Source organism: Dryobates pubescens, chromosome 5, assembly GCF_014839835.1.
Source record: "Dryobates pubescens isolate bDryPub1 chromosome 5, bDryPub1.pri, whole genome shotgun sequence".
In the NCBI taxonomy this organism is placed as follows: Eukaryota; Metazoa; Chordata; class Aves; order Piciformes; family Picidae; genus Dryobates; species Dryobates pubescens.
The window spans coordinates 18,787,423-19,071,818 of NC_071616.1; the positions used below are offsets into that span (position 1 = coordinate 18,787,423).

The 284,396-nt window shown below is 41.6% G+C and overlaps 4 protein-coding genes across 4 annotated transcripts; 2 read left to right on the top strand and 2 right to left on the bottom strand.

The window, feature by feature from the left end:
- Window positions 1–6,859: 6,859 nt before the first annotated feature.
- LOC104303149 (homeobox protein SIX4) lies at window positions 6,860–14,203 on the bottom strand. Its single transcript, XM_009903749.2, has 3 exons — window positions 13,312–14,203; window positions 11,016–11,704; window positions 6,860–8,542 (listed from the first exon to the last, which is right to left on the bottom strand). The coding sequence occupies exons 1-3, from the start codon at window positions 14,175–14,177 to the stop codon at window positions 7,746–7,748; spliced, it is 2,352 nt and encodes a 783-aa protein (XP_009902051.2). The 5' UTR covers window positions 14,178–14,203; the 3' UTR covers window positions 6,860–7,745.
- Window positions 14,204–15,128: 925 nt separating this feature from the next.
- On the top strand, window positions 15,129–142,846 carry MNAT1 (MNAT1 component of CDK activating kinase). Its single transcript, XM_009903730.2, has 8 exons — window positions 15,129–15,236; window positions 53,456–53,608; window positions 55,260–55,333; window positions 64,327–64,430; window positions 68,296–68,436; window positions 71,900–72,025; window positions 100,851–100,972; window positions 142,027–142,846. Exons 1-8 carry the CDS (start codon window positions 15,148–15,150, stop codon window positions 142,145–142,147), a joined length of 930 nt encoding a protein of 309 aa, XP_009902032.1. The 5' UTR covers window positions 15,129–15,147; the 3' UTR covers window positions 142,148–142,846.
- A 4,170-nt stretch (window positions 142,847–147,016) lies between these two features.
- Window positions 147,017–153,482, bottom strand: TRMT5 (tRNA methyltransferase 5). Its single transcript, XM_054161722.1, has 5 exons — window positions 153,377–153,482; window positions 150,987–151,633; window positions 150,471–150,595; window positions 148,325–148,979; window positions 147,017–147,294 (listed from the first exon to the last, which is right to left on the bottom strand). Exons 1-5 carry the CDS (start codon window positions 153,379–153,381, stop codon window positions 147,230–147,232), a joined length of 1,497 nt encoding a protein of 498 aa, XP_054017697.1. The 5' UTR covers window positions 153,382–153,482; the 3' UTR covers window positions 147,017–147,229.
- Window positions 153,483–153,577: 95 nt separating this feature from the next.
- SLC38A6 (solute carrier family 38 member 6) lies at window positions 153,578–193,324 on the top strand. The gene is made up of 16 exons (XM_054161723.1): window positions 153,578–153,715; window positions 154,450–154,571; window positions 155,322–155,395; window positions 159,004–159,056; window positions 161,752–161,791; window positions 172,689–172,767; window positions 177,424–177,506; window positions 177,977–178,035; window positions 182,902–182,967; window positions 183,162–183,215; window positions 184,733–184,812; window positions 185,496–185,596; window positions 189,188–189,312; window positions 191,205–191,349; window positions 191,554–191,648; window positions 192,809–193,324. The coding sequence occupies exons 1-16, from the start codon at window positions 153,578–153,580 to the stop codon at window positions 192,887–192,889; spliced, it is 1,395 nt and encodes a 464-aa protein (XP_054017698.1). The 3' UTR covers window positions 192,890–193,324.
- Window positions 193,325–284,396: the final 91,072 nt, after the last annotated feature.

Consider the following 284,396-nt stretch of genomic DNA (forward strand, 5'->3'; position numbering starts at 1 on the left):
TGCTTTTCCTTTTATATCTTGCAAGCTCCTCAGGGGAGGGGCTGCATTTTGTAGCTGCAAGAGCTGCAAGGGACACCGCTGATATAATTGGCTGTGAGTAGGAAAGAAAACAGTGTGGTGTAATGTCCTGGAGTCCTTTTGGGTCACTTCAGATCTCTTGCAAAGCGCTTTGGCTGCATCAACAAAGCTTATTGATTAGCCCAAAGTATCCCAGATGGTGTCTTTCTGCCTGAGAGGTAGCAGGATGAAGAATTCAAGTCCTTACACATGAGAATATTGTACATGAGTTATTAAGCAGCCATCAGCTCTGCTCCAGGCCTGCTCAGTTCCTCTGGACTGCGTGCAACTTAACATTTTATCTTTTTCCTTCGGCTTTTGCGGGCGTGTGCCAGCTTCTGCAGCATATAAACTAGGTGCTATTTTTATTGAATCTGGCTTTAATGCAGTAGATTTTTTTCCCATGTGTGTTGGGTTTTTTTTATTGTTGGTCTCATTCCTGAACTTTCTGGCACCTCTAAGTGTAAAGTCAGTTATGTGCACATTGTTTGGCAGATGAATTCCTATTTCTGGGAATCATTTTCTCCTAAAACATATTTTTATATTAAAAATGTGATCTATATCCATAACTGAGATATACTGTCCTAAGCCTTCAGCCCAGAGATTTCTGCAGCCAGAGATCACTACAACATGGAATGCAGCTCTGTAAGAAGACCTCTGCTTTTCAAGCTGTGAGCATTTATATTAAGGTCTTGTTTTACTGACCCAACTTCTGCCCCTTGGAGCAGGAAAATTCCCTTCTGATCTGGCAACAGGGAAAATCCAGGTAGAAACAAGATAAAAAATGCTGACTTCCAACACTGCCTCCCCTCCCAGCTCGTTTCCCTGCTAGATCAAGGGCAACCAACCCTCTCAATGAGCCTTCCTATTATCAGCTTTATCCCAGCTACTGCCTTGGCAGCCCTTAGTCCTCTCTCCAGCATTCCCTGGTGAGGGGTCAGGGACCCATCCTTCTGAAGATGCTGTCCCCTTTTTCTTCATCTGCACACAAGCTACCAGGGAGGAAGTAACCATGTCTGTGTGTGGTTTTCTCGCCCAGGGTGACCTGGAACACATCTGCAAGGCCCTCCAAAGTAGCAGGAATGCACTCCGTTAGGACATGATTCATCCTGCATGCCGCATGGGTGGCTGCTCAGAGAGAATTTTGACATTTGCATACACTGAGACTTTCTGCTTCTAGTTGTTCTCAAATCCCTGTGCTTTGCCTGGTCCAGTGTGAGGGGCTGTGCAACCAGAAACCCCCTTCCAGAGATCTCCTTGAGCTGGGGCCAACCCAGCAGCAGTGGCTCTCTCCTTGGCTGCATCATGGGGCAAAAACGAGAGAAGCTGCTTACATCCTTCACAGGTTGAAGGATGGTTTTAGATTCTCAGCTCCTTCTCCAAGCAAAGCCGGGCCAGAACTGCTATCCAGGGATCAATAATGAATTTGGAATCTGCAGGGCAGGGAAATACTATCCCAGCCCTACTGCTGAGGCAGAACTAAAGCATGGCAAAGGGAAGCGCTAAGAACAGCAGGACTGAGTCACACGTGCTGCTTCAGGGAAGCAAGAGTTGGGCAACAAGGCAACTGTCTCTACCTTAGGGCTGCTCCTGGCTAACTGGATTTACTTTGGCAGCTGCAGAGTGTGAGGCAGCTCAACATCAGGCAGAGCAGGCAGAGATGCTCTCAGGGCTGGGAGGAGGCTTGCTGCACTTTGCAGCCTGGATCACTGTCACCAGCACTGCATGGAACAAGTGAGACGTGGCTGTGGTAAACGGGAAAGATGGAGGAATGGTGGGCAACGGTAAGGAGAGGCAATGTCTTTGTGATTAAAAATATGCTATGTGTCTACAACTGCATCTGACTGTTTAACAAAATTAAGTCTCACAAACCTCATCTTGCTTCCTACAGCCTAAATACAGTATAAAGGGTGAAAGGGTGTTTCCTGCTGGCACATTCAGGCTGTTAAGTCTCTCTAACATATGCACATAGCTTCAGTGAGGGGAAGTATTTCACCTGTACAGGTTAGTCTGCTTGAATTTAGTGTCTTTCATTCTGGTATCAAAACCTTAACCAGGTAATACTGGTACTTGGGGCACAGATCTGAAGCAATCCAGTGACGTGTTTAAATCCTTTAATATCAAGGGAACATAAATATCAGGCTGTTCTCAAAAACCTGCCAAAACCAGGTCTGATACCAAGTGCAACATTTTAAAGAAAAATGTCAACAAACACCAATTTAGCAAATAGGAACTTACCCACCCAAAAAGAAAGCCTGACACAAAAGACATCCCAACACCGCAGGAGTCACAAATACTGACCACTCCTAACTAGTAGGTGGAAATATATTGTAACAGTATCTATCTAATTATGGTATAAATTTGGTTTGAGACACAGATTTAATAGCTAGGTTCAATATGGAATAGAAGATTTATGGTTTTTAATTTAGTATTTTAGAAGCAAAGTTTGTGTCTGACAAAAACCATGCAAGTCAACAGAGGGTCTCATTCTAGCTTAAGTAGGCTTTAGATCAATTTCCTGGTGAGTACAGGCATTCCTAGTTGCCATCACCTTCACAAAGAGTCATTAAAAACCAAGTTTCTACTTTTGCTTGCTTTTCTAACACAATGTTCAAAGCCCTCACATGACATCCAAAGAGAAGTATTTACACACAATGTGTATAAATATAAAGTTTATTCAGCATAGTGTTTAGAAAAATAAGTTCACATCATCTCAGAATACAAATAAAACACTTAATTGTCCAGGCACAAACCCCTATTACAGTACAACAAACATACATACTTTAGATCTCTTTGGTTGGGTAATTAAGCACAAATATGTTTGGTGATACACTCTGGGGCAGCATCACCTAACAGTGCAGTAAAGTCTTCTGATTATTCCCTCCTCTAATGCATACATTCTGCTTAAGTTTAGTATTTGTTGTAAGGCACAGTAAACCCATATCGCAGAAGTAACCGGTTAGTTCTGGACAAACAGTACATGCAGCAAAAGAACAAACATCCTCCTAATGTGAATCCTGAAAGTCAGAAGATTCACCCCCTCCTTGAGTTCAGAAATTTAAGAAGCTAGTTTTAAATTATATGAAACGTACAAATAAAGTATAAAACATCCTTCAAGACAGCAACTGCTAGGAAATACAGGAAGACTTCAAGTCTTCTTGCTTGTAACATGTCATTACTTTTGTTTAGAGTTATAAAATTAACTTCTTTTTTTTACATGATTTGAGATGCTTCTTGACCACAAGCAGTACGTGATTCATGCCCATGGGAGATCTGTGCACATATGGAACTGGAGGGAAGCACCCTCTTGGCTGTTGATCTGCCATTGCTAACAAAAGTGCAAAAGCACTGGAAGTTTACATATGAGAAAGGCTCCTGTGCATATGGGGCCAAATTTTGACCTGCTTAATTTAACTGAAAATAGGTATTGAGGTGATTTTGCAGGATTTGAAGTCAAAATGTGCCCATTATTTTCATTAATCTTGAACTGACAGCAATGCCAATAAAGATGGTTCCAGCCTTAAATACGAGTAAAGTAAATTTCTGAATGAGTCTTCCTGAATTCACAGGTAGGGTAAAGCAGTAAGTGGAAAGAGGTATATGCTCTGATAGAGTATGACTGTTCAGTTATACCTGTCTGAGCACCAGCCTTCTGCACCAGTTTATACTGCTACCTTATACTGGGCCAAATCCATCCCTGACCCAACTCCGGTGAAATGAATGGACCATATTCTTGCCTGGCGGGAAAGGACATTAAAGTCAACGGAACTGCGCTAGTTCAGCCCAGCTGGGGACCTGGCCAATAGATGCCCACGATTTAGGTGGCTGAAATGTCCTTTTAGGTAAGACCACAGGAATAATGCTGCAAATAGTCCAGATAGACCATTTGATTTAATATACTTCTGCTTCTCTGCAAAACCCTGGGTGAAACAAAGGCAGCTTTAATTAAGAGCAGTAAAGAACAAAGGCTTTTCAAACATCATGCTTTGTAGGAATTTGCTTAAACTTTAAGCGTATTTTTAGAAGCAGAGTCTGGGACCAGAAAAGTAGTATAATTTGGCAACGTTTCCTGTAAGATTTCCAGTGGACTTAAGTTACAAACATATGTGAAGTTGAAATGATCCTTTATTCTCATCTGTAACAGAGGGGGAAGAAGTAGGAAGATGTATGCCAGAGGGACATACCTTCCACTTAAAAACCAGAAAGTGATGATAAGGACTATCTGTGGGGCTTGGACACTCACTGCCATTCATGTGTGTGGAATACGAGCATCCATATCCCCTGAACACTGCGTAAAATCCTCCGTTTGGGAATCAGTGGAGCAATGCCTTATTTACAGCAGCCAAAGATCTGGCCCCAGACACTTTTCAGGACTTTGTGTACTGTCTATTTAGAGCAGTTAGCCTGCTTGCTTGCGGGCTGCATAATAAAAACTGACCCTTATTTTACAGTAGGAGTAAAACTACTATTTAAATATCTACTTTAAAAACATTGTACCGTGCAACAAGTCTTTATATTGTGCATACGTACCTGCAGAAAACATGAGGTTATAACTACGTTATCTGGAGGGAATGACACTTATTTTCAATGGGAGAAAGAAAGAGTAAAACATAATAATAAAATAAGTTACTTGGTATCTGGAAGACTAGAATAGATTAATCTTACTTTGTCCCAAACCACTGCTTTTATGTACATCCTCCGCCCCCAGTGGAGAGCAGGAAGTCTATTAGAAGTACCAGACACTCCAAGATAGGCGCCACTGTAACAACACACACAGTTTTCACATCAACTGTGTTGCAAACCCATGGAATTCAGAGCCTCAGTAACACAAAAAACGGCAAAGAAGGAAAAATAAAGAAACCCACAAAGTAACAGGTACTGGTGTACCACCACAGTCTTTTCAGTTAGGAGACCTGATCCCATCAACAACTGAGAGAGTGCTCTGAATTACTCTCTAGCTTGCCTCCAAATATAGTCTGAGCTTCACAGATGACATTGGTATGACAATGATAGTGTCCCTGTATTCTTCCAAAAAGTTCATGCAGAGCAGATACAGCTACTGTTACCATGTCATCTTGATTTTAAGGGCAAAGAAGAGATGGGAGGCAGATTATTCATGCTGCAGCTCAGCAAACAGATAAACAAGCAGAGCAGAGAGAACTCTGAACTGTCCAATTACCTAATCATACAGAGATCCCCTAAATGCCATGGGAAGCTGTGCCAGGGGAACATATAGCTCCATGTTCTGCTTGTGATAATCTCTACTTTGAAACACTTGCCTTAAATACCCCTTTTTGCTCGGGAGTGTGTGGGGACAGCCAACTGCTTACAGGCTGCTTCTGTCTGCAGAACATCAGTGACTTGTAGCTGTAAAGCGCACACTTTGCACACTCGCTCTTCCCTTTTCCTGCACCTCTCCCTGCAGCCCCAGAGACTCCAGCTTGCAGTGGGGACTCCAGTGCTTCCCAACAGAGCTCAGCTTTGAGGTTCCACAGAATACCTTGCAAAATGTGCTGTACTCAGTATAGTGCAAAACAACAATGAGGATGCCCATGCCATGCTCATGGCACACAGAAAGACAACCTTCATTCCTCAAAGGCTTTCCACAGAACCAGTTAACAGTGAAGACAGAAACAGACTGGGGTGTGCTACCTCTATTCTCTTTCAATTTTTTTTTGCCCTCTCAAGTGATCTTGTTTTGTCCTGAGCCTGATTTGGAGCTCACAAAAGCTTATGAAAACATTTCCCATTGCCTTCCAACAGGACCAGGCTACCGATGAGGATAAATACATGCTTTAGCTACTGTGTATATTCACATTAGAATTAAAAATAACAAAACAAACCCAGAAAGATTAACAGCATGTTATCTTTATACATCTGCATTATTCTTATTTTAAAGCTTAACGATGTGCTTTATCATGCTACAAATACTTCTCTGGAGGAAAGGCAAAGTCTGTTTCACCTGCTTCTGCTGTCCCCAGTGCTGTGCAAAGGGGTGAAAGGAGAAGAAACCCACCCCTAGCCAGGCGGAGATGATGGCTGCTCCCACAAGCCCTTTGGGCAGCTGCAGTTCCCATCATCAGCCCCCAAGCTGCTTATTCTGCTTAAGTGCACTTCTGGATGGGGGGGCCTGCTTGCTTGAACTGCTGAAGCCCTTCTGCATGGGCTACTCGGCCAATGAGTCCATGTAAACATAGGGCTCCCTTCCTTGTCCTGCCCATCCAACCTCTCCTGCTCATCTGCCCGAGGCTGGAGCCAAGACCTTTCCATTGGCACAACAGCTCTGCCCATGGTCCCTCTCTGGACTTCTCCTGCCCTGCTGACATGGTACAGAACGATCCATCTTTGGCTCTCTGCACCTCTAGTAAATGTTACCCACAATGACCGACAGACTTAGAACTCTTCTTACTTGTGCAAATAGGAGCAGGCCTACTCGCAGAAGTAAGGCATCAGGATTTGTCCCTGAGGACGGATATTTGCAAATCAGTGTTTTTATTCCTCCTGCCACTGTGCTTTAGTAACAAAGATAAGGCCACTAGGAAGAAAGGCACGTGGAATTCTGTAAAAAAAAAAACCAAAACCACAAAAAAGGTTCAACTAATTTGCAAATTACTAACAAAACAAACAAACAAAACCCCTGAACACAAAGACAGAGCGGGCAGAGACAGGGATCTCCTGGGCTTGTGAGACTGGGAGTTCATTTTCTAGTTTCAGTGTGCGATGAACATTTTACCTTTACAGTCTATTGCTTGAAAAACAAACAAACACTAAAAAAGAAAATTAAAACAAAAAATTAAAACCTTGTCCGAAATGACTACCCTTACTTCCTGCTCAAACAATAAAAATAAATTAAACAGCCAGAAAACGCTTTCCTTTTCAATGCATTGTGTCTAGTGAAAGGGAACATAAACCATAAATAAAATCCATTGTACTCATTAAAAAAAAAAAAAAGAGAGTCTCCTTTAAAAGAACAGTATTTACATTCATACTGGAGAGAAAGCTTCTGAGTTGCATAATTAGTTTCAAATGATGCTTTTTCTGGTGCACTGACAAAACGCTAGCTGGTGCATTTTAGAAACCTGTAAATGCCTGATGCGAGATTTTTGGTTTGAATGTAAATCTGCTGGGAAAAAAGAAAACACACCAGTAACAATATTATTTATGACTTTGTTTTGTTTCTTAACCTCAAACAACAGAAAAGTAGCCGGTGAGGTATTGTCTACAGTTACTCAAAAATTTCTCAATGCCCATGGACTAGAAGTAAACAGCAAAAATGATGCATTGATTCTACCCTTTCAGAGCGAGATTTTTGTCCTCTATCTGAAGTCAGGAGTGTGTACTTACTGTTGAGAGTATGGTGTACTATTCAGAGTCTAGTTAAATTATCAGGGTAGTACCTCGTAGCCAAACCTGTATGCATTTGCTCAGTACTTGCCCTGGCATTTCCTTTCTCCTTTAATCCTGTTTAAAAGAGAACAGTGCGTGCAAACCAAGTGTGGCAACCTAATTCTGCTGCCAGAGATTCCTCTGTACATCGATTCTCAACATTTAAGCATTCTTCTGCTTCCCTTAAACATAAAAACCCCAAACCAACCACCAAACGAAAAAAAGCAAAACCCACTTGGTGCTTCTTAGGGCCTCATCAGGAGACTTATCTATTAAAAGAGAAAGCAAGAGGGAAAAAAAAGTTACAAGTCTTGCATATCTTCATCCATCTGCACGGTCTGCAGTTTGGCAAGTTCCTTTTTGTCCGTTTCCAGTTCTTCACAAACCGTGTCAACCATGTTACTCATAACATACTTGGATTTTGAATCCAGCATCATTAAATTGCCAGTTGACTTACTCTCAGAATTAGGTAAGAAATTCTCTTTGACGTCAGGTACGGCTTCCAGAACTAACCTGTGCTCTCTGACAAAATCTTCATGTACTTGTGCAGAGGAGTGGCTGACGCGGTCTCCGCTTGTAGAAACAATTTCTCCGAGTGTGGGCTGTGCTGTAGAAATGGACAACAGATCTTGACTAGTGATGAGGGAACAGTTCTGAAGGGTTGCATAGTTAGTGTTGCTGATAGATATCACGGTAGAGGTACTGGTCACGGGTGATGACATGGACTGGCTCTCCGAAATACCAGAGTTCAGTTCTGCAGCATTTAAAAGAGTTGGTGGTGTGAGGGAAAAATTATGTGAGGGCATTACATTCACTAACGAGGAGGCCAGGGACTGGAGTCCTCCACTGGCTATGTTTTCAGAAGACATGTTGATATTTAGTTGAGTGTTCTGACTGACTGGCATCAACTGAGAAAACACAAGGCTTCTTTCCAGTCCTTCTTGCTTGACAGAGCCTACTGCCTGGCCTGAATTGGGAACTGTATAAACAACTGCACTTGGGGCAAGGGGGCTGAAGAAAACCTTTCCCTGCTGCACTGTTGGAGATTCAGTTGTAAAAGTTCCTCCATCAGTCGTGCTGGGATTTACTGAAACATTACCTAGAGACAGGGAAGCAAAATAAAGGAAAACACAGATTACGGCTGGCAGAGATTTGTGCAGGTGTTTTGTTAAGACATTTTGGTCTTTTTAATGTTTGCACTACACAGAGATGGTAGCAATTCATGCAACACAACAGTGTTTTTCTAACAGGCGAGAGAACATTTGGTATGAAAAAATGCAAGCTGCTAATAGAAAGGAAAGGGAAAAAACAATCTGGTATATGAGGTATCTTTCAGACTCTCATTAAGGGGCAAACAGTCCCCAGCCATGTGATCAAAATGAACGTTCTTTGGCCTTCACTAGTCACCACCACTCAATTTCTAAGAATAGGAGCATGAAAAGCTATTAAAGATAGTTCTGTGACAGACTACAGCTTGTATATGGGAACTGGAAACATATAAAATCCACTACTGCTGGGCAGAGCCTACTCCAGCCAATCTGTAGAGAAAACATTAAAACACAGTTAACTCCTATTGGGTAGCATGTCAAGCACTCAGATGTATTGCCTTTCAGCTCACTTTATCACATGTCTCTAAAAGCTTAACCCTCCACATTCACCATGCCCTGTAAAATCACCCAGTGACTGCCTACCCTTGCTGAAAGCCATGGCACTGTCTGTGTGATGTCACTGATAGCCAAAGCAAAAGGTGGCCTGAGATGACCTAACGTTCATTTTACTGGACATATTATATAAGTTGTCATTGTAATAATTCTTAAAATAAGACAGACAGGCTCTCAGGACTTTATCTTACTTCAAACACCTCTCTTTCTCAAAAGCAGCTAACTTATGATTTTAAAAGGCTACATGTGGAGACACATGGATCTTTTACAATAGCGCCAAAGAGAAATTTCTCTTCCAGGGAACATTTTAGCTCCCTATTCATTTCTGTTAATTAATGGTGATTTTTGGGAAGTTGTTACTCACTTATTTGAACTAGAATAAAGTGAGGCAACTTGACGTTATCCAGCAGTAAGATATCCTTTACTGTAGCTTACTTAAAATAGCCTGCAGCACACTTCACTTGGAATAGGCTGCCAGCTACCCACCCCTCTCATGTTAAAAAAAACCAACAACCACCAACCAACCAAAAAGGGGAAAAAAAAAGTAGCAAACACAGATCTTGACTTTTCTCTGCACCAGACTAGACATATGGTGGGTCACTCTCCAGTGAGATCAGGCATTTTAACAATATGGAAAAATGTTGAGAGAAAAGCTTATCATGATTCTTAAGCCTTTCAAATACAATAGTCCTATACTGCTTAAGGGACAGAACTTACTTTCTCACCTTTGCTGGCTCTCAATTTATGCCTTGGAGCATGTGGGTTAAATGTTTTTTGTAATTACAGGTGGCATTCTGACTAAATGTCATCTTTTTCATCTTGGTTAAACTACATACCAGTAACTTCCAGTAACTGTGAGGTGCCACATTTTAGGAACTTCTAATTGTGCACCCGTTTAGAACATGCTTGCACAGCTTTGGTGTGACTCCCTGTACCACAGCAACAAAAAAAATCATTCCATGTACAAGTTTAAATCAAACAAGCTTACAGGAGCGGAGTTTGATTTTCATTCTAGTACCCACAGCTCCTGAAGTTAGAGAGATTAATTCAAGTTTAATCATTTTCATAGCCAAAGATATAGTGGCTAACGAGTAGCAAAGCTGTCTGGTTGTGCTTTATAACTGACCTGCTTCAAAACAACGATCCAGAGCTAGGCTTGTGCTCTCTGGGATTCTTCCTGGCTGACTGCAAGTTTCAGTCGATGATATGCTAAGACAAACTAAAGTGAACTCGGGGAGGAGCCTGCACAGTTGGCCCATGAACCTGTGATGACATATTTCCCTTGGACTGAGGGCAGTTTTATCCAAATACTCTCACATTTTAGACCTACGAGCTATTGCATATTTCTATTGTTTCCCCTGTTCTTTAATCTTTATTAATTAAAGGACAGAAAATGCACAAGCATGACTGCTTGGTCTTGTTGGGTCTATAGTAATTAAAAATTTATTTTTATGAAATGCTTCAGTTAAAGAACCAAAAAACCAAAACAACCACCACAAGAAGAAAAAACAGTAACAATTTCCAGCTGCTGCAATTTTAATTTTTATGAACTGTCTCATTAAAAGAATTCAATGGCAAATGGGGAATAGTTTGAACTACTGAAACATGTAAAATTTACAGATATTTGTGAAGACTGGTACCCACAGACTGCTGGGAAAAGCATGAGATGAAAGGGGTGTAAAGTATCAGCCCTCCTTTTCTGCTCTTAGTGGAAGAGCTCAGCTTCGTGTAACAGTCTGCCCACGAACATTACCCACTACAAAGACAAAAGGTATTATCTGATTACTGTGTGTGCCCATGGCTGAGATAAAATTCTGGTACCTTGAAGAAATAGGAACACAGCTGCTAAAATGCTGTGCACCCAATTACAACTTTTCTCATACTTCTTACTGTAAGAGACAAAACTATTACCTTGTGAAGCTGCCACAGAAACAGGAGGCAGCTGCAGCGAAGAAAACCCAATGCTTCCGTTCAGCAACTGGCCATTTGTTCCTGAATTGGGGATCTGGACAATGCCATACTGGTTTATTTGGACAGGAGCAGTAAAAGTAACTACAGAGCCTCCATCTTGGGAAGCAGCAGTTTGTACATCTTCCCTTTTCACCTCTGAGCTTGATATCAATCCCGGAAATGAGACTGGGATGTTGCTGGGGCTAAAAGTGGCTGCTGTGACATTGGGGACTGAAGCCTGAAGGAGTTTGAAGTCCTTAACATCTTCTGATGAAGGTGACAGTATGTCAGTAATGGACACCCCGTTGCTAACAACACTTGATGTGGTTTTGGGTGAATTTAAGGTAACTGTCTGCGAAGCCCCCACGCTGAGTCCATTGAGAATGACACCATTGGGTCCCTGAAGAAAAGAGCTACCATTGAGAAAGACGGGAGAGGTACTGGCAGGCACAAGGTTTCCATTCAGTAAGACCCCAGATGAGCTCAAGGCTATTTTAGTGTTTCCAAGTTGCTGCATGTAGACAGGCTCTGTGTGGCCAGGAAGGCTGAGGCTGGCAATGCCATCGGTTGAGCCGGAGAGTGGATGGGGAGATAAATCCTCTTGCCCCTTACTGGATTCATCTTCTGTGCTAGGGTTGCCATCTGACTCGCTAAGGGAAAAGACAGAGACATGACATTGCATTATCACAGCATCCCTGTGAGTTCTGCACCAGGAGGATTCATTGCTTTCATACAGTTTGTGAAAACTTCCCAAGCATTTTTTTCATGTTTTGCCTTTACATGGCACTTTAAACGACTTCCAAATCAAGCAGCACGTTTCTTAGAAATGGACATATCAAATCAAACACTTGCCTGCGGCAAAACTTTACAGACCGGGTTAGGGACTTGTAACTGAAGTCCCCCCTTCCTGTACAGCCGGGCGACCAAAGGGAGCAGCCTGGGGCCCCAGGCGGCTGGCCCAGGGTGTCCACGCATATGAGACCCGCCGCAGCCATTTGGCAAGTCGCTGGGCGGCAGCTGCGGGAGGTGAAAGCAGGCCGGGAAGCGCCGACCGACCCTCCCAGCCTCCGCCTGCACCCCCCAGGACTCGGCTATCCCGAGCCCTGGGAAGAGGGGAGGCCCTGCGGAGGCCGGTCCCGGGCTGCCCCCAGATGCAGGCGAAGGCACTTCGCGCTGTGTTTGGCAGCCAGGAGACGTAGGGGGGGTGGACTATGTGCCGCGCCCGGCGAGGCCGCCCCGAACCCCTCCACTCAGAGCTGCGCCAGGGTTTTTTTGCTAACTGATCCTCCCTCGACTGCATTTTTCGGTCGCTCCTTCCCTCCCTTCCCCCTCGGTCGCTCGCCCTTTGATGTGTCCCGCGGGGAGGGGGCCACAGCGGCACAATCGCGCCCTTGGTTGAGGAATGCCTTGGGGCCCTCGGCCGGCCGCCACTTTCCTCCCTCCTTTCCTCCCTTCTCCCTTCCTCCCCCCCTCCTCCCTTCCCGTCCCTGCCCCGGGAGGAAGGAGGGGGCGGGAGCGGGGAGGTCACCTCCACCTGCCCGCCTCGCGGCGCCGAGCCCCCGCGGCGGCCCCTCTGCCAGTGGGGAAGGGGGCGCAGAGGCAGAGCCCCGGGCCGGGTGCGGGCGGAGCAGGACCAGGCGGAGGCGGCTCTCCCGCCCTGCAGGGAGCAAACGGCCGGGGAGGTGGAGGCCTAGGGCGGGCCGAGTCCGGCGGTGCCGCTACTGAGGCCCGGCCCGGCGCGACCAACCCCGCTCCCTCGCTGAAACCCGAGCTCGGCCCGCTCCCGAGTCAGGTTTCAAAACAGAGCGAGCGGCGGGACCCCACACCCCCGCGCGTTCTCCGGCCGCCGTCAATGATTAACTCTGTCAGGCGCGACAATTAAATAAAAACAAGAGGGGGAAACAAACACTCCCTCGGCTCCCCCGTCTCGTCCCTTCCCCGGAGTCCCCCGTGCCGCCAGTGTCCGCGGGTCGGCCTGTGGCTCCTCCAGCCCGGAGGGAAGAGGGGCCGGCGGCGGGAGGGGAGCGCGGGAAGTGGAAGGGGGCGGTGGGGGCCGGGGCTGAACTTTCCCGGCACGGCTCGCATGCCTGCGTGCCCGGGCCGGGTGGGTGTGTTGGGAAGCGAGGGAGCGGGGAGGGGGAAGGAGGGGAGGACGAGGCGCACCGAAGGTAAGCGCCATGTTTGCAAGGGAAGAAAGAGCCGGGAGAGGGAAGGCAGGCAGGCGGGAGAGGGGGCGGGGAGGAAAGTTTGCCCTCACCTTTTGGACTGGGTCTCGGAAGGGTTTCGGTCCCGTTGCCTGCGATTCTTGAACCAGTTGCTGACCTGGGTTAGGGACAGCCCGGTGATCTTGGCCAGGTTGCGCTTGGCGGCTGGTGAGGGGTACCGGTTCAGCTTGTAAAACTCTTTCAGCGCGTTGCGGGACTTCTCCTTGAAGCAGTAGACCGTCTCCTCGCCGTCCCAGATCGTCCTGGGCAGAGGGTATTTCCTCCGCAGCCTGTACTTGTCCACCGCCCCCAAAGGTCTGCCCCGGGCTCGCTCCGCCTCGGTGTATCGAGCCTTGTACCAGAGCTCCTGCAGGAGCGGGTGGTTGGAGGAGTCGAAGTTGTGACTCTCCAGGATGCTATAGAGCTCCGCGTAGATTCCCTGGTGGAAAGCCACCAGCGCCCGAGCTTTCATTAAGCTCTCGTTGCCACGTAGCAGATCGCTCGGGGGCAAAGACCACAGGAACCTGGCCAGGCGGTCCAGGTTCCCACCTTGCTGCAGCGCCTCGCAGACGCAGGCGACATGGTCCGGAGAGAAAGCCAGGGGGGGCTGCGAGGAGGAGGAAGAGGATGAAGAAGAAGAAGAGGAGGAGGGAGAGGAGGCAGCGTGGTGATTCCTGGCCAGGAGTTCTGTGTGGAGCAGTACCTGGTCCGCGGCTCCCTCCTCCGCGGCGGTGGCAGAGGCTGCGTGCTCCATGGGGAACGGGGCCACGGCGGGAGGGGGCGGCGGCGCTGGGTTGAGGGCTCCCGCCGCAGCTCCGTCGGGGGGCACCTTGCTTGCTTCAGAGAGAATTTCCATCACATTTTCCTGCTTGATCTCCACCGCGCCCGCGATCTCGTCCGTGGGGGAGGCAGACGACATTTTCAGTTTGTTTTCCTTTTTTTTTTTTTTTTTTTTTTTTTCCCCTTCCCTTCCCCCCGTCCCCTTCTTCTCTTCTCCCCCCTTCCTATCTCCCTGAAAAGTCCACTCCTCCTCCTCCTGCTCTCGGCCGGCTCTAGCCGATCAGGTTTCCTCCCGGCCACGCAATAACCATTAAAGATAGCTGCTATAGCAAAGTAGTGTAAACGGGCTTCTCTGCGCGACTCCCCCCAACGTGACTCCCAGCCTCGCTGCAATACTATATGGCACCGCAGACTGCTGGCCCTGCCGAGCCCGCCCATTGGCTGTGCCTCGCCGGGGGGGCGGGGGCTCTCTCGTCTCCAGAGCAACCGTCAATCAAGCAGCCCCGCACGGCTCCTGTCCCCCTCCGTTCCCCACCTCCACCTGGAGCGCTGCCGCCCCGTCCCAAGGCCGGCGGGAGGGAGGAGGAGACGGCGGCGGGTACCTCCGCACCTGCGCTACCGCCAAGTGCCTTTCCCGAGGCGGGAGGAATTCAAACTCTCTGGATGTGTTAGTTACGTGATGTAAGGGGAGCTCTGTGAGGGAGAGACCGCCCTGTAGCGGCCTCCTGTTGATTATTCATTAGGCAGGAGTGCCGCCCCCGCCCCGTTACACCGAAGATCTCCGGCCTGGACAGCGGGCCCCCTCCGTCCCAACGCCAGGCCGGTGCTGCCTGGGGCGGCTGGTACCCGCTCGGCCTGGTAGTCTTGGCCCTTCTCGCCGCCGGCTGGCTCTGCGTGGCGGTGGTCAGGACTGGAAGGGGTGCGAAGTGAGCCTCACTGGGCCGGGCCCCCGCGGCCGGCGGAACGTGCGGGACGGCAAGCGACGCCGGCGGAACACTTTGGCTGCTGCGCTGAGCGGCGGAAGGCGGAAGGCGCGGAGGGAGGGGAAGAGAGAGAAAGAGAGGGAGGGAGGGCAGGGAAGAGAGTGGGAGGGGGACGCAGAGACAGCCATGGATGACCAGGGCTGCCCGCGATGCAAGACCACCAAGTACCGCAATCCTTCTTTGAAGCTGATGGTCAACGTCTGCGGGCACACGCTGTGAGTGGGGCCGCTACTCCGCTTTGAGGGGGACCGGTGGGGAACGGACGCAGTGAGGGGAGAGTGGCCTCGGCCTGAGGCTGCTTCTCTGCGGGGGCACCGGGTGACGGAGCCTGAGGGGAACAGTCACTCCTCCGGCCGGTCTGGGTGGGGAGAGCACTCCGGCCACCCGGCCCGGCGAGGCTCCGCCGGAGCAGTGCGTGCCTTTGCGAGACGGCTGCGGGCCCCTCGTTTCCCGTTTGCCTCCCGGCGGCAACGCTAGGGCCAGCGGTTCGTTTCGGGCCAGGGACTGGATCGCGATGTGGCTACTTCTCGGTAGTGAAATGCTCGGGGCTAGGGGAACCACAGTTCATTCGGTGTGGTGGTTGGTACCGGCTCCTATCCTGAAGACGTGAGGCTTCGGATTATGAAACGGGGAACGTTGAGAGAAATGCATTTCTCATCAACTTAAACTATTATTATTTGTATTTAGTATTCTGGATAATTAAGGGGTGGGGGAATCGATTTATCTTTTTGGAGTGTTAATTCTTTTGAATAAGGGATGTTTCGAGTGAAGGTTTGATGCTGGTTTAAATGTTGAAAAACCCTTGTGTCAGCCTTTGCTGCTGCTGGTGGTTACCCATTTGTATTTTCCTGTTGCACTGAGGATGAACACTTTGTTAATTCCCAGCACTGGCAGCAGTTGATGTAAGTCATAGTCTGAATTAATTTGCTTTCAGATCTTCGTTAGAGTGGAAGTTTTAAAGACACTAAATTCTTTCTAGATAACACAGGTTAGAATCTCTTACTATAGTGGCAGCCTTTTCTGAGCTTTTTTGTTTATTTTTAATGTCTTAATCATTCCTGTAATGCCTGTATCAAACTGTTCTTACTGTTAAACTGCACGTGAATTATATTCAAAAGACGCAGCCTGAAAGTTTGGTACAGCATTGCAAGTGAAGAGAATGAAGGAACTGGATTAGAACAAAGGATTTATGTTACTTTCTTGGGAAAAAAGTTTTAGCTTTCATCCAGTTTCCTGCTCCTGTTCTCTATGGCGTCACAAATGCTTCTATTGCCAGGAGGAAAGGCATGTGGGAAAACAGCAGATGATATCCTGGTAGTGCTGGTGTAGGAGAGGGTGGCATTAGGGCTGTTCTGTTAGTTACAGTGATGCTGGCTGTGCAAAAGTGCAGTGTTAGCTGGAGTTCAAAAGGTAACAGCCACAGTTGCACAAGACTGTGCAGCTTTCAAATGATGCTTCTATCTTGTATTCCAGTGAGGATCACAGGACTAGTGGTCTTGATGATCTATTTTCAAGCTCCTCCAGAGCCACTTCCAGCAGTGGACAGCATGTTTCAGTTTGCTTTCCTGCTTTGGTTCTCAGTGGTGGTACTTTTGTAGCTGAGCTTAGCTTGAGAAAATCAGGCATGTTTTGTGCTTTACTAGGTCCAGCTGCTGACATGTATTTGATGTCGATGTCCTTGTCTTTCCTTGTTTCTTCCCTGCTGCAGAAGGACTGCCTTTGCTCTTGTTTGCACTTCTGCATTTGCCAGGTGTTTCATCTAGGACCAGATCAGTAGTAGTCTGGACCTGTGTGGCCCTGGGCTGAGCTAGCTGAGTATCTTTGCAAGGTGCTTGCTAGGAGAGGGCTAAGCAGATCCAGACTGGCCTAATTCAGACCCAGCAAAGTCTGTTAGTCCTTCCTTTACCTTTCCACAGCAAGTGCAGTACTTTCCCAGTCTGTGCAGCTGGGCACCGCTTTAAACCATATGTGTATGAGGGTAAACTTGAAGTCACTGTGTAAGTAGGATCTCTGGATTTCTCTGGTTTTGTTGTAGTTAAGGACTCTCCATCTTGATGTGGTTCAAGTGGGTCACTTTTCCTCTGTAATATCCTTCCAATAACTCCTTTAAGGTTGTGTTTTTATTATTATTTCCATATGATGTTACAGAGCTTTCATGCTGGAAGTAGTTTCTTTGTAATGGTTAATAAATTCTTGTAATAACTGATCTGAAAGCTCAGATGAGGCACCTGTGAATGAAGTATGAGGGGAAAAATAGGAGGTAATTGACATTTCTTTCATAAATTCACCATGTTTCAGACACAAGAAAGGAATGTGTAACTAGTTCTCAAAGCAAATGAGCTAACAGGTTTCTGATGGAGATTTACAGGCAATCTGTTCTGATAGTTTGCTGTTCTTAGCATTGAAAATACTTCTAATTTCTAATCTAAATTTATTTGCTGTGAATTCATAATTTAAGAATTCTAACATGCATTTTATACAACTTTTGTTCTCCTTATTATTACACCTCTTCTGCACTAACATGTCACATGTTTTGAGAGCTTTCTCTTGTGCTTTTCACAGTTAAAATCCTATTCCTTCAGTCACCTCTTTTCAGTGATTTTTTGATTGGGGTTTTTTGTACATCTGCAGGATATTCACACTGCTGTTCTTGAGGCTTTTCCTACTCATTTCGCATTTTTCTGGAACACTGGACTTTCCATCCTAGTCCTTAATACAGCAGGCAGAGTCAAAATGACCTCACATGGTTTTCATATGACACCTGTATTTCTTACATCTCAGTATGATGGTGACTTTTTTTTTAAAGTGATGTATGATTTGTGTTCATCATAAACCCTATATTCTTCAACGTTTTACCACTCAATGGATCTTTGAACAGAATGGTATTTAACCTTGCCTTCACGATGTGTTATGCAGCTTTGCATTCTTATGTGATGTATAGTTTGACAGTGCAAAATGTGGACTTTGCACTTGCTTCATGTGACTTGGATTCCTCCATCTAAGCACTTGTGACTGTCTTCTTAAATGACTTTTCCATCCTTACATTTTTATGTGTAATTTGTGTGCAAGGCATTGTTTGGGAGATCTTCAAAGCTGCTGTTTGTGAGCATAAGAAATCAAACTGAGACAGCAAAACACAGAGTTGCTTGCAATAAATTTTTTGCTAAATAGCCTTCCTTCACTGCCAAGTTACTTTTTGTAACGGTGGAGAATGTTAAAATATTAGATTCCTGTGAATGGGCTTGCTACCTACTTTCTCTCTGGCAGAAATGATGCTTTATCTCTGAGTAGGGGTTTCTTACAGTCTCTTGGTATTTGTTTAGATTACATGACTGTCAGTTCAAATGTGTCCAAAGTCCAGTTAACCAAAAACTATATTACCTCTTTTGCTGTTGCACTAACCACATTGTTACTGTGTCATTGAAGGAAATTATATTTGTTTGATATGATTTATTCTTAACAGATTGTGTGTTTAATCTTATCTGCTTCATCATCTGAAATATGCAGGAGAGAGGTGTTTTTATCTGATTATTTCAGCATCTTCCCAGGACTGACAGCACCTCTGAGTGGTCTGTCTTGCCCAGTGCCTTCAGTTTCTTGCTTCTTGGAGGCAGGAGCTTTCTCCCTTCTTTAGTCTGATGGAACTTACTGCAGAAAGCAGAGATGATCTTTGATACCTACCTTTGTCAGCTTTCAAAGGGTAGATATTATGTCTACCATATTTGAAAACCTTGAAATATTCTTTTAATACCATAAGACCTGAATATATAGTCCACAGGTTTATGGAAGCTTATTAAGTTGCATGCTAAAGCACATTGCCTTTATCATGCTTTCTGTTTGAAGTCTGCTTATAAATAGGCATGGGAAATTTAGAGTCCTGAATGTTGGCTCAGGAGGTTTGGAGCAATTGCTCTAATGCATTTCCCAGTTCTCACTTGTGTTCTTGCTCCTGCTGCTGCAACGTGAGTTACATTAGGCAGTTAATCCTTCTTAGTGAATGAAGATCGATGCAGAAAGTGCCCTGAGTGCTTCGGCATCATCTGTCAGAGATTTTTCCTTCCCATTGAATAAAGGGTTAATGTGCTCCTCCTGTAACTGCTCTTTCTTTCACTGCAGAAGTTCTGAAGGCATGTTTTCCTGTTAGCTTCAGTATTGTGTCCCAGTAGTTTCTTTCCTAATACTTTGACCTTTCCTTTTCCTTTTTTTGTTAACGGTTCTGTTCATTTAATAAAGTGACTGTTAGTGATTTGATTTGCACTTGTGCAAAATCTCTTGAATTTCAAGTCATTAAAGAGCCTATACTTAGCAGAGATGATTTGTCAGTAAACTTCAGATCTTTCTCCTGGGTTTCATATAGCTTGTGGTTTTGCCATCAGTTAATTTTCTTTGTTTTGTGGCTCTGTTTTTCTTTCTGAAGAACTGAGAGTTGCATTCTTGTGCCTTCTGTCAGCCAAGCTGTTTTCACTTTCACATTCTGAGCCTGTTCCTTCCCTTTGGCTAGAATGAAACTAGAAGAGCCTTCCTTTTACCGTATTTGGTTAATTTTTTTCCTTTTTTTTTTTTTCTTTCTCATTTTTATTCTCAGCTCCTATATAAACAACATTAATCTCAAAGTATTTGAGAACTTGTTTGGTAGTGGTTGTCCTGTTTGTTTCATCTTTTTTGACAGATGCCTACAGAGAGGCTTCTTCTTGCTGGGAAGTTCTGTGCTTTGGAGGTTTGTCTGTTTGCTCTTCTCCTCTTCCCCATGTGATTAATTTAAGTGCTTTTCATCTGGGCTAGATACTGTGTGTTAGAATACCTGTGTTGGCCTCTCGTCTCTCTTGTGCTGCCACCTTGATCCTGCCAATGATTTCACTCTGGATCTCAGCACCAACATAAGCAGACAGCATTTGTCTTCCCTTTGTATGTCTTCAGTGTGCATGATTCTACATTACGGAAAACTCAGAGTGCCCTTTTCCTACACTGCACATTAGCCATGTTCAGTTCCCCTGTGGTCAGTGGAGTTCCGGAATGTGTTCGTGTCTGCTTGTGGCAGGGCTGGGGTTGGTGCGCTGATAAGCGCAGCAGTGGTGCAGTGTGAGATAAGAGTTAGGCAGATGAGTGTGAGAGGATGAAATCGGACATTGGATCCCAGCTGTAAACATCCTTCATGTTGGGTTTCCATTGCAGTTTATTTCAATGGAACCATGCCAAGCCTTACAATTGTGGGAATTGGAGTGTCTTGGGGTTATTTTGTTTTCCTTGGTTATTGCTTCTTGACCAATATTGCCAAAAGTGTAATGCCACGTGTTTTTGGTATTAGAGTAATGTTAAATAAGCTTTTTCCACTATAAATCTTCCCTGTCACCAGGAGGGAGGATGATAAATTAGCAGTTAAAAGTTGTTCTAGGATGGGACTTGGTATGGAAATTCTCAGTTCAAGAATAATGAACGTCTTTTAAAGTTTATTTTCTTAAGTATTACAGAGGTTCGAGGCATCAGATACTTGGCTGTAAAGATGCTTTTCTGCGTCTAATTATGGACTAATGCTTAATTAAGTTCTGCAGTGCATTAGTTTCTAAGGTGCACTGATGGCTTTACTGCCTTTTAAAAATTCACTCTTAAGAATTATATTCAAAAACTTTTGTGCATGCCTTTTTGTGCATTTTTGGTTATTCAGATGATTCTTAATGTCTTTTCTGAGTGCTTGCCAGTAGAGTTGTAATCCACCTGGCTTCATTTGAGATCATGAATTATCTTTTCCTCTGCCTGCTTGGGTTTCATGGCCTGTGTTGAGTTTTAGCAAACAGGTTAGGCATATCCTACTGATTTACTTACATAAAGAAGAAAGGAAATGCACCCATGAAAACTGCGGTAAAAGAATGTAAAGGTTGTTACTGCTAGCAGGACTGGGTGAATAAATTTACTGTTGGCTGTAAACTTGGACCATATGGTCTCCAACAATCAGATGCAAAAGTCTTGGGTAAAAGAGGTAGTTAATTTGGCTGCTGGTTCAGCTTTGTTGTCCACTGCCTGCTGTAGGGAGGAGGAGAGAAACTGCTATTTAAAGCTCTCTCTTAGGAGTTAGTGGTGCTCCAACTACCTGTGGCCTATGCTGACTTGTAGAGAGGAAACGTGGAAGTATGCAGACCAAAAAAAAGCAAAGAAACTCCTTTTCCTCCCCAGTGTCATTGTTGTGCTGTCTCTGGAAAGTGTCTTTGCCATGCTTGACATCCCTGTGAAACAGGGGTGCAGGTACCAGAGCAGCCTCTATACACAACTGATAGTCTTGATTTCAGCTGCTGTCAGTGTAGTATTTTGGAGTTGGTTTGTTTGTGTTCTGCTGCAATTGTAGACAGTAGTTAATGAACTTCCTCTGCTCTGGCTTTTCTAGTGTCATTTTCCCCTCTACGAGAGACTTATGGAAAGGTGTTTAGGCTCCTTATTAATTTTTTTGTTTGTTTGTTCTCCTTTTCCCAGAGGGATATGTGTTTATTCCTTGTTTAATTTGTTAATAAGGCATCAGAATGAAGGCTGCCTAAACCCCCTTACTATCTGTAGGCCCAGCTTTGTGTTGCTCAGGGGAGACATCAATTCACTGAGTTATGTTGTGAGGATTCTGTAATCTGCCCTGCACCCTGTTATGGCTGTTCCAGGGATTCATTAGGGGGTAAGTGCATCCTCTGAGAACTCTAATTGCAGTGCTAATGACTGCTAAAATGAAGAAACAGAGGTTTCATTATTTGCATATTTATGTTCATGTTAGCAGCGTTTGGAGTTTTGCGGCTGTCAGATTCCCCAGGAGTTGGAAGCAGGCACATCCCTGGTGAATTCAGGGGAGCGGAGTCTTACACCAGCGTGTGGGGTTGGAGTCATCAAAAAAAAAGGTTTGGAATCTTCTTGTTTAAACTCATTCCAAGTGAAAGGATCACTTGGCTTCCTTCTGCATTCTTTGCAGTGTAGTTCAAGAAAATGCCTTTCTGCTAAGATGGGGGGAAAGCCCTGGAGATTGTGGAAAATAACATAAAACTGTATTTCAGCCAAGTGAGTCTGAGTGAAGAAGTCTAACTAGAGGTAGGCAGTGAGACCTGTAACTTTTAACTTGAACATGTGGGAATTGGGTGCTTAAATACATACTTCAATTTTATTTGGCAACCTTCTTTCCTAAAGAAAATATCTGAAGTGAAAGATATCCAAGGATAATGATTCACGGCTGTCATTTGTACTGTAAAGGCTGGCTGTGATGTGTATGATTTTTAGACCATCAGATTTCTATTAATATTAAAGTGAGGTGGAGGCTCATAAGGACAAACAGCATGAGTAGCACTGGTTAAGCCATAGAAACGTGGCTGCAGGAGTAAGAGCAGACAGCAGGCACAAGGGGAAGGGCCACCCGAGTCTGGCACTTAGTGAACCACTGCAGGAGCTGGTGTAGTTTGCTAACCTGGGAGAAAACAAGCAGCTGCTTTAGTGTGGTGGTGTTTGTATGGGACTAGTGAGTTGCAGTGGCATGTGAATGGTTAGACGTCAGAGGTGGTGCAAGATAATCTGTAGGAATGTGTGTCCACAAGTAAAATAGGATTAGGGTTGAAGGAAGGACTTCAAGATTATGCCATTTTGTGAAGCTGGATGCTTAAAAAGCTGGTTTATCTGGGAGAGCAAGTACTCAGTTTTGTCTCTTAGGCTTGTGTTCTTGCTGCTCTTGGCGTATCATATCTCAAATGATGTGCCTAGGTAGTAGAACCTTACTTGCAAGAAAAGTATAAGTAGTCTTAGTGAACTAAACCAGATTAAGACTACATCTAGTTAAAAATCTCACCAGGACTGGAATTTCATGTGGTCCTAAAAATGCCTACTTTGCTTTGGGGAGATAAATACTCAAAACTATGTAGTGTACTAGTTTTGCAGCAATTTACATCTCTGAGAGAATTCTCTTCATGTCTTCTGGGTGAACAGGGACTCACATCAAGGAGATTTTAATTCATGTTTGTCAGATCTACCATGGGAAGTTAGGTTAACTGGTGCATGTTAGAAATAGTTGCACAATCACAGCCTGTGTACATCCTTGAAGGAAGAGGCAGAATTACTTTTGGTTTAAAGTGGAATGTATTCCCTCAGAGAGCTTTTTTTCTGGCTTCGTAGGGAGTAAAAATCCTTTGTCTTTCTTGAGTTATTATTGTTTTTATTAATAGGGATTAGATGCTGTTTGGACTTTGTTCCATTCCATTACTCTTCTAAAGACTCTCTGAGTTAGTCATGGGGGGTGATTAAATAATTGCTGAAATACCCAAGAGATTCCTTCCTTCTGCCATCCAGTTTTGACAGTGAATATGTGCTTTTAAATTTGGCTCTGAATCATGGTCTTAATACTTTTGCTGAAGTAGTGTTAATGCTTCATTTGTATTATTCTTTTGTTTTACAACTGACATATTCAGAAAATCATTTCTCTGTTGAGCTATGTCTGCTTAGTAATGTTTCTTGTCTGCTTAGCAAAGCTTGCAGAGCTCTGCTCGTCATTCCTCATAAGTGCTTTTTGGAAATTTGAAGTTGTGGTTCTGCTCTGGGATGTAACCTTGGCAAAAGGCAGGCTGTCGTTCACATCCCATTTCTTTGTCACTGGATTGAAAAATAAATTCTTCTTCCTTGATTCTGAAAATCCAGTCAGGATAAAACCTGCAGCCTGAAAATGGCTGATGGGTTTGGGTACCCAGCCTGAGGAGTCTTCAGAGGTGCTCAGCCTTTTTTGTTGGGTAAATTCTTACCATGGTTTGTAAGTTGAACATTAACATGTTCAACAAAGGTTGAACATGGTAAATATCCAACATGGTAATAGTCCAGCACGGGTGTGGTAAATCTCTATGGCTAAAATAAGCACTTCTCAAAAAAGAAGACAAACAAAACAACCTCTAAACAATTTGATATTGGACATATCTTTTATCTCCCTTTTTAATTGCATCTGTCATAAATGAAGCCAATACATCTGTGGGTTTCTGAGAAGGACATTTGACTTGCTTCTTTTGTGTGGTTGCATTAGCTGCCACATGTTAATAAACAATATATATAGCTTTAATATTTATGAAATTAAGCAAATATATTCCCAAGTAATTTACAAAAGAATGTCTAGGTAATTGTAAATTCGCAGTGGAACAGATCCGAAAGTGCCTTCTTGGAGCACTCAGAAGTTGTGTTCATGTGTATGCTCCTTGTTTGGGGACATTGGTGGTTGTTTTTTTTTCCCCAGCACAACTGAAGGTAAAGTTTGAAGAAAAGCTAGGTCAGCATTTTTGAAAATTGAATTGAGTACTTCAGTGTTATATATGGTTAGAAAACTAAGAAATAAAATCTTCCTGGATAGTAACAAGATATGGGACAGGCAGGGTCCTGAGCTTGCACTGGTACACTTAAGTTTCGTGGCATCCCTTCCCCCTTTGTCTTAATTTGTGGGAGGCAGTGGTTTTTATTTCATAGAAAGACCTCTCTGGCCTTAATAAAAATCACAAGTAGTAGTCTTAAGAGTGAACAGAATTTTGTAATGACATCTATTTGGTTTTTCTTTTTAAAGAAAATGTTTTGCAAGAATTAATTTGAGAAGACTGGATGTGAGAAAGGAACTTAAAACAAATTGCTGCATACAGGTGACAAAATTAGAGTTGAATTTTCTTAGCTAAGGACATTCTTTTAATGCTCTGAAAAAGATATTGTAGGTTCGTTCTTTGAATATAACGCATAAGGGGGGAGAGAACATATTAGTAAAAGCCTTGCAGGTGTTTTTGTGTGGAATGCAGGTAAGTTCAGAGAAGTAAGAACAAGGTGCCTCTGTCACAGAGAAACAATGAGGAAGTCATCTGGTCTGATAAATATTTTGACTCTGACTTGGGAAACATAGGTAATGATTTTTGCTGTTCCCACAGTCCTACCTCAGTGATTGGCACTGAGGTTAAACTAGTCTAAGCATATGCAGAATCCTGGGTTCAATGTGAGCATGACAATTTCTTTAATATTATAGAGGAAGAGAAGTGGTTCTGTTGAGTTAGTAAATAGTGGAATGGGGCAGTGTGAGGAGCAGGGGTGTAGGTGGTGGGTTTTTTGTGGAGGAAAGTTGAGCTCAAAGAATGTTCTGCTCCCCAGTTTCCATTCATGCCAAGCAATGTGACCATGCTGTCAGCCTTTCTGCCAGGGTGGTGAAGAAGTTATGTTCCTAGACAGCAAAAGACAAGGGAGTGGTTCAGTCAAAGCTGACACCTTCAGACTGCTGAGCCAGAGTGGGAAGTGTTGGGCCTTACTGGGCAGGAAAGTTTGGCACTGGGGTTAGATGTATTGCAAGAGCTGCTGACAGAGCCGGGGTGAAGAAGGGAGATCTCTAGTCCCAGGCAAGTACAGGCAGACAAATGTGTAACATCTTTGTTATCCTGACTTGCAGTGTGTCCTGTGCTTTCGGTGCAAAACCGGTTGATATCTTGGTAGGGTGTAGGAGTTGAACTATCTGTAGGTGTAACGATTGACTAGATAAACTTTAATGTGAGCATACAAATAGCCCTGTGTAAGTAGAAGAGTTCAGATTCTTCTGGGAGTAGTTGTGTGCAGGCTTAAAAAAAAAAAAACCAACCCAACACAACAAACAAACAAACAAAATAGTCCTTACACACTCTGGATGGTGTCAGGATGAACTGTTGGTGGCAGTTGTGTAGTTTGATAAGCCTGTGACTGATGTGCTGTGGAGATGGGAGGCTGCCTTTAAATCCCAAAGATTCCCTGGTTCCAGGGGAAAAAAAAAAAAAAAAAGAAGAAGAAAAGTTATCTGTAGTTTTGGGATATGTGGGATATGGACGTATTCTGTAAAAGGTGAGAGGGAGGTTAACAGGGGTTAGAGCAATGCCAGGATGATGTGACATTGCTCTGAATGTCAGCTGAGAAGACTGAGAAATTTAGGACCTGGAGAGAGATTTGCCTGTTTAGCTTAGTCTAGAATTGCTGTATTTGTTTGAACCTTTTTGTTTCCACTCTTGCAACAAAACATGGTCTAAAATTTTGCTAAACAAATCCTTGATTCCTATCAGCTTGTTTGTGGGGAAAGGTAACGCAGGACAGAACAGCAGATGTGGCTGGAATTAGCTGTCTCCATGTGGGCAGCACCTCAGTCATGTGAAACAGCCTCTTGGAGGCACAAGGTTAGGGAGCTCAAATTGCATGGGGTCTGTGTGAGAACCTTTGCTGCTGGTTTTGGAAAGGAGCCTTTCCTTTTGTATGGAATACACAATTGGGAAACATCTTGTGGTTCTGGTGAAACTGAAATGTTGTTGTAGAGTTGAAAGAGGAGTCTGACTCTTAGTCTTACTGTGTGACAGTAAATGAAGCATCAAAATCAGGAGAGGGATTTGAGTGGAGAAAGGGATATGACTACATCAGGACTTGAGAAGGGTGATGACTGGGCTAGAGACACATATAGGACCATCTGGGAGGACTTAGGAAAAACTGGAGCCAAAGAGCCATAGAAGAAGATAGGAGGTTCTAGGAGGCTGAATGCGTGGTGTTGGCTATGGGCATCTGTGTATGTGACTGGCTGGAAAGCAGCCCTGAGGAGAGAGACTTGGGGATGCTGGTGGACGAGAAGCTCAACATGAGCTCTCAGTGTACACTTGCAGCCCAGAAAGCCAATCAGATCCTGGGCTGCATCAAGAGAAGTGTGGCCAGCAGGTCAAGGGAGGTGATTCTCCCCCTCCACTCAGCTCTGGTGAGACCTCACCTGGAGTACTGTGTCCAGTTCTGGAGCCCCTATTACAAGAGGGATATGGACATGCTGGAATGTGTCCAGAGAAGGGCCACGAGGATGATCCAGAGGGCTGGAGCACCTCTCCTGTGAGGACAGACTGAAGGAGTTGGGGCTGTTCAGTCTGGAGAAGAGAAGGCTCCGAGGTGACCTAATTGTGGCCTTCCAGTATCTGAAGGGGGCCTACAAGAAGGCTGGGGAGGGACTTCTCAGTCTATCAGGTAGTGATAGGACTAGGGGGAATGGAATGAAGCTGGAGGTGGGGAGATTCAGGCTGGACGTGAGGAGGAAGTTCTTCACCATGAGAGTGGTGAAGCCCTGGAATGGGTTGTCCGGGGAGGTGGCTGGGGCGCCGTCCCTGGAGGTGTTTAAGCCCAGGCTGGATGAGGCTCTGGCCAGCCTGATCTAGTGTAGGGTGTCCCTGCCCATGGCAGGGGGGTTGGAACTAGATGATCCTTGTGGTCCCTTCCAACCCTGACTGATACTATGATACCTAAATGGAAATCAGCTGAGCAAGGAGTCTGTGCTTGTAATCCAAAAGTCTTGGTGGGAGGAAGAAGGAAAGATGTAGAAGAGGTTGGCATTCTGGTTGGCATTGCCTTTGTTCAATGGTCTGGAGCAGCACCCCAGGTGTTTGAGTTACAGAGCCCCAGTTCCTGGAGCCCTGAGGGGCTTGGGCTGTGTCCATCAGACTTCCCTGCAGGAGTGCAGGCTGTGTGCAACTGCTCCTGTGCTCCCCAGGAACTGTGAGCAGAGAAAATCCTGTATAGCACTAATGCTAATCACTCTCAAATCAGGATTGTGAAATTTGGGCATGCTTCAAGTGTTAATTGCAGTGACTTAATTTCCTTATCTGGTAACGTGGGGATAATACTACCTCATGGTAGGTTTGAGATGGTCAGTTATTTGGTACTGACTATGATTGTCAAAGAAAACTGGAGGGGAGAAAAACCCCAGTAAACACGTTGAAGCAGGATTTGAACAAAAGAGAATAAACAAGGTTTGAGGATAAACCAGCATTGTCTGCATGTACATTAATTGAGCGTGGCCTATCCAGAGGGCTGAAGGAGGTGGCAGTCCAAACAAATTGCAAAGAGCAGCCCTACATCTCAGTTTCTTTCAAGCCACTCATGTTAACTCTAAGGAAAACATGTAATGCCTGGGCCATACATTGTGCAGGCTTGTCAGAGGAACAACAGGACGCTGAGGCCTCTACCCCTGCCTGACTTAGTTTACTTAAGGTAATGGATAAGGAGGGGAGTGGATGGGGAGGAGCTGCGCCTGACTGCATAAGCCTTTTTCTTCCAGAGGAAATGGGGCTAATGTAATGTGGAGATAAAATATAAATATATCATTGTCCGTGACCACAAGAGGGATCAGACCACTTGAATGTTCCCTTTCGTGTTCTGATTCTGTGTTCTTTCATGTAGCTTGGTTATGGATGTTTTACAGAAGATGATTTTCATTGTCTGCCTTGCCAATAATAATACTAGCAATCTGGCTGAATAGTAGGTTGGTGTCTAGCTTGTTTGTTTTCTGTCACAAGTCTTTTTCTTGGTTTCAGTCTCTGCAGTGAAAATAAATCTGTATTACTGCATGACTTTGATAGATGGTTTTACTTTCCCACTTGCTGAAGAAGTGATATCTTATTGTTGGCTAGGTTACACTTCATTTCCAATGCTCTTATTCCGTTGTTTAAACTGAATATTTTAAAAAGATGACTGGGTCATTGAATTCAGAACCTTGTACAGAGACAGTATTATATATGTGTTTGATCATTCAAACCTGGTTTCTAGCTTTCTACCAGTTCCCCTTTTCTTGAACCTCAGTGATATAATGGGCAAATGTGTACAAGACAAATGCTGATCTTAAAGCAATCATTCATTAAATGTAATGGAACACGGTCACCTTGTGTTACACCTAATTTATCCAGCATTTTATTGCAAAACCTGTACGTTGTTTAGGAATAGTAGAAAGAAGCAAAGTTGCCTGAAGGAGAATTTCCTCAACTTCTTTCCACTCTGTGTCCTTCCTTCACAAATATAGAAGCAGCTCTATCATTGAAAATTTAATGAAGCTTTCATCAATATAATGCTGTGCCTCTACGTTTGCAGAAGCATATTCATATTTAATGAGCTTCTAATTCTAATTTCAGGTAACAGGAACAGCTGAATATAACCATAAATCGCTTTGCCTGTGAACAGTGTGTCCCATGTCATTTACCTTTCGTAAAGTAGTCATTGATGACCAGTGTGGTAAAGTACAGGAAGAATTGTATGTCTGAGCATCAAGCAGTTGCTATTTGAATCGGCTTTTTACTGCATTTGATAGCTTGTTAAGAATGTTTTGTTTCAGACCTTTATTTTTGTTTTTGTTTCACAGAATTGTCAGAGTTGGAAGATCCTCAAGGATCATCTAGTTCCACCCCCTCCCCCCTTCCCCTCACTGCCAGATCAGGTTGTATAGAGCCACATCTGGCCTGGCCTTAAAAACTTCCAGGGATGGGGCCCACCTCTTTGGGCAACCTGTTCCAGTGTCTCCCCACCCTCATGGTGAAGAACTACTTCCTAAGGTCTAATCTAAATCTCCCCTCCTCTAGCTGGGATCCATTACCCCTAGTCCTATTACTACCCACCACCCTAAAAAATCCTTCACTTGCTTTCTTGTAGGCCCCCTTCAGATATTGGAAGGCCACAATAAGGTCTCCTCAGAGCCTTCTCTTCTCCAAACTAAACAACCCCAACTGACTCAGCCTGTCCTTCTAGGAGAGCAGCTCCAGGCCTCTGATCATCGTTGTAGCCCTTCTCTGGACACACTCCAGGACATCCATATTTTTCTTGTAACAGGGGTTCTGGAACTGGATACAGTACTCCAGAGTGGTGTAGAGGGGGAGTCTCACCTCTCTTGACCTGCTGGCCACGCTTCTTTTCTCCCCTAAAAAGTGGCCTGAGAAAACAGAAGCAATAACCTTAGAGCAATGAGGTGGTTGTCAGTATCACATCTGAGTATTTCTGTTTTGTGGGGCTTTTAAAATGCTTAGCAAGCCTAAGGTTAATTCCTTAGTTAAGAAGTACCACGATGGGAAGATGTTTTGGATGCATGGGAGAACTGGTAATATTGAACAGAATATAGAATTGTGTATAATAAATTATAGAAAATGGAAATAGTCTAAGAACAACTATGAAAATACCCTGCACCCTGGACAGTCTCAAACCAAAGATATCTGTGAACCACCAAGTAATGCTGCGCTGCTGGGCTTGGCTGGAAGAAGCTACAAGGCTTAAATTGCTCTTACTGGGAGTGAATTGTAATGCTAAAGAGATGGTATTTTAAACCAAATTTTATACAATAACACCACCTATGAGTATGCAATTATATTTCCAATTGGAATGAGAAAACATTAACACTGAAATACTGTCTCGATCATGTGAAAATACTTTGTTTTTGTTATTTAATTTACAGCCCTTTTATTGTTTCTCATAATTGTAATTGACATTTATCCATTAATATTTAATTTGTGTTTTGGAGGTTAATTGCAGAAAAAAGCCATGTATAATGTGATGCAATTTAGAACAGAGAAACATAAAATTTAATAACCAGGAACATTCTCTACTATACATAGTACTGCTCTTGTAATAAACCGAAAGATAATGTAGAGAATGGTATTCAGTCTAATCCCTTTCTTGTCAGTATGCAATTTAGTATTTCATCTATTAAGAAGTTAATTAAAAAGAAGCCTTAATGTGGTACTAAGAAAAAGCTACATTTGCATGGCATGTGTCTCTATCCTTATTGTTATTGACCATTCTTATTTTCTTGCATTAATGTACTTGGAGCTTTACACTAACAGGGCTAGTCAGGATGTTTTCCCACTCTTTTTTTTATACCTACTTTTTATGCATGTTTTAGCAGCCTCACAAATGGAACACCATATGCAGTGTACATTATGGATATTCTTACTAGTTTGGGTGCGTGTAGCTGCTGTAGAATTTCATTCAGACTTTAGTAAGACTTAATACTTGTCCTTCATGGTCTCTTCTCAGACCAGACCAAGACAAGTTGTCAGACTGGCATCTCCTCGGAGGTGCAGCTCTGAGGATGATGTCTTCAGAACTGCCAGTATGCAGCCCTCCAGTGCCACCAGCACAGGCTTGTGGTGGGTTTTTGAGAGCAGTGGTAGGCAGCCGGCGAGGATGGGCTGGAGTGGTCTATCTGCCCTTTGTCTCTTCAGCTAGCTTTTCCCTGCTGTGATTTGAGCCCTCATCCGGGAAAAGCTGTACAAATGCAGCACAGCCTGCAGTCTCCCTGCAGCAGGCTGGGTCCTAATGGTTCCTTGATCCTTAGTGCATGTCCCTGCAAGAACACTGATTTTTTTGCCTTCTGAATTCTCCCCTAACTGAGTTTTAAGACTTTCAGACATTCTTTCCCTACTGGAAAAGATCTGTGTGGGCAAATGACATCTCCTGAAGTAGGAAAAGAGAATTAATTTGTTGTACTATTCTGGGCATTTCATGCCCAGCAATGTCAGAGATGAATCGGTGATAAACTCTTCCACTGTGTACTCATTTCTATATTTACTGAATTTATGATTGCTGATTACAAAATACAGATTTCTAAATAAAGACCTCATTTCCTGGCCATTTGGGATGCAGTGCTGTACAACAGTGGAATGGCTGAAAGAACCATGTTAACAAGACTGTTCCAAAAGACTGTCTCAGTTCATCAGGTGCTTGAATGCCAGTGTAGCTTCACTCGTGCAAGTAGCCCCCAGAAACAGACTCCTCCTGTGATGGTTAGTTTTAGGATCAAAACCATGCTATTTATTTTCACTTCTAAAAAATGTACGTCAGTTTTTCTGGCAGTTGTTTTTCTGTCAAATAGTTTACTTAACACAGACAAACAGTTTATTTAAGATAAGTTGATAGCAGTAGATTTGGAGTTTGTCTTAATGCAGTCACTTCATATTTGGCTTGGAATACTTACAGCAGAGGCTGAGGATGATTGAGATGAGGGAGAGGTGTGTTTCTGTTATTTTGTGTGTATTTTTTCTCTCCCCCCCCAGATATTACCGGTTCAAATGGCTTTCAATGGCTGTCCCTCATCTTCCCCTGAGTGACATCAGGTCTTTTACCTGCCAGTCTTCAGCACTGACCTCTTAGCTAGATCAGCTTTTGACTAGGAGTTGTAATTAATATACTACTCCAACTACATTTCCTAGTCAGATAGTATTTATTTCCTTTCCCCTTTCCTCTTTTCCCGTGCAAGTTTGGAGGGACTACTTTAATAAAATTCTGTTTATTTTCCTCTCTATTTCTGCAGATTTTTTTTTTCCCCAGCTTCTTTCAAGATAGTTTGAGTATTTCTATCTCTTGAGGTGTGTATAAATTACATGTGAAAGCTGCGTTCCAAGCTTTGTTTTGGAGTTTAGCATCCAGAAATTAGAAGATGCCAGGAAAATGATCCCTTGCTCAGTCTTAGCCTGGTTGCTCTGTACATATGGCAGCATACTATTATTGAGGTTATTGATATTTTTAATCATACAGAACCTGTTTTGTATCATATTCAGAGAATGTTCTAATCTGCTATTTTCTGGACATTAGTAGGCAGATGTAATGAATAAAAGGATCATTGATTTCTTTTCTACAGTGCTCAGTGTCTCTGGATATAAACCATTTTATGTCTATGTATTTCTCCTGTGACTTAAAAGCATTGCTACCTCTGTCTTACTGATGACAAGTTTTATAAGTGCCTCTAAATTTGAAAGTGTGCTGTAAGTGGGATATTAGAATTTCATTCCTGTCTACACTTCATCTTCAAGCACACAACTTGCTTCCACAATAAACAAAAAGAGCCTTTTGAGAGCCTCATAATGAAAAGTGTTAAACTTAGCCTATGCCAATCCTATGAATATCTTACGGGTATTCTAGGAAAGGGTATTTGCATTAGCTAAGGTAGTGATATGTCATCATTGCTCTGCAGTATAGGTGTGGTGGTGTGTGGTTTTATTTTTTTGTGTGTGTTACAGCATAGAGTTCATAGCCAACTGGTGATTGTGCTACTTACTGTTTGGGCTGTGGATCATCCACTGGATCATCTCAGTTTTGGTCCCAGGGGAAAGGAAACTGTAAAAAGAAACAGTAGAGTTCCAAAAGGAGTGGGGTTATTTGGGGCATGGGTTTGGGTTTGTTTTTTTGTTTTGCTTTGTTATGTTGGCATATTTGAGGAGCAGCAAGGAGCCATGCCAGCACAGGTATAGGGAGGAGATGGGAATATGCAGCAACAAGGCCTATTTTGCCACCAGAGAAAACTTACTGTAAAACTGCCCCCACTGTGTGTCTGTCTTGTTGTCTGTGTATTTTCTGAGGCACTTTCTCAACTGTGTCCCTTCACTTGCAGGTTTTCTCTGAGTTTATAAGCAGAATCATGAACAGAAGGGCTGTCCTTTGCCAAGCGACTGTGATCGTGGCCTTTTGGTGGTATTGTTACTGCTTGTGCTTCAATCCTACACTCTGCTTTGAGCACTTATGGGCCTTGTGACTAGCCTTGTTAGTGTAAAGTATTTTATGCTTCATACATGAAGACATCAAGCACCACTGGTCATGCTTTCTGTGTATAATGTTGTCAGGAAGAAATGATAAGCAATGGTGCAGGTGGAAAAATAAAACAGAAATTACAAGCTATCTGTGTGTCGACTTCCACTTGAGTCTCTGAGGTCACTCCAGCTAATGGAAGGACAGATGTTCCCTGTGTCACATGGCTGTTCCATCCTTTTGTTTTTACCCTTTTTTAAAAAATACTGGTGAACTAGTTCAGGGAGGTGATCTGTTTTAGGGTTTTAAACTAGTTACCAGCTGAGCTAGCTTCTTGCACTGCTACTGGTCACATGAATTGTGCAGCTACTAGGGCTTGAATGTGGGGTGGGAAACTATGGTAGCTGAGATTTAGAAGTAGGACAAGTTAGTGTAGGACTAGGCTCTACCTTGTACTTGTAGCAGCCACATATGATTCCAGTAAAAGTAAATAAATCTCTGTATTAGATACTTGTCCCTGCCTTTGCTGATATCTTCAGGAGAGCTCTGTCTTGGTAGCATTCCTACAGCATGAAGTGGCCATGTAGGTGTGTAGCAGCCATGCAGAAAACTGATCTCAGATGATCCCACACAATTTCCCCAATATGTACTGTGGGAGTTAAGATGTTTGTTTTAGCTGACAGCCTCTTTTGCTCAAACACTGCATATCTTGGACTTGGATTTACCTTAAACACATTGCAAGGAGCTTCCTGTTATGTAAAGTCTGTGCTCCTGAGAATAAAAGGATCACTTGTGGATTACTGCAAATGCTGCAGTTTGAAGAGAGCTATGCTGGGGAGGTTACAGTTTTTCTCCTTGAAGTGGGGAGGGTTTTTCACATCTCACTCAGATCTTTTCATACCTAGTCTGATCAAACCTTGGGTAGGGGGATTTGTTTTGCAGTGGCCTTCTAGCGTTGTCACCAGTGTGAATGAAAAGCTGGTATGAGATACTACTCAGGATGATCACTGAACAATATGATACCTGGTAAGAGTAGTTTTCATCTTGCATAGTTTTATTCTCTGCATAAATGGAAGTGAAGATAACACAAAGCGAAATTTAGTTGGATGGTAGAGGTAATGACAATGAAGCAAATTTGGTATGTGATGCATCACAAGTGTCATCACCAAGGTGCAAAAGAGAAAGAATCCTTGAATTAGCTGTAGTCTAAAAAGGCAGATGGGAGCAGGAGAGATGAAGATCTAGCAGGTGCAAGAAAAGCATCATTTCCTCCTGATGTAGTTGATATGGTGTGTCTCCTGCAAATGTCCTTCCTCAGTTTTATGCATTGTATTTCAGTAGAGCTGCAGTATGGGATAGGAAGGGAGTACCACTGATGTTCAAATTGCATGGAGAATAGGTTTAAGCAGGTGTTTTGGCTTTTAATCCCTAGGTGGTTGGTGTTTTGTTTGGTGTTTTTTTTTTTTTTTTTTTTCCTGCTTGGAACAGAGTAGGTGGGCTGGTGTCAAGAGGTGTTTGTGCAGTGTTGGTGAGTGACTGCAGGTATACCAGTCATCTTTGTCCCCTGGCTTGGGAATCTATCCCACAGCTTTGATCAGCAGTGTATGCAGGTGGAGAGAAGAACGAGGAAAAGTCATGCTCCCCTTAGCCTCTTGAAAGTACTTTGTGTCCCCACAGTGCTAAAGCTTGGGTCTTTTGAAAAGATAATGCCATACAGGTGAGTCAGCCTTTTGTGCTGAGGGCCAGGTGCTTGACTTATTTTCAAGCTGGCATGCTAGGACACACTGGCATTCATCACATTTGTAAACACTCCACAAAGCTGAGGAAGGCTTTTGTCTTGTAACCGGTTTTCCTTAATGCGCTCAGAGTGACTGGCAAGGTGGCATCAGCAGCCTATGAAATACAGAGGAAGCATTTCTGCTGTGTGACCTTTACAGCAGGGTGATCTTCAGGAAGGACAACCATGAGGGTGTGCCTTTTATTTTTGGTACTTTGCCCAAAAATGTACACTTTTTGAGTCCAGAACAGAGGGAAAAAAAGGACCGATTTCTTGGAGCAGTCCTTTGGGCAATGCAATTCTTGTTTGTGTTTTTCTGCCATATGTGAATTTGATGGTTGACAAGTCACTCCTGCAAAGCAGGAAAAAGAAAACTTCTTTTCCTAGTGCTGGGAAGATTGTTGCTGGTACTGCAAGGTTGTAGTCTGTTGTGCTGGGTTTTATGTCAAGTTTAGGGCCTCACTTTTCTGAAAGAGCGTTCAAGTTTCCCTTTAATAATCTATTACTCCTGTACAGCCTTTGTTGTTGAACAAAGACTCGAGAGTATTTGTCTGTAGCAAAGAACAAGTGAAAAGTAGTTCCTGATGAATTTTCCACAATACTTGGTGTAAGTATGGCCTCCCTGCTAGGGCTGCTGGCAGAGGGGAATGTTGGGCAGATCCATGCTGTGTTGCTAGGGAAAGCAAAACCTCCTGTTACATGAGAGTTATCCAATGCATGTAATAAGCATTTTCTCAAGTGTCTGGAGCTGTCTTTCTGTTTTCTTTTATCCTTTCCGTGCTGTGGCTTTTTATTTGTTTGCTTTCAGGAGGCCATTGTCTTGAGGGGCCTGGTCTTGCAGACAGTCATGAACAAGAGTTTTTATTTACTGACAATACCTGTGGGACTGTTGAAATTATGGGGCTGAATCCAAGACCTCCTTGAAGCCCACCAAATACTGAGGTTTTGTTTCCCTTCCTTCCTTGAGACCTCTGTTCCCCTAGGGCTGTGTAGCCGGCTTGTCTCTCCAGTAGTAGCTGCCTGAAGGATTAGACCAGGTTTGTTCATAGTAAAAAAGACCTGAGTATATTTACATTTTGACGTGTTATGTCTGAGAATGGCTAAGCTAGTTTACAGCTTGTACACATGTTTTTAACTTACCTCCGATGTATTGAGTTTTACCATGCCTCTTCAGTGGGTATCTTGGGAATGGAAAAAGTTACTTAATTGTATATTGTCAAAACCAAAGAACTTCTTTTTGCATGGCTATTTAATGGACCATTTAGCTTCACTTGAATCTGGTTTTGCTGAAAGTGGCTGAGCAGAAATCACATGGATTTGTCTTTCACTGTCAACTGTTTGCTCTGTAGGTGGGGGGATGATGCAGGTGCTGGTGACAATTTGAACTGTTTGACTTTGTGCCCTGAGTGACAATTGCTGCCTACTTAGCAGAACCAAAACATACTATTATCTTATTCACACCTTTATGCAATTAAACAGCATTATATTTAAGCTGTCTCTACTATGCATGTTCCCAGAGTTTTAACACTTTATCATTTAAAGCTTGTGAGAATTTAACTGAAATTTAATTCCATGTGTACCTTCTGGATAGCTGCTGAGTATGATTTTTATCTGTGCAGTTAAGGACTGTTGCCCTGAGAAGTGAGAGTATGGGAATTGGTATTGCCAAAGTCTTCAGCAACCAGATAAGAGAGAATGACCAGCAGGAAACCTTTGTAGGAGAGAGTGTTGTTTTTTTTTTTCCACAGGAGCACTTTTAGATAAAAGGTGAAAATTGATCATCTTGGTATTTGGTTTCATTAAATTTGTATAAGGGCCAATCAGCAAGGATTGGCCCTTGGGATGTTTAATACTGCTGATTTCAGCAGTTCTTAAAGAAAAGCCAGCATTTCACAGGTGCTGCAGTTCCATCCCTTCAAACTTTTGCAGCCAAGTATTTGACAGGTCTGGAAACTGTAATATAAATTACTATTAGAGGTGATATTTTAGGGTGAACACTTTTTTTTTTTTTTTTTTTTTGACTAAGCATATAGACCTTGAAACCATCTGAGTCATGTATTCTATTTTTTAATACAAAATAGTTTTGAAGGCTCAGCATGTTGGGATGGTGGTGTTATGGTACAAAGCATAAGGTGACATGAAAAGGCCTCCTAAAAGGAGGGAAAAGGAGAGTGAATCCTGTGAACATCTTTAGGATCACTAATTAATTCACACATTTGTTTCTGATGACCCTGTCAACCCCTGTTGGCAAGCTAAATAGGGTAGGGTGATTGTTCCACTTTTGGGGCTGACATACCCCCTGCCCCAGTTAGCTGAATTGTTGAGGGAAAATGGTAACTGTAGGGTAGCAGGTAATGGTTATGCTTCCCTAGTGCAGACAAAGGTGTGTTTCTGTCTGTGTTGGGTTTGGGCATCTTGGGAATGTGTCTTGATCTTTGTGATTGTCATGACCCACTGTTGCATATATATTACTGGGGAATTTTGTTAGACTGGTTAACTTTGTATGTTGGATTCAGGTCATGCTGCAAGGGGTGTCACCAAACTTGTTTTACAGGGTTTTCCAAGGAAAACACCCAGCAATGATGTTTTCTGCCCTGGATATGCTGATAGGCTGTAAATGCAAAAGGTTGTAGCTGCTTTTCAAACAACTTCTGTTGTGCAATAGAGCCATCGGTCATGAACAGCAGCCTGTGTTGGTAGCTGGATTCTTCTCAGAGTTTAATTGTTGAGTGATAGTTGCAATAGCCAGGGTGCAGGTTTTAGTATCTACAAACAATCCATATCTTCTTTATCTTTGGATCCCTTTTTTAGAAAAAAATGACTGGTAAACTTAGCTGATGTCCTTTGTGGAAGTAGGTAGGTTGATCGCTTTTCTGTAATATTGTAGTGTTTCTTGGAGAAAATGCTGGTAAACAGCAGAACACCTTATGCAGCTATCCAAAATGCAGCTTGTTTTTTTAGGGAGTGGAAGCAGCAGTTGCAAAGGTAACAAGTGGCTTAAGTTCATGAGGAGCTGAGAGCTTAGGGAACATGCTAAAACTGTATTATAAATGGCAGGAGTGCGAACGAAGTAGACTGCTAATCATAGCTATTGGTGATGGCTTGAAGGACTTCATCTTGCGAGGCTGGACTGTGGCAAAAGGTCTTTCTTGCAGCAGTTAAACTGAATCAGAGAAGAACTTTCATCTTTTTAGATAATAGTTTTATCTGTAAAGAGGGCAGTGAACCCTTACGTAGGAAATATTGTCTGTGTGGGCCATGTTACAGAGCAGTCATACTCCTCAGCACACAAATAACCACCTACTTGAACGTGTGCTACAGTACTGAGCTCACACTTTGAAATCTGAAAAATTCAGATTTCAGACAGCTGTTCTGAAAACTGGTGGAAGGAAGATTTGTTTGCCCAGGTTATCCCTGTTGGGCATTAAGCTTGCAGAATTGAGCCAAATAATTCATGGTAATATGTAACTCCATAAAATGTTGTGTGCAGATAATTCACAGCCTGGGAGCACCTTAGAGCTGGTTTTTGAGTAGAGAGAATTTTTTTCTCTCACGTATGTGGTTTGCTTTGGCCAAGAAAGTTAAAGATGGTCCGTATTAATTGGGCACCTCCAAAATGTTAACAATTGGCAGGATCTCTGTCTTCTGAAAAACTGATCCTTTGCTTTTTAGATTCCCTTTCTAGGTTCCTCAATCTGTTGGTCATGCAGGAATTTACTAGTTACAGTTGCTTTCTTGGAGGGTCTGCAGATTCACATGTAAAATAGGTATTTTGATTTGGGGGCTGTTTAAGAAGAAATCTCGTCCATATCATGGGTAAGCCTCTTATTTGAATGAGGCTAGAAACATAGCAAAAGGGTAAAAGTCTGTATTCAAAGGCTTTCAATCTGCTTCTCACATACAAGAAGTCACAGGACAAGCAGAAATGGCCTCAAGTTGTGTCAGGGGAGGTTCAGGAAAAATTTCTTCACAGAAGGGGTTATCAAGCCATGGAACAGGCTGTGCAGGAGGGAGTGGAGTCACCTTTCCTGGAGCTATTTAAAAGACCCATGGATGTGCTTATGGACATGGTTCAGTGGTAGTGGCTTAGCAGTAGTGGTGGGATTATGAGCTCTAGATCAACTGTTGGACTTGATGATCTGAAAGGTCTCTTCCAACCTTAACATTCTTTGATTCTATGTGCTCAAGGGTATACTCTCCTGACCTGTTTTAATTTGACTGCTTTAGTGGCACTAGATCATACCAAGCATTTATTGTGTGTGATTTATATGGACAAGGAAAACACAATTCACTGTTTCTCAGACCAGGAACAATGTTTCTTGGCACATGGTTTTAATACAGCTGTTGAGAGGCTAAACAAATGCTGCTTGTGAATGTGTACAGATCCTGTGTGATTATGGAGGAGGGTGGTGTTTATCAGAGAGTTTGCAGCATTGTGGAGTGCTTCTCAGTTGATGTTTAGATAAAATGAATAAGATCAAATATTGTCTGGAACTGCTAATCTGAATCTTGGGCCAGATTTCCTTTTCCTTACTTGTTTTCAGTGGCTCTCTACTTAATCAGCGAGACTAGTGGGCTGTAGTGCCATGCAGCATAAGGCTGTAGCTGTCACTAATGGTGGGGCTTGGTTGTCTGCATGGTTATTTGCAGCTGAAGTAGTGAATGGGAATTTTGAGAATTTTTTTTTTTTTTTTTAATTTTACTTAATGCTACCCAGATCAGAAGGAGCAAAACTCTTCTGCAGACTGAATAAATTGGACCAGTCCTACAGAGGGTGGCAGCTGTAGTTTATACTAGATCACATTAAAAAATACTTCTTCCAAGCTATTTCCACCTACAAATAAAGAGCTACACACAAAAATGCCCAACAGATCTGTGCTCTGACTTTGGTGTTTATGCATGGGAGGAACTCCACGTAATGAAGAACAGATTTGTCAATATTTATCTGACTTCACATGGTTTGACAACAATTTGATCGTCATCATCTTACCAATGTGGGGAGGCAGCTGCATGTCATCCTCCCTGTATCCTCTGCAATCTCTTGTCCTGGCATCTGCATTCACTGCTGACCTACACCAGGGTGTTCTGTTTTGTGCAAATTGTGGCATAGCAAGTACAGATCTAAGTACAACCAAAACTATGAATCATTCTGGTAAACTAGAGTTATTTCTTTGCTTTTGTCTTTTTGATCCTCTAATAATCTTCTTGCTTCTTGCTCCTCTCACTTTGTGCAACTGATTCTCCTTGTTGTCTCTCCTACTAACAAATACTAAAAGAATGAATGTGTCACAAATTTTCATCATGATAAAGTTGTTTGAAACGTGCTGCGACTTTGAGAGAACAGTTTGTGTTCCATCTTTGGTACGGTGGCTAATGTACTTGCTTATTTAGAGTTCTGTTTGAGAACCAATGAAACTACTTCCAGCTTCACTGAAATAGGGCTGGGCTTTTATTCCCTACAATCCATAGGAAATGGTTGAGATGCCAGCATAGCTAATGAAGGTCTGACACATCCTCATTTTTTTTTTTTAAATACCTTCTTCTAAATGTAGTTGCGTTGAATGTGACCTCACAGTTTCACAGTTTAACTTTAAAAAGTTTGCATGATGGTCACCAAATGATTTAATGCACTAAAACTGCAACTACTATTTTTTTTTTTTTTAAGCTTGAGGATAAAGAATTATTTTTGAATGCTTAAATTTACAATGCAAAAATAATGGTCTCTATCAAGCTTTAAGTAGGTCAGGATTTCTGCCACCCTTAAAAGGGAAATTGCAGTCTGACCTGTACAGTGGCCAGTGTGGGATGGGAGGAGGTGGTTTTGGTGTGTTTTTCAGTGGTGTGGGGTTTTGTGTGTGTGTGTTTTTGTTTGTTTGTTTTTTTTTTTTTTTTTTACTAAATCAAAACATATTTGGTTTTGAGATTGTTTCACTGGCCACATGTTATATATTGCAGGGTGTTTCAGGACATCTCTGAAATACTTATCATGCTGTATCCCACCAAGAATGTAATCTTAAGGTCTCCGTTGTTTATGAAGCACAGTCTATATTTTATCTCCTGCTGAGGAAAGATATGATAATGGTTGTTTAGGGATTATGTGAAAATGGAGTGAGGAATGACCCTTAAAAATTGGTAGGAAGTAGGATATTCCCAAATGAGTCTAGGGAGGTGGGGAAGCTCTCTGAATTGCTACTGTTGGGATTTGCTAATGAATATCTCCTTTGCACTTACACTTGTTGAAAATGAAGATTGGTGAGGTAAAGAAGCTTTTCAAGAAAATGCAGTGAAAATCTATTGGGTTACAGAAGCTAAACCAAAATCTGTAACTTGCCTTTATTGCTGCAGTTTCAGACAGAGCAGCCGCAGAGCATGATAAGCGCTTGTGATGCTGAAGATCATTGGTGGATCAAAAGTGCCAGCTCTGGGAGGTGATAAGACAGAATTGAGCTTTAGGCACAAGGCCAGTAGGGACACTCCTAAATAAGCAATCCATTGCAACACGAGATGCCTTGCTTGGTTTTGTGTTCATTCTTTACATCTCTTTTATCTTTTTTAGGTGACAAAGCAAGTAGGTGTATCAAAACTTTACTGTTGGGTTGCAGAGTTCTATGTGGCCCATGGCACTTTGAGGGGCAAATATCTTGCAGATTTTTGTGGATAATGTAAGACACAGCTCTGTAGGAATGCAGGAAATGACCTGAGAGTCCCTCTCAGTCCTGTTTCTGTGTGATTACAGCCCTGAAGAGTTGTTTTTTTTTAAAAAAAAAGGTCTTGCAAGTCAAAGGTACATATTTTTCAAAAATATATAAACCCACAAACTTTTCACTCTTTGCTGCTTGATTTTTGGTGGTGTGTTTTTTGGGTTTTTTTTTATGTGCCAGTCTTTCTTTTGGAAACATATTTGCCCAGGTTTATTTCTTTAAGGATTTAGTCCATGCTTTTGTGAGAGGTGGCAATAAAATGTTACCGAGTTGGGTTTTCTGTTTGTTTTTTGTTCTTCTGATGAGATTGTCTGTCTGCAACTTAAGGATGATTGAGACTCTGCTCTGTAAGGTATTTAAAGGACTGTGTAGAGATGGTTCTTCCTTCTCTGACATCCAGCTCTTCAAATTCTAATAGCAAAGACAACACAGATTTAGGAAGTCATTCTAAATGGTGCTTTGTGGCAGGAAATAAATAATGCCCCAATCAACTGAAATTCCAATAAGGAATTGGAATATGGTGCAAAATTACCTACGCTACTCTGGGAAACAGGAGTGCACTCCACAACAAAAATACTGGAGAGTCCTTAGTATTCAAAGGCTTCTGGTGCTTCTGCTCTGTCTCACTGAAAAAGCAGCAGCCTTGAGAAGCAGTGTGTTTCCTAAGGCTGTAAGTCCTGGATGGATGAAGAGGGTAGGAGTGATGATTTCTTGAGCCATGACCACCACCTTTTGCTGCTGCTTTTAGTTATTTATCTAAATTTGGTTTATGTGTGAGCTAAAGCATGGTGTAGTACAAGGTGTATGGAAGTACACATCAGCTAATATATACCTGTATTTTTTTCATATGTCCTTGTGTATTTTACATATCCTTTTATATATATACATTTACATAGCCTTTATTTATCATATCCTTATTAAATGACATTAAATTACTTGTACTATCTGAAATAAGACAAGTTGAGAATGCTTCCTCTTTGTATAGTTTTCTTATGTGCTGTTGTTCCAGCTATTAAGCAGAATGGTTGGTCTTACCCTCTCTCTTTTCAAGGAGAGCATATTGATCCAAGTGAATCAAGTTTGGATCTCTGAGACGTATGCATATTATTGTTTATGCCAGAAAAAAATATTGTCTCTTAAAAAATATGAATCTGTGTAATTTATGAACGACTGCTTTAGATCAGTGGTTAGGACTGATTTCTGTCATGAACAGAAGCAGATGCCAGAACATCTGTGCCTTGTGTGTTGTCCTTTAAAAAAAGCTTTCATTATTCAAAGATGCTCATAGAATTTCAATATATTTATCAAAGTTAGCCTTTCTCTCTCCTTTTTAAATTTTTCTTTCCGAGTTGTTCTCTCAGGGTTTCAGAATTCAGATCACATAGCTAGGACCATATATGAGACTGAAGCACCTTTTTTGTTATCAAGTCTAGTTACCCATTGAAGACAATCAGATCATCAGACTCTCATGAGCTCATAAAACTTCCTTCTGAAACTAATTTTTGCCCTGTTACTTCTGTTGGAGGTGATTCCAGGTGCTCACTGTTGTGACTGGTAGAGAGTACAATTTCCAGTAAAAATGTTAAGGTTTGTTTTTTCTTTCTTTTTTTTAAAGTTTATTTTTTTTTGCTGTTTTTCCTCTGATAATCCAGTCTTCTCAATCTTGTGATCATCCTAGCTTCCCTTTTCTGCATTTAGAGGGTGAGCATCTCTGTTTGGATTGTGAGTGACCAGAACTGCACACACCATTTCAGGTGAAGTCTCCTTACATCCTGCTGATGATCCACTCTTTCTGACAGCATTGGTTCTTCTGATTCATCCCTGGGTTGCATGTGCCTTTTCATGAGTGCATCACTCTGCAGAGGGACTATGAGCTACTCTTTCTAGACGTGTCTCTTTTCTTCTTTGGTGCTCTTTAAATGATGAGTTCTTAGCGACTTTGTGACATGTTTCAAATGTGTGAAGTTGTGTTGCTCAGTGGTGTTGCCTTCTCTTTCTATTGTGGAAGGACTTACCTGTAAAGTAATCTTGTGTGCTTTGTTTAAACTATGCTGAAAATATTTGACATACTTTTTGCCTCATTTTAGCAATTCTAAAAATGATCATCTTCTACCCCACCTCTTGTGTTTGTGTTGCAACTGTACTTTGACTCACTTTTCTGGTGGTGTATTAATCAAGCAGCTTTTAGGGTACCTTGAAATAATGACAGGATCTTTTGGGGTCATGTTCTCTTTCCTTATTCTTTTGGATCAAGCTATAAAAAGCTTTTTAACAGGGAAGGGAAGGACAAAAATTAACAAGCAGCATTGGGAGCTATTGAATCCAGAGCCTGGGAAGAGAGGAACAGCTTTTTTGTGTTCTCCCACTCAGTGGCTCTCCCTTTGTAAATTAGTTCTGGGGTCTCGTTCAGATGGAAAGAACCTTTCTGGGAGTCTGTGTCCATGCTGGGCATCTCCACAGATCTGATTTACTGTAGCTACTTAGATTGACACAAGTGAGGAGCCCTGTTCCAGGGGAAGTGTTTCTCCTAAGGCTGAATTGTCTTGCCTCAAACGTTATTACATAGTTTGAAAAGAGGGTGCTGAATGTTGAGGAGTGTCTTTTATTGCCAGAGTTTTTAAGGATGTGATCCTACATCAGCCTAACCTGTTTAGAGATTGCCTGATTGGTGCTGTCTTCTCTTGGTTTTCAGCTCAGCTGCACTGGTGCTGGTGCTCACGTCATAGGCATGTCAGCAGTTGGGGTGTCGCCCTTTGTCAAAGTCCTCTCAGTGTCAATACATGGGTGGAAGCTGTCTGAATGGGAGCATTGTTTGTGGGATGCCCTAACCTGTCTGAAGTGTGCAGGAAGTTTGGCTGCTGAACTTCTTGTGACCTGGAGTTCACTTGTCAGTTCTCCTAGTTCCTCTTTAAGAGTGGATCTGCAAAGCTTCGTGGGTATGTAGTGGTGTTTACAGAAGTGCCCACCATGCTGCCTAACTGCATTGTCCAGTACTAAACACAAACTCTGTTCCCTCTAAAGTTCATGCCTCAGCTTCCTTAATGCATGAGTCTTAAACATGTCTGGCTTTCAAGGTGTTAGTGATTGTGGTGTGATACACTTGCATTTCCTGGGATTTTAGGATTGACAGCATCCTGCTTCAGCTTTCTCACCCTGCTTGCTAATTGAATCTGCTTTTGCTTTGACCATTGCTGCGTGTTGGTAAAAGCATTTGTGATCTACATGGTGAAGCAAGTGGGAAGAGTAGATCTGGATGGAGATTAACCCAGCAAGTAACCATATGACTGCATAAATGTTGTTCTGGCCTGCAGGAGAGGACAGGGGGAAAAGGGCAGACTACAATGGACAGCAGCTTTTTTGGCTTTGGTGCTAATTTAACCTGTAGAAATACAGTTTTGGTGTTCCTGGGCTGCATATGTAAACTCAAGGTTGTCAGGACTTTTGCAGTTTATGAGGATGGGAGTTGGTGTCTTAACTCTGGAGTCTGGTCACTCATTTCTGACAAATTGCATAAAAATAAACAACTTATTTTTACTGTATCATAAACCAAGATTTATGTAGGAGCTCCTACACAGTACATACTTGTGGCAAATTGTTCTTTCAGTCTTTGCAAACCCAGCAAGCTCAATGACAGAGAGGACAGGTCTTTATTATACATTAGGTTTTGAGCACTGGTGGTGTTTTCAAAGCTATCCAGAACACAGACAATGCAGTTTTTGCTCCAACAGGCAGGTTTTTTTCAGTTGTTTTTAATTGTGTGTACATACACCCACACTCTCTCTGTAGTTGAATAGCTTAGGGAAACTGGACTATGTATGACTTAGGCTTCAAGTGAAATACAAGCCTATGTTCTTGGCAGAAATTTGGCTTAGTTCCTCCTAAGAGCTGGGAGAGATAAGCCAACATATGCAGATCATTCAACAAGTATGTTTGTGGGAGATTGGTGAAGGTTTTCATTTTTTTGAGTTTTAAACATTTGCGTGTTTACCACTGAGACCCCGAATCACTTGGTTTCATGGAAAACCTTGATAATACCTGGTTCTCTTACAGATGTGTCTTACCAACTTTATCATCTTCCTTTCTGAGATTAGCCATGAAATACGGGAGTGTCTTATGACAAGCCTTCAGTCATGTGGTCAGGATGTCCCATCATGCCAGAAATACCTTGTAATTTTTCCCCCCCTTTACTGTATAGCTGTATTTCTGTGTCTTGCTTGCAGTTGCCATTGTTGCACTGTAAAATGCACTGAAAGTACAGGACAGAAGAGAAGCCTCATTTTGGATCAAGTCTTGGATAAATCATCTTCTTGGAGAACAAGTCTTAGGAGCAGCTGAGGGAAGTGGGGTTGTTTAGTCTGGAGAAAAGGAGGCTGAGGGAGGGACCTCATTGCTCTCTACAACTATGTGAAAGATGGTTGTAGTGAGGTTGGGGGTCAGTCTGCTGTCCCTAGTATCAAGTGATAGAACAAGAGGGGATGGCCTCATATTGCACAAGGGGAGGTTTAGATCAGATATTAGGATAAAATTCTTTACAGAAAGAGTGGTAAGGTATTGGAACAGGTTGCCCAGGGAGGTGTTGTCTCTGTCCATGGAGGAATTAAAAAAACATGTAGCATGGTGTCTTGGGGTATGGTTTAACACAGTGGTGATAGGTCAGTGGTTGGACTTGATGATCCTAGAGGTCTTTTTCAACCTAAACAATTCTATGATTCTGAGTAAAAGATTTGTAAAGGCTACTTTGGATTTCAGAAGTGTTTATTTTCCATTATCTGTGTTTTAGGTTTTTAATTTTTTTTTTCCCTGGCTTATGCAGGTGTTTCATAAGACTGAGTAAATGAGTGCTCAAAATCCTTGAGTTTGTAAGACCTGTCAGCTTGGAGGGCAGTTCAGCCCACACCATGGAGTAGGAGTTTCTCACGAGGCAACAAATGGATGTGTTGTGTGGAGTTTGGTGTGAGATTTTCAACTTGTTAACAATAAGTATGTTTGTCTTGTGAGACAATGGGCAGTGCTGGGCTGGATCATGTCTAAAAGATTGCAGTTTAGACAGACATGCAAAGTTTCGTAATTGTGCCTTAACTTCAGGTGTGCTATGGGCAGCTGCTAATCCTGATAGCTGCCTAACTTGATGTTTGTTGAGAACCCTGAATACTGGCAAAGGTTCTTATTCAAAGAGAATAAAGCATAATAAAAGGGTTATTGACATAGCTGAAGTATTATTTTAGTGCATGTGTTTGCCCAGTAGACTAATGGATTTGAAGTAGTTGTTCTAGGGCTTTGGGTAAATTCTTGGTCAATTTTGGTATGCCCAGTTGTTGGGAAAACACTTATTTCTCAATATCACACAGCTGCTCTTGAAGTGTCAAGAATTGGCCTGTCAAGTATTGGCCTCATGTTTGACCAAATAGACATAATTGTACTGTGAGACATGGGGGTTTTATAATTGTGGGCTTAATTGACGAGGTAGCAGCATCTCATAAAGAACCACTTTTATTTCAACACCTATAGAATATTTGCTCTATACCCTCCAGAGTTAATACCGAAAAAACTTCTTCTCTGGGTTTTGGAGTGAGTTTGTTTGTTTGTGTTTGGTGGGGTATTTTAGGAAAAAAGCAAAGGCTCATCTGTACTGGAAACATGAGAGTTAAGTTTCAGTTTACTGCAAACTCTTGTCAGGTCCAAACCACTTGAAATGGTTTTGTAATGGAGATGTTGAAACACAATGGGTGGTGAAAATGTTTCTGATCATTATTAATTGACTCAGTATGTCTCTCTCTCTTTTTTTTTTTTTTCTTTTTTCTTAAAATGCTGGTTATTCAAAGCTGTTGTTCAACCATTACCTGGTCGTCTTTCTTTCTGTTGAGTGCAGTTGGGATGAACTGGTCTGTATATCATGGTGAATTTATAGGTGTTTGGAAAATACAGTTAACTGTGACTGAGCATCTCCTAAATTTTTGAGATGTCTGGGCTTATTTAACCTCCTCCAATATGGAGCAGAACTCATCTGACAGAACAAAATGAAACACAAGTGTACACATGCGTCATTTTCCCAAAAGGCGTAAATAGTCTAAAGGAGGATTGTATGCTCAGTGTCTTGGGAGATGATGCTGAGAACTGACATACAAGCTGAGTACCAGTGTGTGTGTGTCTTTTTTTGTTGTTGTTGTTTTGCTTTGTTGTTGAAGGAAGGGTTAGGATCAGGTCTTCAGAGTCTTGATACTCTAGAAAAAAAATTAATAATCAAATGTTAGCAAAGTAATATGTGAGATTTTGTCTTGCAGTGCGTGTTACTGTAGGCTGAACAGAGAGAAGCTGCAGACAACTGAAGACCACTTACCACCAATTTTTAAAAATCCAAAAATTTTCATCCATTGATTGCTAGAGTTGTGATTTCTACCTGAAATCCAAGATGTGTTTTATTGTCATAATGAGAGCTGTAATCTGTAGGTGGTGTGTGGGCTGGTTGTGAGACCTGTTTATTTACCAGTTGAAAGCATACCCATTGTGGGTCTTTCTGCCAGATAAGGTTTTGAGAGCATTCTGAAGTGGTCTCCTTACAAGGTCAGAATAACAAAATCTCATTGGTAGCACTTCACAGAATCTGAACAGAGGAGCAGAGAAAGAGTAATTAGTATCTTCTTCCAGCTCCCTCTTATATTTGGTGAACAGGCAAGAGATGGCCTGAAACATACACACAGCTGCTTCTGCAAGTACTTGCATGAGGATTTCTGAGTTCCTGAAACTAAGGTGTGAAGGGGAAAAGACTTAATTTTGTCCCAAACTCCCTATTCCTCTGGGAGCCACTAATCTCATAAGCTTCTTTGTTCTGAGGCTCTCAGAAGCACTTGGTGTCATTGCAGTCATACTTCTTTGTCTTTCCTAATCTTTTGATCCCTAACCTGTAACATGGGGAAAAAAATTGCTTTTGCTGAGTTCCCATAGCTTTTTGGATCAGAGAGATCATCATTGCTGTAGACTCTAGGAAAAACTTGCCTTCCAGGCTCTACCAACAGCCTAGAAAATAAACCTGCAATGGCCAACTGCAAATGGTGGCTCAACTCTTGGCTATGTAGCAGAAACCACTGTGGGTTATGAGGACTTGCTAAAATCACTGAAGGCTGCAAAATAGACAGGTTTGACAGCTGCTTCAGATTGGGCTGCTCTTGTCTCAGTCAAGGAATCTCTGTACAAGAACACAAAATAGTCTAACCCCAGCTAAACAAAAAAGGCTGTGAATGTTTCTAGAGGCATCTTAAATGTCTTTTGCAAGTTTTCTCACGTGTGCATGTTTTTAGTTTTTTAATGTTCCTTCACTATAAATCAAGAGGCATTCCATTTCTGTAAATAAATTTCCCTCTGACATCAGAATCAAGGAACAAGTGAAAACATACCTTTTTTGCTGATTCTTTACATTCTGTTTCTTTGTGGTTCAGGTCTTGGCTATATGTAGAAGGCTGTGTTATTGTTTTTTAATCTAAACTGTTTTTCCCTCTTAGAGAGGATCATTTGTTTGTTACATGTTGTTAATACAACCATCTTGGTTAGAAAAGCTGAAGAAGAGCTTCTAAATATGATACTATTTAATAAGCATATCTACTAAAAATAACCTTTGTAAAAAAAGGGTAGTAACTGATTTTGTAATATTCTTGGTCAACAGCATAAGCTATAAAGAATTTTTTTCTGAAATGATTAATGGCAGCATATCTGAAGTCTTGCAAATTTTTGCTATGCTCAGCTGAATCTAAAATTCTGAAAGAAAAAAAAAATCTTATACTGCTTGTGAAAATAGCTCTTCCTTTATTCTGTTTTGATTGCTGTTTTGCCAGCCAAGCTAGATGAGTAAGCAGCACCATCAGGTTATGCTAACGTTGTGAGCCATTTTCATGCATTCAGTGTCCAAGAGGCTTGGTTTCTTACTGCTGTCATCCCTCCGTGAAGTGCATGTGTGGGGAATGCAGGACTGGGCACAAATCTTGCACCCTTTCAAGACACTTTGTCCAAAACAAACACTCAGTTCCAGTAAGTGTAATTTAGTTGATAAATATCTAACGGCTTTCTGGAGAGGAACCTCTGCTTGTTTCTGCCGTGTACCAAAAGCATTTTTAGTATGATCCTGAAGTCTTTGAACGCTGACATGGGGGCATGTAGTGCTGTTTGTTCTTTGATGATGCCAAACCAGCAAGATGCTTCATTGCTTGCTTTCCTGAAAATTATGATGTTGTTCTAGACTGCTTAGAGACTGACCCATTTGTTTAATATTTCATGGGGGTAAAAGAGAAGAAGAAGAGAGATGAAACTAGTGTCTCTGGAAATGAAAATTAGTATACTAATGTTTATTATCCTTGTATGGAAGACCAGGAGACTTTATTGTTCCTGGAGATGTGATTGCTTTTGCCAGTGACAGTACAATTATTTTTCTCTGTTGTTTGCATGTGTGTAAATACTTGGGCATTTTCTGTTGGTACCTTCATCCATATTACACAGTCTCTGGGTATAAACTTAAATCTGAAAGGGAACAAAAGATTTTAGTAAATATATAAAATAGAATACAGATCACAGGGGCTGTAAACCTCAAGTGTGAAGACGAACAGAGGCACATCCTGAGTGTTTGTTTAAACCTCATGTGCAGCTGTTGTCTCAGATATACTCCATTTTGAACAAATGTACATTTTGAACATTTATTATCTTTAGTTTGTACATGTAGCATGTATGCATACATTATATATATAGATATAGATATATATGCATATTAAAAATCAGTGATTTCAGGCTCCTAATTTAAGAAAACATATGGCCACTTGTTTTGGCCATGATTTGAAGGGGAGTTAAACGTATGTTGCATCTCTTTCCTCATTTGAGGAAATATATATGATGTGTTGGCCAATAAAACATGCACTGAATGATGTCCTACTTCCCTGGTCAGACTGTCATTACACTGAGAAGAGTTGGACTTGCAAAGAAACAGAAGGATGACCTGAGGTGATGAGGTCTATGTGACAGGAGAGTGCTCTGTAGTGCCGGCTGTGGTGGTGGGCTGTCCCCCTGTGCTGCATGGGATGTCTGAGGCTTGTATGGGTTTGGAACCTTTGTCACATGTGTCACAGAGTTGTGAAGTCAGAGAGTGGGGAAGTTACAGAAGTAGTTTCATCTTTCACATCACAATTTTGTTATTTTTGTTTTATTTTTGAATTTTACAGTGCAACAAAAAAAATTTGTCAAGTCACATTTTGGAATCTTTATTGAAGACATGAAGTCATTTATTACAACTGTCATCTTTGAAATCTGCCTTCCTGTGGTTGGTGTAAGCTCTGACTTTAGCAGTCTTCAGCAAAACTAAGAGGAACTTGTTTGAGAGGGATTCAGGAGATGGCTTTTTTCCATGTGGAAATGTGTGACCAAACATGCCATTCCTGGGAAAGCAACTGTGGTTTGTGGGGGTGAGAATGACAGACCTGCTGGGCGGTAGGCTTGGGATCTAACTGTGTGTATTAAATCTATCCGGAGATGGAGAGGAGGCAGGATGTGGATAGAGTCCAGGTCTGCCCTTGACTTGTCCCATGTAACCCCTTTTGAATTCAGAAGGATTTATCTATGAATAAATATAAGGGTGGATGTGCATGAGTGAGTGAGAATGTAATCACCTGATGTGGGATTCCCATAGTGAGGTGTTGACTCATCTCTTTTTGTATGGAAAGCTATTTTCCAGCCTTAGAAACACACTGGTTCCAGTTTGGGAAGGCATTGTAACACTTCAATGAAGTGCTTTTCCAAGGGGATTTTTTTTGTCCAGTCCTGTATAAACTTGAAATGCCTTTGATTTAGGGAAGAAAGTGGAGGGTGGGGGGAAGTGGTTTCAGGTGCTGCTGTCTGTGCATAATATCTTGCACATGGAGACCCTGTTCTGTTGGTCCTTAGGCAACAATATGATTAAAAAACCCCAAACAACCAATGCAAACACCTGGATCCACCTGCCAAGTTCTGTAGCTCTACGCTCCCTCTTATAGAACTTAAAAACAGGAGAGAAGAAGGAGGATTTTTGTTTTGTTTTGTTTGCTGTGCTTTGGCTCCTGTGTTGAAGGAGCATAAATAGCACAAACTGTCAAAGTAAAGGAGATGGTAAAACTGTCCGTGTGCATTGGGCTGTTGCATGCATGGACAGGTTCAGGGAGAAAGGAGAAAACCCTTTCCCTGCCTGGCTGTCTCTCTTGCCTTTAGTGTTGCTTCTCCCATAGGGATGAGTGAAATAATTTTCATATGGGAGCCTAATTCTTGAGCTGATGTCCCAATAATTTCAGTATTTCAGGCCTAGTGTGCTAAAAGCTTTGATCATTCTCTTCCCAGATAAATTGTATTTAAATGTGCCTGGTTTTCTAGCTAAAGGAGTTCTAGAGCAGGAGACTGTCTCTGTAGATTCAAGATTTGCTCTTTAACATTGGCAGCTGCTGTGCAGGATGCATTTTGAAACTGTAATTCTCCTTGTGTTAACAACAACAACAAAATTGCCCCCTTCTTTTTTTTTTTAAATTGTAAGATACAATGGCATTTGTTCTGCACTTTCTAATATTGGAAACAGAAGCTGGGTGAAACTGGTTGGCTCTAGCTAGCTCTGCCTCTGTAAGTACTAGAACCAGTTGAGTTGGGGGGAAGGTCAACAGAGTGAAGGTTTAAGATACTTTGCAACCATGTCAGTGTTGTTTCTCTTAACTTGTTCAGCTTCTAGGTTTATGAAGGTACAATGCAGCTTAGCCCTTCATGTACAACTGTTTTGGCTTTGATAGAGCAAAGCTATAAATAGGTACACTTTGCCTCCCCAGCAGTAGGAAATGACTGCAGCAGGTGTTGTCCTCTGCTAGAAATTTGTGCATTATTAGTACTCACATACTTTTCTTTAAAAATTGGATTTTGTGTTGTGTGTTCTTCCTTTATTAAATGCCAGCTGACTGGTCAGCAAGCATCTTGTTAAAATCTGAAAATAAGACCAAAAAAACCCAACCAACCAAAAACCAGAATGGCATTTTTGGGTTTACTTATGTGCGACGTCTGTGTAAAGTGTGTGTTATCCTGTGCCTTTTAAAAAACATTAACAGAAGGCACAGGAGACCTGCATACTGCTGGTTGCTGATTAGAATGGTGTTTTGATTCTTTTAGGGTGGAGTTTAGCTCAGGTTTGTTCAGCAGTTCCTCTGTGGTAGTGGTAGTTAGATGCTTGCAGAGCTGTGGACAGAATTTATATCCCTGCTTGTGCTGACCAGTACTTTGCACTGTCAATAGCATCAAAAAGAAAAAGCCCAGAGCTTGTTGCGTGGAGTAATGCTCGGAGTAAATAAGGATGTTGCAATCTGGTCCATGCAAAATGAGTTTGGTGTCAATGAACAAGCTTCCCCTTGACACAAACCCCATCATTGTGTTTGGATGAGCTTTGAGTCTCAGCAAAGAGGCTGAATTGTTGGGGCTGGGAGATTAAATACATTTGTGCTGCTGAAATTGTTTCATTATAGTCACGGTGGAGAGCCCCTGCCTCCTTGTCACTGTTGGGTGCTGAAGAAATAGTGAAATCAAGGGGAGATGTGCTGTGTGCTTACAGAGTGTGTGAAAGCAGCAAACAAGAGGGGCGATCCTGTGTTTCAGTTGCTAGTTATCATACATCTGCCTTTACACCCCTTCCTGTCTCCTGCAGATGCGAGAGTTGTGTGGAGCTGCTGTTTGTGAGGGGTGCTGGGAACTGCCACGAGTGCAATACTCCCCTGCGGAAGAGTAACTTCAGGGTACAGCTCTTCGAGGATCCTGCTGTTGACAAGGAAGTGGAAATTCGTAAGAAAGTGCTGAAAATGTGAGTGTCACCAGTTAAAAGAGCAGAAGGTGGATGTATTTCATGAATCACCAGTTTAAAATAATTGACTTACCCCTCCAGTACTACAGAGCAGATAATTTAATTTTCTGTAAAGTGACAACCCCTGAAACTTGACTGCGTTTAATGTGGAGGGAATTCAGAGAATCTGATTTTATGCAACAACTGAGGGCTGAATTCTCCATTTAGCCTCGGGGGATTCCTGCTTACCATTAGAAATTGTTGGGTGTTTCTCTGTGGCTTCCCTTGGCAAAGACTTACCTCCTAAATGGAGATGATTAGATATTGAGGACCACAGCTGCTTTCCCTTTGAGGGGGGTGAACATGGGAGTGGAGCAAGAAAACAGGACTTTGATTGTTTTGTTCCCTAGAGACCTGTTCTGAGAGCTGAAGGCTAGTTCTCTCCAAAATGAAAATGGACAGAAGAGAAGCTATGTTCACATTGTTTTCTACTTCACACAGCAATTGTTAGTGAGGAAGTTTCCTTAGAAGTCTTGTGTTACTAGTCTCATGCAGATTTGAGAGCTCTTGGGACTGAGATAAATGAGGTCTAAAATTGTATCTGACTCCATGTGGCCAAGAATTGACATTTTATAAAGCAAAATAAGTGGGCCAGTTGATGATTTGGTAGAAGAGAGTCTGATGCAATGTACCAAACACCAAGAGGGTTGTGTGTGCAAAAATGGATGTGCAGGTAAACTGTAAGGTTGGCAGCCTTTATCTGAAACTTGAGTACAATACTGAATAAGTCATGTGATGTTGCTGAAGCGTGGGGAAATTGTGACTTTGAATACTGGGATTCTGATGTAGAAAACAATAATAATTGTCATGTTTGATTATAAAGCCTACTGAACTTAAACAAAAGTCAAACTGTAATGAATTCAACTTTGTTGTCTAAGCATGGGGTGAAGCACAGTTAGAGCAGATGAGGCTGTAAAATGCTTGGCCCACTTGGATTTGCCAGATTAATTTTTATCAGGCTGAAAAAAATGTCACCAAATTGGAATCTAGGATGAGTTCTCAGGATTAGATTTTGATCTACCTGGATGTCCTGTATCTTGGTCCATACAGCAGACAGAATTTTCATGGGAGGAAAGCCTGCATGTCTTGACTTTCAGAGGCTGTTCACATTCTAGCCAGTTGTCTCTTCATCTTTTTACTTTTTCCAGCTATCATGACTTGAATATATGATTTCTGAAATAGTTGTTATGAAATAAGATAATTGTGTGGGATTTTTGGTTTGCTGCTGACAGCCTTTTTGTTGTTGGCACAAGAAAGTCAAACTACTTTTTCTGATACTTCTAGAAAAGCTTTTATTGTGGCTGCTACTGTTGTCTTTGCCTTTGATAACAGTTTTCTCATGCTGAAGGGCTGACTTGGAACCTAGCCTCTGTGCTCCTGTTTACCTGTGACCTTGTAAAAGGAATTGGCAGAGAGCAGGCAAGGATAGCCCTGAATTATGCCAGGCTGACTCTGTTCCTTTGAAATGAACATTTCTGTCTATTTTAAAAGATGCTGTAACTTGGTCAGTTGTGGGAGCCACAAATCAAATAGCTAAATAAAAATTGGTCAATATTTGATATGCTTGCAGTAAGAGCCTTGTTGAATTGAAATTGCTTCTCTTCTCTCAAAGATACAATAAAAGAGAGGATGACTTCCCTAGTCTCCGTGAATATAATGATTTCCTGGAAGAAATAGAAGAAATTGGTAAGTATTAATGGTTGTGTTTTTGTATTGTTCTGCTCATGAGACCAAAGACTTTTATCTTCTGACTCAGCTGCCTATGAGAATGTCTGAGTTGAGTTGCTGTAATAGGATTTATCATGGTATCAGATGTTACCAATTTTTTTTTCTGTGCATTTTTGATCATATTTGCTGAACTGTAGGACATTGTTAAGTAAAACATTTTAGCTGCCAGAGAGAAAAAAAAACATCATTCAAAGAGGAAGTAGTACTTTATAGCTGGAAAAGAGACTTTTAGGGGACTGTCAGTGCTACACTGGGAAAGATTAAACAAAGAGAGGAGAAATTGAAATTTTCATTTTATGCTTCCATTAGCTTTATTTACCATGACAGAAGCCATATGGTGTCTTTCATCATTTTTTCTTCTGCAAGTACAGTAGTTGAAGCTTCTTTGAAGCTGATGACCTTACATACCACTATGGTAGCATTTTATGTTGCTGTGCAGAAGGAGAAGGTTTAGGAGCAAGCATTGATTTCTTTCTCTTCGGATTAGTTGAAGCAGAACTTTGCCCTTTGGTGAAGGGACTGTGTTATGAACAGAGCTGACTTTCTTTGTAGTCAGGGTAGCTTGTGATTTATGGTGTAATGATGGATTTTGCTTAGAAAAACAAGATGTGTTCATAGGGGTGACTCCTAGGTGGTTTGTTTCTTGGGTGTTATGAGCTGCTGAGACTTCTTCCATCCCGGAGGTAGAGGAGGTGTTCTAGAACAAGCAAGAGTGGCGATGAATGTGATTTGAAGAAAACCATGAAGTTGCTGCTCTCCTTTGGTTTCTCAAAGGAGCCCTTGCGCCTCTTCGCTTTGTGGTGTTTTGTAGAAATGTATCCAATCCACTTACTGCTGTGAGTAATGTTTTTGTTGGCATCAGAAGGCTGAGCCTGGAGAGCTAAATTGTGTGGCTGGGAAACACCAGGCACACTCATGGGCCCAAATATCTGGAGGAGACGATGTGGGTGTAGTTCTGTTTGTATATTATTTTGGATAGTGTGGGGGAAGGAGGGAGTGAGTAGAAAAAATGATTGCATCTTTGCCAGAGGATCCTGGAAGAATCTGTGTGCTCATGGAAAGGAAAATTACTTTCTGTAACATTAAATACAGGTTTCCCACTTAATGATGTTGCAGGGGTTTCAGCATCTGCAACAAAGGAGTTGAAGTTTTGCCTGAAATTGCCTTAACCTCACTGATTTGTGCATAACATTATGATTCCCCAGCCTTTGCTATTAGGTTGTTAAATTTCAAATGGTTCCAGACCTTGCTCTGGTGTAACATGGTTTAGAGGCAGCAGTAATTATGTCTGTTCTTCATAACTTTGTGAAGAGTGAATTTGTCAATAATTGTCTTGGCCCTGCAAACATGTCATGAAGAAGCCTGATAGACTTGTTAGGAATTGGAGTTGGTTGCCTGGAAGGGACACCTGAAATAATGAAAAGACTAGAAATTCTAACTACCTCCTCGTTTCTTCATGTAGCAGCCAGCGTAATGAGAGGACAGGAGAGCAGTCAGAAGGCTCTTAATTTTCACCGTCAAAGAGGTCATTTATGATCTATTAACTCCAGGCAGATCCAGAAGTGGGGAGGACAGGGTTAGATTCAAGAACACCACCTTAGGTCAGAATTCAAGCCCTGTTCTCCTTTCCTTGGTGACAAAGTCCATGGCATACATCTTGCGAAGCCCTTCCTTGCTTGCACTCCTGGGCAGAATTCTCCATCTGACTGTTGTCTGGTAGTCACACAGCGATAGTGTGACTCCTTCCAGTGTCTTTGCTGTGCATGTTGCGTGTGGCATGGCTGAACCAGGTGTTAAAGGTGTCTTTAACTCTATATGGTTACTTCACATTTTATTGCTGAGAATATTTATTTCATTGTTTTGTCAATTCCCTGTTTGTTAGTGCATGGAAAAGAACTGGACTGCAAAATGGAAAAGAAAGGGCATAGCCACACAGCACAAAGTTTTGCCTGTGGAGAGCCAAGATGTATATCATGTTGGCAGCAGCTTCTGGTGGTTGATCAAGCTGACAGGTTGGAGAGCTAGGAAGCAAGAGAACTGGATTTCCCCTTTACCTCCCCATCCCAAATTTTCAGTTTTCCTGTGAGAGAGTTCAAGTGCAGCTTTTCCATGATTTCTTTTTGCCAGTAAGTTTTTTTTCTTGTTGTTTGTTGTGAGGGATTAAATGAAGTAGTTGCTTGACAGAGAAAATGTAGACATCCTATATATTTCATGTGGCCCTGGCACAATTCTAATAGTTTCCCAAATGTTAGGGGTGGCTCCACCATCTGCAGCAATTGCACTGTCTTATTCCATTGATGACCTCACTTGAAAACACATTTTTCACCCTTCATATCAGGATTGCTACAGGCTTTTTCTATTTAAAGAAAAGAGTTGGGTGGGATAGCAAGAGTGTGAGAGGGGAAGGTCAAACAAACATTAGGGTAGTCACTTCTCAAGATTTCTATTATAAAAAACACATTTTTTGAAGTGGTGTAGAATGTAGCCACTAAATAATGCTTTGGGCTAAAATGTGTTATACAAGGCTTTAAATAGAAACCACATTTTAAAGTAAGTTTTCCCTAGAAGAAAAATCAGTTGGACAATTTGAGAACACTGTAAACACAGTTTGTTGCCATTAACGCTGGGGTTAAAACCTGCCTTTGGGAAAGGTGTGGACAAGATCATTCTGAGTAAGTCAGGTCTGTGCCCCTATGATGAGCAGGACAAGGTTAAACTTCAGGGCGTTGCCACAAGTTACAATCTCTGGCCATCCTGCACGTTTTCTTCTTCCCCAGAGTATCTATGTAGGCAGTTTTTCAAGAGCCAGTGTATAAGCTCTCCAGAGCAGGGCCTACCTCTCAGCATGCAGCTACACACTGCCTGGCACTATTCTCCTGACACCTGAATGAGGCCTCTAGGTGTTACCGCAACACAACTGTTAATTGTAATTATTGCTTCTTAAAAGCATTCAGTGCATTCAACTTGGAAGGAGGCTTCTGTATTTGTGCCCTTTGGATTCCTCCATCTCATTGCTTCTCCAAGACTTTATGCAATACTTGCTGCCTAATGATTTATCTTGCTCAGAACATTTATCTCACAAGTGATCCTTGGACAGAAGGGATTTTGGTATCTGTGATCACTTGTGGGTTGTGGTGTTTGTTTTGTATTTTTTTTTCTTCTTTTTTCCCTCCCTGTGTATGCATGAGGAAGGTATTGCTAGTCTTGACAATGGCAATTACTCAACAGGAAACTGAATAGCTTTATCAAAGATCCGTTTCAGTCACCTCATCTGATCAAAGATTTCAGTACTACACAGTTCCAGCCAAAATGAGCTTTCATAGACTGATGGGACTGGGTGATTTCAGTAATTCATTAGTATGCTAAGATATTTTTCTGGGAAATTATTTACCTAATAAAATAAAACAGAGGATAAACAAATAATTATTAATACCTACCTAGATTTTCGTGACATAGATCTGATTTTTCATAGAATGGCCTGGGTTGGAAGGGACCTTAAAGATCTCACCCCCCTGCTGTGGACAGGAATATCTCCTATTATGCCAGGTTGCTTAAGGCCCCATCCAGCTTGGCTTTGAACACTTCCAGGGTTGGAGCCTCCACAATCTCTCTGGGCAACTTGTTCCAGTGCCTCACCACCCTCACCTTTTCTTTGATTCTGATAATTATTTTCACAAAGAATGTTGGTTGCATCAGTAGCAAAAACACTAACAGAAAGTGCCATAGTAGCTTTGCACTTCTTAGGCAGGCTGAGGATGTGGTTTCATCTGCTTTTGCAATGCTCTGCCCAGAGCAGTTGCTCTTCTATCATTCCTGATCTCTAGCTGGTGATTTACGAAGATGATGATTAAGGAGCCTGTAGTAGGGTGGGAGAAATATTGTTTATAACAAATTAGTACTGCTAATGTTTAAATTTTCATCTGGCTTATGCCAGCAATGCAGCTCAAACACTATCAGCAGAATAATCATCTCTTGCCAGAGATGAAGTGTTCCCACTCTCTGAATAGCAAGTATTTTTTACACACTGGCATTGCTGTCCTTCAAGGAACTAGGAGAAGTCTCAGAATTTACAGTGTCTCAGACTAAAGCAGGGAGATTTTGATGGACTTAAAAGTCCTGCAGTGAAGTGACATTTGTTCATAGTTCTGCTTCTCTGGACAAATTATTGTGCCATGTAATTAAAATTTTCTCTTTTATAACTAGGAAAATATTTTTTTCCATTTGGTGTGGAATCACATAATAAATGTTGTTTTGAAAAGTAGCAAAAGTCTCCCTATAGAGGTTGAGTTTCAGAAGTAGGGAGTTTTACCTAAATAGAATGAAATGTTTGAGAAAAATACAATAGTCTTCCTGTTATACTTCAACAGATGTCTCAAGGCAAGTCGTTTTATAAACCAACCAATGTGAGATGAATAAGTAGATAAATAATTGTTGCATACAAAACAGCTTCTGTTTCTTTCCCCTGGAGGGTTTCAGGCCTCTTATATTGGCTTATTCTATATTTCAGCATAGACAAAAATAGGTCTGTCTTCTCTTTGAAACCTTTTCAAATGAGCCATCTGCTTTGCCAGTAATATTCAGATCTATACCAATATTTTTTCAGAGTACGTGTAGCATATAATTTTTTTTCCCCCCTCTTTCTGGTTCTTCTGTTTTTAAAATCCATTTGCTTCTTTTTTTTTAAAGGGAACATTTGAAAGAATTATATTTAAAATAAATCTCTGACAAAGCTTAAAGCAGACCAAATGAAAATGACACCCTGCATAGTCCTAGCTCTGTAAAAGGTGAAATGTTGAGTATAAGTAACTCTGTTCTTTGATTTGATACTTGCTGATTTTTAAATGGTAACTAATACATGGATGGAACAAGAGAGAAGGGAAAGAAATAATCTCTTAATTATGTTTTGTGGCCTAGTGCCCCTTACAAAATGGCCTTGACAGCTGTAATTGCAAGGATACAATGGCAGGAATTTGTATTCTCTGAATATTGATGAAAAGGCGTTTGAAATACATGGAAAAGCTGTTAGCAAACATGTACAGTGGTTTGGCTGGGTGATTGGCAACTGATCACGCACTGTCAGAGTTTACTTTGTTTTGCTGCTGGGGTTTTTATTGTAGGAGGGAAGGTATTTTCATTTTTATTAAAGGTCAGCTATTGACAATGATGTCAATATAAACATGAAATACCATTGCCACAAAATCTCACTTTTCAGTATTTTAAGTCTTGTTATGTGGATAGCTTAGTGTTGAGGAGCAGATAGTTTGGACCAAGATAATGTTCCTCTTTAATGACTATGAATTCAGTAGGAGAAATCTGCTCTGGTCTTTGAGGGTGCTGAAATTAGGAATCTGGTTGTTGGTGTGCCACCAGAGTAGAGCAAGATTGACAGAGCAGAATCAACATGAGCAGATCTTACCATTGAGAAGGTTTTACCTATGACTTGCTTCTTTTATAGCAGGAAACTGTCTTTCATCTTACTGTGAGTATATCAGTGGGCCTTTAAGGTTGCTGTAACAGTGGCTATTGAAAATTTCTTAAACACTGGTGCAGAAATTGCTCTCTTATATGGAAATATTAGTGCATTTTAAGTGGAAAAGTAAACCTGCTTTTGTATGCAGTTCTAGATACAGACAGACACCTGCTTGGACTTAAATTTTGCTTACTTTTCTCAGTATGAGTTTTAAATATCACAATTTTTGTTTTATGAACCTAGGTTGTGACTAGTTGAACCATTAAAGGTAACTGAGAAAGGAAAAAGACTGCATATTTCAGGCAGCAATAATTGCAAACCCTAGATCATCAGCTTATTGCTGGATTATTTTTAGAGAAATAAGCAAGATGTTCAGGAGCTCAAAGGCGTTTGGCATCTCGCTCCTCCTCTTGCACCTGAAGGTGGCATCTGGGCATCCCGCTAGCACAGCATGTCTCATGTGCTATTTCTTTCTTGTGTCGTCATTGAAGAGTTTAGAGAGCTGGTGTGTGGATTTAAGTTGTAGGAAGTGCTGACATTCCCATGCAGCTGCTGTCATTGCAGGGCCCTGGCCTTATTGTATGCCAGCATTTTCACATGACAATTCTTCTCTGCTGTAATACTCAAATATTAAGCTGCTTGTCATCAGGGAGTTGTAGGCGGGGAAATTAGAGGTTGAATTGCCATTGAAATGCTACAGACTAAAATAATGTGTTTTAATAAGGAAACGCTCCTATGACCAGAAAATGCATGTGTGTTGCAGTATGAAATTGGAAAATGTTACGTCTTTTGGAGAAGAAAAAAAAAGTAATTTTTTGAAATGAGTTACTTGCTTCCAAAAATCAAGAACAGTGTCCAGAATTTCCACCTGAGGTGAGATTGATACTACAGAAGGGAGATGCTGCATGTAGCTAAAGTAATGAGACAACTTCCATTCTCCTATCTGCTTTTTATTCCCCTGCTCATGATTCTTACAGGTGGGAGACATCTACTATAGGAAAGGCCCAGGAACAATAGAAAAGCTGGAAGGTTTTCAATCCTGGTGAAATGCTTAAGCCACAAAAACAGCCTATGTCTCTGATCACTTCTGTTGTGAGGAGGATGGGGTTGGGATGGAAGAGTTCAGCTGATTTAGGAGCCAGGCTGAATTAAAATGTCAGTCCTCTTGATGTTGCTTGCTATTTGGAAAAGGTGCGAAAAACGGTAAATGCAATGTTTTGTTTTGTTTAAGGTTGGGAATATCTTCAGGTTGGTCTTGCCTAGTGCTTTTTGCTGCAGTTTGCAGAAGGACTGAATACATTGGATAAGAATAAGATCATGTGGTGGCTCAGTACTCCTGGAAAGAGTATTCCTGTTTGTATTTATAAATTTATCTTCCCTTGCACTGTCTCTGGCACTTGCCTGACCCTCTCTTATTTGAGCCAGTTCAGGTTACTGGAGGGTTTCTGTTGACAGAAGTCCTGGAGTCAGAGCCTTTGCCTGGGAAGAGAGATATAAGAACAGAGCTACCACTTTTTGGCACTAGTGAGCTGCCATGTAGCAGTTTAGAACTGAGCTGTATCTACAACTCTGACATTTTGGACCTTCTCTGTTTTTTCTCCCCTGCCTCCATTTGCTCCTTGCTTTGATTTTTTGCAGTTTCCTTTGCTGTTCTCAACTGGTTTGCCAGTCCAGGCTATTCCTGGTTTGGTCTCTGGGAGCCTTCTGAAAGCTCATTCTTGCCGTGTTACTTGTGCAAAGGATAAAAGATGGGATATTTCTTAACCAAACCAAGATGTGTACTGTTCTGCTGAGTAACAACACAGACTTCACTCTTCTTTCAATATCTCTCTAGCAGCCTTATATAAATGACTTGGCAGTGGTGCATAGGCCTAAGGTTTATTTGAACCAGTCGCTGAGAACCTAGAAAGAGAGAACTGAACCAAAACCTTCCCAAGTTTTGGACTGACATTTCCGCTAGAACCTCCCCTCCTTTAGGGTCTCAATTAGCACAGTTGCTGTGCTGTTGTTTTCTTGCAAGGGATTTACCAATGGCAGTGCAGATTTCTTTGCTTCATTGTAAATTTACTGTAGCCACGTGACAAAGCTCTTTGAGACTTTTAACGCTGTTTGTTGGCAGTCTTCAGTAACTCTAATGCCATGGGCACGAGCCCAATGTCCACTCTGGATGGTGATCACCAAGCAACTTCCCAGTGATAATGGCTTTCAGTTGGAATTCACTTGACCCAAAATTGAACCAGTGACCTAGAGGTGAAGGGCTCATACATAGTATCAAATTACTAGTCATTCAAACCATCTACATCTTTCAAGCTGTTGATTATAAACTGTTCAATTTCTTGAGGTGTCTTCTGTGCCATGTGTAGATAATTGGGAATGCTGTGCTAAACTATGGAGCTTGCTGGCCAACCCTGCTTGCAGGGTCATAATTGTGTGATATATAGCCTGTCACTATGGAGAGATCAAAAGAATGTCCTTTAAACTGTTAATCTGGATACATCTATGGTTTCCTTATAATAAAGGTAATTGTACATTGGTATCTTTTATCAAGTAATGAGGGCTGTGGGACCCTCAAAACAAGAAAAAACATGGCTTCAGAGGAGGGCCACAAAAATGGTCATAGGGCTTGAGGACCTCTCCTGTGAAGACACTCAGAGAGAATTTGGGTCATTCAGCCTGGGGAAGAGAATGCTCTGAGGAGATCTTATTGTGGCATTGCAGTACCTGAAGGGGGCCCTGCAAGAAAGCTATTTACAAAGTCATAGGACCAAGGGACTATGGTTTTAAACTGGAGAAGGATAGATTTAGATTGGACATTAGGAATAAGTTCTTTACTATGAGAATGGTGGAACACTAGAAGAGGTTACCTAGGGAGGTGGTGGAGGCACCATTCCTTGAGACATTCAAAGTCAGGCTTGATGGGGCTCTGAGCAACCTGATCTAGTGAAGGATGTCCCTGCTTACTGCTTTGAGGTTGGGAAAGATGAGCTTTAAAGGCCCCTTCCAATCCAATAACTTCTATGATTCTATGAATTTGATCAGTCTCTGTAGTCTTTGTGCATTAGATAATCTTATGAAATGAAATTACTTAATTTCTAACACTTACATACGTATTTAGTCTAATTTTACCAGAATCATTGTGTTTTTAGCTGTGACTACCACTTGGAAACATCAACGTTTTACATAATAATATTATGAATACTTGTGTGTATCATTATCAGTATCACAAAATAGGATGCAAGACTCTAATTTTCATCTCCTACAGAAGCATAAATCTAAATGAGCTCTGCTGGCCTCTGTTGAAGTTTGTATTGATTTAGCAGATTGTATCTTGCTTTAGAGGGCATATTTAAATAAATTATGTTATTGTGGTGCTTATGTCTGGTGCTAGAAGGGAGAGAGAACATAAGAGTAGTATTTCCTTGTTGTAGTCATGCATGCTGACCTTATGCTTTTGCTTTCTGTCTTTCTAATGTTTATGCAGTATTTAACTTGACCAACAATGTGGATTTGGAGAACACCAAAAGGAAAATGGAGCTGTACCAGAAAGATAACAAGGAAGTAATTCAGAAAAATAAGCTAAAACTGGTTAGTTAACTTTTCCTCTCCCCTACAATTTTTATTCATTAGTTAAGGAATTAAAGGATTTTCAAGGTGGAGTACTTTCTGTAATGTCTTAAAACCAAGCCAGTGCTGAAGGTACAACGTAGACTTCACTTTGTGTTCAAAAACCATAATGCACTAATGTTCCGTGATAATGATCTTTAGTACCGTGTAAAGAGATGAAATTGATAGTTGAAATGTAGCTATGGTTTATTTTGGGACAGGCTTGAGAAGAGGGACAAGCAGTAGTAAAGTCTGCATCTAATACATCACCACCTCATGTGTGCTGGCAGTGTTGTTGGACAATATCCAGGAGAGACCAAGTTCATTCCTTTACCAGGACAATCATTCCTTTCTCATCCAAAGGAAAAAAAGGAATCCAGACACAGACATTTTGAAGCTCCCAGGAGAGAGCTGTAAAAGTAAGGGAAAGCACCGGTCTGGTTTATGCAAAATTTAAAATGAAAGATGTTGAAACAAACATTGAAACTTTTGTTCAAGAGCTGATAACAATAACATCAGAAGTATTGTATACATGATCTGTGTGCAAAACACATGGTTCTTTGAAGATCCATTCATTAAAATGTGGCTCAGATATCATTTTGTTCTTTAAAAATAAACTTGCAAGTGTTTCTTTCTGTAAGAAGAGTTTAATCTGTTAAATATTTTTTCAGTATAAAAATACACATTGTTACCGCTTCTTGAAGGAGTTACTGGTTCTGCCCAGAGTGTGACATAACAAGGTTTTGTGTTTGTATTCCAGTTGCACTAGGGACTTGCTTTCAAATCAGTAGGGGTGAAATCCTCACTCCCCTGAAGTCTGTGGCAAAACTCCCAGTGATTGCTTTAGCTCTAGGATTTCACAGGAGATTGGAATCTGAAAAATGTTTGTTTGAACCTCTTCCTTTTAAAGGCAAGGAAATTTCCCTAGGGTCCATCTCTGATCTGTTATCCTGCCTCTGACACTGTCCAATATCCTATACTTCAGAGCTTGAAGAGACCTGCTAAATATTTGGCTACATGTCTTATTTTACAATGTAGTTGCAACCTCTAGGGTCACAGTGAGGATGATGTGCTTAGCCTGCAGCCCACCTTCCATTCATGTATGTGACTCACAGGCAGCCTGTGCTCTGGCTGTGTGATCACACCAAGTCGTGTACAAATGCTCTGTACCCACCCAAGCCCTCTGGGCCTTCTGTTTTCTGTATGGGCTTGGTGTGGTAGAGGCTGTCTGGTGGGAGCTGGGCAAGCCTGCATGAATCCAGACTTACTGGAGATACGGAGACATTTCTTCTTTATTTCCTTTTCAGTGTTTGAAACAAACATTGAACATTTCTTTTTCAACAACTACAACGTAGTTAACAGACCTGACAGCTGCTGATACAAAAATTGCATGATCTTGCCCATACATTTACTTCTCTCCCAAAAGCTGAAAGGGTGCTTTCTCTCTAGCTCTTTTTGGCAGGTTTTGAAATATCTTTACTCCATACATTGTAAAAGGTGTCCTAATTTCTCATTTAAACTGCTTATGGTCCCTTCATTATTGGACTGGCATAAATTTTTCTATCCACTGTAATAGTTTGCTTCTGACAAATATAAATATCTGTAACTATCCTTCTTGGTGTTTTTGTTATGCTTTAGCTGTTGTAGCTTGAATTGTTGTTATGCAAACATAAGAGACCAGGATTGAATGCAGTGTTGTAGCTGAGATGTTAGCAGCCTCTTAGAAAAGAACACTGGTTTCCCAGCTCTACTGAAAGTACCTTGACGTGATCCTAAGACTGTTCTTCTCTTGCATCACTGTCAAAATCAGTAGCGGTCAAGTAGTGCATCATGTTTTCTCTTCTTTGGTTTCTAACTGATGAATCAGTGTCTCCAAAACTATGACCCTGTAAGTTATTTTGATCTCACTTTTCCTATTTCTGTCTTCCTAAGTATGTAATTGTTTCTTACACATCTAAATATCAAGTTACTGAACCAGTCATCTCAGGGTTTGAATAACTACTTGTTCTGTTGATCCAAGCCATAATTTTCATCTTTGTAGCCAATTCCTAATGACTTTACAGATTGGATGCAGGGCCATGCATCAACTTCAGTTAGACAAATTTGGAGCTCTTGGAGAAGGGATTCTTGAAGGGATTTTTTTTTTTTAATGTGTGTGTATATCTATGTATATGCTTTATAAATATAAAGCCTTGCATTCTGAATGGACCTCAGCTTTCCCCCATATGCCTTCTTCCTCATCTACTATTTTCCAGTTATAAGGTAACTTCTTATCTCCTACTCTGTCGCACGATGTTTACTTCTTCCCTTTGTCATCTTGGGTTTACTCTAGGCTTCACCATGATCATCTTTATTTCTTTACTTGGTGGGCCTGACAAAACGCTTGCTGCCTGTAGAACTCATCCCTCTCTTGTTTTACTGTTTTGTTTGGTCTTCCTTTCAGAGAGAATTTGATCCAATTTGTGATAGTTCTTCCTTTTTCCTGTAGTCTGATGTGGTTTAGGTTTGTACATCAGTTTACTTAATTCTTGACTACAATTTTTGTGGCTCTTCAGACTAATCTTTCAGCACTTTTCATCAAGTTTCATTCTGTTTCAGTCCAAATTCCAGGCAATCTCTAGACATAAATGTAGAAAAAGCCTGGAATGTCTTAGGGGCCCTGAAATCTTCAGTTCTGTTGACTGAACTAACTAGATCCCTAAATTCTCACAAATAATCTCAATTAGCAACTTGGGTATTTTCCTGTTTGTTGATTTCCTTTCATTAAATGCAAAGGGGATCCAGTTTCAGGGGGTTGCTAGTTAGTGACCAGATCTTCATGAGAGTCACTGCTAGTTATAAAAAAGAAAGCAGATTCTGTTGGCTCAGTGGCAGGTGATGAGATCTGTCAGCTCTTGCATCCAGGATTAACTAGGCCTCACTGGGACCCATTGGCTTGATTTGCCTGCTAAAGGGATGTTTTTCAGAATATTCCAGCTTGTATCATATAGCTGTGCTTTATGATACAACTTTTGGATAAGAACTAATTTTACTAAGCTCTTGGCTGCAATGATGTCTTTCTCAAACTGCTTCCATCAATTTTGATTGTCTTCTGTATAGCGTTTAATACTTTTATTATCCCTTGTCTCTGAGCCCTCTTTTTTTTCCTTCTCTCATTGTAATTATTAAATGCAGATTACTTAATAGTTTACTTCTCAAGAACAAAATCCTGAAATAAAAATGAATCACTTTTTACTAGTAATCTCTTTTCATCTTATGTCACACAACTGCAATCTAGGTTATAGGAAAAAAATAGTCATTTTTCTGGGAATGCAATGTTTTTACAGTTCATGGTTATATGTGTTTTAGCTTACAAGCTTCTATGTTAATAGTTACAGATTTGTAATTTCTTGTATTTCTTCTACACCACTGATAAGTGTGCACTGTACTTGCCACAGAAGATGCAGCTGATGGGGAGGGTGCTCAGGAGCAGTGTTAGGGGGTTATATTTTGGTTTCCCCCACCTACATTGCTTGAGAAGTAAGGTACAAAGTGGGGTTCGTTATAAGGTGAAGGTGTAAGGAAAAGCCTTTGTCATCCTCTTAACATTTAAAGAGCCAGGATTTAGGTAGTTACTGCCAACTGCACAGAGCAGCAAAGAAAAGCAAAGCTATCTCTTACTGAGAAAGTAGAATTGCCATTCTCAATCACCTTGAAGTTCTAACTAAAATTCTACCCTAAAAGTAGAGTTTGGCTGTTTTCTTATTGTTTGTTTCTCAAGTCCTTTTTACAGAAGTAGAGCTGTGGGCAAGCTCTTTCCACCCAAGGAGGAAGATTGCTACGAACCAATTTTTAATTTCCATTTCAGACACGAGAGCAGGAAGAGCTGGAGGAAGCTTTAGAGGTAGAGCGGCAGGAAAATGAGCAAAGGCGACTGCTCATACAGAAAGAAGAACAACTACAACAGATGTTGAAAAGAAAGAATAAGCAGGCACTCTTGGATGATCTGGTGAGTAACAAAACCAGAGCAAGCAGCAAGTACCTTGACATTGATCTCTACCATTTGTATATTTAATGCATCTATTCCTTCTTGTCCAAAATAGGTAGCTTTAACCATGATTGCGTATGTATTGCTATTAAAACATTTTAATAGTCTAAAAACAACAGAGTTGATTTTTAAAGGCTGAGGAGGGAAACTAGGCAATTCTACTTTGTGTCTCAATTTATGAAGTGGAACTGTCAACTTCAATTTGAACCAAAATTTATTTTGTAATACTAAAGGTTTATAAAACCTGCATTGAAATGTTTGTATAATGGCTTACAAAGTCTCTGGAAAAACAGCAGTTGTTAAACAAATCAACATTTCCTATGGTCTCTGAAATCCCTCTAATGCTGGCTGCAAATCTGATAATGAAGCTGATCATAAGTAAAATTGAATTGAGAAATGCAGCAAAAGCCAAGTTTAAGCAATAGCAGTGTAAAGAATTACATAAAAAAAAGATAACCCTATATCAGTGTGTGTTGGTGTTGTGCTAAACCAGACAAGGATTAAGTTCTGACTACAGTGACGCCAGTTGCAAGACTACTGACCTGACAGGATTGTGAGTGTAGAGGTGGGTGGGAAGCTGGTGTTTGACTGCTCAGTTTTGAGTTCTCTCTTGCATGCATCACCTGTGACATGGTAATTTTTTTCCCAAGAGTCCCTCGCCATGTTATTGGGCATCAAGAGAAAAATAAAGACCATCTTATTGTGTAGTTTGAGTAGAGATGCACATTTTTCGTCTTCCAATTTTACCTTTGCCGTTTAAATCCTAATGACTGAGGGAATTCAGTTTCTTATACATATTATTTATGGTATTACCACATTGAGTAAAGGTCTCAGTTGTTTACAAAAGTGTATGAGAGTCCTGCTCCATCTTCAAAGAGTTTGTAGTTGAGATAGTCCAGAAACAGGGAAAAAGGTGCAGAAATGGTTCAGCATTTGAAATGTCATGCAGCAGGCTCTGGTTCCTGGTCAACCTGGGGAGTGCAGTGAACTGTCCTTGACTGGCAGCAGGGAGGGGAAGGCCAGTATCACTTGCTGGTGAGGCGAGTGAGCCAGGCATGATGGGCAGCTCAGGCTCTGCCAGCTGCTGGAAGAGGAGTCAGGTGCTGTGTTTGGGCTTTTACCTTTTGCCTGTTTACTTCCCAGTACTAAATTAGGCAGATTTGATATTACTTTCATTATAAGTGACATCTTCTAGAATAAAACCTCTCACTTCTATAGCACCACACTTTGTTACAATTTAGTCTTGTAGTTTCCAATGCATTTTGCCTATCATTTGAAGAGTTGTGTTTGTGGTTTGTTTTGGGTTGTGGGTTGTTTTTTAACCTTCTAGACATGGCTGAGTAAAATATTAAAACACTTCCTTTATTTACTGTATAAACTCTCTCACATGTATGTAGAGGATTATAGATCTGCTCTTAGATGTCATCTTAACTCTTCAAGAGCCCATACTTTACCAGGCATGAGGAATATGTGCATTGCAGCATATAGCAGAAGCAGGTTTTCCCTGGCTCATGGCGTAGCCTGGAGTCAGGGAAAGGACAAGGTACCTTTAGAGACATCCTGTCCCCAATTTTACCAAAACCTCAGGGTTTCTGAGACAAATATTTCAGAAATTTGTACATATAAACAATATTTGTTCATACTGTTAGACAATTTGTTTTCCCATACAGAAAATTGTAGTATGGATAAATGCTTATAGGACTGGACCTTTCATGTGTGTTAATAGTTAACAGAAGGGCTATGTGCATATTCAAAAGGACAAACAATCACGGACATGATGGCCTGTTGGCACGGTGTGGGTTTCCCACAGTTGTGTAATCTGGTTGCTAGTCATTGTGAGAACTCTTGAGAAGTCAGTACGAAAACTGGCTACCTTCAGTTATTGAATTAGAAATGCAGTGACTGTTTAAGGAACATGAGAGGGCAAAATGAACCAGAAAACATTTCCCACTCATCCCTTCTCCCTCAGCATATTAAATCTGATGATTACAAGAATCCAGCATCATTTAACTCTGCTGACAGCTGGCAGCACATGCTGCTGTGTGATGGTTACAGACATGTACAACACTTTGAAGATGCAGACTGTAAACTGGTGCATCCGTGATCCAAATTTTTCTCCCGGTTGTACAGAAATTAGATGTCTCTTATCTACAATTTAAGTTTTTAACCTCTTCCCTCGTTCTGGTTAATCACAGATAATGTGCAGAGCATCCTGTGCTTAGGTTTCATATTTGTGACTCTGGACCAAAACTTGTTCTGTGAGGTTTTTGTGCTTTTAGTACTTTCAATCTAGTTGTAAGACAAAATGAGGGTACCAAGAAATAGAGAGGAAATAGGAGTGAAAACTGATATGAAAAGTCAGTCTACAGCATGAATGTTTTTCATGATCACTTTGGAAGAATTCTGTAGGAAATCATGTTCAGTCAGGCATCTCGTGGTGTTAAAACTTCCAGCTTCTTATCCTGAACTAAGTAAGTGAAAATCACAGGCAAGTTCAGTAAAGCTTTTTAGGTTTTGGGACTCATGAATATGGCTCATAGTTCAGTTCAGGTTCCATGAAACAGAAGTGCAAGCAATGTTTGAGTGCCTTAGGAATAAAATACTGTGCTAGAGTGGTCGGGGAAGAATCCAGCTGAACTTCCCTGCTTTCAACTTTGCAATCCTTCTAGCTAGGAAGTCTGAAGAATTTTGATGTGTGTGGGGATAGTTGTGTTGGTTTATTAGAACATTACTTGGGCAGTAATATTCTGACTCTTTCAAGAGCGCAGTCGCATATATGTATGTTAATAATTCTGTTCAGAGAGTTCAAGTAGTTCATTTGCTTAACTATTCTTTTTACTGCTTTTCATATATCTAAAAAAAGCCCTGGCTGGCTTCCCTAAAAATAAGTTGGCGAAGGAGAAAATAAATATGCTGTTGGTTGCACTTACAATGGTGCCATTGTGCAAAGCAGAGCGAGGATCGTTTCCAAACGGCCTTAGGTGAAATCTAATGGGAAACAATTTCAAACTGGTCTGAGTTCACTGGTAGAAAGAATGTGTCTTAGATAAACATCTGATCCAAGTTATACTACTTGGGATTATTCCTTCTCTGATTAAGTTCTAATTTTTATTTTTTTAAATTTTAATAAATATGGTTGCATTGGCCAGTTGGAATAAGGAGCCTGTTATATTGTCTTTAGTGTGGATTCTATAAAAATGGCTGTTTGCAGATTACTCTGATTTATGGAGTTGCTGCAGCTTTTTCTTATTACTGAAAATGATTGTTTTCTGTAAACTTTCTCATGGAGAGGTTACTAAGCCTTGCACCGCTCGGCTAGCAATGGCCTTTCAGACACGGCTTGCAGTTTTGAAGAATATGCAGTGGTAATTAATACTTGGGGCTTTTTATTTAGCTTTCAAATTTGTTCCTCCTATATTTACAGGAGAGCTCCAATCTTCCTGCTTCACTGCTTTTAGCTCAGCATAAGGACAGATCTACTCAGCTAGAAATGCAACTGGAAAAACCCAAACCTGTCAAACCAGTCACATTTTCCACTGGCATCAAAATGGTAAGACTTGCTTGCTTGGATTTGTTTTTTCTTTAATGCCTTTCAAAAGACCAAGGATTTTCGTATATAAAATGTAAAGGCTATCTAGACCTGTGTTACATATTATATGAAATAGATTGTTCTCTCTCAGTTAAACAAGCAACTAGGAATCAATCAAAGAATTTCATCATTCTTCTAGTGGGAATGTAAGACATACTTTCATTGCGTGTTTGTCAAAAACCAAGCTATACCTTTTTCCCTGAAAAATTGTGATTTCCTTGAATTGTTTTTGTCTTATTTGTGTACCAGTTCTGGAAGCTGAAATTTTGGAAGTTCAAGAATAGGCTGCACTTAATTCAGATTGACTTTAAACACTGAAATAGCCTGTGAGTATGAGACACAGAATTCAGAAAATGATGCTGGGTGGTTAAGGATGCTGTGTTTTCGTCGTTGTTTGACTCTGGGAAGCAGCAAGTACTCTTGCAAATGCATTATTGCTATGGTGACAGCTTGAAGATCTGTCAGCATTCACGTTCTTTATCAAGACATGGTACAAGTACAAGTGTGTGTGGAAACAAAGGTATGGGGGGGATGTCAGAGCTGGGAGCATGAGTTACTGATTTTCATTATTATTTTTTTTTTTTTTAACATTAATTGATTTCCTTTTTTGGTTCAAATTGCTGCAAGTTTTTTTAGACTTTGTATTTTAGAATTGAGATGGTAAACTTTGTCCTGAAAATAACCAATACTCTCCATCCTCCTCAACAAACCAAGAAGTCAGCAAAGCAAAAAAACCTTGCATCAGACTAGTCTCCCATCAATTAATCAATTTATTTTGTCAGGGACGTCTGTGCTGTGTTTATTATCCCCCAGAGTATTCACAATGTAGAAGCATTTCAAGCTTTTTTTTTTCCCCCCAAAATAGTGTCAGCTTTTGCAAAATTGTGCAGATTGTTTCCTTGTTTTCATGGAGTATAAACTGTATCTTTGTCCCTTTTCTTTTAAAAGCTAATAATCTGGGGGAGATTTATATGCTTCGTGAGACATTTTCTGTTTGTGTAAAAAAGCTTGTGGTCAGAAAATATTCATTGTTCTGTTTAAAAAACACTCTTAACCGAATTCTAACTTGACAAACAAAACCCCTCACCCTGACTGACCTTAGTCCTAGATTAAAAAAGAATAACTTTAAAAAACCCTCAAACAAATTTGGAATAGGTACAGTTAACAAAGTTAAGGATAGGAATGTTTGAAGTCGGTGAGCTCTGTTTATGGAAGATGGATTACATCAAGCAAAACAGATTTTACACTGATGAAATTACAGGTTTTGTTGAGAAAGATGAGTGTTCTCATATTTTCTTTATAGGGTACTTGATTTAGTTATTATGTAACCCTGATTTTCAGAATTGGATAGAAATTACATTACACAATAATAACAGCACTGAGATGCTGCACAATAAATGGATTAACTGGCTAACTTGTAATTGCTAAAGTAGTTGTTGGTTACCGCAGTCTGGGTAACCAACACAGCATGGGTACACATGTGGGTGTTCTGTTAGGACACAGTTCGGTGTTTGGAAGCAGATGTTGAACTACTGTGGATGACATGCAAGCTGGCAGTTTACAGGGCTGCTTTGACAAGCTGGGCTCATTTGAATGAAATGTGCTTTAATATGGCTAAATGCAAAATTATAAATAGAAGAGTAAATAACAGGCTCTGTGAAGAGGATTTGGAAGTTTAGCTAAACGAGTAAACCAATTTGACTCTTAGCCACAGCATATGTGTGAGGCAGCCTTAAGTATGGGAGTAGTACAGCAGCAAATAGGAGAGGACTTTGCCTTCTAAATGCAGTATTGGGGTTGGAGAGTTCTCCCAACAGCCTTTAGAATGCAAAAGTCAAAAAGATCACAAGGAGCCACAGAGGTTCATTCAAAGGGAGGAAAATGTCTCTTGCTGTGTTCTGCCTCTAGTTTGAGAAGGTTGAGATATGATTCAATTTACAGTATCTACCTCCTTAACACAGAACATGCCAAAACTGAAAGGGTCCAACAGTAAGTGTAGCAAGAACCAGCAAGCACAGTTAAACAGGGTCCATCTAGGAACTGAAGGAACAAGTAACACCTGAAGTTCACCATGTTCCACTGGTTAATTGGCCTCCCTGTTAAAACTGACTCTGGAATGTGATGAAATTGCTAATTCTTGATGTTTGATGCTTTCAGGTTGGAATGGGATGCATCTTGGAAAGTTACTGTAATCAATTGCAAATTGTTTGGCTCAGGGCAGAGTTGGCTTTGTAAAAAGCAATTCTGCTCATTGTACAGAATTTGATGTGATTGATGATCCATGAGAGTGCATTCAAGTGACAACAGAGGGTGAATTCCCACCTGGGCACTTACCTTATGACATGCTTATTTTCCAGCCTGAGTGTTTTTCTAAACACCTGAGGTGCTGGGTCTGTTTGTTTTGCATAGGTGTACACTTGAAATAGGTGGAGCTTTTGTGTCACTCCTCTTCAAGGGCAGCACTCTTTGTAGCTGCTTTAGCTTTGTTCCTCTCTAATCCAAGGGGTTCCCACCACATATTGGTGGGGGCTAGCTCTAGGGGAGTATTGAAAAATTCTTTAAAAATTGCGTTTTGAATTAATGCTCTGTTTGGCTCCACAGTTCTGCAAATTATCCACAGTTTCTGTGAAAAGTCTCATTTTGTGCTCACTGTTGGAGTTTCTGCAGTAAACATTTAATGAATCGCTACGTATGCTCTTCCTTTATGCTTTTATTTTTTCAAATGGTTGAGCCCCACTGACCTTTCCTGGTGGTTGCTTTCCTTAATTTTGTTTCAAAATAAGGGAATCCAGATAGAGCTAGCTGAGATGCTGGCTAATCCTGAGCTTGTGTTTACACAAAGTCTATAAAAATATGCCTGTTTTGGCAATCCGTGGGTTTTTTTCAGCTTGAACCTGAGTGTTTTTTCCTGGGATGGTCATCAGAGACGTTCTTCAGCCTGACTGATAATCGGACATGTTTCTTGGTTTCTGAATTAAGAGGCATGCCCATTCTAGTTCCCTGGGCAATGCTCAAGGAAGTTGGCTCATTTAAGGTGTCATATTAGTGCTGTGGAGTTCCTGTGCTGCCAGGGGGAGGAGGGGAGTGCCTTTCACTTTTAAGCTAAGCAAGAGCATCCCCTATAGCACAAGACAGACAATTAGCTCATGAGGATAGGGTCTCCTTCGCTTTTCCTTCTGTTAAATTGGGGTTTTGTGCTCCTTTCTAGTCAAAGCTGAGTTTTCTTTGCAGTCTGCTTATTAACTTTTACATGTTGTTTCAGTACATTCTATCTTCTGTCCTAATCAGTTGGTGTGATTTACCTCTGTAAGTGGGGAGTAGAAGTGACTCTGTGTTCTACTTATCATGCTCATCATATTAAGAAATATTATTTCAGCATATCTGAATATTTAAAACAGTCTTATTAAATCAATGTAAAGCTGTGAAGGAAGCTGTAGAAATCCTACTTGTTGCATCAGTGCTAAAAACATTATTTCTTGCCATTGCTTGTACTTCAGATTTAGGCTGGCAAAAAGAGCAATGATTGCTGGAAATGAGCAGCATTTCTAGTGCTTCTAGGGTGTGCAAAACAAGGCTGTGGTCTGGAATACTTCTTTTTTTTTTTTGGTGAATATAATGGCCATTTCTGGCTGGGAGGTGGCTTTAATGTGAAGCTAATTTGAACATGTAAAAGAGGTGCTCATATGCATTGTACAGGAACGGTGGTTTGCAAATGCAGCAGGAATTAATTTCATTACAGTAACTTAGCTTTCTTTTTATGTCTCTGGTATTTACAGGACTATAGGAGGCTTTTGGTGCTCATAGATCTGGGTTTTGCTTTACCATTGTGGTTAAAACTGCATAGAAGTGTGGATGTATTTAACTCCTCTTTAATCCATTGAAAAGCTTTGAGCCTGCAGCCCAGCCATTCACCTGTTTGTAAGGAATATGAATGCTTTGTACTGGCTTGGCTGCATGCTCTCTTCAACATGGTTCAGGCAACATGCCCTGTCCTCCTTCTGTTGCTTCCAGCTTTATAATGTTTCTTTGCTCCCTTCCCCCAACCTCACAGGAGATTTAGCCTCTAGTGACGGTATTCTTGAAGTAATTTCATGTAGTTAAAAACTCAATTACCTCTAATTGGATTGCCCAAATCTGCAGGAAAACAACATAGGTGTCCTCTGGCCTGCTACCACCTGGGAGTTTGCCTTCTTACAGTTTATGCCCAAATATGTTAAAACTAATATAATGCATCATTGACCATGCAATTTCTGTCATGGATTTAGTTTTGTTACTTAATGGCAATGGCTGTAGTTATTAATATAAGTATTAGTGCAGAGCGTTGTACATGCTTTGTCATCATCAAGATGGTCGCTGCCCCTCTGAATTTGCTGTTTAAATAGATGTGTCAGGGAGGGAGGGATCCAGATGTCCAGAGGGGATGTATTCGCCCAGGATTAGACAGCAGAGCTGTGGCAGAAGGAGGAATAGGATCCAGCCCTACCAAATTCCTAACCTCGGGTCTCTTCCGCTGAGCCGGGCTCCATCTCCTGTCAACAGCACTCCTGAATGGCAGTGAGTTAAGAGCGAAATATCTGCTGCTGCTTCCCTGTCCAAATTACAGTGATACTGCATTGAACTTTCTGCCTGTCTGAATATTAGACCAGAATTTATTCCAGCTCTTGTAGTTTGAGGCTATCAGTAGCTGAATGCTGAGGGAGAGCAATGTGCGCTGCGAAGCAGACAGCTTGCAGGAGGGAGCAGTCAAATCAATATTTCAGAGGAATGGATCTGTGTCAGACACAGGATGTCTAGGACACCTCAGGAATGCATGTTGCCACGAAGCTGAGCGTAACAAGTGTTAGAGAATGGATTTTGTGCGGCATTACACTTGCAGTGTTATTCTAATGGGAAATAACGTTCTTATTTTATGTTATGTGGAGCTATTTCTTTTAAAACATTGACCTCATCAGCTCAGGTCAAATTAACTGTTCTTCGTTATTGCCTTTTCCTACAATATTGCTTCCTGCTTAGTGGCTGCTTCTGTGTTTCAGTCTGTTTCTTTTATAGCTTATGGAGCAATTATCCAAAGTCCTGTTCCAAATGCTAAAAAGTCTGTCAGAATACCTTTTTAATCAATTGTGCTCCTTCAAAGCTGCCTAGACATATGCCAGGTACTCTGAGGTAAGTGAAGTTCATGTTGCAGTTCCCAAGAGTGCTTTGCTGTCCTGTGTGACTAGGAACCATTCAGCCTTCCAGCTTTGCTTTGCCAGTTCTCACTGCTTTGGTTTGTTTGGTTTCATGTGTTTTGGGGTGCGTGTTTTATGTTATTTAAAAAAAAAATAAAAAAAAAAGAAAAGTGCTTTTAATATTTGCCTCAAGTTTAAAAATAAATAAATAAATTTTAAAAAATAAGCCTATTTCCTTCCTTCCTTCACTGTTAGCTCAGCTGGTCTATCTTCAGGCTGAAACACTTCAGATGGAATTGATTTCTTTGAGATTGGTGTTTTGGTTTTAATCTTCATTTGGCTGGTGCTATGCACATTTCTTTTTGGCATCTGGGTGGAATATTTCCCTTTTCACAACGCTTCATAGTTTGGAATCACAGCAAAATATCAGACTTGTTTTCAAGAGGAAGTAGTACATTTGGGTGTATTTGTTTTGGAGAGCATGCTTGTAAAGGTAAAATTTTTCAGTGACACTGAGTATTATCTAGCCCTTCAGCAGGAGTCTGGCTCGATCAATGCTACAAGACTGCATTGCCCTTGCAGTCTTCATGTCTGCACGATGACTGTATCCCAGCTCAGTGCTCAGACACACTGGGTTGGATGTCAGCCCTTTGAAGCGGGGACTTAGTGCAGAGGAAACCCAGATGTACTGGTGTGGGGGTCATTGTAGTGATTTCCATCAGGTCTCTGGATGAGATTCTCAGAAGCAGCATTCTGGTCAAGCACCTTCTGTGCAGTGAAGATTCTCAGGGGTGCAAGTTTGGAGAGCAGGTGCACATACCTGTGTAAGAACACTAGCTCTACTAAGGGGATCCTGCAGATGCTAAGCATCTCCTCATGATTTCTAGTAAGAGTACATATTGTATGTTGCTTTAGCTTTGAATTTTTGTCATCAATAACAGTATCTCATTGAGCATTGCATTGATCCCCTGAGGTTACCTATTTCTGGAAAGAAAAAAGGGAAAGGAAATTGCAGCTGTTGGATCTCTACCATCTATGACTACACATGGATAGAGAATTCAAATTAACAATTAAGGAGCATCAGAAATTTTGAATGATAGAATTCAGGTTGGGGCTAACATGATGGATTGAAACAGTCACCAAGAGTCCTGTGATCCAAACACTGCTCACCTAAATCTCATAGGATTATGTACACAATATGCCTACAACTTCCGAGTGGCGTGATGGAGAGCGTTTAGCAGCAGTAAATATATTTGTCATACTAAATCTCTAGCCCTCTATTTAAATAAAGATGTTTTGTTAAGAGTCAAGCACGTACGTGCAGAACCGTGCTTAAAGTTTTTGAACTCTGTTTTTGAAGTGTCTGCCAGATAGAATTTATTTAAGTGATCTATCATCAGAATGCTTCCTGTGCATTTCAGCCCACGGAACGAAGTCTAAAGCGTTTAATTGGGTTCTGGCCTTACTAAGTAATTACTGTTGTATCAAAGTGCATAAATATTAAACACATTATGTTGACTTAAGGCATTTTTTTCCTAATGTAGGTAAGGTAGGTTGGGGAAAAAAAGGCAAAGTGAATGATAGTATTTGTTATTTTTCCTCCCCTCATGTACACAACACTAACCTTGGGAAAGGAGACTGGCTTTTAAACATGCAGTTCTGTGTCTCCCCATATCTCTGCAGGATTTCTGTTTGGAATGCCTCAGGAAAGATGCCATAGTCAAAATAAAGGTATTTGGTGGACAGACATAATCAGAACTGCTTAACCTGGTTCTGTTTTGTGGTTGGTCTCTCTTATACTGATCTGTTAGAATAAATATTTGTTCATTTGCTTTAAAGCTCCTTTATGTAGGTAAAGCAGCACATGTTTATATACATGTATTAGTATAAATACAAATTAGACCCTTAAGTTTGCACAGCTGCAATGACTGGAATTTAGTAAATGAAATAGTGCCAACACTGCTAATTGTAAGGAGTGAACAGCAGGGCCAATGTGCTTGTCAGTAAAGTGTCTGTAATCAGCTGTGGAGCAGTTCTACTCTTGTCACATTTTGGCGTAGAACTGTTCTTAGGGTTTGGATTTTTTGATGTTATTTTATGGTTTTTTTGTTTGTACTTTTTTTTTTTTTCAATTTCTTGGTTGATTTGTAAAATTGCCCAAGAACTTGCTTGCCTGACTCTACCATCAAATTTCAGAAGCACACCTATATGTTATGCAGCATGTCCTGTTCCATGAAAAGATGCTGCATAGACTGAGGCTTGTAAGGAGAGGGCTGCCAGAAGGGTTCAGTCAGGCTGTTCTCTGTTCTCCTGCCCATATGGGAGCAGGCATTGTGACAGCACAGCAGGAGCTGGGCTTTAGGACCTGATGGAGGATGCCCAGATTCCACCTTAAGCATCGGCGAGACCTGCCACTAGCTACAAGAGCACAAAGACATGTTGTAAAGTGATCTAAGGAAGATGCCATTTAAATCAGCCTGAGATCTTCCTATTTCTGAGTTACGCAGCTCTGAGCATGCTATTGCTTGAGTAGGTGTTACTGTGAGCAATAAGGAGAGACCTGACTGAAAGAAAGAAGGTGGCTGAGAGTCCAAAAAAACAGCTGGCAGGGAAATAAAGAATAATAAAAAATTTCTCAATCACTGTTTGTTTTGGAAAGATCATGCTTTAAGCACATGGAAATACTTTACACATTTGAGAAGTGCTGACTTCCTACATGCCTTGTGAAGGAACAGCAAATCATTCATATAATGTAAACACATTTATAGATTGTTCCAATATAACTTTTTTTCAGTGCTGCTGTTCTTTCTAACAAGATACAGTTTAGTGCATATATGCTCTTTTGATGATATGCTCTGGCCAAGAGTGGCAGGCATCATAAATGTTAAATGTTTATGTAAAATGAGCAGTGCAAAGTTATTGAACCACATTTTTAATGCAAAAAGTTGTTAAATAGTGCTGCTTGATCCACTGTTTAAAAGTAAACATACCAGAAAGGAGTGCTGGGGTGAAACAGAAATAAATATCTTGTCTAAAAGCACGAGTATAAGCAGTCTCATTATGTCTTGATAGAGATGATAGAAATGAAAAAAAAAAAAAAAAGAGAGTGGACAAAGTTCCTCTGTAAGGGTGGAATGTATGTCTGGGAAGAAAATAAAATGAGAATCTTTAGTGCCAAAATTTCAGTGGGTATTTGAGGAATTGTGTAATTATAGTGGTGGGCAGCAGTCTTGGAGGTCATAGGGTCCTTTTGCCTGCTGCAAGGCAGAGTCAGGGGTGCTTCATGACAAGGACCTGTTGAACCCATTCTTAAAGACCTCCATAGATGGAGACTGTGCTCTTCCAGGCAGCACCTGATAGCACTTGCTGCCTTTGCTGTTACATTGTAGGAGAAACTTGGTAACTGTGCGTTTCCTTGACCTGGTGCAAGTTCACTTTCTATTTAGGTGGTTGTCAAAAGCAGTTTGTTCTTGGACTTGAAGGTGACTATGGCTATAGAAAGAGGACTTCACAGACTGAAGTATTTTAGGATTTAGATCTTTAAAAATTAGTTCAAATGCCTTGATTGTTACTCAACAGGAAAAACTGATTTCTTTACAAAGTGTTGATAGACTGACTCCAGTGTACAAACTAATGGAAAATGACATTTATGACCTGAGAACAGGACTCTTCAGAGAGGAAAATTCTTTTCAAGAGAGTAGTAAGAACATAAAGAATTGGAGTAAGAGCACTGAAGGATCTGAAGCCATTTAGGCAAGCTAAAGTAGGAAATTTGTTCATGTGCATAGAAGAATGTGTAGTCTTTCTGCCATGATCCTTTTTTCTTAGCACACCTCTGCATTTGTGAGAAGAATACATGTTTTCTTCTAATCCTTTCATCTGTTGCTGCTGATCAAAGTGATTTTGTGTCATTCCTGCATCTCCTCTATTGTTTACCTGGAGGAGGGCTGGTGACCTGGAATGGCAGAGATGAGCTAATGCCTCCACAGATTCCTCTGAGTCAGCAGTTGGTTGAGTTGTCTGTTTGTTTGGTTTTAAGAGACTTTCCCATTAGGCCAGTGTGCGCAGACTTACCTCACAGACTAGTTTTATTCCTCCATATTCCATTTCTTGATGAAGCAGGGTCTATTTGCTGATACTGTAGAGTGTTGGCCTTGCAGCACAAGTAAAAGATCTCTCGTACACCTGTATTTTCTTATTTGCTTGTTTGGCCTTCTTCAGACAAATTTTGGGTAAGCATAATCTATGTCCAGCTTTTCTGAAATTCTTGCCAGACTTAAAACACCATGCAAAGAAGAGCCAAGAGGAGGACAGGAATGGCCATAATGGGTGGTAGTGTCTGGAAGAAATTTTGCAGGCAAGTGGCTATCCAGTGCTTGCAGTAGCAGTGGTGTCCTGGTGGAGCCATAGGATCAGGGCTCCTGGGGATGGGGCAGCATAAGGCAGTGGGTGAGATGGATGGAGAGAGAGGTGGGGACTTGGATGGGAGGTGCTTTGTAGAGAACTTGTGTGGACATGGGGCCATCACTCTTGGGGCAGACTTCGGCAGAAAGGCGGGAGTGACTGGAACAGGGGAATTTCTAGGAAGACAACCTGAGGGGCTTCTGGGACTGGGAATTATAGGAGAGCTCTGGTGTACAGAAAAAAATGGGGAATTGGAGGTTCTTGTACTCATTTGTCTGGATAGGTTCCTGTGTAAGAAGTCTTGTCTCAGGGCAGCTAAGGATGGTGTATGCACATTCAGATGGCATGAAGTATGACACCTCCTCCCACACTTGTAAACAAGGGTCTCTGTCTGTAGCCAGGGGTGTACATGTAGGACTTGTGTTTCCCACAGCATCTTCTATTTTGTGTTAATCTCTGTTACAAGTTGCACCAGCCTTACTGATAGGTAACTCCCTACAAGGGAGAAATCCTCAGCCTGTTGATGGAGGCCATGCTCTGTGTGTGCCTGTACCTTCTTTCTGCACCATAAGTCATGCCTAAGTGAACACAGCAGATAAATTAATACTTGCTGCAGGGTCTCAGAGGAGTCAATTTTTGAGCTTTAAAGTAGCATGTTTGTAAAGGAAAAATACATTTAAAAATAAAGATGCATTTCAATGGAGCTGTTGGGGGCCCTAGTTTTCAATAGTCAGTACTCATCCTCGATGCACTTGTATTGTGCGTAAGGTACTTGCAGCAAAAGATATGTTGGATCAAAGAGACAATGTTTTATACCAGGGAGACTTCAAAAGTAATTTTCCTCAGGAATGTTTGTTCAGGTGCAGAGGGTAAAGAAAGGAATATTGTTTTAGGCAATCAGCATTGGACATCAAAAGGTGAATTTCCCCATATATACCTAGTCTGGATTCAGTCTGTCAGTCAAGGTGTTGCTGGAAAGGAAGATTAACAGCATTGGCTACTAATGAAAGAGAAATTACCCTTGTGAAGAAGTGCCTTGGTCTCTGAAAATTTGTCTTATCTTTATTCATCATAATTATTTTAAAGAAGAAAACCCTGGATAATGGAGTGTATCAAAGTGGAGAACAGACTATTTTAGTTGAATGTTCTGCTTTGCCTGAGCACAGTTGGTGCAGAGGTAACTTGGGGAAATGGCGAGGCTTGAGTAGTTGTGACACCCTTTATAGTTCAGCAGATTGTGTATTCTCTTGTAAAAGTGGATAATAGTGTGGTAATAGAGACTGTATAAAATACAACTTTTCTTAAAGTATAAAATATGTAAGAATACTGTGACTGCAAAGAAACCTGCTTTGACTCACTTAGACAGATGTGTGTAGTGGAATGGGCAGGAAATGGAAGGACAGAGAGCACATGTGGAACCATCTATCTAAATTAGCTGGATGTGGGCCAGGAAACTGGAATTTCCAATGTTTGCAATGATTAGTAGAAAATGAAATGATGACTTTGTGTAAGAAAAATGATTCTTGTACTATTCTGGAACAGTGAAGTAGTCTGCAGGAGACAGGTGATGCATGTTGACCTGGAAGACAGTGAAACGGTAAGTAGGTTGGAGGGAGGAACAGTTTAAAACTGAGGACAGTGCACAGGAGGAAAGCAGCTTGTATTTTCAGGTCTGAGGTCCATTCTCCTGTTTCGTCTCTTGAAGGAGAGGCATAAATAAATAGAGCACTGCTCTCTTCTCCAAAGTGTAGAAAGAGAATCATGGAAATGTGATCCTCTGCAAGACTGTCAGAGGCAGTGCTCAAGAAAACGAGAGCTGCCGGTCTGGGCTGTGCAGACTTGCTGACAGATCTAAAGGGGATCAATCCAGCACTTGATCCTCACCATTATTAGGCAGTCTTTGGCACTGAGGCCTAGGGTTGGCTGTGTTTTTGTGTACCTGTGGATATGTGCACCTAGCTGGCATTAAAAAAAAGCCACTTAGATCCAGGACTCTGTGTAGAGGTGGCCAGATTGTAATGCTTCTTTGTGATAGGTCTTTGAGCTCAGACAGGCAAAGTTTAAATAACTGGAAGAAATTTGAAGAATTTTCTGTCTTTCCAAAAAGGTAACATTTCTGTAAGAGCAGGATGGTGGCTTTTCCTCCACTTCCATTTGAAGTGGGATTTGAGCCAAGTCATGACTAAAAATTCAGAAAAGGGATAGCCTGAGGAGTTTAATTGCTGGGTTTTCCATCATCCACTCACAGATTTTAATATGAATAGAGGTGCAGAGCTTCAGTGTTGTCTGCTTTTCAGAGGAAATCTAGATGTTGAAGATCTATGCAAAGGTCCTGGTGCTCAAGGTCTGTTGGCACTGTCTTGGCCATGCCTGCACACCAAAGATTCCCCTTTGTGGTTGTTCCCACTAAAACATGATAAGGATTTTCTTTCATTGTGGTGGGAGAGGAATAGGACTTGGCTTGAGAGCTGGGGAGAGCGTAGAGGGGAATGCAGTGGAGATGTGATGCTTTCTTCATTTCCACCCAATCAGTTTTTGCTTATTTACCGTAATCTGCCTTTTTGTGGAATGACACTTTGAGTTTGAATTGCCTTTTAAGTTATATAGGATCTGAAATGTAGACAGGATTAGACCAAGAATTTACCTCAAATCAGGAAATTCTAAAATCTGTTTGGAATAAGGGCTTAAAAAAAACCCCACAACCCTTAAGATGCAGTTTATACTAAAGTTTGGTTTATCAGCTCAGTTACATTGAGAGCATTGTGCACAGCATCTGCTTTATGCTAATTTAAAACCTATGTTGTGTCTGCTTAGTCAGGTGAATTTGAAATAAAAAAATCAAACAGGCATGTCATTTTTAAAGTAACAGAAATACTTTTTAAGTGCTTTACCTATTTAACCTTTGGTCACTTTTAAAATCAGTGTAAGTAGCTTCATCAGCAGCTGAGGTGCCAGGTATAGCTTTGGTATGAAGCCTTGTTTATCACCTACTTGACAATTGGTTTTTTTTTTGGTTTTGCCTTTTAAAAAGGACCTGGATAAAATATTAGTGGGATCTGGATTATTTTGTCTGTCATGAAGAAGAAAATATAAATGTGACTGTGTTTTTAATTTTAGTTTACTTTTATCAAGAGACAAAGTACAAGGCAACTGGAACTTTTCAAAGTGTGAACTTTTTTCTTCTGCAGGAAGAAACTCCCTTTAGAATTCAGGATACTTTATCGTTGTTGTTAATTACAACACTACATAACCATGCTGGTTCACCTATTATCTTCAGCCCCTCTCTGCTCCATCTTGCTGGTAGCATCAGGCTTAGAAATGAAGTATTGGGCTGTGCTTGGAGGCAGGTGGAGAGAGAGTTTATACATTAAAACCCACTACTGTATATTCTGTTTGGGGAAACCTCTTTCTGCAGCTGTGGCAGTGTGGTATGGACCTGGGAAATGTGGGAGGAGAGTGTATTTTCTTGTGTGTGGGAAGGTTTTGCTGTTGTCTCGGATTTTAGTGGCAGAAAAGGGAGGAGAAGAAGAGCTAAGACATGGCCAGCTGAGATTTCTAGGAACGGGAGAGAGAACCCATACCTGACATCGCCTGTGGGTGACAAGGAGAGACACACACAGAGCAGTTCTTTATTTTTGCAGTGTGAGGTATGTGTGTGTGCATTGTCAATTGTCCATGACAGCTGACGTTGGGGGTAGGGAGCTTTTTAGGGGAATTCAGAGATTGAGATCAGGGAATATTTGCTTCAGTCAAAAAGCTTCATTTCCGGATAACACCAAGTGACTATCAGATAAAGCCAGTCTGGACACGACTTTTGGACTTGAGTATCCATGAAACTTTGTTTGAATGGTTTTTGTTTTCATTTCCGCACCTTTCCTAGCAGGGCAAGGCAGGTTTTTTAATTAACTTCCCCCCCCCGACAGTGTGCTTAATGTGAACTATAGGGTTACTGCTTTGATCACTTTGGCAGATTCATTGAATTTATAAAATCTGCTCTTTTCACAATAGTTTTGGGTTTGTATTTTTAAAAATCCCTTAATCCTGATGATTTTGTTGTTGCTACTTGCATAAGGGCATGCAAACTATTAAGCCAAGGCTGTGGAAAATAACTAGGTAAATACTTTCTTACTGTTATGAAATGTAATTAAAAGCCTGTAAACTTTGTCATTCATCATTTCAGCATAGGAGTGTGTTTCTTATGGAGACAGTCTAATATCCTGCAGTCTAATATCCTTCATGGCATTACAAAAATAATTAATGGACCCTTTTAGGGCAATGTGTGTTGCCACAATGTGGAATAATACTTCAGTGTTGTAAGTCAGTGTTGTGCTAGGAAACAGTAATCCCTCATGTATAGTAACAGGAAGTATGAATATTACTTATTAATAATAATATAAAACACCTTCACACAGATGCTTTTTCCTGGGCATGTCTACCTTTTCATAAACAGTGAATTGTAATTACAGAAAATTGGTGAGAAGCAGGAATGATTTGTATAATGAACACAATCTGTTTATTTAAAAGCCTTAAGAAGTTGTAAGAGATGGAACTTAGCTGTATGTGAGAGACGAATGTTGTGCAATAATGCCCCTTCATTCCCCTTTCATAATAAATCTCTGCAGACTATTCATCTGAAGGGCTGGATGCCAAAAAGAACAGGTTCGACTTGTCTGTGAGGATTTACACCACAGTAAAATGCACAACTGCTTTTGTAGAGGTCATTGTGAAGGTCACGGAGCCAGTATGCACCGCAGAATGAGAGCAGCCTGTAACAATGGTGTGAGAGGTTGGACTGGGTGAAATCAATATTTAAAACCTCATATGAAATGTAGCAGTAAGTTGGAATTGTTAAAACACATGACTTCAAAGCATGTATGCTGTTTTGCAAGAAATTAATCGTCTCCCAGAAGTTTGCATCTCGTACCCTCTGCTGAGTGTTGTTCAAAATGCAAGAGTGTGCGTGATTCCTGACAATTAACGTTGAAATAACTTAGTATGTCTAATAAAAACACCCTCAAGCCATTATTGAGTCTCTCTGTCCAGTTTAAAAAACACCCTCATTGATACTGAAGTGGATTTAATTACCTGAAATTGGGCACACCTTTCCTCCTTTTTTTTTTTTTTTTTTTAAAACAAATAAGGTCTGAGGTTGACCATAGTGTCACTATGTCTTTAAATAAAAGATGATGATCATTTCAAATGGCAAGCAGCCATCAGAGGGGTTTAGTGCAGAGATTAATTAGTAAACTTTGGAATGCGCTACAGCAAATGCAGCTGATTGGCAATAGCATGTGGAGCAGCAACTGGTGGAAAGCTAGTGCTGCTGAGCAGCAGAGGTATTTCCAAAAAGACTTAAGAGTGCTGTGATGTGCTGTACTTTAAATGGCTGGGTGCTGATTGCATCAAACGCCGGCTCCCTATTTGCGCAGATTACAGTAAATGCACAGGTTACAGAAACCTGATGTGCATTTGGGAAGAAAGCAGGTGTGGCTAAGTGCACCCCATCAATAAAGAGTGTCACCCCTGAACATCAGAGGATTACAGAGGATTGTGGTTTGTATGCAGTGTATTTTGCAACTTTTTTTTACCGGGGAGATGAATGTCAAGGATTCTGTCAAATGCTGAGATAGGAGTTACTAGAAAAATACACAGAAGTAAATACCATCGATTCAAGGGCTATTGCAGTAATCCATTCCTAAGAATTCTAATCTACTTTTTTAAATGGTATGGATTACTAGTTATTATGTGTGGTTGCATGATTTTTAATCGCCTTCTGATGTTTTAATGCTTTAGAGAAAGTTGGAAACTTTCTTTGTAAACCAGCTTTCTAAGGGTGCTTGATCTATTTGGCATAAGTAATGGACCCCATTACACATAGTCCTTACTGGGACCGTTTTCTCAATTTGTGTATACCGTGGGATTGGGGCCCAGATAATAAAATGAAGGTGATTTATGTAATAAATACTCTTGACAGATTACTTGGAAGCCCTATATACTTCTTAACATCTCTCTCAGTATTATTCTGTTAGTCTCTCAGTGCCCATCTTCAGTTAGAGGGGTGTGGTCAAGCATCCGTTTAACTCATTAAGAAAACTCAGACCATTACCAGTGGGTGTTTGCCTCAAAAATGGACCATGCAACTTTGATTGGCCTGGTAAAAGGCATCCTACTTACTGTATTTTGAGTGTTGAGCAGAGGTTTGCCCTTGTGAACTAGTTAATAGTGTCACTGAAATAGTCATGTAAAATTTTTGATCTAAAGCTGGTGGAGGTGCTTGATCTCATAAGATATGGATTATCCTGGCTTTGACCCAGAAAACCCTTAAGGTTTAAAATTAAGCAAGCTTGTACTCCTCTTAGCTTAAGTCTCAGCTCCCTTACTTTGTTCTCATTGCGCTTCAGTCTCTAGGGCCCATTGAGGTATTGTGACAAATCTGTGCACTAGGCAGCAGCAGATGATGTCTAATACCTGGTTGTGAGCTGCTCAACTTCAGAGGTGTCTACAGAAGGACAAGGAGTGGAGAATGGAGTTGTCAGGGTGCTGGTTGTTTCTCTGGAGGCCTGTTTGTGCAAGCCTTTGCTTCCTAGACCATTGTGTTTATTGCCATAGGTAATTGCAACGAAGCGGATGGACTCAAATTACTCAATCAGGTTTAGGCTTGCTTGGCTTTGTTGGACTGGACATGCAGGCCACAATTCAGACAAAGTAATCAGTATGTGACTGCAGCTTTGACTTTGTGAGGCTTCTTGTGTGCTTAAAGATTGTTTGTAATTTTCTAAGCTGAATTGTGTTGCTGAATCTGTGTCTGAGCCCCATGTAAGTGTCTGATACAATTTCCTGATAGCAATCAGATTTGCTAGCTTGACGTGCCTTTACATTAATCCTGTGTACGAATCTGGGATGTTGTTCAAAGACAGTATTTATTAAAAACTGCTTAACTTATGCTGTGTTATTTGTGTGTGTATGTCTGTGTGTGTATCTGTGTGTATACACGTGTAACAGAAACACCCAAGCACACAAGAAGCATCTCATGCGAAAATGCAGTATCTGAGCACTGCAGTCAGTTCTCCAATTATTGAAGCTTGGTTATGTTTTTAAAAAAACACTAAATCTGCTGTGTGTGTGCAATGTACACATCCAAGTACATTGCAGAGCATTATGAATAAACAAAGGCAAACTGTAGCCCTTGACAGAAATAAAAGTAGGTATGTCCAATGATGCATTATCCTGGCTGGGTTGTTACTATGCTGTGACTCAACAGCATGGTATGAATTACAGAATGTTTTTTGCAGCACTTGAGAGTTGCCTTTTAGTATTGGTCTAAATCTGAGATATGAAAGGTTAAATCAAAGTCTGAATTTCTTTGTCTTAATAGCAGCAAAGAGTCACTGCAACTTCCTGCTTTCGCTAATGCCTTGGAATGGATCAGCAAAGCTGCTGGCATAGCTGGGGCAGGGTTAGGTGGTATCACAAGGGAAGCTGCTTTTAGGCTCTGGTAGGTTTTTTTTGTTGTGGGTCTCCTAGACACTCTGGCTGTCAATGCTCAGTTTTAGCGATGAATGTTTCAGCCAACACAGCAATGGCTAGGAAAAGAAGATGAGGGAGGGGAAAGCTGATACAGTGCTGTGTTTTAACTGTGACCCAAGATTAGTGTGATACCAAAGGAGAAAACATGTTTTTCTTTGTATATTACCAGCTGATAAATGTTTATGTCCAGAGCCCTAGATCCAGGCGAAGTTATTTAGGCTGCTGGTGACTTAAGGTGTTTGGTTGCTTGTAAAACTTTTAGATATGGCCTTGCTGTCTTTTGCTGAAAATACAGTTTTCCTAAAGGTTATACATCCTATCTTCATTTTCAAGTCTTGGACAGTTCAAAACAAACCCCCAAGAACCCCACTCTGGATTATTAAGCCTAATATGCCGTGAAAGCTTCTTGGACAGCTTGTCTTGGCATGATGAAATTAATGTGATTATAATCCAGCAATGCAGAGATGGAAGGGAGGTGGGGGTGCCCCTCCAAACTGTCAGCACTTGGGGAAAGAAACACAAGAACTGATTCTTATTCATACGTACTCTAGAGTTTCTGATTTGCTCCCATTGACTGGAGTGATACTGTATCAGTTATCCCCATGCCTGTAGCAACGGGTTTGTGTTTCAAGTAATGAAGTGGAACAGCGATGCGGTAGCCCAGTGGTGATGCATGGATGGCTTCCAGGTAGATGGAGACTTGGGCTGACTGGCTTAGGAGGCAGTTCTCTGTGGTCAGCCAAAGATCAGCTTTTGCTGGTGAGTCTAGAAGTGTGTGTGTGCTGGGTCAGTCTCTTCTGTACCTGTATGATTGTACAACTGATCAGACTCAAAAGGCTTGGCAAACACTGTCTGTGGGGGAAACTGGAGTGCAAAAACTTGCCTAATTATTTAAATCAATATAATCCTGCTTAAGGCCTTTTTGGAAAGCACATCTAAGTGACTGGTGTTTTAAGTTAACACAGTGTCTTTCGTGTTCACAATAAAAGCTAGTTTCATATGAAAAGATTGTATTTATGGTTACCTTCTACAGACTTTTGCCGTATTGAATGTGGAAGGACTCAATTCTCCTGCATGCACACATCCTCTTTTGCGAAATTGGTACTTAGATTTAGCATCTTCAGGTTTGCCTTATGGTCAACAATTCTTTGAACTCACAAGCCAGAAAGTGCAGATAGCTTCAAATAGTTGAAGCCTCATTTTAAGGAATTTATATGTTGGTTTTGACCTTATAATGTGAAGTTCGGTGTCTGTCTCAGAACTGCAGGATTCTAGTGGAATTGTAAATAGTCTGACCTTGCTTTAGATACCTTTAAAATGCACTCTGTGTCTTAGGGGCTTTGTTCCAGAGATCTTGGATATCCAAACTATGGAAACAGCAGCAGCTGATTTTTAACCAGTGAAGCTCACTTGCATGTGCTTTTGTTCAGGAGACACCAATCTGTGGTGGTTTAGACTTGAATATAACATTTTTGGTAATTGTAAAGCTTCATAGAATAAAGAGGGGCTAAGGGTGGAAGCTGACTGTGATGATTTAGAGTTTTATGTAAGCACATAAAGCTGTAAGTTGTCTTGTTGTGTTTGGTTTTGAAAAGCACTTATTAACTACTTTGACATCTCGCTTTTATTCTCAAACATCTGCTTTAGATTGTTTGCCATAAAAGTGTAAGAATTAATCTTGCCCTCATTTTTGTTATTGCTACCAGAAACCAAACTATTTTTATTACTGCTTGTATAGGAGTTTGGACCCTGAACTATTTTCAGAGTTGAGGAGAAAATGAGTTTGTATTTTATTTTATTTTTTTCCTCCCTCATGCTCACTCCAAGCATACAGGTGAAATTAATTAAATTATAGTTTTAAACTGCACAAGAGCACTAGGCACGGCTTGTTAAACTGTATAGTAAGCTCTGCCTTGCTTTATTTGGCTCAATATTAAGAGTTTTAAGGGTATTCAAATGATCAGCTCAGTTTGGTTTGTTTCTCAGAGCAGCAGCTGCCCTGAGACAGGGTAAGATATTTGCATCATCTGAGGAGTACTTAGTACATATTTTACTGTATGAAAATAATAGCTGAAAGTAAAAAAAAAAAAAAAGTTCCTTATATGTTTAATCTTTTGATTAGCAAATATTCTTAATGGTTGTTCTCAGTGCTTTGTTTTCCTTGGATTACAGTTTGTGATGTTTCCCAAGGAGCAGTGAGTACCTGTGACATACAATGTCAGTATAAGCCTTGATGATCTTCAGCGCACTGCATTTCAATGATTTCTTTCCCTGTGTTGTTATATTTCAAGGCATTCTGCTGATGTGGGTTTATCCAGTGTTTATGTTAGAACATACAGTAATCTTCCTTTCTACAACGGAAGTGCCACTTTTAAGGCAAAACTTTCCTGTTGTAAGCCCATAGCAGAAAATAACCCCAGCTTGCTCAAAATCTGATGTTTGCGCCGCAGTTGCTTTCGCAGCCGTCTCCTCTTTCAGAATCTGTGGTGACGCTTGGGTTTTTTTTATTTGAATACAAATGTTTTAGAAAAAGGGTTCACAAAGGAACCAGTGAACAAGATGAAATGATTGTATTGCTGATTTGCTGCCAGCTTCCATTTGCTTTGAGTGAGATTGTGGATTTTTTTGTGGAAGGAACCGTTCTTTTTGCACTGTACTAAGGATGCCTGAAAGGCATCTGGTTATTGCCCTTCGAGGGTTTACAAAGTCATAGACAGTGAAACCATAGCAGTTCTCGGGTGCACAGAGAGACTTTACTGCAATGCTCTTAGGCTCATCCAGGGCTTACAAACAGATTTCCTGATCCTGTTCTGTGAATCCTGTCCAGAGTGCTGCTAAAATTCAGGTGCCATTGGAAATATGCACAACTACAAAAGCTGTCCCGTGTCAGTGGTTCCGATTTAAGGATCATTTTTATCTAGCCACTTAAAACAGAGATGGAAACTTGCATGGAAAGAAATGAAGCCTTTCTGGAAGGACAGAATAATATGTTTTGTGCAGATACTGAGCAGTGGCTTCTGCCCCAGAGAGGTTTTAGTTGGACAAAATGAATATGCATTTTCAAAGCAGTGCCTTGCGCTCTGTGCTGCATTTGCAGTGTGCCTTGCTGTCCCCAGAATAATCAACTAATGTCTACTCACATTCTCTGCATGTGAATGAGGAATGTAAGAAATAAACTACTTCGCAATTCATGCTAAAAGGAGTAATTTCTAAATGTATTCCTAACAAATATCAGTTTTCATTTAAAATTTGTAGTAAATGTAGTCCACAAGTATTGTGAAGACATAGCACATACTGCTAATGTCTGATGTGGCTTTGTTAATTTTTGCCTGTTGCTAGTAATTTACTCTGCTATTCTCTCTTCCTGATTTTCCTGTTCCATTCATGCTTTTCTTCTGTCTTTATTATCCTTTTCTTCATATTTTATTCTTTTTGACCCCGTTGCTATAAATACCTTCCTCTGCTTGCTTGTGCCACACTATTATCAATATTTATCAGTTCTCCCTTATGTAGCTCTTCAAGGAATCTGAGTTTATCTCTTTATCAGTCATAAGTCATGCTGAATGTGAAATTCTGCATCTTTATCAACATTTCTGTGTTCAAGTCTGTGTGCTCAGTAAAACAGGGAATATAGCTGTGACTTTAGGAAAAAAATTTTCGCAGAAAGAGTGGTCAGGCATTGGAATGTGCTGCCCAGGGAGGTGGTGGAGTTGCCAACCCTGGATGTGCTTAAAGGTTGTTTGGATGTAGTGCTTGGGGATATGGTTTAGGGGTGAACATTGTAGAGTAGGGTTATCTGTTGCACTTGGTGGTCCTGAGGGTCTTTTCCAACCTGAATGTTTCTGAGATTCTGTGACTTACAGAGTTTCTCATCTTCTAAAGACTGAGGTGAACTTTCTGTTCAGTTTTGTTATTTTAAGCAGTTTTTCTTCTTAAAACATCCATCAGACTCTACATTCCTTAAAACCCATATTGTATAGCTGTGGGTATTTGGATGGGAGGAAGCTGCTTTAGAAGATCCCAGGAAAGAGCAAATAGTGGAGTACAGCGATGCATGGTTCTTCATGAGCTAATGTTCTATTAATAAAGTAGATAATTTTTGCAGGTTCCACTGTTCTCTCAGGAAATCCTAAATAATTTTCTTGGGGCTTGTATCAATGTAACCTTCAGCTTACTGCAGAAAAATAGGAACACCAGTAGATTCAGTTGTACCAGGACTCAAACAATTGTCCCTGCCTGGTGAGTGACACACAATTATTGATGTGCTCTGACCTCCACCAGTGTGTCTGTCCCTTGCTTAATGTTATACATCACAATACACAGTGGCATTTGTTAAATTGATTTCTACTTCACATCCCTTGAAAACTTAGGCACTTAATGTGGGTATTTAAAACAATATTAAAGCCTTTAATCTTGTAAGTAGACTGGGTACTGCAGAGCTTGTGCTTTGCCAGTAGCCAAATCAAAATGATTAAGGCTTCAGAAGTCTGATGGTAGAGATACAACAAAAGTTTGCTTAATTCTGTGTTACATAGCTTGTTGAGAACTGACGTAACAAACTCAACAGAACATTGACTTTGAGTCACCTGCAGTGAAATGTCTCTGGAAAATGGGAAGGACCTGTGGTTGTACCATGAGAAGGGCCTTGCTGAACCCTGTGAAAACCACAGCAGGAAAAAGAATGCGGGAGCTGATAGTGAGGTTTACAAATGCAATTGGCACTCCCAGGGTGTCCAAATACCACACATCAGCCAGTTGATGGCATGGCTCTTCAGTGTAGCTGAAAGTGGCTAAACAGATATGGTGTGCAGGGTAGAGGTCCTGGGAACCAGAGCAAAAGGTACAGAAGGAGTTGAACTTCTGTGTACAGCACAGTGGATTGCACAAAAGCGAGTAAATGCTTTGGAGCAGAGACTGGGAGTTGGGAGCAAGATTGAGAAATGAATGCTGAAAACCAGGAGGTGACCTGTGGGCTGATTATTTACATGAAAATGCTGCTGTGTTTTAATTCTTCACTTCCAAACCCGATGCTGCCTTGTGTTGCGGGCTGCCCTTTGAGCAGTGCTGGAGATTTTGAGGAAAGCTTGGCAGTTCCTGCCACAACTTTGGCGTCTCCGCTGAAAACAAGCAAGTGACTCACTGCAGTAAACATGCAGACTATCCCTTGAGTCCTATCTGAGCTCCAGCAGCCAGCACTGGATAGGACGGTACCAGAGAGGCACTGCAATCCATTGATGTGAAGAAAGGGCACTGGGCTTTTCTGTGAGGAAAGTAGCCACTAAATCCTGGTGCTGGCACAGACCCAGAAGGATTGTATTTCATCGTGTTAGATGGACACCGGCTTTTATTCTGAGAGATTAGAGAAATGGGGCTTTTTGGCAGGAGCTTAAAGATAAGTCTAGTTAGGTAATTAATATGTCAAAAAGTTGTAGGGGAAAATTTTGGAGGGCAATAGAACTGATGGTGTGATTTAACCCATGTTGCTCAAGGTTAATTTCCCAGGTACCTGTTTGTGTGTAACAAATCACATCTATGTGATCATCTTTCTTAATACCTTCTTCAGTGCTGTTGATGTCTTGCTTTATTTCTGCCATTCCTAAAGAAAGCACATCTTTGAGATCTGTTTTGGCACTCCTAAATCAAATTAAGTAACTCTCTGTGTGTGAAGTCTAAATTTAATCAGATTGTTAGTTAGCATCTGAAATCATCTACCTTCGAGAGGAAGTTGCGGGGGGTGGGTATGACAATCTTCTCTCTTTTGTCCTGCTATTTGTGGTCAGATTCTGTTTCTGAGATCAATATGGAAACCTAGGTTGATTTTGTTGGTTTATGTCAGATCATTTGTTCTGTTTCTGTTTTGCTACTGGGATATCCCCACAGCGCTTTCATAATGGAGTAAAGAAATTAGATTTATAGTTGGTTTTCAAGAGCAGAAGACAAGGCAGTTGATTTCAGATATTTAAGTATTTGGAAAAGCCTCACTGGCATAGGAATTTTAGGCTCAGGAATGGAATTATGCATTTTAGTTTGACATTCTTTGTTTATTTAAACAAAGCTGTGGAAGTCAGGGAGGGTAAAGGTTAAAATAATATTGACTGAGCCCTCCAAATCTATCAGTTTCATTCTCTTTTTTCTGAGTATTACTGTAGTCAAAGTAAGTAGTTAATCAGAAAGCCATATTAGCATGCATTTGTCAGTAGTGAGTTGTGAGGGTGAAAACCATAGCAAAAAACCCCACAAAGAAGCCAAACAACCGCCCCTCTCCAGCTTTTGACTGGAACCACATTGCCTAAGATATTTGCTTCAATATTACTCTGTAAGAAATTCTGTTACTGTGAAATCTTTCCAAAACCTGAATGCTACTGTGATCTTAACAGTAGTTTCCTGAGACTGCTTGTACTGAAAAAAATCTAAGAATGTACAGTTTTGTTTTAATATTTGCTTGAAAGCATTTGGGTAATTGCAGATGATGGTGTACCAGAAAGGGTCTTTGTTAATCTTTCTGTTGTGCTGTGCACAGTCAAAGCAATGCTTGGGTTGTGTTTTAGCAGCATCGTGCCCTGGCATCCCACAGCTTGGTTTCTTTTTACTTAGCTGTGTGCTCCTTATGCCAGGCTGGGGGACAACAACTTGATGGTGAAAAGAGTTGAATATAACTAACATTGCTGCAAACTCACTTAATGAGTTTTAGCACTATTTCTGTTATCTGAAATGTGCTGTATTCTGGAAGTGTGGTGAAAATGGACCTGAGCAAGTTCCTAAGCAGAGAAGCATTTTAAAAAGGAAAAAGATTTGCTGCATTGTCTAGTCCAGCCACTTCTAGTACAGAAACGTGCTTTGTCTTGACAAGTTTTACTGACCCCACTCTGTGGCTTCTCTCTCTTGCCTGGGGATGTTTTTCGTGGCATAGCTGTTCCTCCTCTTTCCCCTGCCTGTGCATTTTTGGTGTCATTCTTCTTTCTCCTCCTCCTTGGCACTTGAGAAATTTCTGAGAGGAGTGTCAGTTGTTATTTCTTTTTTGCTGCCAAGGGAAAGAGGTGAAGGAAAGGCAGTGTCATTTTGGAGACACAGAGAGAGGACAGGGTGGGCAGAACTGTGAATGCTGCACCTTGAGCTGGTATTTCTGGCCTCTGTGCACTAAAAAAAATATCTTTCTGCTAGCAGGCAAATACTGATATACCTGGGCTTTGCCAAGAGTCCCTCCCCACACCCCTGTGTGAAAGGTGCACTGGCACACTAATTTTGATGCTCTGAGAACTGCAGTTTCCCTTAGAGGACATTGGGGTTTTTTGTTTAAAATAAGATCCTTGTCACTGCAAGGGCAGCTCTTCTCTGTACAAAATCCATGGTTTATTTTTACTTAATACCATGTTGTATCACATTCTGAAACACAAATTGTCCACCACTTTTGTTTCTTATTATTTAATCTGAAAGATGTCTCAAACAGTATGTCTAGGATAGTGAAAAGTAAATCAACCAGATTAATTTGTAGTGCAAAGACATTATTTAAGCCTCCCTCCCAATTTAATCCTCTATTTCTCTCATCTAAAACCACACAGCACATGAGTGGAAAGTCAGTTGCTCACAAATCCATTGCTGCGCAGTCTTTACATAAACAAAGTCAGAAGGATAAGCAAATGCCTTCCTTCTAATTAGCAGTGTGTTTTGTGGTTCCATACATTCCAAAATGTAATAGACAGCTAGAGTGCCTAAAATAATCCCAGAGAAAAAAACTTGTATGCCAGGAAGATAGGGGTGGGAGCGAGAGGAGGCAGGAAAATCTGTTGTCTTTGTTCTTGGAAGCCTTTTCTATCTCCATTTGGATACTGTCAGCTTCTTTTACACAAACATTACTGCATCCAAGGGGAATTAGAAATACTTACCCATGACCACAATGTCAGATCTTAGGTTTGTCAGGACAAAGCAGTACAGAGGCAGGGTCTTGGACCTGCTGCTTTCATTTTGGTTTTTGCATGCTGATAAATGCCTGCTAATACTGGAAGGAGGTAAGGCTCTCTGTCTAGGTGGAATACAGGAAATTAAAAGAATCTTACCTCATAGATGTGAAATGGTTCCTGGATCTGTAAAAATGCTGTGTAAGTTCAAAGTAAGAGTTACTGTCTCTGTGTCTGAAAACCTTCCCTTTTAGAACAGTCTTTTGTGAAATGATAAGGGACCACTCAGGACAGGGATGCAACCCTGAGATGCTGCTGCTCAAGTGGTTTGGAGCTAATATTGGCCAAGTAGAGCCTTTTAACTTCAACCAGATTTTGGGGGGCAAATGTACATTATCACAACATCAGTGGAAAGAAAGAATGTGAAACTTTTCGCTCCTAAGTTTGCATGGGTTTCCATCCCAGCCTTTGTGCACCAGTCTGTGCTATACCCAGTGTTGTGACCATGGGGCAGTCTGTGAGGGGCTGAGCAAATTGGAAGCCTGCAAGCTCAGGAGCCTGCATGGCCACCCCACTGTGCTTGCATTGCAAGGAGTCAGCAGTTTGGATGTAGCCTGTTCAGATTAAGAACATCTACAGCGCTGGATTGGTTGCAGGGCTTGACCAGGCTTCAGCCCCTTTCAGGTGGGAACATGTAACTCTGATGCTTCCATCTAATTCTTTCCCAAATCAAGGCAGACTAAAATCCAGTTTATAGCAAAAAGCCTTTACCTAAAGGTCAGACAGCTACAGGGCAGGAACAACAGCCAGTTGTGGGGTTTTTTGTTGTTTTTTTGTCCCCCTCCCATGTTGCTAAGTGGAATGTAAATCTACATTGCCAAAGCCCATCAGCTAAAGTTGTGATTTTGGGAAATGAAAACAAATGAGCTGTGTCATACAGCTACACAGCTTCCTTGAGGTACAGTTTTCTGGTTGGACACAAACCAATGCAGTTGTTTTGCCATGCAAAAGTACTTACCTGTTTCTGAGCTTTGCACCTTGGCCCAGTATATAGGTGAGGGAGCCAGTGCTTTGAAACTGAGCTTGATGAACCAGGCATGAACTGCTAGTATTTAATGGTGAAGATAATTAACTATTGGAATGACTAACCCTAAGGGATGTGCTTGGACCTTTATGATCTGAAATATTAAAGTCTAGATTGGACACCTTTTAAAAATAGGTGCATTGGCTGAACTGCTAGTCCTTGGACTTGTTATGGGAACACAAACTGTCCTGGCCTGCACTGGACATGAAGTCAGATAAGCTCAAGGATGGCCACTTTCTATATGCTGCTTTTCTTCAATGTTGTGCTTCTGCCCTCTGGACCCGCACAGTGCTCCACCCCCTTCCTACAGTAAGCTCTTGGCATTGCTTGGTGGCTTCCACATGATACATATACCAGTACAGACTGTATAGCTGGCATGCTAACCAGTTAGCCTCCCTACTGTTAGGCATAGCTCCCCTGCAGTCACTGATAGACTGTCTGAGAGTAAATGACTGTCATGATCCTTTTTAACCTCTGGCACCTGGCATACTATCCTGCCAGGAGTCCCCAGACAGCGGTGGGCATCTAGCAGCATAAATGGTGTGGGGGGGAAAAGGCTTGTGATGAGCCTGATCCAATTGTTGGGAGGTTTCCCGCGTCTCTTGGCCAAGTCAGCAGAAGTTGCTCTTGTTAAAAAGTGTTAGGAATGCACCAGTGGCAACTCCACTAACAGCGAGCAGCTGTTCTGGTGATGCCCTCCAGAGATGTGGCTCCTGCAATCTGAGCTGCTCCCTTTTTCCACACACAAGTAATTTCCCAAAATATTTATCATGGTTTTGATCTTTGCCTGAAACTGAATTTTCTTTTCTATGGCTGGAATGACATTGCTCTGGATTTGGAAAGACTGAGACTTTTCACTCGCCAGATGAGGATGCAAAATGTCAGTATGTCTTTCCATCCAGTTGGATTAGAAGCACAAATATTGATAAAACTTTAAATCTGGAAGTCTTATTTAAACATTAATCTCTTAGAGTGGGTCTAACATGCCCACATAAATGTTGTTATGAAGTGTGATATTTTCATGGATTATAGTAGTTAGTAAATCGACAACTTCTAGCAATATAAAAAGACTGCATTTGTATCTTAAAATATCATGAAGCGGCATTTGAGCTGAATGTTTAACCTTTCTTTTCCTACTTTTGTTTTTTCAAGTGTGTGGTTGCCTGCTTTTAATGTTGCAGCAATAGTTCGTGGCTCAAAAATAACAGTATGCTAAGTACGAAAGTTGGAGCGACTCACGGCTCATTTGAGAACTTTCTTCACCGCGTTTTGCCTTCAGGAGACTGTTGCTGTATCAATGGTAGCAGCAGTCCCACCAGGTAGTGCAGAAAAAGGCCAGAACTATCTGTTCTCATCACCTACGCAGAGCCATTTCAATGGAAAACTTGAGCTGCTGATATTTCTGCAGAGATCAGCCTAGATCCATGATAGTACTTCTCAAGGACTTATGTCTTCAATTTTCTTAGCTATTTTCTGCAACTTTCTAAACAAAAATATTCACGTTCCAAATTCAGAAAGGTCACTGTCCTCAACCACAAATTTAATTAACAGTGTTCCCCTTCTACTCTGTTTATGATGTGTCTTTTTTTTCCCCCTTTTATTTCTTTAGTTAATTTCAACCCACTGTTCCTCATGAGGAGCCTTTGGTTTCTACTTGAGGGAGTAGATACTTAAATGAGTGGCCCTAGGGAAGTGAAGCTCAGTAAGTGATCACTGGTGGGAGTCAAGGTTATACATGACATTACACCGTGGAAAGCTTCCGATCTCCTGTGGCAGACAAAATGTCTACAAAAACAATACCACTACTCTCCTAAATTTTTGTGTTTTGCAGATGTGAAGCTCAATTTCTACAGGGGAAGCCAAGCTGGTTTAGTGGAGCTCATAGTGCTGTCTTTTTGCTGCTGCTGCTAATTTTTGTGATCACCATAGAATATAGTAGAAAATTGAAACTGTGTGAAAGATCAACAAATTGGTGTAGAATGTCATGCAGCAACATCTGTTAACTTTGGCTCTATCTCATATCCTCTTGACCTCTCCTTTCCAGCCACCAGTCTCCTGTTTTGCGAGAGCTCGGAGTGATAGGGACTTGGAAGAGGGGAGTGGTGTGTGGAAATGTCTAGCTGTTTCTCAGTGGTCTGAAGGCTTGCAAAAAGTACCATCTGGAATGAAAGTTTTATGTTTGTGTGTTTTTATATTTTTAGTTATGAAACAAATGGGAATTTGCTGAATGAATTAATTGCATTGTGCTGTGAAAGTTCATCGTGAGAGCCATTACATATGGGAGCTTGCAAAGCCTGCAGAGAGAAATGAAAGTGGCTTCCCTTTCTAATTAGGGCTTTCAGGAAATTGCTGGTTACGGAATCTAGTAGGGTTGCTTGGAGACATTTGCTTGATGCTACTTTTGATAAGTGAAATTTTTACCTAGTAATAATTTTACTAGTGACCCTGGAAGCAGTAAGCCTACCTTCAATAAAACTTCCCCCTTTCCTACCTTGCTGAACAAGTTATAACTCATGGCACATTACTTCCAAACTGTAGATCCCAGTAAAGAAATGAAATCATGAAGAAATGAGTGATAAAGTAGACAGCATGTTCATAGTGGGATGGTCTTTGTCTGGACCAGGTTAATGGTATAAGCTTGTTCTTGTATGGCACTTAAGAAAAAAAAAAAGTAAAACCTTGACTCTTTTTTTTTTTTTTTTTAACAGGGTCAGCATATTTCATTGGCTCCCATGCAAAAGGTAGAAGAAGCTTTGTATGAGTATCTGCCTCTGCAAGTGGAGACGTATGGACCACAAGTTCCAGAGCTTGAAATGCTGGGAAGACTGGGGTAAGTAACAAAGCCAGTTTTAATTGCCCTTTCATGGCATTATAGCTGGGACTGTTACCATCATCACTTTGCCAGCATGTAAGGGTTTTTTGTTGTTCTTGTTTTGAGGTGGTTTTTTTTTCTGTTTTAGGGATCTTAAAATGTTAGGTTTCCTGCCCAAACAGCATTTCATTTGGGTGGAAAAGCTGAATTTTTTCATTCTTTAGCCTTTATAGATCTGTTGAGAGCTGGACTGGATTGCATTAGCGTTTTTAAGGTTGTCCTTGGCAATCGCTGTGAAGTAGCTGTTCATTTTCAGTTGCACAGTATTAAAAAATAAATAAATAAAAATCTGAGGCTTAATTTGCCCAGCTGTAAGCCAGTAAAAATATTAAAGTTGGGCTGTTTGCCATGGAAAAGGGTAGATGTACTTATCGACTGCTGTCTACAGGCAAACTGCATTTGTGAGAAATGAAACATAGAGCTCAACTTTGTCACAGAATATAATGCGGGGCTGGTCCAGCAGCTTGGCAGCATCATGGTATGCAGCCATGTTTGGAAGGGAGTTGGGAGCCTGTTGTGCCTGGGTAATGGAGGCTGGGAAGTAGTCAAGGGACATGCCTGCTCTTTAGAGAAGTGTTTGTAGCTGAAATTCCACTTGAAAACGTGCAGCTATTAGGATGGTGAGTGTCACCCAACTCATTGTGGCCTGACTTTGAAGATCACAATCAGGGTCTGGAAAACTTCATGGTAGAATAAATGTTCAAAAAGGGTGAGTGTTGAGTCCTGCACCTGGGGAGAAATAACTCCTTGCACCAGTACTAAGTTAGGGGTTGACCTGCTGGAAAGCAGCTCTGCAGAGAAGGACCTGGGAGTGTGGGTGGACAATAAGTTCACCATCAGACAGCAGTGTACCCTTGTGGCCAAAAAGGCCAATGGTATTCTGGTGTGCATTAAGAAGGGTGTGGCCTGCAGGTAAATGGAGATGGTTCTCCCCCTCTACTTTGCCCTTGTGAGTCCTTATCTGGAGTATGATGTCCAGTTCTGGACTCTCCAGTTTTCAGCTCCCCAGTTCCAGAAAAATGGGAAACTACTGTAGAGAGTTCTATAGAGGGTCACAAGAATGATGAGGGGATTGGAACATCTCTCATATCAGGAGAGGCTGAAAGACCTGAGGCTCTTTAGTCTGCTAAAGAGAAGACTGAGAGGCGATCTTTTTCTTATAAATGCATATAAATATCTAAAGAGTAGACATCATGAGGTGGCTAGTGATAAGATAAAGGGTGATGAGTACAAACTAAAACACAGGAGGTTTCACTTGAACTCGAGTTGAAACATTACTTTGAGGCTGACAGTATCCTGGAGCAGGTTACCCAGAGAGGTTGTGGACTCTCTCTGGGGACTTCCAGAACTCACTTGGATGTGTTCCTGTGAAGCCTGATCTAGGCATACCTGCAGGAGGGTATGATCTCCAGACATCCCTTCAAACTCTTAACATTCTATGATTTTATGAATGTGCAGATTGGCAAGGCGGAAAAGAGTATGTAACAACAACAGTTTGTGTTTGACTGTGCAGTATCTGAAAACTGAAGCCACAAAGTACTGAATAAAATTGAGACACTTTAATGTACAGTTTCAGAGACTATTGAAATCCAAACAGGAATAACATTTATTTTACTGGCACAGGAGAAACCGTGTCTGATCCAGCAAATGTAAAGGTAGATAGATGTCATTTTAAGTAAATAAACAAACCTAATGGTGTTTCAGAAAACTCAAGTCTGTCTGGAATTGATTTGTCTCTGTTTAAGGTTTTTATTGTCCTGATGCCTGTAAATTTTTAAAATCTGATATCAAAATTCTCAGACTGAATATTAATTAGCAGTTTAAATTTCCTAGAGCTACACATAGCTTCACCACCTGTTTGAATGGAGCAGGGCCCTCCGGGGTGGGCCTTTCAGCCCAAAGCCTCTTCACAAATGAAAGTGCTTGGGGTCAGGAGGGGGGACGACTTGTGTGTGGGATTCCCTGTCCCTTCACCTGTGCCCCCAGTGCAATCCGTGTCCATCCCATCTTGCCTGTGTCACTGAAGGCAGCCCAACACCTTTCAAAACAAGATCCTTAAATGATGCTGTTGTGCTGCAATGTCTGCGTGTGAGCGTATTTGGAGCAGAGCTTTCAAACAGAACTCAGTCTTGTCTTGGAGGCACTTTGATACATGTGTGGTTTTGCTCCTCTGAGCAGGTACAGCCAGGGTTGTTTGGCTAGGCTCTGGAGATGCTGAAAGGGTTAAGAGCAGCAGGGGTGCTGGGTGGCTGTGGTAGCAAGGGGAGGTTTGTGGGTGGGTGAGTTGTGCCCACCAGAAGAGTTCTTCTGAGTCCTGAGGTTGTTTGCATTTCCAAAACAAATACATAGACGGTGTGGGTTCCCAGCCAGTACAGCTCTAACTATTCCATAGGGTATCTGAAATACCTTCCACTGTTCGTGCGTGTGTTTGTGTTTCTGGGTTTGCACAAACTCTGTGCGCATTTCCTGTTGATGATGAATGTTTAACTCATGTGCCTCAGTCCCTGCTTTGGGCATTCTTAGGCAGCTGCATACAGCTGTCTGGCTGCAGTAGAAGAGCTGGGCACAACGTTATCCACTCCTGCCAAAGAGTTTTAGTCTCTTTTTCATTTGGACTCGTATAAGAACAGGTTAAATCTAAGTGTATTTAGTGGTTGGGGATTTTTTTGTTGGTTGTTGGGGTTTTGCTTGGTTGGATTTTTTGGGGGTTGTTTGGTTTATTTTCCATTTTGTTTCTCCCTCTTTTCATATTCATTTTAATAATTTGGCAGTCTGGTTATTTATTGCTGCTAAATAGTTCCCTCGTGTGGGCGTTGGTATCGGAGTTTCTGGAGCCAGAACTATTCATAGAGTCATAGAATGATTTGAGCTGGAAGGGACCTTAAACATCTAATTCCAACCTCCCTGGCACTGGCAGGGACATGCTCAACTAGACCAGGTTGCTCAAGGCCTCCTCCAGCCTGGCCTTGAACAATTCCAGGGAGGGGGCATCCAAAACCTCCTTGGGCAACCTGTTCCAGTGTCTCACCACCCTTACTGTAAAGAATTTCTTTCAAATATCCAGTCTAAATCCATCCTCCTCAAGCTTCAATCCATTTCCTCTTGTCCTATCACAACAAACCCTTGTAAAAATTGCAATGACACTGCCAACTTGGAGACTTTGAATCCACTTCTGGTAGTGTAATTTACTGACTACTTTGTTTTTAAGATACAGTTTATTGACTTCTAAACACTCAGTAGAGTGGACCTTTTTTATTCACATCTTAACCCCTTCCGCTGGACTCACTTCAGCTTTTAGCATCAGTGTTGCTTTTCTTTCTTAGTGAACTGCTGTAGTGGAGACAGCTGGCAAGGAGGTTTCTAGCCAAGAGCAAGAAAATGGGTGAATCCTTAAGGGATCATTTAGAAAACTTGGTAGGGATCTTTTGCAATGAAAAAAGATTGCTTTTTAAGGTGACTTGTATTATGTGCTCATTAGGCTTTACAAAGACATTTGTGTGCAGTCCAGTAAAATTGATTCTGCATCTGCCCGCTGCTCTTATGTGTGGATTTTGCATGGTTTTTTTGGGGGGGAATTAAAAAAAAAAAAGAGAGAAATTTTTATTCAAACTGTTCTTAGTAATTAGTTTTCAGTTTCCCTTGGGGCTGCAAATTTTCTTTTTTTTTATGTGTACTGCAGAAAAGCACTAACATTATTATGGTGTGTGTTTTGCTATTGTGTTGGAAACTTGAGAATAATGAAAATTATGAAGAGATAGATTTGTTTGTTTGTTTTCAAAACAAATGATTGGTATAATGTGTAAGGGTTTGTGTCTTGCAGCCCCCTAGTCCCCTCCTTCCTTTTTTAATGGAGGAAGATTTTCTGGAAATAATGAAATACAATACAGGCAATAATCCTGGATTACATGGCTTTCTGGAAGCAACTTTTATTACACTAATGTGTGGAGAGTATTTAACCTTGTGGTAGCAAGAGTGAAGCTTTCTCAGCCTGATAGATATTCCTTTGACTGTCTGTGGGGTTACTATAGGGAAGTCTCAGTGCCTGATGGTCCCAAGAATACACACTGAATGTGCTGAGTTGCTGATGGTTTGATCTGGGTGGTAAAGGTAAGTTTGGATGTTCAGGGTATGAGGAACAGCTCATGCCTGTCTTAGCTGTCAAAGGGAAATGTGACTTGAAGAAGAGGAGAAGACACATGTAAAAGCCCCTCCCAACCTGTGGTACTTTGCTTGGAGAAAAGGGGGTCATGTATTAATGCAATGTACCCATCCTGGAGACATGTTCTACTGCTGCCTGTTCTTCTATGGTAGCTAATAGTCCTGGGTCTGTGTGACTTGCTCCCCACTCAAAGTCACTGAAGTGTTTGGGGATGTGCAGTGGGAAACGGTTGATTTCTGAATGGGGTTGAAGGCATCCTGCTGATGGGACCCATGTTTAGAGAGCTGTCTTATCAAAGGCCCTACTGACACTTCTGCCATCACCAGAAACAGGTTGGTGTAGTTTGAGCAAAGTCTAAATCTGTTGAACTGCCAAGGTCATTGCAAGGCTGAATGACCTACTGTAAGCTGTTAGAGATGTAAAGTGTGTTGTTGAAAGAGAGACTATGAGTGCCCGGGTGCTTGGACACTCACTGCCATTACTTTACTTTGAGGTTTACTGGAAGGGGCAAAAAAGACCTGTCTTTTTAAATGATCATCATTATTATTATAATGTCTTAGCTGAGCACACTGAATTTGTGTGGTTCTGGAGGCCTGAATTTTTCTTACTGCAGGACAAAAAGAACAAAAAATAGAACAAACTCTGATGTGCCAAGCAGTGAAAGACCAAAACGGGATGGAGATGGAAATTATTTTGTTGTTTTAAAAAAAAAAGTATGTGTGATGTAGTGTTGATTTAAAAAAAAAACCCATAACCAAAACAAACCAACCAAACAAAAAATCCAGAGGATCAAAATTATCTTTGTTTGAGATCTTGAAAAATGTAAAGACATTCTTGGCATTAATTGTAAGTATGTACAGCTAGCAGGAGCAGCCACAGTGTTCTCACACAAAGTATTTACAGCTGGGGAAGAGGCATACACCCAGTTACTTAAAAACTGACTGTAAATTGAGACTCTGCCAGGTGTATGCCAGGCTCTTCGCAGTGATGTCCAATAATAGGACAAGGGGCAATGGGAGCAAGCTGGAGCATAGGAGGTTCCATGTGAACAGAAGGAAAAACTTTTTCATTGTGAACAGTGGAACAGGCTACCCAGCAAGATTGTGGAGTCTCCTTCTCTGGAGAGATTCAAAACCTGCCTGGAGGTGTTTCTGTGTGACAGGCCCTAGGTGATCCTGCTCTGGCAGTGGGGTTGGAACAGATGATCTTTCAAGGTCCCTTCCAACCCCTAACATTCTGTGAAGATTAAAAATGCTTGTTTGCACTCCACTTAAATCCTCACATTTAAGAGAGAAATCTTGTGCAGACCTTGTAATTAAGTTAAACCTGGGATGCTTAAGACTGTGTTTGCTTGCTTTGTATGGAGAGGTGCATCCTGAATATATACATGTGTGTGTGTATAAAAAAATAGAATTTACTCTGAAAAACTGTGCTTTCCTTTGGGAAAAACGTGCCTTCCCTTTGATCTATCAACTTGTTCTCTTGCATAACCAGGTTATTAAGAGCATGCCAGTTAATTAGTGTTTTGTTTAAAGGTGATGCAAAGAGAAAGTTCAGTGGTGAACGCTAATGAGGACAGGTAATACCTTTTGATAACTTAAAAGTTAATTCTAAGTGAAATGTCATTTTTGAGAGTTGAGGGTAAGTACTGAAGCAAAATTAAGAGTGCTGTGGCAGTCTGTATGCACAACTGCACATTTTATAATGAACAACTGGATGGATTAATCCCTTTGTTTTCCTTGGTGTAGGACAGCTCAGTCACTTTAAATTGCAAATTAAAATGAGATGGTTGGGTTTCCTATCTGCCTGAGCTTTGCTAATGTTTAATTTTTAACCTTCAAGTGGAAAATTTCTGCATATTTTTTCGTTGTACAGTGTTGTAGTGTAATTTGAAACACATGTAGAGTTCTGGTACTTAATCCTGAAATGACTTGTGTAACTTCTTTGCTGTCAGTCACAGGGAATTTGTTTCTTTTTATTTATTTTTTTTCCCCCTCAGTGAGGCAATAGTAAGGTTGCTCTCCAAACTGTTCTTAAACCATTGTTGATCTGGTTGGCTGGATTAGTTCTTGCTGACACCCTGTCAGTGTCTGTATTGGGTTCAAGACAGTGAAATAACTGAGAATTGATTTTGAATGGGTGACAAAACCACTGGGCTTTAAAAATCGTAGCAGGTGATTTTTGACATCTGCTTTCTTTGTTATTGGGGTATACAGATATTTTCATGACTCACAGAATCACAGAACATTATGGGTTGGAAGGGACCTCAAAAGATCTTCTAGTCTGACCCCCCTGCCAGGGCAGGATCACCTGGAGCAGGACACACAGAAACGCATCCTGGGGGGTTTTGAATGTCTCCAGAGAAGGAGACTCCACAACCTCTCCGGGCAGCCTGATCCAGTGTTTGGTCACCCTCACAGTGAAGAAGTTTTTCCTTATGTGTATGTGGAACCTCCTATGCTCCATCTTGCACCCATTGCCCCTTGCCCTATCATTTAGCATCTCTGGGAAGAGCCTGGCTCCATCCTCCTGACACTCGCCCTTTGCATATTTATAAACATTAATGAGGTCAAATGACCTCTTGGAATAGGAGAAAAGCCACAAATTGAAGAGCTGATTTGATCTGCTTTGGCCCACTGATTTTGAACACTGAATTCATTCTGCTTCGTTGAATAGAATACAGTTTCTTAATAAGCTCAGTAGTCAGAGTCAAAAGATTGAGTATGAGCAAAGAAAGCTTGTCTTGCTTTGGAGAGCATGTAGAGGGCTGCAGACCTTGCAGGAATTCTCTTGGCTACTAAGGCATATGGTCTGAATTTCCCAGTGTCTCCTGTTGCAGGGCCTGATCCTTGCTAGAAAGATTTCTGTCAGCTGTAAGGCATTTTGATTCAGGCACCTAATGAATGAGAGCTTGTAGGAAAGAAGCGATTATTGTTTTAAAGACTCAGCTGTATTTGCATACAGACTTTTAACGTAATGTACAGTTTGTTCATTTAATCACAAATAATTAGCTAAAACCCTGTGACTGACAGTAGCAGTACTGCGTGGGTACTCTTGGGGAATAGTGTATATGACCAAGTGTGCTTTTTCAAGAGAGGATGGAACAAGGAAACCAAACTCTGGGTAAACCTTCTTAGTTTGGTTTAATGTAGAAAATGCCTCGCATTGCTTTAGCAAAGTACAGAAATCCTTACAAGTCTCATCACAGCATTTTGTAAGGAAGCAAATTTAATATAGAGGAGGTAGATTAGCACCAGTTATTCCAGCTGGATGGAAATCAAGGAGAGGAACACGGCCTGTAGTAAGACTGAAATCTTGCTGTTTAAGAAATCAGCTTTCTGGCAAAAATGCCTATGAACATTTCAAATGACACCCTGTAGTATATGGTGTTTTGCATGCAGCTCTTCTGTCAAGGTCATTAGCAACTGAATATATTAAAAGTGGACTGCTTATGAAACACAGAGCTTTGCTTCCTGCCCGCCCACCTGTGGGTATAGTGTGGGTTCTGTAACTGTAAAAGGTCTCAGGAGGGTTATAAAAGCACAGAATATGGAAAATATATAAAGAAACAAAGAAAGAAGCCTGCATACACCATGTAGTTTCTTATATGTAAAGTTGGCTGTAGTTGTATATGTACCACTAAATTAACCTCAAAAGCTGGCCATGACAGCAGAATGTCCATAGTAATTGTTTTTGTTGGCGTTTGGCTTTCAAATTAACTCATCGACCTAACATGAGTCTCTGTGCTCAGAATACTGCTCATGCAATCATGGAAAAAATATGTTTCTGCTCGAAGCAGTTGTCAAACAAGCTTCTTTCATCGACAATCAGACACAGGGCAGCTGAGTAAGGCTGTTTAGTCTAGAATAAATACTCGAGAGATTACAAGGTCGCTGTAGGAAATGTAATTATACCGTTTATTCTAGAATAATCTTTTTTAGTGTGGGCTTGCAGAACACTAAATCATGAGTTTATTAAAACACAGACTATGAAGAGGAAAGTGAAAGAAAAAATGTTGCCTTAACATACGGAATAGAGAATTGTCTGGCAAACTGTGCAACAGGATGAACCAGCAAACAGAAAACTGCTTCAGAAAACCAGGATGGTAATACTGGCTTTGTTACTGAAAACTGGTAGGAGGCAAACCCTGAATTGTCTCTGCCGGTATAGAGGCAGTGCTGCTAAGTAGGAAGCTGAAAAAGTGTCAGGCAAAACTGCCTGCTGGTGGATTATAATGGATGCAGGAGGCATCCAGCAATTCTGTGGGCCAAACGCCCTGTTTTCTACACTCTTCAAAACTCACCAAACCAAAGCCTTGTTACTACCAGCCACTTAAAAATATCTGATTGTCTGTCATAGTTCTTATCTGTTATTGAAAGCCTTGCTTTGCCTTCGTTCTTCCCTTCATCCTCTGCATGGATATCACTATTGATGTACGGCTCTTCTGTGACTTTATATGTCCACAGATTGTATTCTTTAGTTGTCTTCCATCAGCTTAGAAAAATATTTTTTTGTACCAGCTGAGTTTTAAATCTGTTATTTTTTTGAAATTATGTGGTAAGTTTGAGGTCAGTAGTTATTTTGCTCAGTGGTTTTGTTTTTTTTCCCTTCCTTGCTTCTCTTGCTCTCTGTCATAGTGCCCTTTTTTTTTATATATATATTTTTTTTTCCTTCTTCCTCTCCTCTGGCTCCACTGCCAGATACAAAATTGCACTGGCAACTGTATAGTTGCCACAAGAGAAATAATACATCTGCATGTGTGGGAGTCATCTTTTGTGGTTTTTCCTCTCACTTCAGCAACAGAAGGTGTCATCAGCTTTTGTAGTTCTTCCCAAGACAGAACCTCCGAATGCTTGCTTTATGCCCAGTGTTAGTCTACAAAAGCAGGAGCACCTTAGCAGTGAGGAGCCATGTCTGCCAGATGATGGTCATGGTGAATATTGAGAGAAATATTCACTCACTGCTGAGAGAAAGAACTCGCCTTGACTGATATCTTGCTTTGTACTTGGTTGTAAGGAACATCAGAGAGATGCTGTGACAAGCAGCTGCTCTGGGGCAATCCAGGCAAACACTGTCACAGTTTTAGGAAAGATCTGTTTGGATGGAATAATATTTTAAATTAATTACTTAATCTCAGATGTAGTTGAAGTAGAAAGGTGAGGAGCATCTTGTTTGGAATTTGTCCTCTAAGGCATTTGTGAAAATTCATTGTAATTAAAATACAAGAAGTAAGTCTGAAAAGAGGAAGAGAGAGGGAGAGGCTTCCTGGAACTTTCAGCACTGTTTCAAGAAGGGGGAATTATGTATAAAGAAAATATTTAGACTGAATGGGACTGCTGGCAAAATAGACTCCTGAAGAGGAAAATAAAGCCAGAAATGATGCATCTTATTGATTCCAAATGAAATCAAATATCTGAAAAGGTGAATTACATGTTTGCTGGAATAACAGAGGGAAGCATAGATGTGTCTTGCTTGAAGCTTTAGGTGGTTTATAACTTACTAGCCACCAGAGAAGCTGCATGGATTGAGATATCTCATAGATGTCCTAACCACCTGAGAAAACTACAATTGGAGCTTGTAAGCATTGAGAACACCAAGCTGTAGGAAGCCAAACCGCTTTAGTTCTGTTGGTATAGCACTACTTAATGCTGTTGATGCTTGGATCTACAGTTACGCACTCAGGGCATACGACAGCACCCATTTGAGTAGAGAATCATTAAGGTCGGAAAAGACCTCCAAGTCAAACTGTCAATCCAGCACTACTATGACCACTAAAGCATGTCCTGAAGTACAGTGCCTGCACCTTCAGGGATAATGACTCCACTGCTTCCCTGGGCAGCTTGTTCCAATGCCTGACCATTCTCTTTCAGCAAAGAAAGGGATGACTGAACCCTGACCAGAAAGTGGTCTGGTGGGTGGCACTAAATGTACAGCTATAGAGGCAATTATTAATTCAGCATCATTTAAAGTATGCCCTTTTTTTATTTCTTTGGGTTAGTGACACAGACTCACAGAATGTGGATGGGACCTCTGGAGATCATCTAGTCCAAATCCCCTGCCAGAGCAAGTTCACCTAGAGCAGGTTGCACAGGATGGTATCCAGAAGGGTTTTTAATTACTCCAGAGATGAAGACTCCACCACCTCACAGGGCAGCATGTTCCAGGGCTTCACCACCCTGAATGTAAAGAAGTTCTTCCTTATGTTTAGATGGAACTTTCTACATTCAAGTTTGTGCCCATTATCTCCTGTACTGTTGCTAGGCACCAGTGAAAAAAGGACTGGCCCCAAATATGCTTCCTGTCATGCTGTATAGATTTGGTTTCTTTAGTTGGGCTGCTTTACAGGGGGTTAAGGAAAGCAACTGAAATTAAAGTTAGTTGGCTGGAGATTGTATACACACACTTAAGAACTGATTTTTATGGCTTTGGTTTTAAAGTTAATATGGTTTCAATAGTGCATTGAACACTGTCTAGGTAAACAAGCCACTTCGGGCCAGGCTTCCAGAAAGAGTTGAGCTGTTCATTTCTCTCTCTTCCAAACTGAGACATTGGAGTTAGGTAACATTGTAAGAAAATGGAGGTTTGAACACAATTGGATTTCAGAGATTAACTCGTGGTTAGACTTGATGGTATCACAGGACATTAGAGATTGGAAGGGACCTCATTGGGTCCAACCCATGTGCCAAAGCAGGATCACCTAGGGTAGTCCATACAGGAATGCATCCAGATAGGTTTTGAATGTGTTTGGAGAAGGAGGCTCCACAACCTCCCTGGCCAGCCTGTTCCAGTGCTTTGTCACCCTTACTGTAAAGAAATTTCTCTTCATGTTGGGGTGAAATCTTATGTGTTCAAGCTTGTACACATTGTTTCTTGTCTTATTATTGTGCACCACTGAAAAGAGATTGGCCCCCTCCATTTGAACACCACCATACTTTTGTTTCTTTATGTAGCTTGTATTAAATGCAAAAACATAAATCCTTTTCAGTGGGAGAGGAGAAGAGGAGATGGTTTTCATTTGGCATAATTTCCTGTGAGACATAGTTCTAAACAAGGCCCATATTTACACAAGACAATACAGTTTTACATGTACTGGTGTATCCAGCACATTTTAAGATTGTTTAGCCAGCCCTGAGTATTAAATACTTTCACAATAAATGTGTTTAATAAAAGTAGATGAAGTTTGAAATAATTTTTGAATAATTTTACAGTAGAAACACCAGTTAAATCAACCCCAGTGCAGTAATAAATGTCACAAAAACAATTAATTATGCCTGCTTGCCACTGCAAAATCAATTGTGTAACTGTTCTTCTAAAACTGACTTTTGCATTACTAAGTCCTAAACACTACACTTCTGTAACTTGTCAGAAGCAGGTTTTAGTTAATAGATATTTTCAGTGATGTAATGGGAACTTCTGGCATGCAGTCAGAATATAATGGACTGTGATTAATGTTTTAATAAGCACTTTTCTTCTACTTATGATATAGCAGTGAAATGGTTTCCTGCTTAGATTGATAGAATAGCAGGTGTGTGTACATATTTTTTCGCCTTTCAGTAAGTTTTTCAGTTCTTCTGCTTGAAAATATGTAATGTTTTTCCTTGAGTCAAATGCTGCTGATTGGGGGTTTTCGGTTTGTTTGTTTTACACCCAGCTATTGATGATATTTGTCATTTGGAAGTGGAGGGTGCCATGGAAACCTTTCCAGTACTTAAAATACTTCCTTTGCAAAAGAGGAAACTCATTAGTTTAAAAAATAGTTTTTGATATATTGATGTTTTCTTCAGTGAAATAATGCATTTTAAAATAGCATTAGTGTAATTCAAACGTGTGCAAGAACAAAGTATAGTGTTGAAAACATTAGCGGGTTGGATTTATTGAAGTTGATGTAATACACTCGCTACATGCTTGATTACTTTTGTTCTGGAAGTGGCTGTGTTTTTCTGTGTTTAAAATACTTCTACTAAGAAGGAAAAAACAACAAAAAAGTCTATTTTATTCACTGTTTTTAATGACTCCTGTCTTATGTCCTGCTGTAGAAAGGGTCTTCTAAGATTCTGCTTAAGGTGAGCATATTCTCTATGCTCTTACTGCCCTGCTAATATTGCTTGGTGCCTGCCCACTTAATCTCCACTGTTTCTCTGCAGAGGAATGTATATAAAATACATGTATGTATGTGTATGTCTAGATGGGTAAATCCGTAGAGCATGAGGACTACTTCCTGTTGAAAACAAAGTAGTCTATTTCTTCCTCCTCTGTCTTTGTTGGCTGGGTAATAGCAGTGAATGTATCTGTGATCAGGAGAGAGAAGAGGGTGAACACTGTAGAAAAAGGAGCTCCCATGTCTTGGGGACTGCTAGCATTAGTGCAGGAGAAAAGACACTAGCACCTGTACTTTCTCATTTCAGAAGTCAAGTGAGCTTGAAAAGACAGAAAAGGTGTGGTCTTGACTCCAATGTAGGCCCTCTTCTGTGAGATCTGTTGACATTAACTGAGATTCAATAGAAGAGGTAGTTTCCCTGTCTCTCTGTTCTTTCACCTAAACCTTACTGACTCCTCTTCTCAGGAGATCAACTTGTGCTTTAAATTTTCCATCAACTTTGGACAAAATGCAGATATCATAATACTGATGTTTTCAATATTTATTGATAATTTCCCAAACAGCCTCCCAGCCCTGGTTTTATGGCAGCTCTCTATACTGGGGTAGCATGTACCTTGCATAGAGAAGGTTACTTGTGTTTTTTTCTTTATTTGCTACTGCTGTGTTTGGCTAGTTCTCCCTTAAAAAGATGTAGAAAGTGAGTTCTGGCTGCTATCTTTATTTCCTGACTCTCTTCCAGAATTCATGAGGAAATGCTCATGAAGAAAGCCAAAAGAAATCTACACCTCTTCTCCCCTTCCTGCCGTTAGAAGGCTTCCTCTTTCCTCCTCCTCTTTTCACATTTAGGCCTGATGGATTGGGCAGACTTCTTGTTCTATGGTCATTGATTCTGTTAATTGTCAAAAAGTATTCCAGAAATGAGAGAGAAGAGGAGATCTGTGCTCTGAGGCCCTCTCAAAACTTGGAAGCGTAAAGGCTCTGCTGTTCCAGACTCTATTCAGCACACAGTTAATTTTAGAATGAAACGTCCCCACAGATACAGAGTCTGCAAAGAACATGAAATATGGAAAGAAAATCTTGCCTTTTCCTCCTTATTCCATGAGGTAGGTGCATCCTGCTTTTTAACTCACCACGAGAGCAGCAAGCATTGTTGAGAAGGTGTGAATACAACAGAGGAGTTTGGTTTCAAGAGTCTGCTGTGAATGAGTAGCGCTGTGCCTTGAGCAGTGTAGACCCATAGCATCCTCCTTCTTGATCTTTTGTGGTTTTGTCTAAGAGCAGTCACTGAAGTTACTGTTTTTGTGAAACTTCTCTCTCATTCTCACTCACGCAGAAGTGATCTATAGACTTTTTATGTCTGCTGTATTCACTCTTATTTTCTTATCCAGCCTTTAAATATGCCTGGAAAAGCATGGACTGCCAGAACATTGTTAAGGATTAGGGCCAGGCTGGCCACCAGACAAACGTCAGATGCTCTCTTTTAATCTCTCTCCCTGCTGAAAGGGTAAGAGGAGGGAAATAAGGGGGAGAGAGTTACAGATTAGAAGAGAACTAAAACATCTTTAACAAAAACAATAATAGTAAAATATACACAAATATATAAAAACCTCAGTATCAAACCTAACCCTCCTGATGGCAGTTATGTCACTGACACTGCTGATGCTGAAGGCAGACACTGGAGAAGTCCCAGGCTGGACTCAACAGGAGATAGGAACTAGATTCAGGAACATGTAGATTGAGGTGGAAGGCAAAATGGACAGAGGCCTCTTTGGAAGTGATCCTTTGAGAGAGAAAGCTTGACCCTTGTGATCCCTCAGCTTTACACTGAGTATGACATATATGGAATGGAATCCCTTGTTAGGGGGTCACCTGTCCTGTCTGCTCCTCCCCACAGGTACTGCCTTCTATTTTACACCTCCAATGTGGAACACAAGATTTAGCAGTGACCTTGGTCTCTATAGAAGCAAGTATAAGCAAGAGCCCTTCTGCATACCAGTCCTTGGTAGTAACTATAAGCATTGAGTGTTACTTCTAGAACCAGACACTGTATGTGAAAACATGCCTTTAACTGTGGGAAGTGCTGTCACTGGGAAGAGAATGAGCTGAAAAGTAAAATCACTGAACAGAATGAGTCCTGTTCTAACTCAAAAAAGGGAGAATGGTGTGTCCCATTCTGCAAACATCTGATCAAATGATGGTCCTGTAACAGCTGGTACTGACCCTGAAGATGACAGCAATGATAGTTCAGTGCAACCACCTCCTCAACATTTTTATGAGTTCTTGCAGCTAGCGCTGCCAGATTCCTTCCCTGCCTTCTCCTAAGAGCTGTAGAAAGTTCATTTGTTCCGTGATTTGGTTTTGGCTCTAGTGTCAAAACACTCTACTGAAAAATTCCCATTGAACTTGCTTTGGTGTTGAGAGTGGCAGGTTACAAAATAAATGAAAGCTCAAATTAGGTCCAGTTCTACTCCTGGCCCTGGCAGAAGGGATTTACAGTGGCTTCAGTGGAAAGGATCCTCAAAGCAACACAATAACATGGACCTGATTGAGAGGGTCCCAAAAATGATCAGAAGAGCACCTCTCCTATGTAGACAGGCTGAGAGTGTTAGGGTTGTTCAGCCTGGAAAAGAGAAGGCTCTGTGGAGATCTTATTTCAGCCTATTAGTAGCTGAATGAGGGCTGCCTAAAAGCTGAGGAGGAACTTTTTACAAGGGTTTGTAGCACTAGGACAAGGGGCAAATGTTTTAGGCTAGGGAAAGGTAGATTTAGATTGGACTTTAGGAAAATGATCTTTATACTATGAGCGTGATGGAACACTGGAAGAGGTTGCCCAGGGTGGTGGTGGAGAACTCGTCCCTGGAGGCATTCACGGTGAGGCTTGATGGGGTTCTGAGCAACCTGATCTAGTTGGGGATGTCCCTGCTTACTGCAGGGGGGTTGGGCTAGATGGCCTTTAAAGGTCTCTTCCAACACAATGCATTCTGTGATTCTCTGAAGCAGGATTAGGCCTGCAGCAGCATCTTTACTATTCCTACCCCTGGGCAGTATGTGTGGGTATTGCTTTCTTCTGCAGCACAGTGGGTGGACTCTGCATACTTACAGGCACTTCCATATAATTGAAGAGTGTGCTCAACATGGCTCAGGGGTGTTTACAAATGGAGCAAAGGAATGCAGCTCCCTGGATGAGCTACCTCGATGACAGCCATGGCAGTGAAGCAGTATGGTAGTGCTGCAGGCTGTTCATTGGGATAATAGCTTGGCCAAGTTAGCAGGTATTTGGCTTTACTGTGAGCTGTTGGCTGCTGATTAATAGGAAATACAGGAAAGCGTTTTGAAACAAATGCTGAAGCTGGAGCTATCTGCTAAGATCCGCTGCCATGTGTACTACAGTAGCAGGTTTTACAGGCTGTCTGTCCTGGAAGTTTTAAGATCAGAAAAGAAAATAAAACCATGTATTTTCTTTTAATGCTGGTTTTACCTCCTTAGAACAATACTTTGTGAATGAGGATAGCAAATGTGTGAGATTTCAGTGCTGACATAGGGGCCCATTCCATGCCTTCCTTGTGCACTTGGGAGTAGCGAAGCAGTAGTGGAGTTCAATGTAAATGCAGCATCTGCCCAGCAGCCTTGCTGTGGAGGGACAGCAGCAGGGCCTCTAGTCTAGACCTCGAGAGGGAGCTGGTTTCACCAGTCCAGTATTGTCTTTGGATGAGCTTGAAAAAGGTAATGAGATGAAATTTCTGAAATTTATGGTAGTTATCCATCTAAACTACTATAAGCCTGTCTTTTGAATTTATTTGGGTGGTGTGTATTTTTTGTTTTTTCATTGGTGCTTTGGATCATCAGAAAAGGAGGTTGTCAAGCATTAGAGCGTGCTGCCCAGAGGGGTGATTGAGTCACCATCTCTGGAGGTATTAAGAAGACATGTAGATGTGATGCTGGGGGATATAATTTAGTGGTGACCTTGCAGTATTGGGTTAACAGTTGGACTTGATGATCACAGTATAACTAAGGTTGGAAGAGACCCCAAGGATCATCGAGTCTGATCTTGAAGGTCTCTTCCAACCAAAACAATTTTATAATTCTTCTGCCTGCAAAATAGGACTATCTGTTCTGAAATAGCAGCATTAGGCTCTGGGATGTTCTTGCTGCTTACAGTAGAGGACCACATCAGCTGGGATGGCTGGATGGAGGATAAGACTGCTGGTGTATCCTCCATCTTGGGAAGCTTTGATGTATGGTTATTTGTAACTAATCCCAGAGTTTTTGTTGACTCATAACTTGCATTTTGATTTTATTCAGCAGTTTTTTGCCCTTTCTGAAGTCTCCCGTCAGCTGAAACAGCATCATCTTTCTGCACGGCAGATTCAGCTGAGTCTGGTGTTTGAAACGGCAACACTGCTAAATGTTTGTGACTTGTTTTTAGAACAGCATTTCAATTGCCAGTTTCCTTAAGAAAGCAAAAACAATACGAAAAGCAAGACATGCAAATAAAGGAGAGGCTTTAAAATCCTTCTGGTGTAAGCAAGAAAAAATAAACAAGGTTCAGAAGAGATGATAAATTTAGCAAAATTCCTTGAAGTGATAGGAAAGCAATGTCTAAACAAGCATGTGTGCTCCTTGAATCCCTTTTACCTTCTTCTCTCCCCATTTTCTGTATGGTTGTGTACAGGGAGATGAGGTTATGGTAGGACACGGTGATCTTAAGGTCTTATTCAGACAGGTGATTCTGTGATTCTTTTCTCCAACCCACACTCCAACTCACCAATTTATATGTTCTTTTACTGAGCTGTCTCCAAAAATTTTACTACTTCTGGTAAAATTTGGATTCTTCCAGAAGAATAGCTGCCACATGGTGGGGGTAAATGTAAGAGGGAATGACAGATCCTAAAAACTCTCTACTTCCTTGCAAAGTGGTGAACAAACTGCAGTGGTACCATGGATTGTCCCAAGCAGGTAGGACTAAGGGCATCAAAAGTAACTGCTTTGAGGGCATGCTCGTTGCACCCAGGAAAACTTTTTTTACTGGAATTATTTTAATGATAAATGTTTGTGTGTCTGCACATGTGTAAATGTCATTATATATAATTTTACATTTACCATGCAATCATTCCCTGCTGTTACAAGGTGCTTTCTGTAAGCCTGGCAGTGCATCGAATGCAGCTACAACTGAAAATTGGTGTTTTGCCCCAGAAAAGAGAGGCTAATGCTCAGAGACTTACTTCAGAAAACAGGTTGAATACTGAATAGACAAAGGTAACATTTTTCTAGAGCAACTGATTGAATGAGGAGTCTGTTTTGCTAGGTTTAGTGAACTGTAGGCTCTGAACTGGTTAAAAATGTACTGGTTCAGGATAATCAGACTGGAGAAAGGAAGGTATTGGAAAAACACTTTAAAAGCACGTGTTGGTGTGTGTGGCATCATGTGCTGTCTGGAAAGAGGGCGGCAGAGGAAGAAACCAATCATGTAGGGAGGTGGATCATATCTGATCTTGTTGCAGATCCCTCTGTAGCCTTTGTTAAATTGGATAGGCTAAAATCCTCAAAGGAAGTTGAACACTAAAATGTCTTTGGAATCTGGCTTCGGTCCATATGTAAATCTGTGCCTTTTTCTCCCCCCTCTCCATTTTACCCTGATTGATATTACTTTGTGTATGTATTCACCTCCTTAGCCACAAAAGTAGCCAGAGCTCATTTTTGTAAACCACCATTATCTCTATGTTGTTTCCAGTATTAATTAATATGTGTAGTGCTGTTTCTTGTGTGACCTATGTTCTTTGGTCCCAGCTGCATGACCTTTGCTAGGAAGCTGTCCGTAGCTGGGAAAAGCCTGTATCAGTAAATGCTACAGATTAGCCTGAGTAATTTATCTATTTTCACAGTTCCCTCGTATTTTTTGACAGCTGTGCATTTTATAAGGACTGACTTTAATATTTTCTTTTAAATCATAGATGAAATAAAATGAGACCCCTGCAGGGAAAATACTTCTGTGGGATGATGAATCCCCATTTACACTTACTTCTTGAGATCTATCAGTGTAAATGGTGCTAAATGTTATTTTGGTGTAGCATCTATGAAGCTACTTTGAATGTTGAACTTCAAGGAGGGGGGGTAAATTACTGCCTGTTTTTGTACTGCAGCTAAAGGTGAGCTTGGTTGTGTTTTTTTTTTTCATTACTTTAGAGGTGAGTTACTGAGTTATATGTCAGTTCTTGAGGTAAAGACGTTTGAGACCAGTGTTGGTTAAACAGATCCATAGGTCAGTGTGGAATGTATTCAGCAGCAGTGCATTAAATGGACAGAGTGGGAGTTCTTGCACTCTAGTGGGATTAAAGGATAACCACGATCCAAAAAGATAAGTAACTTGGGAAGAAAACCCATAGCATTCCTTTGGAAATCTTACCAAATCTTTTATTCCTTGAAAAAATTAAATGTACTTTTTGTACAAAAAGTGAGGATTTGCATTGATACAGCTTTAACCTCTATAAAGAGTTATAGGGAATTCTGTAAAGCTACACTCATGGTAAAGTGTGTGTGTGGCTCACATTTGAGACAGCTTCTAGCGCAGGTTGGATTTGGGTGTGCTCCAATATGTGCTGGAATAGCACAGAGGTGGTCTGGGAAGAGCCAGCCCTGCTTCTGCTATGGTTTTTGCTCTTCTCATAGAACCTTTGTAGTACGAGAAGTTCTCAGTCAAGCAAAGGGCATCACATTAGCCCACAGTGTGCCAAAATATTATTGAAGTCTTCGAAAAGCTGCATAGCTCTTGTGTGGCAAATAATGCAGTACTTCTATGTAGCTACTTCAAGCAGGCTTACTAGAGTGCTTGCCCTGCTGATGGGAGATCAATATGATCCTTTGCTCTCTTCCTTTCAATCAGCAGCCTGTCAGACGTGATGCACTGCACTTGACCAACTCAATAGAAACTGTTAGTTTGCTTTGTTAGTAAAGAAATTTGATTCAACCCTCTTACCAGAATGTCATAGTGCCTTTGGTGAGTAAAATACAGCTTTTGACTTCAGAATAGGTTCATGCCCAACTGGAAGTGGCTGGTTTTCTTCTGCGTTATGCTCTTCCATGCTGCTCAGGGGATGTAAACTGAGAAGTATAGGTCCACAGAGACCCTTGTGTTTCCCTGTGAGTGCTCCCAGTTTGTGGCTGCCATCTGGAAGAGCTGGAATACTAGTCCAGTTGCTTTTAATGGTTGATGATGAGGAAATGCATTTCAGAAGAGAAGTTGTTGTGTTTTGGGTTTTTGTTTTTTCAGCACCTGCATTACCCAATTCATTTGTGTTTTAACTGACGAACTGCATTAAGCATGTTGTTTGCATCATCTGTCCTATACTGCCTTTAATTAGATTTATACATTGATGTACAACAAACACTGAGTTGGGATTAATGGGGAATAAGTTTGGACTTGAGTTATGGTGGCCATAAAATGTGATGAGATTTGGCACTTGGTTTAATGATGCCAAAGAGTGGCATGACATGTAACCTGATGATGTCACATTGTATGGCGTTGCATAAAGCACTAAGATTTTACGTAGCCCTTTAAAAAGTAAAGAAGCTTGGTTATAACATTCAGTGAACAAACATGCTTATATCTGGTTATGGCTGTATGTTAAATTTCTTGTTATAGCCATTTTTTTTAAACTTTATCATATGAGAAATTATGCAGTGCAAGGGCACAAAGCAGGAAAATGACCTTCTTTAATTTCCTACAGATGTTTATGATGATTGAAGACAACAGTTCTTCATAATGAAATAGCAAATTGCCTGAAAGAACATAAATTTCAGTACAAAGACACACTGTATTTTAATATTCTAGGGGAGTGCATCACATACTAATAGAATAATCACTCATCTTTTGTCTCACAGCTTTGTGACTTGATGTAGCCATGAAACTTCCCTTTAAAGCCTGAGTAATATCTTTTAAATGAGTTTGATCTGTCATGTAGGTGTAGAAACTTATGTCAGACATGAAGAACACAGCAGATTTGCTTCTGACATGATAACGATGCAGTGAAGTTAATTGACTTTGCCGGGGAGAAAATTCTTCCTCCCAATTATGTCAAATGCCAGGCAACTTTTCAGAGGTGGGGAGGGAAATGTGCCTAAAGGACAACACTGACACAGGGCTTTTATAGTAGGTGCTTTCTGTGCTTTATTTTCATTTTTACTGTCTTTATTATTTAAGCTTTTAGGGATAAAAATAATAAAATCAAGTAGCTCAATTGCACCTTCGTTTTTTGGATTCTCAAACCTCATAAATCCATTTCCCTTCTGTGGCCATCCAGGATTTTCTACCTGTTTCTGTGAAGACAAAAATATTCAGGAGACTCAATAAAGCAGGGAAGTCCTGGACACTTTATTTTTCTGCCAGTTTTATCTGTTTTCTGCTTCTTTAGCTTCATATTGATATAACTTAAACCCTGTCAAAATCAACAGGTTTCTGTCACATTCTAAATTTTTAGTGTTTGGGAGGCAGAGGAGAGGAGGACTGGGCTTTGTACTTCATCCGTTAATCCCTGGTTGGGACTCTCACTTGTCTCATATATGAAGCTCTGCAGTTTTGTGTTCTAGCACCACATGATTCTTTTACAGAAATTTCCTGCCACTGGAGAAGGAGCCAGCAAGGCTGTAATGGTAGGGGTTATTGTTTTGTGGAATAAAACTCCATTTTCTCCACTCTGATTCCTTTTCCTCCCTCCGCTCAGTGTTTGTTTGTGGGTTTTTTTTCCCCCACTTTCTTTTTAGTTCATGGGGTTTTCCACTTCCACCCATGATAACTGTAATTGTTAATAAGTGCTAAATGTAAGTAATAAAAAGGAATTGATGTAGGCAACTTTTCATTCTCCATCACCACCTTCTGAGATTGTGATACATGACAGAGCACAGTGGTGGGCAGTGCATGCACACACTTGTTTGTGTGTGCACATATTTGTATGCACAAGTGCCCAACAGATATCTGTACTGCCATTAAAAGGTCCACGTCCTTACCTTAGAGTTCATCTGTAGTGAGACTGGGCAAGCTTGCCACATTCCCTCTCTATAGTGAGTGACATGTTACAGCAAAACAAAGATAAAACTATTGTGGGAGTTACATTTTACAGGCTTGGAAGACCTGCTTGGCTGGCAAATTATAGCTTTCTGTCCACTGTATGGGTTTCTTTCTCAACGACTGAGCCCTTTATCAGGGCTGAGAATGGTTGCTGTTAATTAAGGCTGCAAAGTGATCAGTGTTATGGAGAGTAAAAAAGAGCAAAGGAAATCACAGCCCTGTCTTCAGGGTTTTTGTTCACAGGGAAGGTAGAATCTGTTTCTAATGGCTTTTTTTGGTGTTGGTTTTTGTTTGTTTGTTTTTTGGTGGTGGTTTGTTTTTTGGTTTTGTGTGGTTTTGTTTCTTTCTTTCGGGTTTTTTTGGTTGTGTGGGGTTTTTTTGGTGTTTTTTTGTAGTAGCACAACTCTATATATTAGAGTTCAGTAACTTTTAGGACTTTTTCAAGACTATGTCAGTAAATCTGGCAGTGCTTGTATTTTATGAGGCAGGGTTTCTTGTTATTTATTGCCTTTTTTTGCTTTACAGAAGTGCCTAGGAATGTATAATGCAAGCCCATCATACTAGACACTGTACAGTGATTTAGAGCTGTGTGGAGGAACAGCCCATGCCCAAAACTGCCTGAGAGTGGAGAATGCCATCTTTAAAAAGAAAAAAAATAAGCAACATGCAACAGTTGTAAATTAACTCCCTTCTGTTTCTCCTACACTTGACTCTCTTGCTAAATGTGGCAATGCTATCAAAACTTTTCATTCTTATGGCTTCTCCCTTCAGTATAATTGTTCCAGACCTTTCAGTGGCAAAGAACCCTGTTCTGCTTGTGGAGTCCAACGTTTTACTCATCCTTGCATCTGGTTTTGTTGCCTCAAACCCCAGATATTTTCAGATTGACTCAATAGTGATCACAGTTGCATTTGGTTAAATTTGAGGTTAGTTTACATGAGTTGATAATGAGATTTCATGTGACAGCTTTTTAAGCATCAGGCATTCATTATCTTTGATTTATTTTTGGGGGGAGAAACTTTATTCAGCCACTAACTATACTTTTATTAAAATAAACTCTTAAGGATGCATAATTTCGATTCGGCACCGTGGTAAGTTTGTTTTTTCATGTTCCTTGGAATGCTCTTGCAGTTTAGCTAAACAGCATTCTACTTAGGGTATAATTTTAAGAATAATTTTTGCAATTCTGGCAGCAAATACTGTGACCTTATAATTATGCCATACGCATTCCATGTTTTTCCATCTGGCTGTAATCCGGGTTCTGGAATACAGCTTGCTTGTTGCTCTTGTTTCTTCAAGTGATGGTGTAGTTTTGTCCACAGAAGTGATTTAATAAAGACCACCATTTGGGTTAGTTACATACTAAAATGATTCAAAAAAAGAACAGTCTGTCTTTCCCTCTGAAGTCATAAATGATTTTTGGACTTTTATTAAAGGAAATTCAGTTTTAAGAATGAACTAAGCTAGCAGATACTCTTCAGACACAGACGTGAGTCTTGCACGTGCTAAAATACATGCTAATTTAACCATCTTAATTAAAAAAAGGGATCTGGTTAAACCAACACAATTAGGTGACTTCAACCTACCTATTATGTGCCTCTTCATTGCTGCCTGGCTGGTGAGAAAGTGTGCACCCTCAGCAAGTTTGCAGGTGATACAAGGTTCAGAGGAGCAGCTTATGTACCAGATGGTTGCATTGCCCTTCAAATGGACCTCGACAGGCTGGAGAAATGGTCTGGCAGCAATCTCGTGAAGTTCAGCAAAGAGGACTGCAAAGTCCTGCACCTGGGGAGAAATAACCTTGTGCACTAGTACAGACTGAGGACCAAGCAGCTGGAAAGCAGCTTTGCACAGAAGGACTTGGAGCACACCAAGTTCACCATGAGGCAGCAATGTGTCCTTGTGGGAAAGAAGGCCAACAGCCTCCTGGGCTGCATTAGGCAGAGCATTATCAGCAGGTCAAAGGAGGTGATCCTTCTGCTCAACACTGCTTGGAGATAGATCTGGAGTGCTGGGTCCAGTCCTAGGCTTCCCAGTGCAAGAGACATGAACACATTGGAGTATGGACTTGGGATACCTGTTGTGTGAAATGAGGTGAGACCAAGGGATCTGCAACTGTATGTTTACTGTGAGGGCGGTCAAACATTGGAACCAGTTGTCCAGAAAGTTTGACAACTCTTCCTCCTTGGAGATACTAAAATCTGGACTGAATATGGCCCTGAGCAACCTGCTTGGGCTGACTCTACTTTGAGCAGAGGGCTGGACTGAATGGTCTCTGGATGTGCCTTCCAGCCCAAATGCTTATGGGCTTTGTGTTTGTCTGCTCTGACTCTGCACAACAAGGTGGGAAAATTTCATCAGTTTCACTATCAAGATATGCAAAATAACTTTAGGTATATAAAAAAGAGAGATTATTTCTTTCAAAATTAGAATCCACCAGAAAGTGTCTGTTTGTCAGCAGGCTGCCTTTATCTTCTTAGTTACTTTTTGCAGAGGTCTCAGGGATTGTCTGTGTAGTCCATCAGTTTCTAAAGTGGAGTCTTAGATGCTGAGGATTGAGTTGCTGTTGGGTGTAACATGAAATCAGTGAAGTTGTATTGGTATAAAGCATGGTAGCATAGCTGTGAGTCAACTGAGGTTTCAAAGAGATGCTCTAGATTTAAATTCGCTTTCTGTTCATATATTGCCCCTGTCAAATGCATTTGATACTGAATTTAAACATTCCAGGAAGAAACTAGTACTAGTACTAAAATGAAAAGTGACATCAGCTTGTAAAAAAGGAGTGTATTGTTGTATTGTCCTGCTGGTCTCACTGGTATAGTCAGGCTTTCATACGCTTCCTTTTTCTGCTCATGCAGAGGAATGGCTGGGCTGAAGGAAGCATCAATCTGACCCAGTACAGTTTCCATATTTAAAGTGTCCTTCTCTAGTACTTACCCAGGGTACAACACTGAAGTTGCATAGTGCCGGCTAGATAATTAATCCAATTGGCTGCAGCAAAGCAAATGGCATTGCCGCCTTTGTAACAAAAAGCTAGTGTTTGTTGTGCCTTTGATCCCTGTACACTGCTCTGTGGTGGTCAGATCACATTGAGGATGCACTAAACGCTCTTTCCTTAAATTTTGTATTCAACTTGATGGAAAAGGAAGAAACTATATTCAAATTGACTGCATACCTATTGTGATACTTCATTTCAGGCAATAATTAGCTTGGTTTTTTTAAAGCTGCTATAAAGGACTTGGCATGGGAATAGGATCTTGGCAAATTACTTTACTAGTTTTCACTGAAAATGAACATGTCTGTCAGCTTTTCACTATGGCACTAGCTTTGCTTTCCAGATCAGTAAGATTCCTGGCTTCCCTTGCAAAACTAATTTTCTTTATCTGTTTATTTGCTTATGTGTCTTGATAATTCTTCCAGTTACTACTTCAGAAGATGTGGGAATGGGAAGAATACTTGTTCCCTGAAGGCTGCTGTAAACCAGTCAATGCTCATATGATACTCAATGAATGAAATATTGCCATGCAGCATAAAACTTTATCTGAAAGAAGGTCTTGAGAAGTTAAAAAAAATGGTGATTATTCTGTAGACTAACTCTTCCAAGGGCTAAATAGCCTGGCCAGGATCCAGGAAGGCACTTAACAATGTGCTTAACTTTAAGCGCATTGAATATTCTTACTGGCACGGGTGAAAACTCAATGAGACTACTCACATGCTTAAAATAAGACATGTGCTTAAGTATCTCTCTGGACCTCAGCCAGAGCGTTCAGCCTGAGAGATGGGCTGAATTCTGATCATGGGCAAAAGCCAGTAGTGTTTCATTTTGCTTGTCTTTTATGTTTCTGAAGAATTCATTGATATGCTCTGTGTTTATTTTAATTGGCCTCCATTTCCCATCTAAGCCCTATCAACTCCAAAGCTCTGGGAGTAAAATTGATGTGCAACTTAGGGTTGTCAAACAGCTTGTCAAGGGTAGTACTTAGACTGTATATATTGCCATAGAGCAGGAACTGAACTTCAGAAAAGCTGGGAAAAGATGAGGTGAAACATGATTGCTTTCTTTGGTAGCCAAAGTTTTAATATAAAGAGAAAATGAAGAGGAGAGAAGAAAAAGGCTGGTGACACATTGCACCTTTTCAGTTAACATAGTTGCTTCTTAGGAAACATTAAAAAATGCAGACAGCTGCATTAATAATCTGCTGGCAGGGGCTGTAGCCTTGGCAAATAGACTTTCCTACCTACTATTGATTTTTCTGCCTCTCAGGCAGCAATTTGCAATGGGTGGCTTGATCTGTTGCCCTCAAAATAGGCAGTGACATGAATTGTCATTGCCAAAATAATTTTTACTTTCTAACCAGCCCTTCTGTTTCTTCAACAGCATCTTTTACTGCTTAGATGACAATTTCCACTGCTGACAACTGTGAATGATAAAATATACTATATTTAAACACAAAGAGCCTCCATGTTTAGAGGTGCAAAATAACCCACCACAAGGCTACTAAGCTCTTTGGCTACACTTGTAGAACTCAACCCTCAAACGCTGTAAATCTGGGACGTTACTGGCTGGCAAGTGTAAAAGCAGTGAAGCCACGGTGATCTAGATGAAATCTTTGCTGACTTATTTGACTATATAGGAAATAGTCTGTTGCTCTCCCAGCCGTGCTGTTTTGGGGGCTGATTGTCCAGACGCTGCTTGTCTTCTGCTTTTCCTCTCTGAGTTTATGGCTTCCTCCTTACATCTGTCATTGCTGTTTCCTTTCTTTTCTATCTAGGTTGTTACCACAGCAAACTCTCCTCCATATACACTCTTTGAGTTACAGTTGCTGATATTTTTTCATTTGTCTTTTGTATGGAAATTAAAATGTTTGTTTCTTTTTGTATGTAGGATTTTGACTAGATGAGAGAGAAATTTAGAGCAGTTAAAGAGAGAGTGGCCAGAATAAAGGAAAATCAAGCATAAACACTTCTAAAAGGGTAAAATACACAAACCTAGAAAAAAACAGTTTACACCATGGAATTTTACATGTAATTACAAAAGTGTCTCCTGAAAAATGCATCTCCATGAAGAAGCACCTGCCATTTCTGGGAGATCTCTTCCACAGTGAGTCTTGAGCAGTTTTGAATGACTTTGCTTATAGGGTGTTTGTTTTCTTTCAGCTGCAGAAGTGTGCTTGCTACAGCACTCCTAGCTTAAGTATCTTCCAAGGTAACTAGGAGTGTATGTTTTTATTGCATACTGGCCCTAGTGGCCATTTGTTTATTTAAACTATGAACTCCTCTTATATTTAAATAAAGGGTTAATAGAATCACCTATCACATACGGAGTTTCACCTGACTTGAGTAAGAGGTCATGTAAGGTTTGAATTTAGAAGGTACATTTTGGTTTAGGGATAGCCAAGGATCTTTTAAACAGTATTAAAGGTATTTGAGCCAGAATTAGAACTGAAAGAGTAGATGGAAAATCATATTTTATAGCCTTTTTTTCCTGTTTTTTTTTCCTTTCAGCTCTTTTGCAATTAACTTTTGTAAAATCAGCAGTCAAGCTGCAGTCTAGATCTAGGAGTGTGTCCGTTTGCAGGTGTCGTCGATGTGACAGAGCCTTCTGCCACCTAGTGTTAATGTGAGTTCTCTTCTCAGCAGGGTATAGCAAGATAATTTATTAAATGTCATTATTTATTAATAATCCCCCTCAATTGCTAGGCACTCTCTGTGAACATTTAAAAATGCAGTTTCTGCACCAGCAGGTTTCAGAATCAGTAAGTATGCACAACTTCTTTGGATGCATTTATTGAGGATGCAGCTTGTGAAATGGGTCAAGTTGTTACAGAAATAATCCATGGAGAACTTCAGTAATTGTGAATGTCACTCCTCTATGACAACTCTGTTAGCAGTTTTCTTCCCCAGGTGAAGCTAAAGGATTCTCCCTAACTCAACACACTTCTGCCTTGATACCTGTGCTCCTGCTGATTCAGGAAATTGTATTAGACTGAAAGCAGCAGAGAATAAAAATTCTTTCAACAGATATTATATAAATTTGGACACTTAATTAATTGTCTTTTTAGAAAAGTAAAATAAAAATCTTCTATTATTACTGTTTTTTTCTCCTCTAGATATTCCATCAGGGCACAATAGAGAAGGACAATAAAATCCAGAGAATTACACCCAGATTTCACAATAGAAATGTCAAACTGTTAAAAGGGGAAAACAGGCTTTAAATGATACTCTGTATTTAAACCAAATAGTAATAGCTTCAACCATATCATAGAATCATAGAGTTGTTTTGGTTGGAAAAGACTTCTGAGATCGAGTCCAACCATCAGCCCACCACCACCATGGCCATTAAACCATGTCCTAAAGTGTCATGTCCACATGTTTGACAGATAGGAGAAAATTTCATAGGACTGAAGGAGTGGAGCTTTTGTCAATTTAGTCCCCTATAACACTATTCTCAAGAGAACAGAGCAACTCTTTCCTGTCCTTCCCTCCACCTGTATGAGCTGTCTTACCTCTTCAGTGCAGAGCAGGGCTAAATGATTCCTTTGCAGGTTGGTGGTTGGCAGCCCAGACAAAAGGCTGCACATGACTTGGGCAAATGGTTCTAGTTCTTAGCCCAGCTGTGGTTTTGAGAAGAAGCCCTCACTCTTAGGTCTTGTCCTCCTCTTTTCTCTCCCTTCCACCTCTTCCAGGCCTTCCTGAGGAGCAAATGCCAGTATGGTTGAGAGCTGTAAACTTGATCCTCAACATCAGACTGAAATCCTGAGCTGATCAGCACCAACCAGAATCTGAAGAAGTGGAGGTTTAAATGTGTTAGAGCATTATTCAGCTGTGATACCACCTTCTTTTGACCCCAACAGTCTCATCTTCTTTAAATAGTGTCATTCAAATTGCAATCTTTTTGCTTTCCACAACTATGCTTTTCAAATACTGCCAAAAGAAAATAGCTTAAGCTTCTTATTATCTCAAATTAATAACTATGAGCTGAGAGTTCTCTGCTCACAGTTACTCATTTAAGATAATTATTAGGTTTGGCAGCTTACTTATCTGCTCAGTATCAGAGGTTAAAAACCCTCTAGACATTCTTATGCATCCTGTACTATTTTGTTTCTGAGTCATATTAAACTGAAATTGCCATAGGACAGGAATTTGTTGTGACTTTGTGAGAGCAGAAGGTGCTGTGCCACACTGAGAACAGAACAGACTGGCTGACCTGGGCAGGCAGCATATTTAAAGCTGTGGCTAATATACAGCTTTTTGGTTGCTCAGATGATGCGATTTCTATCAGAAGAGATTTGGGAGCAGAGCTTGTGGCTGTGATAAGTGCTTTTGTGGTGTTATTTTCCTGCTCTCAGTTCTTTATGCTGGTGGGGAAGAGGAGGTGATGTTTCTTTCTCCTTAGGTCCAACCTTATGATTCTCAGGGAGATCAGTGCCCTGCAGTGGCAATTCAGAGCTGTGCCACAGAGCAGATAGATGGAGGAGGCAAACTGGGTGAGGGCGTAGAGGTGAAGGAGGCTGTGGATCTCTCTAAGGCGGCAGCCTGGCTGTGACCATGCCAGACGCCTTAATCACCCAGGGGCTCTGTCCTCCCCTGCTGAGACTAAAATGCAATCCTGGGGCAAAAGTATCCTTCTGTGCTTATGGTAGGCTTTTCTGTACTTTGCAGTTATGGTGCAGCCATGACCATCCTTGTGATCTGTTGCTCCCAGAACTGTGCATCCAGCAAAGTGTACTGAAAAAAGGGGAAAACAGTCTCCATGGATCTCCATCCTCTTTCTGTAGGTGCTCCTGTCTGAGTGCTCTGTTCAGAAAGGGCTCCATTTGCTTCACAGCTGCATAATTTACATGGAAGCTGGTCCAGGAGGAATCTCTTTCATGTAGCTTGCTCAAAGCCCCAGTTCATCAATATGGATTGCTTGCTGTGCGCTGGGGGGTTTATGGTACACGGTGGGGTGTGCGGAAGTCAGAGAAAAAGAGAGTCAGGAACAGTAGGGAGTTTTTATCCTAAAAGAAGAATTTGTGTGTCCAAAAGAACTGTATTTTCAGAATAAAAGTTGCCTTTTCTCTTTGTCTGCAGAAAGGGTGCTATATGCCTGGAGTTGGAACCTGGGGAACCATTCCCTTAGCTGTGAGGGAGGAGAGTGATGTTTTTAATACTGAACTTTGCCCTATGCTTAAAAAAAGAAAAAAAAAAAAAGAAAAAAAAAAAAAAAAGAAGATAATCCTATGAAAACAGGTAGTAAGGTACAAAACAATGCTTACCTTTCTCACAGGAATAATAATAGTTTAAACATGTCCATGTTATTCTGGTGACCTTTGTCCTAAATGTGGCGTGCGGAAGGAAGAGTGGAGTTGGAGGGCAGGAGGAAAGATGAAGAATTTAAAGATCAAGGCATGTCAAAACCTTTCCACAACATGTTAAAGAGAAAGAGAGCTACTTTGCAATTAGAGAAATGATGGCTTAATGGTCTTTTTAGCCATTGAGAAGAAAAAGTGTGTGAGATTGTAGCTGAGAAAAGGCCCTGGTGCTCAATGACATTCTTCTCAGGGTCAAGGACAAGTGGAGCCTGATTTAGTCATAGACTAAATGTAGCTGCAGTTCTGCAGTCCTCTGAAGTGTAATCTATACTAGTCATGCAGAGCAAGTGTTTTGCTGGATTCCAGCTAGGACTGCAGTGTCCTTGTTACGCAGCGAGGCTGCTCAAGGGCGTTAAACTGCTTACTTGCAGTTGTTTGAGCAGATTCTGTGATGGCTGATTGATTTACTGTATCTGGAAGTTCAGACCTGGAAACCTGAGCGAGGGAGAATGTCTTTGCTGCGGTAGCGAGACTGGGTGTTGAGAGGACAGGCAGCTGGCGGGTGACCTCAGGAGGATGATAAATGGGGGACCAGGTGCCCCCGCTCATCCAAGAGCACTCTCAACTCCTCTGCACGCCGTGGCGCGGGTTACGGAAGTCGCTTGTGCTGAAGGAAGGCTTCCTGTGAGCAAAGTTTCTAGAAATAAACATTAACCTTTCATTTTCATTACCAGCTAAATTTGCAGGGACAATGACTTCAAACAGCTATTTGGGAAAAAGTTTAAGCAGCCATTCTTTCAATTTGAAGGAAGAAAAGCAGTTCATCCAAATGGTAGTGGTCGCGCATGTTTTGGAGATGGCGTGTGGAAGGCTGACAGGAATGTGTGGTCATGAGGTGTGCAGGGAGCAGCAAGCAATAAATTGTTTGCACAGCATAATCACTTATGGCTCTTGACTGACATATACAGAGCCATTACAATGATTAAATATATTACTGGGAGGAAAGTGGGAAATGAGGGAGTCCCAACAACAGTATAAAGAAAGAAAAGGCAGCACAGAACTTATGTAAAATATCTTCTATGGAGTTGAAACTTGTGAATGAAAAGAAATTGTGTAGTCTTTAGTTTTCCTTTGCTTGCAGTGGAATAATGTTTGCAGGTTCTGCTTTCCATTTCCCATTTTTATTTTAAAATGGGCAGTCACATAATAAAATGAGGAGAGTTTTCAGATAATCCTTGCCTTGCATCTGCCCTGTAACAGCATTGAAGTTTATAAACCATATTGACCTAGAGAAGCTGAGAATATGCCTCCTTTCTCTGAACTGTGACTGTTGGGAATTATGGTGTACTCCAGCAGCTATGGATTTTCTTTTTGCTTTCTAACAAAACCCAAACAAACACAAACCAAAACCCAGCAAAACGATATGACCTATGTCATTGCTTTACCTTTTGAAAGTGCATTCAAGATTACTTGCATGAGGTCAGATCATTGAAGCTGCAGCAAAGACAGGAGTGGCTGCTCCATTGCACTGGCATTCACCTTTTCTAAGGCTGAAATTGTTACACCTCATGTGAAGTGATGTTGCTACTCAGATGTTCAGAGAACCTGATTAAATGTGACATTTGGTTATGATCAACTTACATATGCAGACACCCATTGTGAATTCTGAGCTTGCATGAAGACCAAGATGTGTTTGTCAGGCATGCACTGGATTACACACCTGAATTCTTGTTCAATGTCAGTCTCTAGATCACATAATTCCTCGGTGAACAAAAAAAAGAGGTTTATTTAACTCATTAACATTTTTAACATACTGTCTACAGCTATAATTGGATTTGCAGTTTCTTTGAAGATATGTATGGGCCAGCTTGCAACATTTAAGGTGTTTCTGTCCTGTTTCAGAGTGCTTTAAGTCTGTGGTCTTTATGTCTGTAGTCTACAGAGCTGTAAATAGATAGCTTTTGAGTCAATAGTCTTTCTCTGCATGAAGTAATTATATCAAGGCTGGTGCCTTTTAGGGTAGAGCCCTGCAGTTGGACTGGAGCTGTCTAATGGCAGAACCTGCATGCACAGCCTGCAAGTGGTATCCCAGCACTGTAATACAAAGCTTCCTTCATTCTGTAAAAACTTTTTCATCAGTCATTTCCTGTTTTTACATTTTAAATCATCCACTTCTTTAAAAATTATATCAGAGAGTGTCTTTGAGGCAGAAGGCATTCTTTTCTTGCTCTTTGATGTTTGTTTCTCTGTGCTTTTTCTTCTTACCTTCAGGCAGTAGCATTGACTTCTCAGTTACTCCAAAGGCAAACATTTATCTATGTGTTAAGTTACTGTGGGTACCTGATTCTGACCTCACATCTCCTTTAAAACTAGAGCAGCAGTAGAATTGCAGTGCTAGTAAAATGCTGTAGATCCAGGTGCTCTCTAAAACTTTTTGTACTTTAAACTTTTTCTACCAGTGGAAGAGTTGGGGTTGTTTTACACTCTCACTTAGGAGAACTGAAGATACATTTTGAGGTAGCTGTCACAAGAAAATTGTCCTCCTGCAGTACTGTTGAATATCTTCATCAGTGACACGTTTGCAGATAACTGAGGCTGACACACCTGAGCAGTGGGATGATATTCAGGGGGACCTGGACAATCTCACTCTAAAAGTGGACCCATGTGAAACTCATGAGGTCAGCAAGGCCAAGTGCAAGGTCCTGCTGCTGGGTTGGACAGGCCCTGGTACAGGCTGAAGATGAAGGGGTGAAGAGCAGCCCTACAGAGAACAACTTGTGATTACCAGTGGACGAAAAAGACATGAACTGGCAGTGTGTGCTCACAGCCCAGAAGGCCAACCATATCTTGGGCTGCATCAAAGCAACATGGCCAGTAGGTTTAGGGAGATGATTCTCCCGCTCTGCTGTGGTGAGACTCTCCCTCAGTACTGTATCCAGCTCTGGAGTCCTCAGCACAAGAAATACATGGACCTGTTGGAGCAGGTCCAGAGAAGGGCTGCAAAAATGATCAGAGGGATAGAGCACATCTGCTGTGAGGACAGGCTGAGAATGTTGGGGCTGTTCAGCATGGAGAGAAGGCTCTAGGGAGACCTTACAGCAGCCAAGTACCTGAAGGGGGCCTATGAGAAAGATGGGGACAATCTTTGTAGCAGGGCCTGTTGTGACAGGAAAATGGGATGATGTTTTTAAACCTAAAGATGAAAAATTCAGACAAGGTATAAGGGAGAAATTTTTACAGTGAGGGTAGGAAAACAGATGCCCAGGTTGCCCAGAGAGGTGGTAAATGCCCCTTTCCTGGAAATATTCAAGGTTAGTCTGGACAAGGCTGAGCAACCTGATCTAGTTGACTGCTGACTGCAGGGAGATTGGACTAGATGTCCTTTAAAGGTCCCTTCCAACCCAAAACATTCTATGATTCTGTGATTCCATCCCTCAATATATAGCTTTCCAGTGGAAATGTTTGCACTTTGCAGTCTGGATTTCATTACAAAAAGAGGAAGTTTGCAGGGAAAGTAGCATGGGAAAATTTGATTCTGTTCTCTTCCTCCACCAAGGATGGCTGCTTTGTCTTTTGTGTCTTTTGAGTTTAAAGATTTTTCTACTGCGAGGTTCACAACTGTACTCAACGATGTCATGAGTAATCTTTGATAACATTTCAGATGCAAGTTATGAGAGATACCTCATGTATGTGCTTCATCATCAAAAGAGGAAATGGTTTATGTGAAACATAAAATAAAAGTGCCTTAATCTTTATGTGAAACACTCCAGAGGTTCTTTTATTGGGCAGTGCAGTAGTGAAGGGGTAAGGAGCGAAGCTGCCTCTTCTGGAGCGGGAGCACTGAGCACCGAGGTGCTGCTGGGATACTGTTGCAGCAGGGCACATGTGGCTTTGGGCTGCCAGGATCTGGAATGTTTGTCCTCTGATAAAAGGGAGAAGAGGAAAGGGGGAAAAGTGGGAGAAATAACTTGTCACTGATTTCTACTTTTGGAGTCAGAAGCAGCTTTCTCAGAGACAGCTGTTTCATGGCTAATACTACTTTTCTAGGGTTTTTTGGTTTTCCTCCTTCAGTGTTGCAGTAGCAGTGCTGTTCTGTCTTAGCTGAGGTGTGCTGTGGCAGGCCTGTTTTGTTTTAAAGAACTTTGTTTCACCCCACACAGTCAACGTGCACTCCTGCCCAGAGACATTCTGACAGCATTTGAAACAAATAGCTCTTTAGAAAAAGCAGGTGGAAGAGACTAAAAAGAATCACTAGAGATCCTAGATTTATTGCTTTGATGGGTTGGGGTTTTCTTGGCTTTTCTACAGAGAAAAGTTACTTCTAGTAGAGTAGAATTCTTCACTTAGAAGACCTAAACCAGAAATAAAAGTCTAGGTTGGAGCCATCACAATCACAGTTTGTTAGGGGTTGGAAGGGATCTCTGTAAATTATCTAGTCCAACCACCCTGCCAGAGCACATTTATCTAGAACAGGTTGCACAGGTTGGCATCCAGATGAGTTTTGAATGACTTCAGAGATGAAGACTCCACCACCTCTCTGGGCAGCTTGTTGCAGTGCTCTGCCATCCTCAATGTAAAGAAGCTGCTTCTAATGTTTAGATAGAATTTCCTATATTCAGGTTTGTGGCTGTTACCTCTTGTCCTAAACTCAAACTCCTAATTAGGAAGTTTTGTCTTAAATCTTACTTATAATAAATGCAGACTCATTAGAGTCAGTAGACATCTGATCATGAATAATTTATTGCAAGACAAAGACTTCAGCTTGTCTCTATTGGAAAGCTGGTTGCAGTTTCCCTCTGAAAGTACTCAAACATCATCCAAGTATAGGTATGTTTATTTCCAAGAAGTTCAAGCAAGTCCCAGGAAATGTCAGAATGTCAAAGGCAGACTCAGGTGGAAACAGAGGGTTTTCTGGTAATACCAACCATGCATTCAGCAGTCCATTCTGGCACCTTCAGCTCCAAAGTAACAGACCAGCAGCTGTGTCCTCTGCATTGGAGGCATAGGTGGTGGCTTTACAAGCACGCAGTGACCTTCTACACCTGATCATATACTGGTTTGAATGAGAGGAACTCTGGGCATAGCTCTCTGAATCATGACAAAAAAGTGACAGTTCTGTGGCATTCTTTTGGGGATTGGATATGTGAAATAAGCTGAGCAAGTTTGTGGCAAAGAAAAGGCAGCGTCTGTAGTATTCCTGCCTTTCTGCCTTTGGCTCTCATCTGACAACTTAGTGAGCATTTCTGCTCAATAAGCCCTCAGAAAACTAGCATAGCTAAACAGTATTACTACTAACAAAATAGACTGGCTTACTAAGCTGAATCTGAAGTGGTGGAAATGGTGTCTGCAGGTGGGGTTGCAGGGGTTTCAAAGGTGGTGTTTAGGGTAGGCTCTCCTGTCATCTTCAACAGAATTCTTCCATAGCCAACACTGTATTGTGGTGTTTTGATTGACTTCTCATTGTACTCCTGCACTGTGGGTTGGGTTTGACCTTGTCCTGCTGCAAGACTTAACAGGTGACATAATCAGGTTAAAAATACATTCTTTTTCTCTGTCTGCCTTGGGATCTATCATATTGAGAGTTCATCAAGCTTAGCAGTTTTCTGACGTTCACACTGATTGCTGCAATTGTATACACAGGGGCTTTATAAAAACCCCAAACCATCACCACATTGACAGCTAGCGTCCCCCTCAGCTTTTGCTGGTGCTTGCAGCAAACCCCACACCATGGTAATTTGTTGTCCATTTTATTGACTTCCTGGTCACATTCAAATTAAAGTACTTAAAACTGAATTTATTGACCAAATGACATCTTGGTTCCTTGAGGCAGCTGTGGACCTATTCATTTCTTGGAAGCAACTTATGCTCTTCAGCTATTAAATAGATTTCTCCCTCTTAGCCCTTGCTGTCCTGGAGGATGGATGAGAAGAGCTGCTGATGTAGGAGCCTTACTGCCATCAGGGCTGGAAGCAGGATTGTAGGCATGGTGCAAGGCCTGAAGGAGGGATTGAGTTGTGCCCATGAGGAGCCTTTGCTGAACTCATGGTTCTGCAGAAGTTGTACTCTGTGTTGGAGCAGGCTGTGCTGGCTGGTGTTCAGCAGGAGCTTTTGACACAAATGATAGCTGAGTTGTTTGGTGACATCTAAAAGTGATGACAGTGTCCAAAAAGTGCCTGTTAAAATACATACAAATAGGGTTTTCACTTTTGAAGACCTGGACACGGGCTTGTAGCTAGACCCCAGAGGGATGAATTGCTATTCTGGACATCTTCTTTGATTACCAGCTTTCTGTGTATTGTGTTTCTCTCCTAACTTAGACATCACAGTCTCTGAGAGGGTGAGAGCCACACAGTATGTGAATAACGCTTAGTGAAGACCTAGTCCAAAATTAATTTTCCAGGGCTGTTTAATGAATAACAGCAATGAACTCAGCTCATTTTATAAGCAAATGCTGCTTTGGCTCCATGGAGTGACTGTGTGGTAGAACTGCTTCAAACAAAACCACAGTTGCTTGGAGGAGATCTTTTTACCTGCTCAGGGGCTATAGAGTAACCCAGGCCACACATTCCTTAAGGGAAAACAAGCCAGAGAAAATCCAGATTCTTCTGTGTCTCTCTCATCTGATAAGACCCAGTCTCTGCAAGAATACTCTGAGTAATGCATCGACAGCTCATCATGGAGACTTGGTAAATCTAATGAAAATGCTGTCTCCAGAAAGGTTCAGGAATGCAGCGTATGCTACTGCTTTACTAATGCTCTTCACAGTTTTCCAGACTGGAGTATTTTTGCTTGCTTTTCTGCAACCACTATTTATTATTTAAATGATAAATCTGGAAAATTGCCTAACTTTAATGTCTGCCCCATTACTTTCTGTCTTGGATACTGCAGATAAGCAGATAAGTAGTAAATCTATTATGTGGAATGGAATTGCACTACCTTTTTTTTTTTTTTCCTTTCTTTCTTTTTTGTTTTTCCTGTCAAACAATGTGTGAATGATTTTTTCTTTTCTTCACTCCCATGAAACACCTAATAGATCAGGAAAAGTAGAATCTGTATGCCAAACAGACAGTGCTCCATATGTATGGCCAGTGATGCATATGCAGAGACACTCGTGGGAGCATTTTTATCTCGGGTAGGCAGTGGAAGATTGTGTGAAGCAATCCCAAGCACTGATAGCTCTCAGCTGGGTGGGTGGAGAGAAGTGTTGCAAGGTTTTTTTTGGTTTTGTTGGTTGAATGTTTTGGGGTTTTTCTTTGTTTTGTTGGCTGGATGTTTGGGGGGTTGTTTTGGTTCTGTTGGTTGGATGTTTAAGTGGGAGTTTTTGTTTCCCCCCTTTCCCCCCTTTCCCCCCTTTCCCCCCTTTCCCCCTGATGAGCTGGCCTTGAGTCTTCTGGTTCTCAGAAACTGCCACGCCAAATGGTGCTGAGGCTGCCTGGTTGTAACAGGTTAACGTACAGTAAACAGGTTAGCCCATTTCTCTCCCCCCAACACAGAAGTGAAGGAAAAGTAACACAAAAAAGAAATCTCCAGGTTGAGATAAAGAATTGAGGTAAGAGGTTTACTGAGCAAATCAGATTATAATAATGCCAATGCACAGTCACTTTAGCCTGTTTGCAGAAAAAGTGCAGCAGCCGGCAGAAGCAAAGGAGCTAAAATCCCAAGCCAGGGAACTACTCCCCCATCCCTCCCTGCCCTACTGCTATCTCAGCAGTGGAGAGCCGGCACCAAGAAACTTGGAACCCAAGAGCAGCAACAGGAACAGGAAGCATCTCATGTTGCAACCTGAACTTCAAGCCCCATAATACTTTGCTCCAGCCAGCACTTTAATTTTGAAACTGGCATGATGGCAGCATGCTATCAGTAATAGAAGCAAACATTCATCTTAACACATGACATTGGACAGTGGGTAGAAAGGTACAGGGTTTCACATCTGCCACCACATGTGCTTCTGCAGTGGTCCCACTCATCCCTGATGAAGTGTTGGAGGCATGGCCTTTGCAAAAGGGAAAACATAAAGGAAACCTGTCCCCAGGAATGACTGTGCTAGATTCTGAGTCTCTGCACCAAGTGTGAATTACACCTCTTTCCCTGAAAACAGGAGGCTTCCCCCCGCCACGGTGATGAGACTCTGAAGGACAGGAATGATCCCCCCAAAGGCTTATGAGGAACAAAATATTATGTGTTTTAGCTGACACGAAAGATTAATGGGAAGATAACATCCACTGGCTGCAGCTAAGGAAAAGGGGCTTGTTTGGGCAAAGCCTGAAGCGAAGCGTAAGGGGATGGGAAGTGTGAAACTGTGGGGCAGAGAACACACAGCTCTTTAGCCCTGCTCAAAAAGAATAGTGTGGGGTTTTTTGTTTTGTTTTTTTTTTTTTTTAACTTCAGAGTTTAGTCTGCCTTCAGTAAAAACAAGTTACATGAAAAAAAACTCTGCACCAGCAAAAGCAAACCTCTTTTTCCTGGTTTCTGCTTATAAGATTTACAGGTACTTAAAATAAACCTATGAAAAACAGACCTAGTGTGCTGGAATTTGCTAACTAGTGAGAGCAATTACCTCCAGGTCCCAAGACCTAACGGAGCTTGACTTTTGGCAATAGATCTTGGCAAGTGCTTCTTCCTGCTGCTGTTGTAGAGGTGTACATGAAAAGATGTGCTGACCTCTGCCAGAAACCCCAGGAATCCAGTTCAGAGAGATTCTCCTGTGAAGGGCACAGCCAGATTCAGGCAGCACAGATGGGGCTCAGTGTGGAAAAGTCAGTGAAACATTCGATTCTCATTGTGTGGCTTTGGCGTGGCAGATTCTTTGCAATTGCCTGGTGTGCCACAGTAATTAAATGGGTCAAGAGCAGTAAGTTTAGATACTTAACAAGAAAATAAAGACCTGACTTGACAGCCAGCAGTGTGTCATGCTTCTTTCACGTGGGGTAAGGAGAATTAATGCAGGTTACTGTGGTAGAAGTTGACATGAGCATTTTTGGCAGTGATTTTGTGTGGCTTCAGAGATCACGTACCAATTAACTGTAAATGTTGGAATAGATGCAAATCAGCCTTTTTATGAAACTAGTGCCCCAATTTTGGATGACCTAAAAAAAGGGGAAACAACAGAATCTTCCTCTCTCCTTTAGTGATATATAAGAAACAAAAGCTAAGTAATGAAAAACACACAGCTAACCTTCATTAATAAAAATGTCATCCAGTTTTCTCTGGACTATTCCATGCATGAGTGGAAAATTAAGTTTGTGCAATGAGATAGAGACGATAGAAAAGAAATCTGAGATAGGAATTGGTTTTTATAAGGCTGGTTTGGAGGGTGGAGGTAGTTTCACACCAGCCTTTTGAAGGAAATTATTTGCTGTTGTCAGTATCCCTTCATCATTCCTGGCGGGGGGAAGGAGCTCCTGTTTCCCACAGCAGTTGTAAAAGGCCTGTGGGAAGGATGAAATTTTCCTCCTAAAATATTAAGGGACAAGTAACAAGAATGTTAAAAAAAAACACCCAAAACACAAAAAACCAAACCCCCCCAAAAAAAACCCACAACAAACCCAAACAAAAATTAAATGGATTTTTCCACAAAACAGGAGCTCTGTGAGACCTTAAGAGGTCTCCCTTTAAGAGATGAGAGTAGCTTGGCTGCTCTGTTTGTAGAGTCCCTTTGGACTAAACTCTATTAGAAGCGTTTCTGCCCTAATGTCCATGCCTATGCTGATGGGAACTGGTGCCCATAGAGGACCAGACTCCATCACAAGATGGTACAGAGCAGCAGAGCTCACCTCAGCTCAGCCACTGGAGACAAATTCAACCTCATCTCCAGCATCTCACCATCAATCACTCAGACATGTTGCTTGTGTCTGTGCATTGTGGTTATTAGGTGCAAGAAGCAGAGTTTTAAAACTGTAATTAATCATTTCTAAGTCACCTCTTTTTCTCCGCATTTATAGCATCAATGCATATGACTGTTTAATATGTCTTACCTATAAAATCTGACCTGTTTTATATACTCTTTATGGAAACAGTGTACAGTCATAAATTAAAAGATGCAACTGTTTGGGATATTTTACTGGTGGTCCTGTATTTTCCTGCCAAACGTGCAGCTGGTTTAGGTTTCTCGGCATAACGTTATAAAAGGCTGTGTGCATTTTGCAAGTTTATGCTTGAATTGCCAAGCCAGAGGTGGAATGACTCAACCTTCCCAGGAGCAACATGTACCAAGCGATGAATCAAAACAGCTCGCTGGAGCTCGGTGGCTTACATGGCCACTGTGGATTCTCGTTTATGGTATTTTATCTGGTGGTCATTGTGCTGATTGTGCACAGTGTGTCTGTCTTTCTAGTCAATGGGGCTTTGGTGCAAAACTAGCTGAGAAACTTGGTTGTGTATCTGTCTTACATGGGGTGGAAGACCTACAGAGTTACTGTAGTGAATGAAGCCATTCAGCCCCTCCCTGAACAGCCCCCTTTAGTGGGAGTTGTTGGCATGCAAGACTGGGTTTGAGTCCTCAGAAGGAGCTGACTGGAGCCAAGAGCTGGTGGCAGTGCCAGCGTAGGTAGCATGTTTCCCATCTGAACATAAGGAAAATCTTTGAGGTTAATGGAGCACTGGAATAGGCTGCCCAGAGAGGTTGTGGAGTCTCCTTCTCTGGAGATACTAAAAACCTGCCTGGACACAGTTCTGGGCAGCCTGCTCTAACTCTGCTTAAATAGAGGGGTTGAACTAGATCTCTGGAGGTCCCTTCCAGCCCCTACCATTCTATGATTGTGTCTTTCACTGTTAACTCATCAATTTGGCTAGTTTGGTAAAATCAGATGGCTCTGCAAAATGGGTGGTGATGCTTAATTAATGGTGAAGTTTAGAGGCTTCTTTAGCCAAAATGTTGGTGACAATCTCTTACATATCTAATTCCCTGGTGCTGGTGGACTTACTCTAGATACAGTTAGGTCTGAGAGCAGAAAGTTCAGCCCCGTTTTCATCAGAGCAGCTGGCCCAGTGGGCTCTTGGGAGCACCCAGTGTTAACTGGACAGAGCTGAAACCCTTTGAGTCCTGTGGGAGCGCAGGAGGAAAACTTGTGTTGTCATTGTTGTCATCTTAGAAGGAACTACCAAAGTGGGTAAAATGCAACCCTGCCTCCAGAGTGAGCACAGAAAATAGAACAATGAGTGCCCTTAACCCTCTGCAGCCTGTTGAAAAGAGCCAAAGTTTCTCAGTGTGATGGTTGGGCAGCTTCTCTGAAGGTGCATCAGCATCATTGTGTTTCTAACGGTAGCTACTGCTGTGTTCATAGGTGGCTAGCAGCAGGCAGCTGAGGTCTCTCTGCTTTCTCCCCAAAAGCAGCCTTGACCTCCCTGTGCTGTGAACTACACAGGTATTTACTTTTGCTCTGAAATGCTTGTCTGTTTCAGGTACCTCAACCACGTTCGAGCCGCCTCTCCACAGGATCTTGCTGGGGGCTATGCTTCTTCTCTCGCCTGTCACCGAGCCTTACAGGATGCTTTCAGTGGTCTTTTCTGGCATCCCAGTTAGCATCAGCCTGCGGTCAAGGGACACCGAGTGTAACAAGAAGCAAATGAAGCCAGAGAAGGTTGGGTGGAATTGCTGCCATCTGCACAATGGCTAAGCTGCAGTCACTTTTCTGTGTAAAACCAGCTGTGTTTAAGTGTTGAGGGGGAAAAAAGAAAAGCCCGTCTGCACGAGGGCTTTGTGAAATGGTAGATACATTCTTGTGGAGAGGGAAACTCGTTAGTCATGTGGCGCTTTGCTGAGGGAGGCTGAAGCAATAAGCCACATCTAATGGAAGATGTGAATAACTCAGCTGTGTATGTTTGAGGTTTAAAGAAATACACTTGTAAAAATTTTTTTTTTTAAAGCAAGCCAGACTTTTTTATTAAAGTTTGTGGTTTTACTCTTATTGCAGGGTTTTATTTGCACAAGCATTTAAATGCCATTTTGATTATAGCATTTAGTGTCAATATTCAAGCCTGCATTTTCTTCCCATAAAACTAGTTTCCCCAGTTCAGACAAGTGGGTTTTTCCTCCTGCCAGCTGGATGAGATGGCCCTGGAACTATGCTGACACAACTCTTATGCAGGATCCTTCCTGATGTCAGTTAGTTCTTACCTTTGTCTGGAAAACAGATTTTTAGCTAATAGTCTTTCTGATGAGCTTCTCTAGGAGCAATCTAAGAAGCCTTGATACAAGGCTGGGTCACTAAATTGTTTTTTGGTTTTGGGTGGGTTTTTTTTGGTTAGCTCCATATGCATGTTTTCCATCATGTGTTCAGAAGCTTTGCTTGGCAGGAACATCCCATTGCCTGGCTTTTGGGATGGCTCTTGCCTTTTTATCACGGAGATCAGCCTCCAGAACTGAAGCGTCTCCACAGCAGTTCGGCAGAGATGTGCACATGAGGAGCAACCCCCCTCACCAAGCCAGCTGTTCTGAGAGAGGAGGGCGAGGCATGGGCTGAGCTACAGCCTCTGTCAGCTCTTTAAACGCCTTAGGAGCACAGGGATCACAGCAGGAGGGGGCAGGGTGAGTCATCTGGGCATGCTGTGACAGTTTGCACACAGGCAGGAACAGCAGTGGCTGCAACCCGGACAAAAGCTGTTAGCGAAAGAAATGTGGTGACCCAGACAGCAGTCCCTTGTAAACAGATAGGTGTCCAGGACCCTGGCTGCAGGGAGTGCCAGAGCCTTTCACTTGCAGTAGTGGACTGCAGAGATACCTGTGCTCGCTGTAAGCAGGGGAATGAGCAGGGGAATGACCCGCTCAGCCTCGTGTCTGAGTTGAAAGAGGAGGTTGAAAGGCTGAGGACTATCTAAGGGAGTGTGAGAGGGAAATAGAGTGGTGGAGCCAGGCTCCACCCTGCAACAGGAATGGGAGCACCCACCGAAGATCAAGGGGGCCCTGTGTCCTGCCCCAGTCAGGTGGAAGACAGAAGCCCAAATGAAAGGGGTGAATGGAGGCCAAGTTCATGGCTGTGACAGGTGAGTGTCCTCCTTGCCTGCTTCCCTTTCCCAGCTGCCTCTCAGAAATAGATCTGAGGTCCTGCTAGAAGGCAGCCTAGGACAAGAATTAGCAGGGCTCATTCATCAAGCTTTAAACTTGATTCAAAGGAGGATGGGGCTGTCACTGTGTTTGCATCAGTGGGACAGTGTTCTGGTATTAATGAAGACCAGATGACCTGTGGCCCCCCTAGGGTGGACTCAGAATGCTCAGCTTGGTCCCTGAAACACCAGTACACAGCATGGGCAATAAACAGGAGTCAGAAATGTGTGTGTGGTCAAGGGGTTATGATCTGGTGGCAACTACAGAGACATGGTGGGACAGCTCATGTGACTCAAACGTAGCCATGGATGGCTATGTCCTTTTTAGGAAAGACAGGTTCATAAGGTGAGGTGGTAGAGGTGCCCTTTATGTAAGAGAGCAATTAGAATATACTGAGTTTTGTCCAGGAGGAGATGAGGAGTTGAGTTTCTGGGTGTGAATTAAGGGGCAGGCTTGCATGGGTGATACTGTTGGGGATGCCTAGTACAGGCCACCTGATCAAGGTGAGGAAGTTGATAAGGCCTTCAACAGGCAGCATCACAATTATAGGTCCTGGTTCTCATGGGGTATTTTAACTACCCAGATATTTGCTGGAAGGCCTCCTCAGCCAGCTATTCACAGTCCAGAACATTCCTTCAGAGCCAGTGGTGGTAACTTCTTGATGCAAATGGTGGATGAACCAACTAGTAGAGGAGTGCTGCTGGATCTCATACTAACAAGGAGGGTCTGATTGAAGCAGTGAAGGCTGAGAGCAGCCTTGGCTGCAGCAGCCATGAAGTGGTGGAGTTCAGAAACTTGTGTGGTAGGAGCAGAATACCAAACAGGATCAAACCCCTGGACTTCAGCAGGGCCAGCTTTGCCTTTTTCAAGCAATTTCAAGGACAGGGAACTAGAAGGCAAAGGAGCCCAAGCGGTCCTGTGATTCTGTGTGGTCTGAGGCTCTTATGTACTCCTGCCCCTCTCCTTGTAGTGAAGGCTGAGAAGTCCAGCAGATTTGGGCCTCCTGTGGTGAGACTGGTCTTAGCCGTGAGTGCATATGAACTACGGGAGGCTGGGAACTGCTCAGGACAGGGAGCACTTCTGGAGTAAAACCTGGGCCATGTTTTATTGGTCATCCATTAACAGCTGCTGAATACTGCTCTAAGGAGTATGCTTAATGATTGTATTTGTTCTGTGTTGTAATAAAGAGAATAAAGCTCTGTTCCAGACTTGGTACTTCCTGTATTAAGGGAAGTGGAGGGAAGTGCCAAGATTTCCATTGCCCTCTCCAAAATCCTGTTGTTTGTGCCCAGAATAGCTGCCAACAGGTGACACCCAGCACAAGGTAGAGGTGTAGAGAAGATGTTAGCCTGTATAGTGCTGCTCCCTGCCAGGGGCCCATGGCCTAAGACAGAATGTCTGTGCCTGGGGTTGTAGGACTCAGCCATCCAGCATGTCTGAGAGACCACTTGTACAGTTGTTTAGTCCTGTGATGAGTGCTGTGGTTCTCCTTGGGCTCTTTCTCCAGCTCTGGAGTCCTCAGTCCTCAGCACAGGAGAGACATGGAGCTGTTGGAGCAGATCCAGAGGCCATAATAATGATCTGAGGGCTGGAACATCTCTGCTGTTCAGGTTGATTTGGGCTCTAAGCATCCTGATCTAGTTGAAGATGTCCTTGCTCATTGTGGGAGGATTTGATGACCTTTAAAGGTCCCTTCCAAACTGAAACCATTCTGTGACTTGCATCTAAACTACAGCTGTGCTGCTAAAATAACGGCATTTAATCCTTAAGCAAACAGAACCTGAAAGAACGAAAATCCTTCCCTGCCCTTGGATACTTTAGTCACATGCTGATAATCAGTTATGTAGCTGACTTGCTTAACACAAAGTAGTGACCCAAGCCAGGTTTCTTGGGAGTGCAGCAGGGCTGAGAACCCCTAAATCTGGACTGTGAGACAATGCACAAAAGGGACCCGCGCTCTCCAGCAGCACAGCCAGACATGTTAGCATAGGTCAGGGTGACTGCATCATCCCAGAATGGTGGAGGGCCTTCTTGCTACTGCAGTGTTTATGGAGGGCTCTGGAGAAGGAGAGCCGCTTTCAGATGTTTCTTGGAAAGCCCCCAGGTCAGCAGTAGGAATGCATGCAGTGGTGTCAGCAAACATAACCATCAGCAGGGAGCGCATCACAGGCTCAAGAGTCCTGCGCTTGCTCTTAGAGAAGCAGTGACTGTAGGCAGAAGATATGCTGTGCCTGTCATTGACAGCAAGGACAAACAGGTTAAAGCTGTTGTGATACCATTTTAATGGCCAGTGAAGGAATGCTGGGCCTGAGTGGCAGGCCAGGGTAGTAATCTGTTCAGCACCTTTCAAGATAGCACAAGTGAGTCATGATGGTTTTTCCCCCAGGTCTGATAAATGCAATCCAGCAGTAACCAAGCTGTGAAGACTTGCTCAGAAGCACTGGCTGTGTAGCCAAGGGAATGGCTGTAACACAGAGCCAGGAGCAAACCAAATCCATGGGCCTTGGTGGTTCTTTGGGTGAGAACCAAGACTTCAGGCTGCAGACCCCAGGGATAGAGCCACAGCAGCAGAGCCAGAAGGTGACACATCTGGTGACTTGAGTTGCTAGGCGTGAGCTCTGGGCCTGGACTGAAGGAAAATATCTGAAACCAAGAGGGTGATCCAAGTTCTCTGTTCAAATAAACTATTTGTGGCTGACATTGCCCAACAATAGTTGGGATGGGTAAGAAAAGGAAATCAAAGGGAGTTTTGAATCCCTGTAGAGTACAGGCAGACACTCAAAGATCATCCAGGGAGTGCAGAGAAGAGCAGTCAGGGAAGTGGGGGAGAGCTAGGGCACAGCAGAGGCACGAAGGCCACAGGAGGCCACAGTTTCAGGACAAGAAGACTGTTCAGCCAGGTACTGGGTTTCAGTCTAGTGCTACAACCCAAGTATGTACTTAATCTGCAACTGTGCAAAAGGCATTAGAGTCTCTCTGGCTCTAATGGTGGACAAGAAGTTAGGGTCAACTGATCCCTATCTAAATCTCTGTGTTAAAAAGCATTAATTATTCAAAAGCCTAGGAACATGTATAAATGGCTGTTTGGGCCTTTTTGTACCCTGAGTTAAGTTTTTGACAGGTTATCTTGCTTACACAAGAGCTGTTTGTGCATCTGCAAACAAGTAATCCAGTATTCTGGAACACCAGAACCATTTGTCAGAGAGAATCCAGTGCAGGGGTTATACAAGACCAAACAAAACACAAAAACCTGGTTTTGCCAACGACACTGCAGGAAACTGTGTCACTGTCCCCGAAACAACAGAGAGCAGGCAAGCACCTAAGTATGTTTATTGCAAAAACCAGATTTTTATTTTTTTGTGTATGATTTCAGCCTGCTTATTGATCCCACAACTTAAGGTAAAGGCAGTAAGCATGGCTTACGAAGCTGTGCCATGCATTCCGCACCTTGGCACCTGAGGTGGATAACAGGTGTGCTTCAAGTAATCCAAGGGGAAAATCAGAGTTAACCTCAGCATACCTTACACAAACTACTCGGGTAGTTACCAAAACTCTAGGTCTTCAACTCAGTACCTTCTCTTCAGAATAGTCTCTGCTGGTACACAGACGTTTAGAGGCTGGTTTTGCTGGAAGAAGGTTAAAAAAAGGTAAGTTCTTTAGTGTACAGTAAACAGACTGAACTAACCCACAAGCCATGCAACACTTTAGGAATTTAACAGGAAGAGATGAGAGTTCAAATCTGGATCGACAGTCGCAAACACAAGCTGTTGCAGCAATAATGGGGTCTTTATTACATGCCAAAAAGGACTTTCAAAACACCTGTGTTGATCTACATGTCAGTGCTACCTAGCAAAATATAAAATAAATAAAACAGAAAACCAAACCAGCATAAAAATAAAGTTTCATGACATTAAATCTTTATCCAACTTCCTTTCTTCCAGTTCATGTAACTGCAGACTGAAAGCCTCCCCCTCTCCCCCATTCTTGTGTAATGCAAAGCCCAGGATCGCTGAAACCAAGCAGCTTCTACAAGTACTTCAAGAAACAAATGACCAAGTATTAAAAAGCAAACAAAACAAAACCAAAAAATTATAATCAAGACTAAAGATCTCTAAAGATACCTGTTTCTCAGTTAAATTGTACAGAATTTGATTTTGCTGATTCTTAAGTCTGGACTCAGACCTAAGCTGAGTCCAAGGAGGCATAACAGAGATGGTCAGAACCGTGACCTATCACTTGGGGGTATGCCATTCTACCCTAGGGAAGAATGAAGCTGCAGTTCCTAAGTACTAAGCTAGCAGAAATGTGTGCTTGGTGTTAGATAGCCCAGCCTCCCCCAGTATGTGATCTAAGGCATAAGGGTCCAGTTTACAGCCTGTGGGATGATCCTATCCAGTCCACCATTTTTCTGTGGAGGCTCATGCTGGGATCAGAGGAGCAGAGTGGTTTCTGATTGTGCATGAAGCCCGGCAGCTGTTGCACACGTGCCAGGGCTCAGCCCTGCTGCCACCTCCACTTTCACACCAGAGTACAGTGCTGCTGTCACATAGCTGAAGGGCCCCACAAGGTTGACAAGGTGGGACCAGCCTGGGACAGTAAAAGGCATAGCCTGAAATCCAACCGCCACGTAGGAACCTTGTTCCTTACCCTCCTCACCTTCACTGGGGCAGGGCCTCTTGTACAGCACCTCTGCTGGAACCTGGAAACTAATGCACAGCATCTCCTTGTTTGGTGCAACATTTCTAACCAGGTAAGTAGAACAGCGTCCGTCCAACGAGGTTCCCAGCGAAGCTTCAGCTCGTTCTTGAATATCTTTGGCAGGGTCATCATGCTTGGAGAAACTGTAGCAGTGCACTGTGGGAAGGGCAGCAGTGCTGCATGGCTCTCCATCCAGAAGATGCCTGAAGGCATCTAGAAATTCAATAGCCAAAGCTGGCAAATTCATGACTATATGGAAAGAGGTTTTCTGTTCTTCATTCAGAAGTGGGAGCTCTTTACTTAGTTCTTCTCTTACTGGCCCCAGGAGGAAGTCTCTGCCATCCATGTTGAACACTTTTACCTTGCTGTCCACTTTGTTTAGTTTGCAGTTGTGCAGGAGCCAGCTGTAGGACTCAGGATTGAGATCGTTTGCAAATACGTGGCACTTTTTCCTTGCTGCTGGAATAGCAAAAGGTCCAATCCCAGCAAAGACATCGAAAAGGACATCACCAGGCTTTAATAGCTCAACGATACGGCCATGTTCTGTGGAAAGACGTGGATTCCAGTAGACTTTTGAAAAGTCCAGTTCATATGCAATATTATTTTCTTTGACCTGAAAGTCCAAAACATTTGCTTAAGCCTCTGTGTTCAAATTCCAGACATGTTTAAGCATTATCAGTAATTAAGACAGCTAAAAACCAAGGTGCTTTATCAAAATGGTAATGTGTACATTGACACTTGTCCCATTAGCAGTACACATGAATCTTGTATAAAAACATCTACTCATCAGAAACAGCCCTAAGGAATGTTCCAGCTGTCAGTCCAGATGGCTGGCTTATGCATGTCTCAATCACCAGGTGGAAATAAAGCAGTAACTTAAAATGACCATTATAAAAAAACAAATAAATAAATCGGAGGCTTTTCAAGAGATTTGTGGCTAGCTGACAACTCCTTTATTGAAAGCAGACCTTGAGAAGATGCCTCAAGCCTTCCTCAGCAGAGTCCACATAGTAAGTAAGTGTCTGAGAATGATACAGTACAAGAATGGCAAGAGTCAGCCAAATTCAAAGCCATTGGGAGCCAATTCTGCACTTTGAAGAAAAAGCTGTATTTTATCTCTCAAGGTGACAGAGTCTGGAAACTGATCCAAACCCAAACTCTGGGACAACCACTACCTGAAGAACAGACGTAAAAAGAAACACTGTTTATTCAGATGGGGGTGGGATGCAAGAGTGGGGTGCAAGATGTGGACTTTGCACCACCACACTTCAATTGTGTGACTCTGAAGTAAAGCCACTTGGGATCCAAATCCCTGCATCGCTTGCTTTGCCAGCAAGACACACGCTGGTGTGTGTCCGCGCTCCGCGGCACGCAGCTCAGTGGTGTGCTAGATGTATGCTTGGTGAGCTAATGCCATCTGCACAATATTTGATTGTCACTTCTGTCTTGACAATTCAAATGCCTTCTGTGCATGTACAAGATGTTCTACCAAGCTGTTCAACTGTTTTATTTGATAATATAATGTCTTCTCTTCTAAAAGTATAAAAATGCTGACAGTTTGGGAAAAATTGGGTTTGGTTGAACCAGTGGCCAAGTTTCCATCTCAAGACAAGAAACCCTATGCGAAGAATATCTGGCAGTTACATAGTGCTTTACACCTGAAAAATGTCAAAACAGGGATGAGATTTGTCTTGCCCAAGTTGCAAAGCCAGTGCAATTTAAAAACACAGTCTTACAATCTCTGACAGCCACTATACAAGGCTTGGGGAAATTAAGAAAACAACATTTTTTTTAGATCAAACATGTTTTTAATTAGTATCTCAGTAAGAATCCTTCACTTCAGCTACTTTCACATGTCATTCAAATCTAGACTGTGCACTTGAAAGAATACCTAGCTTCATGATCCCTGTGGCTGTGTGTCTGCTCTTGGCTGACCAGCACAAATAAACCTGGAGGTAACTGCTAACTCTTACATGCTCAAACAGGTGTCAGGAAGGGCACTGTGCAAAGGAACAGTCTTAGCAGCCTTTCCATCACATCTTCCTGGTAGATACTTTGGGATTTAGCATACTACAATTAAAATAAGAGGGGGAAACCTCTGTACCTTGGTTACCATGTTGCTCTCTCCAGCAAGCACTTCCATTTGGAAGTTTCTGTAGGTGCTGTCAATGATACTGGTTTTATTCACTGCACAGGTGACTCCTGGATTCTTGTCAATTATAACCTGGCCTGAAAAAGGGCAAAAGATATTTCAGTTAGGAGACTGTAAGCTCTTAATGTTCTACCAGAGACAAATACTGCTGTTCACAGTTAAATTCACAAAACTAAGCCTGTATTAGATCAACCATAATGATTCAGGGTTGCAGATGTGACATCTTTCTGAGACAGATATTTTAACCCCAGCACAGTGCTCAGTGAAGCGAGACCACAATTACTGTAGGAGAGAACTGTGCCTTTGCTGCACAGCTATGGCATCAGCACAAGATTGTTCAAAGTCAAAACAGAAAGCAGACTCAAAAGTCTTCTTTGTGCAAGTAATATCAGGGTACCTGTTACAAAATCCTTTAAACAATAGACAAAGTACACTAATTACTTTTTTGAAAGGAGCTGTTTAACCTACCTATCAAGTATCTGTAGGGAAGCTGATGATCTCTAAGATTCAAATGAGCTATGTGACCAACACGGCTAAATCCAGAGGTGACTTCTTGACCTTCAGGAAGGACTGCTCGCAGGATCTCCTCTGACTTGAAATTCTCATAAGTCAGCTCCAAGTTATACTTGGATACCTCAGGACAAATGCTGAGCTGTTTTAATACCTCTTGTTCCGGTTCTCCCAGTGAGAATTCCGGTACTTTATGAGGATCCAAAATAAGAAGTCTACTGTCCTCATCTTCTGGATCCTCAACCACTCGCTTCAGACCAGGACGCTGTAGTACCACGTGTTTCAGGGACTTCAGCAAAACACTTACAATTTCTTTCTTGACTTTAAGAACTGGAACAACAACTGTCCTTTTAAAAGCTTCTCTGTTGAGAAGTGTCATCCCTCGCACTTCAGGATGTGGTGCATACAGTTCTACAGCTTTATCCTTCACGGTTTCAGACATTGTAAAAAAGCTATTTTTTTTAACTACCACAAACAGCCCAGGTATTCTGCCAGAACGCTGCGCCAACAGCATCCAAGCTGCTGGAAATGATGTATATGATGCAGCTGTCCTAAAACGAGGAGTTTTCAGTAGTCTGGCAGAGTATCCAAATCTCCATAAAGTCCTAAAAGAGAAATTAATCATATTATAGACATTAGGTAATCATTCCATTAAAAAGGCTGCAGATCACATGGATTTGCTGTTCTTTTAAACTAAAATCTCCATCTGTACCAAACAATCCACAATAGTTTTGGATATACTTCCATTTTCTGCACTTTTGTATATGTATTTTTACACTTAAATACCAACTAACTCTAGGCTGTCAGATAATCCCCTCCTGCCAAAACCCAGCGATCTCCCTTTGTTCTAATAAATGTAATATTGATTCCAGTAAGCCAAATGGAAAAATTTCTACTGTCTATATCCTACTGCTGGATCCCCTCTGTTGCTGATAAAATTCCTTAACAAGCAGTGGTTGCTAGAAAACAGTTATTAGCAACAGTGGTCGTAATCACTCTTCAGCGATTTCTGCTTCCTACACCCCAGTGGTAAGGGGTCACACACTCTGGTGTCTACACTCCATGAGCTGCCTGCCAGAAAGATCATTAATTACATTTGTTATTCTCTTAAAGGTACACAGAAGCATTAGTAATGTCTGTCCAAGCAACTCTCTCCACAGTTCACTCATAGGATGGGGACTTGAAAAGTAGCTTTATGATTCTTTAAATAGTTTCCTCTACTAAAGCCAGTCCAAAGGGGCCCACATTTTCTGATTCTGCATTGGCTGCACCTAAGCAGGAATCAATGGTTTAGGTAGAGTGTGATGCTGACACTTCTCCTGACTTATTGGAAAGTTTAAGACTGGGGGTTGACAGGAGAGATGCAAACTAGGTCTGAAAGGAAACCGGTTCTCTTGTCTGCCTCAGACATCCACACCCCGACACACAGGGCTGCTGTTCTCTTACTGGGTAAAAAGTCATGGGGTCTCTTCTTCAAAAAAAGGAGCCGTGCCCGACCCTTAGCAAAGCTGGCCCTGCTCCCAGCCTCCCTTCCCCAGAAATCCCAGCTCCTTGGTGCAACTCCCTGCATCTCTTAGCCAGCTCATTTCCCTAAGTCAAGTTTTTGGCAAAGCACACCTCCTTTCCCTGTTGATTCAAAAATAAACACGACATTCTTCATGTCTGCCACAGAGGAGAAATCCTTCATCCAGAGGCCACAGCATCCAGTGTTTTTCTTAGGCATTCCCCTTCTCTCTAGCTGGAAGGAGACTGGTTCTCATGGACTTCTCGGAATTAGATACGCCTGCAAGATAGGAGCCCCCACGCTGGGTCTGGTTGGAGGATGCTGGACGCAGGTCCCTGCAGCCTTGCTGTCACATGAGAAATAATATCTTCCCAAACTGTCTAGGGAAAAACTTGCCTTTCCTCCAAAACCAAGATCCCTGTTTGCCCCCGTCGTCCCTCAGAATAAGCCGAGGTAACTTGGGGCAGAGGGGTGCTGCTGGACGGCCGGTACCCGCTCCAGCTGGGTCGGGCTCTTTGAGCAATACTGGGTACCGAGCACGGAGACCCCCGGCGAATCAGAGAAGCGCCGGTCAGGCCATACCCGGGAAAGGGACTCTCGCCAGTGCGAGGGATCGTGCACAGTGGGACCCTCTCCGGTGTCCACTCCCCGAGGTCAGCCACGCCGGCAGGCACCGCTCCAGGCCCACCGCAGCCTAGGCCACCCGCCGCTGGCCGGGAAGGCGGAGAGGAGCGGGTCCGACTGGGCCGAGATAGGAGCCGCCATGGGGACCCCTCCGCACAAGAGATCGCAGCCGGGGGGCCACCCCGTTGCCACGGGAACTGGTCTCCGAGCCCCCCCTCACCTCATGCCGGGCCCCGCTGCGCGCCGCCGCGCTTGTACATCATCGCCGCCGTCCTGACGTCACGCCGCTGCGCCGTTCCCTGTGGCCTGACCGGTGTGGAGGGAGGGGCCAGGAGCCGAGGCCCCGCCCCCTAGGGCGGTCTCGCTGCTCCCTGGCCCGCCCCCCCCCCTTCAGAGGCAAGGCGGTGGGGTGTGGGGTGTGATGGCTCGGTTGCCGCCGCAGGGGGCCGGGCGGCTCATGGTCGAGCACGGCTGGTACCTGTCCGCCCGTGAGCAAGCGGAGGAGGAAGACGACGAGGAGGATGGAGAGTCCACTCCGCTGCTGCCGCCGTCGGGCAGCGTGCGTGTGAGGGGGGCGGCTCGGTGGTGGGGAAGGGAGCGCCCTGAGGGGGCTGCGGCCGTGGGACTGCCCAGGCCCGCTCCGTTGTGGGGCGGTGGGCAGTGGCTCGTGCTCGGCTTTGCTCTTCGCCGCTGCTGCGTCTGACAGTGGGGCTTGGCCGGGAGGTGGTGGGACGGCTGCCCCAAGCCGTGTTCGGTGTTAAAAATTGGGGGCATCGTGACCCGGACGGGCGGAGGGAGGGACATAAAGGATCTTAGGGCTCAAAGGTCGGGCCGATCAGTGCAGCTTGGCCGAGCGAGCAGGCAGAGGATGGACGAAGCTGTGCGGATGGTTTCCAGGGAGTGACAGCTGGCGAGGGTGGCGGGAAGAGCCGCACCGGGCAGTACGGGGCCTGTGCAAGGAACATCTGGACTGGACGCTTCTTCTGATCCGTTTGACGCTTTGGTTGCTCTGCGCATAGGAGTGCTGCTGTTTGCTCTGCCTTCACTCCTGTGGCGAGCCCGCAGCTGTAGAGCCTGATGTGGGCATAAATCTTGCTGCTTCGGTATCACCGTGCTCAAAAGTTGTGGGCACCGTGAGATTCTTATGGGACAGCTTAACGGGTCCTGGAATGAGAAAAGGAATTTTCTGATTTAGCTTTGAAAAGGAAAAGTTGACTGACTTTTCCTCTCCTTTAAATTTCCTCCTATGAAAATCTCTCTTGCACTAATGGCACTTTTGGTTGCCCCCTTCAGAGTCCTCCAAATCGTGGCTCTTCCTTTGGTGTGTCAGTATTTAATTTAATGAATGCGATCATGGGAAGTGGGATACTTGGCTTGTCCTATGCTATGGCAAACACAGGCATCCTGGGGTTTAGGTAAGTTCTTTGTTTCTACATATACTTAATGTTTAAAAGCAGCTTCTAGTTGTAAATGAAAAAAGCTTGATTACTAAGGCTCCTGTGCAAAAGCTGAGGAAGAAGCCAATAGTGTGTGCTTTTCAGTACTGTTGAATAAGATCTTCCCTCTTTGGTTTAGTGATTCGAATCTGGCCTAACTCGAGTACTGCCCAGACATTGCATTAAATTGCCACATGGTGGCAATTTCTTGGCCATTAATCTTAATAGATGGATATTTTCATTTCCAAGCTGCTATCTCCTTCAGTTACAGTAATGGGCCTTCTGGAGTAGGATGGCCGCATTTCTGCAAAACCACAACCAGCTTCTGCTTTCGTTTGCACTTCTGCTTGTTGTCCATACTAACCTATGGATAACAGGGCCTTGGTCACCAGAATTGTCACTCTGTCCATTTTTAAGCATTAGATTAATTTCATTAGAAGACACCTATTTGTCTGTGTATATGTACACACACAAAAGCCTATGTTTATGTCCTCGTTGTAATTCATGTGTTGGGCCTTTATCCTGTATACTGTGTGGTGTGCTTTGGTCATGAGCGTAACAAACACTGGAACTTGCAAGTATTGGGAAGGTCAGAGACCACATGAACCCAAGTCAGCAGATATAAGCCAAAAAATGAGGAAATGTGGTCATGTGGTAGGTTACTTCTTGCAAAGGTAACATTCCTAAAGATAGAAAGTGCTGTAATTGTGAAAGTTTTGTGTTTTTTAGTATCTTGCTGCTGATTGTTGCCAGCCTTGCTTCTTACTCTGTGTTTCTTCTGCTCAATATGTGCACTCAGACTGGTAAGTGATAATGCGTTATCTAGCAGCGATTTCTGAAATACTTCTCTATCACAAAGATGTGACCCAGTATAGCTATTGTTTCTAACAATTACTGTTTGTTGTTTACAAGTACAAAGACTTTTATTCTTCTGCTTCTTCATATATATTTTGTTTATAGATGCTCTCATGGAATTTTATAGGTGCAATTTAATATGCTAACATTTTAATTCTTGCTTCCTTTAATTGTTACTGAAACAACTGACTAATTCCTTGACTTCTCATACACAAAGATCATGTAATACCAGGAAGTCTCCATCTCTTTCAGTCATTTGGTAATTAGTTATTGTTTCCCTCTTACCTCTCCTCTCTTTTTAAAGGTGGTGGGAGAAAACTTTCATTTCTGTCCTTATTGGCTTTGGTTTCTATAGCTAGTTTTGGTCTCTCAAGACGATTGCTTCCTGATTCTTCTTAGATCTGCTGCTCCTCTCTTCACCTTCTTCACACAGTCTTAAAAAAGATCTCAAGAGGTAGGGCTACTTCTGTGATTTCTATTGTTGGCTGCTTGATGATTTGAGACTATGTCTTTAACCATTTTTTTTTCTCCTCTTGGAGCTCTGCTTATTAAAAATTGCCTAGAATCTGAAATAAGTAGCTAGGGATATGCACCAGAACTCGAGGTAATTTTTTGAACATCTTTGTTTACCTCTTATTTGAGTCTGAATAGTTCTGTATTACATAGGCACGAAGTGGTATTATGTTGTTGTCTGGTGAAATAATTAGAGATCCTTACAAAAGAACTACTGGTGAGAGAGGAAAACTAAGGATTTAAACTTTTTGAAGTAAGAGAAGTGTCAAACCTAGAGACATAATACACAGTAACTCCTCAGTTATTGTCCAAAGGCAACATTCCACCTCAGGAAAGCAGTTTTTAAATACACGCAACGGAAAGCAAGGAATACCACTAAAATAAAAGGATGACGTGTTCATCTTGTCTGAAAATAGCAGCTCACAGTACCTAATTAGTTAAACCTAATGTTGACAGGTAAGACTAGCACCAGGGCTATATCTAGATCCAGTTTGCTGCATTTACAGCCTTTCATGTTTCTTTTCTTTCCCCCTTGTATAATCTGAGAGAACTCTTAATATATATATAGGTATGATTTACTGTAATTCCTGTAAACTATTGAAGAAATCCATTTTAGATACCATTCCCAGTTTTTCCTTGGATCACTGTCTTTGAAAGGAAGAAGTAGAACCTGTTGTGTGACAAAATCTGTGTATGTTTGCTTTCAAAGTAGATAATTGAACATTTATAAAAGCCACTTGAGTTTGTGAGCAATGTTACAGTGTTAAGCTTAATCCATATCAAGGAATTGGAAATAAATTTTATATTAAAAAATGAGCTAGAAAAATTTCAAGGGTGAAGAAGAAAAACTTTGGAAAGTGTTTGTAAACTATTAATTCAGGTATTCAAATTATAAAAGTAATCCTAGGAAGGAGATGATTTTATAAAATACTTTTCTGAAAAGGAAGCTCTGATTTTAATTCCATTTTAAACAGAGACCATGATTTATTAAGCATGGGCATTTTAGTTGTAGTTTAAAAATAAAGAGATGTCTTCAGTTTTTAAATTACGTTGGTCTGGACTTCACAAAATCACATGATCTGTGTATACCTAAAGGCTTAGCAAAAAAAAATACTCCCAAGTGTTGAGTGTTAGGTTTGGATTAGTTTAGTTGATGTATTCTCCTGATGTTAATTCAGTGTGACCCCCATTGTTCTGGGGCTTGGGCTGATAAAGGCTAAGCTTACTCTGTAAAGCAGAGGAATTGGAAATTGGAGTGGGATGGCCTTTGAAGTTTTGTGGCTTGCCTTTTTTTTTTTCTCTTTTTTTAACTTCTCCTTTTGAGTTAGTCATGAGTACTGCTTGTTCTAGCCAATTTCAGCTTGCATTTAAATGGATCATTTCTGTTTCATATTTATAACATGACAGAAATCGGGTCAATCAGGCAGAGCTTGTTTGTATCATTTGTGCTTAATATTTTGCTCCTTACGTTCTTGAAATTACAGAACTAATTTGATTAAGCATTCCAGCTTCCAGTGTCACAGGACTAAATTGATTGCAGAAACAGAAATATAGAAAATATTGTAAGGCTTCATATTGCCGTTAGGGAATTGTGTGGAGAATATTGTTCTCTTTGGTGGCAACTTTGCATGCGTGTGTGCTCTGTATTTGTTCCCACAGGGGAAAACCAAATATAACTATTGCTTAACATTTTACTGATTTCTTTCATGCCATTGAGGATGGCATTCTAAAATGATGCCTTTCTTATTTTTTCTTTGTGATCAACAACTTTTATAAATAGAAATGTAAGAAAAATACAGAGGTAAAAGCTAGTAGGACATATTTAATATTTAATTATGTCAGTATATAACTGGGTAGCAGCTGATGTAAGGTGTCAGCAGTAGACCAAATTTATGAAGATTTTGGAGCTTCCCTCCCCCCTGGAGCATTGATCTGATTCGTGTGCAGAACTTCAGTGTCATAAAACCACCTAATCTTGGGAAATTGGCTGCAGTTCTGTCACCTGATCCTTGTGAACTGCCTTTGTCTCTTATGTTTGGTTTCATTTATTTCAGTGGGACTTCACTCAGGTGTGAAGGTCCCCTCCCAGAAGCTCAAATTTCAGGGCTGGGCCCTAAATTAAGATGTGAGGGGAGTTGAAGCAGTAGTGTCCTAAGTAGAAAGAGCTAAAGAATTAAAAACAAGTGTTGTGACAGTAAGAGTCTGTAGGTTTGAAATTCAGTTTACTCTTTGAGGCATTTACAGCTGTGAACTGTTTTATTAGATACCGAGGACGTGAGTGGTATTCGTCAGCAAACTTTCATCTTTTTGATACTGCTTGAGTTTCTAATAACAAAATACAGAGCAACAATGAAAGACTTTAATATGACTTCCTCCTTTCTGAGGAGGGATTGGTTTGAGTTACCAGCAATATTAGAAGTGAGCTTCAGCTAAAAGCAACAAAAGCATGCAGGAAACCGTGGGCTATTTTAATGTGATTATGTAAGTCAGGTGCAGGTAAGGGCAGGAGTTTTGTTTTGTCTTTGGTTTTGCTTTAGTGTGTTTTGTTTGGGGTTTTTAGTAACAGTTTTCAACCAAGGCAGGTGTTCACCTTCATCTCTCTTGAACACAAATAGTGCCGAGTCTTTAAAAGCTGGCAAGAGTGTGATTGATGTTATAGTCACAGAAAGATGAAAACAGTTCCTCTGTTGTCTTTTAAAAAAAAAGGTGGGGGAGGAATATTTTATCTAGTTGTTGAGGCTAATTTCCTGATTCTTCACTTGTTGTATTACTTCCAATAATCTTTGGGAGAAGGCTGTTTGCCATTAAGATGATGATATTCCTTAAATATTTTTAATACTGAATTTCTGGAGAGTCTGAATGGTTGAGCATATAGGTAGCTGTATTTTGCAGCATGAGTACAAGTGCACATAAAATCTATTTTGTAAAGGAGAAATGCTATAAAATACTCTTTTAATTCTGTCCTGAATTATGTTCATTCAAAAAGGAGAAAAAAGGCAAAGCTAGAGTTTTCAGGTATTATTTTTTATCCCCTCCCTCACAGCTGTCACTACTTACGAAGACATTGGCTTGTTTGCTTTTGGATCAACTGGGAAGGTGAGTATTTATTTTTACCTATGTAGTTTTCTTCTTGGTCTCATGCTTCTGAGATACAACTGCTCTTTGCATAGTAAAGAGATGTCAGTAATTGTACTACTTGCTTCATTTACATCCCAAGTATACTGAAAAATTTGTTGTGGCCTGAAGTTTTTAAGCTACATTTTAGTTAGTGTGCCTGGTCTCTGAGAGCCTAAGCTTCAGTTAACTGTAAAGTAGACACTCCTTAGATGCAAAATTTTGTGCTGCTTTCCTGTCTGTGTTCATTTTTGAGTTGTTTGTATAAATAAAAGCTCACTGGCATTGTCAGGGTGGCTTAGCAATTCATTCAGGTTTGTTACAGCCTCATTGTACTTGTGCTGTAAACTGTTAAGAGACGGGTAAGTGATTTACTGTTGGTGTTTCGGCGTTTAATAAGAGATCTAAGATAAGTATTTGCCTTTCATGTAGTTTCCACATTAGAAACAACTAAGAGTATGTTTAATACATGTTAATCTTTTTCTTTTGTTTAATAAACTCTTTGAATGAATGCTTCTTACTTGCCTTTTTATCTCAGCATACCATTTTTGGTACACGAGTAATCAATGTGTAAGCCAGGCCTCTTTATAGTGTTAGTGTGTACTGAATCTGTTTCTCCTCATAAACAATGTTACCCAGTAATACTGGATACACAGGAAATACTACTTGTGAATAATGCACATTTAATGTTACGGCTTCTGTGCTGTCTTCCAGTTGCATGATATTAAAAGCAGATTTTACCATACAGAAGTATGATTTTAATATTTACTGAAACATTGTAATTTTTTTAATCAATTCTGCTTAGCCAACCTAGAATCTAATTTATTCTGTTTTAATGTAGTTGAGAATTAAATCTGAGTTATTAGGTATGTGTAAGACTTCCATTAGCATTAATAAGTAGCTATAAGTGTAGTCTGTGAAGATCAGTATTTATTGATCAAAGTTAAGATGTGATCAACTTCAAGAGATAATAATATCAGCAAGGTATAGAATAAAATATTTTTTTTACAGGACTGCTCTGTAACCACTAGTCATTAGATGTAAAGACATGGAAATGTAGAGCTTAAAAGAGTTGTTAAAGTCTGTCTTTGCTCTGAAGCAGGGCTAAACATATATTAAGTGTTTATGGCAGATGTTTGTCTAATTTGTTATTTAAAAGCTTACATGAAGATTTCATAGCTTCACTATGTAGTCAACATCCATGATTTTTTTTGGTTTGTTTTATTCTCCCTAATACAGTTTTTCATAATTTTCAGTTTAAATAATTTGTGCTAAAAATCACCTGCTCTTTTATTTTCAGTGTGCACAGAGAGCACTGGAATGTTTCTAGGTTGGGAAGCTGTTGTTTTGATAAAATAACTCAGCTTTTCTGATGAATGGACATTGTCTAGAACACTTATCTTTCTTGAAGTATCTGTAACATTTATGCACCTTTCTTAAAACTTGCCTGCAAAAAAGGGCATGGTAAAGTGGCTGAGAACTTGACAGTAACAAGAAACTTTATTATCTATATTTGAGATAGAACATGGCCAAATTTTGTTATCTCAGATGATTGTTTGCAATCTAATAACTCTTAAGTCACATATTTGAGGTCTGCTTCCTGAATGCATTGCTTTTAACTCATCTCATTGACTTACCTAGTTTACAACAAGCATTCTGAGTTCTAATCCTGTCCTCGATCACACCTCACTTCAGTTCAGCACAGGTGGCTTTAATTCTTTTTTTCCTTTGAAGCAGTACCTGTCAAACATTTTACTGAGATTTGTGAGAATGGAGATTTTCTGCTGTTGCTGATTCTCCCTTTCCAAAGGCATGAAATATTTGTTTCCATCTATGGCAAATTCCAAGATACCATACTTTTTTTTTTCCCCTGGTGATTTTTGAACTAACTGTGAATTAATTTAAAATCTGGTATGATTTTCTAGCCAATCAGCTGAAAAAATGGCAACTGTGCTCTCAGGTTTTATTCAAAAGTATAAACTTGTTTTCCCTCCATGTGGCTTAATTATTTCAAAATTGGCTTTGTGGTAGCACTCGTGTAGGAAGGTCCTGCTACATCAGGAAAAGCAATGGGTCAAAAAAACTCCAAACAAAACAACTTTGTTACCTGATTGTACTCTTTTAGAACTGAACTGAGAAGAAAACACTGGGAAAACCTTAGACTCTTTCAGTGTTGGGGTTTTTTGTTTGGTTGGGTTTTTTTTTTCAGTTGGAAGTTACATTAGAAAAGTGTCTCATTGGCAATCTTAACGGAATAGTGGCATTCATGACAGCTAAAAACATTTAGGGTTTTGGAGTGAGTAAGTGGCTTGTACAAATCTGCCTGATTGTCTTCGCAGAAGTAAATGATTGCTCTCATTTGCACTCAGCCGATGTAAGTTAGAATCTGCTTACATGTTTCCGTGATTGAAAAAATCATCTCCTACAGAACAGTGTCACTCTTGAAATGGAAGTGCCACATTTTCAGGGAGCTGCTTGCCTTTATATTAATTTTGGATTGCATTGCTTTCCATGTGTTAAACTTACCAGTAAAGAGAAGATGCCCTTCCTTTCTGTGCTAGTTATAGCTTCTGCATCTGGGCTAAGATAATACATGTGTCTTTTATGACTGCTATATACATATGATTTTAGTTATCCTTACCTTTTTTAAAGTTGGTTTTTGTTTTTTTTTTAATAGGTCCTTGTTGCAGCTACAATAATTACCCAGAATATTGGAGGTAGGAAACTTAATATTCTCATTAACTGAGTGGAATATAACCTCTACAGTCTACAAAGCCCCACAGACACTAAAGGCAGTTACTAAACAATAGTAGTCTTAAGAGACCGATGAAATGGACAGAAAACTTTAAAGGCTTAGGTGATCATGCTAAGCAGAGGTGAGGTAGATGGAGGAGGAACTGACAGGCTGGATTGTTTGCTTAGTACTGCATCACAGGATGTGGAGTGTCTGTTATAACTGGCATTGCTAATTAGAAGGGGCTGAGGAAGCATAGTCTCACTGTTCCCTATATTTTCATTTGGTAACTGAATTTTATCATGTGTTTTGGGTTTTACTGTTGGAACTTGCTTATGCACTACAATGATTTGGGTAACAACGTTTACCTAGCTGTGAGATTTCAGATGTTCTTTATTAATGGTAGCTTGTTTTTTTTGTTAATTCTATACCTTGTCTTTTGGGTGAGTTGTTTAGTTTGCTGAATTTCAACATATGGGCTGATATTCTGGGAAATGCTGGGCTGTCCAATTACATTATTCTTAGTTTGTCTTCCCTGGTATGTGGCATGAAGTAACACTAGCTGTCTTTATATTAAAAACATTGCCTAAGCATTTAAACTCTTGCTCAGGTATGTTCACATACTTGACAGTTAGTAGGTAGTAGTGCCCTTAGAAGTGAATTGTCTGAAAGTATTTTGGTCATAAAAATTTTGGATACTTTCTTTTAGATGAAAAATTAGGTGAGAGTTCCTTCTTCTGTCCTAACCTCCAAGAAGATACACTTGCTCTTGTACACTGACAGAAGGAAACCACATTCCAGTGCTGTTTTCCTTTCGTTACCTGTCAGGTCCAGACAATTCAGTGATTGCTTATTTGTCACTATGTAGGGACTTAGAACTAGACCTAGTTACTGCATTTATGGTAAAATTGGAATCTTACCTTATATTGAAAGGTCCAGTAATAATACCTGCATAATTGAAATGGCTATAAAAGCCCTGGCATTAATTTCAGGCAGGAATGAACGTATTAATTCCAAGATTAAGGATTATGTATTCAGGTTTTAGAGGATGTTCTGCAGCAATGAACAAATCTTTTCATTTCTGAGTGGCTCTCTAGATAAACAATATTGGAGAAGGAGGGAGAAACAGTATGGGTACTGGAGACTCTGGGATCATGTATAAGACACTGTGGTCAAAGGAAATATGACTCTTCTTTCTTCCTTATAGCAGTTCATAACTTTCTCTGTCATTTTTAATGAAATTCAGCCAAGTAACCCTAGAGCCCCAAACTGTTGCATGCTGGATATTGTCAAACTGCTTGGTCCATCTTGTGTGGTTCCTTCCCTGCCAGCAAGCTGGGCCTGTTTTGCTAACCAGTGACTTTTCTGTTTAACTAGTTAAAAAGTAAGTTTTCTCAAATTGAAACTCTTATTTCAAGTATTTATACTGACCTAATTTTTGGATGGAAGCTTTCAAAACTCTTCTGGTTCCAACAAGCATCTCAATCTGTCATTGAGATGGTTTGTGCATCTGGCATGTTCACTTTGAAAGGTCAGTTAGTTTCAAATGCACTGCAGAGAGAAAGCTGACTTTCCTTCTCCGAATCAATTAGTGTTAGTAGTGCCTAAACATGCCCCAGTCTGCGAGGAAGGGACATCTCTGGAAACATGGGTTGCAAGTTGGGCCTCCTTGGCACCTTTTCCCATACAGAAGATGTATTGTGCTGTCACTGCAAGGAGCTATCACAGCTTCTGTTTAGTATTTAGGTTTCTGTTTGGGAACAGAGCTGCCAGTTGTGTTATTTATCTCCTTTGGCAGAGGCCTGTGATGCTGCAGTCCAAGTCAGCAGAGCAGCACTGTGTCAGGAATCATCGCTGTAGATGACTGTACTGCAGGTTAACAGGCTTTCTTTTTAAGAAAAGAGGTATGAAGAGTTCTTTTCACCTCTCACTGAGCCTTGACTCATACATAGAAAGAAAGGCATTTTTGCCTGCCTTTTTGGTCCTGCAGATTTTAAGTGCGAGTGGTGAAACTTATGGAGCATAGCTTTTCCCGAATGGGAGCTGCACTGGAATTAAGTGTTGAATTTAGGTTTGGCTCTTAGTGCACTTTGGTTGGTGTTCCTCTTCCTCTCTCTTTTTTTTTTTTTTTTTTTTTTTCTTCTCTGTATGTTTGAAGGAACCAGCAGCACTGTGTCTGTTGGGCCAACTTCCAGGCTGTGTCAAGGTCTTTCAATTAAGAGTATGACTAAAAATAAAATTGTTTTCTGTTACCTCTCTCATCAGACCTGGGTACACTGCATCATACAACAGTTAATTCAAAAGTGAGTGGAGAGCGTGAGATGATGAATGACACTTCACTAGTGTTACTGTCACTGTCAGCATCCACTCTGGGCTTTTTAAAAGTTTGATCTGATCCTTTCTAAAACTAATTTAAAGTGCAGAAATAATTTAAATTAATTTGCAGTGGAGTAAACATTTTGGTAATTTCAATGTGTTTATGCTTTCCAATTTGTCCTCTTTGCCTCCTCTTTTTTTTAAAGAAAGCTTAAAGTGCAAATTTCAATTTGACATCCTAATTGCATGCACTTATGGGTATGAGTAGGTAGGGGAGCTGATTTTTATACTATCAAGATACCTAACGGGGGGGGTGGGGTGGGGAGATTGTTGGAAAGCAATGGATGGTCACATTTGGAATTTAAAAGGTTAAAAAAATTAAGTACATTACTTGGAATTTTACCATGTCTTTAACATGAGTGCTCAACTTGCCTGCAGATTTGTGGTATGTCAATCCAAGTAACACAGATCAGATACCAAAATCCATTTAAGTAACAAGGATTAACTAAGGATGCATCAGGAAAATACATTAGGTTTTCAATAACCAAATATAAATGAAATCATCTTAAATACTGTAACTTAAAGGCTGTGGAGAACATGCATGAATTCTTAGCTTAGAGTGATTAAGCGCTGAGAATATTTGTCTAGCTTCCCTTATATTGCCATGTATATGGTTTTACAGTATATAGTGGTTAGTGAAGTGAAACCAAAAGGTTGACTGTGATGGCCAGTGCTATTAATTTTTATAACATTCTGTTTATCAGTATTTGGGCCCAGTCCAGCAGTCCTTTAAATAACTAGTGAGTAGCTACATTAACTGCCGCCTTCTTTAAAGAGCTTGTTGGTGTGTCTGTCTATTGCAACTAGAAACTATCAAGTTGCATGCCACTAGGCTGTTTATTCTATTCATCCACTCCTCTAGACCCTTTCATTGAAAACTTTAAGTGGGGTGATCTTCCAAATGTCCATTTCTTGCCTGCCTTGCCGAAGATGATCTTCAAGGTTTTCAGGTCTTGCCAGGTGCCCTCTAAGATGAGAGAGGACTCTTGAGGAAGTTGTCTGCCTGGAGGTGCAGAAGGAATGGGGAAGGCTGCTACTGCAATTGCTCAGTTCCATAGCTCTGCTGGCTCTTTATGTAATCCTTCCCAGGAGCAACTGGAGTTGGATGGAGTCCTCGCTATTGTTTTAATAGCCTTGTGCTTCTAGGAAATGATGGATGAGGCACACTGGGCCAAAGCTGTGGCTCAGCATTATGCAGCCCTTCCCCCTCTCCTGCCAGAGAAGTTCTATCTGTTTCTGAGATGCTTTCCAAAGAGGGAGAAGGAGGACAGGAATTTCTCCTTCTGGAATTGTCCTTTCTGCAGATTTGACTAAAAAGGACGGTCCACAGCTGTGTGCCCCAGATCGGTAGGAACCTTAAAGCGTCTATAATGAAGTTAGAATATGAATTATTTTAGCAAGGCTGGTGGAAAAATGAAGACCAACACAATAAAGCATTGCGCAAGAGCAGCTCTCCATCTGCTGCCAACACTAACAAATCTTCAGCATCGAGGTCTAGCAGGAAGCATGCGGGAGTTTTATAGCCTGATTCTGGGGGCTGTGGGCTGGTATCAGCTGAAGGTCACTGCTGCTGGGGGGTGGGGCGGGGGCTGGTAGCTGTGATACACAGAGACGTTAATTGAAACTGCTGAGAACATGAGTTTAATTATTTCAGATTTATTAGTAGTGGGATTAAGTGCAGCAGTAGAACCTGCAGCATGGCTGTGTAGTATAGGTGGTCTGTATGAGGAGTTTTTGCAGCAGAGCTTTTACATTATTTGGTTGAAGACATCGGGGAGTTGTGCTGTAGGGGGGTGTGACAGACAGCCCTGTCCTGGTTGGATCCAAGTGATTGCTGCAGTCACTCCTTGGGACTCAGTGTTCCAGACTACCATCTTCATTTTACACAGAATTACTTGGTTTTTAGTATAAATGCATCTTAACTGAATGTAGTTTCTTTCTCTGGTGCTCAGGATTTTGTTTTGAGTGTTCTGCTGTTGATTTGTCCTCAAAGGCACGTTTTTCCTCTTTGTGAGAATAAGTAATGAGGAGGAGAGAAACTGATCCATATCCCTAGAGCACTGTTTCATCCTCAGCTCTGCCTGAATGCTGTAGGCAGTAAATAGAGGTTACAGGATTAGTGCTGGTGGGAGACTCAGTTCTTCCGGTGGATTTTTATGGCCTGCTAATCGTCACTGTGAGGGACAGCTCGCAGTAACCCTCCTGTGGTTCTCATACATGCTAAATGTGTCTTTACATCTGGATAACTTGTATTTTTCAACCGGCCCGAAGTAAATCAAGAGGTGTAATCGCTGGGAAAAGCATGTGTGTGAATCACGGGAGGCGCGGGTCTGGCGAGGCCGGCACCGGCCCGGGCCCCATGGCCAGCGGTAGCCAGTGCCGGGCGGGCGGAGCGGAGCAGCGCAGCGCCGGGCCCGCACCTCCCTCTGCCGGCCGCACCGGGCCGCACAGCCCGGCTTCAGTCCCCTTCCCCCCAGCTCTGTGTGAGGTAAACAATGAATCAGTTGCGAATTTGCTGCGGAGGGAGGTGTATGTGTGCTCTCTGCGACTCAGAAGTGCTGTGTATGGATTGAAAAAGACGTTTTGTCATCTTGGTCAGGCATTTTTGTTTGCAAATTGTTTTGTTTTCTGATGTTTCTTTGGGGTGTTTGGTTTTCTTGTGGTGGATTTTAGTTTGGTCTTGCTTTATTTTATTTTTCCCTTGCCCAGAGTTCATCCATTCTGAAATATAGTTTTAAAAATACTTTTAAAGTTTGCCTTGAATTTAAAGGGAACAAATATTTCTTGAGAATGGAGGAGGAGGGGGTGTGTGTGTGAGGAGTAACCTTTCTGTAATCAGGATACAAAACTCTGCAAACTGAGAAACTGCAGACCACAGAATGATATTTTTGAAGGGACCTCTGAAGGTCATCTAGTCCACCCCCCTGCTAGAGCAGGATCACCTTGAGAAAATCACCCACGATCATGTCCAGGCAGGTTTTGAATGCCTCCAGAGATGGAGACTCTGACCACTTTGGACAGCCTGGTCCACTGCTCTGACGCTCTCAAAGTGAAGACTTTCCCTTGCGTTTACATGCAGCCTCCTGTGTTCCAGTTTGTGTCCAAAATGAATTGTATAAATCATGGAAAAATAAAATGCAGCTTGTTACATGCCAAGAATTGCATCGTTAGTACCTTAAGAAATTACTGAGTTTCCCTTAAGCATGGGAAATCTAATTCTGTTTTCAAACAAACCTGTTTGTTTTCACAGTGCAGTTTGCTTTTAACCTGAAAGCCTAATTATCTTTATGGATTCAAAGTAACGACTTCCAGTGCAGAATGGCCTTAATTAAGGACAAGTTTGTCAGCTAGTTTTACAATTGATAATCCATGCTCTGGAGTTTTGAGGTATTGCAGTGAATCATTGGTGGAAGATTTGGTACTGTAAAGACTAATAAGCCTGCTGTAAATTAAAAGCAACAAAAATCCCAACCTGCAGCTCTGCTTCAGAGTGGAATGTATGATGAGCTATGTAGAAAATGTTTGCATTTGATTAGCATTTAGCACAACTGTATAAATACAATTAAATTCATTGTACAAATACAATAAAACTAATGAATCTTTACCAAAATAAATCTGCTGCTCATGTGTTCCCTTTGGAATGAGAATGGCCTTTTTGTTTTAAGCTAACCGTAGATAAATCCCAGATAAAAGCTAGACCTAGAAGGAAAGGCAAGCAATGGAGTGAAAATTCATCAGGGTAAGTGTCGATAACATGAAGGCCAACAAAGAAATTGTTGTTTCTGTTCTCAGAACTTCTTTATGTAAACAAGCATTACATCTCCTTTCACAAAACTCAGACTACATCTATATTTTAAAACAAACAATTTTCCAACAATGTCTTATTTCCCCTTTTAAGAGCAAATAGTAAAGACATTACAGCAAGTGATTGGGAGACTTCCTAAAATTGAGTATGAGGGGGATTCATTGCAAAAGGAAAACAAAAACCCCATGCTCTTAAGGCCATATGATATGAGGAGTAAAATAGTTGATGTCTTTTAGTGGCATTCATGGATCATTCCTGGATATTTCCACAATTTGAATTACTTACAAGGAGCAAAGTGCAATACTGGAATACTCCTCATCTTGCTATTCAGTTCTGATTCTTTGATGGTAAAAATTAGAGCTAGCTCAAAGTCCTCTCTAATTTAATTTTCTTTCTTGAAGTCATTCCCTGCTTTCCTTTCTAACTGTCACATTGTTTGGATTAGGGCAGATTCAATTTTAAATAACCACCTTGCCAGCAAAGGGAGACACAAACAGTTGCAATGGAAGATCCAGCTGGGTTGGAGTGTGCAGCTAGCAGTAGCGTTTATTCTATTTCTGTCTTTCAGGCTCTAATCTTTTCAGTATTTTGGGAAAAATGAACTCTTCAGAGGCTGAGAGTCACAAGCATTTTCATTTATCTTAATTATCTGTAGGTATTTGTGAGGAATCTCTGTCTTACCTGGTATTCCCCTAGATGAGGATTGAGATTGCTGTATTTGTCCTGACTTCCAAATTAACACCTCTCTGTTTTTAGACAGGAGCTGAAGAGTCAGTGAGGCTGTATTAGTACAGTCTGGTTTTCCCTAGCCCCTGATCATCTTCTCTGACAGGTTTGGTTCCATTCCTGCATTCATAATCTAAGATATCTTTATGGCACTCTAACATGGTCTGCTACAGTGATAGATTAGGTGAAACTTAACCAGAAGAGTTAGATTCAGTCCCTTCAATTAAATGATTTGAAGGGATTTATCACCCACCATTTTCTGAGGAAAGAATACATTACATTTTTGCACACAAGCTTAGTAGATATTGCTGTGGACTTCAGCAATTGATCTTTTATTAGGGTATGATAATAAGGAGTTACACTTCTAGTAACAAAAAAGCCACTCACACTTGATTTTAAGACTGGGCTGCCTAAAAGAGTATTTTGAGGACTATTTAAAAATATATAACCTTTGCTTCCCTTTTTAGCACAATAAGGACATTCTGAATAATACATGAATGGTGTGTATATTTAGAAAGAGTCATATGTCATGATGACACTACAAGTTATAATATGGAAGTGGAAAGCATGTGTCCTATTTTATATTTTAACAAACATCTTTTGTTCTGTCCAAGAGCTAATACCAAGTTCCCAGAAAATGGCTAAGTGTATTTTAAGAACAAATTGCTTGCTGCTTTTCAAGACACTAGTAAGCCTATTAAGTAATAAAGCTGTAATGTATATATATAAAATTCCTGGTTTATGGCATTTCTGTGTCAAGGCCCATCGAGAAGTTCAGACCTGCTTAGTTCTCCTTTAAGTAGTTCTTGATGCATACTGAATTTTCCTTGCATAATGAAAGTTACTAAAAAATAACATAATATATGCAAACTCAGGACCTGAAAATTTTGAAGCAACTATATGAAGGTTGCTCTCATAGTTCAGCACTTTGTATACACTGTGTACACTGTTCGGTAGGAAACCGGTCTCATTTGGTGCTGAAGATAGATGACTTACGTAACAAAGAGAAGGTGTCATGAAGGAAACACATTTTATTTTTTTTTTTTTTTAGTTTAGAGGATGAGGCTAGGTTGCAAGAGCATGAAGTTCTGCTCTCATACTGTGCAGAGGAGGTAAAGTCTGAAGGGCATCTTGCTTCTGACATTTGCTAATAGTCTCTTTAGCTACTTCTAAAGACAAATATGTTTATTGCAGTTTTTGTATGTGATAAAAGGTGCCTTAAAAATTAGATATGAAAACATTAAAGTTATTGTCAAAATGACAGCAGAAGTCAGCATTTCAAAGGGGAATAAATCAAAGCACAAAGTATGCTTTTTGTTGTGTTCACTTTTGTCACAGTTTAGTCCCGTGACTCTGTAATCTCTTCCTTCCGTTACACATTAAGACCGCCGAGATAAATGCTGACGTTGGAGTTTTACAATATAACTTGACGTGGCTTTGGTTGTGGTGGACGCCAGGGAAGTTAAGTAAAATCCCTTATTTAGAGCAAAGGATGCATGATTTTTTTTTTCTGTCTTGGTATTGCTACTTCAGATAGTTGGTTTTGTTTTCAAGTTGTTACGTACTTTTTGAAGATGCTTCACTGTTTTGGTTTCAACTTTAAACAAACCAACAATGTTCTTCGCTCACTTTGTAGCATGTTTCAGAGAGCTGAACAGTGGTTAGTGCCTCTTATTTCATTCATACTGGGTGAAGCTACAAGGAGCTGTTGCTTGTGAGGAGAATTGCAACAAGTGAAGAAAAAGCAGGATTTGACTTTTTAAACTGTACCTGGCATCAGCATCCACAGGTGTCTGTACAAGATTCATGTCTTTGCTAAGCATCAGGTTATAAGTAAAATTGTTATTTATTTTTGTAATTTTCTAGAACAAACAGAATAGAAACTGAGGGGGAAAAAAGTCCTACTAAGTGAGATTGTTTCCCATATGCCCAGAGAGGGGAATAAAGATGCACACAAATGTTTAGCATGTGCAAGTTTCTTGGTGCATGATTGGCTTCCTACTTGGGAGTGGAATTCAGTGAAATAGGACTCCTCTTTTAAAAACAAAGTGTAAGCGCACAACAAAGGGTAAGTGATCAAATGATTAGCCAGAGGCTAATAGGAATGCAAGGGAAGAGTGACAGATTGCGTATTAGGGGGAAATCTGATCTGGAAATTAATGTGAAGCTTTCTGCAGCTGAGGCTGCAAGTGGACTAGTTTAGAAATCTTTCTGAAGGACATAAATACAGGAGAATTCTGACCTGCTTGTGTAATCTAAGAAAGAAGGCTGATGCTTAAATAAAGGTGAATTGCAATATTTTGAGGATTTCTCCCTCTACCTTTCCCCTCACTTAATTTTTTTTTTTTTTTAAATCTGTCTTTGCTTAGGGTGAAATATGTCTCTGTTTGCAGCTTAGTGTGAAAACTTGTGTAAATTTATTTACAAATTCTGGTTATTTAGAAATATGCATACTTCAAACTTCTCTGTGGTTGAATCTATGTTCTGTTGCATGCAAACAGGAGAGTAAAATCAGGACAGCAGATAAATACCTCACCAGACACAATCAACAACTACATGTCAACAGGGAAGTACACTTGAATATTGGAGGAAGCAGTGCTTTTAATTATGAAGGAATAAATATTTCCTGATTTAGTGACCTGCCAAATAGTTTTAATTTAACCTTGTGGTAGGTAGATGTCACTTGGTATTAATAGAATTGGCTTTCTTTATAAAGACCACATTACCTTTCTTCAGAATTTAACATTTAACTGCTGTAGTACAGCAGTATCTGAGTCCATGCCTTTTTTTCATATTTAAGGTTCAAAATACTGCTTTAGAAAAACCCTGACAAACCTGCTTACAAATCAGTTTACAGAAGTTTTTCTACCTCTTAAAAATGTGTGCTTTCATTTTAAAGCAATGACAAATACAAATTCTAAAGAATTACTAAATGCAGAACAGTAACATTGGAGTACAACAGGTGAAGTTTTCTCAGCCTTTCGTCAGCACACTTACTAGAATTACTTGCTGCTGAAGGATGGAAGTTACTTTCACATGGGTTTTGATATTCATTGAAGACATTTGTAAACCTTGATTTTTCTCAGTAATTGTGCTGGGTTTTGATTTCTGTAAAAGAAAAATGTGGCATGGACAGTATGTGAGGGTATCAGGGTAATGTAAGTTGTAATTTAAACCCCCTCTCATTTATACCTTGATTATTTTCTGTAGTAAAGGAGAAAAGTGATGCCGTGAAGTAGCTTTTGGATTTGTGTATGCAGTATTGTCTTCTGAATTAATGAATTATAAACAGTCTCAAGTTATCATTCCTATAAGAGTAACTTAATTTCTCCTCTGATTCGCAGTACCTGTGTAGTTTTGCACTTGTTTGGGGTCTTCTTGGTGATGGGTTTAGAAGTGGAGATCTGTCACTGATAATCCTCTTACCTCCAAGGGCCAAACTGTGCAGTATATAAACAAAATCTTTAAAGCCCTATTTACATTTCTGTCATGTGTTTCAGTATCACAGCAACTGAACAACAATAAAAACTGGGTCTTAAAAGGGAGCTATTGTATTGGTAAAAGCAAATCTTAGCATTTGTTCACATTATTAATAATGCCTTACAAAGAATAAAGAGTAAGAAGTACTACAGCTGTGTAGCCTGTCTCTAGCCTGTAGGTCTGTATTCCCAGGTAAAAGGTCAGGCCTGTGTTTTATATTGTTTTGCCTTTAGTACTTGGATTATGTTTTCCTTGTGTTTCAAGAGTCACATCGTAACAGTCTCTTTGGAGGCATTAGCTAGCATCAGTACAGTACTGAGGGATTTGCAGCTCTTTTTCAAGGAAGTATATAAGAAAAAAATTATTCTGGTGCCGTGATGTCTAATACTTAGCTGAGATGTTCCCATCCTAACACCTCTGTTAAGTTGTGCTTATTATTAGACCCAGAGATATTGGTATTCCTCCACTAAATCAGTTCTGCTTCTGTTTGCAGCTATGTCATCTTACCTTTTAATTGTTAAATCTGAACTTCCTGGTGCTGTTGCGGCGTTCCTAAGTGGAGATGAGAGCGGGTAAGGAAAAACGCTTCATACATTCTGTACTTGTCTTGAAGAAGGTATTCAGGACTGATGAAGGAGATGGGTACTAATGCTCCATACTGATTCCATATGCTGAGAAATTAGTTGTTTACAAGAATTACTGGAATATGAAATGTATTTGGCATGCTCAAGCCTTCTGCAGCACACAGAGAGTGGGATTCTTCTGTCATAGCAATTTCTCATCAGACAATCTTAAAGTCAGTGGCAGAACTCCCATCTACAGAAATCTCCCTTCTTTAAAATTTTAAAAAGGACAGGAGGGAGAGGATGAGTAACACTCAAACTGGTGTCATGTTACCATTTCACTTATTTTAAAACCACACTACAAAATGTGGCAGACATGAAAATTTAAATATTTTGTTGTCTTGCTCCAGTAATTGGACTTGTCTTGGGAAAAATGCCAGGTTTCCAGACTTGGTTTATAATTCCTTAACTTGTCTTCCAGAAAGAAATGATTCTTTGCAACTGAGTTATAAAGCTGTATGTAAGGAGTGTGTCTTTCAAATGTCTATCAGAACTGTGTCAAGATATCTGTGCCTGTGCTAAGACAAACATTGCAGCTTCAGCACTGAAATACCTTGCTCAAGTTGTTCCAGTGCTGCTGTCATTCACAGCAGTGTATCTTAGATTGTGTTACAGCTCCTTTTCCAAACTGCTTTCAGGCATTTCGAGCTCAGAATTTTAGATTGAAACGTGATGAAATTATCTGAAGGCCATGTGATACTTGTATTTCCTGAATATTGTGAGGTTTAAGCTTGGTATGAGTTCTTTAAGTGCTTTAGTTAATTTTATATTTTACCATTTATAGCTTTTAAATTTTATAATGAATGATATGAAAAATGATGTGTGGTGATCATCTTGCTTTCTGTCTTTCTCCTCTCCTGGTCCTTGCAATAATACGTTTTTAGTAAGGGGTGCTTTTTAAAGACATACTATTATATGTATATATCTCATTTTTAGTCTGCTAATGTATCTGTTTCAGCTGTGGTATTTGGGTGCTATCACCTTCTCCAAGATCATACTTCTCTTTGTACACAGTGACATTCAGGGTGCTACTGTACCTGCTTTCTGGTCTGTCTCCCCCCAAATTTAGCATATAGCATCACTTACTACTGCTTTTAATTTTATGTCAGTTCTGTTTATGCAGTGAATTTTTCCAAAAAAGAGACCTTTAAACAGCTTGTCAAAACTCATAGCAGGGAGAATGTGGAGGTCCCACAGGCACACTTGCTGCTCAAAGGATTGTTCTGAAAAAGGCAGTATAAACTATTTGATAACATTGCCACCAGCTTTGTTCATCGAGGTCCTGGCATAGATTTTCAGGCCACTCCTGGTCACACAGATAGGTTGCTGTGGTTGAACGACCGCAAATCGTTTGAGCTGTTGTAATTCTCAGTGCTCTGTCAGCATTGCTGCCTCCCATACTTCTTCCTTTGCTGAAATTACAGTTTGAGATGGGAGCGAAGTTCAGGTCTGTATTTAGAAAGAGCTGGAATTGTCCATAGGAATACTAACAACAGCTCAAGTGATGAGCTGGTTGTCATGCCGGGTCTCATCCTGTTTCTGCCTCTGTTGTTGGAAGTGCTTCTATTGAGAAATGTTTATATGACACAGTTTAACTTCTCTATTCTTTCCCCAAGCAAATGTTTCAAATCAGGTGGTCAAGCAGTATTCCAGGTACATGCATACAGCTGACCTCTGTATACCCACATCTCTGGTTCATACTTCTTACCATATGAGTTGCCATGGTAAATCAGTCTTTTGTTTTGGTGCCTTTCTTTGTAGATGCCAAGAGTGGGGGTTTTGTTGTTTTGGGGTTTTTTTTACTAACAGCTTTTAAATTGTAGGAAATAGTTCAACAGAAATAGGTTATGAAATATCAAGCCTAAGTAGCAGCTTGTTTATGCAAAAGGCATAAATATTGACTAGTTTGATTTAACTCTTTAACTGGACCACTTGTTTCCAGATGTGGCTGCACAAATGTTCTGGTTTTGTTAAGTCATTAGAGCTTCTGATAGGCTTTCATTTGGCTGCAGAGTTTATGCTTACTTTATCAAAAGTGTTGGTTAAGCTATCTGTGAAAATACATGTAGAAACCCTTCCAAGCCATACAGTTGGGAAAGACATGTAAATGTTTTGCACACTGAATATTTGTATAAATAAAACTTAGCAGGTGTGTTTGAAAGGAACAGAGCCAGTGTATGATACATCTTGATGTTTTCCTTAGAACCCAAAACCATACAATATGGTAACACTTCTTAATTACAAGTTGAGATGTTTCTCTCTGTCTGCATAACAAGAATTCCACATAGTTTTAATGACATGAACATGGTTTCAAATGAGGATAGCATTAAAAAGTTGTGATTTGTGAGCCCTCTGTTAACATTTAATGCCCCTGTCAGGAAGATGTGATTGATGCAATTAAGTTGTCTTTCTTGTGTGTTATATAATTGATACGGACTGAAAGTAAGATCCTAATTTAGAACATATGAATCTCTTGTCCTGTTGTATTCAGGAATGAAATTAAAGCAATTTATAAATGTCTGCTTTTAGTTAAAATACGGTGGAAGGAGGAGGAACATCTGTGTGCCACAGCATTTTCAGTAGAGCCAGGGGTTTATATTCCGTATTTAATATTTGGAAGGCTTTTATCATATGTGATTAAATTTGCAGATCAAACTGATTTTAAAGGCAATATCAAAACATTTATTTTGCCTTTTGAAAACAGATACAGTTTTACAACAGTATTTTGAGGAAAAAAAGGACACTTTTTTTGATAACTAGTGAATGGTCCACGAATCTGTTTTCTGAGACCTTTTTAAATAAAATAATTGATACTTCAAAATTAAGCAGTTTACAAAATTATTTCGTCTGCTTCCTTTCACCTCATTGCTGTTTTCTTCCCTCTTTTGCCCCTCTTCACAAATGCTTTCACATTTACCATAAAGTAATCACAGCCATTTTCATTCTGTCCTGCTGAGCACATAAGCTACAATAGCAACTGTGCATTTGCCACATGCTTACAATTGGGAGACTTAAAACAGTGGTCCCACATGTACTCAGTGCAGCATTTAGTATTCTTCTGCTTGCTGCCATGATACTCTTCCTTATGTGAACATCCACCATACTAGAAGGAAAGAAAAAATTGAGAAACATCTGAGCGCTGACTGATAGCAGCATGAAGAGTACTACAGCAGGGAAGCTGAACTTTGCAAAGTTGCCTTTTCAAGGTAGCAGTAGGAGACTTAGGCTAGAAATACTCACTCTTTTAAAAGAATTATGTATTTTGAGTAATTTGTAGTAAGGGCATTGTCACTTAAGGGTTTCTTTGATTCTGCTGTGGCAAAGGTGTCCTCAGCCTTGAAATTCTTCTATTTGGTTATGTTCCATATTTTTTTTCAAATGAGTGCCACAAGTGTTTATCTGTGGTGTGTGACAGTAGTTAATATACACATATAGAAATTTTTCTTTGACAAGGGTGTTATGGTACTTTCCATATGATAATTTGAGGTGCTGCCTGTTTATTAGGTGCTAACCATATCCTGGAATAAATAAACTTGAAGGTCAAAGGTCAAGGTGTTTATAGGTAGTAAAGTCAGAGGCTGATGTGCAAGATGTTTATCAGTACAGGATATGGCTATTACCAAGTTAGGAGGCAACCACCCTCAAGATGTTTCTGTTCCTTAACAACTTACCCATCTGTACTTTCCTCAATTTGCAGATGAGATTTTGGTACTTTGGATAGGTGTTTAAATGCATTAAGACTTTGTATGCCTTTGCAGTGCTTTACTTTTTATGTTTTTTTAACTATGTGCTGGTATAGTTCTATGTTTAAAAGGTAAAGCGGATTTCATTGTCAGAATTTCCATCCCCCCTTCTGTCCCACAATTCTTGTGTGGATATATGCAAAGTGCAAGTAATCACTTTGCACAAAGTTAAAGATAAGAAAGTCTTTATTGCTGTTCCTTCTTTTACCATCTCTGGACAGCAGACATCACTTCAAATTAACTGAAAGTTGATTCCCTTGTTTTCTTCTATTGTTTGAGCACTGTGATGATAGGTGTAATAAAGCTTGGGCAGAAGAGAAAGTTGAATTTCCAAACAAATTTCTATGTCACACCTCGTGGAAACTGTAAGGAACTAAGGTCATGTAGGAGTAATGAACTGGAAGGGAAGTTCAGCAGTGAGTGGGGAGTTAATGTTGCTGTTTTTTCCGGCGCAAATATGTAACTCCGTATAACCCACCTCAAGATATCTGTGGCATACTAATCAAGTACTTCTATTGGAAAGCTCTAGGGTATGAAATACTCTTGCTCTCCCATAGTTAAATAAAGGCAGGGATTTGCATATTGTGCTACTGAGAAATAACTTTATACACATCAGACCGCTGATCCATGCAGATGCATGTCTCTGGAGTGTTGCCGTGATGGTGCTCTGTTTCCTTGTCATCTGGGAGCTCTATCACCATATATAAACCAGGAATACAAAATCATGTAAATAGCATGAGAGGCTGGAAATTACTTACTTTTCCTGTCCCAGTGCTTAATTTGTCTAAGATCAGTTTTACAGTATAACATACTTTTTAGTACTCTTGAGTTTGGTATGATTCATAAATAAACTTTCCAACAGGTCTTGGTACCTTGATGGGAGACTGCTGCTACTGATTGCTTCAGTCTGCATTGTTTTTCCTCTTGCCCTTCTTCCTAAAATTGGTAAGTAATTAAAGGAGAGAAGTGAATATTATTTTATGTTGGCAGCAATTACAATTGAAGACTTAAAAACATTAATGGGTTATTTATATATTTTAACTGACAGGGAGTTGGTGATGGTGGGGATTACTTAAGATGTTGTAATGTGTTCTGCCTTCCAGCCCTGCCTAGTTAACCTATTACTTGGGTTGCAGTAGTATTTTGTCTGCAATACTAAAATAAAATCTTTACAGCAGAACATTAAAGAGCTGCATTTACTTACAGCATGCCATTAGTGGTAAGCCAGTTCTAATTCTGCCCTACAAAACTACATAAATGATCTGTGACAGGCAGTTGGAATGTTGTTATTCTGAGTCCTAAGCCCCAGATACCAAGCACTGTAATAGAAAACATGCCTAAAATGTAAAGCTTTAGCTGTACATTAGGATCACTTTCCTTATAAATTCCCTTTTATTTTTACTGTTATTTTACAGGCTTTCTTGGCTACACAAGTAGTTTATCATTTTTCTTTATGGTGTACTTTGCTCTTGTGGTAAGTTAAAAATATGTGCACAGCTTATCTATTTATTTTTTTCTTATTGTTTGAACATTTTCATAAGCCTGTTTTGAAATGAATTGTCTTCTCCTTCCCCCTTAACTTTTTATGTGAAATTTAGAGTTTTCCTTAAGTTGAGTGTGCGCTTGCCTGGACAGATTGCTTTTGTTTTGCTGAGGCATGGAAAAGCATACAAACTTTCCAGCATGTGAAAAGATTTAAAATAATTATGTTTTGGACTGGTAAATGTAACAATATTTTTGTTTTGCTGATGGTGCAGTGAAGGGAGCTGGCATGTGTACTTTTGTTTCCCTACTAGTAGTGGAATGGAATTCTGTTTTCTTAGCTTCTAACTATTACTTACTGCAAGTAGTGCAGAGGAAAATTTAATATACTCCAAATAAATTAAATTTACATGCATAATGGAGTGACAGAGTTCAAAAAAAGGCAAAGAAAACGAGTACTTCATTAAGGCAGTTTACAAGATTCATTAATACGTCAATGACCTTATTCTTCTTTCCTGCTGAAAGGAAAAGTTCTTTTCTTTGGGCCATATGGGGTTTTTTGACCCTGATGTTCACCCTCTCAAGGCCCCAGTGAGGTAGACGTTTCCAAATATCCAAAGTGGGACCTGCTAGGCAGATCTGAGAAGGAAAATGTGCCTTTAAGTTGCACTATTTCTTTTTATAGGGAAAAAGTGTGTTAATGCACATGTGTAATATGTAGTACAACCAAGCAACTCACACTCTGTCATCTAGGTATAGAAAAAAAGAATCTTGTTTGGGAGCCTGGAAAAATGTTCCCCCCCTCCTCTTGTCATCCTGGCTTGCATTGACTTGCATTTAATACCTGTTTTACAAAGGGATAAACAGAGTTGAAGGCAAGTTGAACAAACATGCCATCCAGGAGACCAAGGCAATCCATTAGGAACTAAACCATGTGATAAAACCAAACTTCAAAGCTGTCAAAACATCTCCCTAGGGTATCTCTGGGGAACTGCAGTGTTTGTAGGGCCTTGGGAAGTATTCTTCGCAAGCTGAACATTGAGGAGCAGCCACAGCCTCTCCAGAGCTAATGGCAATTAATTTGTAATATTTATAAATTACCTTAACTTTTGACCTTTCCTAAATTTTAAGAAAAGGAAAAAGCACTAACTATAATGCTGAAATTGGCCTTTGGCTGAAGGTAGTTGTGAGTGGGAATGTCTGCATCTCTGAAGAAAGCTGTTGTAATGTATGGATGCATTTGAAAGCAATTTTTGGCTCCAAAAAGGCAAGTGTGAAAGCAAGACTTGAGTGCAGACATGTCAAGTTGGGAAGATTTAAGCTAGTGTTTAGTTTTGATTCTCTTTATCAGCAAGCTAGGTAGGAAGTACTAGTGAAGGAGTATGCAGACTACTGGATTTCTTGCAAAATAGTTAATGTTTTATGCTAAGTCTTTGTTGTTACGTGACAAAGTAACCACATTAAATCTAATTGAGGTTAAAAATGTTAAAAGCTGTTAGGGGTATTTAAAGAGAACTAATACTCTTCGTAGAATATTCCCTCTGACTTCTTAAAGCTCTGGAACTCAAAGGCATTAACTGTGGTTTAGTTTTCATATCTAATTGCTTTGAAGTGGGTGAGATGTGCTGTTGAAATGGTGTTTTAGTTTGCACAATGTTAATTTCTCTATGGCAAATAGGTTTTAATTTGTTCCAGAAGAAAAACTGTGTTAGGCATATGGAAGTAATACAATTATATTTTGAATATACAATAATTCTGTGCATTTTCAAGTGCATACCATCTGTTTAGCGTTTTGCTAGCAAGCCACAGTTCCAAAACAGCCTGCAGAAAAGATAAGTGCAGTAGGCAGCATATGGCTTGGTCAGTATGATCTAGTGAGTGCACTGAGCCAAAGGTTTAGAGACACTCATTGTGCTCTGTTGTGGGGCTTGGGCAGGTCCTCTGTGCTTTCAGTCTCTTTGTCTTTAAAGTTAATATACTGTTTGTAGTTCTCACTTGGAAAAATGTGGAAAAGCTGAGATGAGGTGATCTGGAAGAGAAATAAATACATGTTCAAAGCTAGATTCTGTCAAGTCCTGAGCATTTTTGTTTCTGATAGTTGATTTTTTTTTCCCTTGACTTGAAACCTAAGTGGAAAGAAATTCTATTGCTTGTAACTTATTTATTTTTTAATTGCTTCTCCTCTTGCTGTATGGAATATTGGTGAAGAGTGAAGGCTGTGGTTGTTTTTGTTTTTTAGGTTCTTCCCCCCTCCCCCCGTTTATGGGAACAGCCCCATTGGTAGCTTGTGTTAATGGTTCTTGGTGGTATTTTTCTAAATCTCTTGTTTATGTTCCCAGAACAAAATGTGATGCAGACTGGGACCCTGCCATATGTAACGAATGATGTTACGCACAGAGAGCTCCTCTTTGCTGAGTGCTGTCAGTGCTGCTGGAATAAAGGGATTCCTGTTTTTCCTCCGCAGGATATAAACAAGCATATTAGAATGTCTTGAGCCTCTAACTTAATTTTTTAGCTATGTATTTTGTGTGGGTTTAAAATACTCTATTTTCACTAAACTAATTCTTTAGGGTTTAGGAGGTTTTTTCCTCTTAAAGCCAAATGTTTGTTGTACTCAGAAGACAGCATTTATATGAAATAGGCTTAAAGTTCCTAAAGAAAGTAGTGCTGCTTGCATTACTGCTCAACTAACTGGGCTGGGCTGCCAGCTTAAAACTGTCTTCCTGTTGGTGGGGACCTCAATGTACAACTGGAAACCCAAACAGATTAGAGTAAGCAAGCAAGTGGGCACATACAATTACAGGTTTTACAAACTTCTAGTGCTTTTTATTTTGTCTCCTTTTGTTTTCATTTCAATCTGTTCTTGATCTGTATTAATTTTATTTTACAAAAATGCTCTTCAGCAGTTTAGGTTTGGCTTGGCTTAGCTTTTTCTCTCCCTGCAATGTTTATATATATCTTTGCTATTTAGCTTGCAGGAAACCCTGCCCCAACACTGCCAGGTACACTTACTTTCTCCAAAGCCTGCCCTTCAGCTTCATTGCTCAGGAAGCCTATTCCAACCATAGCCAGAGTTCCTATAAAGTGTCCTACTCTGGAGCCTTCAAAGCCTCTCTTTTATTTCCCATATCTGGGTGCCTTTAAATGCACAGAGATCGCCTTGAAAAAAATTTTACCTTCTTGCTCAGACTTGTAAATGCCTTCAGCTGTCCAACAGCCTTGGGCTTCCTGGGGAGATAGCGCAGCCATGCATCACAGTTGTGGTAGTGCAGCAGCAGCAGTCTGCATCTGTCTCAGCTCATAGCTTCTCCCTCCTTAGTGCGCAAGCAGGAGATGAAGCAGGGGTGGTTCTTCTGACAGCCATGCATATGTATGGATCCAAGTTATGTTAGTGTCTTGCTCATTTCTCTTTCTCCTTTGCTTGCTCTTCTGTTGAACATCTTGAAGTACTGCCAGCATGTTCTTGTCCTTTTTTACGCCCTTCCTCAGATGAGGATGCAGTTCACATTGCATAGAGAGAGGCAGTTTAGCCAATCCAGAGGTAGGTAAGAACAGATCTGGTATTTTTATTTACATATGTATATAAACCTGTGTCAGTTAAGTGTCAGAAACATGGTTGGAAGACTTTCCATTGATAACTCATTTTCACAAAGCTAGTTCCAAACCTTGAGTTGTTCCTACTATGCAATGCAAGATGTGTTATTGTCACAATGGACTTGGTTTCCTTTCCCCACATTTTGTCTGGAGGTAGCATTGTTTGTTTCTCCTGGCCTGGTGACAAGAGGGAGCATCTAATCCTTATCCTCTGGGAAACACCGCTTGACTTCAAGCAAAAAGTAGTTCTCTGAGCCAGGAGAAGTGCTCTCTTTCGTGTTATTCTTCTTGTGAATCTGAATCTGTAATTAAGTTTTTAATTATTTGCTCTAGGCTTCAAAAGAATTATAACCTCTGAAGCCAGGCAACTACAATAGGAAATTAATTAGGGTGAGGAGAGCAATGCCACTATCATTTTAAACTAGGCTTCTGCAAAAGGAGGTAACATTTCTTATTTTAATTTCCCTTTGATTTTTCAGTCCTGTTACTTGGCAGTCCCTAAACCAGCAGGGTGTAGCTAAAGCTCCAATGACATTCTGGGACAATAATTGCATTTATTGTTTTTCCTTTGCTTTCTAGTCCAAACCATATGTTTCTGCCTTTTAAGATTAGCCCTAGGCTCTGCTCTATCTCTGTTAAGGGCTTGTCTGCTTAGGCAAGGAGCCTGGGATAGCTAACACAGCAGCTCTTCTGTATGGGAGGCACTTAGTGTGGAGCACAGAGCATGGCTGCAGAGCGCTGTTTGTGTTTCAGTTCATGTCAGAGCTCATTTCAGTGCTCCACTCCAGACGGGCTAGCCATGAGGCTGCCAGCTGTGTGTGGTAAGCAGCTGTATGGAATGGCACTGACAAGTTTTTCTGTCAAAGTCTTACTTCTTGTGGCCTATCTACCAGTCAAGTCTGTTAAATTATGATGGGTGCGGCTCCCTGCTTTGTATACCAGCAGTCTGTTGGCTACATACATCTAAATTTAAATTGGGTTTTTTAGGACATCATTCATAAAATCACAGAATTGTTTTGGTTGGAGAAGGCCTCTAAGATCATCGAGTCTAGCCATTGGCCTAACACCACCATGGCCATTAAGCTGCATCCTGAAGTGCAGTGTCCATGGGTTTCTTTAACACCTCCAGGGATGATGATTCCACTACCTCCCTAGGCAACCTATTTCAATGTCTGACTGTTGTTTCTGTAAATAAATTCTTCCTAATATCCCACCTAAACCTCCTCTGGCAAATCTTCATACGCTAAATATGTTGTCTTTGCAGATCATGGTAAAAAAATGGTCAATCCCTTGTCCTCTACCTCTAAGTAGTGCCGTAGAGACTTTACAGGTAAAGTGCTTGCTGTTTTGAACTTCTTCTAATTTTATAAGGAACTGTAATGCTGTTTTTACAATAACACTTTCAGAATTACTTGTAGTATAAATTCCTTCTTTTCTTAATCATCACAGAAAATAAAAAGTTTCATGTCTGTGGTTTGGATTTATTCTTTCATTATGCCATATTTTTGCATATATATCTTACAGGTTTCAAATTCTACTGGGGATTGTAAAGCAAAGCTCTTTCATCTTTCAAAAGAGGTAATCTCTACTAACAATTCACAAGCATAAAAGAGGGTGGTGATTTTTAAAGAATTGGGGTTTACACTTGATCCAGGGTAAACTATTCTTCTGTAAAACTGGTTATATATAGGCTGCTGAAATATTTCCTTTACCTGCTGCCAAGTGTTATCCAGTCACACTCTTTCTTAAATGAAGGCTGCCTGTCCAAGTTTTCATAAATGCTAACATTTTGCAAATAGAACTGAAATATAAATTCTAAGAGATGCAGCAGTAGTCAGCTTTACAGTGCAGTCAGATCAAGCCAACTTAATATGCCCTGATCTGGAAGTCAGTGCTGCTTGGCTGTACACACACTTTTAGTTCCTGGCGAGGGAGAGCAGGCTTCCTGAAACTGTCTGGACCTCACCTTAGTTTTTTTCCTTACCTGAAGCTAGTTTTTTTTTCTTCTGGAATTTGCTAATTAATGTGGCATTTAAATTACATCACCACTTTCAAGACTTGCAGGATAGGAAGCCTCTGTGAGGTAAAGAGGAAGGGAAAAACAAAAAAACAATAAATCTGGGATAGGCCTGCAGCAGTAGAATTTAGGAGAGACACAGTTGGTTGCATTTTTCTGGAAAAGAAAACAAACAACAAAATCCACTCCCCTATTCCCAAGGAAAAGCGGTGGGGGAGGAGGTAGAAACTTGGGTAAGGCAAACATGTGACAAATGTTATCTGTAGATCAAAGAAATTTTGCTTTGACCACAAACATCCACCATGAGATTATGGCCTTTTGTCTGTCCTTTTGTGCTCTGAAGAATCTTGGGACTCATCTGTACTACTTTTTTAGTTTAACTTTATTATTAGAAAGTGGCATATTTTTACCAGTGTGGGCCTGACTGTGTCAGCACAAAAGTGTTTGTTACAGTTTAGCTTACTCCACTTGGCAGTTGAAGTGAGCTGTGCTAGGTGATTCATCTCTTCTATTACAAGTTTTTGGAATAATATCCCACTAATTTTGTGGTTGCAACTTTAATTATATAACTATATCGAAACTTTAGATGCCCAAACATGCTGTATTTTCTGGATGCTGTGTCCAGATTTTTGTGAAGGAGTAATAAGAAAAACAGTGAAGTCAGGACAAAGGAATTAGTAATTCAACAGGTAGCTATGGATATTAGAATTTAGAAACCTTCTTAGATAACTTCTTGAACTATATGCTGACCTTGGGGAAAATTGTAGTCTTTCTACCTATTTAGTCTTAATATGGCTAAAAAAGAATCTTTGAGTTATTGACCTCTAGACAGAGTGACTTCTCCTGATCACAAAATAGTAAGCTGTAACTACCACTTGAAGAGCTACTGGTTGAAAAGGTCCATTTTTTTGTGTGGAATGATTTAGAGATGCCATTCTGTGTTGAAAGATTGATCTCAAAGCATTAATGTGTAAGGATTTCCACTGTCTCCCAAAGCTTGATCTGAATTCATCCAGTTGTTTTTTTCACCTATCTCTGATAACAAAACAACCTACAAGATGTTTTTCTTCTATTTTAGAGTGCTTATGCAATACCAACTATGGCCTTCTCTTTTCTTTGCCACACCTCGGTCTTACCCATCTTTTGTGAGCTCCAAAGGTAATGTATGAAAGCAAGTGCAATATTTAAATGCAGTCACAGTATTTCTGTCATGTTTTCCCTAAATTAATCTAGAATAGTTTTTATTTTCAAGTCAGTGCCATCGAATGAGGCAAACTAAGTAGTTTTCATGTTTTTGAGAAATGTACAGTTTTAGTCTGTACTGGCTTTTCCTCTCTTACAGGAGAGAAAAGTAGCAAATATGGTTCCATCACCAATGTCAGTACATTGTTCTGACCTGGACAATCTGGAGAAAAAATGGTCATTTGCTAAGGTACTTACTGGCTAATTTTTATTGCTGTAACTGAATCTGCATTTGGCTGCATGTGATTCAGTAGGGTTTTTTGCCCCAGATTCGTGCCTGGCTCTGAACACATATCATCCTGTATAAATTGAAATTTTGATTTAAAAGCCCATCTGGTATGGCTTAATGCACTGTAAGGTGGGGACAGTGTTAGTATTCTGCATGAGTAGTGCCCTTTAACTAAGATTGAAAATACTTTTTAAGAACCCTAAATATTACTGACAGCACAGACCTCAGCAAACACTTCATGGCTGTAAATTAAAACGATGCTTTCTTACAGAAGTCAAGCTGCTATGTAGATTGCATTGTGTCTAATAGTCCACAATAGATTAAGCAACACTCATTTTCTGCCCTTTTTTTTTTTTTTGGTGTGTTTTAGTCCATCCAAAAGTAGAATGCAGAATGTAGCTGTCACAGGAATTGGTCTGAGTTTCCTAATTTACTTTGTGTCTGCTCTGTTTGGGTACCTGACATTTTATGGTAAGTATATTCTTTAGAATGAAGACTAATAAATAATAAATGCATTATTCTTGAATCCTTGGAAATCTTGTTCCTGTAAAGACTTAAGAATATGCCTAACACTTCAAAGTAGTACAATCTCCATGATTTCTCAACATGTAATGCAGCTAAACTTTGCAAGATTTATGCCCTGAAATGCTATACAGGCAAAATACAGGTCCCTCAACTGTAGCTGATGGTCTGTTAATGTTCTCAATGCTATGTATTTAGACTACTGATTGCCTCTGGATGTTGGACTGTAAAATAGTTTCACTTAAAAGCTGGGAACAGATTTATCATGGTCTGTGAGAAATTTTGAGGTCAGATAATAATAGTGTGCTTGTCAAAGTTTGAAAGGTCTGTACTAAAGCCGTTACCTTCCAGCAACTTTTATCACTTTAACCCTGTGATACCTCAGCACATTTGTAGTCTCTTAAGTAAGTAGCACCGAGACCATTGTGTTTTATGAGGGAAATTTGACACACAGCAAACTATCCTTAGTGTTAGGTAGGCAGGAAGGTTTGCAGCATGTTCTCCCTGTCCAATACAGCTTGCATACAAAGCATGTATGGCTTCTTTGTTCTGTTTTTGTGTTTTTACAATTTGAGACTAACACTACCTATTTCACTAGAAATGCTGCTGGAAGTGGGGGGAAAGTTTCATATTGTTCATCCAAATTTAGGAAAGCTGTATTTTGAAGGATTGCAGAAAGTGGCTTCCTCATGGCTGGGTTTATTTTATGTGTAATGTGAAGACAAAATGAAGGACTCAAAAAAATAAAATAAATGGCAAGGAACATTAAAAAAAAATAAAAGTCTGAATCAGAGAAAGCACCCATCTAGTTTGCCCCCCACTGAAGTCAAGACACCAATGATGAAAGACTAGGGAAGGATTAAAAAATTGAAGAGCTTTTGAATTGAGCTTCCTATCATAGGCTTTCTTTCTTCAATAAGTTGGTGTTGCATGCAGCTCCTGAGCCAGGGACTGTATCTGTCTGATAAACTGAACCAAGAAATGCGTATTTCTCACAGGTGTTACCATAGTGTGTAATGAAGTCAATATAACTTGAGTATAAATGTAGATGACTTCATCTGTCTGGTTTTCTGCACTTCCCAAGTACATAGAAAGTTTTTAGAACTTCAGGGTGTTGTATGTTTTCTGATCATGAGATTCAGATAGTGTCTGACAAAGCACCAAGGGTATTGTCTTTCAGCATCTAATAAATCCAGAATTCTGGGGTCCAGAGGAGGGCCACAAAGATGATCGATCGTAGGGCTGGAGCACCTCTCCTCTGAAGATAAGCTGAAAAAGCTCAGGCTGTTTAGCCTGGAGAGAAGGCTCTGGAGAGACCTTACAGCTGCATTTCAGAATCTGAAGGGGGCCTACAGGAAGCCTGCAAAAGGACTGTTTAGATAGGATGAGGGGCAATGGTTTTAAAATGGGTAGATATAGATGGGACATAAGGAGGAAGCTCTCTACAGCAGGAGTGGTAAAATACTGGATCAGGTTGCTTAGGGCTGTGGATGAGGCCTTGTCCCTGGAGACATTCAAGATCAAACTCAAAGTAGCCCTGGGCAGCCTGATTTATTTGGAAAGGTACCTGCTCACTGTAGGGGGATTGGACTCGCTAACCTTTGAGGGTCCCATCCAAGCCTATGCAATCTGTGAAACTGAATTTTGCACCTTTTTTCCCTTGACACTCAGAATCCTTTGAAAAATTTTTATGGGGAATCTTGAAAACCCCAAATAGTGTTTAGGCCACTGTTACTGTTTCCTGGCTGTCTCTGTGTAGTTTGTAGGAAAATGCAAATTTGAGTGCCATTCTGAGAGATGCAGCAAGCGTTCAGGGCTAGCCATCTGTTTCCAGATGAGATCTCAACGTGAATGAATAGAATAAAGCAAAAAAAGAAAAAGGGGAAAGAAGAGCAGTAGCAGTCCTAGAAAACATCAATTCCTTGTTCCCTGTGCTGTCATGATTTCTTTGGGATAAGAGTCCATCTTGACCATAGTATTTTACTCTGCTTCAGTGGGAGTGTCACTGGTTTTCTGCAAGCCTGATTTCTTTTATTAACAGACTCAAGAGCCTAAAATGTTGAAACCAACAGTGGGTATCTCTAAGAGACATTTTCTTTCCCCCTTGCAAGCTGCTGCTGCCTTTTTTTTTTTTGGTTGGTTGTCTTGTTTAATTAACTTACTACTTTAGAGAGTTCCCTGTTCCTAAAACACCAGCCCAAGAAAACACAAAGCATTTTATTTTAAATTGAAAACAAAGAAAGAGTTTTCTCTTTGAAATGTGACATGCTTCATCTTTCTGTGGCTCAGATGTTTTATTCTGTTTTCTGTGAATTTGAAACTTCACATGGCCACTGGACTTCGGTGGAAATTTTTGTGCATTCTGAAGTCCAAAAGAGCAGAGAGTTGAGATATGCCAAAAAAATAAAGGGTACTAGACCACTTTCAGGGCTCTGACTTTTTCTGTTAGCTTAGTGAAAAAATATCATCTTAAAAGGGCAAAAAATCAAAGACAAGGGATTCATCACTGACAGGGCTTCTTGCCCCACTTCTGCTTCGAGCAGTCATGCTCATGGTGGTGTATCTATGGTGTATGGCACTATTGTAATTCCACAATACAGTTGGGTTTGCCCAGCTAAATCTGGACCTGGTGGAGAGCACACAAGATTCTTACTGCTGAAGAAAGCAGAACTGTCATTTGAAAGTGTTCAACTTGGTTGGGTGCATTGCCAGAGTAGTCCTCTGCAATTCTCTGTGGCTGTGAGAATGCATATTGACAGCCTTCAAGTGTTCTTGTGTGGCACATATCTACTCATTTGGCGTATGGAAAATGTCAGTATTTCTGGGGTTCTTTGGAGGGGGTTATGTGGGTTGTTTGGGGGGTTTTGTTGGTTGATTGATTGTTTTTTATTTGTTTTGGTTGTGTGTTTTGGGTTGAGGTTTTAGTTATTTATTTATTTTTAAAATATTAAATCTCTTTTGGCAGTGTAACTGATGCTAGTTATCCTTCTCCGTGTCATCCAGCAATATATTGCTAACTGTAGCCAGTAAAAGCCCATACACAGAACAGTTTGGAACATTTCTTTCTTCCTTTGCATTAGAATTGCAGCTGTTCTTTCAAATTGGTTTTTATCTTGCATCTCACTTAATATTTCTGGCAAAAGAAAAACAAAGGGGAAAAAAAACGCTATTCAGCTAATTTAATAAAATTAATTTTTCTGGCTTCTGGTTCAACCAAAGGAATCTAGTGTTGAGTGTTTCAAACACAGAGTGAATTTTACCATATACTTGGCTTCTTGTCACATCATCTTTCTTTTTCATGCTTAGATCTTCTTATTCGGTAGCTTTGCAGAGCCTCTGCTGAAGCCAGAGACTTGCCTCTTGAAGTTTGTTCAGTTTTGAGGTTAGGTGTCCCAGTGTATCAGAAATGACAAAGTGGATGGGTACCTCTCTTCATTAGTCACAAGTGCATTGGTCCATTTGAACATAAGCTTAATATGCATTGTTAATTATCTTAGTTTTCAAATGATTAACAAAGCAATTAATTTTTCTTGTTTTCAGACAAAGTGGACTCCGAACTGCTACAAGGTTACAGCAAGTACCTGCCACATGATACTGTCATCATGACTGTTAAAGTAGCCATCCTGTTTGCTGTGCTTTTGACAGTGCCTCTGATCCATTTCCCAGTGAGTACTCTGGAACGTTTGGAAGCTGGCATAGGCAATGGTAATACTAATGCTTTGCAGACTGCAATATTTGGGTCACATCTAAGCTTGTGTATCTTACTCGCTTGTCAAGTGACTGATCAAAGACTACGTATTTGCATATGTTCCATGAGAGCTCCAAGATAACTAACCACTAAGCTAATTTGTGCTCTTGAGACACATTTCAGATTAAAAAACTAGCCCACAGCATTGTTTTCAATTTAGAGAATTCAGAACTTCTAAAGTTTATTTAGTTTGTTTTGGTTGTTTGTTGGGTTTTTTCTTTCTTTTTATTCCCTCTCTTAAATTGAATCGTGCTGACTTAGGTTTTCCTTTCTACATGCATGCATCCACACAGAAACAGATTTATACTTGAAAAACTCAATTTAAGTGTAAATTTAAAACATGTATTGACCTATTTCACAAAAAACCACCCTACTTTATCAATACTATGGTGGGACTTAAAATTCATTCAGTTAGGACACAAAAGAAATTGTGCATACCAACTCTGTATATAGAATTAGGATATAGATTACCTATCAGTTGACAACATGCTGACATTTGCTACCAAGCATTCTCAGAGAGACAAAGCATTCTCCCCCAGATCTTCTTTTATTCCTGCAAAAAAGGAGTAATTCCTGAAGACCTAATGCCCTTGTGATAAATACTATTTTAATATTTATCTAATTAAAAAAAAGATAAAACATTCAACTAATACTTAATGTCATAGAATCCTAGAAAGCTTTAGGTTGGAAGGGACCTTTAAAGGTTATTCAGTCCAACCTCCCTACAGTAAGCAGGAACACTGTTAACTAGATTAGGTTTCTCAGAGCCCTGTCCAACCTGATCTTCCAGGGATGGGGCTTCTACCACCTCTCTGGGCAATCTCTGCCAGTGTTTCACCACCCTAACTGTGAAAAAATGTTTTTTTTTTTCCTTTTATCTAGTTCAAATCTACCCTCAGTTTAAAACCATTAACCCTTGTCCTGTTGCAATAAGCTTTGGTAAAAAGTCTGCCCTCATCTTTCTTATAGGCCCCCTTTCAATACTGAAAGTCCACAATAAAGTTCCCCTTCAGCCTTCACTTATCCAGGCTGAACAACCCCAACTCACTTAAACCTGTCCTCATTGGAGAAGTGTTCTAACCCTCAAATCATTTTTGTGGCACCCTTCTGGACCCATTACAACAGGTTAGTGTTTTGTGCTAAGGGCTGGAGCACCCTAAGCAGCTGCAGTTCTATGCAAGATTAGGGAGCCTTAAGAAGGAAAAATAATCAAGAGATCCAAAATGGAAAACCAAATCTCTTTTTCTGTTCATTTTCATGAGCTTTATCTGCACAATAGTATATGACATAAGGGGATTTTTGAGTATATATGACAAAGTACTTAAATCCATGAGCAAATAAAACTACAGGATTGAATTAGGAAGAAAGGGAAAGACAGTCTGTGTACTACAGAGTGCGTAGCCTCATCTGTTCTCTGTGCTGATGCGTGCAGACAGGATCTCATGCTAATATCCAAGGGGAAAAAACCCCACGCTTTTGATGGTTTTAAACATTTGACTGTTCAGGTCAAGTTCAGTAAGGTGGTTCTTTTTCTTTTCTATCAAACAGAAATTTATGAAGTTTGACATCCATTACAAGTTTTTACCTTCAACACACTAAGAACAGCTGTAAAGATATTAAGCAACACAGCTTGCTGGCAAACGCCTTTAACCTGGTTGACATGCTCAGCAAAGCTATCCAATAGCTGTAATCTATGTTTGTGAGCATTAGCATTGATTTTCTTAAATCTTTTTTCACATCTGGAATAAGGTAAGATTAAAAATGTGTGTATGTGTTAACTCATGCACTGTTTCTCTTCCTATTCCACAGGCGAGGAAAGCTGTACTGATGGTATTTTTCTCTCATGTTCCTGTGTCGTGGATTTGCCACATCCTTGTCACTTTAACACTGAATACAATTGTTGTTTTATTTGCAATGTATGTGCCAGACATGAAACATATATTTGGCGTAGTTGGTAAGTTGTTTGGGGTTTTTTGTTAGTTTTGTTGGGTTGCTTGTTTTTCCTTTGTGGTTTTGTTGTTGTTTGAGTTCTTTTTTTGTGTTGGCTGTTTTGGGTTTTGGTGCTTGGTGATTTTTTTAAATTTATTTAAGAAAAGTCAGTATTATAATAAGTTAATAATCTTGCTCCAAGTAAAACCTTACTTTCTGTTTTCTAAAGGTTCAACCACGTCAACATGTTTGCTTTTTGTATATCCTGGACTCTTTTATCTTAAACTTAGCAGAGAAGACTTCCTATCACCACAGAAGCTTGGGGTATGCTTTTTGTGTGTGTGTTCATGTGTGCTAATTAAACAGAGTCGCTTTAGATGCATCCTAACACACTATAGAGCATGTAATCCAAGGGGCAAAGTTCTTGTTTTCCCTATAGTTCACACAATCTGTGAGCATTTTGTTTTCTCCTTCATGATAGCTCTAGTCTTGTTGAGACTCTTTCTTTACAAGACATTTCTGACTAGCAGTATGTTCATGTGCTGGACTGTTGATCTGAGTACATGCTTTTCCCGATAGTTTTCAGTGTTGACTTTTAATCCCATTTCTCTTCAATTTTTATGCATTACTCTGATGTTGTTGTCTGGGCAGCTGGGACAAAGCCAAACTACCTTTAAGTGAAACAGTGTTTATACTTGTCTGTGAGCCTTCTCAAAAATGGTTTCTCTCTTTTTTTTTTTTTTTTTTTTTTTCCTTCCTCTTTTCTTTTCCTTTTTTTTCCCCCCTCCCTCTCCTCTTTATGATTTCTCTTTTGCTGTAGTAACTTAAGTTCTGGTTGGAATTTGTGCAGCAGCCTGGTCTTTGCAGTGCAGTTGTCTTCATTTTAACCACTGCTCAGCAAAGCAGTTTCATGACAGTGGCTAAAATGATGACAAACTGTTCATACATACTGTTCACAGGGCTGCTCTTATATTGACTGAAGAAGGCATCTGAAAGAAAATCTAGTAATGGTGGTCTCTGACCATGTCAATTCTTGACTGTTGGGAATGGATTTGGAACCTTCTTATAAATCAGCAAGCTGCCATACCTTAAACCCTATTTTTATTGTCATCTGGCTATTCAAAAATGTAAAGAATTTATTGCAACTTTATTTATATTTTGAGTAAAATACATATTCTATTTCTTAATCCATTCAGAGTTGTAAAGGGCAAATGGTTTACTTTGGTGTTTTTCAGACAGATGGTGTGAAGAAGCAAACCAGACTGCTCTGAATTCCCAATGAAACTATGCCAGAGCAGGTTTAACTGAGTTCCCCCCTAAGCAGATACCTTGTGTTTGAAGACAGAGTAACTTGAAACACTAAAGATGATTTTAAAAGACACTTTTAAAATCTGTTCTCATAGTTTTCTTCATCATTAGCTACAAGTGTTAGAAGTGTTAAATGCTCCCTTCAGTAAAACACTGCTTTTTGCTTTTCTTCACAGGCATGTGCACTGGTTATTTTTGGTGTTTGTGTTGGCCTTCTCAGCTTAGTTCTTATCATTTTCAATTGGATTGATCAATAAGGGCCTGTCGCTGCTGTCTGAACTGAGCTTCAGAAGGACAGCAAGAACCAGAGGTGTGTCAAAACTACTGAAATGAATGCTGGACATCCTAAAGAGAACATTGACTAAAGCTGTTTCTGGAAGAAACAATGCTCCTTTTCACTGCATTACTGATGTTTCACCTTTTAATTTTGAGTCATTCTCTTCAGTTGTTGGACAATCACTCTTTGCCATTCTAAAATACTAGTTTTTAATGATGTAATTGTGACAGGTAAAAAAGTCCCTTGAGAATGTGTGGAGTGCAAAAATGGTTTAGTGCACACAGTGAACGAGAAATAACGTCTCCTTTAAAGGCAGTGAAATAGGTACTGCATCAGTTGTGGTATCTACATTGTGATCTGCATTTAGAGTACTGTTGACACCATCCTAATCCATGAAAGGACTCTCTTGCTTGAATGATTCTTAGAATTTCAGCTAGTTCATAATATGAGCTTCATGATTCCAAATATTTACCCTGATTTATCCTAACATGGGTTCAGAAACCAACTACCTTAGCCCAGTTTAATGGGCACATTGTGATAGTATTTGTTGATTGTTTGGGGTTTTTTTAATACAGTGTTTATATCTCTATAAATTTCCATGTCCCCTTTTATAACTCCTTTAATTTCTTTCTTTTGTGAGTATTTTTGGTGGTGGTGGTTGGTTGGTTTTTTGTTTAAATGAAATGTGAATACAGTTTTCAGCACCAGCTGGGCTCTGGGGCTCTGTTAAATGTGGTATTGAGTGCCCACCTTAGAAGTTCCTTGTATTAGTAGAAAGAAAGCAGTGGCTGATAGCATGGTAAAGTTTTTAAATTTTGTCCCTGTTGGATGGGATCTGATATCTTTCAAATAGGACAAAATCTCTGAAGAGATTCGGCTAAGTAAGCTAAGTCTCCACAGAAATGGCTTGTAGAAAGTTAAGCAATTAGATCTCAGCCTGAAATGGCAACATTTAAAGATCATCATTTCCAGATGCACTATTTCTTTTAATTTAACTTAACACTTGACATCTGAGATGTGAAATAAGATACAAGTGAATCATAGCAAAGACAATTTATGTTACACGAAAGCAGCTAGTAAATGATATTTAAATGTTTTTTTCTGCCCATAAGTTGCAGTTAGCAAATTAATTGACTATTGCTAGAAGGTCCTGCTGAGACAGCTCTGTTAGCATGTTGACTTATGCTTTATCAGCCAACATAGGGGAGCTGCCCCCCAGCCTGGCCTTTCTAACTTCTTAGCAGTGGGTCTGTGCTATAGCCTTTTTAATTATGTCACACTGAATTTGGGGAATGCTGATTGATGTGCCAACTTCAACATAACCCTGAGGAAATGTGCTTGATCTTCACCTGCCTAGTAGGAATAGCAAATAACAGAGTTGGAATCAACAGCTCTATTCCTGACTTAAAAAAACTAGGATTCCTCATGGCAAAAGAGCACTCAGGCCTCTCAGGATCCATAAGATACTTTTCATTTTTGATAGAGAGCCTGAAGGCACCCAGGTGGTGCAGCTTTATGCTGCTTCAGGAATCTTTCTTTCCTGGGGGAGTATTCTCCTTTAACATAAATATAGGCATATGTGGTAAGGCCTGGGAGCAAACTTGGCAAGTTTGGGTGGGATCCCAAAGAAAAGGATCCCTAGCAAAGTTTGCAGTTATTTTTATAATAGGGTTGATAATAGCAGAGGTTTCACAACACAAGGTAAGACATTATTAAATAGTTCGTCAGTACCAGAAACGGTATGTCCACTCTTGGACAGAAGCTCGCCACTATTTCTGTGGTGCTGGTAGTGATTCCTAGTCAGCATATTTAACTAGCAGAAAACCAATGTGACACGTTGTCTGAGCTGAGTGAGCTCACTTAGCGGGGGACAGGAAAAGTCAGGGGAGAGGTAGGAGTGCTACCACCTTTTTGAGCAGCAGTAGCTATTACTTCAGCACATTTTTCTCCACAGCCTCACACTTTGCCCAGCAGTTTTGCTTCAACAGGTTAAAGCACGTGTGTGTGTGCGTGCATGCACAGGGGATGCCTCAAAATTGAGAGGTCTATGGCTGCCTCTGATTAAGGGATCTATCAGGCTTTCTCAGCCTTGTGTGAGTTGTAAAGGTTGAGGATCCCCATCTTGCCTTTGTTCTTGCAGTTCTCCCAGCTTGTTTAACTCTTGATAACCAGTCATAGATGCTTTCCTGCCTGTATCTTTAATAACTGTGTTTCAATAGCTTACTTACACTGTAGGGATTCAGCCACTCAGGGTATCTCTGGCAGTAGTGTAAAAAGCTAAATATTTACTTTATGATAGCAATGTACCTTGAGAAAGCAATGACAGCTGTACATCAGGAAATCATTTTCTGTCTAACTGAACCAAAACTTATGAAAACAGGAGACCTTATGTTCATGAGAATGAACTTTAGGGTTTGGGTTTTTTCAGGTACTACAATTTAGAAGGAATATTTATTGGAATTTTTATGGACATTTTCTCATTTATCACACACTCATGTAGCTTGCTATTGAGTAATCATTGCAATCACTTCATATTAAACTCTTAACTAGAAAGACTTAACACTGAAGATTTTGATTATCTGTGAAGGTGCAGGAAGCTAGCAGACTTTTGCTAAGCTTTTGCTCCTTCCTCTCCCCCCCGGAAAAAGCTGGGTCTTGCCCTGCACTGTAATAACCTCTTCATGAGCAGCCACTTGGGCATGTGTGCATCATCTTAAAAACTGTGACTAAAAGAATACGTGAAACACAGTGTTAATTTTAAGTTGATTCCTGTGATATTGCAGAAATCACTTCACTATTGTTTTAATCCTCCAGTATTACCCTAACTAGCCTGGCTGTTAACCAGCTATCCTAATAGGTTGACTTTGGAAAGATGAATTCCAGTGTACAATGTTAATACTGGGTAAGGATGAATGACAGCAATTCACACCTCTGCTGGAGCTCTATTATTACGTTTTGGCTGCAGTGCAGAAAGGATAGCAGCACAGGGGTGTATTTTTCATCTGAAGGAGAGTTAGAAATACTGCTCCTTTTCACTTTCTGTGATGCATAACTTATATAGAGAAGGAGAGGGGCAGAAAGAGAAACCTGTTTTCAGGTTTAGAAAAAGGTATGAGTGTTCTCTACAATGAAAAAGCAATGGCTCTGGTTTTATCCTTCACATCTTTGACACACTGTTGTGTTGTGTCCCTGTAAAGCTGTCATTACAGCTGTGCACTAGCAGGAGTTTTTTTGAGCAAAACAGGCCTCCAGTCTGGAAGTCTCAGCTCACATATTTAGCAATATATATTTTCTTTATTCCTTTTTTCTCCCTGAATTTCCAGATTTATACATTTCACTGATTTTATTATCTGCAGTTAGCACTTTCCAATCTTTTCAGAAGACTTGACAGGAATGGATGGAAAGGCCTGCCGCATTTCTGAACTCACTCAGAAAGGTTGCCTTTCCCCAGCTGAACAAGAACAACAGTGTAAGAGAGGAAAATTAATTACTTGTCTTTGATTTGTTTTCTCTCTTTATCCTATTTCCCTTCCTCATCCTTTTGAAGGCTGCTCAAATTTCCAGTGGACTGTGGTAAGCTGGGTGTGGAGGGTGCCTTTTGTAAACAGCATTGTAGTAACTAGTACTGAAACAGAAGTGTTCCAATCCTGCCTTTGTAGTGTGACAAGTGCTCATGTTGTATTCTCATGTTTCTAAGCAGTTTCTGTATGCCAGTGAGTTTGTTATAAATTCTCTCTTGTGTCTCTGTTTAGTGAAAATTGAGATGCTGTGGGACTGTCCCTCCTTTCATAGAATCACAGAATTGTTTTGGTTGGAAAAGACCTCTAAGATTGAGTTCAATCACTGATGTAACATCACTGTGACCATTAAACCGTGTCCCAAAGTGCCAAGTCTGTGTCTTTCCCTTTTGCCTTCACCCTCTCTGTCCCTCCTTTCACCAGCTCCTTCACTTGCGGAGGAGGAACATGGCATCTTTTCATACATGGCACTGAGCAGAAACACAGCATTTGCAGCCTGCAATTAGCTGCTAATTGCTGCTCCTGGACCTATCTCCTCTCAGTGCTTCAGCTCTTTGAACTATGTTCTTCAAAACAGGATGTACACAGAAAAAGAACTGGTACAGCGAGAGCTGTGGTTGATGTCCTTTCACGTATTGATTTCATTGGCAGCAAACCTGCCACTGTCCACCCTTCTGCTCCCTTCTACAAATCCAGAGGCAGCAGAAGAGATCTCAGAGGCTGTAACTGTGCCAGTGCTGCATCCAGACCACAGACAGTGAGTACCTGGCTGGCCTTGCAGTGCAAAGTGGAAAACTGCTTATGGACATCCCTCTGGGAAGGGTCTCCTTGAGCAGCTAGAGGAGGGTCAGCCCCTGTCTTGGTTTTAACTTAGCTGGCAGCTGCGTCCCAGCAGTCCAGTTACAACAGAGGGGCCTCCTTCCCTCCCTTTGTCCCCATCTCCCCTCTGGGTGGGCAAGGAGGAAAGGAGCTGTGAAAGCTGAAATGTCAGTTGAGATCAGGACAATTTGCTACTCTATTTACACAGAGGGAAAACAAACAACAAATCCAGGAGAAGGTACCAGTGTGCACAGCAGATGAAAACAAGAACTGTTGCTGCTGTGTGCAAACTGGAGCAAAAGGGACAAACCCCAGCCTGGAAGCAGGAAGAAACACAAAAAAAACCTGCAACAGGACACATTGCAAGTTAAAGAATATGTTTCAAGTCCCTTAAACCCTGGGCAATCCCTTTCCTATCATAGTGGGCATGATCTGAGCATGGTATAGAATGCACAATCCAGCTTGCTGTGTTGCTCTATGCCACTTTGGGGGGTGTGGGTAGCTCTGTTTCCCCCATTCTGTGTCTGTTGTCCTTCCTGGTCAGCTTAAACCAATTCAGCCTAGGAAGGCAGAACATTTCATTATGGTGTAGTAGCAAGAGGGGCAATGGCTGCCCTGGAAGGTCTCTGGGGCAGGGATGTGCTTCTTGGCTGTAAACTGTGGTGCTCACATAGCTGTGGCTGACAACCTGTGAGCACAGCTCCAAGTTCTTTCCTAGGTCTGTGGAGTCTTGAATAGAAGTGAAAAATGGGAGAACTTCATTATAGTGCCGCTGGCTCGATTCCAGCGCCGCAGGAATGCTCGCACGTGGAAATCAATCCCAGTACACACAGATTTGTGTGTACTTACTAATGTTTGCCCCAACTAGAACTGGTACCAGCTAACACAAAGCCCAGCTTTTTGAAGTGTGATGCAGAATTTGGTCTTGCACCACACCAGCTGCTGGTACCTGTTTGTGTTGCTGAGTGGGTCCTGTCCCTGCTGGACATTTCTCTTGCCTCCAGCATTGGTGCTGGTGTGTTAGGGGCTTCCACAGCAGCCACATGATGCTGGGCAGCTCTCTGCACCTGGTTTAAATTTAAAACTCATTTGCACATGATGTCACACTTGTATTGTCAGCCCAGTGAAGGTCAAGACAGTTCATTTTGGGAAGGTTTGCGTTGTTGAGCCTTTACAGTACTGCCATTAATGCCTTCACCATCTGACTTGCATTTCAGTTTTCTGGCATGATGTCATTGAAGGCACTAGATTTATGAGATGGATGGGGGCTGTTGCAGTGGTTGATCAGCCCACGCTGCAGAACTACTTTTCTGAAGACTGAGGGTGGAAATGATTCCTCCATGCATCATGTAGCATATCACAGATCTGGCCAGAGGAGAGTTAAGGAGTCCTAGAAGCTAAGGCTGGTTGTTACAGGCTGTTGCCTTTCAGGAGCCTTGTCTCTCCACTCTGTCAGCCAGAGTGGAACAGTGTTCCCAGGAGTCTGGGCTCTTCAACCTTCCAGGTAGCTCCACTTGTTAATGGAATTTGCATACAGGATGGAGAAAAGATTTGGGATGTGGTTATGTGGTACAGAACCTGTAGGGCTGGAGTCAAGGGCTGTGGAAATCTCGGGCTTTGTTCTCACTTCCTCCAGTCATGTTCTGCTGTTTCATTTTGTACATTGATCCAGCAGCAGGGCTTTAGTGTAGCATTTCCCCAGCTGGGCTTGTGCAGCTGGTGGCTGTGAATCTCCTGTGGGAAGGGTTTAGGTATCCTGTGTGCTTTATAGCTTCTTACAGGTCTGGCACTGGGCATGGCTCATGGGACACATGTTTAGAGTTTTGCTTCAAGATTTGGATGAACTACTTCCATCCCTGTTAAAGGGGGAAATGGCTGGATTCGTGCCTTTTATTGTCTACATGTTACCTCTCTAAATATATGTCACTGTTTGATCCTCTAGGCCTAAGCTTTGAAGAGCCAGAGTAGTGAGACAGAAGGAGCTTCCTGTTGGTGGGTACCAGATGCAGAGACGGACTGGGCAAGAGGCTACCTCTTAACCTGTGTGTGTGTATGGCGTTGGGGTGAACTTCTGAAATAACACTGACCACCTCCTCCTTGTGCATTTCTCTCAATGACAACATGTGGAATTTATGCCCCAAAACGTGGCTGCATCTTCAGGACGTTGGTTCTTTCGCTCTCCTGGATGTGTGCTCTTCTTGGGAGTGATACAGCACAGCGAGATCCTGCTTGCAGAGTGTGACTTGCTAGGCACTAGTAGTAAAGAAAAGTGGAGTGAAGGGCTAAGGCCCTTTTATTGGATCATAGAATTGTTAGGGTTAGAAGGGACCTCAAGGATCTAGCTCCAACCCCCCTGCCATGGGCAGGGACGCCTCACACTAGATCAGGTTGCTCAGAGCCGCATCCAGCCTGGCCTTAAAAACCTCCAGGGATATTTACTGCATGAAGGTGGGGAGGTCTGTGTATCTGGTAGGTGCTGAGACCAATGGAGTTGTTCCTGTGGCACTTAGGGGTTACCAGCTGTTACTGCAACACATCCCTTCCCAAGGGTCAGAAAGGGTTCAAGGTGAGGATGAGTAAGAACACTCTTGGCTGTTACAGTGATACTGTTGAGGGCAACCAGGCCTCTTGCACAGCACAACCACCAGATGGGATCAGGGAGAAAGGTCCATGTGTCGTTTGCTGGCACTGCACAGTGAGATGCGCCCTATGAGGTCTGTGAAGCTCCTCAGCAGACACGGTGGGACAGGAAGCTGCATGGATATGGTCATTTCTAATGTTCATTACAGTGTCGCTGCTGGAGTCGGCTCCAAAATCGTTGTTGAATTGGCATGGTTTTCTTTTTGGTATTTGCTGGCACAGTTTCTGCTGCTGTTTACAAGTTGTTTCTTCTGGAACCATCTGAGCCACAGGAATATTTGTCTGGTTCTTTTCCAAGGAGAGATTACTCGAATGATGGTGGAGAGAGACATTGTCTCGGCCTGGCTGCCAAATGTTAGTCAAATATGTCTGTCTTGCCGTTTCTTAATCTGACAGTTCAATTTGGTGGGTTGGAAGCCAAGGCATGATGTTTCCCTAGGGGATGCAAAGCCTCAGGCTGGAGATACATGGAAACCATGGACAGAATTCCCCACCCCCCTCCCCTACAAATTCTAAAAGTTGATGTTTGACCTTGTCCCAGCCACCAAAGCTGTTCCACCAGGGCAGGGGCCTCGTTTTTGCCACATCTTGTCTAAACACAGCCTTTACCTTTGAGCAGAGGTGTCACCGCACATTCTCCAGTGCACTGCAAAAGGGGAAATACTTGGCTTGAGCACTTCCCCACCACCCCTTGCTCCCTCTGCAGGGGTGAAACACAAACATGAGGGCTTTAGGAGTCCCAGGAGAGATGGAGTGAAATTCCTTGTTTTGAAAAGAACCTTAATGCTGATAAATCAAGTCTTAAAAATGTAATGCTGAGCACAGCGCTTTGCTGGGCATAAAGAAATTCCACCCACTCTAGCGTTTGGAGAGCTCGGCCTTGTCCCTCAGGCTCCAGCAGCTCGGGCTGGGGGACTCTGGGGGCCATCTCTCATATGGCAGTTTTGAGGGGTGTGAGGGTTTTGTGCACATTTTAGCCCCAGCTTTGCCTTTCAGGATTTGCTTCTCCCGACTTCGTGGAGAGTTGGATAGAGCCTTTGAAGGTGTTTGCTTCAGGGATCTTTCCTCTGTGAAAGGGTAGCCTTGGCCGTATAAATCAATCTGAAGGTGAGTTATAAAGTGCTTAATTTGCTTTCTGTTAAAATTCCTTCTTGTCCCTCCAGTTCCTACAGCTCCTTGTTAAATGGGCTCTTGGGAAGCTGGGGTTTCTGTGCCGCAGAGGGAACGTGCTTGACTGGGAAGATCCAAAAAGCAGAGATCGATAGATGTTGCCTGTAAAAACAGGTGAGGTTTTGTTGGCAATTTGGTGAATTTGAAAGCTTTTTATTGTCCTGAGCCAGCCCAAGGGCCTTGAGTTACAGTAAAGGACACAAGTGGGCGATATGAGAACCTCAAGCATCAGTCCCATTTTCTGATGGTGTCCTGCTGCTGGAGAAGTGTTCGGGAGCTTAAATGTTGGAGTCTTTCAATGATGCCTGAATCTTTGAGATCCAGCTCTTAAAGCTGGGCTCTTGCCTGGGCTGGGCTCTGGCACGGCCGGGCTCGTCCTGGCACAGCCATGGGACTGGTGTAATGTGGGTGCTTCAGCTTCAGAGAGACCAAGGCTGAAGATCACCAGGGCAAAGATATTCTCTGGCCCTGCTGGGGGTGGGGGAAGGTGGCTGTGAGTGCAGGGGAAGAGGATGCAATGGCAGAGGAAAGATTTTCTGGGTTGCCACTTACAACTGTGCTTTTTGCTGACCTGGAGCAAAATTGATGTTCCAAAGCACATGGATGGGGACATCAGCCTTGCTGCTCTGTTGCCCTCTGTATCTCACCTTGCCTGCACCTTTCTGTGATGGCTGTCTGGTCTACCTTCAGTCCCTATAATGGTCTTACTGTGGTGACCCGTGTTGGAGCCTCATCCTCCACCTTCAAGGAAACCAGAGGAGAGCCTGAGGTCAAAGCCTGTCACTCATCTTCTGAGCTGGTCTTAAACATACTTGACTGTCCCTGAGGATCTAAAAATGCCACAGGAGGAGGCTTAGTGGGTAGGAGATGTTCCCAGCACCAGCATGGCACCTCCCAGGATGCTTCACTGAACTGACTCCACCAGCATTAACACTGGGATTACTTAACCACTGTCACTTCTCTGGCCATTGCAGCCCTCTGTGATGAGCACGTTGTATGGACACAGCTGCTACAGGGTTTGTTGCTGTATCCCAGCAGCTCCAAATGGTTTGGTCCCCACTGAGCTTCACTGAGCCAAAACTTCAGTGAACAGCTGTGGGAGTTACTTCCCACCCTGCCTTGTGTGGGGACACAAGCAGTGCTCAGGGCTGGGGTGACAAAAGCTCCAGGGTGTGGGGCCAGTGCCTAGAATAGCTCTGCAGGCTGCTCACCTTCCAGGCAAGAGGTAGTGAGGTGAAGAAAACCTTGCTTCTGACTTTCTTTACCATGTGGTTAACGTTAGTACATGCTGAAAGGGATGAGAAAAACTTAGCTTCATCTAGAGCCATTGCAGAAGATGTTTTGTCACTTCCCACCCAGCTGATCAGTTTCAAGGCTGGTCTCTTCTGGCTTAACTGGAACCACAGACGTGCCCAGGTTGCTGGATGCATTTTCAAAGTAAGCCCAGAAAGCTGCCAGCATCTTTGTCAGGAGCTGCTGAGCAAAGCCACAGAGTTTGACAAGGCAGTACAACTCCTGCTTCTGTTCTGCAAAAAAAGGCTGAAACACAAGGAGTGGAGAGAGCCACTTGCTGAACCTGCATATCTATTTTTACTCCTCTGCTCCATGATGTTCCTAGAATAAATTTTTTAGTGCACAGCAGGGTAGGAAAAAAATAGTGCTGATGGCATCTCTGCTATCTCCATTGTGCTGTGAGGAAAGAGGGCAGCTGCTGAACTGACCTGTCACTTGCATAAACCCACATTCCAGGTACAGAGACCATTTGCTCATCAGGGTTCACTTGACAAAATGGCCACCAGGGTTTATATATAGATCCTGCCTGTCCTGCCAAGCTGTCTGATGTTCTTGTAAGTTGAATGAAAGTTGGAGGGGGTGGGAAAGGATCAGCTTGAAAAATAGAGCTGCTAATCTGCTGGTGTCTCTGGGAGAGCCTGCTGGGATGTCCCATCACCCCTGGGGCTTTGAGCATCTGCAGCCATCCTGCTGGGAGGGGGAAGCAGGTGGTGCCCCCATGCTGCCCTAGGCTGGTTCACTGAGGCTGCAGCCTCTGCCAGAGTGCTAGGGACTTGAGTGATGAGAGAAGGTTGGAAGGACTGTAATTTGTCCCAGTGCTGGACCTGCAGGGGGGAGGTGGGGGAGGCATGGCCATGCTGGGGATGTGAAGGGGACAAGTGTTCAGGGCAGCTCCCGAAGGACAGAAGCATGCAGGAACTAGGAGCACTAATGTCCTGACAGTGAGGGCAAGAGGTCTGGCAGCATGGACCTCCACATCATGCTGGGGCTCACTTCCAGCTTCTCCACCATTATTGAAGACTGAGCAGCTGCCCTCTCATTTAAGCTGGTTCTGAGAATTGCACACTTTCCCTTAGATCATGCTGCTTTGTTATGCCAAAAAAACCTCAGCAAGCAAAGGTTACCCTGGTCCCCAGCAATATCACATAGGGAAAAGCCCAAAGCAGCCCCAGGAGATTTTTTGGAAGTCACCAACAGGGACTGGATGCAGTGTTAGTTCTTGTGTCTGCCTCACCTACATGATTATGTTTTGTTTCTGAAAATGCTAGGAATATTTAGGGTATTTTCCACCCTTCCTTGAACAGAACAGATTATCTTTATCTCTGTAAGAATTCAATTATGTGCTTGGAACATCATTAGTGGCACTGAGGTGAATTTTTGGGACCTTTTAAGTGATTCCATATCTGCACCAAAATCTGACTCTGGAGTCTTGGGGTAAGCAGCAGAACAGTGCCATGTTGCCAGTTTTCACCACTTCAGTGTGAATTAGCAATAGCTGGTACTTGTACCAAGGCTTTCAACTGTAAGGTCATGCTAGAAAACAGAATTTCATCTTTGAAAAGAAAAATCTTTTTGCTTCTTGTCATTGTAGAGCAGATCTGGGACATACAAAGGCACAAAGAAGGCATGCTCAATGCAGCTGTTGTGAAAAACCTCATGGTGCTCAATGCCAGCTCATGTTCAGGGCATGGGGCCACCTCACGGGCTTGAATGTTTGGATTTGGCGATGCCCTTACAGGGTCTTTCAGTTTTGTTTAGAGATGAGCTTTTGGACAAAATGAGGTAGTGAGGGCAAGAGAGGCAGATGACCTCAGCCCAGAATGCAGGGCAGGGAGTTGTGGCAGATCCTTCAGTAGAGGAAGGAGGGACCTAAGTGCATCCCTTCTGCTGCTTGTAGGGCAGGGCCTGTGTCTCTGACAGAGGAAAGATGCTGAGGCTGCTTCTCTGTGGTGATACTGGGGGATTTGTGGTGGTTATTTTGGGGTTTAGGGATGATGAACACCAGATGACTTTCCAGAGGCTGGTTCCATAGCTCACATGCCCTCAGCAGTCACTGCCTGTGAGCAGGGAGGTTTCATTCCTCGAGCTTGACTTTGTTCACTGCACAGGGATTATATGGCTCTCCAGTGATACATGCCTTGTTTGCTCTGTTTTTTGGCCAGCTCTGCTGGCAACTTTTCAGTCCTCCCAAGGGTATTGGTGCTTGGACATTTCACTGACAAAATTCCCCATCCATCCCTGTGCACAGACACAGGCCAGGCATCTGTCTGCCCTGAGATTCCCCTGCCGTACACGTGTCCAGGAGCCATGGCTTTGATCCTCAGGGAAGTCTGAGTTCAGTTTCAGCTCCAATTCTGCCTTTCCACTCCTTAGGCCACCAGGTCCAGCACTGAGACCAGCTGAGTCTGGAAGCCTTGGGCAGGTAAATCTGAGCTGTCAAAATCCTCATCAGACTATGAGTCCTGTCACCTTTGCTGCTTTCTGCAGTGAAATTTGTTGTTCTCTGTATACACCTACAGGCCACTTTAGTGTCCCTTCAGCAGAAACTTTGTACCTGCTGAAGCGGGCACACAGCTTCCTTGAGTTTGGCCATGATCAGTCTTCATCCTGGAACATATGGATTGCCACACTGGTGGACATACCTTGCTTGTCACCAACCTGCTGGTAGCCCAGCCTTTCAATGAAGTGATATTGTTAGAAATGTGGCTAAGATGATGGTTGATTGGGTTTTTTAAAGCCTCATAAGTGTGTCTACTACCTACAATGTTTCAGGGCTCCTTCTCTGTACACTCTCCTGTTGATTCAAGATGAACAGTAGCAGACAACTGCAAGATCTGCTTGTTTGTGAGGAGAGTGTTCTGCTTGCAACCCATGATATGTGGAAATGTTGCTCAGGTCTTTCTGAAAGGCTTGGCTATTTCTAAAGGTTTGCATCCAAAACTTTCAAACCCAGAAGTAAAATTTCCCAAATGTTCCAGGTAATTGAAATCCATGGTAGATGATGGAAGTTTGTCTTGGCCCAGGAGAGTATTGGTCAGATATTGCTGCTCCTGCAACATCAAGAGCAGCTGGTACTTTTGCTGGGACAGTAAGACCAGAAGTGTCCTTAATACATCTGCTTTGCTCAGAATTCCTTAGATGTCTGCACTGGTATCTGGGTTGTAATTAACTTTGAAGGATTTCCAATAAACTCATAAAAGCTGTGATTTATCACAGTTAAAATACACAGAAGTACTGAGCTCTCATGAGGTGGCTTCAGGTAAAACCACTGCTACAGTTTGCCTGTCCAAGCCAAGGCATCTGCAAGAAACATCCAGGTTAGCGTTACACTTATAGTAGATTTTCTATCAGCCAATATCATGAGGCCAGAAGCACCAACTGCATTAAGTCTGCTTGCTGCACAAGTGAGCCCTCATAGGAAACATGATTTCAAAGGTGACTTTAAGGCATGTTCCAGCCTTTGGTGACTATGACTGAAGTTGTCCTCTGACCACTCCATCCTGATGTGGCTCATGCTGAGCACAGCAGGTGTTATGTCAGCATAGCAAATCTTGCCTCTTAGCTTGGCATGGGGGATTAGACTCTGAAACTCTTTAAAGCCTCCACGCTTCCATCCCTTTGTGCATTCAGAATAGAGTATGGATTCACCTGTGCATTGCCATTGATAATATGGGAGTGAGAGCAGGTCTCCCTGACGTTTGAAGGAATGTATGATACTGGCCTGCAGCACCCTTCAGAGTCCTGGGAAGGGAGACCCTCTTCAAGGTCCTCCTGCATCAAGGAAGGAAAACATACACCACTGAGAAGTATTGCAAATATATCAATAGTTGCAATATTGCAATGAGAAATATTGCAATTGCTGACTACTGCTAGGGATGCCTGTGCTGTTTGGTGGGATTCTGCTGCTGCAGCTTCAAAGTAAACCATTAGCTTTGTCTCAAAGGTACGCATGCACACCTCTGTGTCTTCTAAAATGTCTATGTTCTTTCAAACATCACCTTCTAAACTGTCCACCTAGAGCAAAATCTGGTTTGTTCTTGGGTGCTCTTACTCTGTCCAGCCATGAGCAGTGGCACTTTCCACGCACACTGCTGGGACAGGAAGGTTGAGGTTTGCTTTTATTCCAGGTCAAACACATTTACCATCTAACCTTGACCAGGGAATAGCTCCTCTGAATTGGCAGAGTTTGCTAATCGATGGACTCTTTGTACATAGGTGGTGTGGTGAAGTTGGTGCCCTGCAACTGGCTTGTTTAGTGTAATAAAAATATATTGGGCTCCTAAGATGTTAACCAATGGGTTTGGGAAACAGATGATTGATTCCCACAGCTGAGGAGCAGGGTCTGTAATGTGTTTTGCCAGAGGAGACCAGTTTGACGGATGAGTTCATTTAAGGATTATGCTATAGATAGAGCTGTTGACAGAATGAGTTTGTTTTTATTTTTCATCAGTAGGTATAACAAAAAGCAAAACTAATTGAAAGTAGTTTCCTTGTGGCATCTGGTTGTGTTTCTTGCCTTAAGTCTTTCACACACTGTAAAATTACACTGAGGGCTTTTCTTCACTTCCATTTGCTTTCCAAGTTTTCCATCATTGCTTTTTGCGTGGTTTCCCAGGGTGTTGGACACATCAAGAAACTGCAGACTACACAAGAGACGAAGCTGGGCTGTCGGTTCTGCTTATTGCACAAATGTTCTGGTGCACATCACAAATCCACACCTTCAGCAGACACACTGAAGTGTCCTCACCTTAGGGCTGACGGCAAAGCTGAAACATGAACGCCCTTCCAGATATTTTTGATGGCATTTTAAACTGTGACCTGTGCTAAATATCATTCCTAGTGGACTGATCTCTTTCTGTGTAAGGCCCAGACCTGGAAGGTGATTATGTTTACCCAAGGAGGTGTTCTGAGGTTGAAGGAAGGTGCTGAGTTAAGGTCTGGAAATAGCTTTTCCAAGCAGCCAGAGAGAACAAATCCCAGTGTTTCTTTGGGGATTTGGCTCACTGAGTTGATTGCTCTCCAGGTTGGACTGCGATTGCCTGCCTGGCTCAGGCTGGGTGGCTGCAGCGGGGTCTCAGCTCCACGAGCTTGGCTGTTTGTGGCTGCTGCAGGGAGCGCACCGGGATCTCTGAGCTGAGATCATGCAGGCAGTCAGGGCGCAAAACTGGCCTCTGTGGTTCAAACCTGTCCAAAGAATTTGATCTGTGGGTTTTGGCTCAGGTTTTTTTCTCTCTTTCTTTTCCAGTTGTGGTCAAATAAGAGTTTTCCAGAACTGACTCACACAGGGCCAAAGAACAGGAATGCAGCAAGCGCAGCGGCGCCTGCCAAACCGACGGACTCACAATCGCGAGGGAGAAAATACCCCCCAGGTCTCTGCCACTGAGTCCAGGACCCGAGGAGAAGAGCCCTTGTGATTTCAGGATTACATTGCAGAGTAAATTCTAGCCTTCACTTGGCCTCAGACCTGAACTTTAAGCACCAGCCAAAACATAATCCAAATCTGAGCACCAGCTATTGGTCTATCTTGTCTTCTGCTCATCATATGTGCAGTCATTCAACAGAAGCTGAAATGTATTTTCTCTGCCAAGAGCCGTTGGTTTCCAAACAACTACATCAGCGTGGTGAGTGATGGAGTTTCCACCAACTGCTGTAGGCCAAACTCAGTCATCTGAATTCAGGTCTTGGCAGGTACAGAATCCTGGGAGTTGTCAATGATTTTTATATGAAAGTGTACTTAATTACGATTTCTTGTTCCGTGCTTTAGTTCTGTTAAAGCTCTAGGAACTGCAGGTGATGGCAGCTTTTTATCTCTTAGCTAGGGAGATTTTCTGTTCTTTAACTGACCTTTAAAATAATTTAGTCTGGGCTTGGATGTGAGTTAAATATAGCTGGTTATTTTCACTCTGAGTGTGTAATACATGAAAGAACCTAGATATCCTTTGAATGTGTTTTGACAAGCACCCTGTCTGTGTGCAGGTATGTATTGATAAACATTTGCCCTGTGTATATTAAAATGACACTGCCAACCTCAAGTATTTTCTCCCCTGTAGCAAAATATTTGTACAAAATGTAGTGTTTGCTTTCTAAAAATTGGGCAGCTCAAAGAGAGTAAGGGACTTGTTGGAAAGAAGCTAGCAAGGATTGGCTATGGACTGAAGCTTTGGTAGTTATAAATTGAACATGAAACTGGTACTTGCTTTATCCTATAAAGCCAGGACTAGATGGGGCCTAAAGAATTTCCCCAAGAGCGAGCTGAAGGCAAGCAGGAGGAACCACTTCTCTAACAGGCTTCACAGCACTGCAGAATGCCTCGTTAGTGATGTTGTGGTGGCTAAAACTTCCAAAGTGCAGGATTAAACAAACTCCTGACAAGCAGCACTAACAGTGCCTGCTCACTACAGAAGCCATATGGATGCAACATCTGTCTTCAGCAGACCCTGAACTAGTGTGAGCTAGAAGCTGGCTAGGTGTGGGACAACTTCCCTTCCTGATACTTGTTTTCAAAGCTCCCATCTCTCCATTTTACATAGGTGGGAAATCACAGAATCACTGAATGGTAGGGGGTGGAAGGGACCCCTGAGGATCATCTAATCCATCCCCCCTGCCAGGGCATGTTCATCTAGAGCAGGTTGCACAGGACAGCATCCAGGTGGGTTTTGAATGACTCCAGGTGTGGAGACACCACCATCTGCCTGAGCAGCATGTTCCAGTGTTCTACCACCCTCAAAGTAAAAAGGTTCCTACTGTGTTGAAGTTTGTGCCTGTTACCTCTTGTCCTATCACTGGGCACCACTGAAAACTGAAGTATTTGCTGGATTTCCTTTTCCCCCTGTACCTGTTTCTTCATCTTCCAGTTCTAGAGTCCATGGCCCAGAGCAGTGTGAAGAGGATTCATGAATATAGCAGTCTCTAGCAATGCCAACCCTCACTGTTTTGAATGCACTGACTAAAATGATGCCATGAATTCCAGGGGACTGTGCTCTGAGCATGGGTAAAGCCTTTGCTCCCACAGTGCTCATTGTTCTGCAGACTGCTCTGCTGGAAGGTTTGCTGAAGCAGATGATGCTTCTGATAGCGCTGTATGTGTCTTGGTGGTATTAAAATGGGAGAAAAAGAGATGGTTGGGGAGATTAAGATATTTCTCCTCTTTGACAGACATTACTGGGACAGCAGGGTACTACAGTAAACCCTGCTATTAGCTACTGAGACTTTAGGCACAGTCATCCTCATATGGTCTTGTGGTTTATAGGAATAGGGCCAGAGTGATGTACACAGATGAATCCTCAGCTGTTGCTTGCCATTTCTGACGTTTTAGGGGCCACCAGGAAACCACCTGGGGAGCAGTGTGCCAATATTTGGCTAATGCATAATTGTATACTGTGTAACTACATTTATTTGGGATCAGTTCTTGCCTTCTAGGCCTTCACGCTCTGGATAAAAACCCCAAAGAGATGATGGGTCAATAAAATGAAAAAAACTGCATCAGGGAACCAGGTCCTACACAGTGGAGGAATCTGGTTCTGAAGGAGCAAATGTGTTGGAGTGGTGTAGAACTTTCTCACTTCTCCAAAAGCTTCACATGAGGTGATCTGGTTAGAGGAGGAGATACCTACCCAGCTCCTTGTGAACTGGCCCACTACTCCCATGAGTAGGAGCAGTTTGGAAGGAACTTGAGACCCCAAGCAGGATGAGACTGAATATAGTTGCACATGCTGACATTCTTCTACCCACCTTTTATCTCTCATTTCCATGGTGATACTGCAACAATGCCCCATCTTTGCCTGTTCACAGGAAGATGCAGCCTCTCTGAGGAGCTGGCTCTGGCTCATCATTGCACTGCTGTTCATGTAGCCATATACATCCAGGTTCCTGCTTACTTGCATGATTGTCTCAGATTGGTATAAATAAGTGTTTTGACTAGGCCAGCGTCATGTCTGCTCTGTTTCCTACTGCTCACTCTTCTCCAAAATGAAAGACTTGGTAGGCAGAGCTCCAGGGGCCTTTCACTGTTCTTTCCCTTGCTGTCAGAGTGGGACAGTGAAAAAAGTTCAACCCATGTCCAGAAACTGTGGCTGCAGCAGTGAGCGTGAAGATGGATGGATGTATCACATGTGTTCTTTGGGAGGGAGAAGGGATAGAGGGAAAAAGTAGAAATGGTCCATTCTCAGATAGTAAAACATAACCTCTGGTACTCTCACCTGGTAGCCTGCAATCAGAGTGATCAAATTCCCTCCTATAACTGCTGCTGCCACTTTTCAGAGGGTGGAAAGCCCCATTAGCTCAGACCTATCAGAGCCATTTGTCTGCTGTGGTGATTTACAGCAGAAAAGACTCATCATCTGCAACTGTCCAGGCAAGATCTCCAACTTCATTCAAAATACTTTTACTCATCCAGATGATTTAGTACTCAAGCACAAGGTGTCATTTTATCTCTCATTTCTTCCCCTTCCAGAGCTGTGGTGTCAAACCAGTGAGATGAAAGCCGCTCCATTTTTCACGAGCCCTCCTGAGCAATCTGCTGAAAGATGACTGCATAGCCACTGGCTGTGTCCATTTTGCTGGCACCCCCAGCATTTTATGCGGTGTCTGAATCTCAGCAGGCACCTCACGCCTGCTAATGGCTTTGCAAGCCAGCCAATCAATTGGTTATTTATGGCAGGCATGTCTCAAAGCTGCCGGGTCAAGTTTTCCTACCCTGATGTATTCTGTTCAGAGGAACACATAAATCCTGTCCTGCCATCTGCAGTTTAAACCTTCTGAGTGTGAAGCCAGTGGTTTAAGGTTTCCAGTGATAGTAGCAAACTGTATTTTAAAGGGTTGTTCTCCTGACTCTTAGGGGTTTGGACACTGTGTCTGAGTCATGAATCAGTTCACACTGTAAGATTTATAGGTATTAAACTCTCTTCATGGTGTCCTTTAGCTCTAGAGTCTGAAGTCATAACCAAGGAAATTTAGACCTCTCCAATGTTACAGTGTTCTTCTATTTAAGGTGCTCTTCTGAAAAGTCATGTTGACATCTTAATTAGGTGCTCTGAAATGATGTACAAGGAGGGGTGCAGAATTCCTGCACTTGTGGGATTTGATCCTGCAGCATCAAAATTCTTAAGATCACAAATGGGAGAATGAAACACTTGTATAAAGTGAACTCTGGATTTTGTTATTGAGTCTCTAAAGACCCTACTGCTCCAGTTATTTGGAGGTGCATATATCTAGATGGTGCAGCAATACTATTCAAAGTTAACCAGAACACTTCTCAATTTTGAAGACTTCCCAGTCTTGAAGACTAAAACTCGACCACCAAGGAACAACTCTTTGTAGCAGCACCTACTGTGCATGACCTCAGTCAATGAGAAAGCATGGAGTAATTCTTGGGCACACAGTTTATGGCAGGGTGAGGCAGGATCACAGACATCTTTCTGTTCAGCTTGTACCTGGTGCCTTTGCAACATGTGTGCATGTTTGGAAATCAGAACATGTCTGTTGTAAAATCAAGTGGGGAAACTTAAACCTAAAGCCATGAATGCTGTGCCACATTTCAGTTATTTGAACAATGAATTGCTTACAAAAGGACTGGCTGTTAATGACACAAAGTGGAGATTTTGTTTCATTTCTTATCTTATCTAATGTAAATGACCTTGCAACTGCTAACATGCTGAAAACACACCTTCAGCTTTCAATGTTTCTAGAATCTGGAGAAGATATTAGTACAAATCAGAGCTCTCCAAGTAGCTTTGCCCTGAACACTGAAAATTTGATCTAACTCAACTGATTAAAAATAAATAAATAATTGATCCACAAACTTCCAGGTAGATAAACCCAGAGGTACTTCTCTCTATCTGTGGCCAGGAGCCTGAGCAGAACAATATGGGATTCATCATCTTCTTTTTCCCAGAACTGCTGAAGATGCTGAGCTGGTTGTAAAGGTAAGGACAAACATAGCAACATGAATTCAGCCTTAAAATTAATGTTTCCTTTGTTTCTTCCATGGAAACAAACTCAGTACCTGTCAGTGCATCTTTAACTTTCCTGGTGTTGCAGCCCGTGGAAGGTGGCCTTTCTCATTCTCAGACCTCATTAACTTTTCTAGCCCTTCCTTACCCTTTAAGGTAATGATTTGTGGACCCTGTCCATCAAGTAATCAGTTCAAAACTTGACATTGAGTCTTCCAGCCCATATGGGACTGAGTGACAACAGCACATGAAAATAGGCCCAAGTCCTCCCAGCCTTGCCCCTGGGAGGGCCACTCCCACCTCTTTGATGCTTGAAGGAACCATCACTTCTGGGTTTTCTCTGGAGAAGAGGAGGAGAACTGACTTTTTGGAGTTGACTTAAAATGCACTGAAATTGTGTGGACTGCCAGTTGCTGTGTGATGGTCTTACATGTGTTCATTTAGGACCATGCTCTGGAAATTGTGGTGGCTTATGTTTTTGGTGGTACTGAGGATGACTTCTGCTGACAAGAGGAGCAATTTCCACCTAAGGTGACTCAGTATTTACAAGGTATTGTGGCATTTCTCCGTTTACAAATGGAGACACTTAATTCTCTGCGAATTTTTAAGGCAAGGCTATTTGAGAGCACACAACAGAAAGTAATGAGAAGATATAAACACCCAAGTGTTAACCCTTGAGTGACCGCTGAAACAGCTGCATAGTAATGTGGAGCTTAAATCAGTTCTTTCTGTGGCACTTCTGTAGGTGATTTGATGAGTATTTTCAAAGATGAACACGGGTCCTTGTTAGAGGGTGGCAATGCACAAATGTGTGCCTGCATCTGTAACCCCTCGATGAAAGTCAAGGGAAGCACCTGGAGATGCTCTGGGAAGTGGAGGTTCCTTGTCTGCGATGTGTTATCGGCTCCTCCGCTGTGCAGGGAGCAGCACTGTGTGTGGTGGAAGTTTTTAAAATTATTTTCATCGGCGTGATTAAATACTTATTACATGAGTCAGCCATACGGGCTTCATTAAAGCAGTGCACTCAGAGGAGCCTCCTCATCTGTTTTATGAAAGCCATCTGGTACTGGGGATGGCTCAAGAGACAGAGGATGAATGCAGCTCAGTGTGACAGAAGCTCAGTTCCCTTCTCAGGAGCCTGCCTGCGCCAACCCGTGCTGCACTCCTCGCCCTGCACTCAGGGAAAGGGGCTTTTATTTTTCTTTCTGCACATTTCTGGGCAAAGAACCAAGGGCTGACATGGCTTTGACAGTGAGATTTTAAATATACCCTGTCGAGATGTGACACAGGCGCCTTTTTCTGGTGGCAGGATATAACGCAGCTTTAAAGAAAAAAGAAAAAAAATAGATGCAAGTTTTTCGCTGGAAGCTACCTTGAAAGGAAAGGCTTAATGAACTTTAACCAGCCTTCCACGATCTTTATTAGTTGCCCCTTTATCAAATTAAATTCACACTGTGCTAGGCAGCTTAAGTACTGCCAGTTGATGTCATGTGCTAAGTGCCAAAGTAGGATTTAATTGGCTGTTTAAAGGAGAAAAGGGGTCCTGCTGTGCAGCGCTTGCACGTAGGCACAAGTATAGCGAGGGGACAGGCGGGAAGGAGCCTGGCTGCTGCTTCCCCCACTGCTGAACTGACAAACCAGGTCACCAGATTTTTCTCCTGCTAGCTGGAAGAGATTTACTCTCGAGCCTCTTCGCTATAAGGCCAAATAACTGGAAGAAAATTTTCATGAAGGTCCCCAAGGCTACAGGTGAGGCAAGGTGGCTTGTCCATGGCTGTGAGCTGATGTGTTTTAAGCTAAGGGATGAGATGCTTATTCCAGAAATGTCATCCTATGGACTTACTCAGAGCCAGTTCTTCTTGAGCAGCTTTTCTGAGCAACAGCAGGGTTTAATAAAGATTATTTTTTTTTCGTATTGGTCACAGGTTGGCTTCATAGGTCATGAATTAGTTACAGATGTCAACAAGAGCAGCCAGAGCAGTGAAGACCAGGCAAAGATGAACAGGTCAGTTGTCCTGCAAAAGAATGTTGATCTTAAAATACATTACAGGGCAGCAGCAGTGTGTGCAGAGTTAAGAATACTAAACTGGGGAGTCCTTTGCCTTCCCGATGGAAAGCTGTGGCCTCCCAGCAGGAGCAGTTAATCACACACCAAGCAGCCCTGCTGGGATTGCTTGGTGGGATCATCCAAAGCGACCATTCACATGACTAACCAGTCTAGCTCTTTCAAAGAGGAATGACAAATGAAGTGGCAGGAGTGTTTCTTACTCCTGTGGCCCAGAAGTAACAAGGGTGAAAGTGGTGCTGGAACTTGCTAAATCTGAACAGTTGTTTTCTGTTAACACATGGCCTTAAAAAATGGGATTTAGGAAGCTTGTTAGAGAGCTAGTGCAACTGGGCCCATCTGGGTGGCAAACCTCCTGAGCATCCTGCTTTCCCAAGCACCTGTGTCCTCCCAACCTGCTCATCTGAAGGGGGCCTACAAGAAGGATGGGGAGGGATTTCTCTGGATCTCAGGACTAGGGGTAATGGAATGAAGCTGGAGGTGGGGAGATTCAGGCTGGACGTGAGGAGGAAGTTCTTCACCATGAGAGTGGTGAGGCCCTGGAATGGGTTGTCCAGGGAGGTGGTTGGGGTGCCATCCCTGGAGGTGTTTTAAGACCAGGCTGGACGAGGCTCTGGCCAGCCTGATCTAGTGTGGGGTGTCCCTGCCCATGGCAGGGGGGTTGGAACTAGATGATCCTTGTGGTCCCTTCCAACCCTGACTGATACTATGATACTATGATCTTCCTCACTCTGAATGCTGATGCTCAGCCTTTGGCTTGTGCTATCATGGTGACAAGATCCAGTGCTGCCTGATAGCAGTCCCCCTGCTCATCCTGACCATGGGGCTGGGCAGGAATGGCAGCAAGCCTGCAGCTTGCTTTCCACAAGACCCAGCATTGGGGAGCAACAGATTTTGAGCACCCTTGGCAGCTGCTCTTTTGTGATGGTGTATGAAAGATTGGTTTCATAGATCAGTACTGGGGCTGGTCCTGTCTAATACCTTTATTGATGACTTGGATGAGGGGATTGAGTGCATCCTAAGTTCCAGATGACACCAAGTTGGATGGAAGTGTTGATTTGCTTGAGGGTAGGGAGGCTTTGCAGAGTGATCTAGACAGACTAGGTCAATGGGCTAAGACTGATCGTATGAGTTTTGAAAAGGCCAAATGCTTCAACACTTTGTCCATGACAACCTCCAGCAGCACTACAAGCTTGGGAAGTCATGGCTGGAAAGCTGCTCAGCAGGGAGGGTCCTAGAGGTGCTGATTGATAGCTGGCTGAACATAAGCCAGCAGTGTGTGTGGGTGACCAAGAGGGCTAGCAGCATGCTGGCGTATATGAGGAATGGTGTGACCAGCAAGACTAGGGGTGTCTTTACCCCAGCACTGCTGAGGCTGCATCTTGAGTACTGTGTTCAGTTTTGGGGCCCTCACTAGAAGAAGGACATTTTGGTGCTAGAGCATGTCCAGAGAAGGGCAATGAAGCTGGTAAAGGGTCTAGAGAACAAATTTCATGAGGAGTGTCTGAGAGAACTGGGGTTGTTTAGACTGGAGGAAAGGAGACTGCCAGAAAACCTTACTGCTTACTACAGTTACCTGAAAGGAGCTTGTAGGGAGGTGGGGGTTGGTCTGTTCTACCTAGTAATAAGTGTTGGAGCAAGAGGAAATGGCTTCAACTTGTGCCAAGGGATGTTGAAGTTGGATATTAGGAAGAATTTCTTTCCTGAAAGGGTTCTTAGGCATTGGAATGGCTTGCCCAGGGAAGTGGTGGAGTCCCCACCCCCAGAGTCACATGTCACATAGACGTAGTGCTTAGGGATGTGGCTTAGTTAAGGATTGCCAATGTTAGGCTAATGATTTGGCTTGATGACCGTAAAGGTCTTTTCCTGTCTAGGCAATTCTCTGATTCTCTGCTTCTCTCCCATGAAGCAATGCTGATGGTGCCTGGGGCAGTGGTTGGGCATTGGAATAGGTTGCCCAGAGATATGGTGGAGTCAGAATCCCTGGAGATGTTCAAGAGACATGTAGACATGGCACTTCAGGATATGGTTTAAGGGTCATGGTGGTCTTAGGTTGCTGGTTGGACTTGAACTTAGAGGTATTTTTCTACCAAAACAATCCTGTGACTCAGTGGCTTTGTAGCAGGGAACAGCAGCGTCACAGCCACATCATGGTCCACAAATTTATTTATTTTTTTCAGTTCTTTATGCATGCAAAAACCATTTCTCCACTGATAAGAAGCCTCGAGGGAGAGCTGTCATTCTCCCTCAATCTCTTTCTCTCCTTCCCCTACCTTTACTTCCATCCCTTTTCCGGTTTCCTCCAAGCCACTCGTGTCCCCCTCCCTAAGCCTACCTTCTCATTCTCTCTTTCCTACAGACAAGCAAGTCACCCACTCCCCCGCTAAGCTGGACACTTTGGGGAGCTCCTGTCTCCTCTCTGCAACTCGCAGCTGATTTTATCTGCCCCCAGGGGATGGTTTTCATAAGGCAGCAGCCGGCGTGGAGGTGTGGAGGCTTCCGGCCCTCGCACTGACTTGCATTCCAGCATTAAAGATAATGGACACAATGGAAAATCAATGGAGAACATGTAACTTTATACCATTCATAGCTTCATATTGCATTACACCATGGCCTTTAGATACATAAAAGTGATATATGGCTGAACCTGGCAGGAAGAAAGAACACAGGAAACAAATATCTTTGGTAAGAATCACAGTCTAGGTATAACCCATGCAGCAAATAGGCCTGATTATCTTCTGTATTTCATGGAATTTCACTGCATTATTGTTTGCCAGTAATTTCTGCGAGTGTAAAAAATAAATCAAGACTTTGTGCATATTAGAGTTTTCCCCTGAGTGAGATAAGCAGAAAGAAAATGACTTCTTGAGTTTCCAGCCTCAGCCAGATGCCAAACCTGTCAGAAATACTGGTTTTTTATACTGTATCAGTGGAAGGAAATTATTGCTGCTGTTATCTGCCCTTTGGCCAGAAGCGTATTCTGCACCTTGGCTAATGTGTGGTGCAGCCACCTGCACTTTTTCGAGGAGCTCATCTAATTAGTGAGTAGATGAGTCAGGCTGCATTTCCTATGGGCTGTCTTCAGACATAGGAAGTTATTAATACCGATTAGCTGAAAAAGTCCAGGTCTTCCCTGTGACATTTCCTGGCTAATATTAGACACACCTTCTATACTTTAAGGTGTGATGGCTGATAAGAACCAGTAGTTTGGCAGAAGAGGTTTTACAGCAGTGGGTGCAGTGCAGGACAAGACTGTCCCAAGAGGTTTTTCTTCTTACACCTTTGAATGAATTCAAGCAGACAGGATGGATTGAGAATGGGAAACTGAAGGTAAAGGGCACAGCCTGAGATGTGTGAGTCCCTTAGGAAATGCTGAGGGAGCAGCATGACACTGCATCTGGTCTTGGTGCCTGAAAACAGAAGAGAGTTATCAAAGAATGGTAGGGGTTGGAAGGGACCTCTGAAGGTCATCTGGTCCAACTGTCCTACTAGAGCAGGAAAATATTGGGACATTTTCTCTTCAAGCAAAAGAAATATCTCCCCAAAGGAGAGCTGTCTACAACTACCTGAAGGGTGGTAGTAGCCAGGAGGGGGTTGGTCTCTTCTCCCAAGCAACCAGCACCAGAACAAGAGGGCGCAGTCTCAAGCTGCACCAGGGGAAGTTTAGGCTCATGGTGAGGAGAAAGTTCTTCACTGGGAGAGTCATTAGCCATTGGAATGAGCTGCCCAGAGAGGTGGTGGAACACCATCCCTGGAGGTGTTCAAGAGGGAATTGGACGTGGCACTTGGTGCCATGGTCTAGTCATGAGGTCTGTGGTGACAGGTTGGACTTGATGATCTTTGAGGTCTCTTCCAACCCTGATGATTCTGTGATTCTGTTTCTAGAAGTTGTTTTAAGGCATAAACTCCTTGTTTTGGAAGAACTTTAAAACATACAGATTAATTGGAATTAAACAGCCATAGCTAAGTTCTAACAATGGGCACAATAGAGACCTAATGGCAGCAGGGATCCCTGCACGATCCCTGGGAAAACTAAGATTTGGAGACAGAGAGGAGTCCATGTGGAACTGAATAAGGTGAGGCGGCAGCATCTATTTTCATGTCTTCCACAAATTTGCAAATACATGCTGGGCTTTTGCTGACCCTTCTTTCACCCTTTACTTGTCTCATCTCTGCAGTCTGCCAGGGCCATGAGCTGTTGGTAAAGTATCAGCTTCATGCTGGGGTCATGGTCTCTCCAGGTCTCCCACAATAAGCTAAGATATGCTATTTGTCATCGCTCCACGTGAAGAGATGGAAAAGAGGATGTGTATGGAGATACAGCCAGGTCATTTGAAGGAGAATATGTAACACAGCCAGAAATTTCTTGAGATGTAAGTGATTATACCTTACAAAATAGACATAATAATGAACTCCCAGCAACCAGAATTGTTTGCCAGAGGAACAGAGATTAAATGCTTTAAACATTCATAAGGCAAACCTTGTATCACAGATGCCTTGCTGTTTTATCTCTTGATTTATTTCACTTTTGCAAGCCATAGCAAAATTGTACGTGATGGTTTTTCCTTTTCGGTTCCCACTACTGAGTTTGCAAAGCTTGCCAAATGTGGAGAACTTCACAGACATTCAGAAGAAAAAGCTTCCTGGCTGGCTGGATTTTCCATTGCTTTCTCAGCTGCACTGTGGTGGCTTCTCTAATTTATTCTGCAACCAGAGGGGACAACTACACACAGAATGGGCTTGTGGGATAGGAGAGGTGCTGGCACACAGCACAAAAGCTGCTCTGGAAGCTAAGAAGAATTGGTTTTAGGTAAAAGGACTGGGTTCTCCTTGCACACCTTTACTGAGGACCATGGCACTGCACGAGCACAGCTGGGTGAACAGGGGGAAAGCAGGCTAAAAATGGGGTTTTTTTGCAAGGTCCCTTGGTTTTATGTTCTTAGTCACACTTGTAGAATACATCACAGCAACAGGAAATTACTCTTCCTTTCTCCTGCACTTTGCCAGTGTAGTTTTCAGCTCCTCCTGTGTAACACCAGCTAGTACAGAGAAAGTTATTTTACAGTATGAAGTCGATGGTTCTTCAAATATTTTAACTAATGTTTATAACACTATCCCCTATAAAAGGGATAAGTATCACCGCATTTTACAGGTGAGAAAATCAAGGCAATTTGGTCATGGTGTTGAAAGGAAATTATGTTGGACTGAAAGCACTGAATTCATGTAACTTATCCCACTTCTTGACTGTAGATCAGAGGCCATACAGTCATGCTCTATAAATATCTGCCAGCAAGTGTATGTGGGATTCATATGAATGTAAAAAATTTACCCTCCCCACAAACTTTGATTCAGCCTCTGAATGTGTCCTCCTTGTACCTGGTTTTACTGTATTTGGTCTAAAAGCCCATAACTTGAGACTCATGCACAAACTTTGGAAAGAAGATTGCCAGAATAGGGTTTCTGCTGTTGGAGGCTGCTGCCCAGTCCTAACCTGTGCTTTTCATGTCTCAGTTCCAGACAGGATGGAAAATCTGAGCTGCTTTGGCCAGAAGCCTATCCTGGATTTGGATTCTCTCTCTCTTTTTTTTCCTTCCCCTGTGCAATTACTGCTCCACTTTGCAATACAGAAAAGCAAGATACTCCCATTTCTGATTGCTGGAACTGGGATGGATCTAATTTGTGAAGTAAAATGGCATGCATAGAGAGGTAGGCAAGAAATGGGGGAAGGGGAAAATCAGTGAGAAGCTACTTCTAGAGAATCAGCAAAAAAACCCAGAGGATAGGATTTCTTCCTTAGTGAATTGTTTTTGCCCAGGAACATTGTAGTCATAAAGCAAATCCAGAAACCTTTGAGTTTATGACATATGACTAGTATCTTGAAAGTTTACAGCACCCTGCAAAAGGCTGAGATGACATTTAGGCAGCTGAAGCCACATTCACTAAGTTACGTTTTGCAGGGGAAAATATACTGCCTAGTGGAAATGTTATGTTGTTGTTGGGTGGCAGCTTGGATTATCAGTAGAGATGGCAAGGATCTATGTGGCATTTGTACTTGAAATAAGAAGTTCTAAGCAACTTGGAGCTTATGGGCTGGGCACATCTTTGTTTGGTTTTGTATCATTTGCGTTTCTGTGTGCACATTTTTTAGTTAATGCAAAAACAGAGCCTCTTTTATTGCAACATTTCACAGAATTTTCCATCTTAAATGAGCCAGTTTCCAAATCAAAAGGATAAACCCTGATGAAAAGTTGGCTTCTAAATGTGAAATTGTTCATTGTCCACATTCCAATGGCTTTTAAAGGGAAGAAAAAAAAGTAAAGTATTTCTATAATGAAGGAAAGTCACACTTTAAGGGGGAGTGTAGTCATCCTCTAGCAAATGGTAAAAAAATGCTGTCACTTGGAGGAGGATGATTCTTCCCACTGTTTTAAAACACTTCTGGTTGCCTTATTCCATTTGCAGAATACAGTCAAAGATTCCCAGTGGCTACAGTGGAAATGCCCAGGCATGAAAATTATCTTTGATTTCCAAACCTCTGCTCATCCTTGAGGAGCTGCCAGGTCTTGTGTTACTGGTGACTATGTAACTGTAAGTGATATGTGCTTGGTCTTCTGGTTGCAGAACCATTACATGCACCCTGCTGGCTCTTGTGAGCAGAGCCAGCTCCCATCTCCAAGTCCTGGCTGCCTAGGGTGGCTTCCCTGCTGTCACAGCACAATGCCACAGGGTCAATTCTGCCCCATGAACCCGGTGCCTGTACTACTGCTGGCATCTCATGCTGCTTGGGAATCACTTGTGTTTGTGGCCCCCAGCAAAGAGCAAAGCGCTGGCACTGTGCTGCTAGGGAGGATGAGGCCATGCCACCAACAAAACCCCTATGGTCAAAGGTGTCCAAGGAGAGGGCACACTCCAGCTCTGCCCCTGCTAGAAGAACTAAAATGACCATTATCTCTGCATGTGACCTGCCAGTCTAGCTCTCATCCTGTCCTGTGTGCTGGAGACTGAGACATTGGAGACTGCTGGCTCTAGGGCAGCAACACCCTGTGTCTGGTAAGGGAAATATCCATGTTCTCTCCCTCACTTGCACAGCCTGAACCCAGCATTTTGGCCCTGGTCCCAGAGGTGAGTGAAAAGGTTAGATATTTAGTCTAAAAATAGATTGGTGTAACCTGAAAAAGCCTAAAAATACAGCCTAAAAAGAGACGGATGTGTCTTCTTATATTTCTCTAGTTACATAGTGTTTGATATTGCAGAAGATGATGATGCAGCAAATTAATTCCTGATTCTGCAATTGCTTCTTGGGAGCTGAAAAATTGCCTGACTAAAGTGACAGAAGGGTCACAGAAGACAGCAAAAGTCAGTCATCTTGGTGTGGGAACTGGGCCAGCTAGAGAATTTGGCTAAAGTAAGACTTTTGGAGCACCTTTCCGTACTCGCCAGTAACTAAGAAGTGTGGATAAGGGAGACTTCATTTCCTCAAATAATGCAAAATTGCCCTGGGAAGGGAAGAATCCTCAGAGAATTTTCAGCTCAGCTCAACATTATGGTCTAAAAGGAATTACTGACCCCTATGAATTTGACAAGGCCAGAATGTGTTCAAAATTTGGTGGAAGTTCCCTTTTTAATGTGTGGTTCAAGGTTGGGAGGGAAACTACATGTTCTTCATTTGCCATACATGACTCCTTTTGCCCCCAAGACAGCAGCAATCACAACAATTTCCTCTTGTTAGAGGTTTCCAAGGGAGGAAAAGTGCAGCATCACTGAGACTTGTACACAGGTTTGGGGAATCTGGGCTTTTGTAGAGCAAGTATAGATTCCCACTCACACATTATAAAATGGTGAATGATTGCAAAATATGGCTGTCATAGATGTGTGTGTGTATTAGTGGCAAAGGGATAGAGACAAAGGTGGAGGGCAAGTAAATTCTCACAACTGTCCTTGGACTGGTGCCAGCACAGGGCTGTACCTCTAAATGCAGGAAAACAACAGTTTAAGAAGCTTTCTGAAAAGGAAACAGGATTTCTTTTCCAGACCTCATACAGGTCTAGTTGATAAAAACAGTCCAGGTCCTGGCAGAAACAGCCACCTTATGCAATCACTCAAAGACTTACTAGTAACAAACAGAAAAGAAGGTTTTTGCACTGCTGAGAAAATGAATTAACTAAACATAATTAAGCCTATAGTCAAGCCCTGACCTTCATGCAGTTCTTACTATGAAATAAGATGATAGCACTAGTTTCTAAGTGAGTGCTGGAAAGTGAAGTTAAATAATTTTAAAAGAGTGCTGTTGCTTTCATGGCATTCAGAATGCTGTAGTAGATTCAGCTGGGTTTTCCTTATTTGATCTGGAAAAAGAGTGGTGGGTAGAGAAGACAGGAAGGGAAAAATCTCTCCCCTTAGTGCAAGACAAGGCTTGTATTCATTTACAGAGGTGGCTTTCAGCTTGAAAACGCACCATCTACTACAAAGAGCCTGCTATGTGGTACATGTCTTTTTCCCCAGCATATTCTATCTAGCTGATGTCCCGACACATGCTGAAGTCTTTGAAGGGAAACTCATAAACTCTTTATAAGTAGCCTGCGATAAGCTCAAGGCAGCCCATCTGAAACAAAAAGAAATGTGAGTAGCCCAGAAAAGAAATAATTTACCTTTCACATTGTAGGGAAGAACACCAGGGATAGAAAAGAGCTACTCAAGTTAAGGCACAACCACAGAATGGAAACAACTGGATATAAACTTCCCAGGAATAAAATTAAATTGGAAACTGGAAGGAGTTCTGTCCTGGATAGGTTTTTATAGGAGAAGTGAGAAAAAGTTTATGAAAGAGACAGTGGATTCCAAAAGAAGAATAAATATTCCTCAGGGACTCTCTGAAAAGACAGATGGAACAATAACAAGCAGAAAGATTAAAAATCCCCCAGGAGGTTTGTATAGGAGAGAGATCAGATTGAGCTCATGCTATAAAAACATCATGACAAAAACTAGTGGCTGCCTAATTATGCTTGTGCCATTTGTAATCTGTCCACAGTCCTTTTCTCTGCTTGGTGTGAACTCAGCAAGAGGCAGGAGAAGATGAGCAGAGCATACTGTTCCCCTGGAAAGCAGGCTCCCAATGAGTGTGTTTGGTCTCATGTTATTGCTGATGGTGAAACTGCTGTCTTCCCTTCTCCTCTGAAATAGCTCCTTTATTTAGTGGCAGCTGAAAGAGACAGAGCAAACATATGGCAGATGGTTAAAAAACGAGTTGTGAGGCTAGAGGGATATCACGACATTCCCAAGACATTTCTATTTCCTATAATAAAGGGGCTGATGCTATTTGATAGAGCAGAGTGGGCAAGAACAGCAAGGGATAAAGCAAACATAAGGCACATCCTGAAAAAGAACAAAGAACAAAAGCTTTGGGGTAGCATGGTAGCAAGCACAAGACCTAAAGAGTGAGCAAAGAAATGGCCTCCTGCTGTTTGATCTCACCATGTCCTGATGCACAGGGATCAGTTTGCATTCCCTAAAAATAAACAGAATGGCAGTGAAGTGGCATCTGACTACAGCTCAGCATATGTGCTTTCTGTGTGGAAACACTCTGAAACCATCCAGACTGAGGGAGGTGACAAGACACCTCCATGCACTTAAACCAGCAGTTACAAGTCTCCACATATTTCTTCTTTAAAGTTATATGCAGCAGAACTGTCCTGTCGCTGCACCAGAAGCAAACCCCATTTGCTTTCAGATCATCTCCAAAGAACTGAAAAATCCATTACCTCCTGGGTCTGATCTAGCCCACTGTGTGCACTGTGTGCCACTAATATCACAAAGATGATGCTAAAATAATGGTTTCTTTTATGGCAAGGAGGGTTCCCAGCTGTAAAGTAGGAAAATGAATTTCAGATATGCCAAACAGCCTGGAATTCCTTTGGTTTCAATATTGCTGCTTTCTCCTCCTTTGAACAATCATTTCTTTTGATATTTTTCTGTACTTCCTTGTTTGCATTTCAGCTTTTGATACCAGAGGATAAATTGGGGGGGGACACGACATGACTTTTGAAGTAGACTGAATGCTTTTTATTTCTTCACTCTAAAATTCGTGAGAGGACATTCACATCGTCAATCCATGCTGGGTTTAAGAGAACCTTCTGCAATCTGAGTTGAGAATTCCCCAGGAACAATTTTCTACCCCCACCCAGAAGTTTGGCCCTGAGCATGTGAGCAAAGCCTTTAGTTTCTTGGATGATTTGGGATCAGCCTTTATTGAGTCTTGACCAACATGTTCCCTCAGTGTGGAAAGGATGATAATTTCTTCTTGGGATAAAACCCAGTTGTTGCACATGCAACGTTAAAACAATGTGTGATAAAAGCCTAACTTGATTACAGACTTGTATCTGATTTTAGAAACCAATAGAACATACAGTATCAACTACTAACCTTCTTAATGTATGTCTGCATGTCAAAGCACAGAATACCTCTGTAGCTTTTTAATTTTTTTTCCAGAAATGAGATTTTTCTGATAATCCAGGAGTCTAGTTCTCACTGGTATAAATCACTACTTCATCTTAGAAACCACTGTCATTCTCAAGTTTCATAAGTCTTGAGAATCACTTAAAATAAAGAGATGCTAAATAGCTGTAGACCTTAACATGGTCACAGTGGCTCTCAAGTTAGCAGTCTAGAGAAGATGAATTCGAGCACATTTCATGAGTGTTTATCACTAACTAACTAAAACCCTGGAATGCTTTAAAACATTAGAGGGCAGTTGTTTAAGAGAGTGTGCCTCCCACTAGCTGCCTTGTTAGCCTCAGGAAAGAAGGTGTGTTTTGGTTTGTTTTATAAATGCCTACTGGGTTTAGCTGATGAATATTCTTCTAATCTGCAAGAATGTTCTCTGCTTTGGGGTTATTTTACAGCTGACATGTACCAAGCTACTAAAGTGAGCAGAATTAAACTTCTCCATGGGTTCATGAAAGGGATTGTTTTCTCCTCTTTCAAAACATTTAGGGAAACAACCGAGGCCTGCAGCTCAGATGGGAGCAGTGGTGGATCAGGATTCCCATCACTTTTCCTAGGTCAACACCTAAGGGCTCAGACCACCTGCACAGCACCTGCAGGCAAATTATTCCAGGTAATTAGCCTGAAGACCTCCACCTGCTCTCAGTTTCCCCTCTCATTCATACCAAATGCCAAGCTGCCACAGACTGTGACAATCATTCTTCTTGAATGTGAGGGCCTCTTGTTTTCTCTGGAGATGTGCTGAAGGATTTGCCCACACTTCAGCTGTTGCTACTTGCAAGATGTACAGAAGGCTTAGGAATACCACCAGCAACCACAAATAACATATAATAACAAAGGGCACATATTCTGAATAGATCTGTGATTTCTACCGAGTTACCTTTGCTATGTCCCAACGGACAACGCCTAATTTTGGTCTGTTCCCACCACTCCCATTCAGGGGACATGAATGCATTAAAATGAAAGCAGAGGAAGCAAAGTACTATGTTGTATGGGGTTAGCAAAGACTGAGTTCAGTGTTGGAAGAGACAGAAACTCTACATCTTTCTGTGTCCCACTTGTTCAGATGCTCCCTTGTCCAGCTCTCTGCTGCAGGAGTAACAAACTATCTCAGAGAGCTGTATATAACAAGCAATGACTGGCAGGACTGCTAGCCTCCTGTAAAATGCAGGCCTTCTCATATTGCAGGCTGAAATCCTGTGTCTTTCCCTGTGGCATATTTGCCTTCATTTGACCCCTGTCTCAGGCTCTGGCCTGGGGAGCTCTCACAGTTCCCTGGCTGTGTCAGGGAACAAGTTTTGATCATCACATGTGCACTGTCATGTACTTATCACTGTGTGGTAAGACTAGAGATGTGATTCTGCCCCTGCACTCAGCGCTGGTGAGGCCTCACCTCCAGCACTCTATGCCCCTCGCTTCAGGAAGGGTACTGAGGTGCTGGAGTAGGTCCAGAGGAGAATGATGAGGCTGGTGAAGGGTCTGGAGGGAAAGTCCTATGAGGAGAGGCTGAGAGAACTGGGGTTGTTCAGCCTGGAGAAGAGGAGACTCGGGGGGGACCTCATCACTCTCTGCAACTACCTAAAAGGAGGATGTAGGCAGGTGAAGGTTGAGCTCTTCTTCCAGGCAACTAGTGACAGGACAAGAAGGCATGGTATGAAGCTGCACCAGGACAGGTTTAAGTTGGATGTTAGGAAGCACTTCCTCACAGAAAGGCTGATTAGGCACTGGAATGGACTGTCCAGGGAGGTGGTGGAGTTGCCATCCCTGGAGGTCTTTAAGAAAAGATTGGATGTGGCACTTGGTGGCATGGTTTAGCTGATGTTGTGGTGTTAGGTCATAGACTGGACTTGATGATCTCAGAGGTCTTTTACAGCCTCAATAATTCTGTGATTCTGTGAAATAGGGGCATTCTCATGACCACCTAATATAACCAAGGGGACAGGGCCCTCTCATGAGACTTAGGCTGCCTCAGACAATGCTCGCTCTGTCAGCCAACATGATGGGAATTGTCCATCGTCATGAGACTGGGTAAAGGGTCTCATATCCTGGGCCTTATTATCTCAGAGGTGGTGAGCACAACAGGCCACAACAGTCCTCATGGTGACAGTTGGTAGCTGGTGGGGAAGAACTGCTCCCCTGAGCTGTGAGGGAAGAGAATGCAACCAGATGGTATCCTCTGATGCGGTCTGCATGGAGGTGCTTGCTCGGGAGTCAGGGATCTACACACAGAGGAGTCAGGAACAGCACTGATGTATTGTCTAGAAGTGGTTTGTGTGTCAGCGTTTGGAAACATTGGATTTCCCATTTTTTTCTGGCTTTCTGTCTTGTTTCTAGAAACCACAGCACACCTTCTGGAAGGGAAGGCATGTCAAGGTAATTTCCTCTTAGGAAGTAGAGCTCCAGTGTTTTTCTGCAGTGGTTTACCAGATGATGCCTTTTCTTTTTTTTGCAAGAAAAGGAAATGTTTAGAAACAAGCCCAAGCCACAGGTTTCAGATCAGGATCCAGATTTTTTTAAAAATACACTGAAGCTGGGAAGTCCTTGCCCCAGAACAACAGTTGGGTTGTTTACATCTTTCTAAAATAACCATGCCCCAAATCCAGGCTCTGGACCCCGCCCTCCAGGCTCATGCCTCTTTCGTTAGCAAAAGTGGAAGCAGAAGTTGAATCTCATAGTGTCTGAAATTTTCACTTCACAACACATTCCCTTTTTCAGTTTTATTTTTTTAATAATTCCTGGCTGGTATTTTGACCTCTCTTGCCCTCTCAGCCAGTAGTTTTCCAAGTTTTGTCCTTTAGGGGTTAAGCAAAAGCAGCCTGAGAGAAACTGCCTCTAATTAACTGTGACAGCTGAAATCCTTGAAATTGCTATTGAACTTGGAACCTTGTGTGCTATTGTTCTTCACTCCTCTGCTGGAGTCTTGCGTGATGGTGGTTTGGATGGAAACATTTTTGGGCAGGTCCTTGGAAAAACAATGGGAAAAAGCCCTTTTAAACAACCCTGTGAAAGCCAGCAATGGCAATACTGACCAGAGCTTACAGATTTAATTTCATGCATCTGGAACTGAAGGGGCGCTTCCCACCAGGTTGATGGCAAAAGTCCATGTGTCCACCAGGGCTTGGGCAAGGAGGAACTAGACACTTTGCAGGCATAACTGATGGTGCAATATCTCTGTAAAGGTGACAGTTGTGGGTCAAAAAGGTAGTTTAGGTAAAACACCTTCTTTTCAGCCTACCAGTTCATGCTGCTTGTAACTGTGAAAGCACCAAGGTATCTTGAGGTACTTTTCAAAGTATCAAAAGTATCTCAAGATACTTTTTCATCATTCTTTCTGGTACTTGTAGTGAATACAGCAGATTTGCAAAAAGGCTGCAGAACTCAGTCTGAGCATTGAAATCTTTTGCTGGGTGGCTGCTTGTAGTTGCTCTGAAGATGTCACAGGGAGAAGAAGAGGAAAAAAAGGAGTAAAAAATGTATCTTCACTGGTTTGCAGCCACCATCAAGCAATATTGGTTTTCACTGTGTACATTTAGGCTATAACTGCATACAATAGGGCAGCCTATAAAACTACCTTGCCATATTATTTCACCTTTGCCAAGGGATATGGTTTGTCATCCCTCAGTAGACACTCTCTTTGGTTTTGTGGAATAATTTTGAGCAAAGAGGATTCTTGGATTTGGCCCAATATTTTTCTTCTGGGGAATGAAGGTATTTTTGGTCTTTCCAAATAAGAATACTGTATCCATGTGTGTACTTGTGCCACCCCGTCCTTGTTTTTTTAATTAAGGTCACAGAATCACAGAATGTTAGGGGTTGAAAGGGACCTCAAAGGACCATCTAGTCCAACCCTCTTGCCAGAGCAAGATGACCTAGAGTAGGTCACACAAGAACTCATCCAGGCAGGTTCTGACTGTGTCCACAGAAGGAGATCCATAACCTCTCTGGGCAGCTCATTCCTGTTTTTGTCATCAGATTCATATGAATCTAAGTAAAAATGTGGGACAGTGTCCACAAGCTGTCCTCTGGCTTACATGAGATTACTTTCTTTTACCACAGAGTAGTATCTCAGGGATGAAGCAGGATGTACCTGCTAGGAGTGTTTTAAGCAGTGGAAAACAGTTCTTTTGGAGCAATTTTAAAATGCTTCTGTTGGGACTCACAAAGGTTGCTATGCTCTGGAGAAGTTATCCCCAGACCTGCCTGGCTGCAGCACAGTGCTATACCCTGTTCCCTGCCAAGCAGCACTGCACCCCCACCATAAATGGATGCCCAGGTAAGGCATAACCAGAAATTACATCCCTTTCTCAGTACATGGGAAAAAGCCCTTAAAGGGGTCCAGGAGGGACGGATCTACTTCAAGAAAGAAATCTTGAAGGCTCAGGAACAGGCTGTCCCAATGTGCCAGAAGATGAGCTGCCAGGGCAGAAGGCCAGCCTGGATGGACAATGAGCTTCTGAATGAATTGAGGGGAAAAAAGAGGGTGTATCATCGTGGGAAGGAAGGAGAGGTTACCCATGAAATGTTTAAGGATGTTGCTAGGTCATGTAGGAAAAAAATTGGAGAGGCAAAAGCCCATTTAGAGCTTAGACTGGCCACTGCTGTGAAGGACAACAAAAAATGTTTTTATAGATATATTAATGGCAAAAGGAGGGGCAAGGACAACCCCCACTACTTATTGGACATGGAGGGGAATATAGTAACAAAAGACAAGGAAAATGCAGAGGTACTTAACACCTTCTTTGCCTCAGTTTTCAATAGCATGATAGCTTGTCTTCCAGACAACTGGCCTCCTGAGCTGGCATATGGAAACAAGGAGCAGTATAGTTCCCCTGTAATCCAGAAGGAAGAAGTTAGAGACCTGCTGAGCCACTTGGATCCCCACAAGTCCTTGGGACTGGATGGGATCCATCCTAGGGTGCTGAGAGAGCTGGCAGATGAGCTCACTAAACTGCTTTCCATCATTTTTCAACAGTTCTGGCTCACTGGAGAGGTCCCAGATGACTGGAAGCTGGCCAATGTGATGCTCATCAACAAGAAGGGCTGGATGGATGAACCAGGGAATTACAGACCTGTCAGCCTGACCTCAGTTCCAGGCAAGATTATGGAACAGGTCATCTTGAGTGCAATCACACAGCACTTATAGGATGGCCAAGGGATCAGGCCCAGCCAGCACAGATTTAGGTAGGGCAGGTCCTGCCTGACCAACCTGATCTCCTTCTATGACTGGGTGACCACCTGGTGGACGTGGAGAAGGCTGTGGATGTAGTCTACCTGGACATCAGCAAGGCCTTTGACACCGGTCCCCCACAGCAAACTCCTGGCCAAACTGTCAGCCTGTGGCTTGGTCAGGAGCACTCTGTGCTGGGTTAGGAACTGGCTGGAAGGCTGAGCCCAGAAAGTGGTGGTGAATGGTGCCACATCCAGCTGGCAGCCAGTCACCAGTGGTGTCCCCCAGGGATCAGTTCTAGGCCCCATCCTCTTTAATATCTTCATTGATGATCTGGAAGAGGGCATTAAGTCCATCATCAGTAAATTTGCAGATGACACCAAGATGGGGGCAGGTGTTGATCTGTTAGAGATCTGTTGATCTGTAGGAGAGCTCTGCAGAGGGATCTTGACAGGCTGGGCAGATGGGCAGAGTCCAAGGGCATGAGATTTAACACATCTAAGTGCTGGGTTCTACACATTGGCCACAACAACCCCATGCAGTACTGCAGGCTGGGGTCAGAGTGGGTGGAGAGCAGCCAGGCAGAAAGGGACCTGGTGGTACTGGTTGATAGTAGGTTGAACATAAGCCAGCAGTGTGCTCAGGTGGCCAAGAAGACCAATGATATCCTGGCCTGTATCAGGAACAGTGTGGCCAGCAGGAGCAGGGAGGTCATTCTGCCCCTGTAGGGGTTTGGAACACAAGCCCTATGAAAGGCTAAGGGAGCTGGGGTTGCTTAGCCTGGAAAAGAAGAGGCTCAGGGGAGACCTTATTGCTGTCCATAACTACCTGAAGGGAGGTGTAGCCGGGTGGGGGTTGGTCTCTCCTCCCAGGCAACCAGCACCAGAACAAGAGGACAGAGTCTCCATCTGCACCAGGGGAGGTTCAGGCTGGGTGTTAGGAAGAAATTCTTCACAGAAAGAGTGATTGGCTATTGGAATGTGCTGCCCAGGGAGGTGGATGGAGTCACTATCCCTGGAAGTGTTTAAAATAAGACTGGACGAGGAACTTAGTGCCATGATTTAGTTGATTAGATGGTGTTGGGTGATAGGTTGGACTTGATGATGTCAAAGGTCTTTTCTGAACCTGATTAATTCTGTGATTACTAGGTCTCCTAATAGCTGCTGCAACAGGCACAGCTCAGGTTTGGAGAGCTCTGAAGTCTCAGTTGATGCTGGATGAATGATGCAATCAAATAATGATAAACATAACACAGGAATATGTATTCTGTAAATCACTGATCATTTCTGAAAGTAAACTGGATCTCTTCATATTTTAAGGACTCATTTAATGCTGTCTTTATGACCAGCTTTTATGCTATAATGGTGTGGCCCAGACCCCAGCTGATATAAATTCTAGAGGCTCCATTAAAACTGTTGTTTCCTTTTTGATTCAGAGTCACCTTAGTGAGACAGTCTCTGTGCTCTTTCTGTTCAGATAAGGAACTTGTGTAGGTTGTTATCAGAACATATTATGCTCAATATTTTTTTCTGCCTTTGGAGACGCAGGAGAAAGCAGATCCTTGGAAGCCTCTTGAATTAAACCAATGCACTCAATAAAAAAGAAAACCTTCTGATTTGCAGCTGTGATTGCTCTTGCAAATTTATCAGGCCCTTAAAGTTATTTCAGCATGTCTGAATGGCTGATTTTATTTGCTTGCTTTGTGATTAAAACTAATGGGAGCAGACCACAAATTCATGCTGTGTTTCCATATAGCAGAGTAATTACAGGCCAGGCTTTGAAAGTGTATTTGCAATACAGTTTCTCAATCAGATTTTACTAGGGGATATGCCCACTTTTTTGCATGTATACTTACTTTCCATGTGTTTAGAGTGTTTATGGGGTTTGTTCATCTGTTAAAGCTTGTCAAACTAACTTAGGCTCCTAGAGACTATGAAATAATTTATTGTTGTTGCCATTTGTTAACTTACTCTTAGCTTGATATCCAAGTCATGCACTTGATATGGACATAGCTGTAACTGGAAAATTCAAATTTTCATGAAAACCTTAACAATAGCATTTCTGACACTACAAAGCAGGTCATTGTGCAGCTCTGAATGTAATCATATGTCTGTACATAGGAGGAGCAGCAGGGTGGGCAAGGAGCAAACAGAAAAGATAGCAAGGGATCTAAGCTGAAGTCAGAGGTAAGCTTAGAGCCCAGCCTTGAGAAAATAACATAGAAAGGGTGGGAGCATATGGGTATGCAATAGGACCAGGTGTTGCCCCCCATGTTACTTGATTACTACTCTGCTCAGAGAAATTGGATTTAGTTAATAAAGATTTGAGATCATAAAGAGGCTTTGATTATTGAGTAAAAAAACCCAAACATATATATTATTGAATGGCTGGAAGGTAACACTGCAAGGACCAGCTACAGGACTTCATCAGCACAGAACAATAACATCACTTCTATAGCACGCAATGACTTCATCTCTGTTCTCTTGGACCTCTTTTGTTAAGAACAGAATGGCTGAGGGGAGGCTGAAGTAAACCAGCCTCCTCCCTCTTCATACATCTCCTGCTTGGTACATCATCAGAAAGCAGAAAACTGAATCAAGAGGCCAGCTGCCTGGAGTCCCAGCAGTGCTGAGCCAGCATGCTGCTGAGTCTGCTGAGGTTTTATGTATTCCTTCATGTGAGATGTGGCTGGCCAGGAACACAGAACACGAGTCCTACCACCAACTGGTCAGCTTATAAATTATTGCGTGGACTGGACAGCGAGCTGTCCAATCCCGTGGAAAAGGAGCATCAGCTTTCGGTCTGCGGTTGTTGATAATGGCTGCGACTCTTCATTTTAGAAAATGAGGTAAGTGTAATGTTACTGTAAGGTGGAAAGCTTCCAGGTCTGATCCTGTCTCCTGCCCCTGTTGTTCTTAGGCCTGAGACTAGACCTTAATGTAGAGCTTTACCCTGCAGCAAATATTTACTGTGACATTGTAGTTCCTCAAGGGAAAAAAGGGTTTAGGATTAAAATGATGAGAATTAAGTGCAGTGGTGCTCATGAGCTGCACAGCTATAACAACAGCCCCAAAAATGGTAAATAGGAAAAAGGCCTTCTCTGTCCAGATGGTGAGGCAGGCAATATAGCCCTACTGTACACAACACCAGAAACTTTCCAAATCCTACTCCAAATCTTTTAATCCCTTCAGTCCTTAAAGGTTCAAAATTACATCATCATTTCCTCCATTTCAGACAGAGCTTTACCCTTTCTGCTTCGTAGCTGCAATGCAGTCTAATAGGGCTCATGCTTCTTAATCTTAAATGGAAAAATGTATGTCAAGTCAAAACAAAGCACAGTTTCTAGATCTCCACAGGGGGTATGAGGGTGTCTCATAAATCTGTATATGATTAAAGGCAGCTGCAGATTGACGTGGACATTTTGGGCTTGTCAGTCCTTTGTGTGATGTATAGCTATTGGAGCAAGTCAGCAGTGCCAAGATGAGGACAATGAATTTCCTACACTTCCTAGTCTTATTGCCAAGGACCAGGAAATAGATGCCTAATCAGTCTTGAATTTGGAAGGGCCCTAACCCAAAACCCGGCACAAGCACTGCTAGTTTTTGGCCTGGCCATTTGTGCTAAAACCTTTCAATGTCTTGTTTCACTGAGTGTGGAGAAGTGCAATGAATTCCTTTCTGGTAACCTGAGAATATCAGCTAATGGAAAAAACAAAAAAGTGCTTTGCAACTATATTAAATTTTCAGGGTGTTTTCACTCCTGCCCCCAGCTGACTGATGTTAACATTTTTTGCTTGTCCTTGAGATTATAGCGAACAGCTTGCAGGGGAAAAAAAACCAAACCCAAACTCCCCAAACAGCCTGAACCATGTCCTCAGCTGGCATAGACTGAGGCATCTCTCCTTTTTATACCAGCTGAGAAGCCAGGGTACCACTGCTTTTATTCTCAGCTTTGCAACACAATTACTGTTATAAAAGTAAGCTCCTGAGGTGAGTTTTGCTCCAAGTGACATTGTAAGTTAGTGGGGAGCAAGAAATGTGTTGGCAGAGCTGAGTGAGGTGCTGTGCACAGAGTCCATTTGGCAACAGCAGCTGTACTCCAGGATCAACAGAGATGCATCCAGAGACATAGTCTTGTATTTTGTCTCCTGCTTTTCTGACCATCAGATTGATTTGTGTAGTTAGAACTGGAGGATGGAAAAATACTGCTGAAAGCAGACATCTGTAGCATGGCAGCATTTCTGATATACCAGTCTCCAAGAAATATGTTAGCTGTTTTCACATGGGAATGGTTACTACTTAACATGTATTCTAAATTCCATGCCCACCGAGGGATAATATTCTTCCTTGGGCACAAATCCCACTCGGGACTAGACCATAACAAATAGGTGTGAACCCTGCACAGGAACTTCATGGATCATGTCAATACATTTTTGGCTTGCCCTTTGACAGAATGTGTTTAACTGATGGGCTAGTTGTGCTCTGCCCAATTGTGAAAGCTCTGAGGACTGATCAGTACCCTTAATTCTGGGAAAAGGATTTTTCAGAAACAATAAAATCCTGCCAACATCTTCACCATGTTGCCCATAACAAAAGTGCCTCTTGGGCCAGTGTAGTTACATCACCTACACTGTTCTGTTGTCTAGGAGATGTCCTGCATGTCTGTACTTCCAGCTTGCCCAGTGTTCAGCTCCTCCTGACAGTTCTCCAAGGTAAACACCTACCTTCCCCTTCCCAGGTGCCACAGATTCCTTGATCCTGAGCTGCATAGAGCTCAGACAGTGCTCTCGTCATATCAGCAGTGAGTGCCACTTACAGATAGATGGTCAGAGGTGAAGAACTCAATGGACACTTTGGCTAATGTGATATGGATGCCAAGTAGCAAATTCTAACATGAGTCTGAGCATCACCGTGGAGGTCTTGCTGTAGCACAACACTACAGATGCCTGAGATGAAGTCTTTGCCAAGGAGAAGAGAAGCAGAAGATGGGGCCAGGGCTGTGTGTCTTAAACTCAGTACATGAGACCTGACTAAGCCCAATCTGTAGGTTATAGCTGAGAAAGTCTGAAATGACCCTCTACAGTGAACTCCACAAAAATCTCAGTCATGCGCATCTGAAATGACTCTGTTCATTGAAGGTAGGAAAGGAGAAGTAACAGGTGACAGCTTTGCTGGCATGTTTTGCTGCTGTTTATTGAGAAGTCTTCACCAAGAGCACAAACTGAATCCGCTGTGGCTGGGTCCCCAGGCTGCGATGTAAGAAGTGTGTATGAAGTCTCCAGGCATCATTTTCCACAGCCTTGGGTAAATCACTTGTTATTCACTTTCAGAAAGGGATTGTAGGCCTTCTTTCATCTGCCTTACCCTGGTAGACTTGAAGGTGCTTGCTCAAGACCATGATTTGGAAAGTGCTGAGAAAGATTGGCCAAGGCCCATAGGTGTTCCTGTAATATAAGGCAGGAAGAGTAGCAAAATTTAATGAGATTATCCGTCAGAAGAGAGGAAGGGACTTTTGAGAGCTGCTGCCATGGTCTGCATCTCCTGCAAACCTAGACTGAAGTTCAAGGTAAATACAGTTTCTTTTATTGTTGTCTTTATTAAAGGCAAAAAAAAAAAAAATAAACCCAATAACTTCTAACAAGTTTAACATGTAAATCTGAATGACTTAAGCTTCATAAGAAAACTGGTCTCTCATCTGGGAGTAGCCTGTGCGATATTCAGTGCAAGACACAGGCCATAGCCATCCGCAAGTAATACAATTAATCAAATAGTAAAATCGTGCTAAGCCAGTGCTGCTGATCATTTCAAGGGATAAGTGTAGTTATTCTGGCTCACAAATGAAAAACAAAAGTAGCTGAAAGTTAGAACACAGAGAAAAGGGGCGATTCTGAATCCTGCCTCTCTTGTTAAACTGTACAAATCTATTGCTTTTCTAATAAATAATCCCAGCACAGAGCATTTTCTTGCCAATATTTTCAACAGCAGAAGTCAAGCCAGAAGGTTCTGAAACCAACATATTGGCATGGGTGTTTTTTTTTTTCTCTCCTTCTTCTAATATACCATGGAATCTAGTTAAATATTTTTCCACTCATGTACTTCTCTCTGCGTCTTCTGGAGCAAATGTGAGTCCTATTTCCTCATAAAAATATCTTAGCATTTGACAGGTTGGGTGTCTTTGATCCTGAAATGGTTTTGGATAATTTTTCTCCCCCACTTTGACTTTGTAATATAATGCTCCATAAAAAGGTATATGCATATATGCAACTTTAAAAGGGGATCCTTATTTGAAATTAAACTTTTACACCAATTAACCTCCTCCCAGTGCACTATAAAGTGCAGTAAAAACAGCATTCTTACAGAGACCCTTGCAATTCTCAGACTGATGCCTCCCTGGCTGTGGAACCCAGAACATCTGCTTTAAATTAGCTCAGATGGAAGGTCTACTTGTAAATGCATGACTTAATCAGCCTTACTAAAGTAAATGGCACATACTGTAGCAGAGGGTGCTTCAGAGTCAGACTCAAACCTGTCTTTTTTTTGAAGCAGAGAGGGGAAAAAAGGTGGGGAGGAGGGAGAGGGGCACGGAGGGGGCAAACTTTAAACCAAAGGCGCTTTTTTTTGTTTTGGTTTGGTTTTGCTTTTATGAGCTGACATTAGCAGATGTGTGGCTGTACCATAGCCAGTCTAACTCCCAAGCAACATGTGCAGCTGCACAGGGTAAGCCTGCCTTGCTCCTCCCCACGTTCATATACCCGTGCTTTCAGGCCCTGTTTAGACTGAGACTGAAGAGCATTCTGGAAAGCGTGACATTCTTTGCCTTCAGGCTCTTGCCCAGCCTGCCTGAGAGTGCTCAGTTTGTTCTGAGAACAGTGTAACAGCAGCTCATCCAGAAGACCTTGCATGTAGTTGAGTCTTTCTGTACTGCTCAGGCCCTGCTAATCTTTCCTGAGAAAAAGGTGCCACTGGCTTCCTCTTGCTTTTTAACAGCAGGGATTGTGAAGGGTGAAGAATTGCAGGAGGTCCTTATGAAGCTGAGTGAGTGGGTATTAAAGTGACAGATGAAATTCGGTGTATATAAAGTGATTCATGTGGGGAAAAACAATCCTAGATTCATTATAAAATGATGTGCTCTCAGCTGACTGTTACCACTAAGAAGTGAACCTTGAATGAAAACATCAGCTCAGGGCTCAGAAGCCACCAGAAAAAAAAAAAAAAAAAAAGAACATCAAATATCATGAATGATTAGAGAAGGAAAAGAAAGCAAAACAAAACCCATTTCAGCACTCTCTACAGCCATGGTTCATCCATACCTCAAATAATGTGTGTTGTTCTGTCCCTTCATCTGCAAAAAAAACCCAAAAAAGGGATATCATGCACTGGAAAAGGTTCAACAAAGGGCAAAAATGATGATCAAACATTTGGAATGACTTCCATATGAGAAATGATTCAATCTGGAAAAGAGACAGGTTGGGGGTGGGGGCATGACAGAAGCCTACAGCACTACAAATGGTAAGGAGAGGTTGAGCAGAGATCAACTCTTCACTGTCTTTTCCAGTACAACAACTAACTAGTGCATGTGATATAAAACCAGTAAGAGCAAGGTCGAAAACAACAGGAGGTGTTTCTTTACATGTTGGTAACAGAGCTGTGGAAATCCCTACCAGAGCATGCTATAGATACAAATTTAGTGGTTTCAGTGGGAGAAGAGATCAATAGACATAAGAACTAGAAAAAATACTTTGAAAAAATAGAGAAACTATTTAGGTAGTAAGAGAACAAGAAAGGAAAAGCAAGTGAAATGAGAGAAGATACTAGGGAGACAGAAGATCTGATCTGGAAAGGGACTGGTCACATTTGCAAGCTGCATAAGGAAGGTTGTAAAATTCACATGGAAGGTACAGGGACATGAACTGAAGAAGATAGACAAAAAAGGGAAGAAATGCACAAAGGCACATATAGATGGGAATGAGGACCTTCCAGACTGGAAACAGCTGGAGGGGAAAAAAATTCATTAAAATGGGATGGGAGAAATAGCCAAGTCAAGTCTGTATTTGTCTGCCAAGGAGAGAGAGCTTTATGTTGGGGATACCAGAGTGACACCACTTTGGGAAAGTTCATTACTCATGCTTGTTGTGCTGAGGCATTACACATCCCATGTGAAAATAAAGTGGAGGAACAACATCGTAGATGCAAAGCAGGGTTTACAAAACTCAGAAACTAAATCAAATCAGGACTGCTTGTGCAATCTTATTTTGGCCTTATTGTTCTTTACAGCCTTATTACTCCAGCGTATCCTTTTCACAACACTTACCCACGTATCTCACTTCCTCTGCACCTGCCCACAACAGCTTTCATCTCCTCTGGATCTGAATAAGGCTGCTCTCTACTTTGTGCTGGTAGAACACTGGGGGAGAAGCCAGAGAAGAGACAAGAACCTCTTCTCACTACCCACGTACTCCTACTCAAACGAGCAATGATTAGAGAGATAGTAAGATTGTTGAATAAGCTCAGTAGACGCGGAGGTTTTGATGGTTTGGGGTTTTTTGTGTTGGGTTTTTTTGTGTTTGGGTTTTTTGTTTGGTTTGCTTTGTGTTTCTTTGTTGGTTTGGTTTGGTTTTGGTTTTAGCAGACACCTGAAAAGTGTTTTCTGAGCATGTGGGAACTGTGAGCTTTTCAACAGCTTCTGCTTTGTGCTGTACGAGGAGATTTTCATGGGCACAGCAAAAGTCACCTTCCAACAATTTACTGTCACTCAGAAGGTAAGAAGCACAACACCTACTCATACAAAAGGCACTTAGATACGTTTAACATAGATAAGCCATGATGTTTCTCCCAACTTTTGTTTTTATTTGTTTGTTTAAGGAGACAACTCCTTTGTTTTGAATAAATGCCTCTTTCTAGGAGTCCCAAACATTCAGTTGGAGGATTCTGGTATATATATGAGAAATCTCAGTGCACGTAATCACATTTTCATAAAAGGTAAGCAATCAAAATCAGGACATTGCAATGGCAAATGGTGAGCAATTAGAATGAAGGGCAGTGCAATTAGTCCCACATGTACTGCAATTAACATCAACAGCAGTATTCCTTTTTTATATTATTTTATTTATTTTGGAACTATTATGCTTGGGAAGGGAGAAGTTTTAAAACAACAAGTGTATACACTAAAAGCACTGGAAAATGAAAGTGAGAAACATGGATGCTCTGTTACCAAGCATTATTCATTTCACTTTACATAGATATCTTTATTTTCTAGAGTATGCTTCAGGAATGCACATTGGGCTCTGGTGGGTTTAGTGGAACTGAAATATATGCCTTTAAACTGGACTGAGGCTTTTCCAACCCAGAAATCATACACCAATACAAATGTCAATAGACTTGCTAATTTAACATTACTGTTTGTAGCCATGCTCATTGAAGTGGGTAGGTAAAGACTTGAAGAATGAGATAATTTAAAGCCAGAGAGGGCCATTAGATTATCTAGTCTAGCTTACTAAAGAGTAATGTGCTTACTAAGGGTATCTCTCTTTTGAGACTGGTAATTTGAATTTGCACAAGACTAAATTTCATTTAGCTGAAACCTCTTTTCCAGAAAGGCATTGTATCCTGATCTGAACACAAAGACACAGAAAGCCTCTCACTTTCCTTGGTGATGTGTCCTTGTAACTATCTACTCAATATTTCCTTCCAAGAGTTAAAATTCTTTCTTTCACTTGTGGGTTTTTGTGACACCATTCCTTTTTGTGTTAGAGTCTTCAGTACATGGCCATCGAATGGAGAGATTGTACACAGTCACTTCTCAGTCTTCTGTTTCTTTTATATGACTGAAGCAGTCTGAGCTTTTCAAGTGCCTGTCAGTTTCTCCAGCCTTCAATCAGCATTTTTGGTGCCCCAAAAAAATCAACATCCCAAACACTGAGTCACTACTCCCATTCATGTGGCTTACTGCATTACAGCTCACACATCCCACCCTGTATATGGATGCCTGTGCAGAAACTCTCCTGATAAAACACATTACTAAAAAAGCTTAGATTTTTATTATATTTTTTTTTAAATGAAAGGATAGCTCTGCAAACATAGCCAGTCCATGTTTGGCAAGCAGCTTTGTCTTCCATTTCCTTTGTTGAGATGCTTGGGACTCTGTCTGAATTGCTCTACACTTTACAATATAAAAATACGGTTTCTGGGAAAAGCCTCCTCTCCCCCTGCTGGTTCCACTCAAAACATAATTAAACCAAAGTTAAATGGGAGTTTTCAAACCCCAGCACTTCCTGGGGGCCTGCTCTTTGCTATCAATCCTTCATTTCTTTACAGCTCATTTTCAGATGCATTTGTTAGAAGTTATTCTCTGGCTACGCCCTTCTTTATGATATAAATCAGTCATTTCTGGCCTGCCCGGACATTGCTTAGTACTGCCAGTGCCATTCCTGCCAGCCCTTACACAATACAGCAGGCTGAGTCATACCTCAGAGAAAGGTCTATAATTGCCCAATTTCATGTTATTTCTTTTCCATTAGAGAGCCAGACTAGGGGTAAGCATGTACATGTTGGGGGTAATACATATTCTAAATAATGCCTTCTTGCCATTCTCTTCTGCTGCTGTTGCTTTCTGGTTTATTCATTATATATGATTCAGAAAAGCATTTATTTAGCATTGGTCTTTTAGCGTCAGAAAATGGGAGACATATTGATTAGTAGTTGCTCATGTGAAGTTGTTTAAATAGTGCTTTAAAAGACATTAGGCAGCACTTCACATCAAAAACCACTCAGACACATGTATTTGGAAAGATACTGACTAGACTCGTATTTCCTGTATTAAACTACTTGTATAAAAATGTGTTCTTTTCTGATTTATGAAATGAGCAAATGACCCTCTGGAGAGTTTCTCATTCAGACATGAATACCTAAACAAAATCTTAGTAAATCACTTGAACTTGCTAGAATTTTCCATATGAAGACCATTATAAATGTATCAATATTATGGCCTGTGCATATTCAATGCACTCCTGAAATCTGTTTCCCTACACTGTTAGCTGTTGAGATGTACACGTAAAAAGGCACACAAGAGCACCAAGAAGATATACAGAGAATATCAATTCCTTATTCATATTTGTTTTGCTACATGCTGACAAAATGTTTAGCCAAACTTACCTCCTCAGCTCAGCACCATAAATTTAAGCTTTAATTATAATTTAATTATAATTCAAGCCTTTTTCTTTTTCACATAATTGTTTTGCACATTCAGTGACAAGAAAACACTACAGTGAGACCCACTGAGCAGATCTTAGCAGATAATTTGACCCATCTGTGGGATTTAGTAGGTTGGAAGATGTAAAAATATTTTAAGCAATTTAAAAGTCATGTGTTTAATTCAGCCCTCAGATATAGATACATAAAAAAACCTACCAGATGTTGTAAGAAAGATGGAATGGTGGCAGACATGGGAAAACCAGAGGGAGAAGTGTGAGGACACTGCATAGATTTTAGCTTACACCAGGAATTCAGATCCCAGTCTCAAATCCAAGGGGGCTGAGAGAAAGATTACTATTGCTCTAAAAGGCTTTTGGCTAATATTTCCTAATATTACCTAAAAAGCATTAGAGGCGGCAAGGCACTGAAATATCACAGGGATGACAGCCACAGTGCCTGATACAGATTAGAAGGGTTTTTGTTTAGGCCTGAATAAAGCCGAGACAGACATATGGACGATAAATGTTTGTGTATGTGTGTGTGTATATATATAGGTTTAGCATGGGGTTTATGGAATTAGACTCTGAAGCTGGAGAGGAGCATGATCCAGACCTACAAATGGCCACCCCCAAGTATGAGTGATGGGTTCAGTGTACTTGTGATCCCCAGACTGTTGAGAGGAGCTAAATGCCCATTTAGGCAGAGAGAAGGAAATCTGCCTGAACCGCTGGTACTAGCATAAAGAGCTGTAGCTTGCTTGGCTTTTCAGATGTGGAGCCTGCTAAAACCCTTAGAAACAAATCAAAGCAACAACAGCAAAACACCAAAAATCCAAAAATAACCACCACAACAAAAATTTTGTATAGGGTACAAAACCTCTGAAAAATGATTCCTGAGAAAGGAGTGGAGCTAGATTTCTGTTTCCACCACAGGAAAAGCCTGAGACAAACCATAACCAAGGGAGAAACGAAAGATTTATTTGCTTGTATTGTCAAAGATTAGAAGCTAAAACTTAGTAACTAAAACTTGAGATTTGAGCACTATGGAAAAGAAATATTAATTAGGCACTAATGAAGGAGAGGAAGCTATGAACGACTTGCAGGCTATGGGATTGCCTAATGCATATAGGAATCTCTCAGTGACAATCCTGCTAACAGAAACCTCCTGTGAGTAAACTGAAATGCTTCTGCAGCAGGGGAAGAGCCTGGAAAGAGAATACAGCTGGGACTGGTTACTCTTCAGGTACACACCACCCATTGAGCTGTGATCACTGGCATAGGAGCCTGAGAAATTCTGGAGATCACTCGGGTGAGAAATTCATCATAAGGTTCAAATGGGTCCAATACCAATCTTACAATAATACTGAAAGAAGGAGGGAAATCTCCTAGTGTAAGTTCCCTGTGGTGTTTGTTGTGTTTTTCCATTGTTAAAATTTTGTTTCCATAATGCAAGTCTTTGAACACCAGTTGATTTTGGACATTTTTATGAAGTAGCTCTTTTAAAAGTAATTTATTTCAAGGTAGTCAACCAAACAGCTCAGGACACAGCTTAAAAGCAGCTGAAGAAACAAAATTAGGTACAGTTACAGTGCATCCTTCATGGTGGGACTCAGTGCAGAAGGAATTTCTAAGTTCAGGATGACCCTTTCATGGTGAGCTCAGAGCTCCTCATCCACTTTCAACTCCTCTCAGTTCTTAAATTAAGCAAAAAGAATTAAACCCTGTTGCCATGGTTAATGGCATGGAGAATGCCTTCTACAGCTTGTCTAGCTTGGAGTTTGGGTGAGGACAAACTTCACAGGCAAAGAAGAGGCTCTACCCTGAGGAGAATCCTGGAGATTCATTCCTCCTCCTCTATACATGCAACTCTTGCCAGATCTTCCAACAGCAGCTTTGCATATTTTACACAATTTAACAGCACAAAGTCACAGCCTGCTGCTGCCATCTCATCTGGCCCTGGTGCTGAGGGAGCTTCATGCCTCACAGCACAGCTAGACCCAGCAATGCCCACAATGAGAGCCTGTGCTGAGGGAGGAGGAAAGGTAGGGAGCAGTGCCCCTGACTGCCCAAGCCACAGACCTGCTTCCAGGGGGGAAGAGAAGCCAAGCTGGAGAGAGAGGAGAGTCCCCAGCCGTATCGACTATTCCACTGGGCTTCTGATGTCCTCTGCTGCCTTCTGTGACTGGGGTGGGCAGGGTATACCAGGGTGTGAGAGATGGATTGGGAGGGTGTGATAGGAGGCATGATCATGCCAGGCTCTAAAAGGTTGGAATCTCCTCATAGTAAACTGGATGGAGAGCTTATTGCCTTGTATGCACCTGCTGGGAGGATTCAGGAAGGAGCTGAGAGACCACGCATCACACTGAAGTCTGGCTGAAATTCTCCTGCGTTTGGGAATTTGCAGCTTTCTTGAAGTCAGTGTTACAAGTTCAGCTGTGTGGTAATGTGAGGGAAGGGGTCAGATCGTCATGATTTCATTCAATCAGTTAGCTTTTGCTCTCCAAATACAAGGTAGCCAAATTTTGTTACCTTGTGCTAAATGACTTTTAACAGGCACAGCTGAGTCTAAGTCAGCCGATACACGAATCAGTTTTGAATTCCTTCAGGTGTTTTAGGCAAGGAGGTCCTCCCTGGTAGTGTCAAGGCTGCAGGAAATTCTGAGCAATTTGTGGCAGTTAACAGCAGTAGAACGCTCTTCCCATCTCCTCACCGACACATTAACACTGCCTCTTAGGATGGGATCTGCATCTCGGTTTTGTTTGGTAAGTGACTTTCCCATTACCACAGGCCTGTGTACACAGATTGTACTGGGGTGCTTTTTGGCTTTTGTGTGGGGACAATGCAAATGTTTTAGCAGATCTTCAGTTCATGGAAGTGTCTACCTCAGGCTGGTGAGGAAAATGGCACCAGGAATTACAGAAACTTTTCTAGTCAGTAGTGAAAAATATCCCCTTATGGACCCTTGGATTTCTAGACCTCTGAGAAGGCAAGGCTGATGGGCCACATCTGGAAGGACTGTTAACCACAGGTTTTCACTCAGACTATTTGTAACTGAGAGACATTGTAGGCCAAATACCATGCTAAGTGCTGCCTTGCAGAAGAGTGTCTTTAGTAATTGTTACTGCTGGCGTGTGAAATAGTCTGTGGTTCTCCATTGGACATGAGTGCTGCTAGATACAAACTGATACTTGATTATAATAATCAGCACAGTGCTCTCTTGTGTGGTTGATTTGCTCTGTTACTGAAATATGAATGCATCCATGTTCACATGAGTGTTCTTCTGCGCATGCAGGAATTAACTTCATTTCTGTATTTCATTTAAGAGGAAGGGCCAGTTCATAACTCTGGAGTTGTGCTTCATAATTAATGAACTTCAAGATTTTTAACCCCTCAAATGTCTTGTTGCTGCCTTTGTTGTTCCATGTTTTCCTCCCCTTACATATCTCACTGCTTTCAATTTAGTTAATAAGTATGCTACAGTGGTCTGGTATAATGTATGTAGACTGTATCTGCATATGGGGTAAGATAGCAGAAACTACTTGAGAGTTTTCCTTTCAGTACGAAGGTTTTGTGACATGAACATAAATCATTGAAGTATGTGTTGAGCCAGCTGTTACATCATTAAAAATAGTCAAGTTGGTGCCAACATGACAGATCACTCAACTTGGGGGCCATAAACAGAAATCAAAGGCATGCATTAGCAATGCCCCAAAGTTTCTATGGTTCTATGACGAACCCTCTGCCCCTTCTATCACATATGTGATGGTGTTACAGAATAACCTGCTGTCACTTCTCTAATGTATCAATGTCATCCAGTCTGGGAAGGTAGCCTATGCTGGAGGCTCTATGAAGGTGGAAGATTTATCTAACTTTTTGTGTTAGATTGAAGTTAGTCTTCTCACCACCACAATAAAGGGGAGGTTTTAAGAGTTCTTGTATCTCCAGCAGCTTGGGTGGCATGGCCATGGGGGTATTAAATACTCAAAAAAGCTCAAAGCCTGTGAAGCGGTCAAAGAGAAAAGAAACGAGGTTAAAAGTTTAAGCCATGATACAAGCTGGGCAATGAGAACTGATATTTTAAGCAGTCTAGACAGCATATTAGCACAGAAAGCTTACTGTGTTGTACTCTGTTTACAGTAGTTTTTCATGGACAGCAGAAAATATTAGGAATGTAGCATAACTAAAGCTTTACCTTTTCCTGTTGAGAGTAAGTTGTTGTGCAGTCTTTGTACAAAGGACATGGCACCTATGCACACTTACTTCAAGTAAGAAGGCCACAGGGCCTGAGGGGAAAAGGTGCAAAAACCCCCAAATCTTATTGAAGATGATTTTGTTTTCCCTCAAAAGAAAAAGTAATTTACATATCTCTCTGGAGACAGGTATAACATAGCCATTGGCGCTTTAGAGCAGATTTAAGAGGCGACTGCAGTATTTGGGCACCTGTGTTTTTTATGTTCACATGTATATATTTTCATGTTGCAGAATGAAAAATATGCAGTCTTCATTAGTCTACTTTGCTCAGCTTGTTTTAAGCTTTGCCTTTTGCTTTTGCCATTCCCCCCCAACTGAATAAAAAGCAAAGAATGTGGCATTTTCAGCCCATAAATTTTGCTTTCTGTAGGCTACGTTCTGCTTACAGCTCTTATTTAGAGTAAGTTAATGAGGCCAACATATACCCCAAGGCAGAATCTGGACCTCTGAGATTGCCTGGGTAAAGCTGGCTAAACGGAAAGATGGTTAAAGCACTGGCTTGGGACTTGACGGACAGGTTCAGTTCTCAGCTCAGCTCTGTGATGTGATCTGTGAGCTCTTGGGGGAAGTTGCTTAGGCTTCAGGGTTGTGCTCCATGATCATTCTAGATTACAGTGCTTACAATCTTCCTTTCCTTCAGCTTTGTGTTAAAAGCTCATGCTCTTATCTGCTCCTTTGCATCACTACACAAGTGTAAACAATCATTATTTTGGCCTGACATGAATGCCAGCTCTTTGGGACAGGGACCACTTCTTAATTTGATTCCTTTCTACAAGAAAGTAAAATTGTCTCAAGTGTTTTGTTAACAACAGTGATTATTAATCTCATTATTAGTATTGCATACTTAACATCTATTAGCTCTAAGTAAGGAATTCTTGCCAAAACTCACTTGACAATTACTGCTCTTATCCTCCAAGGCTACCTGCAAATACTCAGCTAAAAAGAGGGCACTGAAATAACTGTCCATGTGGGTGTGTATCTAAAACATGATTGTCAAGACAGTTATATGCCAAACACCTCAGCTATTCCAGTTCTGTCTTTCAGGCAAACCGACCATCTAAATTATGAACATGTTCATAGTTCTCATGAAGAAGAACTCTCTGTCTGGACTCTGACCTATAAACTGCCACCACCAGTTACGTTTTTCAAGAAAGACAGTGGGTTTTAGGAATTATTTCTGAGCTTTGGATCAGGAGTTTAAACTATTGCAGTGGGATTTTCAAAAGCCCTCTCTGGAAGTTGTGCTGGGACAATGCCGAGCAGTTTTCTAAGCCTGTCATAAGTACACTGAGCTGTGGTGCACATTTACCTGCAGGTGTTTACATGTACTGACCATTTTATTTAACCTTGTATGTATGCAAATTCTGTGAGGTTATCAGGTTCATTGTGATTGTGGCTGAATTTGTATTTCATAAAGGTGAGTTCATGAGAAAAAAGGAATGGGGAGAAAAATAAAGTGGGACTAAAGGGAAATACGGCAAAAAACAAGGAGATGGGAGCTATGTGAAAGAGCAAAGAAAGGACAGAGAAAACTATTAACAAATATTATCTGCAGGAAGTATATTACAGTCCACCCACCTCCATTCTTATGAGACATACTTGATCTTATACAAAAGTTAGGACACTGCAAGAACTTGAAATATATGTTCTTACTGCTTGTATGTGTGTGTGGTCTTAAAGCATCATTGAACAAGGACCAAGAGTGGGCAGAGCTAGTAGCTATTCTTTTCCAGGAATATAGCGGGGATTTGAATCCCAAATAGGGTTACACATTATAGTGGCCATTACTGGACTTGGCTGCAGGTCTGTTCACAAGGATGGCAAGCTTAAGAGCCTGCCATCTCAGGCAGAAAAGTGAACTTTTCTTCCCAAAGGAATAAGGGTGTCTGAACTTCTAGCAAGGTAAGCTGAGGAAATTCACATGTAACAGAAAGCCCACTGCAAAGATGAGATGAGTGTGAATTTTTAGCAATGTGCAGTGATGAGTCATTGCAATTTCTATTAATATAATTGGCATGTATGTAAATAAATTCACATGTGCTCTTCTGGAAAGTTAGCTCATGAGGTCAGTCAGCAATAATAAACCAAGAAGAAATGCAGTTTCATAAATACAGTGAGCCATGGCTTTATTTTCTGGGCATTTTAGAAAGAAAAGGAACAGCTTTGTCATTTGCAGTGGAACAAATTAATCTAAGTCAGAAAATGTCTTCTAGCTCTGCATAGATATATTTCATGCACTTCAGAAACCACATGCATTTACATGTAGTTTCATATTAAAAATTGCTGAAGAAATCTGTGCATTCTCTGATTGCTTAAGGACAACATATGGTGTGTAGATATATAACCAGATCTGGGAACATAAATCAGCAGAGCTCCCTGGAGATCAATGCAGCTTCATTATGCTGTACCTGTTGAGGATCTGACCATGTATAACAGGAGCTGGATGAAGTTCTTTCATGTTTCAGGTAGTGTTATACATTAGCACCATAATGCAGGGTTGCCTTTCTCCCCCCACTCATAAAAATCTGAAACCTGTTGCCTATTATGCCCTTAGCCACCCATTCATAGTTCAGACACCCCTGAGTCCAACATCGTACAAGGAGAAACTTGTGTTCTCTGAACAAAAGCTGCTGCTGCTCTTAGGGTGGGACTTTCCAGACTTATTGGTTATCCTAGTAAAACCCAGGAATGTTTTAAAGGCAGTAGCATTAGAGACCACCAACTATTTTATTGTTGAAGCCTAAAAGAAAAATCTATTATACCTGAGATTGACTGTTTCTTTTAGCAGGCTCCTTAGAAAAGCAGAAGGGCTGAGTTTTTACAAGGGCATTAAAACATTATTTCAGATTGCATGAGTCTGGATATTTACACACAAGAATATAATAAGCATATGAGAAAATAAACTGGATCTGGCCCTATCACATCTCTTTTCTGTGTTAACAGGATGCAGAAGAAACAGTATGAACAGAGGACCAAATGTTGCCTGTTCAGTATTGCTGTTTTTCAGTTTCTAGTTTGTCTGTCCTGCCCTCATCAGTATAACTTGTGAACAAAACATACATACATACAAAACCCATGTCAAAACAGACATATAGCCTCACAATCTTAGAACCATAGGATCATTTTGGTTGCAAGACACCTTTATTATCGGCAAGTCCTACTGTTAACCCAGCACTGCCAAGTCACCACTAAACCATGTCCCTCACCACAACATCTACAAGACTTTTAAATATTTCCTGGGATTGTGAATCCACCACTTCCTTGGGCAGCCTGTTCCATGGATTGACAACCCTTTTAGAGAAGAAATATTCCTTCGTTTCAACCCTAAACCTCCCTTGGCACAATTTGTGTCCATTTCCTCTTGTCCTAGTGTATGTTACTTGGGAGAAGAGACTGAGCTGCCCCCTTGCTACAATCTCCTTTCCAGGTAGTTGCAGAGTGAGAAGCCCCCTCAGCCCCCTCTTCTCCAGACTAAATAACTAGTTCCCTCATCTGTTTCTCACAGGACTTGCTTTCTATGCCCTTCTTTGGACAGCTTCTTTGGACAGGCTCCATCACCTCAATGTCCTTTTTGTGAGAGTCCCAAAACAGAGCTCAGAAACAAATCAAAATTAAAGAGTTAAACAGGGAATTTTATAGGCTGTGCAAAAACTGAAAACTTGAATCATCTCAGAATGGTTCTGTGCACAATTTCCATCGATAAATGTGGACTAACTAACTGTATCTGATAGATCTGGATTTCCCCTGCCCAAGGCTGTATAAGAAGGTACTGGGAATCAAGAAACCAAGTTTTTCTTGACAGCCAAACCAATACTGTTCACATCATTTATTTTAACACTCATCCTGACGGAGGTAATAAAGCAAATGATGTGAAAGCAAGCCATGTCTCATGGTTAATTAAAGTAGCTAGTAGCTGCTGTCCTGGGCTTTTAATTTTTAGAACTGTTGATTGCATGTTTGCTTTTGGTACCTCAAATTAGATTTGGTGATTTGAGTACCTCTTTCAGGTCCTTAGCTGCTCATATGGTTATGCAGAACCTCCTTCACTAGCCATATTGTTTGTCATTACTTAGAGCATTGTTGATCACTATGTTAATATTTCTGTTGTGAAGTACTGTCTGTGGAGGATGTGAATGTATAATGCAGGTTTTCAGAGGTGAGGATGTAATTGCACAAGTGTTGCTTGCCTTCTCAAAAGAGCAATGTCTAACTGTCTCTCTCAATATAGGATGATGTATGTAATTGAGAAGATCTGAGCCCAGCCATAAAACTCGCTGTAGCCCTGACACTTGAGACATAAGGCCGGGTTGTCAAACTCCCAGACAAAGAACAGTTGTTCAAAATACACTAAGGGAACCTCCATCTCCACATGTGGATGTGTGCCACAGTGTATGTGGTAGCCTAATTTACACCTACAAATCCCAGTAGGTCTCTGTACTGCCTGCTGCTAGTGAGGGTTGCAGTAACTGATCTGAAAGAAGGCCTACAGAGCTGGCTCATTGCCTTACTAGTTTAGGGGGAAATTCCTGCAATTTGGCTGCTTAAAGTTCTACTTCAATGATAGAAAAACAGAAATCAAAAGTGCTGGACACATTTTGGCCTTACCTTAAAGTAGTTTGATTTAAATGAAAATGTGATATTTGACATAGGATTGCTTCTCTCTACATAAGAGAACAGAAAAACAGACACAAAGAAACAATGATCAAGATCTAGGGATTTAAAGATCAGCTGGTGTGCTTAGTCCATTGTATTCCCTGATCTACTTACACATTTATTCTCTTGCTCACAGACAGGCAGAATTAATTCATCCCAAGCTGCAATTGTACATCTGTTTTATATATTTGACTAGTCACTTCAGAAATATTTTTAACTTGTGGGGAGCGTTTACAAGTGTAAGAGCAGGAAAGGTGACAAATAAAGGTGAGACCATGCATTTGCCAGACATGAATAATGAGACATAATAACTGTGGACAAAAATCTGCTTGTCTATGATCCATCCTTTATGTAATCCCCAGTAAGGATTCAGCAATTTCACCTGGAAAGTATTGAGAGGTTGTAAGGAAACCCTCCCTGTGCATTGAAGGCATGGGTAGGAGTCAGGTCAGCTACGTCCACAGTAGTACAAATTTCTGCCACTTGGTTTGAAGGTAATCACAACCTGTTGGTTGAATCAGGTCAGCTGCTATTAGCTACTCATCCAAACTGGCACATGGCAATATGAAGCAATAGATAGGAATGTACAAGGCAGGATAAAGTCTAAATAAAGGACCCTGTTGCCTTCCAGACCTGTTTCCTCAGGTGAACTTTTGCCTTCGCTCCTACTCATGAATTCTTAATTTTCCTAATAAAAATCAAAGATGTTTTTCTCTCTCCAACAGCAGTTGGGTCTTAAACAAGTTTAATTTTCCCTCACACAAATGCAAGCTGAAGATCCTTCTCTGAGCTCCTGATTCTTTCCAGGTTACTTAAACTGACAAGGATTTCTCTTTGCTTCTGTTCTTAGGGTCCCTATTCAATGTGAGGCTTGACAGGGATCTGGGCAGCCTGATCTAGTTAAGGATGTCCCTGCTTACTGCAGAGGGGGTTGGACTAGAGGACTTTTGAAGGTCCCTTCCAACCCAGACCATTCTGTGATTCTGTGACAGGGCTGCAGCTGAGGAAAGGAGGCTGACCACAAAATGCTTGAAAAGTGAACTACCTCCAGCTTTCTTCAAATCCTTTTCCAAGTCCCAAAGGAATGCATTCAGGAAGCCAAATGTCTCAGGAAGCAGCCGCCACACGAAATACTTCTAGCTGGGGATTGATCCTGAGATGGTGGGAAAGTCAAACTGGTTTGGAAAATATTAGTGAAATTGCCTTCGAAACTGGCTTAGCAGAGAGCTGCCACTCAGCTCATGTTTCAGTGGCACAGAGGAGATAAGAAACCTCCCTCACAGTGCAGAGGCAAAGACCTTTAAGCACTTGATATATCAAATCTTGTTTAAATAAACAAAATCAAAGTTCTTAATTGTTTTGGAGCTGGGACAGACTATTTTTTTCCCCTCCTGAACAGTGACAGTCCTTTTTGTGCTGTAAACTCAAGGGGTGCAATGTCAGAAAAAGATGTCTACAGTCAAATAATTGATAATTGTGGAATTAGAACAGAGTTAAAGCATGCTGAGGTGTCTTGGATTGTGTTCGGATACTTCTTCTTGGTCAAGGCTGCATCCCAATGTGTGTGTTCATTAGGAGTGATGAAAAACTGATTGTATTAAAGGGTTTGCTCTATTTCATACCCCATGTCCAGAGACCTTGGTTAGTGCAAGTACAAATGTTGGGCCAAGAAAGGCAACAAAAAGCCTTAATTCAGCATATTTACATCAAAACTCCACTGCCCAGGGAGACTGTTGGAGTCACCTTCCCTGGAGGTATTCAAGAGACATGTGGACATGGTTTAATGGCCATGCTGATCTCTAATGGTTGGACTCAAGAACTTAGAGGTCCAACAGAAACAATTCTATGACTTTATGATCCTATGACAACTGTGATGCGTTTATTCTCTGGTTACCAGTGTTTTGGGCGAAACAAGATCTATTCTTTGCTCTGCTTTTCTTGGGAGAGATTATATAATTTAGAAATATTGTCATTTGGGGGGAGGGGGGGGAGAGAGAAGGGGTTCACACACATAAATTCTTGTAAAAACAATGGATCTCTGTTGTACAGAGAAACTCCAACAGAAGTTTTTTTGGAGGATGAAACCTTACCAAATTTTAATTCTCCTAATCCCTGAAGTATTCTGGGAGAGTGGAACAGACCTGCTGTTTGCAGAGCAAGAGGGCTCACGGCTCTGCAGAGTGTTGCAGGCAAGACCGACCTCTGCAGGACAAAGTGAAACAGGTCTATGGAGAACTGAATGGAATTGTGGCTTGTGGTAGCAGCAATAAAAAGTAGCTGCTCTCCCTTTTCTTGGAGAAAGTATTTCCTCTTTCTTCTTTTCTTGAACCACATTCAGAGTGTATGTTTACAGAAAGGCGCAAGTGAATGTTTGTGTGTGAGATCCTGCCCTACTCTTTGCTCCCTCTGATGCACAGAACAGTTGTGATGAGTAATAAACTCTTACCTCTAGTTTCAGGGTGAAAAGCTCCTTGCAAAGTGTTTGTAGGGCCCTAGAAGAGGCAATGCTTTGCTATGAATTTGAAAGGTCATACGATGGTGAAAATCAGCCTAACACTGAAAAAGATATTAACAATTTTCCAAGCCCCCTAGGTCCAAACCTGAGATGGAAAACATGGGGATCTGGGGAGGTGGTGGTAGTTTCTCCTCCAACATGCTGAAACTTTGTGTAGGTCTTTTTTATTCCCACTTTTTTTTTTTTTTTTTTTTTTTCCCTCCCCTGGATCAAAAAGTTGCTTTGATTGTTTTAATGACTGTTCTGGTTCTTTTCCCTCTAATTACTTGCCAGTGCCACAGTGAGTTGCTGTCATAGAGTCATATTCTTTGGAGACCCCAAAACAGTTGCATAAAAGGTAGTAAATCTAACAAGTTGCTCAGCGAGAATTAAAAATTGTGGAGCCAGGCTTCCTGTGCCTCTCCAGTGGGGATGGTTTGGTCCCTAATAATGTCAGTGCCTCTGAAGCGGTTGCACATGTGGATTCTCTGATGGCTGATCACAGGTGAGCTCTCACTGTGGTTTCTAATCTTCTGAGGAGTTTCCAGCTTCAGTATCTCCTCTTTCCTGATGTCTGTGTAAGAAGTAGGAACTTGATGTATTTGAGTCCTCAGCCCTGCTGTATGGTTTGGTTGGGACTGACCGTCAGATTTAAGAGCTAGACACGGAGAGGGAGGGAACAGCAAAGACTGACAAATATTGTTAAATGTATGAGCCCTTCTCACATTTGATAATGGCAAAATAGCATTACAGAAGTTATATCTGAGTTCTGGGTGACTTACATGTCATTGTCCTGGATATGAGAGTGTCAGGGAAACACTATGCTTGTGTTGTGCAAGAGACCTAATTTTGTTATCTGATGATTCCTTATGGCCTAAAAATCTTCTAGTGTATCACTGCCTAGGCTTTGGCTACTGAAAAAAACCCAACCAAGTTATCACTGAAATGCAGCTTTTGAGACCTAGTTTCTAAGTGCTGGAAAGTTCTTGGTTTTCTGATGTGTTTTGTATGTGGTTCTTTCTCTCTGGCATTGAGAAACACAACACTGGTTCCAGAGCTGTGGCTATGGACTGGTAATCTTGAGTTCTGCTTCAGCTGATTGTTTTTCAGAGCCACAGCTGGCAACAAAGACAGTCTGATTCTGGTTTGGATATCATGTTTCTGGTCCCTTGGGACTTGTATCTTGAGCAGCCTAGAAGATCTTAAGTTCCTGCTAATATTTCTTGTCCACTATTCCTGTTGCTGTCTATTATTTTCCTTATTCCTACCATTGCTGAAACTGCACAAACCCACAAGAGGAAGACAAACTCTCTACCCCAAAGAACCAGTTGTTTCTACTTTAGTTTATATTCATACTATGGCCATCAGCATACTGTTTTCATTCTCCTAACTCTGCACTATGCTATGGGATGTAGCTAAGGAAGAACTTATGCCCAGAATGCTCTTTTGGAAAGTTGTGTTGCTTCAGCTGGGAAAAAAAAAAAAAGGCAAACTATAAACTAATGAATTTCCTGTTCCATAAAGAGTGTTAATGGGATTGCTATTGGGCAAGATGTTCTGGAGTTAGAAATCAGGAAAACAAACAAAGTCATTTGATAACTGACCACTGTTCTGTTTAGTGCTATCTGGCAAACACCTACCATAACCAATGCAATGGAAACACACAGCAATGCAATGTCCACCAGCTCCTATATTATTCCTCATATTCCCACTTCAGCATTTTACTGAAAACTTAATTATGGTCTTAATTACTCTTCTGCAGTCTGTGTGCTCCAGAAATACACTAGAATTGATTAAAATGCACTCCCCCTCCCCTTTTCTTTCTTTCTTTCTTTTTCTTTTTTTTTTTTTCCCTCAAGGCAAAGTACTTAAGTAACTAATTTGAAGAAAGATTGCATTTTGATTATGCTAGTCACTGGACTCTTGGCATGCTTTGGTTCCTTGCATGCTTTGGTTCCTTGCGTGCTTTGGTTCCTTGCTTGCTTCCAGAAGACTTTCTTTTTTGAATAAGTTCAGTCTCTGCTCCTCAGACACCTGGATTCCAGCTCTTCAGCATTTTCATCACAATACCCTTCACATGCAAGTCCAGATTACAGTTTATTCCATCTCCAAAGAAGTAGTAGCTGGATTTCTCTCTCCTGGTTGCCAAAACTGCCACAGTTCATCAGAGGAGACATAGTCCAGCTAGGCATCACAACCTACAGGGCTTGGAGGTCCTTGGCCTGCAGCCTCTATTTTAGTGAGTCATGTGTGCAGAAATTAATATGGACCAAAGGTAAATATCCCAGAATCCCATCAGGAAAGTAAAAATGTGTCTGCAAAGCTGATTACAGATTTGTATGTTTTCTTTGCTGAAGACATTATATTTTTTGCTATTCAACCAGGAAGTTTGAACCAGCACTAGTTAAACATGAGGGATGAGTTTCATTTGTCCAAATGGAAGTACCTACAGTGTAGTCCTCTGCTCTGTCCTAATGTTCTGTTTTTCTTTATAGACCACGAATATAGTGATTTATCTGACTGAAGATGTCTGAAGCAATTCAGATGAACTAGTCCTGGAAATGGTCTAGTTCATCTTCATTCTGTACAGTGATTAAAGGGAACATAAAATAATTGCAAATAAGACCTTTAAGTGCAAAATCCACTCTAACTCCTTGATGAAGATACCAGACTGCAAGTTTGTTGATTTTGCTAATGCACGTTTTTTTTTCACCATGCTCATGGAATCATAGAATCAATAAGGTTGGGAAAGACCTCAGAGATCATCAAGTCCAATCTATCACCCAACACCTCATGACTAACTAAACCATGGCTTCAAGTGCTACATCCAATCCCTTTTTGAACACCTCCAGGGATGGTGACTCCACCACCACCTCCCTGGGCAGCCTACTCCAACGGCAAATAACTCTTTCTGTGAAGAACTTTCTCCTCACCTCAAGCCTAAAGTTCCCCTGGGTGCAGCTTGAGACTGTGTCCTCTCATTCTGTCGTTGGTTGCCTGGGAGAAGAGACCAACCCCCACCTGTCTACAACCTCCTTTCAGGCTGAGCTCCTACATGCCATGGACAATTTAAGGTGTTTCTAACAATTGGGTATGGCAGCTGTGACATTTTTACCATAAGCTGTAGCTCAGAAATGCCTCCAGATTAGCTGAAATGTGCTTTCCATCAGTGTCAGCTAGGGACATGTCTCTTTCCCTTCCTTTTAGTTTGCAGGGAGGTGGAAGGGGAGCAAACCCTGTCTTTCACAATTCAAAACTCAGCAGTCTCCACTTGTGTCAGAGTTCCCATATGACATACGTATTGTACAGCAGGATCTTAGGGAACAGGGGCTCTTGTTTCTCACACATCTGTCTTTCCAAACACACATCACCACAACAGCAAACACTCGGGTTTAGTGACCTCCTGTGCCAATACTTGTGTCTCATTGGGAAAGGAAAGGATTTTCCTCTCTTGGCAGGTGAACATGTAGATTGTGTCTCATATTCCATCTTCTCAGAGCCAAGGTCTGCAGGACATGCTTTATGAAGGCAGCAGACATAAGGTTTTAGGCGAATGTTATTAATCCTGTGTTTTCACTCCTTTGCAACAGTGTTTTTCAGCCTGTGGTGTTGTACCTCTGGGAGGCTGTAGACTACCCCAGGAGGTCCATGAAATACAACTAAGAGAAGCAAGCCTATTATCAGTCAGTTTAAATTCTCCATACAATGATACACACATTTTTATTTTTTTTTTTTGGGGGGGGGGGGGGGGGGGGAGGGGAGGAATAAAATAGAGGGCTTGTAAATTGAAAACTGTTGAAAACCACAGCTCCATAATGTTATGAGGGGTAATTTTTTTAAACACTTAGATGCATGAAGGGTCAGAGGGTTAATTATTCTAGCCTCACAATCACTCAGGCACTAGCAGCTGCTCCAATAAGCATTTATTATTTTGTACAAACAGGAGAGACTGAAAAAGTCCTACCTCTGAATATCTTATAGTGCACTAATTAGGAAAATCTCTAGGAAGGTGAGAGGCTTGAATTGGCAGGAAAAAGAGGTGAAGCTTAGCACATCTGTGGGTTAAGTTCCCACCTCTGTACTGGGTATATGAAAGCACCACCTTTCCACACATCTCTCTTCTTGATGTTTTGTGCTGTGTGGGATCTGGTAAATGTTTCCTTGTGGCTGAACTGTTTGAGTTATACATGTGCTCATTGTTGGAGTGGCTGTACACATATCCAGCAACGAGAGACTGTGAGGGTGGTAATCTATATGTATAGGATCAAGTAGCACTGTGTCTAGCGTGAAGATGTGTGTGTGTGAGTTGAGCACCAAAATATGCTTTATGATTAAGCCTTTCAAGGCTTCATCAGGAGGTCCTTGGTAGGGAAGGGATGTGAACTCAAGCTTGCCAAACATGAGTATCTTAACCCAAGGGCTGTGATGTCTCTATTAACAAGAGAGGCAGTGGCCAGATTAGGGGAGAGCAAAAGAAGCTTTTATTCCCCACAGAGTTTTAAAAGGCAACTGGTAACATGCAAGTGCTGCCAAGCAAGCCGTGCTAAGGGGGAAGAGGCAGAGGACACACACAGAGCCCTTCGTTGGCTGTGTGAAGTGCAGAAAGAAATGTAAGGTTAGATTTACAAATCAATGGAGGGGTCAAAAGCAAAGAATGTTACTGCCGGTCTATAACATGCTTCCTGATGGATTTCCACATAAGAGTTCATGGTATCTGGAAGAGAAGCAAAGATGGACTCGTGGTTCTAGTAGAAACATTTGGTTTACAAAAATGGTTCCTCTTCAAGGATGAACGGCTTCTTATTCCTCGAAAGAGCTGCAATTGAAATCAAGACGATCTACTATTTCCTAAGGGCTTTGTCATACAGTTCAGTCATCCTGAGGAACCAAAATTGGTTTTGTTACCATAAACAGGCATTAAGAAATGTGTTTCTTATTTAAGCTGGTTCGTGTGTTTGTGTTCTTTTTTTTTTTGTTTTCCTGTTAGTCAACAGAATTTCTGTTGACACAAGTGGTAACAGGAAGTAAATATTTTGTGTGGAGAAACGCAATGTTCCTGAAGTTCAGAACTCAAAACTATTAACCTATTTTAGGGATTTAGAAAACAAAATGTTTACCTTTGCAAACTTTTTTTGACTGTAATTTAAGCTCATTTTCTCTCTGATGCCATTTGAGGAGATTACATTTTAAAAACAAACAGACATTCTAGGGAGTCAATTTCTGTATTAAAGGTGGCCAACAAAAGCAAAGCAGGCACAGATCAGCCCTATGTAAAGGATTTCTGTATGCCTTGTCCTCAGACTTCCTAAAGTTGACTCTCTTGAAAAGTACTTTGGATTTGTTTAGTTGTATTGAATAATGAATAATTGTAGGTTTGTATTATTTATTTTTTATATTTATTTCTGGGCCTTGTTTATATTTATGATATCTTTTAAAGCCTTTGTTTGTTTCTCCCCCTTTTCATTTGTTGTGTCTGAGTCAACTTCTCAAACCAACACCTGTCTATGTTTTGTACGTTCTGTTTAGAAAACATGAATCCAAAAACATGGAAAATAACTTTCAGACCTAATTGACTGGTGTTAGCAAAGAATATGGAAAAATTCAAACTTCAGGATAAAGATGCCTGAGAAAGCAAGTGCTAAAAGCCAAAGCTTGGGTGATTGTTATTCTTCAAAATCCCCTTTCTTGTTGTCTCATTTTGATGCATTAAATTGAGTACATTTTGCAGGCAGGGTACTGAGAAAGCAGGTGAATATGATTCTTGTTTGTCCTACAGTATAACCACCAAACAACTGCTAATGATAAGTAGGTTTCCTTTTTTGAGTCATGGGGTACTGAAGGGAAGAGCAGAGGCTGAGCTTTCAGATCCAACTGTTCATGTTCTGAGAGTTGTATATTTGGCTTCTCACCATTACAGTTATCTGCTAAATCAGAAGGACTATAATGAGTGTTTGGAATCACAGTGAGAAGATTGGTTTGTACTGTGGTCCCTGAAAGTAAGCAGTGAAAACAATTTGGCTCAATGTTTTAATTGGTGACTATAAACAGTGCCTTTTTATTTATTAAAGACCAAGAATATTTCTAATACAGTATTTTTGTGTTGTCCTGGCTTCTAAGGAGTTATGTTTTATTCTTTTATTTATTCAGATTTCTTTTTTTTTAGTATATCAGTAGCAAAAACAGAAGGGTGGATGGTTTCCGAATACAATACTGTGCAGCCAGACCCAAGTCCTGTGGAAATCTATGGATATGTATTCCCACCCGACCTATATGAAAAGTAGGTCTGTATTCACAGTGGGTCCAAGTCAAAACCTCATGAAATCATTCTGAGCTTTCCCTTTGACTCCAGTTGTCTTTGGCTCACGTTCAGTGAAGGGGGAGCCAGCTGACTTATATTTCTGACCCCAACTTATTTTTATTTATTATGAGTGGACACCAGCTGCTTCTTTGTTGTCTAAAATATACTGTCTGCCCTTGAACTTTGACATTTCCCTTCTAAGAGGATGATTTAGACTTTGCCCATGGTTTGCCAAACCAGCAGGCTACATCATACTTTTGGACTTCCAACAGACCGTAAGTGGCTAATCCCCCACCTACCTTTGGAAAGATACACAAAGTAAAATAAGACAAACATATATGAGGCCTTATAAAAGGGAAGTATTGATCGACAGGGTCACAGTTTGCGTGATTGCCTTTGCTGATACGTTCAATTAACAGTTTTGTCAAGGAGACTCCGGTTTTGGTCACTCAACCTTACTTCATTGAAGTTGATAGTCCTCGGTATCCAACAGTGGGATAAACCAGATTCCTTAGCTTTGTTTGTTTTGGCCTACCGTGTCTCTTTATGAGGAAAATGGTCAAAGTAAAGTGCTTCCTCTGTGTATTTTGACAGGAAACAGTACTAATATGCTTTCCTTTTGTCGTATGCCTTGCTCTTTTCTCCCGGTGTTGTTTAAATATTTTCAGTCCAATGACATATTTATTAACCCACCACTCTCTGCATGGGGTAAGGCTTTTGATTGGCCCATCTGTAAAGACTCTCAGTTAAGGTGGTTTTTTCGGCGAGAGTTAATAATATTACTACTATTCACGTAAAACTCTGAGACAATCTCTTTAAAAATGGAGCACATTTATCTAAAACAGCTGCTTAAGAGAGCATGAGGGCCCAGCTAGAGTCGGCAAGGTCGGGGGTCAGGGTTAACACCAATCTCTGTGGAACTTTGAAGCTGACATTTTACAGATTATATGTGTCTCAGTGCACAGTGGGCATGGCATATAAATTGGTCTTAGAGGCCCCTATTTGTTCTCTGCATTTTTATGAGCCCACAGAGTTGTTCTTTGAAGCAGCACACATAGAAAATAAAAACTCATTTTAATGTTGTGGAACTATTTGCAGTAAATCATGTTAACATCCTGGCTTTTCTTTAGAGGGTTGCAGTGTGTTTTTTCCATGTTCTTGGGTGCTGTGATCATCTCTGGTTTAATCCCATAGTTTTCCTTTTAATCTTGCTTCATACAGTTTGTCTTCTCTCCTGTTGCCCACTTTGGTATGTGCACAGTTATCCTGTGTATCTGGCTGATTTTAAGCTAGCAAGGACCCTTCTTTTGCCTCGTGCAGTGACTTAGCTATTACAAGCCCTTACTTTCTCCTCTGTCAAAAATCCCCTGGCACTATAAACCCCTAGCTATTGTATGGCACTGTAGCCTTAGAAAAAAGCATCTGATTTCAAAGAGACTAAGTTCCATTCTGGAACTAATTATATCATTTACTTTATGGATTTTTTTTAATTGTTAGGTGTTTTAACTGGAAAATGTCGAATTCTGGAGAGCCACAAGGAACAGACACTGTTAACAGAATCTGCTGGAGGTATTTTAGCCACCTAATTAATTTTCAATAAATGCTTCCAATAGGCAATTTGCTTCTGGCCAAATGTAAATCAACTGGAGACAAATAGGGTTAAAATTAGAAATGTGTGATGGGGACAATGTTTATGGACAAAATAACCTAGCACTAGAAATAACTTGCTGACAGTAATAGAAAATTAGACCACACAGATGTTAACAAAACCTGAACATTGTGTGTCACGTGGCCCTGGCAGAATTTCTCCAGCTGGACACAGAACTGGCTCCTATGTGTGGGTCTTACCACATGAGGCCTGCTTACCCTTAACTTTCCCTTGGTATGGATTTGGCATAACATGACCTCGGTTATTCTCTATCTGGCATGCTTCTTGAGGTGTCTTTTCTCTTGGAGGTCTCTTCCAGCCTGGTCTACTCTATTCTATTCTGTTCTATTCTATGCTCTATTTTCTGAAAATGGACTTTATTGTCCACTTGAAACCTTCCCAAAGCCTCAAAAATACTCCAGCAAGTCTGAAAATCCTCTGCAGAGTTCAAAACTCCAGTCTTAGAGGTCATGTTTTCAGAAGTACATAATAGATGAAACACACACAACTGAAGAATAATTTTTTCTCATTTGTTAATTAATAGTGGTAACAACCTCCATCAGCTTCTGAGAGAAATATGCCAATCATATTTTCTTTGTAAGGTAACCTCACTTCTCTCATATATTCTTAATTCAAAGCCTTCTAACTCTATGATAAATCCCCTTGTCTTCTCCAGAATATGAAGTTAGTATCTGTCTCTCCCCAAAAGGAGATTATTTTTACAACCTCCAGTCTCCCATGCCAGTTGGCCCTTGTACAGGTCTGTCAAATGGCCAAGGTCCCTCATGAAACAACACACTCTTTAAGTCCCTTCCCGCCCTTAAGTTTAAACCATAAAAAGTTAGACTGACCTGGGCAGAAGCTGATTCTTTATCTGCGGAAACTTCCATATGAAAATAGGATTGTTCAGGTTTGATGCCTCTTTATTTATAGAATCATATAGTGGTAGGGATTGGAAGGGACCTCTGGAGATCATTGAGTTCCAGCTCCCCTGTCAGAGCAGGATCACATAGGGCGGGTCACTCAGGAATGCATCCAGATGGGTCTTGAATGTCTCTAGAGAAGGACAATCCACAACCTCTCTGGGCAGCCTGTTGTAGTGCTCTGTCACACTTAGAGCAAAGAAGGTGGTTTTTTTATGTTGAGGTGGAATTTGCTGTGTTCTAATTTGTATCTGTTGTCCCTTGTCCTATCACAGGACACCATTGAAAAGAGACTAGCACCTTCTTGGCACTCACCATTCAAATAGTTATAAACATTAATGAAGTATGTTCTTATGGGTCTTAAGTCACTTACTTTTATAATTTAGAATAAATTAGATAACTTGGTTCAGAGAAAACAACAGGATTGCTGTTACTTGCTACGGAGTGTGTCCATGAGCTGTGAATACTGATCAACCTTCAGAACAGAGATCTGCTGCTGTACAAATAGTGAAATCTCTCAAAACTGGCATTCATGAGCAGACCAGCAGCAGTACTATCAAGCCATGGTGGCGCTGCAGTGACACCGATGGCCTGAAAACCAGGCCACAGATAACTATGTGGTATGGCACAAGACAAGCACAGACTTCTATTAAATAAACGTAAGAACAAATGACCTTTGGGAGCATGTGATTACCCTTCCAGAAGGAAGCTTGATTAAATCTTTGGCGTTATCTGAAGGCAGAAGTCAATGACACATACTTGCAACCTATGTTAAACTTCTCTAAACATAAAGGTGACAAAGTAAACTGTGACAATTCTCCTGGCATTTTCCTAGTATCTGTTACTGAAAAGGTTGTCACGTGCTCTTTAGGATTTCCGTAGGTTTTAGGGGATTTAGGTTTGGTCACACTCCGTACATAGGAGTTCTGCCAGCTTCGGGAAAAGCGCAAATTTGTTTGTTCATTTAGCAATACCTTTTAATGCTGTAAAATTGTGAAGGGGTCTGGAAAGTTTTGTTCATCTGTTTGGAAGTCCCACAAAGTTTGTTTCTGTCACTATATTTTTTCTGTGATGGGCAGTGTATGGAAAATGGCAACATATCAGGCTTCATTACTGTCTCAAGCAGTCCCAGACAAGGTTATGTGCTAGCTTCCACACTGGTTTCCTTCTTTTTCTTGGCTGTGCTGGCAGAGGCATTTTGCTGATGTTAAGAGAGGAATATTTATTTAGTTCTATACCAATGGAAATTTTCTCCATGTGCAGCACTGCTCATCAGTGATCTTTTTTCAATTTCTTTAATGCTGGTACCCACTTCAATTGATGACATTTGCTTAAGCAGTGACCATTTTGGTGAGCAGCTGAGCACAACAGGATTAAAAGAACAGTTTCGTAGACTGGTTTAGGTTGAAAGCAACCTTAGAGATTGTCTAGTTCCAGTTCCCCTGCCATGGGTGGGGACACCTTCCACTAGACAGGTCACTTAAGGCCTCATCCAGCCTGCCCTGGAACACCTCTAAGGAGGGAGCATTCACAACCTCCCTGGGCAACCTGTTCCAGTATCTCACCACCCTCACTGTAAACAGTTTCTTCCTAATATCCAGTCTAAATATACCCTCTTCAAGATTAAAGCCATTCCCTCTTGTCCTATCACTACAAGCCCTTGTAAAAAGTCTCTTCCCAGCCCCCTTCATGTGCTGGAACGTTGCTATATGTCCTCCCGAGAGCTGCCTTCTCTCCAGGCTGAACCTGGGGAGCTCAGCCTGACTGCACAGGGAAGGTGCTTCAGCCCTCTGATCATCTTCGTGGCCCTCTTTTGGATTCACTCCAGCAGTTTGATGTCCCTCTTATGCTGGGGGCACCGAAACGGCATGTGATGGTCCAAATAGGGTCTCGCAAGAGCAGAGTAGAAGGACAGCATCACCTCCCTCATCTCTCTGGTCACATTTCTTTTCATACAATCCAGGACATGGATGTGCCTGTTTGTCCTTTTTCAGCTTCTTTCCAATCTGGGAGGGTTCTGCTGGTTACTAAGAATGCTGTCAGAGAAGCTGCTGCTGAGATTAGCCATGGTACGGCTTTTCATTTTGGCTATGGTCACACCTCTGTAAAAAAACTAAGCAGTGGAACTAAGCAGTAAAAATATTATCTACCAAAATGGCCAGCTCATACTGTTCCTTCCTGGCTATAAGACATGGGTAAGATACTGTTGCTCCATCAGAATACCTAACCTATATACCTTACATGGAACCAAGGAATCATTTAAACTGGAAAAGACCTTTAACATCATCAAGTCCAGTCATTACCAGCACCAAAGTCTGCTGCTTAACCATTTCCCTCAGCACCTCATCCACACATCTTTCAAATACCTCCAGGGATGATGCTGTCCACTTCCCTGGGCAGCCTGTTCCAGGGCTTAACAAGCCTTTCTATGAAGAAATTTTTCCTAATGTCCAATCTAAACCTCCCCTGGCACAACTTGAGGCTGTTTCTTCTTGTCCTGTCACTTGCTACTTGGGATAGCAGAGCAGCTCCCACCTCGCTATAACCTCTTTTGAGGTAGTTGGAGAGAGAGAGAGCAAGATGTCCCCTCAGCCTCCTTTTCTCCAGACTGAACAACCCCAGTTCCTTAACTGCTCTTTATAGGACTTGTTCTCTACACCAGTTTTGTTAAGTGCTTTGTCTTGGCCTATTTATGAGATTAGATGATGGAGGGAATACCTAATATGCAAATCCTTGTATACAGACAAATTTTAATTCGGGAGAGCTGAAAATGCCTGGATACCTGACTACATGGCTTGAAAATTCTTAAGGAAATTCTTTATGATCCACAAAACCAAACCAGCTGTTCCCATTTTGCTGGGGTAATGCAAATCCAGCTAGAAAGTGAGCTGGATTGACCCCGCTCTGAGGAGACAGCAGCCTACAACAGAATGGGATGGTGGCAACAGTGCTGTGAGCATCTCTGAAAGAAACTGTGAATAGTACAAACAAAAGAGCAGAGTTCTTTGATGTCCTTGATTATTTCACTTACTTCACATCCAGCTATTCTTAATACTTCTGCATAGCTCCAGTTTCCAACACCTCTGTCCCGGTTGCATGTTTTCTGTATTCAGGTACACTGACGTCAGCAGGAGGTTTAGCTGGTATTGATGAGATAAGAAGAAAGGCAGGTGAGAGCTGAATTCAACAGGACTGTGCAGCTTGGCATAGAGTCCCATGATGAACAGATATTTTGCATAGGTACCCCAGAGCGGTGTTCTAAAGCAGTTTAAAAATGGATAAAGGAAATAAGTGGCTAAAAGAGGATTTTGTTGAGATGAGAATATATCTCACTTGGCACACATTTCTGTAGCTCTGCTGAAGCCAGTGGGGCCAGACCTTTTTCTGGTAGCTGGTGTTTCAGCCCATAAAGTTGTCCTTTAAATTCTATCATCAGTTATGAGCAGTGCTTTTCAAATTCATAGTCAGACAAATGATTCTGTACTTAGCCTTGTGACTGATTGTGCATTTGAGGGTTGCAGGAAGAAGGAACAGTAATTCTAAAGACCACTAGGAAAGCCCTATTCCTCAGGCAAGAGAATCTGATTGTGTGTGGCATTTTCAGCACATTTTTCTGCTGTATCATGGAGGGGATTGATTGATTAATTAACCCTGAATCATGTTTAATAATGAAAACTCAATCAATTATCAATTCCAGGAATTCTGATTTTATGACCCCCACGCCTACAACAGCAAATTATGTTTGTGTTTAAGGTAAAGTTGTTATGAGTCCTTTTCATTACTAGAATTGATGGTCATAATATCAGAGAGGTGAATCAGTTTTGGATAATACTTCTGACCTTTGGAGGACAATCTTTCTATTCCTAGACTTCTACTAAGATAAATGATAACAGGTTTTCCTTAAGCTCAGTATTGCAAACTGGTGAATAAGTAACTTAGAAATTGATGGAAATACTTTATTTTGAGTTTATGGACATTTGATACAGTGCTGAATCTATATATTGCCTTTAAATCTAAAAAGCATAACAAAGTTCTTTAGATTTTCTGCACAAATCTAGATGTATTTAATTAGAAGTAAAGCACAAGGCTGGGAGCCAGGAGGTCTGGGTTGTAACTCCTGTGAGGATCCTTTGCAAGCCTTGCCTTGCCTGTCACCTGGGAATAAAAGTCTCTCCGGGGAAGGTTTGCCATTATGGAACTTAATTTACTGATGTTTTTAAAGCACTGTAAAGGACTGGAGTGAGAGGCACAGGAAAACTGAGAATTGTGTGAAACTATTGTGTGTCCTGGTGCCCTGGAAACTGTTAATGATGGGCACATTTCAGAAAGTTTACAGAGTAGCTCAGATAGATATTTGGGTACATACCAGACATAAAGCCTGTGCCTGCTAACATCAATAGAAGTCCTATGCTAAACCTAATGAAAGCAAGACCTGTCCTTGTTGTGGGTCTGTGTCAAAAAAATAGTGTAAGGACATTTTCTCATAAAATTTGCTCACCAGGACCACCTTTATAACATTAAACTAGAAAGTGCAAAGCAAGAGCGAAGCAAGAAACTTTTTCTTTTTAAATTAAATGGAATTTTATTTTTAATGTCAAGACAAGCATTTCTTGAATGCTGCACATAGATTTATTTTACTTTGCTGTTATCAAAATTTTTGAGCTATTGCCAGTCATAATTCACTTGAGCTCTCCTGTTGTGATAAATATGTTGAGTGAATGAATGAAGATGGGAAACACCAGTGTATATAAATCACTGCAGACTGCCAGTTGCTCTCCATTTGCTTCCTCCTCCCCCTCATCTTGCCCTTCCCACACACATGATCAATGCTGTTTCCTGTTTGCTTCATTTAAATAGAGCTGTGGCCTGATCCTGCCTTTCTTATTACTCAGTTTATAAATGCCTCCCTCTTGTTCTGCCAAGTAGCTCTTGTTTCTGGGGAAAGATTGAGTGACCCCAGCTGTGACACTCAGGTGAGTCAATCTGACGATTTCCATTACAGTTGTAGGAGTATGTCCACAGTGGTGTGAAAAAACACTGGAAAAAATTTAGCTGGACGTTTCAGCCCTTTGTCCCCTGAGAAATGCCACTAATTCATGTCTATCTTCTCTCATGTGTCTACCTCAGCAATGGCTTCTAACCCAAGCCAAAAAGTCTTTAATCTCATAGCTAGTGGAGAAAACCAGACAGAAAGATGGTGCTATATTTCAGTCCCGGTTGATGAAGATGAAAAAACATGCTTTGGGCTGCTGGCAGCTGTTTCTTTTTTTGGAAGAAGGTCACCAAAGGGAGGACGGAGCACCAAAAAACCTGGTAAATCACTCAAGGAAAACTAGATCTATTTTGGTTTGTCCCAAAGTGTTTCATTATAATCATAAACTATAAGGTGTTAAAGGGGTTAACAGGCTCTCAACTCATTGTCAACTAATTATCTTTAAGGTGTTGTCATCACATACTAATCGCTGGGTTAATGCCAGTTCCACCACTGGGAGGTGCCCAACCCCAGGGTGACCTTCTCTCACCTCACAGATGCTTACTTCATTAACTTCAACCATCACTTGCCAAAAAAAAAAAAAAGAAAAGAAAAGGCAAACAAAGAAAAAAAAAGCTTTTAGGAACTTTCATCTTTTTAAAAGGGCAAGGAAAAAACCCTAATAAACTGGTAGCCTGGTTAGCAGTAGGGGATGGCTTTAGCTTAAGGCACCATGGGTGGCTAAGATGTATGAGAAACAGATGTAAGGCCTTTGGTGATAGGTCTGCACTTTCTATTTATTGACAAATGAAATAGGCAATAGAAGGCAATTAAAAGCCAATGATTGCACACAAACAGTGCAAACCATAACAGCAGAGAGGAAAGAAAAGCAACAACACTGTGCAGCTCAGCCTGTTTAGTGCCAAGTGACATTGATTTGGGAAGCTAAAATGTGATTTCTTCGTAAAGAAAATGTTTGGAGTTTAAAGCTGTAGAGGCTAAATAGTTGTTCTTGCTTTTGTTTTTTGCTTTTCCCCAACTGCTGCCTGGTTACAAGACACTTTCCATCTGTTTGATTTTCTCTCTGGGGTTCAAAGAAGAGATTTAGTGTTGGTTTTAATTGATTGAATGGATAAGAAAGATGATAAAATTTGAATAGACAGCAAAGGGACAGTCTTGTCTTGCTGTGACTGAATGTGTCCGTGATTTGACATCGAACTTGTAAGTCTGATAACCTTTTTGCATTTTAACGTTCTCTTAACAGGCAGTTGAGACCTGGACAGGAAAAGATAAATTCAAATGCCTATAGTATTCCTTTTTAAACTAATCTGCTGTCCTCAAGAAATAATCTTGCCAGTTAGTTTATTTCCTAAAGAACTCAAGGAGTGTATATTCTGTTTGTAGGCTGACCTCCTGGTCCCACAACACACGGATAGGTAATGGGGGGAAGAGGAGATCTTTTTCGTAGGCATTTTAACAACTGTTTTATACTCAGCCCTGGGATAACACCTACTTCTCACTTAATATGATGAGAGTGCAAATCCATAGGCCTGATTTAAATGCATTTTTATTCTGCAAACTATAATTTTGCACCAGAGGCAAGGCAAAAACCAGCTCACCCTCCCAGGATGATGTTATGACCAAGCAGAATCTCATTAAAAATCAATCCCTCATGTCCATAAAACAAGTTTATTTTATCTTGTGGAAACCTGCTGTTAGCACTCACACAGTCCCATTGTGTGGAATTCTTGTCCCAAGCTGTATGCCAAGCTGCATAGTGTACCATTAACGAGTTTCAATTTTATGCTAAGCTTTCCAATATTTTTGGTGTCATTTACTACAGGTTATTTTGCCAGCATGTGGTGTCTTATAACATATGTTATTAATAGTGATGACATGTTTAGGTTCTGAAGGTTTAAACAAAACCTCTAATATTTACACTTATAAAACCAGAAAATTATGAGAGTGGGGCTATGATTGGCCACCAAAGGCTCCAGCTGTGCAGGTATGCATCCTAACCCTTGCAGGTCAAGCCTTGCTTAGCCAACTGTTACAAAAACATAATGCAAAACACATTTTATAGCACCACAAGACAAGTCAGTACATGTTAATTATCTATTAATCTGTCCCTTTTGCAGATGGTAGTAGGATACACACATGTTTGGTCTGTGCTTGGTAGTACCCCATATACCCAGGGTCCCAGGAATAGAATCACAGAATTAAACAGGTTGGGAAACACCTTTGAGATCATCGTGTCCAACCTATCATCCAACACCATCTCATCAACTAAACCATGGCACTAAGTTCCTCATCCAGTCTTATTTTAAACATTTCTGGGGATGGTGACTCCACTGCTTCCCTGGGCAGCCCATTCCAATGGGCAATCACTCTTTCTGTAAATAATTTCTTCCTAACATCCAGCCTGAACCTCCCCTGGCACAGCTGGAGACTCTATCCTCTTGTTCTGGTGCTGGTTGCCTGGCAGTAGAGACCAACCCCCACCTGGTTACAACCTCCCTTCAGGTATTTGTAGAGAGCAAGGAGGGCTCTCCTGAGCTTCGTATTCCCCAGGCTTAACCACCCCAGCTCCCTCATCCTCCCCTCATAGGGCTTGTGCTCCAAACCCCTCACCAACTTTGTTGCCCTTCTCTGGACACATTCCAGCAACTCAGTATCTTTCCTAAACTGAGTGGCCCAGAACTGAACACAGGACTCAAGGTGTGACCTAACCAGTGCTGAGTACCAGGGGCAGAATGACCCCCCTGCTCCTGCTGGCCACTTTCTTCCTGATATAGGCCAGGATGCCATTGGCCTTCTTGGCCACCTGGGCACACTGCTGGCTCATGTTCAGCCTACTATCAACCAGTACCCCCAGGTCCCTACCTGGCTGCTCTCCACCCACTTCTTCCTCCTGGATTACAACGGAACTGTTTGCTCCCTGTTTCCATCTGCCAGCTCAGGAAGCCAGTTTTCCAGAAGACAAGCTATCCTGCTATTGAAAACTGAGGCAAAGAAGGTGTTAAGTGCCTCTGCCTTTTCCTTGTCTTTTGTTACTATATTCTCCTCCATGTCCACTAAGTAGTGGAGGTCATCCTTGCCCCTCCTTTTGCCATTAATATATCTATAAAAGCATTTCTTATTGTCCTTCACAGCAGTGGCCAGTCTAAGTTATAAATGGGCTTTTGTCTTCACCCTTGCTTGGGTGACTGCCATAAGGCTGAGGTGCCCCTGGCCTAACGCGACAGATAAGCAGTACTTTTTCACTGGGACCAAACATCATGAGTGAGGTGAAATGCATTCACATACACCTATCACTCAGAGAGGTTTGAGTTAGTGCATTTTATGTCTTATCTAACAGGTTAAGAATATGCACATGCTCAGTAACTACAGTTCTGTTGACCTGTGGTAATTTAATCTGCCATAACTGGATTGTGTCTCTGGGCTTTTCATCTGCAGGGCTTTTACTTCTCTTTCTGCCTGTGTTCTGTTTGAAAAGTAGTATTTTGAGTTTTTCAGGCACTCATGTAATTAACAAATACCAACCCCATGCTAATTTAGGAATGTCACTTTTGAAAGCTGGAGAGAAAACATTGTATCTTCAAAGCATTGCTAATCTTTGTATGTGTGTCTTTGAGGGGAGGAGGGCTGAGGCAGTCCTAAGTACCAGAGATAATTCAGATGATTAGTCAAGTTTGACTACACTGTAAATTATATGGAGCAAAGAATGGTGCTTGAGTGATGCTTTGTGGTGGTAGGAGAGGATTCATGTCTAGAAAGGATAAATGCAGTCTTAAATGAATTATCCTATTTTGTATTTAGTAATAGTGGCAGAAATAGTCTCATTTTTTATTTCTGGTGCACCTAAAAATGCAGGGCTAGGATTTTCAAAAAGATGCTTCCAGTTTTATTTAGGTAGCCAACAGCTATCGACTTGGCTCGACTGAGCTTCCCTTAGAAATCCCACTGACACCAGTGCTGGTTTTCAGTTCACCAAAAAGTGCAGTCACAGAAAACTGCAACTTAAAGTGATGTATTCTGTGAACAACACAGAGCTACTGGGTTTATACCAGGTAGGTGTAGGCAGCAAAGAGCACAAATGTGCACGTGGGCACAGATGCCAAACTTCCCGTATATTTAACAGAACATGGGCATGAGACTTCTCGGGTGAAGATAGCCATTCTTCCTTCTTGTTACAATAACATCCCTGAGGGCATTATCTCTTTATTTAAAGCATGGAATTAATACAAGGCATTGAGTAAGAAAGAAGCTGATGTTTCCTCTGATCAGACAACCTAAGTTTTAAACCACTTTGGTTTGTAAATGTTCCTCTTTACCAGAATGAAACAAGATGTATTGCACTTGGAGATCAAGTGTAAAGCCTTCATGCATGAAAATCACAGCCCTATTCACTGCCAAGCCCTAGCATTATAGGAATGTCACTATATACACCTGTCCAGATGAGGACAATGGCCCATATGTATAAAGTGGCCTTGAAAACCAGTAATCCTTATACTACACTGTTTCATGAGGTTTTGCTACCTAGGAGATATCTATGAGTGTTTTCATGTCTCGTTTTTGTCTGGTGGTTGAGATTGGCAAGCAAAGGACTGAGCCTGACAGTGGAGGGGGGAGGAAAGAGCCCTGGGGGTTTTGCGTGTACCCTCAGTCAGGGAGAAGGGAAATGCTGGGAGGCTTCTGGGTATGCTGTGAGGGACTCTGTATGCTTTGGGATCCTTTTTGTCACTATGCTTGTAGTGCTCTGTAAAACACCTTACTGCTTTTCCATTTAAATTTCACATCACTTCTGCAATCTCTTTGTTTGAGTCTCATCATTTTTCTGCTCCAGTGGGAGGCAAGGGAGGATCTACCTGCAACCTGGCACACCACAGGTGAGATGGGAGGCCCTGGAAAGGGATGTGTGACAAGGACTTGAACGTGCCAGCAGCTGCTGGGGCCATAACTGTGAGCCTATACGCAGTAAGCTGGCTTTCCTGCTGTCAGTGGGGCTCTGTCCTGAGCATAACCGCAGCACAGAATTCAACACCTCTTCCCTGAAACAGACATTATTAGTACAGCAGCTCAACAGCCTCAGGACCAGTGGTTTTCTTCCTCCTTGCCTAAAACCGCTGCTGCCCAGGGCTCCAATCTTGCAATTCATTGTGCTGGAGACAAGGGATGGTGGAAACACACAGACACTCAAGTTTAGCAGCAGGTTCTAAATTCAGTTATTAGTTTGAAGTCATAACATCAAAATGCATATGGACTTAGATGTGCTTCTCAGCTTTCCTCATTTTTGTGTGTTCTTTGAGATCAAGGCCATTCCAGGCTTCCTGCAGGTCTGACTCTTTTTTACCTTTACTCTCCGTGTCTTCTCTTCAAGACTTTGGAGCCTCTTACACTCCTCTTTGTCCAGATTTCTCAGGTGGTCTTGAAATTAACAACTATCCTTCTGCTATAAAAGCATAACCCTACCTCCTGTTTCCTTCTTGTGGCATCTCTCCCAGAACATACAGTCCCTGTGGCCTCTTCATTTCCAAATCACCACCACTGCTTTCTGACATACCTTTCCTTGTCAGGTGACTCCAGAAGCCTCCAAAGTGATCAAAATCCCTACCCTATGATCAGCATCTTAATTCTCTTCACTTCCTGTCCCTTATGCATTCATCAGACTTAAGGTAGCAGCCTCCTCTTCCTCCTCTTTGTCAAAGGCTGTTGCAGTTCAAAGGCTAAGAGCAATGTTTTTATTAGCCATATGCAGAGACACAAATGTGTCTCGCATCCCCTCCTGTGGATTTGGGGACACTGTTCGCCAAAGGGAGCCAAGAAACAAAAAGATTGCTTGCTCAGAGTGGATTTTGTAGCCTCTCAGATATGCAGAGAGTCCCCTGTAGCAAGCAGAATTCACAAGCTGTATGAGGAGACCTTGCCCAAATTGACACTTAAGTTACAATGATTTTTTATAGTCTTTCCCTAGGAACACATATTAACAAAATAAAAATACTTTCCCCTTATCAAGCATTATTCTTTTACATTTACAGTTTGCCTGACATACAGGAGTAATATTCCATGGTTTGCTACAACTTATAAGTTTATGACCCTTCTGTGGCAGATCAGACTAAACATAATTCATTCACAGCTACTTAGTGTTCTGGGAAATAAACCTCTGAACTTAAATAACTATAGTGTGACCTCTGTAAAATATTATTTATGGGTTAAGAGCTATTATTATGTACATATCAAAATGTGCCAAAGTTTATAAATAAAACACTAGTCAGCAAACTGTGCTGTTTACTGGCCTAGTCGCTCATTGTTTGCTTTCTGGTTGCAGTCCTACAAATATCTGTAAATGGGAAACAAATATTATTTGGTAATTAGAATGAAGTTGACTCTATGGACCATTAAGGATTCAGTAACAGGCAATTTTTTGTCATAAACAAAATGCCAAAATACAGCTAAGCAATCCTGTTGAAATAAATGGTAAACAAAACAAACCCCAACAACAAAATATTAATTGCCATGAGGGTGCAGCCACCGTCAAAATCAGCAGGGAAATGACAGCCATTCATCTGCTATTCATTTTGTGCTCAGTTGACAGAATGCAAGGAGAAAGCTCCAAGCACGTATGTGCAGTTTCCAAAGCGGAATTTCAGGTTCTGGTTTTGATATCGACCAGCCCACAGGGGGTTTGGGCAGCCTGTGAGTTTGCATTCATTGCACTGCTTGTTCGTGTATAATTCACCTATATCAGAACATGTCTTGTGCATAAGGCTCCTAAAATGTTTTGCAGGCAGAGCTGTATAGACACATACATCAGAAATGTTCATATTGGTCAAAACCACATCATATAATTTTATGTGAGAAATCTGTCATGGTTTATTCCCTTTCCCCTCCCCCCCCCCCCCCCCCCCAAAAAAAAAAAAGATAAAGGAAAAAAACAGACTAAAGAAAGTTTGAATGAAGAATGAACTACCAACTCTATCTGGACAAGTTTTATAACAGTCACATTTAATGTTGCAGGACAGATCCTTATATCTCTCTTTTAGACAAGAAAAATCTCCAGCAATATCAATGGGGTTTCAATAATTTCTGCAGCAAGGACAGATGTAAGTACCTGCACACAGGATTTCCTGGCTTTCAAATCAAGTCCAGGAGTGCTCAGCTCACAAAAATCTCTTCAACCCAACTTGCTGTTTACGGACAGTTTCAGGCGTGTAAGGTAGATGCTAAGTAATTAGTTTGGGGAAGCAAACAAATCTTTGCAGCCCTGAAGACAGCTCTTTAGCTTTTTTCTGTTGCTAACTCAGGACTCTTTCCTTTTCTCTTTTTACTACAAAAGCACTACATGACTAAAAAAGCTGGTGCCAAAATGGCAAACAGCACTGTGGTTAGGGCAATCCCTAAAGATGTCGAGGACCCAAGTTCAAGTTGGTTTGCAAACCTAGGATTTACACCTTAGTGTGCCACACCCCATGAGATATGTCTGCTGACCCATCTCTAGTGTCAACCAAGATCCCATCCTGGGTTGAGCCAGCTTTCCCTCTAGAAGCTTGGTGGAAACCACCACATTTCCCATGAGAGGCTTGGTTTGGGTTGAACATTTCCATTTTGCTCAACAATTCTCTTCTGCCCTACCAGTGAATAATTCTTCTGATGTGTTTGCTGTGAGGGACCTCAAGCTGTTACACATCTTAACATTTCCTTTATAGTTTGATCCTGTTACATTAGTGACAGTCCTGCAGAAACTCCAAATAGTCATATAAACAGACATTTTCATGGGTTTAAGGCTGTTGAAAGTTCCCTGTCTAGCAGAAAACAGTCCAGATCTTGCACCAATATGGGGCACAATGGGACAAGGAGTTTGCTCTCTGCAGCCAAGAGTTGCCACTTCCCATAGAAGTGAGAAGGAGTTGCACATATTCCAGGAAAATGTCACTAATCTGGATGAAAAACTGACTGTTAGCATAACGAGGTTTGTGAGCCAAACTGCTCACTGAGTCCTTCTGAGCTTCCCTTTGAACACAGCAGATGCAGATTTAGCCAACAGTCTCCAGGAATATGGGAGGTACTGGAACAAGCAGAGCTTGAAGTCCTAAGTGTATTTCCCATCAACACAAAAATAGGTGGCAATTCCAAATATTTGGTTCTTTTCACTAGGCTATAGTTTAGGCTAATTTTCAGTCATGCTGGATCTTTCTGTAACCTGCTTTAGTTCATCTGAAACTGGGCTGCAGGGGACCTGGCTTTCAGGAGCTGTGTGACCATGCTCGTAACCCAGCTGGAAAAAACAAACCCCAGTGAAACCAGGGCATGCTGTGACACACAGCATTTGAGATAGTGTGGGTCAAGGAGGAGGACCCTGGGAGGGGAACTGGGTGACCTAGGTCCCACTCCTGGCTCTGTCCCAACTGCAGGGTAGTCTCAAGCCACCACTCTTCCCCTCTTTGGTCTGTTTTCCTTCTTCCCTTATGCCTTGCCTATTTTGATTCCAGTTTATGTGCGACAAACTGTGCTCCTTACTAGCTATTTGTCCAGGTTGAAGCACAGGGCATTTCTGCACTCATCTGATTCCCCTCTAAAGCAAATAATATTAGAGATCTGAACATTTTTGCTCTTATCCCTTTAATAGGATTAAATATGTATTTTAAATGTGAGCTCCTGCAGGCCTTCTGGTTTTTTTCATTTTCTCCTCAGAGTAATTTTCAGCTTTGATTGCACAGGAGGCTTTAACATTTATGTCCTTGGAAGAGGCTGGAGGTGCTAGTTGAAAGCACAGCCATACACTGCGTGGGGCGGTCCTGGCCTGCCCAGAGGGCTGTTCCAACTAAACAGAATCAGATTGAAGTGCATCATAAAATTACAGCATGCTTTTCTGTAAAGTTTGATTTTTACTTTTCTGGGCCTGGCCTTCAGATTTCATTAGGAGCAGCACTGGGCACAGCAGCTTGTGCTGCACCACTGTGGGATACGGGGACCCTCTGGTGGAATAGACACCAGCAGCAGGGAAACACAGGGGCTTGTCAAGGGAGGGCAGGGTAGCCTTGTCTTCCCAAGGGCTTTCTTAGGGCTGATGAGAAATTAGGAGAAACAAAATGCTATCTGTGCAAGGGTGACAGGATGCTGTTGGGTTTTGAGGTTGTTTATAGATGGAGATGTGTGGTAACTTTGTCCTTCCAAAATCAGGTCTTTGTGGTTCTCAGTCATGATGGGAGTAGAGCAGTGCAAAAAAGTACACATCAATGCTTCCTCCTGTGCATGATGTGGGCATAGTAGTACCCTTAACGCTTGTTCTCCAGGGTTATGGGATCACACAGGCTGAGGGTGACACACACATAGCAATTCTCTTCACACTGGCTGGCCCTGCTGCTGTCCATGGAAGAGACAGGTCTTCCAGAAATGAAGCCCCGCATCATGGGAGGAAAAAGAGGGCTTGGGTATTCCAAGTTTTTGCAGTTTTTCCCATCTTCATAGGGACCTAGTCCATCACTGAGCCCATCTCCCAGGTTTCTGTATGTCAGTGCCACACCACCAAGATGAATTAGTTTGGCTAATCTGTCCAGCTAGGGATCTGATATGTTGTGTACATTCAGGATCTCGGCAGTCTGCAGTCCTGTTTGTCTCTTCTCACTCTTGTGGAAAGGGTGCCTTTTTAAAGCAATACCAGGGCACTGGCAAAACAGTTGGTTTCACAAAGGTTTGTGGAAAAGCTTAGACTATCTAATACAGCACAACATGAATGCAAAATGATGTACCACGTACAGTGCTGCAAGTGCCTATGTTTCCCTTCCATGGCATTGCATGTCTCTTGCCTTGCCTGATGGCTGGCAGGACTTCACTAGCAGCTTCTTGGTTTGAAAACAAAACAGGTAGCTCCATCTAGAGGTCTTTGGTAAGAGGAGAAACGCTGTTTTTCATAGCTCTGCACTTAAGCTGCTGTCTGATGCAGCACTGTGTACGTAGGGGTGCTTTCTCTTGTGCTGTGTGGTTATACCTTCTTATTTTGAAATGTTTTATAAGTTTGAGACTTTGGAGCAGGGCTTTGAAGTTTTAGGACAATCCTGAGATATTTCTTTCTTTCACCTGCTTATTGTTCAGAGTGAATTGCAGCTCATGAAGACAATAAATGCTGCCTGCGTGCAGAGTTTGGGGCAGAAACAGGATAGGCAAGGAGACCTTGACCATTGTTTCTTGTTTCTCCATGATCAACTCAGGATTCCCCAGTGTGCTATGTGAGAGAGGACTATGCTTCGCCAGCAACAGTACTTAGTGGCTGCTCCTACTCTGACTCCAAAGAAGGGAAGAGCATCACTGCGGTACTTACCATGGAGTGGGGATGGGGATATGCAGATAACCTTTATTTATAGGGGTCTGAAAGAGGCATTATTTTAGGTAATTAGGAATCTAACAGTTTGTCACAATGAGTATTTGTGATTTTAAAGATCTCAGTAACAGTGCACACACAGACTTGTAATTATATGCTGGGGGATATTTTGTGGTTTTGTTCTGAACCAAGAGGAGAATTCTTTGGAATGGACTGAAGAATAAAAATGTGCATTCCTAATATAGAATTTACAGGTTAATAGAGCCCACTCCTATGTGTTTCTTCTCCTCCTTCTAGTCATCTAGTTCAGGTAATTGTTCCTTTCTCCCCTTAAGCATTATTCATTACCATTATGGAATCATAGAATCAGTCAGGTTGGAAAAGACCTCCAAAATTGAGTCCAACCATTAACCAAAACTGCCAAGTCCATCACTAAACCATGACCTTAAGCACCTTGACCCAGGCACAGGATTTTGCACTTGGCCTTGTTGAACCTCATGAACTTCATGGGCCCTCTTCTCAAGCTTGTCCAGGTCCCTCTGGATGCCATCCTATCCCTCATGTGTGCCAACCACACCACAATCATAAAGTGTCCTTCAGGATCTCTTCTTTTGCTGAGCTAACGCCCAGATACTTGGATGAATAAAAATGATCCTGTTGGGAGCAAAAAGCAGGAATAACATGCTGCATGACATGCACAGCAACTTTGTTAGGAATACTCATTTCTGCAAGAGGAGCTTGAGGGAGAAGGAGAGGAAGCAGGAGAGGGAGGTTGGTACAATGCCCCAGTGTTAAATGCAAAAGCAGGGACTGGGGTGCTCAGCCTTTTTGTAACTAGGGTCTCAACCACAGCTCTGGTGCCTACTTTCTCTGTGTAAAACAAGGACAAGGAGGGTCTCCTCTGTGTTTTAATGGTCCTATTGTTCATGGAAAATCCTGAGATTTGTTATGTTCTGAGGTGTAGCAGGGGCTAAAAGAGGCAGAGATGCCCTTTTAATTAGAATACATAGAATAAACCAGGTTGGAAGAGACCTTCAAGATCATTGCGTCCAACCCATCAACCAATCCAACACCACCTAAACAACTAACCCATGGCACCAAGCACCCCATCAAGTCTTCTCCTGAAAACCTCCAGTGATGGCGACTCCACCACCTCTACAGGCAGCCCATTCCAATGGGCAATCACTCTCTCTGTATAGAACTTTTTCCTAACATCCAGCATGACAATTCTACTCTGTTACTGCAGGGTAAAGAGAATGCACATACACTTGATGATATGGGGCCATTCCTAGCAAGTCTCTGCTGATGTCAGCTTCTTAATGACATAATGTGCACATCCTCAGGCTTCTTAACTACTTTACAATTTCTTGTCTGACTGGTTTTCTTGCACAATACATCAGCACGTGCTTGCTGGGGAAAGAGTGTAGGAAGGAAGTTGTTATCAGAAGCCTATAGGAGGGAAGTTGTATCACAAGTGCCTTGTTTATAGGCAGGAGCAATTAAGCTGACTCAAACCTTTAAGTCCCCAGCACCACAACACTACACATCCTCATGCAGATACCACATGTGAGGCACAGAAGAGGCTTTAACCTCTGCCCCTGGGATAATCAATGCACTTTGTAATCACCTAGTCATACAAAGTAGCAGTGTTTGAGACTGTTCTTAGCAAAATCTCTTACCCTTTTCCTCTCAATCCTGCCTTGGCTGGCAGAGAATACGCATGGGTTTGCAGATGGCAAACTGATGTAATTTGGGATGGTGTAATCTGGCTAAATTTGCACTCCCTGACTGCCTTCTGACCACTCTTTGTGTAACCAAATAGTGATAAGACTCTATTTTACAAGCCGAATGAGAAGAGGATTGGTGAGGCATCTCAAATGCAACATGTTCAGATACTGCATTGTGAATAATTTTATTTGGAGGAGAGTGGCTTTTCTTCTCAGAGTTAAGCACCATGTGTGTTATTGATGCACTGGGCCACTGAGCTGGTTGTGGCCCTATCATTCTGATTAATCCAAGCTTTCAATAAACAGGGAGGATTATTTATACTAGGTGTACCCTCGTGCCTCTGTAGGAGAAAAGAACTTTTAATTATCCTGTTTTGGCTGGGACAGAATCCTAGGCCAGCTATGGGCCAAGACTGCTAACTGGAGTTGGCTCACAGGTGTATCCCAGACCATGAAAATCATGCTCAGTATTGTGGTAGTTTTTGGGTCCAACCCACCACAAGTATAAAGTAGGAAGTCTGCTGAAGATAAGTGGGCCTCCTGCTTGGGCTTCTCCTGACTCTGAGGACTGCTTTCCTGTTTATTGTGACTGCTATGCATTTGCTGGGCTGAGTATAACTTTATATACTTTATATTGGCATCAGTTAGGGTGTTTCATTAAATCTCTTTTCATTTCAGTTCATGGGTCTTCTCTCCTTTTCCCAATTTCCCTTCTCTACTGAGGAGGGGTTATTAGGTGACAGAGAAACTGCTATAGTTTTGCCCTGGATATGGATTAAGCATAGAGAAGTACTAGAAAAAGACCACTGAGTTATTTCAATCTCATTAAGTATGCCCACCCCCCCAGAGGCTAAACCACAGTCACTTCACTTATCTCCACCTCCAAAGTACTGACAGTTGTCCTACAACATCAGTGAGGTCCAACACTGATTGGAGGGAGTCTGGAAGATCCTGTTTCCAATGAGTAGTAACAACACATTTCTGGGTGTCTCCTTCCTCACCTGTGTCTATCAGGACACTGCTGGTTAAAGACAGATGCTCAGACAGCTTGATGAAAGCCACTTTCATGACAAGATGTTGCTGGTTCATCATGACAATTTGACACTGGTATGGGGTTTGGTTTGGTGGTGGTTGTTGTTGTTTTTCTATTACTTTGAAGTGGATCGGGGTGAAGAAAACAGGGCAAGTAAGGTGTGCATTAGGGGTCTTCAGCATTCAGACTATGGAAGGTCTTTCAGGTCTTCATAACATTGGGTAATATTCCTCACATAAAAGGGTTTGCAAGAATGTTGATCTAAGCTCATTTGTAAACCAGAAGGCTAGAAGAGACTTCTACAGTTTTTTTGGACTAGATGTCTGAACAAGGCAGAATGACATCACCCTTACTTGATGTGTCAGTCCCAACAAAGAGGAAGTAAAAGATAATTTTAAACTTGATTGTTGGATTTCAGTGAATTACAGATAGAGAACCATGAATGAAGCAGAAGGGTTTACAGCCTCTCAGGTACATATTAATATATCTTCATCCCTTTATTATGTATACGGACGAAAGCTGCTGTCCAAAAATAAATCCATGAAAGTCAGAAAAGTAGAGGCCACTTCAGATGTCTGGTACCTTGGAGCTCTCATTTTTTTAAAGGAGAGATTTGTTGGCCTTGGTGGGGCTGACCTGACTGTCGACATAGATGGCTTGAACCCATTTGTGAGTGTGTCAGTCATGTCTGGGAATAATTGAGGAGCTAAATTATAAATAATAGGGTAAGACTGCTGGGAAAGAAATAAACCCCAATAAAGCGAAACAATCAGTTTGTTCTCCAGTGTTTCCTGTACAAGTAATAAAATCTAATAACTGAGTTGCTGTTAACAGTTAATGACCACTGCATTTGTTAATGGACCCAGACAAATGAGAGCAGTTTAATACAACAAACAGGCCATTAGTTGTATTAATGGTTGGCTTGTAGGAGTTAGTGCTCTTATAAACTATATTCTGCAGTTTATAATACCAGCACTTTATAAAATGACCTGGTGTTTTCCAAAAAAATAAAAAATAATAAGGATCAGGTGAGTTTAAGTTTAGGAGTGGAAAATAAGTATGCATACTAACTAAGGATAGCTGATATTACTTTAAATATCTTTTTCTAGTTTGTGCTGGAATAAACCAGGACCAACAGCAGACATACAAACCGGGGCTGAATCTCATATAGCTTAGATCAGCAGCAGCTTTGCTTTGGACTTCAGTGAGTTTTGGCTTGATCCCATAATTATTATCATTAAAGAGGTATTTGGTTTTTTTTTTTTTGCCTTCCCAGGCCACAAATGATTCCACACATGGGATATTCAGTTTTTATCAGCTGTCACTATTTAGAGATTTAACTAGCAGTCTTACAGAAAGAACTATAAAAGGGAAGTTGTATAAATAGACTAAAATTAATAGAGGAACCAAATAGAGTTGGTTCCTGCTTCACTAGCCTCTACAGCTCTTTAAATTTCTGTATTTTTGAAGTGTATTTAACTGCAGTTCCACATACAAGAAATGTCAGTAGCATTTTTGCAGTGGTAGTTGTGGAAGACAAAGTTTTTCCAGATGGGGACAATACTAAAACATTACAGAATTACAGGTTACTGGTGAAGGGAATAATGTACACTTTGGCTGGAAGAAGAAGTGGGGGTTTTAAGTGGTGCATGAATGGGCTCTAATTTGTGTACAGCTGTAGCGTGAAATGAGGCCAGGCTTAAATAATAAACTTTCAACAGGGCTTATCCAAGCTCTTTGGCTTTGTTTGTGAAGATGAATTGTAAGTTTTCCACATCGAAAGTATGAGAGATCTTGCATAAACTTATCTTTAAGGTTACTGTGACCTGAAGGAAGAATGCTAGAGTGAACTCAGAGGGCTGTTCCCATCTTTGGCCATTCACCCCTCTCAGGGAACTGTGGCTAAGCCAGTCTCCTTAGATGTAATTCCTGAGTTTTCTTACTTAAATATGAAAATTACAATCCAGAGGAACAGAATAAGTACATTGGGTGACTCCAAAATTGATCATACCTCAGCGATGCTGTTCCAGAGAGTGGCCAGTAACTGAGGCTTCAGAATAAGAACTTGAATGCCTAAGCAGCAAATGATAGGAAATAAGAGAAAGATTGAGTGGTCCTGCCTCCATTCAGTCCTCCCTGATGGCAGTTTGTGGTTTAAGAAGTTCCTGAGACAGGGTTTTATCTCATGGTTAGTAGCTACTAGAAAGTCCATAAATGTCTAGCCCCTTTATGAAGCTGTTTGTAGGTTTTGCCTCCATTTTTGGCCAGGGATACTAGATTGTAGCTGTGCCCTGTGTGAAAAGGCATCTGCTTCTGTATGCTTTAAACCTGTTACCTTGTAATTTCAGCAAGTGCCCCTTAGGTCTGAGAAAGAATGAAAAATCCTTTCCTATTCATCCAGCTCACATGGCTTAAGACTGTACAGATGTCCCTCGAATTTTCCCCTTCACTCATTCTTTCTCAGACTCAAAATCTTTAGCTAAGGCAGCCTCTCTCCTTCCACATTCCTGTTTCGTGCCTTTGACCACATTTTTTTCATGTTTTTCTCTGCCTTGACTAGGTCTATTGTGGCTTTTTTTGAGAAGGAGGGAGCAGCAGACTTGCACACAATGTAAAGATTATGGATGTATCACTTACATAGTGAGACTTTTGGCTTTGCTCAACGTTCTGTTTCTAATGATTACTAATAGTCTATTTGGGTTTTTTGACGGTCGGTCAGCACTAAGCTTCTTTTTTTCCAGGGAGTTCTCCACCATTACACTAAAGTCTTCCAGGGTGTATTCCACTTATAACTTGGACTGTACTGCCTCATGTGCTTCAGTATGTGTTGCCATTACGTGATGTCCACCATGCTGCTGCTGAGGAACAACCGCAGTTCATTCTTAGTTTCTTCAACAACTGTGTGTCATCAGTTGACTGCTCAGGAAGCCGTGCAGCTTGGCAGGGTGCACTAGGAAGAGGTCAGCTCCCCTGAACACTTGAGGGCACAAAAGTAATCAACTTGCCACGTTTGGAGCCTGGTCTCTGAGCTCCTGCTGGTGATGAGAAGCCATGCTCCTGCCTGGCTCCTAGAGCTGTTCAAGGAGGTTCAATGCAGCCATCACCAGATGGTGCTGCTGCATTCAGCCTCACAAGGTCAATCTGTGCAGGGATGTTATGGTTCTTGGAGGGAAACACTGAACTCGGGATGTTTTTCCGCTGTTTGGATGTCTGGAGAGTAGGCAGGGTATGTTCTGACTTCATGTCACTGTGCAGTTCTCTTTGAGAACAAGATATTAGGACTTTGGCTGGGAGTTCAGAATCAGGGTGTGTTCAGATGCTGTTTGAGATGATCTGTTCCAGGATGATTCAAGTGGATAAACAAAATTAATTAGATTCACATCATATGAGCCCACAGGATTTCTTTTTTATTCCCCTTCCCCCCTGCCCCCTGCAATGGAAAACTGGCCAGGAGTAGGCTGCTCATCAGAAGTTTATCACTTATAGCTCATGTGTGTTTTTCTTTAAGTTTTACAGTACTTTTTATTTTTCTTTCTTTTTTTCCCCTTTTTTTCTTTTTTAAGGCCCAGGTACAGGAATTGTGTTATCATGTGTGACTCCAATGAACCACTGTATAGAAAAGTTCTTCTATTGTTATTATATACAAAACTCCAGCGCAGCAAAAGATCCTATATGATTACACTGACAAGTTACACTGTCTGAACCTTCTGGCAGATTTTGGTCTTCTCCCTGTTCATGCCAGAAAATATGTAAATCAGTCATTGCTTCTAAGAAGTTTCTTGGGAAGGCTTTCATCTCTGCTTTCTCTCAAAGATGAGGAAAAGGTAAAGAGAACAAATTTGACAGTATTACAGCAGTTCGTGATTGTAACTCAAGTTTATCCAATAACTACAGTCTCCAACCTCCAAGAGCACTTGTGAATCTAAGCTGATATTCAGACTTCCAAACAGGGTTTATCTGCACTGTTGGGGGAACCTACAGACATTGAAGCTTCCATAAGGCCTCCAGCACAAGAAATAGAGGCAAACCAGACATGGTTGGCTAAGTAAAAATTTCTTCCTTTTAAATTAACATCCTTCATTGTTATTGTGCTAAGCTCTTTGAAGACCTCTAAGCAAAGCAAAATGTATTTGATGATTTGGAGTTTAGAGAGTGAGTACTTCAGCCTTCAGACTGATCCTGTGGACACTCACGTTGTGCTTTAAAGTTCAAGTCTTTAAGTCTTGTCTGCAGCTATTACAGAGAGTTCTGGTGAAGTCTTGTAAAAGCTGTGGGCTGCTCATAATGGTCATTATGGATTCTATCCATGCTCATATGGACTTCAAGGAACAGCTCAGGACTAGGATGGGTAGAGGTGACTAAAGTGCAAAATGACAAATAATGAGGGGCTTTTTAAAAAATTATTTTTTATTTTATGGTGTCACAAGAGAAAAACGGTGATGAATCAAGACATAAGAGTGATAGCAAATACACAGCTGACAAAGAAATGTTTATTTCTGACCAGCTCACTGATGTAGGATGGAGGAATTCAAGAAGCTAGGAAGGTTGAACCCAGGATATCACTAGGGAAAACTACCCAGAATGATCAAAGCTAATGCTAAGCTGCTTTTCAGAAGCAACATCAAATGGACAACAACAACAAAAATCCTTAAATCTTGAAGTTTATTATGGGAACAGAGTACTCTGTGTCTGCTTGGCCATGCCTTCTGTTAAACTATGTGGAGGTAGTCATTCCTGGAGACAAGATCCCAGATTATGTAGTGGCTGGATTTTTTGAAGACTAAGTCCACATTTCTCCCTCGGATGAACTGCCCTAAATCTAGCTCAAAAATTCTTAAACGTTTCTTTTCTCCAGCTAAT

Excerpts from the sequence above, each read along its gene's own strand:
- MNAT1 (XM_009903730.2), top strand. The coding sequence starts at position 15,148 with ATGGATGACCAGGGCTGCCCGCGATGCAAGACCACCAAGTACCGCAAT. Across the intron at positions 72,026-100,850 it reads TTTCCACTGGCATCAAAATG|GGTCAGCATATTTCATTGGC; the intron begins GTAAGACTTGCT and ends TTTTTTTAACAG. Across the intron at positions 100,973-142,026 it reads GAAATGCTGGGAAGACTGGG|GTACCTCAACCACGTTCGAG; the intron begins GTAAGTAACAAA and ends TGTCTGTTTCAG.
- SLC38A6 (XM_054161723.1), top strand. The coding sequence starts at position 153,578 with ATGGCTCGGTTGCCGCCGCAGGGGGCCGGGCGGCTCATGGTCGAGCAC. Across the intron at positions 172,768-177,423 it reads CTAAGTGGAGATGAGAGCGG|GTCTTGGTACCTTGATGGGA; the intron begins GTAAGGAAAAAC and ends ACTTTCCAACAG. Across the intron at positions 185,597-189,187 it reads TGGGTACCTGACATTTTATG|ACAAAGTGGACTCCGAACTG; the intron begins GTAAGTATATTC and ends TCTTGTTTTCAG.
- LOC104303149 (XM_009903749.2), bottom strand. The coding sequence starts at position 14,177 with ATGTCGTCTGCCTCCCCCACGGACGAGATCGCGGGCGCGGTGGAGATC. Across the intron at positions 11,705-13,311 it reads TCCGAGACCCAGTCCAAAAG|CGAGTCAGATGGCAACCCTA; the intron begins GTGAGGGCAAAC and ends CTTTTCCCTTAG. Across the intron at positions 8,543-11,015 it reads TTCTGTGGCAGCTTCACAAG|GTAATGTTTCAGTAAATCCC; the intron begins GTAATAGTTTTG and ends CCCTGTCTCTAG.
- TRMT5 (XM_054161722.1), bottom strand. Across the intron at positions 150,596-150,986 it reads TCCCTACAGATACTTGATAG|GCCAGGTTATAATTGACAAG; the intron begins GTAGGTTAAACA and ends GCCCTTTTTCAG. Across the intron at positions 147,295-148,324 it reads GAGGCCCTGCCCCAGTGAAG|CAAAACCAGCCTCTAAACGT; the intron begins GTGAGGAGGGTA and ends ACCTTCTTCCAG.